This window comes from Rhinolophus sinicus, linkage group LG03 (assembly GCF_036562045.2).
Source record: "Rhinolophus sinicus isolate RSC01 linkage group LG03, ASM3656204v1, whole genome shotgun sequence".
Lineage (NCBI taxonomy): Eukaryota > Metazoa > Chordata > Mammalia > Chiroptera > Rhinolophidae > Rhinolophus > Rhinolophus sinicus.
The window spans coordinates 154,108,980-154,397,337 of NC_133753.1; the positions used below are offsets into that span (position 1 = coordinate 154,108,980).

Below are 288,358 nucleotides of genomic sequence, written 5' to 3' on the forward strand. Positions count from 1 at the left end.
AGCCCCAAGGTCAAGATCCCAGCCCGGCTGTCCTACGGTTCCCAGGCACACCGGCGTCCACGACAGCCAGGAGCCACGGCTGCAGCCACGCACAGCCAGAGGGCGAGGGCACGCTCGGCTGCTCCAGGCCCGTAAATAACTGAGGCGCTGTTATTTCTCCAAAGTGATGTGCGCTGAGGTGAGGTCCCTTGTGTCCCATCCCTCCCCTCCTTCACGGCCCAGGCCGCGGATACCTCCGACAGGACAGCGGCAGCAGGGGGAGCCTGAGCCTCCCACCCCGGGATACACCAAACTCCGCAGCGCATGCAGTAGGACTTGCTTTGGGGGCCGAAAAGCAGCTGCCATGCCGTCCCGGGCCGCACCAACTGCCGGAACCGGGGGGGAGGAGCATCGGCTCGACTGGGCCCCGCCCTCAACGGCCCCGGACCGTCTTTCTCCTTGGTATGTTCCAAGATGGCGGCCCCCATGGTGCGATGCGGGATCCTCCTGGCGCGGAAAGTACTTCTGCCTCGGCATTCCCTGGCAGGTTGGTGGCTGCTGCCTTCGTGGGGCTGCTTCATTAGGTCCCTGAGAACTATGTTCCTTGAGTGAAGGGAGCGGTGGGCTTTCAAGAGGAGAAGAAATGCTTCTGGAATCTAGTTGCTGGAGAAATGATTTGGAGTGTTTGGTAGCCCAGAAAGGGGAGGTAGGGTCTCTGACCCATTTCCTTCGGTAAAATAATGTGTCTGCCCATCCAAAGATGGAAACAGCAGAAAAAGTCAAGGCATGAACGTTTCTGCCTATGATTTGCTGAGTTTGTGCGTTATGGGTGATTGTCTTTTTGCGGACCGTGAAAAGTCCGAATATGTCCACCCCTGGGGCTGTGCATTTTCCTCCCTGCTGAGGTTTCCTTGGAGCGGCGTTATGAACGTTCTCCTCACCACCTCACACCTGGCCAGACCCCTCGTCTTCAGTTGGTGGAAGAAGTTTGCAGTATACTAATCTTACTTTTCCTGATGACATTGGGCACAACTTTTGATTGACCTTTCTTTGCTACAGTTTTCCATGTATAGACAATAAATGCTAATATAGTTACTTCTAAAAAGTACTTTGATACCTGAATGAATGGCAGCCCACTTAAAACCTATTTGTTTAATGGATCTGCTGCTAAAGACATTGGAAATATTTTTAAATATTTCCAGAAGCTTAATCCTGACAAGTTATATGATTAAAATGCAATAATTACAATCCATGTTTCCAATGCCTATTATCTCCTCTTTTCTACATACCTCCTCGAGCCCCTATAAAAAAGTTAACACACACACTCTCTGGCTCACACTTTTTTAGGAACAGCCATTAAATATCAACGTGAAACCTCAGAGTTGGCCACCAGAAGTTTTCTGAGGATTAAACTGGTTGACCAGACTGGTTGACCTACCTGGTGAAAATATTTAATGCCACACATTAGGTAAAGTGGTATGCTCAATACCTGGCACGTCAGTAAGAATTAGCTATTGTAGCTGTTTACAGGTATGTGTAGTTAATGGTTGTTAGTGAATGCTTTTCAATTTAAACAAGACCTTAGATTGTTTGTCAGGGAGGGTATCTTGGTTGCTTAGAATGTTTGGGGGCAATCATTCTAACAAGGGAATGGATAAGGGTGAATTGAGAGAATTTCCAGTTAGTATTTTGGTCTTTGAACTGGTGAACTTGTAGGTTATACACCTGTGCTACCCCCATTGTGGTAACTACTAGCTACATATGGCTATATAAATTACTTAAAAATAAGTAAAATTTAAAATTCTGTTTCTTAGTTGCACTAGCTACATTTTAAGAGCTCAATAGACCCCTGTGACTAGTAGCTACTGTATTTATTGGACAGCTCATAATTGAGCATTTCCATCATTACAGAAAGTTATATTGAGAAAGCACTGGGTTAGACCATAGATGAAAGGAATTTTGAAATTGGGAACTAGAGGCCATACGGCAAATAATATAAGTAGGATAGTACATTACGAACCACTCGGGGTTTTGAAAATGCTGATAATAACTTGACTTTAAATCATCAAAACATCTTGAACCATTGCAGGATAAGAGAGAAAAAATAGTCTACTTTGTACAAACTCATGATATATCAATATTTGGAACACTTTGGTGCTTCCATTGACTCTCCTTACTTCATAAGGAAGAAAGGCAACTTCAAATGAGCAAGAGGATACAAGGAAACTTGATTGAGTTGAACCAAAAAGTGACTTCACTATATGAAGAGACTAGAGAAAGGAAACTTACTGGGTACCTACTACATAGGGGATGTTAGGTTAGGCACTTACGAGGTTTGAAAGATACGGTGAATGTATAAATAAATAAATAATTACAATAAAAGACACATTGTCATTAATCCCCCACAAAGTACTCCCCCTCACTTCGAACACACATCCCATCATTCTTGCCACTTTCTGAAGCAGTTCTGGAAGTCCTCTTTCATGAGTGTCTTTAGTTGTGCTGAAATTCTGGTTTTAATTCTTTTCAGAATTAAATGGAGAAAATGTTTCTTTTTATAGCGGATAGTTGAGTTAGAGCATATGGTTGCCTCAAAAACTGCCTGGATGAAGGGTAAGAAGGTTACCAAATTAGCACAAATGTGGTGGCTTAAAATCACAAATTTATTATCTTAGTGCGCTGTAGGCCAAAAGATCAATACAGGGCCCTACTGTGCTAAAATCAAGGTGTTGAAAGGGATGTGATCCCTTTGAGAATCTCTAAGGGAGAAGCTATTTCCTCGCCTTTTCCATTTTTTAGAGACCACCTGCACTCCTTGGTTGATGGTCCCCTTTCTCAAACATCTTCAAAGTGAGCAAGGGCAAATCAAGTTCTTATATCACTCTAGCTTTCACACATCACACTAACCAACCTGACTCCCTCTTCCAGCCATCACCACAATCAATTTAGGACATTTTCACCACCTCAAGACCAAACAAACCTGTTGAACAGTTACTCTCCAATTTCCCCCAAGCTTTCCTGACTCCCTACCCTCCAAATCTAGGCAACCACTAATCTGCTATCTGTCTCTATAGATTTGCCTACTGTGGACTTTACATATAAAGAGAATTATATAATATGTGATCTTTTGTAACTGGCCTCTTTTTCACTTAGCATAATGTTTTAGAGATCTGTCCGTGTCATATCACATATATGTACTTCATTTCATTTTACTGCCAAATAATATTCCATTGTAAGAATATACCACATTTTGTTTATTCATCAGTTGATGGATATATGCATTGTTTCCATTTTGGGGCTATTATGAATAATATTGCTATGAACATTTGTATATAAACTTCTGTGTGGATACGTGGTTTCCTTTCTTTTGGGTATATACCTAGGAGAGGAATTGCTGGGTTATATGGCAACTCCAATGTTAATATTTTGAGGAACTGCCAAACTTTTCCAAAATGGCTGCACTATTTTACATTTTCACCTGCAATGCATGTGGGGACAGAGCCCCAAAGAGCAGTTTCCAGGCTCTCAGCCTCACATAGAAAGGTGCTGGCTCAGGTAGTAAATGGCCATCAACTGTGATTGGATGGCCATCAGCTGTAACCAGTGAGCCATTGGCCACTAATGTAACTGCTGTGGCTACGCTAGCAGAAAATGGGGGCTAGCAAGAAGATGGTGGCCGAGCTAACAAGAGCGGATTGCAGAGAGGCGGATGCCACCAAAGAGAATATAGTGATATGACTCCCCTACTTATGGCTCCGTGGGTGTTCCTTTTTGGCCTCACCATATCCTGCGTTCTCTTGTGGGGAGCAGGAGCAGAGACCCCACCGGACACCCCACATGACAATGCATATCAATGGCTAGTATCTCTCTTTTTTATTATAGTCATCCTAGTGGGTATGGAGTGGCATTTCAATGTATTTTGCATTTCCCTAATGGTAAATGATACTAAATATTTTTCCATGTACTTGTTGGCCATTTGTGTGCATGTGCATATGTTTGTGTGTATGTATACGTCTTTTTGAGAAATAATTTGTTCAAATCATTTGCCAATTTTTCAGTTGATTGCTCCTCTTTTTAAATTTTGACTAGTAAGAGTTATTTATGTATTCTGGTTACAAGTCCCTTATCATATCAATGACTTGCAAATATTTTCTCCCATTCTGTGAGTTGTCCTTTTACTTTCTGGATAGTGTCCTTTGACACTTGAAGCACAAAGGTTTTAATTTTGAGTAAGTTGCCACTCATTGTTTCTCATGCATTCCTTAAGCTCATAATTATTGAATATTGCCATACGCCAGTCATTGTGCCAGGTGCTGGGAATACACCTCTGTCATTTTGTGGGTTATCTCAAATTTGGTTTACCAGGTTTGTCTTATTTACCACTGGGTGCTGGGTAAGATGTTATTGATTGCTTTATGTGAAATAAGGGTAAATTTGCTGATCCAAGTCAGATGGCAATGTTTTTAGGAGTAACTAACGATTATAAAGCATTTGATTAATGCATTGAGCAACAGTTCAGCAAATGTTTTTGGTGCTAAGGAGTTCTAGGGCTCACCTAGGCTGTAATTTAGTGGAAGCAAATGGCTCCTAGTCCTGAAATTATACGATCAAAATTACCAGCAGTTTTGCCCATAACATTATTGTAAAAATTTTCAGTTTTCTACGTCTTCTGCTTGTTAGAGCTTGTATGCTCTGAGTTGTGCACGTATGCTCTAACTGCGCATGCACTGAATTGTTAACGGTGCAATGTTGGTTACAGTATCATGCTAGGATCTTCAATAATCTAACTGAAGATATGATAGATATGTTTAATAAAACAGATAAACAGAACCTGTTGTAGAACCATGCATGTTGATATAATTGTCTTTTTCCTCAGGTAAAAGATGCCTGCTTTCTGCGGCATATGTGGACAGCCACAAATGGGAAACAAGAGAAAAAGAAGAGTATCACCTTGGTAGGTACCTATGTGTCATTGCAGTCTCTCCATATGTTTATTATCACATATTCATATGATGTATATATGAAATAATGCTTTTATGATAATCTAATTCAGATAAGCACATTTTTAGTCTTAAAAAGAATTAAGACTATTGTTTCACGTGTGGCAAAATCATTTTTGCTATCCTGCAAATTTCTGTTTCTTTTTTGCCTTGACAATTAGTCTTTCTAAATTATATAAGCAATTCTTTTCTTTCTTGTTTTTGTCCACTTTTTATCATATAGTTAGTTGCCACGCAGCCTGTCTGTTCTACATTATCTGCAGAGAAAAATATATTTCATACTTTCATCTTTTGTAATTTTCATTACTTAACTTGTGGTCCTTAGAAAGCTTTTTGACTCTTCTCTATTTTATCACCAGGTGATAGATAGATTTGAAAGCAGTGTTATAATCTCATTTAAACCATTTAGGGAAGATAGTTGGCGAACATCTTCCGGGTGGTAGGCTCCTCATTATACAGAACTTCCCTTTCCCTGTTCCCTGTGTCATATTACACAGATAGCAGCCTTTCTTTTATAAAAGAACAAGGCCTAAAAGAAATCACTGACCCTATGAGCACTTTGTAGAAATAATACGTAAACATAGTATGTATTATATATAACATCATTGGGACATTGATAAAGTCAGACGATGGTGATAGTTTTATGAAACTAATTTTTGGATCAGTTCCAGTACTGATCTAATATTTTCCCCCGGGGGGTAGGGAAGGGACATTCTTTTACGGCTGCCTATAACAGCTACCTTGGGAGTGGCAGAGGGTGGAATGGGAATGTTCAAAGAACTCATTTTCTTCCTTAATAGTACGATTGCAAGAGCAAAGTTGGTTTGTGAGACCTGGGTTTGGGTGTATGGGCCGGGGCCAGCCAAAGCAGAGCTGTGGAGAGTCTGAAGACTAGGAATTGCATGCTTGCACTGAAATGTAGAATCACTGTGAACAACAGGTAGATATACAGATGCTACAAAGGTGGTGTGCTGGCAAAGTCAAATACTGTAGCAAATACCGTGGCAAATATGGCATTATCATAAGTGACACGGTTTTATTCACAAAATGGTGAACTCTTAGTAAAGTTCTCAATGAATCCAAATGCTATCTTTCCACAATTTACACAACAGTTGCATTAATGGAAAATTTAGTTATTTTCAAATTATGCCCCTCAAAGTGCTTTGTTTTTATACTCATATGTAAAATGGAGTTAGTTTTGTTTGTTATGAACAGGTTAGTTTTTTAAAATGTGAATGTCTGCCATGTCATACATGGCATGAAATATGGACCAAATATTTTTAATTTTGTTTTGGGAAATAATTTGAAACTTACAAAAAGTTATAAGAATAATACAAAGAGCATCTGTATACCCTTAGCCCAGATTCACACATTGGCACCATTTTGACCCATTTGTTTTGCTTTCTCATTCTCTGTATGCACACACATTTTTTTTTAACCATTTGAGAGTTTTTTTGCATGTATTACAGCCCTTTATCCTGAATGCTTTAGTGTGTATTAATGACATTTTTTAAGAAGCCAGCCCCTTTTTTAATAAAGTATTCTTTTTGGGTTTGTCTGATATTTTCTCATGATTAGATCAAGTTGTGCTTTCCCAGTTGCAATATTGTCAGTGATATTTGTCCTTCTCCATACACATGTAAAGAGATACCAGTTGTTGATCTTCCTTCACTGGTGATGTTAACTTTGATCACCTAGTCAAGTGTGTCTGATTCCCCCCCTGGAGAGTTACTGTTTTCCTCCTTTATGACTAATAGGCAGTCTGTGGGGAGATATTTTAATATCATGCAAATATCCTGCTCTTTATCAAAAGTTTCCCCCTAGATTTAGCATCCATTTATGTATCTTGCCTGAATCCGTCTTTACTAAGACAGTTACAAAATGATGGTTTTCCAGCTCCATTAGTACTTCTACATTTACTAGTTAGTATTCAGGATTCTACTCTAATCAAGAGCTCCATCTTCTCTCATTTCTTTCTTTGAACTCTATTTATTATCCATATGGTCTTATGGATTGTGGATTCCTCTTTTTATGATTCATTACCATCCTTAATTATTTGGGTGACAAAATTGTCCCAGATTTGGCTAGTAGAAGCCCTTTCAAGCTGGCTCTCCATCTTCTGGGCTCATCTTGTACCTTTCCTGCTGTAGCTCTGGAATCAACTATTTTTCCAAGAAGTCCTGTTTCCTTTTAGTAGGGAATGTTCTTAGAAACAAAGATCTGTATAACGGATGTCCTCTTGCTACTGTGGAGTTATTGCTTCTTGGCCCATTCAGTGGACAGAGCTAGGAAAACATGTATACATATACACATAAGCATACAGATGTGCACATTCATGCGTGTATGCACACATGTACATAGTTTATAAATAATGAGTTCATACTGAAACCTCCAATTCCAGTTCATCCCCACAGGGTTCTTCTTTGCCTTCCTCTAGTCCATATTTGTATTTCCTTTTCATGCTGAAAATGTTGGCTCCCAATAGAGATGATGTTTTGATATGTTGGATTGTCTCGGCATTGCAGGTTATCTAATTTTCCTGTCTTCTGCCCATTAAGTGCCAGCAATGCCCTACAGCCTTTCTGACATTGAAGAAAATACCCCCAGATATTCTAAAATTCCCTTTAGGGCCAGTAGTACTCCTTTTGGAAACCACTGTTATAGTGATGAAACCAACATGGACTCAATTATATTGCAAAGTTTGTTCTGATGTGCCGTATATGAATTTTAAGAAAAGTGCTATGGAAATACAGAGAAGAGAACGAAGAATTTCAGGCAAGTTATTAACACTTTCTTATATGAAGGGGAGATGAGTAAATAAGACCATTATATTTGGCACCTTGGTATGGAGTATAGTCTGCACTCTGTTATTCGGAGACAAATCTAAGGGAAGATTTTCATGGATTCCTGAATAAACAAAAGCTGTTTGCCAGAGAATAAACATAATAATATGCAACGAATAAATGTATGGGGGTAATTGTCTCCTCTCTGTTAAGATTATAATACTTGGAAAAGCTGTACCACCTGCTGTTTGCTGCGCATCCTGAGTCTCGACCCAGTTAGATTTTCCTTGCCCTATATTCTTATAGTACTTTATACCTTTCTTATGCAGTGTGATGTGAAGAGTCGGCACTTGGGGGCCACACACCTAAGTGTGAACCCCAAGTCTGCCAGCTTTCAGAAACTCAACCTCGGTTCCTGTACCTATAAATTGGGGATGATGGTAATGCCTGCCTCTGCTAATACCCTGACATACAGTACGTGCTCCAGAAATATGTGGAATGAATGAGTCCCTAGGCCACTTGATTTTACCCCAATATAAAACGCGGGAGGTGAATAAGGTTTTGAAACTCAAATGGCATGGAAGGAAAAGAGGTTCTTTGAGACAATTTTTTTTTTCCTACTAACAGAATGTGAATAAAACAAACTTGAACTCCTACGTGCTATTAATACATTTTCCCTAACTCTTGAGTGTTTGGGTTGGGATATTGGCACTGAGAAGTGAGACCAGCGCGGGGTCAGGCGCCGCGCCTGATGCCGCTTCGGAAGATACGGCAGTAGGTGGCAGTGCGCCCTCTTCGGAGACCGCGGCGCAGCCGGTGGAGCCCAGCGTCTGGGTCGGATCCTTGTCGAAAGCCTCCCCGTGCGCGCGTGCGCAGAGGGCTACCTTCAGTAGGTAGAGCTCAGTGATTGGAGGTTGTTATTGGTGCGGGCTCATTCGTTGGGGGAGGGTCGATGTGAGGCCTTTACTCCACGCATCCCGGTTGGAGGGCGTGGAGGGGAGTGGAGCTCCGCAGAGAGGGAGGAGGTGTGGTGTGGCTCTTGGTCTACATCTGCTTAAACTATTTGTCTCCATGCAGAATCCAGTGCAGACGTTCTGGGTTCTCTCTGATGGGCATGCGGCTCTGGTGCCTCCTTTCTTCAGTGTCGTTTGTGGTTCTCAGAGCCTTGGGGGAAGGGTGTGAGGCTCTGTCCCGCTCCCAGCCTGAGGGTAGTTTATTACCATGGAAGTCTTGATCAGCACCTGGAGTTCTCTGTAGTACAGTGTACCTTCACTGCAGTCTAGGGGGCAAGCAGGCCATGGATGCAGTGCTGGTCCTTAGACAAAAATCAAAAGGTAAGCTCTGTTCACTGCTAGCAGTGTGCGGGGTTCTCTGTGAAGCCCTTCACACGCACCATCCTATTTAATGCTCACATCAGCCGGCTAAGGCAGCTGCTATTTACCCCTCAGAGATGAGGAAACTGAAGCCATATTGTGACATTTACTTAGAGCCGTACAGTATTCCATTGCTTTTCTGCTTAAAAATAGCTTTCTCTGTTATTGCTGTAGTACCTGCAATTCTATGATAGCATCTTCCCTTGCGTTGAAACAGTGGATTTCTTGCTTTAAAAACAAACAAACAAAAACAGCTTTGTGATTGCATTGTAAAATATTCTGAGAAGTGCACAAATCATAATTTACAGACTGATAAGTTACCACAAAGTGAGCAAACCTGTGTAAGACAGAACATTCCTACCACTCCAGAAGCCCTTGTTGCAGCTCCCATTCTCTTCAAAGGTAACCGTTATCCTGATTTCTAACACCATAGGTTAATTTTTTAAACGTTTTTAATGACAAATCTGAAATATATACAAAAGTAGAGTGGTATAAGGAATCCCCTTTACCCATAATCTGGTTTCAACAGTTATTAGCCATGGCCAATGTACTTCATCTCTTCTTCTACTTATCCCCCATCCAGATCCTTTGGATTATTTTGAGGCAAATCCCAAACATGATGTCATTTCATCCATAAATATTTCATTGTACACCTCTAAAAGATAAGGGTATTTTAATACCATTATCACACCTAAAATATTAATAACTGTTTAAATATGAAATATCTAGTCAATGTTCAAATTTCCCTGACTCTCAAATATTTTAATGGTTTGGTTGAACCAGAATGCACGTAAGTTTTGTATAGTGTAATTGGTTATGTCCATTCTTGCTGCTTTTAAAATATTTTTTATAGAAACATAAAAGTAGAGAGAATAGTATAATGGACCCCCATGTACCATGACCCAGCTTCAACAGTTATCAGTTTCCAGCCGGTCTTGTTTCATCAATCTTCTACCCCATCACCAGATTGCTTTTTAACAAATCTTTGTTATCAGATCATTTTGTATGTATTTTGATATGTACCTCTAAAAGATAAGGATTTTTTTAAACCATAACTATATCATTTTCATATCTAAAAATTAGTAATTCCTTAACATCTTTATATCCATCAATGTTCACATTTCCCCACAAATGTCTTACACATTTTTTAAAAATTTATAGTTTATTGAAATGGAATCCAGATAAGGTCCATATCTTATAATGTGCTGAGAGGTCTCTTAGATATCTGTTAATCTATAGGTTTCGCTCGCTCTTTCTTTTAATGTATTTGTTGAAGAAAACAGATCTTTGTCGTGTAGAGTTTCCCACATTCTGAATTTGCTGTTTTTATCCTTATGGTGGTTTTAACATATACTTCTACCTTTCATATGTCCTACAAAACTGGCAGAGAAGGAGGCTTCATCAGATTCAGGTTTTTCTGCTTTTGTTTTTTTTACTTTTGGCATGAATACTTCATAAGAAGTATTGTTTTGTCAGGAGGCACACAGCAGGTTGTCCCTCTGTGATGTTAAGGCCATTCGTGATCATTGCTTAGATCCATTATGAATATCAGGAGCTGCAAACTGTTGCTATTTGAATTCTATCCTTTCTTCCTCACTTATTATCCAGAAAAATTTTTGTAAAAGAATGTCCTTTCATCAACATTTTAGGTATCCTGAGTTGCAGTTTTTATGGAAGAGGCAGTTTTCAATAATGAGTTGACCCCTTACCATCCTCCAAAGATGATCAATAAGGGTTTTTTATATATGATTATGAATTTATGGATTTAAGCATTCCAGACATTTTAATTCATTGCAGTTATTTTTTATTGAAAGTACCTTAGTTCTCTGCAGAGCCGTAGGAGTTCTTGGGCTTTACAACTCAAGTCAGATTTCAGTTTTAGACTGTTTCTGTACTGGACTTCCCTGGGGTTAAAATAAACACTGAATGAAAGAATTGCCTCTGAAATTCCTCTACTGACTGTCACATCTGTTGGAGAAGGTACAGGGTGAAAGTTATTAGCATTAGCCAGTTAGTAGCTTTTGAATTCCACGCTAGGACCCACAGTGAATAGGATTTAGGAGAAAACCATTTGGGAGAACAGGAACATGGTAGGAAGGCAGGTCTGATGGAGAAGCTCCCTGGGTTCTATGACAGGAAGTTTGCTTGTCACCCTGCTAGGTTAAGGGCCCAGGTGACTTAAGCTGAATTGGATGCCTGAGCCCTACTGAATTAAATATTTTACTTCTGAGTTTTCAGTTTATAAGTAATCATAAAGTAAGGGACACCTTTTGGTTTTGGTTACTGTTTTGTTTTTTAAGAAACAAAGGAGAATTTGTAGAATTCAGAAACCAAGGAGAATTTTACCGTTGACACATTTGTGTTCAGGCTGACCCTGAGCACTGTGGCCATCTTTCACAGACGCCTCTCTCTCCCATTAGCTGAGGTTTGGTTTTGCGGTAGCATTTCATCTGTGAAAGCCTTTGGCTTGTTGCAGTAAGTTTTCAAATCCTGCTCTTGAAGCCTGGTGGAGATTTTCTGAAGCCTACTTTCTTAACTTTTATCAATTCCATATTTACATCTCTGTGACACCTATTCATTTACTAGGTTTCATATTTACCATCAGCTGGCTAGTCTAAAGGTGGCCTGACTTGTGCATATCTTCCTCCTTTAGTCTCCTTTTTCAGTATATATGTATACAAAGCTTCGCTTCACATTTTTCCTTTTTTGGAACTATTTGTTTTAAACTTTCTGGTGACAGATAGAGAGACAAATAGAAGGAAATCTAAATATCTATATTCAAAATGGTTCCTAGATTAGTTTTTCCTACTTCCTTCTATTACTTTTATACACATTATATTCATATGTCATCTGTCCTTGTTTTTCTTTTTAAATGTGGGGAGCAAAAACACCGTTTCAGCCTGTTTTTCAGATCACTTTGTCTAGGAAATATAATTATAACTTGTATCCAGTTCTCTATGACGTAAATATTATAGATAAGGTATGTAGATGGTCCTAAGCCCAGAAAGAGCTTAAGGTTGACCGAATGAATAAAAATGATGTACAGTTACACAGAAACCATGAAAAACTGAAACCATCTAACAATTTCTCACTTAAAACTCCCAGGATTCAATAGAGGATCCATCTTTCCTTCAGGGACCTTCCCCATCACAACTTTCACCCAGAGAACATGCTCTCTTATAAGGCACTTCTTTCTCAGCACATCTCTGCTGCAGATTTTGTGATCATTAAGATTGCCATTTTTTTTTCTGAGAATTTTATATACTTTGAAGCTGTGTTACTTTGGTGCACACCAGGTTAAAATTATCTTCTTGGAAAAATGAATTTTTTTTATCATTATGTAATGACCCACCTGTAAAAAGAATGCTTTTTTTTTTTTTAAGTTTATTGGGGTGACAATTGTTAGTAAAGTTACGTAGATTTCAGGTGTACAATTCTGTATTACATCATCTATAAATCCCATTGTGTATTCACCACCCAGAGTCAGTTCTCCGTCCATCACCATATATTTGAAAATAATGCTTTTGACCTTTAAATCTATTGTGTCTAATGTTAATACAGCTACACCGGGTTTTGTTTGGCTACTGTTTGCCTAGTATATTTTTGATACATTTATTTTTAACTCTTCAGTGTTCTTTTGATTTATATAGCTAGATTTTGTATTTTTAACCAATCTGACAATCGTCTTTTTAACTAGAAACTGTAGTCTATTTATATTGTCATTTTATGATTACTGATATATTTGGATTTATTTCTATCATATTTTGTTATTTCTCTCATCTTTCTTGTTTTTCTGTTTTTTTCCCTTTCTTCTTTTGGATTGATTACCACTGTTTTTGTTTTTTTCATTTTTCCCCCTTACTGGTCTAGAAATTATTTCCTCAGTTTCTACTCTTTTAGAATGGTAGATTCTAGCATTCTAAATCTATATATTTTAGATAATTGCTCTAACTTCCAACATGCATATTTAACTTAAAATCTAATGTTAATCACACTCTCCTATTTTTCAGTCCAGACATGCACATACCCCCAACCATATGTTTTGTCTGATGTTAACGTTTTATCCTTTAAAACACAAACACAACACATTATTATTTTAAACAGTCAATTTTCCCTCAAATTTAAGCAGTTTTACTTACTTGCCATTCTTTTTAGTCTCTCAAGTCTTCTTTAAAAGATCATTTTCCTTCTTACAAAAAAAGACATCTTCTTAAAAACACAACTTCCACAAAATTCCTTGAGTGTTTGTTGCTAATAAATTCTCTCAGTTTTTGTTTGTCTAAAAATACCTTACTTTTCCCTAAATCTTGAAACATAAGATTATTAGATTTGTAAATCTATGTTGATAGTATTTACTCCCAACATATTATTCTACTGTCTATTGTTGTTCCTACTGAGAAAACACCTGTTGATGTAGTTGTTTTTCCTTTATAAGTAATTTATATTTTCCTTCTGGCTACTTTTAAAATCCTCGTTTTCTTCAGTTTCACTGTAATGTATCATGGTGCAGGTGTTGATTTAATTGATTTGAGATTTTATGTGTTTTCTGAATCTGAAAGCATATCTTTTATTAATTCTAAAAAAATACTTAGTTATTATCTTGTCATGCATCACCTCTCCTCATTCTCTTTATTAACTTCTTTTATAAATTCAGTTAAATGTAGTTTAGGCCTTCTTATTCTATTTTCTATATCTCTTATTCCTCTTTCATACATTTCATCTTTATCTTTGCTGCATTCTGTGTAATTTCTTTTAGACCTTTCACTTCATTAACTCTCACCTCACCTCTGTCTAACCTCCTCTTTAACTTATTCACCAAGTTTTTTTTTAGCAGCTTGATTAAGGTATTCTTTATATAAAATACACTGCACATATTAATTTGATAAGTTTTGACACATGTACTTGTATGTACATCCATGAAATCATCACCACAGTCATGATAATGAGCATGTCTGCCACGCCACGCACAGTTTTCTCCTACTCCTCTGTAATCCTTTCCTCCCCTTCCTCCTGACCCTCCCAGATTCCCAGGCAACCACTTATATGCTTCCTATCACTGCAAGATGAGTTTGTATTTTCTAGAATTTCATATAGTAAAATAAACTCTTTAAACCACTTTGAACAAAATTCTCAGGTTGCTAAATCATGTGTAACACAGAAGTATGAATTAGGGCGTCAGAGGTGTGAGGGCTGACTGTAGTTTAGGATCCGTGGGGCACAGCATCCTTGCATTTATCTTTGCAGGGTGCATTATTTTCTAATTCACCTTCCCACTCTCGTAGCCCTAGGTGGTCCTGGCTTTACCTGTGGATTCCTGAACCAGTTTGTCATCTTATAAAAGCCTTGGTTTTATCCTCGGTGCCCCGTAAGCCATTAAAACCAAAGCTGTGTCACTAGAGACCTGCAGATGCTCTCAGGTGACTGCAACCATCAGTGCTCCCTTATAAACTCAAGGCTTGTGCTCCTGTCCTGCCTTCGGCCTCTGGCATTTATATCTACCTTCTTGAAAGTTCAGTCATATTTGCAAAAAACTTTTAGAAATATTTTACCTAGGTGTTTTTCTCCTAGGAGGAAAATTTTAAAGGATATTTTGTCCACCTTGTTCCAGAAACAAAATTCCATTTAACATCTTTTCAAGCTTAGGAGGAACACCCAAGACTGATTCTCTGTTGCGCCCATGGTAGTTTTTAAATATAACTCACTCTAGTCTTGGGAAGCTGCATCCCAGTTTCCTGGGGCTTTGTTTAAAAACTTGGATTCCCCTGGTCTCACCTCAGACCTACAGAACTAGAATTGCCCTCTAGGTGTGAGGTGAGGAATCCTCAACCAAGTTTGTGAACCGCTAGGCTCCTATGCTTGGAATAGTGTAGAGTCCTCAAGAAAATCCTTTATGTCCTCAGATCATCAATGGTGTTGTTTTCTTCAAACAGGAAGGACATTTTTATATTAGTAGACATGTCATTTTCTGGGCATACTTCCACATCTGTATAGCTTTAAGTTTTTTTGAATGAAGAATTCAAATTTTCAGACCCATTTTCCCTTGTAGTCGTTGTTGACTTCAACTGTCCACTGCAATGTATATTCCTGAGGAGCTGAGTGACGGGAAAGAAAGCATCTTCCTTAGCACATCCCTTTGAACAAAACCTGGGCATCTGCTGGCCCCTCGGTGAAACATGAAGTGTGATCTTGACTGTTGAAGCCCACAGTCCAGAAGCCTGTGGTGCCAGCCCTCTGCAGGCCGCAGCTGCCCCAGCTTTCCTGGCCATCCCTGCCCTGTGCAGTTTTCCGCCTCATTCATCACGCCGATGCTATCATGGGAAGTGATTGGTCACATATTTAGCAGCAAACCTCTCTCTGACTTGCAATATGCAAATGTTATTCATCAGCTGCTGGGTCTGCAGCTGTTGCCTTTTTTGAGGTCTCAGCGATTTCACTTGACAGAAGATGTCTTGGTGTGAAGGATTAGAACAGAGTCTTGGGTTATCACACTACAGAAGCCAACCTCATCCAATGTTTCCTTCTACATTGTGCACTATGTGAAATCCACAAGGAAATGGAGGCCACTTTAATTAGGCCAGTAGAGCCTGATCCTCCTTTTTTTTTTTTTAAGTAAAAGTTTACATTTTGAGTAAAGGGAGGTAATTCTTTATAATGTCTATCATCTCAACACAAGGGCCTCTATTGTGAAATGATCATAAAGATTTGGCATCACAGGAGTGCTGTTTAATATTCTGTGAGCAACTAGATTTAACAATATTAATTTGCCTTAGTGTGAAGAGGTTTTAGGGACTTCCTTGTGTGTGTGTGTGATGGGGGTGAGGGTCTTTATCTTTCTATAATCACCTGGTGTCAGTCTCTTTAAGACTGTCATAAGAAAAACGGATTACTTTTATATCACACTAGGTTTTAGGGATTTTGCAAAGTAGCTTTCCCCCAGTAGCTACTGAATCAAGATAGGGAAAAAAATGGTTAATGCACTCAATAGGTCTTCAAAAGATACTTGTCCGTTGATTACCTCTGTCTTCTTATTACTTGATACAGATTTCTTCCTTTCCCTAGAGTCTGTCAATAATAACACTTTCTTGTGCCTCCTTCCAGAGACACTTTATTGGTATATTTTTTTAAAACTAAATATATGCTAGGATTTTTTAAATGTTACTAATATTCCTTATCTTCCTTGATTTATACAATAATGATTTCTAATGAGAGCAAGAAAGAGCATCAGTTTTAATACTGGTTTCATAATGATGGCAGCCATCTGGTAGGAGTTGTAGCTGTTAAGTTGTCCACAAGAAATGTGTAAATTTAACAAGGTTCATTTTCCTTCTTTGTCTTCACAGCTGATCTAGCATCTTTAATGGATAAAACATACGAGAGAAAGTTGCCTGTTAGTTCTTTAACAATATCACGGGTAAGAAAACCTAAATATGTATTTTCAAACAGGAAGGAGGAAGAAAGCAAGAAAGGCTCTTTATATACATGAAGCTGTATAAAGACAGAATATCTTTCACGGGAAATATTTTTCCAGAGTTTGGTATGTTTTTGTAGTTACTAATAGACATTTTATGGTGAAGCAGCAAATTTCTTTAACTGAAGTAAAAGGTAATAAATTTTACCAGACTCTGCTATCAGTGATCACTGTTGTGTTTCTCATTTATTTTAATTTTTTCAGAATATATTCTGCTAGATGATGTCATGATTTTTAAAAATTGATACACTCTTCAAAGTAATAGTATTTACTTGTTAATATTGGAAATGTTTTTGGTAGCTGAAAAAGTCTATAAAAATGTATACTAATGTTAATGTTAAACTGTTACAGAACAATGAAGACGAGAACAATTAGGCTCGGAATTGGGAATAGGAATTGATAGTAACCATTACTGAACACCTTCTGTGCCACCTATGGGACTAGTTTTTGTAACATACATTATCTCATGTTAATTCTTATAGCAGCCATAAGATATAAACATCATTATCTCCATTTTGCATGTGAGACTCAGAACGGTTGATAGCTTTCTCAAGTTCACACAGGTCATAAGTGGAAAAATTGGGCTTCAAACCCAGTTCCCTGTGACATCGAAGTTCTTTCCCCTCAAATAATATCTGATTTGTCTTCATCACAAAATAACTTTGTGACATTGGGCAACTGGGCCCCTCTCAATTTTCTCATTTCCAGAATGGGGACGATAGTACCTTCCTCACAGGGCTGATGTGGTGCTAAAATGAGATCTTAGTTGTGAAAGCTCTTTGTAGAAATTAATGGCACCATAAAATTCAAGGTTATTGTTAAATCTAGAAGAGGAAAAGGAACGGAACTAGCATCCTAGTCTGGGTCCTTTCTTTCTGCCTCTTGATAGGCTCCTTTTAGAAGGGCAGCAGTTTAAGTCATAACATAAATTTTATAGACTCATAATTTTCAGATTGAAGGGGAACTTAAATACCACTGGTTCATCCCTTGCATGATGGATAAAAATCTCTGTTGCCATAATACCTCATATTTGTTTAGGCAGCACCAAAGAGTTTAAAGACATTTCACATACATTTCTCATTGGAACTTCAGACTCTTCCGGGCAGGTGCCTTTATTCTGTTTATGCAGATGGAGCAACTAAGTACCAGAGGGGCTATGCCATCTGTTTATGCCACACAGCAAGCAATCAGGAGAGTTAGCTCTCAACTTCAGATCCTGTGTGTGCCCCATATTTCATCCACTCCTTAATGAGATTTCTAAATCAAATTCAAAAGTCTGAGGCCTTTTAAGAAAGTCTCTTCCCTTTTATTCTCCTCTCCCTCTTTATGAGGTTTTAATTATATTCACAACATGCATTATCTCCTACTCCATCTTTTTTGCTTCTTTGTCTCTACTTTAGGGTCCATCTTTGGACTAGCCCTTTCTGTTTGTTTATTTGGTTTAGAATTAAGGAACATAGTCACAGATTTTATGGTTCGAGGGGAGACTTGGTAGAAGAGTCACAGGTTGACTAGGTCCATAGTAGAACTTAAATCAGAGTAGGAAAATTGGTTCCAAGATTGAATTATCTAAATTTAGATTTTCATCACTTGGACCATATTTTTGTTGCCATTAGAGACTTTAGCCGTTTCGCTACACATTCCCATGTATTTGGAGCTTGGAATATAGAGAAAATATCTGGATTTAAAGACAAAGGGAAATATGAATGGCTAGTTATAAATAGTGTAGTAAGTGTAGTAGTATAATTGTAGAATAAGAGGATCTCTCTCGTTCTGAGTAAAGTTCATGTTTGGTTTTCACACAGTTTTTCTGACCAAGGTTGTTCTGTAGAAAGAAAAAAGGGAAGCCATTGAATATTCTTCATTTGCATCAGCATAAGGGGGTTTCAAGGATGGCATCACACCACATGAACATTGTTCCACTAAAGAAATGGGTGTTTTGTTTATTTTAAGGTCAATGTGTGAATAAGGCCCAGTATATGGCATAATTTATATTCAACCAAAGGTTTCTTTTTTTGTCTTTTAGTTTGTGGACAACATTTCATCTCGAGAAGAGGTAGACCATGCAGAGTATTATCTTTACAAGTAAGTTTTCCATTTTATTTGGCTCTATACTCTCCTGTTTTATACCACTTTTTAATTCAAATGGTGGTACATATTATATATAATGTTCAGCACCTTGCTTTTTAAGTTTATGTTTTGGAGATTTTTCCATATCAGTATATAGACAGCTTCCTCATTTTTTATAATGGCATCATATTCCATACTATGAATATATTATTTAAACTGGTTCCCAACTGAAGGATCTTTAGGTTGTTTGCTCTCTTTTTATATTGTATACAATGTAATAATTAATAACCTTATACGTGTATAATTTTGCACATAATTCTCAAAAGTATATACTTTTGTAATTTCAATAGCTGTTGCCAAATTGCATTTCATTGAGGTTTTACCAGTTTACATTCCCAGCAGCAGTGTATGAGAGAGCCCTGTTTTTATAGGATGGCCAATAAGGCTATTTTCACACTTTTGGACTTTTTCTGTCAATCTGATAGGTGAAAAATTATATATCTATCTCTTCTCTCCTTTTTTTTATTCAGATGGAATATATACAGTTTTTGTACTGTTTGGCACCTATAATTAATTAAGACTATATTTTAAAACGTTTTCTATATTACCACACTTACTTCATTCTTTCTGTCAGCTGTGAGCCATCCCACTGTGAATTACAGATACATTCGCCCATGTGTACAGAGAAGCATGTTCAGTACATTACCATCTATAGTAGCAAAAGACTGGAACAACCTAGAGCTTATTAAATAAGCGACTGGTCAAATAAATTACAATTCATCCTTATTGTTTAATATTTCACCTATCAAATATCTGTCAAAAGGGTACCTCATAACTGCCTTTTTGTTATGATTCCTTATTGTGATTTTAAAAATCTGATTTATGATTTGTTCCAATTCCTAGTTTCCAAAAATAGACTCAGATTGAAATTTAAAATGTTTTCAGTAAGCATTGCATTAGACTGTCCCACTTGATCTTACGTTATTTTGATCAAGAAAGTTTCAGTTACTTCCATCTGGGGGAATTTTTAAAAGGTTTCTCTGTATAATGGAAATTTATTCAATTTTCTTTTATTTGATTTTCAAAATAGTAATGAGGTTTCTTTTTATTCTTACTTTTTTATTTGGGTAAATTCTACAACTGTTTTGGTGTTTTCTGTTTAAATATAAAACTCAAGTAGATTACATTACACGCTTTAAAACCTTTATTTTAAATTTAAGATGGCCTTTAACAATGTCCTAAGTTCATATTTTCGTTCCTGAAATCAGAATCGCAAGTGCCTTCCTACTCTTCATTAAAATAAGCATAAATAGATCCCTTGATGAGAGCAAGCTCTGTCTTCCTTTAGTGGTTCTTTGGTACTGTGGGGTGCCTTTGATAATTATTTTTGTCTATAATGAAAGGTGTATTTGGGCTTGGTATCTGCCTAGTTCTCAATCTTTTGCTTTGTTTATGGCAAAATGCAGAAAATAATTCAATTTCTAAATAGAAACTATTTCTTAGAATTCCATCCCATGGAACACAGTGCCATAGTCTTGAAAGAAAGAAGTCCCAAATTTACTTATGTTCGAAAATAGCTCTGTAACATATAATTGATTTCAGTGATTCAACGTTCAACAGTATTTACTGAGCGCCTATTATGTATCCAGGCTCTGTCCAAGGTGCTGGGCATAGAGCGGTGAATAAGTTAGACACTGTCCCTCACGGTCATCGTACATTAGTGTAGCTGAGAAATTTAAGTCCTACCTTCATGAACTTCCAGGATTAAGTCTTCATATGATATCCGGTTTTGTGTGACCTGGAGTTTTGCTTCAAGTTTCATAAAATCTCTATTGCTTGTTTCCATATAGATCGTATAAAAGACTCTTGTCCATTTTAAATCTGAGCCACTATTTAATTTGACATCCCATGCTTTGCTTAATCAAAACTAATATTCTAACTATGACCTATCACTTTTTTAGTTGTATTGCTTCTCCCCCTTCTATTGCCAAGAAAATCAGCTTTCTTTTTCCCAGCTTTGTTTTTTTTTTTTTTAAGGAAAAAAACAAACATTTTTATGACTTCATGAGATGACTGTTGGATGTGTATGAGACTAGGTATAACTCCATAAAGCTGCATCCAGGGATAGATAATGGAGGTTGGCTTGTGTTCACTCATTAGCTAGCTTTCTAGCCTTAGGGACCATACAAAACATAGTAATGCCTTAGCAAAAGTAAAAGTTACAGTTATCGTCTCTTGGAGTTTATCTACATTAATTGGAATCAAGAATGTCAATCCTGAAAGCACCAAGGGCCTGTGGTATTTTCATTAGCTAGGTCTTCAGCACGCCGTGGTCGTCATGCCCAGCACCCCCACATGGGATGGCTTTAGACATCTCAGTGAATGTACAATCACAAGTCTAGGGTGAGGAAATATAGAAGCAATTTCTTAATCCTGTAACTAACAGCTCCTTGCTGATCTGCCTTGAGGATTTTTCCTTTCCCCAGTAGTACTGTCTTGAGGGTAAGGCCCACAGCAGGGCTTTTGGCTGCCACCCCTGTCATTGGCTGAACTCTTTCCCTGTCTTGGCCTGCAGAGGTCAGACACTGCAAGCAGAGTGTAGCGACTACATCGTCTCATCTTCTACTGATCAGATCTCCCTGATGACTATGTAAAGAGCATTAGAGCCAAAGAAGTTTGGAAACCTCAAGTGACCCGTGGAGAGCTAATTGAGCCTCTGCCATTATATCAGGTGCACAAGTAAGCAGTTCTAGCAGTTCAGGATGCCGCTAGCACACGCCAGCTTGTTATTACCCTGTCATCCCAGGAGAGAATTCCAGCCTTTGAATCTCCTGAAGTACACGGGTTTAAAAGTCTGGGGGCTTCACCATTAAAGAGTCCCAGGGATCTTTTAAGGAGAGTTAGAAAGGCTGCTATTTAGACAGTGGGAGGGAAAGCAAATATCTAACCACCACTGCTGGGCTGTGGGCTGTACTCTGGGGGCCCACAACCCCGTGTTCAGCATCTGTCCTGCCACGTGGAAACAAAACATGGTAACATTAAAGAAAGGGAAATGATCTCTAAACAAAAGAATAATGTAAACTAAAGATGATTAAGGCAGTTAATGCCAGAAACTATATAGGTTGACAATAAAAAATTTTAAAAAACCACCCTGATAATACTCTACACAATCTAAAGGGAAAATAAACCAAGAGTAAAAATGATTAAAACAATAAAAAGGCTAAATTGAAGTAAAATACACAAAATATGAAAGCTAAGAAACAAATTGAGGTATGCTATGAACTATTGGGCTGTAACAAAATAAAACATGATTAAAATAAGAGAATGAAAACATTTGAAAAATGAGATAAGAAAGACCTGATACAGGAACTTCATAAAATATGTATAGCTATGGTTGGGAGTGTGGGAAAGTAGAAAATTAAAATTAAGGGATAGGAAATCCCATATCTTGTAGTCTGTGGGTTACTGTTTGTTTTCTAAGGACCATGATTTTAGCTTTTTCTCCACAAGGGATCCCTTTTTGGGGTCCGTCAGCTTAAGGTCAATGTTATTTTATATAAAGCTTATCTGGAGTTTTCCTTGATCGTTTAGTGGAGAGCATCACTTTCCTGGCCATCTAGTCAGTAGTTCTGAGCTCAGCACCTCCCAGTTCCATGTGTGCTGCCCACACGCAGACAAGTGAGCCCTGAGGCAGCTTTTGTGTTTCCCTTTTCAGGAGATAAGACTGCATTTCATGGTAAAATTGTGGCATTCGTAAAAGCCATTATTTTCATGGTTATAACAAGCTTTAACAATTCTATATAAGTATTTGATTATTGCATTAATAAAATGCAAACTCAAGCCATAAACATTCCTTCTTTCCTGTGGTAGCCTCCTCTTCGCTGAGGATGTTTGCACATTACATTTTGAAAGGCTTTTTTAGACTTTCAAATCATTTTGGAACCATGGCAGTTTAGAGATGCATGAAATTAAATGTGTTCCTTTTACTATCAGAGCATAATAATCAGAACTGATCATTTCATCTCCAGCATAATGGTCATTCCTGAAGGATAAGTGATAGAAATTTCTAACATATATATAATAACCTTTTCTATTTTAAGAATATAACATTTATTTAAAGCAGCCTTTTGGTTTTTAGCAAAAATGTGGGGAATGCTGAATTGTCATAAGAAGAAAAGATTGTTGCTGAGCTCCATGGAAGGTCTGTTTTTCTCAGAATACAGCTCTGTGTTGTCATGGAGAGTGGCCTGCCACACTCATTAATGAGAGGAAGTCACGGTTGCGTTGCAGGCTGTGGACTGTCAATACGTTCATCCACACTGTACCTTGGCCTAAAGCATCTTTCATCAGTTGCTTAAGTGACCTGGCAGATACCAGGCGTCCCTGGTTGGAGACGGATGGCAGGTCAGGAACAGCTGGGGTGAGGCAGATGGCAGCCTGCATGTCTCCAGGTCCTAGTTGGCAGCCAGCCTAAAAAGGAAGGACCAAAATAGTTTCATTTTTCAATAAGCAAAAATATTCTGAAGGTGAGCACATTACCCCAGGCCTATGCTGTAAGCATCCGTGTCTGCCTAGACAAAGAGCAGAGGTGGGGGCTGATGAGAGAATAACATTCATGAGTTTAAGCAATAGTGATTTTCCTTTGAGGGCATAGAGATTGTTTGCCTATTACAACAATAAAAAGGAATTAATTTTTTTCTGTTAGCATATTGCCAGGTCTCATTATGTATGAACATTATTAAGAAACGCGTAAGATCCCAAGAGGCGGTAAATGACTCTTGAAGCATGTTTTAGAAACACTTCCATACTTTATGTTGCCAAGTGCTTTATTTAGTTCCTATTTGCTGATCCTAACTACAGGCCTGGGAGAGTTTCTTGTTGTTAATGGCTCTGCATTAGAGCATAGCAGGTTGTCAGGGGCATTGCAAAGGCTCATGGGAGCTTTGTGGTGACAGGATGAGAACCCTCAGCCTCCGATCCTTCAGACTTTGCACTTCTCTCCCCACTGGTCTTGTGATGTCGTTCTGGAGCCCGGTCATGGGTGGCATGTTGGATAACCTTCAAGGTGTACAAAACAACAGTGCTTAGACATTTGTATACCTCACAAAGTGATAACCCCAATAAGTCTGTTACCCATCTGACACTGGATCCACTGTTTTCGCTTGAGCTCCCACTTTATGAAAGTCAGTAATCATGTTTTCCTTTGAAGGCAAATTTAAACTTCCCCTGGCAGAATTTGAGATGAACATCCACGAAAACAGATTTCATGTCTATAAGACCAATGAATCTCAGCTCTGTTTATAAGGGAAGTTCTGAAGCCAGCAAAAGGTTAAGAGAAGTATTTTCTAATTTGCCAGAACTGTGGTATGTTCAAAGGAAGGACGTTTATTTAAAAAATTATAAATTGGTTGGAGATAACTAACTACGGGGAACAACTGAAAATCAACACAAACCCAAGATACAATAAATCGGTGAATTGACTATATGTAACAAAATGTGTGTTTTAGAGAAAACATACTTTGGGCAGGCTGGAAGAGGGATTCATGTCATTATTAGCGAACAGTCATAAAAGAAGTAGAACTTGAGAGCGCCTTGAAGATTGGATAAATAGAAGAAACAGGAGTGAGTGTTCAAGATGGAACAAGCAGTACAAGTGGAGTTAATAGAGTGGGTGAGAACTGGTGTTACAGGTGTTGACAGGGAACTGTCCTTACCAGGGAGACTGGGACCTATTGGGGAGCAGTGAGCAATAAGGGAGGCAGTTTATAGAAGGAATGGCATGTAGGCAGGGGAGAAAGGAGAGTTTAAAATCTGTCGTTATCATACGTTGCTAGTAGACATGTAAATTGGTCTCTTCTACAGAGAGAACTTTGGCAACATCTATCAAAATTACAAATGCACATACCCTTTGACGCAATCATTTCATCTCTAAGAATTTAGCCTCCGGATATACTCATGCACATGTGAAATAATATTCGTTACAAAAAAGTTAAAATTATGGTCATCGTTTGAGGCCTGGCTAAGTTAATTACTGTACAGCCGTACAGAGGAATACTCTGTAGTGAAGAATAAGGCAGCTTTATTTGTATTTCATATGGAACAAGTTATAAAATGCGTTAAGTGAAAAAAACAAGGTACAGAACTTTTGTGTTACATTATCACTGTTGTTTCTGTGTATATGTACATATGTGTATATGTGCTTTGATACACGTGCATGCGTGCATGTGTGTGTGTGTGTGTGTGTATTTGCATAGACTGTCTCTGGAATGATACATACACAAAAAAACAATTAACATTGTTTTCTTTAGGGGAAGAGACCTGGGTGACTTTCCATGGAATTCTCTCTTGTACCTCTTGAATTTTATATCATGGGTGTATATAGTACTTATTCAAAAAATATTTTTTTAAAAGATCCACAAGCTAGTCATTGTAGATTTTTTGAGAAGTACATATCATACTAAAAATATTTCAGAAATATTCATTATTGTAAATTTTGGATTGAAAAGGGGGTGAGTGTTAGAGGGAAATTGTGTATGCATAAGGTGCTGAAAGGCCTGACCTGTGGTAATTGACAGGGAAATGAAGAGAGAAATCTTTTGCACATAGGAGGGGAAAATAAATCAACAGGATTAATGACAGCTTGAATATAAAGACAAAACAAGGAGGGTCCAAAATGAACTGCAAATTGAACCTCAGTTAATGAGAAAATGGCTAGTCTGTTGATAGAAGTAATAAATTGGAAGCAGATTTAGAAGACAGCAGAGTGTGGGTTTTTCTTTTGCATTTTCATTATCCACATACAGATTTATTGCTAAGTTTGCTGCATCATGTTTTATGCCAACTGACCACACTTGAACTGTTTGAGAGGCACTGTCCAGATCTTGGAGAAAGAACAGCTGCCGAAACAGACCGACATTAGGGTCTTCCTGGTGTCCTGGCACCTGCTGGGAAATTTTAGACTATGTCATCCTGAAGTCCTAACAATGTTCAGAATCTGGAATTTAGACCTGGGAAGACTAAGCAGTTTTCTTAGAGCCATTCGACAAGTCCAAGCTTCCTCAGGATGCATACCTGCTTTCAAGTTCAGAGGTTCATCAGCTTGACCAGTGTGTCTCTCTGGGACGGTTCTTTTTCCTAGGGCAGTCTAGGGAATAAACCAGAAGATACAGACTCAATGAATACAGAAATAACTCATAACTAAGCAACACGAAATTAATCAAACCCAGAAAAAAAAACTAGAATATCCAGAGATTCAACGGTAAAAATACATAATCTTTTTTTTTTCTAAGTGCTGAAAAGACCGTGAAGAATCAGGATGGGAGGAAGGAGTCAGGTGACCTGGGTTTTTGGACCAGTTGAGTTCCCACTTTGATCTGTAACTTGGAACTAGTTAATAAACTCTCTGGACATCAGCTTCCTAGATGAGCCAATGACATTCGATGCCTCCCAAGGCGCCTTACCTATCTAAAATTCTGTGTTTCTCAATCTGATTGATATAGAAGCTAGACTTTATAACCTCAACTTTGAAAGCATGCATTTCTGGTCATTGTTTAGTTTCTCACTCAGAACTTTATTTACTTAAACAGTGGAATTGAAGTTTCAGCCACATTAATTATGAATATCAAAAGGAAAACTAATAGATGTTACCAGACGTGGGATTTAAAAGGAGCCTAAATAGATCTAATAGCTGCAGAACCCTTTGTGGATTAAACCTAAAAAAAGACAGTTTCATATAAAGAGATATATCCCAAGTTGTCTTTTTCCACAGTGTGAAGTCCTTTGATCTAGAAATCTTTTTACTGGCTATTTCCATACCTGTGAAATCATAATCAAGGTACCAGGAATTACAGCTGTAGGACAGAGCAGAAGGCATAACTAAATATATTTATTAAAGAGACTTCAGTAAGGTTTTGCATGTAAAGCTGTTTATTTCAAGATAAGAGATCTTTTCAGGAACTGGTGCTATATTTTAAGGGAGAGATGAGTAGATAAACAGAAGCTTGAAGAAGAGATTTGTGGGAAGAGAAGTTTCCATTGATTGCATTGTGAGTTTTGAGGCCAGTGGCAAATAAATTCCTGAGTATTTCCAGATGCTGTGTGTCTAGGCAAGAGGACATTTGAGGAGCTAGAAGTATTTGATGTGAATTCTCTTTAGTGGTCTTGGCTGCTATCATTTCCAAGATAGATTTCCAGTTATGTTTGTTTTCACCAGACGTATTTTATATTTTTGAGGACTATTCTGTTCTTTTTTAATAGCAATGCTGATTTTAAGACAAATGGTATCACCAGTTTCATAGCTAATAGTAATAAGCAAGCCCATTACAGCATCTGAGCAATGTATTTATTACATACGGGCTGTTACCCATCTCAGTGATGGATGCTACCAAGAGGTGAAACTCAAATTGGTCATTAGTCTCCATTGATAAAAGCCCAAGCAGAGTTTTGATAGGAAGAACACTGAAATTATTGGTTAAAATGAGAGCTTTGTGGATCTCATACATATAGATTATTACAATTCTCCATTTGCTGACTTAATAGCAGGTAATAACAGTTAATTAACATGCATAGCACACTTAAATACAACACCTTGAGACACCAGCCATAGTGCACTACTGTTCTCTGAGTGTGCCCTATACTTTCTTATCTTTGCCTATCCGCCCCCTTCCGACCCCCTCCCATCCCCCCATCTCCTTCTAATAGAATACAACCTGTCTCATAAGGCCTGTCCCAAATTCCGTATAGCCATAAACTTGCCTTGATTTTCACTATTTAAATGTGATCTCTCTGACCCCTTCTGTGAAATTGTCTTTTATCTATTCAAGGGTGCTTACTTACTTTGTTTTGTCTTTTGACTAATCAAAAACATGTTTCTTATTTTTATTTTTTTTCTTGATAAGCAGTACATTATAGTAGTTAAGATCACAGCCTCTGGAGCCAACTTGCAAAGATTTGAACCCTAGATATGCCATCTATTAGCTGTGTGATTTAGTTACTTGTATTCTCTGCCCCTCAGTTTCCAAAAATGGGGATTAAAACAGTGCCTGTGCTTTAGCATAGTTTTGTGACTTCAAGAAATTAATACGTTGTAAGGCCCTTAAAACAGTCTTGGGACGAAGGTCAATGCTCAATACATTTTAGCTTTAATGTTGGCAATACTAAATTGTAACATGTTGAAAAACAAGGACTATTCCTTCCCCATATTTCTCTCCTTAGAGAAAAATGTATTTTGAACTCCAGTTTTGTTTTCTAAGACTAATAGTCGCCAATTGTCTTCACCACCCCCTCCCCAAGGTCATCAAGGTACAAAGATTATCAGGACTCAAGGACAGAGAGAAATAGATGCTTATGAACACTAAAAGGTCACCACCCAGATGGAAAGGATATCACATTTTGGAGGAAGCTGCCTACAAGACAGCCAATTGAAGGTCTCATGTGTATACTCCTATTGCTAGGCTTACAGCAGCCAAACACCAGAAGAGGGCAGCAGAAAGTCATGTGCTTCCCATCTGCGGAGAAGGGAAAAGCCGCAAGTGATTACTGGTTAGGAACAACCTGCACCCAAACTGGTCTCCGATAAGATGTTATTGAATCAGCAATCAAAATCCAGATTAGACATAAAAAGAGAGGTCTGTTCTGAGGGCTAGGAGCATGACAGGAAAACATTTAAACAGTTGAAATAGAAATTGAGGGACCGTTTTCACTGCTTTTAGCTCTGATATCTGGAGTATACAAGAGCAGTTCAGAATGGCTAAAGATGTTCAATGTTGTCAGCATTCCCCACTATTTATTTTAATTTATTGGCTTATTCCCAGCTATGGAAACGGAGGAATAGCTGCTTTTGTGTCGCCTGTTGTTATATGGAGAACTGGGCTGATTGCTAGGGTCCTGCAGGCTAGGTTAGAATATACAGATTTTTCTACATTTTTAAAATTATTTCTTGCTTATGAAAAAAGTAACTACATGCTTTTTTTTTCAACATATAAAAGAAACATCACTCGCTTTTTAGTATGTTTCCTGCCAGGTTTTTTACTACACATTTCCATTTTGTTTGTTTTAAACTACTTGACACTAACTCTCAGATTTCATCTATAAATTCAATGTAATTCCAACCAAAATCTCCGCAGAATTTTTTTGTGGAATCTGAGAAGATGATTGTAAAATTCAAATGAAAGAGTAAGTGTCCAAGAATAGCTAAGTCAGTTTTAAGAAGACTAAGATAAAGTGGTTGGTTTACCAGATAGATAACAAGACTTAGAAAGCTACAATAAATAAAATGAAATGTTGGCTTAGACAAACAGACTAGTGGAACAGAATAGCTAGAGCCCAGAAATGAATAGATAGAGCCCAGAAATGAATCTATACACAACTTAAGATGTTTTACACATCAACGGGGAAAGAATGGATTTGTTAATAAATGGTGCTTGGACAATTGATTATCTATATGGAAAAAAAATATTAATTTGTACCTGAAAACACATTTGCAAACATAGATTAAAAACGTAAATGGAAATCAAAAACATAAAACTTTTAGAAAGAAATAATAGGAGAGTATTTATATTTGTATGACATATGAAGGATTGTTTTGAACAAGACACAAAAAAATAACATGAGATTCATAAATTTTAATGCATTAAAATTAAAAAGTTCTAGACCGCAAAAGACACCATTGACAAATTAAAAGACAAGCCAAAGGCAAGGGAAAGATTTGCCATGAATGTAACTGACAAAGATTAGTATCTAGAATACATCTATAGATCAATAAGAGAAGATAATCCAATAAAAAAATGGGTAAGGAATATGAACGAACAATTCACAGAATAAAAAAACAAAATGGCCAAAAATACAACCATCTACAAAGGTAAAAACAATTCTTAGCTAACAAGCTGTCCAAAAACCCCTGCTGAGGGTTGGATGTGGCCCTCAGGCCCTAGTTTGCCAGCTCTTAGTCTATACCCTCACCTACTCCCCTGTTCTTACCATTGTTGGAGGGGAAAATCCCAATGTATCATTTCATTCATCCTTACTGTTTTGTTTTGTTTTGTTTTGTTTTGTTTTGTTTTAAGGGAAAAAAAGTAAAGACTAAAAATAAAGCTTTAACTCCTGAGCTGTCTGATTTTGGAACTTGTAGCTTGAGGAGGAACAATCAGTTGGATGTCTATTTCATATCCCAGGATGAGCATGGATGTCATTTTTATCAGTCCTGTAACAAATGCTGGATGACAGCAGATGGCTGGCATGAGCTCCTTTTTCACACAGGTTCCAGAATAAGAAAGATGACCTTGTTAACTGATAAACACCCAACTTACATAGATATTTTTTATTGATACTAATAATTTGACCTTTTATTTAGGCATTTCTCATACATAAGTACTATACAATGATTAAGATCAGAAATCTTAGCAGTAGTACAATACTATAATACACAGTCCATATTCAAATTTTGTCTGTTGCCTCATTGATGTTCTTTATGGATATATTTTTTTTCCTGGTCTAGGATCCAGACCAGGATCACACATTATGCTCAGTTGTCCTGTCCCTTTAGTCTCCTTTCATTTAGAAACAGCTCCTCAGCGTGTGTGTGTGTGTGTGTGTGTGTGTGTGTGTGTGCATTCCTTGACCTTGACCTTTTTGAAGAGTACAGCCCAGTTATTCTGTAGGATGTCCCTCAGTTTATGTTTCTCAGATATTTCCTAGGAAGGAAGGAGTTTGTGGGCAGGAGTACCATAGAAGTGATGTGTTCTTCCCAGTGCGTCATTATAAGGAAGTATGTGTTGATAGTTTGTTCTTATATTGATATTAATTTTGATCACTTTACTAAGCTGGTTTATCCACTCTAAATTTACTATTTTCCCCTTTATAATTAGTAAGTAATGTGTGGAGAAATATTTTGAGATGAAGAAATATCCTGTTTCTCATCAAATTTTCACCCACTAATATTGGCATCCTTTGATGATTTTCTAACTGCATCATCCCTTCTGTATTTTAGTTAGTATTCTACTGTAATAAAGAACTTGTTCTTTCTCCTCGTTTATTTATTCATTTATTTCTACCATAAGGACTCATGACTTTATTTTACTCAGTAAATTATAATCCATTACTCTTTTGATACTCAAAATGTCCCAGATTTGGACAGTAGGAGACCCTGTCTTTTGCATTGTTTTGATCTGTCCCCAGCATTCTTCAAGCATTTTCTTATTTTCTAGCATCAAAATATGTTTTAGTCTCATCTTACACTTTACCTGCCCCAGCCCTGGAATCAGCCATTTTTCCAAAGAGACCTGGTTCTTTTTAGAGGAGAATGATATTGAGACATCAAAATCTGGATGTCACATAATCTCATTGCTATTGGGGTGTCACTGTTCCCAGGCTTTCTCAGCAGACAGAGCTTGAAAAGTCTATCTATCCATCCATCCATCCATCCATCCATCCATCCATCCATCCATCTATCCTTCCATCCATCTACCTGTCATTAGGATATATATTTTAAACCATCTTGCTGGTGCCTCTAGTTTCAGTCTAACACTTCAGGTTTCATTTTAGTTTTGACCCTTCCCTTCTTTTGTAATTCCCTTCTTTGATGGTGAGAAATCTGATTCTCAGTATTTGTTATATATCTGTTTTGCAGATATTTTCTCCTCTAATATATGGCTAATTCTATTTAGTTTCTTAATGGCATGTTTTGATGAGCAGAAATTTTTAATTTTGATGAAATCTAATTTACCTGTCTTTTATTTTATGATTATTGTTTTCTGTGTCCTAAGTGGTTATTGCCTACCCCTTGGACATAAATGCTCTTCTTTTTCTTCTTTAAAACTTTATCAGTTTAGATGTTATGTCTCAATTTAATTTTATATCTCAAACCAATTCTTGTGTATGGAGTCAGTGTTGACATTAATTTTTTTCTCTGTGTGGATGTTTCTGTTTATTCTTTTTCCATTGATCTATCTAGCCTAATGCCAGGACCACACTCTTAATTACTGTAGGTCTTGAAGCCAGATACTGTAAGTCCTTCAACTTTGTTCTAGCTTAGGCCCTTTGTCTTTTCATACACATTTTAGAATCAGATTGGCTAATTTCTATTAAATAGACCTGTTGGGATTCTGATTGGGATTTTGTTAAATATATAGATCAGTTTAAGAATTGACATCTTAATTTGATGTCATAAAATATTGAGTCTTTAAATCCATGAACATGATTTAACTTTTTTTTTAGGTCTTCTTTACACTTCTCTCAGCAATGTTTTATAAATTTCAGTGTAGGCATCTTACAAGTCTTGTTAAATTTATTGTACTTTATGGTTTTTGATGTAATTGAAGCTGTTTTTCTAAATTTCATTTTCTAATTGTTTGCTGCTAGAAGTACAACTGATTTTTGTATCTTGACCCTCTATCTTGAGACCTTGATAAATTCACTCATTCTAGAAGTTGTTTGTATATACCTTAATGTTTTCTACATATCTGATTATGTTGTCTATCTATAGAAATGCATTTTCATCTTTCTTTACAAATTTTAGGCCTTTTAATTCCTTCTTCTTGCCTTATTGCACTAGCTAGCACCTCTAATACAGCATTGAATAGAAGTAGTGGGGACGACATCCTTGTTTTGTTCCCAGTCTTAGGCAGAAAGTGTTTAATATTTATTTCACCATTAAGAATGGTGTTATCTGTCAGTTCTTCAGAGATTATCTTTATCAGGTTGAAAAAGTTCCCCTTTATTTCTAGTTTGCTAAGAGTTTTTATCATGAATGGATGCCAAATTTTGTTAAATACTTTTTCTACAAATAGAGATACAATCATATGGATTTTCTCCTTTATTCGGTTATTATACTGAATTATTTTTATTAGTTTTCAAATGTTAATCCAGTCTTGGATTCTTGGGATGAAGTCCAGTCCCAAGAATGGATTTTCTTAATGTATTCATAAAGCTAATTTGATATTTGTGTCTATGTTGTCAGTAATACTAGTGTCTAAATGTCTTTGCTTATAACATCCTTATGTGGTTTTGGTAACAGGATTATGTTATGTTATAAAATGCATTGTGAACTCTTTCCTCCTTTATTTTCTGAAATTTTATATAAGACATATTATTTCTTCAGTGTTTGATAGTATTTACCAGTAAAGTTATCTGAGCCTGGGGTTTTCTTAAGAAGATTTTTAAATTACAAATTAATATTTTAGAACAGATATATGGCTTCTCGGTGTAGTTTTATTTTGTATGTTTTATTATTGATGACTTTAACATGTGACTAAATGTTAGGAATCACTTATATTTCTGTGAACTTTCTTATGTCCTTCCTACTGGGTTGTGGTCTTTCAATTATTGATTTGTAGGAGATCTCTTAATGTTTAGTAAATAACTTCAAATTGATAAATATTTTTCTCATTTCTTTTTTTTTTAAAGTTACTTTGCTTTATGATAGTTTTTGCTATGTAGATGTTTTCATTTTTTTATGTAAATGAGTTTATCAGTCTGTTATTTTATGTCTTTTGCATCAGACTAAGAATGACATTCTCCATCCCAAGAAATTTTGCCGTATTTTCCTCTAGTGAATGTATGCTTTTGTTTTTAACATTTAAATATACAATTCATCTGGAGTTCATTTTGGTTTAATTATATGAGGTACAGATTTATTCATACATATACTCCTATACATGCATAAAATAAATGGCTACTCAGTTGTCCTAATGTCATTTATTGAATAACCCATCTTTTGCCCACTGATATGATATGCTCCCTTACCATATACTAATTCCTTGTTTGTGTTTGGGTCTCTCTCAGAACTTCTGCACAGTTCCACTGATCTGCCTTTTCATCCAGTAGCATCACCCTTGTTTTAATTATTGTAGCTTTCTAATATGTTTTATTTCAGGGAAAAGGCCATAGTTCTGTCTCTTTGCTCAATTTCCATTGCCCTCCTTTCTCATATGTTTACCTCATTCATTGGTAGAAATACTTCCCAAATGCATTATTTAAATATGCATTCCCTCCTTTTTCTCCCTAGTGGGGAGGCTCCAGTGATGGTTCGAAGTCTCACACGTGACCAGGACCTCAAATAGCCTGGAGGGCATCTTTGTGCAAATAAGAAAAAAACTGCCTTTTCTAGACAGATGATTTAGGGGGAAAGTACCTTTTTCTGAAAGATGTAACCTTATACCTGATTATATAGTTCCTGAGGCTGATTTTAATCCCTGTTCACACATTTGGTCAGTGCTCAAAATGAACCACTTAACCATGCAGACCTGTACGTAACAATCTTGAATTGTAGTGCACCATACAAATAATGTAGTCAGTGAAAGAATTGCAAGGAAAGCCAAATGCATATTCCTTCCCTTGCCTCCTCCTTCCCATCTGAGCTGCTAGTCCCTCCCAGAGCTGGTTAATTACATCATTCAATAATGTGCTTCCTTAAGTAGAAGTACAAATGGCTGTTCACACCAACTCCCTGCCTTTGGGAATGCTCAGTTAGATGGGGTGAGAGCAAATAAACCTCTCAAAAGTCCAGTTGGCCACCCATCAATTGGAATGACGTTGTGGGTCATCAAGATAAAGGTCAAACTATAATAATTACTAGTATCTATACAAAAGTACATGTCATCTCATTTTTTATTATCATCCTCATGTAACAGCCTGCAGAATTGAAAGGGCAGATGTTGTTTTGCCCTTCTTTTACCGATAAAGGAAGTAAACCAGAGAGGAAGCTTTTCCAAGGCCAAAAAGCTAGTGAGCGATGGCAGAGGGCCCTGATCCTAGGCATTTTGAGGTTCGGACTCCTTCCTCCAAGTCTGAAAACACTTATTTCCCATATCACCCAATCTCAGAAAAGCATTATTGTCAGCTCCACAAACATCCAGTTCAGTTAAATTTAAATCATCATGAAATTGTAGTGATGTGTTTCATCCTCCTCAAAGTATATGTTCATATTTTTGGCATGTTCATATCTATCTTCCTTAGTCGTGCCAAAACATTGTACTTCCTGTTCAGAAACACTCATGCTGCAAAGAGAACAATATCTTTTTAAGGACAAAAGCAAAAGTTGCCTAGTATTTGTTTTGGTTTGTTAGTAGAAGTCTGTAAGCCTCTGGGCTTTTAGAAGGTTGAAGGAAAATGATTTTGAGATATATATAGTCCTATGATAAATTAAGTTTGTCATGTTTACGATTCCGAAATTTTATTATATTTCAAAGAGTTGAATTTTAGATTTTTCTCTTAGGGTGATCATTCCCTACCTTAGAAACAAAGTTAGCTTTCAGCTCTAGGATATAGATTTGAAACCAAGCAAGAAAACTGCTGAGGCTGGTTTTGGTGTCCATGTTTCTTGGGGTTGGAAGTCACTGTGAAGGGAGTTTATAATGCCTCTGGATGGTTTGTTCCTTTCTCTCTCTCTATTTTTATTGCCTCGTATTACCTTTCTTTGCAGATAGTAATCATTTGGACTCTACTCTCAGATCTTTTTGGCCAAGTATTTTGTAGTGATTCACATAGTTCACCTGGATATTTATCTGGAAAGCAGCATCTGACCACACATTTTTATTTTTTAAAGGTCTTGATATCTTATTACGGCAAGATAGTACTGATTCTTTTTCATTTGTTTTGATATCTACGTTTTTGGCAGCAGTAAATTTGATTTTGACTGTAGGCATTTTGACTTTGGACAAAATGTATTTCTGGAGAACTACCAATCTAAAGTGAACTTTTTGAGGATAATGATTATATCTGATTCGATTTTGAATTCCCAGCACTTATCCATGCCTGGAACATAGCTGAGCCTCATTCACTATTTGTTAAATGAATGATAGAATGAAGTCTATGAGCAAATTAATGCCGTTTAAAATCCTGACTGCATACACTTTGTCTTCCTCTGTTCATGCATTGTTTGAACCCATTTAATGAGCAAAGTTGGATACATTTTTTAGGCAGTTTCAAGTTAATCTCATTGTGAAACAAAGTATCAGTCTAGAGAAATGTGGTTAACAGTAAGCCAGGACTGGATTGGAAGTTCCATGTGGCGCTACCAAAATTATTAGAGTCTACTACTCGTCAGGTCACAGCCTTGCTGACCTCAGTTTTCTCATCCTTCAAGATATTAAGTGGCATAGGAATCACTCAGCTCATACCTGTGGAAATGCTCTGGAAAGCTTACAGCATTCTATAGCTACAAATGGGCACTGCTGTCTGGGTGGCTTTCCCTAGAGTCCTAAGCCCCACTTTGGAAAGGTTTGGGGGCCCGTTTGTCATAAAATTAAGCATATTTTTTATTTTGAGGAAAGGTTCATGAACCTAATGGTAACACATAGCACATTTCTGGCTCCTTCTGTATTTGCTGCTTTTCCTGTAGTTCAATAACATTTTCCATGTCATTTCTCTGTCTGTGGCTAGGAATTGAGTTGTCAGCAGCTACACAGGGCATGAAAAAGCACAGTGTCACTTTGGGGACATCACTTACATTCAAATTCAGGCCTTGCGAAGGTTGGTGTTGAGCTCCTTTACTGAGTTAGGGCAGTCATGTGTGCACTACATCTCGTGATACTTGAAGGAAGCTGATACAGACACCCACTTCCGTGACATGTTAGGAGTGGGTCAGACACAGGAGATGTGAGTCTTAGAACTAGGAGGAGCAGTGTGGATATCCGATGTTTTCAGACCCCATTTCTTTTCAATTCTGTGAGAATAAAGGAACTACTACATAGGGGGATATACCAGCAGTGCCAAAAAAATGTATACACATGACTTGTCTACATCTTTTGTTATCAGTATATATTGAATATTACAATTTTAATTCAGGTTTTTCCTTTCTTAAAATGTGTATACATTTTTTTGGTACCTTCTGTACCTACTCTCTCAAATTGATACCACTTTCTTTTTTTTTTTTTTTTTTAATTTTGTATTCTATTAGTTTCAGGTATACAAAGCAAAGTAATAGACATTTATACCCCTCACAAAGGGATAATCTTCCCACAATCTACTACCCCCCTGACTCCATATATAGCCGTTACAATATCATTGAGTATATTCCCTATGCTGTACTTTACACCCTATGACTACACACACACACACACACACGTTTAATTGTAGTTGACACTCAGTATTCTACATCAGCTTCAGGTGTATAGCGCAGTGGTCAGGCATCTACACAGTCTATGATTCCCACTGATAAGTCCAGCACCCATCTGGCACCCTACTTAATCTTTACACCCTTTCTGTTGTTCTTCATGATTCACTTTTAATACCCCAGCACCTTTGCTTCATTCTTTTTATCTATTCCACCAGGGCCTGTTGTTTCTCCCTCCACATTCTTGAATCTTCTCCTTCTCTATCCTATGGAGTATCAGCCCAGGTCAAGCTCTAACCTGTTTTCCATTTTCGTTTCTAGTGTCCATATTCAAATTTTCTTTATAGCAAACTTCAAAGAAGAGAGAATATTATTAACAAATTTCAAATCAGTATCCTCTTTCCTTTTGAAAGTCTAATTATTAGTTTAAAATAGGGAATTTGACCTTAAATTCAGTGATGTCATAGGTCTGCTTGAAGTCATATTCTTGGTTTTCATAACAGAACCAGGCTCCTTTCTTCAATCAAGACACTAATATTACTTGTGCTTTACAAGTTATATTCATGGCTCCTTGGATTTACAATTCCCAGTTGTAAAATAGAGATGTGAACTTCATCATTCACTTATTTTATAACTGTGTGAGACATCTGTCCACGAAAACTTTATTGAGGTGATAAAGCTGTGTGACTTATATGTTCTGACGGTCATCAGTAAGTCCACTATCATTTACTAGATTAGAAGTTAGAAGAGCAATAAAATGATTATCCAGCCTTCCCATCTCCTAACGCTCAGTCCTGTTCTTAATACCACATATATCAAGGATAACCCAGACGGTTTATATAATTTGGTTCCAACCTAATTTTCCAGGCAGATAGCACTACTCCCTAACATAAACCCTACATTTATGCAGTTATCTTTCCTGGCTCATTCAGTTTTGCTCAACACATATTGATTGTATTTCCTCTGTAAACTGGGCCCTGCTGTTGCTCTGGGGATTCATTCCTTTCCTTTATAAAGTCTGCTAGATCTTAAGTGCCCAGACGCCATGATACCATTTCCGGTCACTCCAGCCAGCAATGACCCCCTGACCCGCACCCTAGTAGCACTTAGTTTATATCACTCAGGGACATTGGTCACATGTAGCCTAGCTTTATGGTATTATCAGATTGTGAGCTTATCTGCATTCTGAGTAAACCTTGTCTGATAAAACTTGATAATTAGCAAAGGGCCCTAAAAATGAGTTCTAAACTATCAATAATAGAAAGACAAACATTCAATAGAAAAAAACAAAGAAGGCAAATAGACCGTAAGCATATGAAAAGATGTTCAGCCTTACCACTAAATAGAATATGTAAAAAAATAATAACCAGATGAAGTGGTTTTTGCTTATCCTATTGAGGAAGATTAAAAGTTTACCAATACCCGTTTTCATGGCAACAGACATTCTGAGCAAACCAGTAGGAACTTAAATTAGTATTTTTTGAAAGAATTTATTCTAAGGAGAAATATGTATCGTGTTTCCCCAAAAATAAGACCTAGCTGGACAGTCGGCTCTAATGTGTCTTTTGGAGCAAAAATTAATATAATACCCGGTATTATATTATATCATAGCATAGCATAGCATATATCATATCATATTATATTATATTATACCTGGTCTTACAGTAAAATAAGATGGGGTCTTATATTAATTTTTGCTCCAAAAGATGCATTAGAGCTGATTGTCTGGCGTGGTCTTATTTTCGGGGAAACATGGTACATTGCTCGAGAAAACTAACTGTATTTGTTTATACTAGTGAAATGTGCCCATCATTAGGGGATTAGTTAAATCACTAGAGGATTAGTTAAATAAACAATGGAAAACTAGCTTTGGGTGGTAAAAATTCAAGTAATTTTTTCCTTCTCTGTACTTTTCTATAATGATTAAATTTACATGAAAATTACAGTTATATCAGAAAAAACAGTTTCTTGCAACTTAGAAGAAGGTTTTCAAAGGAAGTTTGTAAAGAAGCTACTGGGGGAATTAGAATTTTAAACTGGGTAGACAGAGATTAACAGATAGATGTTCAGGAGGTCTGGTTAGTAGAATTCAGAGCAGAGTTTTCCGGGTAAGGCGATCCTAGTAATCGTCAGTGGTCTTGGACACTGGGGATCAAGAATACAGAAAATTGAGGAACCATGGTTGAGAGAGGGAGGGTGAGAAGTAAAGTAGATATAATATGCTTGGTTATGAATATGGTGTTTGAAGAGCCTGTGTGAGGTCCAAGTGGAGGTGTCTAGGAGGCAATTGAGTATATGGTTCTGTAGCCGGAGGAGATATTTAGGCTGGAGATGTAGATTCAATAGTTACCTACAGCTAAGTTTTTTTGTTACCTACATTTCCACCCAAGGTCTTTCTTAGGCCTTGAAATCATGATGACAAAGTGGTTCATATTCAGCCCAGAGCATAGAAAGCACAAAATGTATGGACTCCCTCCGCTTGATAAGCCTCTAAAAACAAAAGTTAGACGACATAGTAGGCTTCTTTATCTGACACGTTAGACATCAGTGCATATGGAATAGCAGGTACCTTCACTCAGTGCGTGGGCCGTCTAGCAGCCTCTCTGGTCAGAGTTCTTTGATGTCGTCTGTCTTTGTTGTGGACTCTTGATCTTTGTAGTGTTTTGATGGCAGGGACTCCATGTCTTGATCAAATGCTTGGGTAGAGAAGCAGTGGCTTCTGCTACTGTATATAATCACAAAATCCCATCTCAACTGAGACAGATATTTCTAAACTCTCTTTATTACCACCACTCCAATTCACACTTAATAAATAATAACAATAGTGAAATTGTAATACATTTGGAGTGTCATAAAAATTTGATGCTTATTCTTTCTCCCCATCATGGCCTGGAATATGAAGTTTTAGTCTCCTGAAACAGACTGTCTGTAAAACCCATGCACATGAATCTCCACAGGAGCAATGGAGCTACCACCACCAGGCAGATTCAATTGATTCAATTGATTCTGAATGTCACAGGCATAGGGGGGAGTTTCTCTGTAGCAGCCCATAGTGAGCGAAGAGAAAGAAGACATCAGTCAGGGAGGACAAAAAGTCTACAGTCATTGTAGCGTAGGGAGAGAAATATAGTCTAAGCATTTGTGGACCTCCAAAGGCCAGGTCATATTGTAGATTCGTAATCCATTGGAGCTGTTCAAAATCTTATTTGCAGATGGAAACTATAAACAGAGAAGGAGTAAAAGACTTTCCCAAAGGTACGTAGCTATTTGTAATAAGGTACAGTTACATAAGACTTCTACCAAAAATCATGACAATTGTAAACAGAGTTGGGGGAGGGGAAGGAATCAGAGCTGAACCTTCAAGTACCTGGGAAACCTTATCGGTGATTTTCCTTCCTACATCCTATGGTATGTAACTGACATACATAACTGCACAGCCACTGTGCTTATTCTTACATTCGTATTTAGGCAATCATCTTAGCGACTGCCTTCAATCCTGGGTTTACCAAGAATGGCATGTCTAATTGTTCTCTACAGGAACACACTACACCGTCTTATAAGAGTAGCAATATCCTCTGATGATCGATGGAGGAATGCATTAGGCTTTAAGGAGTCTCATAATGTTTCCATCTTAGTCTTGAGGTCTGGTAACAGCATGAATCAGCATAGAGGAGCTGAGTACAGCACTGGTGGACATTTTATAAGAGAATGAGCACATTCTAACGACTGATTGTTTTGAAGATCACTTAGGCAAATACCTGAAATCAGCGCATGGAATAATCCCCCCTCCTCAGTGAGGCTTCTTTCTGAACTGCTTCTACTCTGCCCCACCATATGTTTCTGTGGTCACACCCACTACAGTGCGAAATGACTGGGTGGCTGGGAGGAAAGACAACGGGCAATACGTTAAGGCTCAAATAACATAATTTACATAATGAAGTTGTCAAAGAGCTCTTGCCAAGTTTGCATAATCATTTCAAACTCACTTTTGTATAATGAAGAAGTGAAGGGGTTGAATGGATAATTTGAAGAGCTTCTTTCCAGCTCTACAATACTCTTATAATAGGATGCCTTTCCACTGAGTTAGCATGGGTCTTTTCTCCTATCTATCCCTCCCTTAAATTTTATTTTACTCATTCTTCTAAAAATACTTTTAAATATTTGAGTTTTGGAATGGCTGTAGCTCTGCTTCTTAAATATGAGGGGCATATCATCCATTTGATAGCGTTTCTGATGTGTGAGTATATGTATAAACCTGTAAAAGTACAGCAGAATTCTGTAATGCATGGAATATATCAAATATACACAGATATACATGTATGTGATATCATTAGATGCATATAGTCACTGAGCGGATGTCATAGCAAATGGTGTCATTATGAATAATAGTGGAAACTCTAGGTCTGATGTAGCTTGCTAAACATCTGTTTATAATACTACATTCCAGGATCAGGAGGGAAATGACAATGGCTTTCATTCAGTATGATTCAAACCAAATTATTTTATCTCTAACTTCTGAAATGCAAGATTTTCTTGCTAAATGTCCCTTGCTAAGAGGATAATCTTACTTGGAATAACGCCTCTTATTCCAGTGTCGATAACCTCATTGGAGCATTAAGAAGCCCCAATTGTTGGTGTAGCCGTGGCAGCTGCCCCTTTGAGTGGTTCAGTTTATCTTCAGCAGGTGTCCGTACCCCTCAGCTGACTCCAGCCAGAGGCTGGTGGGCACTCAGCCGACAGAGGACTCTGGCGTAGACCCTGTCGTGTTGTAACCTGCCTTGCCATGCTTGTGAGAATCAGTCCAAGGGCAGAAGAGCACTGACGGGTAAACCAACTCCTCACTAGGTCTCCTCCCAACTTCCTTTCCCTGTCTGGACCTTTTTCTATCGTAAAGATCAGCAACCCTGCCACAGTCACCAGACAGCCTGGCACACCGCGGCACTGGCTGGCTTTGAGCCTTTGTGATTGTAAAAAGGCTCTCTGTTCTCCCGTCGGCTTCACCTTCGGCCCCTCATTTGAGATTGTCTCTAGAGGAAAGAGGGCAAGGGACTCTTCATCCTCTTACGGACCATGGTTTCCCTACTGTTTCCCATCGCAGTTGGCCAATGGCAGTCAGGTATTTGTTACACACATGTGCCCAGCACTATGAAGTCACATCCGTATGGAGGGAGGTGGTCCTAAGAGTGTACATAGAAGCCTGGTCCTAGGCGCTCGCATAGAACGCAGGGCCCTTTCATGGGGCTGTTCTGGCTGCTCCATCAGGCCATCTCAGAGAGCTGTGTGTGAGCCACTGTACTAAGCAGCTCACGTGTCTTACTTCCCCAGTCCTCATGTCAGCCCGGAGTTGTGCTCTAAAGTGAGTACGGCTTTTATTCTCATTTTGCAGACTAGGATCCTGAGGTTTTACAGTCAGTGTCCTGGGGGTATAAAGTAGGAATGAGGTCTGTCTGATGCCTACCTACTTCTCTACTACCCAAGGCAGTTAGTCCGCAGGCCTTAGCCTTAGGAAACACACACGTGTAAAGCAACTAGTAAGCAGTATTAGACAGAATGTCATAAGTGCTGTATCAAGTAAATAGGCTATAACAATAATGTTTCTTGTGTGTGTGCGTATTTTTACTCTGCTTAGTTCCAAAAAGGATTGAAAGTTGTCAAAAGAAAAAAAAGTTGTGAAAATACTTACCTAATTCTCCACTGATTTTCATGAGGAACCCGGTGCTAAAGACATTATCGCCTCTATTTCATAGACGACAAGCCTGATTGATTCTCAGGTTGATTTAACCAAGTCTGTCCGTGAGTCGGGGCTGAGTTCCAATCAAACGCAGAGAAGCAAGCACCTTATCAGGGACCGTCTTGTGGCGATGCTGATTGGGCTCCACAGTGAAAGTGGCCTCCAAGCCTCCCTCCTGTCTGAGAGAGCAGTGAATTGTATTTCTCCTGCTCTTGGAAAATGCCGTGTTACTGTGATTTGGCTCAGTCTCTATCAGACAGGCCCTTGGCTGCAGAGTTAAAAGGCGTGTGTGCCTCAAAGGGCGCATCCTAGATGATACAGGTATGAAAACATGTCTGAGAGGGCTGGACACCAGCTTCCCTCCTCTGGAAAGCAGGGGGAGGATATACGCGTAGCTTTATTTATAGCTGTAACATGTTCTTTCTTAAGTATATTCAAAGAGAACAAATAAAGAGATTATTGGGAATGGGAGAGAAAAATTGAATTCACTTTCCTGTTGAGAGCCAATTTAAAAACATTTTAGTGCCAGGTTATTAGGAAATAATCAGGTATATAAATGAGGACGTGCATGTGAGACTTGTGAATTAGCTTTTTTAGCTTGTTTTCGAGGCTCACTGCATACTTGTTTTTTGATAATCTCAGTCTAACCTCATTGAAAGCAGAGTGTGTTTGTGTATCTTTGTCACTTAGTGCCCAGCATAGTATCTTGATCATAGTAGGTTGATAAATGACCAATGCAGAAGAGAGAAGCTTTGCCCTCACTAAATGCTCCATTCTGTTGTAATAAGTGATTCCATATAGGTACAGGTGGAACTATTCTCTGTCTAGTTTAACATTCAGTTTTTCCTTAATATTATTCTATGGGTTTGAAGTGTTTTTTGTTTGGTTTTTTAACTAGCTCCCTTGCTGTTTTGCCCAAAGTCAGTGAAGGAAGATTGTGCCTGTTCAGTGAAGGCTGCGTGCATTGTAGCAGCCATGTACGTACACATGGATAGCCTGCAGCCACTGCAGCGGGGATTCCATTGAACGTGCACTCACAAAGGACAAGCTCCCGCCGGTCCCCGCTCACTCCCATTGTCCGGCATAGGAGCTAATGATGTTTAGGAAGCTAGGGAAGCGGAGGTATTTGCGTAGCTTATTTTCTCTCCTCCCCCGCAAAGTGCACCATCATCTGACACACGATCAGTGAATGGCCCCAGCCCTTGTTAGGATGCAGAAGATGCGTCCCTGTGTCTGGGTCTCACAGTGACCACAATAGAGACTCCTGCAATGATGTTTTGCCTCCCTGCTGTTCAAACTTCTTCAGCTAAGCCTGTCTGGAATCTATTTAACTATTATCCATCAAAGTTTATATATATTAAAATAAGGTGGAGGCAGGGTGGAACCAGAGAGGAGAGACTCTATCTTTGCCAGGGAGCTCTCTCCTCTCTCTGTGACTCATACGTAGAAAAGCAGAAGGCTTTGGAAAGCTGCCTGCAGTCACATCGAGGCAGGCAGCTCTCCTGGCACTTTCTGCCATTTAAAAATGTTTTCTCAGGCAATAAAAGATGTTTTTCAAATTGTCCGTGCCCTCCTTCTGGGCCGGCCTAAGAGCTTGTTTAGCTGGAGCACGGCAGTTTTATGGAAGGGTTGCCGGCCAGAACAGATGAACCCAGGTCTTTGTATTTGGTATTTTACTAAGGAACTAGCTCTTCCATGTTCAAAATTTGTAATCATTCTTTCTTATGATTGTTATCATAGTGAAAGGAATTGGCTCTGCCCCTTAGTCTTCCCCTGGCATGAAGTATGCATTTGGTCATTCTTAAGAATTTTTTCAGTATATTATGCGTGCTTGTACAATTTCAAATGTGTTTTTAAAAGTTTGACTTAAGTATAGAGAGCGCTAGCTTGAGCTAAATAGAGAAGCTGCTTATTAAATGTAATTGTCCTGATTTTTACCATTTGGCAGCACAGGAAAGAAAGAAAGGTCACCCTAATTTTCCTACCTTCGTATACAAATAAGGGTATTTGGTTAAGCAGTAAATTAAAGCTTCCTGAAAACCAACTGGACTGACAAATCTAAATCTCAATTTTTAAACTTCTGTCCTTTTTAGCTACAAAAAGTGATTCTGTCCTTTTATGGTTCCAGAAACTGGCAGGTAATTTCTTAATATCCCTATGGTCACCCCCATCTACACCCCTTTTTGTAAAGGGTTCAACCACTTCTGCTCTAGGAGTTGCCAGATAACAAGGGTTCTAAGTAAGTTATGGTGGTGAACTGTTGGGGTGATTATGATTACTTAACAATAATTTATTTAAGGAGTAAAAGTAGCAACATACAAAACAATTTGTGTTGTATAAGAAAGTTACTTTGAATGGCTGACTTTTAGATATAAATTGAATACAATGAAGTATTCATTTGAGTAGAAAATATTTTACTAATGGAGGGATCAATTGCTGAAGATTTTATTTCCCACAAAACTTGATCTCCAAGTAAAATCTGCTTTTAGGGACCCTGAGTGAATTTAACTTTAGTGATTGTATCATTTCATCTTGAAATTTTAGATGCCAGTTGGCAGGGTCTGCTGTCCCCGTAATAATCTATGCTGACTGCCCAAACCGGCTAAAATGATGTTTACCTGGTAGAGGAATGGAAGCTGATGGAATAGAGCAGAATACGCTGTTGGCTGAATGATAGCTTGTTTATCTTTCAGTCTCTATTCACTTATTTGTATCACTGCCTCAATTCTGGTTTAATAGAAACATGTAAATAACTGATGTTTTCATGAGTGGATTAGGCTTATTATTCTTTTCTTTTTAACATTTTTTTATTTATTAGTTTCATGTGTACAAAACACTGTAATAGACATTTACCATTTATACCCCTCACAAAGTGATAACTTATTATCACTTTAGACTTATTATTCTTTAGAATAATAAGAATTAAACTTGAGAGCTGGAAGGAGTTTCGGGGTCAGGTCTCGTCCAGAGTTCTGGTATATTTTGTTTGGCCCATATAGTATGTTTTCAAAAACAGTATAACAAGGCAGCCGCTTTGCTTGATGAGAATACAGGCAGCTTTGCACCTATTATCTCACATGATTCTTCACGCATTTATATTCACTGGCTGGCCCCTTTAGACCTTTGAGTTCGTGATCCAGATAATCCTATCTCTTCATTTTTTTTTTTTTTTTTTATTAAATTTATTGGGGTGAGAATTGTTAGTAAAATTACATAGATTTCAGGTGTACAATTCTGTATTACATCATCTATATATCCCATTGTGTGTTCATCACCCAGAGTCAGTTCTCCTTCCATCACCATATATTCTACCCTCTGGCAACGACTAAACTATTGTCTGTGTCTATCTCTTCATTTTACAGTTACGGGAACTAAAACCCTGAAGGACTGAGTGGTTTTCCAACGTCAAACAGCTGGTTCAGGACAATTCAGAACTGTTTCATAACCTGAGTATTTTTCTCTGAATTCTGCTTCTAAATTTAGAAGAGTTGTTATTTATTTCTCATTATGTTAGAGACCTTTGTCAAACTGCAGGGATGATTTTTAAAGATGTCTTACAAATAAAAATTGAGAGGTCACCATAGCCAAGATATGGAAGCAACCAAAATTCCCATCAGCAGACGACTAAATAAAGAAATTGTGGTATATTTCTATTATGGAGTATTACTCTGCCGTAAAAAAAGAATGAAATTTTACTACCTGTGATAACGTGGGTTATTAGGCTAAGTGAAATAAGTCCAACTGAGGAAGACAAATACCATACGATCTCACTTATATGTGGAATCTAAAGAACAGAATAAATGAACAAACAAAACAGAAATGGACTCAGATATAGGGAATAAACTGATGGTTTCTAGGTGGGAGGTATTTGAGGGATGGGGGAGAAGGTGAAGGGACTAGGAAGTACAAATTGGTAGTCACAAAATAGTCAGGGGATATGAAATACAGCACGGAGTGTAATCAGTGATGTTGTAAAAACTGTGTAGTGTCAGATGGGTACTGGACTTATCGAGGGCATAACTTCATAAATTGTGAAAATGCCTAACCACTGCACTATACACCTGAATCGAATATAAAATAATATTGAATGTCAACTATAATTATTTATATATATATATTTTTTCCCCCCCACAGGATGTAAAGTGCAGCATAGGGAATATTGTCAAAGGTGTTGTAATGGCTATGTAAGATGTCAAATGGGTAGTAGACTTGGGGTTATCACTTTGTGAGGTGTGTAAATGTCTAATCATTATGTTGTTCTGTACACCTGAAACTAATAATAAAATATTTTTTAAACAAAAATTGAAAGGCGATGGTAGAATAGTACAGAGTCTAGTTTAGTTCGTATTACTAACTGTGCTTATGTTGGACAGATCATTTTATCTCACTGGACACCAAGATTCCTCACCTACAAAGTAAAGGAATTAGACTGGACAATTTCACATCACCTAGTACAGGGCTTGGTAAATACTAACTTCTGAATAAATAGTTCAGTGAACAGTGGATATTGAAGAACCCTACCAGCACTAAATTGTAGATTCTCTAATTCTACATAGACTTTTCTTCCTTCCTCTATCCCTAGTTTACTTGACCTGAGACGGCTTTCAAGGTCTCTTCCAATCTTCAGAGGAGTCTAAGTGTTTTGATTGAGAATTTGTTGGGGGAGTTCTTTGAACCCATGTACTGTGTCCTACTCTTTTTGGTTTCCTCTCCTATCAGCTTGTCTATTCCCTGAACTTGTACTGCAGACTCCATGTGTCCTTTCATGTACGATGGGAACGAGACAGCAGGGGGAAGAAACAAGTAGGTGGCTTTCCAGAATGACCTCATATTATTCCCCGCCATCTGTAATCTCTGATCTCCTTTTGCCTTGTACAAAAAAAGAGAGCATTTCCTCCTGGCTTCATCTGTTTATAGGCAGGATGATGCTTCAAAACGAGAAGTGGATTATTCTTTCACATATAAATAATACTCATTAATTTCAACATACGTTATTAGTGTTTATACAATCTTAGCGGGCCTAGCCACTGTTACCAATTCATTAGATACCTACTAGTGTAGGACACACATACACAAAAAACAACAGAAAACTTGTTCCCTTCCTTTTAAGAGCTTGAAGGCTTAATAGGAGAGTTAGTAGAGTTACAGAAGTAGTAAATAGCTACAAACTTGGATTGTATAACTGGAAGTAAGTCCAATCTTAACTTTTGCTCTAAACAGAGAATCCCTAGGGATTCAACTTTTCCATGAATTAGAGAATCAGAACTTTTAAAACACTGAGATGCTTTTCTTCTTTATTAAAGAAAAATTATTTGATTCTTAAGAAATCCAGATTAGTGCTGAGCTTCTCTTGCGTCAAAAATGCCCCTAAAGAAATCCATAATCTCACATGGAAGCACATAAGTCTCAACACCAGCTTAATTCTTCCTGCTTTTATGCTGCTGTGCTTCATCCTCCCGGCCAAGCTCCTTTGCCTGCTCATTTCTTTTGTAGCAGACTTAATCCTGACAACTTCACTAAGCCTAGAATACTCCTGAAATTCTCATTTCTGTTCCTTTGTCTTCCTCCTTTTTGCTTTCTGACCTTTCTTTTCCTCAGAACTATTCCGATGCACAGCCTACCAGTGATTAATACATGTGATCTTCCTGTCTTAGTCACTGTATTACTCATGAGCTTTGCAGACATTTTATCTGAAGTTTCTAGCCAAAACTTTAGAAGACATCGGGAAATGTTTGTGTCTTGTTAAAATTGGCTCATTCATTGCGCATAGATTTCCTGTTCAAAACCAGAAATATTTCCCTTATCTCCACCCAAACCAAGTAGTTCCCACAACTTTATGTGCTTTTATAAATAGGACTGGTTCCAAGATCCATTTCTTCTCAACTTCCTGCTGTTCCTAGTTAAAGACCCTCTCCCTTTAGCCTCACCTTGCCCTTGAACGACTGTCTCTCAGGCATGAAGCTCACCTTCATGACCTGTGTGTCCAGCTTTAAAGTGGCTGGTGTGGCCCCACCAGGTGCTTCTGGGTGCAACCTCACTGACAGGTCAATTTTGGGCCACAAAGACAGCCATTTTCTGCTTTTAGACCATCGCAAAGAAGGTCCCTCAGCAGTCAGTGTAAATGCTTTTTTCTTTTTCTGTTCTCCCCACAAATAATCCTTCCCTGTTACTCATATACATCACCTTTTGGAGGCTGATAAAAATAGCATTCCAGGCTTCAGACAAAGAACAATTGGCTTCATTCTAACTGGCTCCTTCCCTTTCTGTACCATGAAAGAAAGAGAAGCAGAGCAGAGTCAATCGAGGTGTTTTTCTTTCTGTCAGAAAGGAGGCGATGTCATCTTTAAGACTATTTGGAGTTAGAGGAAATTGGGTAGACCAACAGGGATAGAATAGAGATTACTTTTATTGTACCTGGCACATATTTTGTGAATAAGAAATATGTCTCCTAGATTGAGAGAGGTCAGTCGGGCAAAATAACAGCCAGGTCAGAGAGAAGAAAGATAATAATTTGGGGACATAATATCCTACTTGACATTGCTTTCTTTCTGTTCCATGAGAGGACATGGAAAATAGAGTATTTCTCCTAGAGTAGTTTCTCGTATATCATACCAGTGTGTTTCCAGGTGAAATGCTAATGACCTCATTTTTAAACCCTGGATCTGACAAATTTAGACTTTGAGTCTGAGATCTTACAAGCCCCTCTTATCCATCTTCACTTCCAAAAATGTGTTATTATGCTGCATTTATTTAGCACTTCACATTTGCAAAAATCTATGCCTGTGTTATTCTCTACCAAAATCCACTTACTTATCACTCTTTTTAGAACAGCAAACAGGGATACCAGCAGGTCTAATAACTATATGTAGGACTCAGAAAGTGACTTGCAAACTGGGTTTTAATTTTTTCACATTCTTTTTGGAAATTTGCAGAATATAAATTATACACTAACAGATAAAAATGGTAGTTTTATTACCTTATTTGCTTTTCCTCTTATAAAAATAAATAACTGTGGGGTTAGAAAGAGATCCTAGAGGTATCTATATAAAGTTTGTTTAAATTGGCCAGCCAACCCTGGAAAGATTGCCTACAAAGGAGACATTAAGGGATGTTTAGGGATGACAGACTGTTCTTACCTCTTGATTGTGGTGGTGGTTACACAACTGTACGCATTTGTCAAAACTCATAGACCTATATACATTGAAAGTATAGTGGTACCTCGGTTTTCAAACGTCTCTATTGACAAACATTTCAGTTTACGAACGTTGTAAATTTTATGGATCTGTGGTATCATTAGATAGTAAAACTCATGCTAAATTTCCAGTTTTAGGGGTTGATTTTAAAGATCTGGAACAGATTAATCCATTTTGCATTACTTTCTATGGGGAAACCGTGCCTCAGTTTTCGAATGTTTCAGAACTCGAATGGGCTTCTAGAACAGATTATGTTCGAAAACCGAGGTTCCACTGTATGCATTTTACTGTTTGTGCATTGTATCTCTGTAAACCTGTCTTCTAAGAAAGAAAAAAGTATTAGAATTTTTTTAAAAGGACAATTTAAAAAGTCAGAGAATGAATTCATTGGAAATGTCTGCGTCCACACTGGTTGGCCATTGGAGGGTGAAATGTGTAGCGGGGAGATTCTTCCTCCTGGTGCCTTGTTAAGGGCACACTCGGGACCTGTTTGTCAGAAGTGAAAGTTAACTGAAGTTGCCCTGTAAGAGTAAGAACGTAGGATCTCAAGCAGGAAAGAGATTTTCATCTACTGATGTCTTTATTATCAGTTACTATATTAGACCCTGCCCCCCTTTTTTCAACACTTGACAGACATATAATAGTCATTACAAAATTATCTCACCAAAATTTGATTTTGTTTGTGGTAGTTGGCAGCAACTACTAATTGATTGATGAAAGCAGAATTTCCAGCAGGATGCAAAAGAAAGTTAATTATCCTTTTAGAATGAGAAAGTGGGTGGCAGTGTTTGAATCAGATTCTGGCTTAAATAATCACACACACCTTCTTTGGTTCTAGTTCAGGAAAGAGCTCAAACCTTTTAATAATTACTGTACACACCTTGCTTCATGAATGAGATCCTCAGGCCACATTACAAGCTTTGGAGGCAGCTGTATTTTCTACTTGGCATTCTTTCTTTCCTCCCTTTACCCGCTCGCTCACCCATCTCCCTGTCTGCCCAGCTCAGGGACTGAGGTTTCCATCTGTAAAGCTTGTTGCCACAGGATACAGAATTCAAATTCATGAGGGAGTGTGTGTGAGTGTGTGAGGATGGTGGCTCTCATGATCAGATAAACGTTGTGGAAAGCTTGCTCATTCATATGGAAGAGCCAGTGCTGCTGCTGGATGGTGAAGCAGATGAGCTCCAGGCTCTGGCATCTGTGCATTAGCCCCTCTCAGCCAGGGGCACTTTTATTTGTGATACTGCAACAGCTGACGAGCATGGCCACGTTTGCCGTCCACAGCAGCCTTTACTTGAATCCTATAGAAGAAAGACTATCCCACTTTTTTTTTTAATGAAATGATGAAATTGGTTACAAATAGGAAATCCCATGTGACTTTTACACACAGTAAAGTACCTTTTATGGAATCATAGTAAGTCTCTGGTGTTTTTCTTTTCACTCTGAACTTCTTTTGTATAACCGCGCCTCCCTTCTCAGCTGTCTCTCAGGTGGCCAAGACCTCTGCCCCCTTGTCAGTTTTGCAGCCTGTGATTCTGCTCCCCTTCCTTCCTGATGACATCAGTCTTGAATGAGCTATTGCTGATTATAATAGTGCAGGCAAATGCCCTGAAGAGTCCTGGAGACAGGAAGCTTCTCAATGCCTGCCATTTGGCCGTGATTTGGCTTCCTAAGCAAGTTCTGTCTTCACCTGGAAACCCCACTCAGCACTGTGGACAGAGATCTCGTCAACCCTGGGATAGCAGCTTTTAGAACTAGAGTCAGGACTTGAGAGCATCCTTTCTCATTCTCTCCTTCTTGTGCCTTCCCTTCCTCCAAGAGATGCTCAGGTCTTTAGAATTATTGTAAGTTTACTTACATTTTGTCATCTGGAAACTCAGAATGTGTGCTGCCTTCACGAGCACAATCGTTGTTGGGGTTATTGGGGTTGCATTTGTTTATCTTTTCCACACTCACACGGTTTGCCTCGCTTGGCAGCCTGCTGGCCTGGATAATAATAAAGCTTCTGTCGAGGTGAGCAAACAGCTGATGGCATGGGGCACAGAGGAGACTCCTACAGTGGCCGCCTGTAACCTGCCAGGCCGGTGGTCAGAGCAGCGAGAACAAAAGCCAGTCTGTCTCGAGGCAAACTGGAAAATCAGTGTGTTAGCTGTGTTCTTGTCTCATTGCCTTTCTCCTGGCTGAAAGGGAGAATGCTGGTCCAGCGGTCCACAGAACCACTCCAGGCAAGTACGTGGTCCAGAGACTTACCTGCCTATCATATTACCCCTGGCAGTTGTGAAAAATGATGCAATAATTTTATCTGTGTGAACTGCTTAAAAAGTCATCGACAGGAATTCTTTCCAAACTCGCTATTTAAAGTTAGACCCTACTATCTCAGTGTTTTGAGTTGTTCATAGTCTAGATAGCTACTCCCATAAGTTGTGTGCTAATTTCTTTTTTAACACTGATGGGGGCTTATTTGCTGCCTCGCTGGGAAGTGCAGGAATTGCATTTGGGGCAGCATGTTTCATAATATGTCTCTTTCCCTCTTATTCCTAAGCTGACTTCATGTTGTCACTTAGTTGAAATGTTTTAGTCATAGGTATGTCTCTGGATTATTAGGTCTTAGAAAGCAGAGCTCACACCAAGCAGCGCTGCTCCAGGAAGGGAAAGGGAGTAGACGTATTCAAGACCCTTTTGAGTAGCTGACAGATCTCTCAAAGAGCTGCAGTGCAGAGCTGATTATATTAGATGTATGAAGTCCTAAAATAAAGCGTGAGAAGGAAAGAAACTTTTCTGTTCCTCTAGGTTGCAGTTAGCCTCAGAAGGTTAGCAAATGGCTTTAAACAGATTTTCATTTGAGCTTTGAAGGTCTATAGTTAGGTCCTATCAATCTTTGTTATTCTTGCTCAAAGCCTAGAAATGGCCTGCAGATCACGAGTAAGAGAAAGGGGAGTTCGGCTGGATAGGGTCATGGTGCTCTTATTTTAAAGTCCATCAAAAAGAAAAGTCATAACGGTAGTGGTCATTGGAGACATCCTACAGCAGATTAGATTTTAAATGAGGATTAGGTTTAAGATAATCTTGGGTAAAGTTGGTAACTGACATTTTTAAATTTTGTTTTGTTTGTTTGTTTGTTTTTAAAGGGAAAATAGACTGAACCTACAACCACTACTACCAAAAACACCTCTAAGCAACTAGCTGTGCCCGTTGTGTCTTTAGCACTTAATGTCCCACCTTGTATCGTTAACCTTTATTTGTAAGCTTTGTTTTTGTAATGAGATTATAAGTGCCCCAAACAGGGAATTTACAATTCGTCTTATATACCATAGATGTTAACAAGATGATCAACACATAATAACATTTAATACATGTGCTGATTAAAGCTCTGTTCTTATTTGCTGACGACCTACTGTGGGCTACAAATTGTGTCAGGCACTGAGGAGTCAGTGTTGAGCAAGTCGCTCACTGCCCCTACTTGCCCAGGGAGGTTTGCAGGCTAATGAGGAAGCAACACCATCATTTAAGCAATAGAACTGCTATGTCGCTTGACTTTTTTTTCTTTAAAAAAATAAAATTAACTTGGCCAAGTTTAATTGGCCATTATACTTTAGATGTCAGATTTTGCAGAGTAACGAGGAAAGGAGCTCAAGTAGCTCAATTGATTTTAAAAAATGTGAGGGAAAGCATGAAATAGTAAAGGATAGATTTTGTTTCATTTCTATGTGGAGGATCTCGTTACATCTAGTATCTCAGGCACCGATATGATGCCTTCTTCTGACCAGATCACTCTTATCCTGATCATAATTTGACTTATGTCTACCTTTATGCTTTTAAAGAGGTTAATTCTGTAGAGAAAGAATAAGAGGGACATTTTCCAGCCAAATCTAAGACATTTCAAAAGACTGGAGAGGGCTAGATGACTCTAAATCCATAAAACATTTTCAGATCTTATCTTTGCCAAATCTCTAACCAGAGCACTAACAAATAGCCTAAATTAAATACTACTTCTCGCTTCCTCTCTTTTTCTCAGCGTTTACTTTGGCAGAGAACCTGTTCAGCAGGAAACTACTCCCAATAGCAGATGGCAGGAAATAGCAGGTGGCAGATCGAATAACCAGCCTCTGAAAAACACTAGTATTAGCTTGTAGCCCTGACTCTCAAATGTGGCACAAAATCCTTTTGCTCCAAGTTTCTGTCTTCCTTTTGTGTTTTTAAGAAAACAGTTCAATTTTTGTGGGGCCCAGAGATTGCTCTGCTTTCTGAATGGTTAAAAAAAAGGGGGGGCTTCAGCTGACATGATAGGATGTTTGAGAATCCATCCCAATCAAAACAGATAAACAAAGAGAGGACTGAAAAGCCCTTTACAGAACCTCCCCATGGCCCTGTCTCTGCACCCCATCTCTGTTCTCACTCTCTCTTATGGTTTGGATTCACAGGAGCCAAGAGAAGCCGCTCAACCCACAGTGTCACCAGTGTATGCAAACTCAAGGCAAGAGTAGCATCCAGAATTCCTTTCTAAGTTCCATTTCTTTGTGGGAATACTGTTACTACAGAGGGTGCCCCCCCAAAAAAATGTATACACATTTTAAGAAAAGAAAATACTGTATTAAAATTGTAATAATATATACCAGTAACAAAAGATGAATACAGTCACGTGTATACATTTTTGACCCCTGGTATATACACCTCAGCTTAGACTGCTTAGGCCTTTTAAAACCATGTGGGGAGCAGTAGGAAGCAAGAGGAGGTGGACTGAAGAGCTAGAATGCAGCTATGAAGAAGGCTGTGGGATTGTGGGTCCTGAAGGCCCGGAGGTCCTGAATGTTCAATTTGGCTTAATTTTTATTATTTTTTCTTCTTTTTTGTCTTCTTTTGGTTCAGTGAAGAGTGTCCCAATCTCTCCTAAGTGCCGCAAGAACTATCATTATCAATATAACCCAAAGCTGATTTCCCTCTCTAAAGTTGCCATGTTATTATATTTTTTGTTTTTCTTCCTTTGTTTCATTTTAAACTTCTAAGGTGTCACCGTCAGCTTTGCATCTCTGTTCTAATGAAATATGTACATACATAACCCCATGGTTAGGAGAACATTTTCCCAAATCGTTTATCATAAATCTTAGATTGAAATTAGATGTTGGGGGGCCGCCCAGTGGCTCAGGCGGTTGGAGCTCCATGCTCCTAACTCCGAAGGCTGCCGGTTCGATTCCCACATGGTCCAGAGGGCTTTCAACCACAAGGTTGCCAGTTCAACTCCTCGAGTCTCGCAAGGGGTGGTGGGCAGCGCCCCCTGCAACTAAGATTGAATACGGCACCTTGAGCTGAGCTGCCGCTGAGCTCCCAGGTGGCTCAGTTGGTTGGAGCGCATCCTCTCAACCACAAGGTTGCTGGTTCGACTCCCGCAAGGGATGGTGGGCTGTGCCCCCTGCATCTAGCAACGGCAACTGGACCTGGAGCTGAGCTGCACCGTCCACAACTAAGACTGAAAGGACAACAACTTGAAGCTGAACAGCACCCTCCACAACTAAGATTGAAAGGACAACAACTTGACTTGGGAAAAAATCCTGGAAGTACACATTGTTCCCCAATAAAGTCCTGTAAAAAAAATAAATAAATAAAAAATAAAATTAGATGTTGAATTAGGGAGTATTAAATAAAGAATAAAAATTTTTATAACATTTTTGTTTATTATTTTTCCTTCTCTTTCCCATTTCAGACTTTATAGTTAATCAGTTTTATCAATTTTTTATCGACTGTTGACTTTTATGACTTTGGTCAACAGACTGCACATCTGTAAGAGAAGGGCCTACTGATGGCAGATGTATTTTGGCATTGACATTGAAGAGTTAACATCAGTTTTCTCTCTTCTTATACTTTATTTAGATTCCGACACAGCCCCAACTGCTGGTACCTGAGAGATTGGACTATCCACACCTGGATTAGGCAGTGTCTAAAATATGGTGCAGAAGACAAAGCCTTATATACCCTTGTAAATAAGGTGAGTGCTTTCTTGGCATTTGCAGCTTGTCCTTTGAGTTTAGATGATATGGTGTTTGAACCTATTATAGTACAGCAAAAATTGTGCAAGAAATATCTTTTAAAAATGTTTTACCCTCAGATATCCTTTTTAGAATGGAGTTGGATTTAAATTAGCCCTTTAAAAATAAAAATTCCTGTAGCTGCCGCTTTTTCAAGCACAGTGACTCAGAAATGGACAGGTAGAAACTAAGGTAGTTCAATCACAAGAACTCTGCACTGATTTCATTTTGGGGAGTTTTGGCTCCCATGACTTGGGCCCAATTCAACTTAATACATATTGCGGACAGTTGGTGGGTGAGAGACACTGCACTGGGTATGGCATTGTCTACAAAAATGAACAATATCCTGTCCTCGCCCTCAGGAAACTAAGATTTAATAAGGCAGATAAGCAGGTTTACTAATAAATCTAATATTTGGCCCCAGGGGAAGAAATAGATTAAATCCTGCTCGCTTCCGTTCAGTTTAATGACAGAAGAAGATTCTTATGAAAACAAAGCAAGAAGGGTCTAAAAAGTCAGAAAAGTCTGTCTCATTTTCTGCTGCTCCTAGTCTTTTAGTGGAAAGAACACTGGACAAGGAGTCAGAAGACCCAGGCTGTTATCCCATAATTTCCACCAATTGCTTGTAACTTCAGGCACGTAATTTATCCCCTGGGTCATAGTTTTACCAACTCTAAGTTAAGCCAGTTGTACTAAACCAGTGATTTCCAACCCTGGCTGCCCAGTAGAATCACACAAGAAGCTTTTAAAATTTATAGATGCTTTCCTCCATCCCCAAGATTCTAACTTAATGGATCTTTCTGGAACCCAGGCATTGGTACTTTTTTTCAGTGTTGTTTTTTTTTCAATAGACTATTTTTTAGAGCAGTTTTAGGTTCAGAGCAGAACTGAGCAGAAGGCACAGAGATTTCCCATAAACCCCCTACCCCCACATAGGCACAGCCTCCCCCATTATCAACGTCCCTCACCAACCAGAGTGGTACAGTTGTTATCATTAATGAACCCACATTGACACGTCCTAATCACCCAAGGTCCATCCTTTTACAGTAGGGTTCATTCTTGGTGCTGTCCATTCTATGGGTTTGGACAAATGTGTAATACCGTACAGAGCAGTTTTACCTTGTTTAAAATTCTCTACGTCCTGCCTATTCATCCCTCACTGATATCTTTTTAAAGCTCCCATGTTGATTCTAATTTGCCACCAGGGTTAAGAATCACTGGCCAGTTGATTCTAAGGCTCCTTCCAGCTTGCTGTAATGACTTATCATTCTAAAATATTTTGTTTTAAAAATAAAAAATAAAATAAAATATTTTGTTTTCACCCTGCCCCTAGGGATTAGTGCTGATTTGGATGACTGCTTTTACAAATATAGACACTGTCCATGATCTGCAACCTTTCAAACAGGGGCCTCTGGACATTTTTTCCATTTCAGCACACCTGAGACATCCCGTACAGCATACTAGTAACAGTGACTCAGTTCAGCAGTGATTCAGAACTGGGGTTAGGCTTAACAGAATTCTCTAAGGGGATGTACATACTTGGGAAAAATTCCTCAGGTGTTTCTGGTGGTTGGTGGGGAAGGATGAGGTAGTGTGGGAAATGGTGGTTAATCCTACTGAAGTAAAAATTTAAACAAACGAAAATATAACCGTAATTTCGATTGTTAGTAGCCAAACTTGATTGCGCACGAAAGTCACATGGGAAGCTCATTAAAACTTCAGGTTTCTGTGCCTCATTCCCACAGATTTTGATCTATAAATCTGAGGCCTAGGAATCTACAGAGTTAAATTCACTACTAGAAAATTCTGAGGCAGATGCTAACAGGTCCACATTTGGAGAAATCTGGATTATCAAATACTCAACTGCTCATGAACAGAACATCCTAGGAGCTTGATTAGTAATATTTTGTTAGCATATTTCTTGGGTCTTTAAAAACCGGTGTAAGAGACAAGAGATAACAAGTGCTAGAAAGGATGTAGCGAAGAGGAAACTCTTACACCATGTTGGTGGGAATGTAAATTAGCGCAGCCACTATGGAAAACAGGATGGAGGTTCCTAAAAAAATTAAAAATAGAACTACCTTATGATCCAGCAATCCAGTTCTGGGTATATATCCAAAGGAAATAAAATCACTCTCTCAAAGAGATACCTGCACCCCCATGTTCATTGCAGCATTATTCACAAAAGCCAAGACATGGAAACAACCTAAATTTGTATTGACAAATGAACAGAGAAAGACAATGTGGTATATCTGTGCACTAGAATATTATTCAGCTATAAAAGAGGAGATCCTGCCATTTGTGACAACATGGATGAAACTTAAGGGCATTATGATAAGTGAAATAAGTCAATCAGAGAAAGACAAATACCCTATGATCTCACTTATATGTGGAATCTAAAAAAGCCAAACTCATAGAAACAGAGTGTAGAATGGTGGATGCCAGGGGCCGGGGATCGGGAGAAATGGGGAGATTTTGGTCAAAGGGCACAAACTTCCAGTTATAAGATGGATAAGTTCTGAGGAGCTAATGTACGACATGGTGGCTATAGTTAACAATTCTGTACTGTATACTTGAAAGCTTCTGAGAGAGTAGATCTTAAATGTTCTTACCACTACCAAAAAAAAATGGTAATTATGTGATGTGATGGATGTGTTAATCAACCTAATTGTAGTAATTATTTCTCAATGTAATGTGTGTTAAATCATCATGGTGTATACCTTAAACTTATACAATACTATATGCCAATTATATCTCAATAACTTTGAGGGATAAAACAGCCTGAGGACCAAAAAATGCTACGTAATGTGATAATGTGTGCTTTCTCATGGGAATCCATTTTTGCATTGATATTCATGCCTTATAAAAAGAATCACTGAACCCGTGGCATATGTGGGGGGTTTGGGTTTGGTGTGGTTTGTTTTTTTTGTTTGTTTTTTTAGCTAGGATGAATTGAGTTTTATTTTTCATGTATCAATTGTCTTATATCAGACACGCCCTCACAACTTTCTTATCCTGACCAACAGTTCCAATTACCAAACCTCATGAGTCACAGCTTCTATTTCACTGTCACAGATGCTGTAAAATGATAGTCAAATATTTTAAAGCTAATGGTGGCAAGTGTTGTCCTGAATAATACATAGGCATATATTATAAATCGAGTTAAAGTGGATATTTTTCTCTGATTTTCCTTTCATTTTCATTTTCATTACAGGTTCAATATGGAATTTTTCCAGATAACTTTACATTCAATTTACTGATGGATTATTTCATAAAGAAAGAAAATTACAAAAGTAAGAAATGAATCCCAGGTCCATTTATAATGAGGCTTCAGCTCCCAAAGGGAAGTAAATGTAGTCACTTGCCCTTTTTTGTTTCTTAATGACATTTTACATCACTCTTTCAGTCAGAAATAGATTCGTGGTTGATTTATTATACCATTTGGCCAGATAGGAAAATCGTGTCCAGGTTTTTTTTTTCTGAGTTTCTCAAGTTTATTTGTTCATGTCTCTTTAGGCAAAGAACAGTGAATTTAGTGAAGCAATAAACGCTGCCTGAGCCCCCAAGGCTAGTTACGATTATAGTGATGCTGTTATTAGCTTGCCTTTTTTTAGCACCATCAGCTAACTGTGTTTTATTTAAATCACTGTTGTTGTATTGTGTAAAATATAAAATCAGTTGACTTTTCTTAGGAAACACAGTATACTATCTGTGAAGGAACGTCATTTCCCGTCGCTAGGCTTTTATTTCCTCATCTGTAGCATAAGTGGATCTGTCATCTCCGAGATATCTTTAACCCCGAATTCTCTGAGCCCATGAGATTAATTTAAAGTAACTTTTAACTTCAGCTGCAATAGGAAAGCCAAGGAAGGAGAGGGATTGCAGCAGACTGCAGAGCGCTCAGGTGGGACCCTGCCGGTTCTACTGCAGCATGCTTGTGCTTGCAGCTCTGCAGACAGTGAGGAAGGAAAGAGGAGGCCTTGCTATTTTGTAAAGACACACAGTGGCTCTCCCCTTCTACCGTTTCATCCAGGCTTGGTACCAAGGAGCCATGAAAGAGCCACGCCTGTCCTGGGGGCGTTACTACCTCAGGAACATGGATTGGGCTGGTGGTCACTTACACGTTTATGACATCTGTGATCCTGTCTTTGGGTCCCATCCCCTCGTCCCTGCACGCCAGCACCCTCGGCCTATCCCGTCGCATTAGGCTGGGCACTGGGCATCTCCGCCCTTCGTGTGGGCTCTTCTCTCGTTTCTCTCCTCTGGGTCTCTGCTCCGTCTTCTCTCTCATCAGACTTGCAGTTGCTGGCTGCCAAAGGATGTTTGCTGCATATTATTTTTTGAAATGTTATTAAACCTTGTCCATTTCTTTCTCCATTTTAAACATGCATTTCCTGAATTCAACTAAAAGATAATTGGCTTTTACAAAATCTAATTTTCATAACCTAGTCTCTGAACATCAGATTTAAGAATCCATATTACTGTATCATTGGAAAATTATGGAAAATTATGTAGAGGCAATTTTCTCTCCTCACTCTCTCTGAAGGGATGGTGGGAGGATCAAAGAAATTTTTCCCCCCTAAATACGGAGTAAATAATTAATATTGAGTATTTTTTAAAATAAAGTTTTGATAAAGGCTGTTATTATTTGGCAAAAACTTAGAAAATAATATACTTTTTATTGTTGTTAGGATAGGAAATATCAAAGTACATAAATGATTATGGAGGAAAAGGAAATTAATTATCCAGGCCAATCTAATTTTACTTCCCCAGTTGACTGAAATGCAGACAATAAATAAAAGACAAAGTCAGTTTGATTTATTTTTCATGTGTAATTTTGGATTCAGTAGTGAACAGTTATGAAAACTGAGGGGGTTTTTTTGAACTAGATTTTTAGCTTTAACTGTATTCTTTAAAAATACTGGTTTATTTGGGTTTTGCTTTGTTTTTAATCTCTTCCAGGTCCTTATTTTGCTACTGACTGACTAGATGATTCCCTTGTCTGCCCGTCTGTCTCAGTTTCCCCATTTGTAAAAAGAATATAGAAATTCTTGCATGTGGCCTCATTCAGAACCATGACAACATGTACAAAACCAGCTGGCTAGGAACAGCTGCAGATCACTGTTAGCTCTTATAATTATGAGTGTATGCAAAAACCGGTGAAGAGAGCAACTCAATCAATTAGTCAAGAATATTTTTGGTTTCTGTTATGTTGCAGGCACCGCATTTTAAACCAATATTAACATTCTCTAATTGAACAACAAACATTAAGCAAATTAAGGAATTGTTTGAACTTGATTTTCTTGGCTTCTATCTGTGTTGTGGAATATTGAGGGAAAATGAAAATTGTTCAAGGTCTGATCTCCTATGGCCGGCATTCACGTGGAAACAAATATGTTGTATATTATACTCAGGGGCTTGTAATTTATGAAGGAGCATTTTCTTTTCCCTTTGTTCAAGTCTTTTAAACTGAACTTGATTATCCTTTTTATAGTCATTTGTTTTCTGTCTTTGAAGTAATACCTGGGATTTAGGATTGCCTGTAGCATTTGTCCTCTTTTGCCCTACCAGGAAGAAGTTCCCAGTACACAGAATGGGGCAGTCAGCCCAGCCCTGCTCTGCTTGTCAGGATGACCTGGAAAATATAGTGGTCTCCTTCCTGGATGCCTCGTCTCTTCTGTCTGATGGGCATGATGCCTTCAATTTGCTTCTCAATTTTTGAGGCATTTTCATGTGTATTATCTTGTTGGGTATTTCTTTTCTGTATTTGTTGGACTGTCCGACAGGTATTTTTTTTGGGGGGGGAGAAAGTGAACAGGACTTTTTTATTGGGGAACAGTGTGTACTTCCAGGACTTTTTCCAAGTCAAGTTGTTGTCCTTTCAGTCTTAGTGTGGAGGGCGCAGCTCAGCTCCAGGTCCAGTCACCGTTGTTAGTTGTAGGGGGCGCAGCCCACCATCCCTTGCGGGAGTCGAGGAGTCAAACCGGCAGCCTTGTGGTTGAGAGCCCACTGACCCATATGGGAATCGAACCGGCAGCCTTCAGCGTTAGGAGCACAGAGCTCCAACTGCCTGAGCCACCGGGCCGGCCCTCTATCCAACAGTTTTTTGAAGTAGGTGGGACAAATGGTATCTTATTATTATGAAGGTGATGCTAGATGAAATTCAGTGATTTATTCAATGTCCTCGTGGACAAGGGTGCAATGGCACCTGAGTTAGTGCATACTGGCGTGTACAATAGAAGCTAAAAGTTTGGGAAAGACCTAATTTGTAGAAGAACTGGGACCAGAGCCCACATTTTTCACTTCTTAATTCTGCCTATTTTTGTATCACACCCCACTTTCGTTTTCCCTCCCCTCTCTCCTGCTCCACCCCCCCCCCCAACTCCAATTCAAGCCATTGTTCTCAGTCTGGTTGGGGAGGATGCAGCCCCCTGGCCCATGTTGGTGTTATGAGCCTTGCACTCCCCCAGCTGAGGCAGTCGGTCAGCGGCTGCTCACAGCAGCTCACGTCATCGTCTGTCCACTCACTGAATCGAACCGGTGACCTCGGTGTTAGGAGCACAGTGCTCCAACCACCTGGGCCACCCGGCCCCCCACCCCCAAAATCCCACTTTTTAAGAGTGTTTATACCGGTAGTTACAGATTTGATGATGTTGCCTGCAGCTAATTTCCTCTCGCTTTTACTTTGATCCTTTTGCCAGATGCTCTATCTGTGGTTTTTGAGGTCATGATGCAAGAAGCCTTTGAAGCACCTTCCACTCAGCTCCTCTCCCTCTATGTTTTATACCATTGCCTGGCAAAGAAGACAGACCTCACTGTAAGTGATCTACCTTAAAGCAGTACCAAGGGCCTTAGGAAAAGCAAATAGCAGCTGCTCCATAGGGATGAGGTGGCCAGAGGCAACCTCGGCTCAGAATCTTCCAAGAAGGTATCTGATGTGCAGCTCTGTGGCCATGTACAAACAGGAAGGAGTGTTCAGTCTGTACATTGTAGTTACTGGCTGCTAATGAAGTGGAACTGGATGTCCCTCCACTCAGGAGAATCTCCCGTGAAAGTCCTTATGCACATTTTGAAACCTGAGCTAGGCTAAGTACACCCCTGATATTCAGAAATGGGTCGCTGATAATCAGTAAGAGCTGGAGGTGGCATAGCAAAGAAGCAGTGAGGTAGGTGACTTTGACCACAACCTCAGGTATTAGATACCGATTATTTAATTTGTATCAGTATTTTCCTAAGGTTACTCTGGGTCAATCCATAATACTAAGTTTTGGTATTATCTCTTGGTTTAGGTATTTAGTCATTGTTTATTGCTATCCTAAGAATAACAACAATAACTAATATTTAAATAGCACTTATTTGATACCAGGTGGTGTTCTTGGTGTTTCAAGTTTATTACTGCATTTAATCCTTACAGCTCTATACAGATGAGAAGAATAGAGCACAGAGATGTCAGTTAATAGCATGAAGCCAGGGACTGTGGTCCCTAGTCCACCCTTAAACCTCAAATATAACACCAAAAAAATCCTACTTTGAGTACAAACTGAAAAGGTTGTCTGGTCCAGCCTGCATTCTGAAGAATGTATGGTGTATTTTGCTTTTCTAAGATGAGTGTTACAGCCTATGCATACACCATATTCACTAGTTCATTAAATATATATTGAGCACCTATGACATTCCATACATTGCCAGTGCTAGTTATAGAATGGTGCGCAAATATTTCCTGCTTACAATCTAAGAAAAACACAGGCATTTAAAAACAGTAAAACAAACACACAAATACAAAATTATAACAATACAAAGATGTCTGTGAAAAACCTAGTATTGTAGGGAATCTTTGTTTGTATTCTAAACTTAGATAGGTGAGTAAAGTCTTCCTTAAAATATTTGTTGGGTTAATATTTGAAGGATGAATAGGAATTAACTGGCAGAAGAGGGAAAGAAAGTCTAAAAAGAGGAGAGGAAGTAGCATGTGCAGGAGCCCTGTGGCAGATGGAACATGGTGAACAGAAAGGGGCTGGAAGAAGATAGGAAGGTAATCAGTGTTGCTGCCACAGAGAGATGGTGGGAAGGACGTGGGGCGAGATAAGGTTGGAGAGTCTAGGTCATGCTAAGGCACATCGTCTTCTTCTTAAAAGTACTGAGAAACTATTGAAAAGTTTCAGCAGCATGGAGAGTAACATAATCAGATTTGTATTTTGAACAGATGCCTCTGGCTGTAATGTGCGTAAGAGATAGGAGCAGCGTTGCTGTTAGATGGTTTTGGTTGTCTGAGCAAGCGGTGATGGTAGTGTGGGGACCAGAACATGGTGAAGTTGGAGAGTAGCCGAGGGACACATTTGGGAGGCAAATAACATGGTGAGGAACTAGATATGGAGGCAGGGACTAGGGGACAAATCTTATCTCCTCCATTTCTGACTTGTGTATCTGGACAGAAGAGTCGCCATGTGTTTGCAAAGGGAACTCTGGAAAAAGGCTAGGTTTTATGAGGAAAATCTTTAATTTGGCTTTGAACATGTGCATCTTGAGACAATCAAGAGATTTCATAAGAGAAATTGGGATCTTAATGGAACAATCTGGACTGGAGATATAATTTATACATCCACATGTAAATATCTGCAAATGAGCCACAGGGCAAAAAGGAAAATCAGGAATGTGTGGACCACAAAAACCACGGGAAGAGAGTGGTCTACAATGTAGAATGCTTCCGAGGAAGATGAGAACGTCTAAAAAGTTCATTGTAAAATTTAGTGGTGTGAAGGCACCAAATTATAACCTGTGTTTCTGTAGCATAATGGAGCAGGAAACCAAATCGAAGTGGATTGCAGAGTGAGTGAGAGTTGCGGAAAGGAGGCAGCTTGTGTAGGCAAGTGTTTTGAGGTGTCGCTGTGAAGGGGAGTGCAGCAGAGGGAAGAGGAGAAATGAGGGTTTGCTTTGTATTAATGGGAAAGGCAGACGCATAAAATGGAAAAACCTTGAGGACATTGGTGAAATAGCACCTGACTTAGTCTGTGGTACTACATACGACAGAAGCTAACGGCTTGGAAGAGACCTAATGCTTTAGCCATGGTTGCATTATTCTCAGACAAGCTTCAGAAAACCCTCTAGGACATTGTTTGTTTTCATGCATCTTTTTAAAAGCCCCTTTGGAAGTATCACCAATCCAGTCACCGTCACCACCCTGCTCAGCTCCCAGCTCAGCAAGGATGCTGCCTACTTGGATTTTAGTGCCTAGTGCATTCTGACACTATAGATCATTTTTCCCCTAAAGAAAAGAAAAAATGTTTTTAAGGTTCCCTATTTATTATTCACTGGGCCCATTTTCATACAGTTTATATGGGAGGAAATCAAACCTCACAGTGATTTGCTTTTGAAAGTGAAATGACCTGATCCTTAATTGCCAGCAATTTTACTTAGATGCGCTGCAGAAGTACCTGTGGAGGTTTTGTGTTTCTCCCAAGGTGTTTGCTTTTTTCAGACCTTGAGAAATTACACTTTTATTGCACAAAGGCCATCCTAGTGTAAAGGTTTGTGTGCCATTAATGCCTGGGGTGCCTCACTTAACACCCGGCTGCAATTGTCACCTGCATACTTCCTTCATTGTCTTCCCCCCCCCCCCCCCCCAGAGTGCAGAGACCAGGGCAGGGCAACCTGAGCTCTTTGTCTGCTGTATTTCCAAGCCCCATCAGGGCTCAGGCTGTCGCCTACTCATCTGGCACCCAGAAGATCACCACTCGTGTCTGGGGAATTGCCAAAGCTCTCCTGTGGGCCCTGCTTTTCCAGAGAGCCCCCCCCCCCCCATCACTGCTGATGCCATTCTGCAGCATGCTTTGCAATGCTTATGGTTTTGCCCCTTTTTTCTTATGTCTCAAAAGGCTCCGATTTTATTGAAGTATAATTTTGCACCCTGGGTTGAAAGAAACGATCACTAAGTGTTTCTGATTGCCTAATTTATTTTTGAGAGCCACTAATCTATCTAAAAGCAACATAATGGTTGTATTTATTTTAACACTGTGAAGTAGCAGTCTTATCATTGCTGAATTGTTTAAAATTCAAAAGCTTGCTCCATCACGTCACAGCGTGTGAGTGAATGTGGGGCTGACAGCATGTTACATCTGTATTGATTGTCTCAAGGCAGTGTTGGCCCAGAATGTACTCTTTAGTTTTGTCTTGTTTTGCTTTTCTGATTGTAAAAGGAGCTCTTGTTCATTGCCAACAATTTGGAAAGTAATGAAAAGTACAAAGAAGAAAACCAAAATTACTCATAATTTTATAAGCCAGAAATCTGTTAACATATTGGGTATTTCTTTTCTGTATTTGTCATTAAACATAAATACCTTTTACTTAAAAAATTGGGATTATAATCTACTTATAGCTTTGTTATTTTGCTTTTTTAACTAAATGCTATACCATGTTCTTTTTCCTCTGTGTCAGTAAAAAATCACATTTTTGCATAATGTATTCATTGGTTGGCTGGACGGTGATCTGGTCTATTCTGTTGCAGTGGGAAGAGGAGAGGAACTTTGGGGCGTCCCTGTTACTCCCCGGCCTAAAGCAGAAGAACTCAGTGGGGTTGAGTTCCCAGCTGTATGGCTACACACTTCTTGGTAAGCTAAGTGATCCTTACAAATACTGTTCTTCAGGGGTAGAACGAATGCATTCTTCTAATTCATAATAAAATTATCATTTGATTGAAATTTGCTAGTGAAATTCCTATACAACTTTCATTTTTAGGCAAAAAAAAAAAAGACTTTGATGGCCTTACAGTTATGACATAAGAGAATAAAGAGGGTTCTAAAACCTGTCATCACTGGTGCTAGTGGCCGTAGATTATTTTAGTGATAATCAAAGTGAGGAAGGACTAGAAAAAGGAAAGTTCTAGCCTTGTTTTGGGAGAACCAGCCAGTAGAATCTTCCCCAATATTCACAAAGACCTTTCTCTCTCTAGAGACCTTAAAGTCCAGGAAGTGAGAAATTAAGAGTTAGGGCTGAAGTCCTATCCGTGGTATTGTTTTCAGAGAGGGGGAGGAAACAGAGCACAGCTAAGAGGCTTTGGGAAAGCAGAGAGAGACTCATCAGAGCAGTGTCTGTGCCACGCAGGGGGTGGTCGCTTTCCTCGAGTGACCCAGTCACACTGAAATCAGACTGCCCTCTAGACAAAGGCTGCTGAGGCGTAGCCTCAGAACCGGGGCTGTGTGAAATCTGGGCAAATCAAATTCAACATTAAATGTGCATTAAATGTGCACTGTTTTACAGAGGTTTCTTAGATGCATATTATTATTCTTTCATTCTCTCTCCTAAGTGATAGGCATTTGAGAAAGCACCTTCTCTTGATTACACATGGCTTCTGCTTACCTTGGTTTTCTGAAAATCATCCAAGTTATAGCAATCTGGCTGCTTCTGAAGTGGCTCTTCACCAGCAAACTGCAGTGTGGCTTTCTTGGATGCTAATTCTGACATAAACTGACTCAGAGAAGAATTTCAGAGTTTATCAGACTGGCTATCAGACTAGCAAAAGAGATGACCACTTTTTTAAAAAATCACTTTCTCCTTATTTGCCATCTACTTTTGATGCTGATTTATATGTTTTTGCCATCAGATTAGTATTCAGGACTGTTATTCTGCAGGAATTATTCAGGACGTTATGGCGGCTAAGAATATGTACTTTGTTATTGCTTCTAAGCAGGGGCCCCTGGGTGCTTTGGGTTTGGCGGCCATCAGATCAAAAGCTCTTTGCTTTCATTGTATCAGGCACTGTGTACGCACCCCCATGGAAGCAGCTTCCCAGAGTGTGACTGCAGTCTAGCCCCAAGCATCTTAAAGGTCTAAAATTAGCTGTCACCTGATAAGCTAGGTATATTTATGTCCTGCAGCTTTCCCAAATCCTTCCCAGGAAAGATGAGTGAAGGTGGATTTAAGACCTGGCCGCTCAAGGTGACTTTGGTCGTGAGTGCAGAAAGGGTTTCTGTTCCACAGGCGTGCAGAGACCGTCCCACTCCCGACCCATGGACCCTGCTGTCTGGGGTCCACATCTTGAGCTCCAGTGGGGATGATTTGAACTCCCAAGAGAGGCATTCATGACCTGAGATCCAAAAGGATGATGATTTTATGATTAAAGTGTTGATGAAGCTCGAATAAAGGAAAGAAGAGCAAAATGAGGGCAGTCAATGGCGTGTTTTAGAGCATTTCAAAAAATGTCAAACATTTCCTGGCAGGGAATGTTGCAGATGTTGACAAGATTTTCACTGTAGGGAAGCTGTGGAATTTATTTTTCTGGGGAAGATTTTGTTCTTAAAACAAAAATAGTATTTCAGTTGCTTGACTTATTTTATAAGGGTAGCTCCATGTAGAGGCAGATGTATCAGCCTCTCTACATTTCCCTCAGCCCTGTGATTCAGACCTCCTCATAATCTCACCAGCCCAAATGAAAAGCAGAAAAACAAGTTCATAAAATTTTATATTAAAAAACATATACAGTGAAATTTACCACATTCTGCATCATCCATCTGAAATGTCACCAAGGTGCTGGATTGGGATGAGGCTCTTTGTACAGATTTAAAATGCTCTTTCTTCGTTTCTAGAACTGCCAGCTGAATGTTCACTCGTACTTTCAAGTCCGTAGTCTCAGACATGGTGGGAATGCTTGCCTCAGCTTTCCTCATTGTTCCTTTTGGCCACAGGAAAGGTGGAACTGCAGCAAGGGCTGCGAGCCGTGTACCATAACATGCCTCTGCTGTGGCAACCAGGCTACCTTGACAGAGCCCTTCAAGTGATGGAGAAGGTGGTCTCTGCCCCGGAAGATGGAAAGCTATGTAAAGAAGCGGTATGTTCCTCGGCTCTAACTCAGTGAGCTTTAGCCCTCTCCTGTTCCTCATAAGTCAAGCTTGGAATTTATTTTCATTGTTCACCCCACCCCCACTTTCTTTATTTCTGTAGAATCATGTACTTATTCAGTTGAAAAGGAATGAAAAACCACAAACATTCTCAATGTTACTGATAAAAAAACACTAGAAAATAAGATTAATAATCGTTTTTACAGCTCACTGTCTAGGAAGAAAACTATTCTTCTCCCTTACAATTCAAACTGAGTTCAATAAAATACTGCACACCCCCCAGTAAAATCCCAGTGACAGCTCAGGAGAGGTTAAGATTTAATTTGAAATTTTTGGCTTTTCTGTATGTACCCTTGTAGTCCTGGGAAACTACATGGTAATTTTTTTCCCCCGCAAAAGTCAAGAGATGAATCTGGGGACGGGAGCTGGCACAGTCTCCCTTTCCTCCCATTCACCCATTCTGTGGTGGCTGCGTGGTGCTGGGGGGACCTGGACCAGATGTTCCTTCCGAAGTTCTGAGGACTTCACTTTGCCTGGACTTGGAAACTGTCCTCCCACCAGCCCCAAAGCTCATCTCTCTCAGTCACCTAGGACTCTTGTCCAAGCAGCTTTCGTGGCCAAAGTGAGGCCTGGAAGGACATTGGTTGTTTCATTACCAGGGAGTAAAAGCTAACTCTGAGTTTCCAGTCTGTGTTACCTTGACCCTGATCACTAGCGCTCACCGTTTGGCTTTCATTTCAGTCATGAGATGCGCACGTCGGTGCCGGTACTGGCTCCACTGAAGCATTACGTTCTTTGCCAGGCGTTTATAACAAAGCGTACACATTTCTAAATATATGTTCATGTTTAACACTGCTATAGTCAGTGCTGGTGATTGGAAATACAAAATTATACATAAATTGTTTGCCAGGGAAATATTCTTTCCAATCTGAGTCAGATTTGCATTCTTTGTATTCTGACTTGACAGGAATGCGATTTAGGTGTCAGCAAGAGTGGGATATGTGTCGGGTTTGGGTGTAATGTATGAGTGGCATTAAAAGGCCTGGGGATAGTTCCTGGGTTTTTGTTCTAATGTGACATGGACAGACTTAGTCGATTTCCAAGCAGGTGCTAATGCTGGCCTTGAGGTTCTTTCTGTGCCATCTCTGAGGATGAGGCTCTCCGTGGGTCAGGGGAAGTGAAAGTGGTGGGGGAGAGGGGTCAAAACAAAAATATACCCTCTCTTTTGGAGTTTACTTACTTTCTAGGTCACAGAAATCACCTCGTTAAAATGAATTCCATGTATGCCTGTCTGGCCTCTGCCAGCAGCTTGTGGGACTGTGCTGATCCCTAATGCAGAGCTACCCTGTGAGCGCAAGCCTTTCTCTGAGGGAGGCCCTCGCCTGCACTCAGCAGCTTCACCATGCATTCACAATGGCCCTTTGTTGGTTGTGGTCTGCGCTGGTTTTGCTTTCCCTTTCTTCCATTTCCAAACCGATTGAGGAAGAAAGACTGTGTGTGGGGGGGCCGGGAGAGGGGTGGGGAGGGGGGGTGTTCTTTCCTGCCCCTGAGCATAAGTTTTGGATTCCTACCTGGTTGAGTAAAAGTGAAATTAAATGCCATTGTGATGATTCATGTACAAATAATTCTGAGCTTGCTTATTTGTACCATTTGTTTGTACTGTTTCCCATGCCATCCAACAGTGTTTTTAATGTAAAAACATGTAACCATTTTTATTTCCTATAATTTTATAAGACGAAGCTTCTCATGATTTTCTAGAGTCCAGTTTTTCCTTCCTTTCCCTCCTCCAGCCTCTCTTCCCAGTGCGCTGTCAGGGCCACAGGCTGACTTGTCCCCTGCCCCTCTTTCTGCTCCACAGCTCGAGGTGCTGGACAGAGCACTGAAGGCTCTGACTGCTCCGGCCCCTGCGTCTTCAGAGGAGCAGCCCCAGGAAGGGGAAGACAGCCAGGGCTCGGGAAACCTGGCGGAGCAGTCAGACATGGAGGAAGGCGAACAGTCCAGGCTGCCCGAATACCTGGACCGATTTAAGGTGAATCACACCTGAACGGGGTCCCTCTCAGCTGTGCATTAAACATGCCTCTCTGCTGTGGTGATAGACAAGCAACCCTTTCATGCATCAGTGTCACACACAGAGCATTAAAAACTGACTTCCAAAATTACATTTTTATTGCTTCATACAGGAAGTGGTCTTAAAAGAAATAAATGGAATGTCTATGCTCCTTTTTGTACTTGAGCTAATGGGTCACCATGTTGTTCCCCAGACAGCATGTCATTACCCCCTCATCCCTGTCATGTGCCTGATGGATAGGTAATATTATAGCTTGCCTCCTCAGAGCAGTCACCTGACTCCATCCCCGGGTGGAAAGGGTCTGGTCGTTTCTTCATATTGCATTAAACGTGCTTGATAATCCAGAAACGCAGGTAGAAATTACAAAGCCACATTTAAGTATGATGGAAATAAGATGCAGTCCTCTTCCTTTGCTCACCTTTGGCAGCTTTGTGTTGTGTACTAGGGCCATCAGAATTGCTCTCTTATACTACATGGAAGATGTAAACAAGTTTCCACTGTTTCTTTTCAGAACAGCCCCAAGCGGTCAAGCCACCTTTGGTAGCTTTCAACTGTATGACCCAAAACGCTCTAATCAGAGTCAGGAAGAAGAGCCTTGTTCAAAGTTTAATCCCTTGGCCTCTTTCTTGCTTTGTTCCTCATCTATTTTGTGCAAAGAGAAAAAAAGTACTGCCTGAAGGAGAATTCTTTGTATGAAGCAAAAAATATTTCCATCCATGCCAGCTGATCTATTGTATCACTTTGGGACAGAGAGATATAAATTTTGCCAGATTATTACATTTAAATCTTTTCAGTAATTATGTTGAACCAGCTCTGGGAAACCCTATTTCTCCATGTATATAAGGGGGATTCTATTGTACTTTTAGCACCTGTTTCTCTCAGTACTTCTATAAGGTCATTGCACAACTTCCCACTTTTATGATTTGACAACTGAGAAAGGTTAATTGATGTTCCCAAGGTAACAGAGAATTAGCAGTAGAGCCAGGTTAACAATGGTCATACCTGTTCTTTCCTCTTAACTTTGCCTAACTTTGCAGACTTACTTAGAAAGGCTAAAAACAAAAAAAACAAAAAAGAATTTATTTAGCCCGTAGGTTATCGTTCACCATATACATATTGACCGAGTTTGTCACTCCACTCCTAAAAATTACCACCTCTTTCTCTTACTTCTTATATATTTAATCTCAGAGAATAGAAATCTGTGCCTGCATTAAATTCTCAGCCCTCACTCTTCCACAAATGCGTTTTTTTGAAAATCAAAGACAAGAGACAAATATTTGTTGACTGTTAGCTGTGTATTAGGCACCACTGCATTTCATTGGTGCTCCCTGTAGCTCTGGGTGGTAGGTACTGCTTGGCCCGTGTCACGTGACACCAAGATTGAGAGAAACCAGCCCATCGACTTTGGATTTGAACAAAAGTTTTCTGACTCAGAATTGAGTCCATATTCTCACATTCCAAGCTCTTTCCTTGGCCTCAAACCACATGGAGAATGCTATCCGAAAGAAATAATTCTCATTTTATATTTCCTTTTCTTTCTGTTGCCTGATTTTTATTAGTCTTGTATAATTTGGGGCCTATTTTTATATGACGGACCCATCACACTGGCCTCTGGCCACTCCTTGAAGCCCATGGACCTACCCACCTTCCGCGCCCCCGTTGGAACAGGCCCCGTCACCTGTACCAGTGAATTGCATTTGTTTGTGGAACATGGGGGGGGGGGGGGTATATCTAGGGCCAGAAGTGCCTCTCTCTGATAAGCTATATCTTGAAACACTCAAGTAGATTACTGTTTTTAGTACTTTATTTCTCCAGGAGTACAATACAGAACAAACCAAGCTGCCATTTCAGATGGAGCTGTAAGCAGGCAGTATGCAAAGGCTGACTGACCTTCAGTGAGCACAGCAGGTGGAAGTATATAATAGTGCAGGCATCATGGGAGCTGTTTAGCATGCCATTAGTAAGAAAGCCTTGAAATTATTTCCATCTGTTGAAAGGAACACGAGTTAGGCAGACATTTATCTCAGTTATTCTGAAGGAAAAGATATAGATGGGTTTCCTCCAATTCATCGGCTGCTTCTGCCATTTTGTTTGCATCTTTGAGTTCTTTGTTCTTGGAGTTTACTGCTTGGTTTGGTGCAAAAAAGTACAGAGTGGGAATGTAGATTTGTTATACTTGTGCCATCTTTGTGGTTCAGAACAAGAAACTACAGCATATGGAGTTCGCTTTACATTTGTCAATGAAGGGGAGGAATCACATGTAGTACCGTGTTTCCCCGAAAATAAGACCTAGCCGGACCATCAACTCTAATGTGTCTTTTGGAGCAAAAATTAATATAAGACCAGGTCTTATTTTACTGTAATATAGGACTGGGTAGAATAGAATACATAAGAGTGGGTCTTATATTAATTTTTGCTCCAAAAGACGCATTAGAGCTGATTGCCTGGCTAGGTCTTATTTTCGGGGAAACATGGCATATCTTAGCAAAATTGTTGGGCTGAAAAACAAAAAAACAGCAAAAGCTAACAGGGCCTGGATGACAGGTTCCCCACAGAGTGCCTTTTTCTGCAAGCAGAATATGTGGAGGAGATTTTGCAAGTGTCTTAATCTCTTTTCCTCTTTGTATTCTGCTCCTACCCCACACCCACCCCCCTTTCTGTTCTTTTTTTCCTTTGTTTCCAACAGGCCTTACATTCTAAACTTCAGGCTCTGGGCAAAGTTGAGTCAGGAAGCCTTTTGACTCTAACCACGCAGCTCATCAAAGAACAGCTCCCCACCTGTGAAGCAGAGGACATCGCAGCCTATGAGCAGAAGCTGCAGCGGTGGCATCAGGAGCGAGTGCACTTGATTCAGAGGGAACAGGAGCAGAGGGAGAAGGCGAAGCAGGAGCACCAGGCTCGGAGAGCAGCGGAGGCTTCTGCCTGAGGGGGCCTCCAGCGCCCCCGCCCTGTCGCAAGGACGTCACTAGACCCCGTCGTGGGAGGCATTGTGACTGCCATGGCAGCCTCCACTTCCTCCACCCATCTCTCCTTTTCTTAAAGCAGGCCACTGTGGTATAAAAGCCATGATGTTTACATAGTAAGGCACCGTGATTGCCCACCCATAGTGCCAAGGGCTGTGGAACTAGGAAGGTAGGCGGTGGTCAGACTGAAGCCACTAGCTAAATACCTTAGAGGGGGCTCTTGAGGCTTAGGGTGGAATTCCTGGGGGACAGGGGTCAATTCTGAACATCGAAAGTCTCTGATACCTGGTGATGGTGGTGGGAGAGGCCACAGTTGAAGTACTGGGTCTCACACACAGTTTTTGGATGGTCTCTCTTCGCAGCCAAGGCAAACTGCACATTCTGAGACCTTGTCCCCCTTTTCCTCTGTGCTGCGAGCACTAAGCCTGAGCTGGGTGTGGGATGCCCACACATCCCCACTTTCTGCTTCCCCCATCTACCCTTCCAGACCTGAACTCGGAGAAGTTCAGTACCGGAGCGAACGCAAGACCCACTGGCTTTCAAATTTCAGGAACCTGTAGTAGCATTTTTAGACTGTAAGGGCTTCTGAGGAGAAAAGTAGCCCTAGCTCTGAAGCCTCCTTGGCTGGAAGTTTCTCCATCATGTTAGAGGAACTTTTTTCCAAAGCATTGTCTCAGCTCCTTCATCAAGTAAGTGAAATGAGCCTTTTGTGCACTCACACGCACACACAACCACGTACAACTTGTGAACACACATTTCAGTCAGACAAATTGGAGAAAATGAGAGATGGGATGGTGCTTTTGGTGTGTGGGAGACATGAGTAATTGTTACACTGTCAGGTAGAAAATTCCTTCCTGAAGTTTCTCTGTGAAAGGGGTTTGGGGCAGCTCTTGCTTGCTACGTAATTTCACTTTTAAGTACAGTAGTGACTTTAATTCAGAATTGTGCTGTTTTATCAAGAACCTATGGAAATAAATGTTCTGGGATTGTTTTGGTGTATTCTTTATCTTTTGGGGAAGGGAAAGAGACATAGGGAATCTCATCATCATTATAGTTACTATGATTTTGAAAAACACATTATCAACCCTCCTCCATTAGACTGTGGTATTTATGGTATTTATTATAACAGCCACCACAATCACTGCCACTTATTGAGGACTTACTGTATGCCAGCAACACCAGCAACCCTACGAGGGAGGTACTAGGAACCCCATTTCTGAAAGGAATCTGAAACTGCACCCCGTCTGCGGTCAGGTTGGCCCTGCTCCTCACCCTCCGTGTTGCCTCCATATGTACTTGCAATACTCAATGCCCAGCACGGGACCCTGGAGACTACCAAAGCTGACTCTCACTGAGGTAGCGGGTTATGACTCAAAGTCAGTTCCGACATTTTGATTCAGCCACTCCCTTATTGTATCAGGAGGAAGGTTCAAGGTAAATCGAAAGGCACATTTTGCTTGGGAATGACGATCACGCATGATGGTGCCTTCACTTTCCCTCCCGAACCATCCCTGTCACACTTTATTTCCAGTCCTGCCTCCCAGGAGTTTTCCTGCTCCTACTCCTTGGGATTCCGTCCACCCTTGGAAGGAATTCCCATCTCGCTTAGGAACCTCTCCCCTTTGAGAGTCGTTTCCCTCTAATCTACTACCCTTTCCCCAGGCTCTTCCCTCCTGAGCAATAGGATACCCTTCCACATTCCTGGATGATTGTGAGATCTAACTACAGTTGTCCTGTCCTTTTCCCTGATACCACCTTCTGTATTTCTCCCATGTGGATGGAGAAACTTCTCTCAGTACCCCAACCTCGGGGGATGACCTTAACTGTCGATGACCTTCCTTCTAGCTGACATACCATAGTCACAGCCAAACCTCCAGCCGCAAATCACATATCCAAGAGCTTAGAACCTGAAGTCCCCTTCTCCCACTCTCCCCTTTCTCTCATCCCGTGACTTCTGCTGAACCAGCTTTTCCCTGTAACTGCCTGCAAACCCTTAACCTTTACTCTGTCACTCAAACCCTTGATCAACAGAAATCAGATCCTACTTGCCCTTCCCAGCCGGGGCCCTATGGTTGGCTGTTCCACTGATGCTCTCATTAGCATCTTTCATTTCCTCTCAATCCCTTTATCTGGCCCACTTACCATCCTTGGACCTACATCCTTGGACCCACCTGTTATGGGTTGAATTGTGTCCCCTCCAAAAAAGGTACGTTGAAGACCTACCCCTTAAAATCTTAGAATCCTTAGTTGAACATACCGTCTTTACAGAGGTAATCAAATTATACTGAGGTCTTTAGGGTGGGCCCTAATCCAATATGACTGGTGTTCTTATAAAAAGGTGACATTTGGACAAAGACACAGACACACGGAGAAGACAACCATGTGACTATAAGTGGTGCACCTACAAACTGTGGAAGGCCAAGGATTGTCACCAAACACCAAAAACTAGAAGAGGCGAGGAAGGATTGTCCCCTAGATCCATCAAAAGGAGCATGACCCTGATGACACCTTGACTTTGGACTTCTAGCCTCCAGTATTGTTCTGTTCTTTTAAGCCACCCAATTCTTAACACTCAGTTATAGCAGCCCTAGAAAACGAATACACACCACCGTTTGTTTTCTGTTTTCTTCTGACCTACTTTGTTGGTATACAAAGTCATAATATTAGGCTGTTTGATTCCTCTACAAATTTACAGCTGTCCTCATCAACTCGATAGTCCTTTCATTTATCTTTTATTGACTCTGCTTTTCTACTTGGCTGAAGCCCCAGATGTTTGCCCCCAGAACTGTGAGCAGATGTTCCCGCCTCCTACTTTATCAAGAAAATTTAAGCCACATCATACCACCTTCGTCTCCCTCCTTTCTATCGTAAAAGTTCTCTCCATCACCCCCTCCTACTTCCAAGCGATGCACATCCCCTCACTCCTTTCCAAGGTTAGGTTCTGAATTTGTGACTTGCTTGCATACCTGCCTGCTCCAGAGCCATCAAGCCTTCCCTTTCCATTTTGTATGATCTCTACCGATTTCTTCTTCCAAGTCTACAGTCTTGTTCAAGACCTTCCCTTTTATAAACAAAAAAGCTTTTATCCTGCCATCAGTCATGCTATTACCCTATCACCCTCCTTTCTTTCCTCATGAAATTCCTTAAAAGGGTATCTTCACTTACTGTCTAGCTGCTTGTTCTGTGGATCCCGAGAATTTGGCTTTTGCTCTGCTTGCTGCTTATCAACTGCTATGGTCCTTTTCCCCTCTGCTCCATTTATGTGATACACCACTGACGAGCCCCTTAGAAGCCTGGTGACTGCAACGGACAGTCTGTCTCTGTTCTAGCACTGCTGTCATGTGCTCACGAGCATTTGTTTGGCCTGTGCTGTGTGCAAGGCACCATACTGCATGCTCACATAACACAGGTGAGTAAACTATACATCCTACCCTCAAGTAGCTTGGGTTCTAGTGAGGGCGAGGAGGCAGCACGTAGGCACCTGTCAATGCACACCTGAAAAGTAGTAGACACAGGAAGTGATGTGGGTGTTCACAGAAAGCACTTCAAGGCAGAGACAGGAAGAGCTCTAATGATGGGAAGTCATCGTCTGCTTTGTGCTTTAGTCACATAGGGCTGTCTCACCTCGTCCTGGGCTAGAAACGGACTTCCTCCCCTCGGAGTCTTGTGTAATGTTCAAGAGAAATTATTTTAAGTTGACTTGAAATGAAGAATTCAGACTAGTACTGTTTTGGCCAACACCCTCCTTGGCCAAAAAAAAAGAAGAGTGATGGAAGAAGAAAAAACAGTGGTGAAGTACAAATACCTTACTCCCTTCCTCTTGGGGCTGTGATGTCTTGGCACCAAACTGTGCGTTTTGTTTTCATACCTTGTAGCTGGCTTTGGATATAAGATATGCATATGGGAAAGTTGCTGTAGATTTTCCAAGTAGTCAAAGGCCTTGAAAATGACTTTCTTAAAGTCATTGTTTTCGCTCCAAATGAAATAGCATCTAGTGAGTAGAGGCCAGGGATGCTGCTAAATATCCATCAGTGCACAGGACGGTCCCCATAACAAAGAACTGTCTGCTCCAAAATGCCGATTGTGCCAAGGTTAGAAACCGTGGCCTAGGATATACGAGCAGAGCACCCACAGGGATTTTTGCAGTGACGTAGATGAGAGCCAAGAACAATGTTTGTGCGCATAGCTCATTGCAAATGATATTTCTCAGGCAAGAAACATAATTCATGTTAGTTTCTTGCCTAACTGAATATGAGTATAAAATAAGCAGTGATACAGGCTGGACATTATTCTTCCTAAACAGAGTCCATTATGGCAACAGGTAAATGATGATTTATATGATTTTGCTGTCCGGGATATATAACTGAGACCAGGAGTCTTGAGCCAAAGTGAAGCTGTTGTGATGTGACTTCCAGTGAGTCAGCGGAACCCTACGCCATTGCACTCAGTAGTGTCTCTGGGCCTGTGTAGGGACCGAGTCCCAAAGAGCAGTTTCCAGGCTCTCAGCCTCACGTGGAACAGTGCTGACTCAGGTAGTAGATGACCATCAGCTGTAACTAGTCGGCCATCAGCTGTAACCAGTTAGCCATTGGCCACTGATACAACTGCGGGGCTGAGCTAGCAAGCGCGGATTGCAGCTAGCAAGTGGGGTAGTTGGTTGGCAGAGAAGTGGACGGCAATTGTGGATCGTGTGGCTCCTGCTTCCTGTGTCTCCAACCCAGCCGCCAGCGAGAATATAGTGGTATGACTCCCCTATCTGTGGCTCCATGGGTGTTCCTTTTTGGCCTCACCGTGTCCTGCGTTCTTGTGTGGGGAGCAGGAACTGAGACCCTCCATGACAGCCTGCATGGGTGAGAAAGGGATGAAGTTTGAAATGGGCTCAGATGGCTTCCTTTGGCTTTAGTGAATCATAAAAGCAAAAAAAAAAATGTGGTGTGATTGTATTTTCATTAAATGGTTAGAGCTCAACTTTTCACAGTTCCACTTCAGAGTTGAACTTTTCAAACTCTGAGAACGGTAAAATTTTCAAATCTTACTTTAGAAAATGGGGGCAGAGAAAGAAATGCTTTTCAATATAGTTATGTCAGGAAAAAATGCATTTTATTCTAAATAACAGCTTCTTAGCTTGAAAATAACCTTTTCTTTCCCCATTGATTTGGCCTTTTTGCAGCCTTTCGGATGTTATTACTTGTATGGTAGCCAGGACGTCCAAACAAAAGGTGGTGGTAATGCCCAAACTGTGGCAGTTACCACTGGGATCTTTGTTCAAAACAAAGTAGATAATACTTAGGATGTGTATTTATTGTGTGTGAATGTTAGGGATTCCAGATCTGAGCTGGACATGTTCAGGAAACAAATTTTATTCGTACAAAAAAAGCATCTGGAAATAAATTCCGTTATGGGCTTTAAATGCTAGATCAAGGACACAGGGAAGATTTATAAAGGCTTTATAAAAGGGGTATTATTTCCACTGAGGTACCCAGTGGTAGGAGAATTTTGCTTGCTTTTTTGGCTTCCATGATGTTTCATATTTGCAGAGTTCAAAATTGTACTCCTTGAAACACTTCCTGGAAATGAATAATTTTACAGTGGAAAACAACTTCTTTAGTTAAGGTTAGTCTGATGGATGTCATTAAAATCTCAGTGATGATTTCCCACCCTGAGTGCTCACATGCTTAACCCTTTAATTTCTGGAGAGATTTCAGAATTGCTTCTGGCAAACAGTGACTTCTAATTGAACCCATCAATGAAGCCCCATGATTTGGAGGCACAATGTAAGATCAAAAGGAAGGTATGTGACAAATGAACATTATGACTCAGGAAAGGCTGTGATGGCTTTTGAGGCCAAAGGACCATCTCTGAATACAGAAAGACCAGGTACTAGAAGTCTCTATTGAGTATTCGGCACATTTTCTGTGGCTGTGTGGTGGGAATTGAGATGCTGGCGTGTCCCTCTACACTCTGCCGTTCTGAGCAATCTGGACCCCCAGATACGTTAATCCTGCTCTCTGCTGAGGCTTTGTGTGAGATGTTGCCTCGGCCTCGAATTTGCTTTCTGGCCAACACAAATACGTGCCAGGTCTGTTTAGACATCACTTCTGGTGCGTTTCCTATAGTCAACAAAGCTCACCCTTGAATTTTGGGAGCCCGTCACCTCAATCAATTAGGGCAGCACTTATGTTTTCTTCACCTTTAAATCCCCTACTGCTGGGGATTTTATTACCTACTGCTGGGTAGAGAGTAAAGGAACAGTACTTTGAATGACTAAGGAATTCCTCCTTTGTTGAGGTACTATGTTATTTATAATCACTTTTCCTAAACAGTGTTTAGTTCCTGGGTGTCAGTCAACCCCACAGTGTATTACATTAGCTAGAGCTTATTCTGTAACAGAGCAAGAAACCGAGGAGATAAGTGAGGTGCGGGATGTAACTGCTGAGTATGATGGCCTCGCAGAGCTCCAGGAAGTCAACGATACGAGGGACCATGCAGTTTGACCATCTTGTCAAATCCTTTCCTTTTACAGGTGAGAAAACTCTAGATGGGATAAAGTGACGCAGGTGCCACAGCCAGGCGTGGTGGAACTAGGCTGAGCACCTGGTTTGGGGTTTATACTGTAGTTTACAGAGGAAACCCTCCCAATACCGTCCTCCCACTACACTGGCCTAGTTACTTTTTCTTTTTAAGCAATGTCTCTCCCTCACCTCTCAGTTTCTGTCCTTAGACCCCAATGTCCTCTAGGGCTTGGTTATAAAAAAGAACGAGGCAACAGTTATAGAAATAGTAGGACTCTGTCCCTGTTTTGCGAAAAGCCAGGGCGCCCACCCTGAAAAGAACATAATCACCCCATATGAATGAATGCTGAGACTGCCACCCCGACCCCCACCCCGGGCGTGGCAAACCTCCACCCCTGCTGAGTGAGCCCAACTCAGTCACTCAAAACGCAAGACAGCACAGCACACACACGAACTTTTGCCACTTTTGTATTTTATTGTGGAACTGAGTTGTTTTTTTCTTTTTTCTTTTACATCAAATATCCTCAATGGAAGAGGGGATATTGCACACAAATATCATAAAAGCACTACATATTACTTTCACTGGAAACTAATTTTCTACATTAGATATGACTGGATAGGATAGAAGTGATGCAGGATTATAAGACTTAATACCATACACAGCTGCAGACTGACACAAACACCATTCAGAACGAGAGGAGTGGCAGGTGCCTCTCCGCTGGGCTCAAGACCGCTTCTTTCCAGGCCCGGAAAGAATAGGGCTGCATGCAGCACAGGTAAGCCGCGTCAGCCGCCTCTGGCCTGCTGCTGCAGGGTGTTCTGGAAAGGGCAGCCGGGTCCTGATGCCTCATCTCCATGGTCCCTGCTTTGGAGAGCTCCAAATGAGTGCAGAGAAGCTATTTTTTCCCCCTTCCTTTTCAGTTTTTGATGCTGCCTTTTAAATCAACTTAATAAAGTCACAGATTTTTTTTTTAATAGTAATCATTTTAATACCAGGTGAATAACCTAATTGCTTTCAAAGAAATGTTCATCCTTAGGCTGCTTTTGATGTGTTGTTCAGTTGGTTAAAAGATAAAAGCTTACAGTTCCTTTCAAGTGGAAACAGGATCTTCTAAATCTGAAGCGCAAAAAAAAAAAGTTATTACTCTAACTCACAATATCATTACTGAGCAAGAACCTCCTGTGACAGGTGACTAAAGCGAGGCAAGAAAAGCAATTTCAGAATCGTAGAACAGCTCCTGAGAGCTGAAATTTGGTAATAGAGGGAAAATGGAAGGTGGTAAAATTTCTATTAGCAAATGACTTAATCTTATTAAATGAGTATTGAAAACCTCCTAAACTGTGTAAGCTATTGGAGACACTTAAAACATTCATATACACTGGGGAAACCATTCACTATGATATGTAAGGTTAAGAAAAAAAAAATTTTTTTGAACTCCATGGAAAATGGCATTTGGGGGAGAGGGGTTAAGTCATTGTATCCAGTCCACCACAAGACTGAGAAAGCATGCATGGGAGTTGGGTTTTGAGAAAGGGGATAGAATTAGTTAAAATTGAAAATGGAGGATCATCTCTAACATTTAGTCTCCACAGAATTTTGCTTAAGAATACTACCCAAAAAGTCATGATCATGAGTGCTAGCTATCCTGATGGGATCCCATCATTTAAATGGAGTGTGAATTTCTTCCACTCAAATATTCAATCTATACAATTGGACTAAGTAATCAGTGTGAATAAAGCTCCTAGAAGTCTGTGTCAATCTTTAGCTCTCACTATGAATGTACATGGTACATCGTGATGCCTGCTACTAAACTAATCGTGTATTTATGGAACTAGCAAAATTAGGTTAGTCACCCAGGTAAGAAACGTTTCTGGAAGGACAGGCGCAATCTGTAATGCAAATATTGGCTTTCCTGGTATACTCAGGCTCTGTGGTCATCACTGAGAACAATGGATGGAGAAGGGCACTGATACATTTCATAGGAAAAAGAGCCACCTGACTAATGACAGCTTTTGTATATTTTCCCCATTAAATCCCACAGCAAAAGAAAAAAAAGAGTGGGCTAAAATGGCTATAATTGAAAACTGGCTGTAGTTCTCCTGAAATGTTTCTATTTTTAAAAAAGCAAAGTAATGTGTTAAATAAATTTAATTTGGGAAACTGGAAAATAATTCCATCTTCTAACAGAAAAATCAACCAGAGGTCTGGATTTGGCAAGAATGCTGGAAATCTGTTTCTCTTCCCATGCATTACGTGATCTAACTTAACAACTAATCATTAAGTAATTATCTTGAATATCTTAGGTTGTCTCATAAGTTTGAAGTAGATGAGTTTACACTCAATGAAATTCATTTTTTCACAATGAGTTTTCCATCATGTGTTAATTTGTTTGTACCCTTGTTCACTATTTTGTTCTTTAGGACTTGAAAAAAAAAGTGGAGTAATAAATAAAAGCTGAATTTCTAGAGAAGCCTAAAAAAAATAGAATATTAATTTTTTTAAAATTAAACATTTGAAAATGTAATTCACAGCATTAAGTAGACTGCATAGGTCCTCAGTGAAGGGACCCTGAAGAAGCATTGTCTAAACCCTCATAGTAGTTAGCAGTGCAAAACATACACTTTACCAGACAAAAATAAACTACAATGTTACTTCGGAAATAAATAACTAACATAGAAAATAAAATGAGGTCATTGGTCACTACTCCGTAGATCTTCGAGTCTGTAGGAAACGCAACATGACAGAGCACATAGCACAGTTGTCACTGAGAAGTTTGCCACATCTGAACCCCGGGGGCATTGATCTGCAACTTGAAACTTGACATCAGTTTTAATCATGATCTAGCTTCCCAGACTCATAGTTCAATAATGACAATGATGGAAATGATCTCTGAACTCTACATGATGAACCGTTTTCAATGTATTACTTTCAATGTATTACTTCTTTATTTATTTATTTATTTTTTTTTTTTTTCAGAAAAAAAATCCCAAAGCAAATTTTCGCTAGGGTTCTTTGAACTTGTCTTAGCTCTTTTACCTCGTGGTTGAAGATCTTGACAGAAGTATGTAGGATATCACTGGATGATGTAAAGGCCTGGAAAAGGAGTCTACCATGCCATTCTCCCCTACTCTCAAATAGCACGTACTCAGGTTTTTTTATGTTATGGGAATCAAGGGGTGGGAGGTATCACTATTCCTGGTAGTTATGGATTTTAATAAATATTATCACTGCAATATCAGACTTCAGTCTCACCAGAACTTCAACAAACATTATTCATTTTTCTGTCTTATGAAACAGTTGGAAAAAAAAAAAAAAAAAAGACTGTCACTTGAAAATTTTCTTTGCATTTTCCTGCAAATGAAAACATTTGTTAAAAAAGTTCATCTATGAAAAGTTCTCACATACCTAAAAAAAAAAAAAAAATTCTTCTGTACACTTGTTCCCATAATTATGCTGAAATTAATGGAAAATTTAAAAAAAGCCAATGTAAGACAAAGGAAGGTAAATACTGTACACTTGCTAAGAACCTCTTCCACCATAAGATTCACTGTTTTCCCAGTTCTGATCATAGAAGCCATTTCCACCTTGAACTTGCAGAAGCCATGAAAGGCTCAACGTGTTTGGCTGAGGGACCACAGGGGCACTAAGGTGGTATCCCCCATGCATGACTCAGCATCAAACAGTTGCACCAATCAGATCAGCTTCAAGTACCCCCACGCGCACACACATGCTCCTGTAACTGGAGTAGCTATAATCCTACACGGATGTTTTATAAACTTGCTGTCTCACGTTAAAAAATAATAAGTGCATCAAGTATCTTTGTACATTCAAGTCACTTCCTAAGGCAAATTGTCTACTGTATGTACTCCCAACTGCTTTGGTATTTGCTTGTTAATTGGGGTGGACATGGGTGCTTCCGCATGCAGGTTAACTGACTCAGAGCGGACTAACTGGGTGCAGATGCTGGGAGCATGCCTTAGATCAGTCTACTTGTGTGTTGGAAGAGTCTGAGAGTTCTGACTGGGGCTCAAACCACTCGCATGTCCAATCTGCGCTCGTTACGTTATGTCAGTGTGCAGCCTTCAAACTGAAGGAGCTTAATTAAGGCGTGAAAAATCTCACAGGTCCTCATAACAAGTTTTGTTCTTTTTGTTTTCTTCCAGCCAACTTGTTTTAGAAAATTAAGACCCTTTTTGATGACTCAGACTGACACAAATTGAAAACTCTGTCTATGTAGATTACAGAATACAGACTGCCTGAGAAAATGCAGACCGAATTGGCCATTTTCTCTTCCTTACTCCACCCTGCTCTCTCTTTTTCCTCTCTGGGAATCTCACCAGCACTCTCTACCATTATATCTCCTTCTCTTGCATTCTTTTTCTTTCTCATTCTCTTTCTCTCTCTCTCTCCTGCGTTCTTTCTTTGTGCGCGCATTCCCTCTCACTTTCTCTCTTTCTAAGACAAATACCTAGCAGAAGTCAGTTGGGTTTGCTAGTGCATGGTTTCCAAATGTTCAGCAGAGATGAACTGGGGTAGGTAATTTTGCAGTAACTTGAACCCTACTGTGGGAATACTGTAACTTCCCTTAGCAATCAGCAACAACTGAGACATATTAGTGACTTGCGTATAGCGTTTGGCAGGTAACAGTTCAGCAACTTATTTCGATGAATTGACTTTTTAGAAAAGGTGATTTCAAATCGAAGAATTTCTGGAAACAAAGTTCCAATCCTGTGGTGTGGCTGGCCTTGGTCTCTACAATTCGATCTTGCATGCAGGGAAGGATTCATCTTGCATAACCACTGTGCTGCTACTTGCTAAAACCATGATGTTGAGGTCTTGCTGTTTCTCATGGGTTTCCTGGTACCATTCCCTCATCACTTCTGAGTCATGGGTCGGGATCAGGGTCACCTGCAGGGAGAGAGGAGCTAGCTTAAAGGCAGAGCTGGAAATCAGGTGAGAAAAATAGAACAATAAGGTATTAATTAGACCGACGGGGGAAAGGAAGGAAAATTTTCTATTTTCCTCAAGAAATGCAAAGGACTTTTAAACTTATATTTTCCAGGAACCAGAATAAAGCTGGAAAGAAAAAAAAAAAAAATCAAGTTTTTCTGGGAAGAATTGAAGACTAGAACCAAAAACAACTAATGATTCATCAATTAGTTCACCTATAAAACTGACCTCTGTCAGTTTTTTAATTCTTTCATGTTAAGACAAGAAGTGCTTCAGTTAAGGAAGAATTTCTTGTATTTCCTTTAACATACCTGGTAAGTTTTCTATCAAAGATATTGTACATTTAATCCAAGGAGCTTTGGTTATTATTGAAGTTCAAAGCCCTCTAACACTTCGTATTGAGAACAAAGATTTGTATCTTTAACGTGTATGTGGATGGGGATGGAAAAGTGTGGTAAGTGGGTACTGGTCTGAATAATAAAAATTCCATCAGTATTCCTTAAGAGGCCACTGGTGCTTCTCATGAAATTTCACATGATTAACTAACAAGTAATACTATTTATTATTATGCAAACACAGTGTACTACCTAGCCAGACAATCAGCTCTAATGCATCTTTTGGAGCAAAAATTAATATAAGACCCGGTATTATATCATACTATATTATACTATATTATACTGGGTCTTATAGTAAAATAAGACCGGGTCTTATATTAATTTTTGCCCCAAAACATGCATTAGAGCTGATTGGCCAGCTAGGTCTTATTTTCGGAGAAACATGGTATGTGACTGTGCAGACAAATACAACTTAGATAAGCAAAGATCACAGCCGAAAGAATAGCACGTGGTTCTTGGCCAGTCATGATGTTTGTGAGTTGGGAATATCCTGGTGGGGACCACCACCAGCAGTGCTCCTCCTGTGGCGTTTCACATGCATAGTTGGTTTTCTAAATGGCCACACTCCTAGCTTTGGTCTATTTGTGAAACATAAAGCAGTAAAAACAATTCCTTAGCAGATTTCACATGGAAATACGACCACTTTGATTCATACACACATACTCTTGGTATATTAGGGGGAAGGACAAGTGATCTTAGGCTCATTTTGCAGATAAGTAAATTACGCCTCAGGGTGGTAAAGTGGCTTTCCTCCCAGGCCATGGTTGTTATTGGTGTCCAGAATAATATTTTAGACGACCTTCTGTGTGTGAAATCCACTTTGTCCTCAGGATATTTCAGGAGTGACAGACCCATGGGGCACCACACAATCACAAGACAAAGAGTCCTTCCCTCCACCTCTGGCCACGGCTCCTCATGCAGTGCAGACGCTATCCTGGAGCTCTTACCTGCATGTTGCTGCCCCATTGGGCCTTCCCTTCCAGCAAGGCATCCAGGACAGCCCGGCTGGGCTCCTCAGCAGCGGGGTCATTCCCACTCACCACGTAGTAGGACGACCTTACTCTCTTGAAAAATTCAACATCGACGTTCTTACTATTGCTGTGGTTGGGAATATAGCACAGGTCCAAATACACAGGGGGGCCTGGAGGCACAGCTGAGGGCTTGGCCGTCTTGGTGGTTCCTGGTCCTGGGTGAATTAACAAAGGGAAAGCCAGGGTCACAGGAATTGAAGAGACCCACAGGTCCAGTACACCTTCCCTACTCATCCTCAAGAAGGTCCATAGGACATGAAAAGGGGGGCCAGGCATTTCCCTCTCTTTGTAGAGGGCATTTAGTAGTGGCAATTTGAGAAGATATAAGGAGGTTGTTTGCCATCTCACCAGGAAATGAAGAATGGAAAGGTTTCCCTTTGTGGCCTGCCCATTAGGAAGTAAGAAGAGTTTCAAGGCATTCCCAAACAATGGAACTAAATGGTAATACTTCTCCTAAAAGAGGTACTACTGTGCATCTTAATTTGAAACATGATCTAAAAAATAGATTTTAGAAGTCAAAAGGAAGCAGCTGCATTTGGTAAACTATAGGTAAGCAATGTAATCCCTGTTAGGGTCTCACTTGAGAGCAACTTGGCCACAACTGAGTATCATACTCTAACATTTGACCTAGTAAATGGTTCAGATCTTATCCTCATATGATTCCCAAGGCCCTCAGCACCTTAACCTCAATCACACACTGATGAAACGCCATTTTCTCCCCTTAGCACAGGACTCTGAAAAGTGAGATACCTCAGCCTACACGAGGCTGGATACCAAGCTTTGGCAAGAGGAAGGTTCAGAAAGACGAGGCTTTCTCTAGCCAATCAGGACATACCAGACTGGGGAAAGTCACCTGGCTGCTAACATTCCCAGTCTAGGTCAGAAAAGGCCTGGGCAAAGTAAAAAGATTCAGATTAACCCAAAAGTTTCCTGGCATCTTGTTTGAGGAGCTCGCATTCTGACTTGTTCTAGTTAGAAGGTTTAAACTTTTTGAAACATTAATAGAACTAGCATTCTAAGGCAGTGTTCTTCACCCTGGCTGCAAAATTAGAATCACCTAGCAAGCGTAATGCTGATGCCCAGGCCCCTCGCCCCAGGGTCTGACATAATGGGGTTGGGGTGAGGGCCTGGGCACCACCATCTTTTAAGAGCACCCTAGATAATTCTAATGTACAGCTGGTCTGAGTCCACTGCTGTACAGTCATTTAAAATACCAGCTGGATACTTAATCCTATTTCCTTTCTCCATGGGATGTTTAGACTGTCATCCTAGAGTCAAAACCACCAGTGAACTCCATGAACTGTCCAGTTTTATTTTTAGGGGGTTGGAGAAGTGATGAGAAACAGTTAACTGATATTTAGATATACTGAGTCATTTTATAAATAGACGAACCAGCCATTTTAATGAATCTGAGCTGAAAACCCTCAAAATATCTATGTATAGGCCACCCAAAGAACTCTGACTTATAGAAGTTTATGAGTTACAGTTCTAATAATTAAAAATGCCGGTAATTTTCCCTTGCGCACTAAATCACTACCATCAACACCAAATGAACATTGCTCATATAGAAGAACAAGCTGAGTAAACTGCCAAAAGTCGACCCAGATTTGTTTTAAAAATCAATTAATAGTGCAATTTTGTCTTTTTAGAAATCTATTAGGGTGCTCACTTTGGCAGGATGTATACCGGAAATCTTTTCGAAAAGCATCTTCAAATTAACTCATCTTTACTTATTACTTTGCCTTAAAATTATCACTTTAAATGACAAAAATATTTTAAAAAATCAATTGTGTGGGCTAGAGTATACATGTTAGGCAAGTTGGGTAGCAAATTTCAGTTGGCTTTTATCTGTTTGAATGGATTTCGTGTTTTATCCATGCAGGTCAGTTGTCACCTCTTGTAGACCAAAGGGTTCATTATCTGGTGGTTTTCCATTAATTCTAAACATGAATAAATTGTTCTCTACAAGCATGTAAAAAAGAGGAAATCTGATGAGAACTGAGTCTTGAAATTGGTCCTCCATGTTGATTAAAGTAAAACTTTGCAGTTGTAATGCTTCCTAAAAGGTAATGAATTTGAAAGTACCAATGTTCATCTATCAGATGTTCCCTAATAAAGCAAGGAAATGTTATTTAAGTTATTTTTGCTTTACATATTTGGGTCAATTTACATTACTTTGTGAACTGTGGTCTAAAATCCCAGAATAACTACATAAAGGAAATAAAATGTATTAATGCAAATCCCTGTGATTGGTTGGAAGCAAAATGAAGCTGGGCCGTCAGAGATCTGTTCCATCAAAAACCCAGGTCATTGCTGAGAACTTTATCAATGTGGGAATCGGAACCAAAACAGTAATGATCATAAGTCAGGGATATTGCTCCTGCCATATGCAATTTCAATCTGAAATAGAATTCTGAGTCTCTGTTAGCAAGACTGTGGGGATAAGAAGGAGATAAGAAGAGCCTTCAATATTCTTCTCTCAATTTGTTCTGGGTACCTACTGGTCAACTAAAATTATGGTATTTGTTGGCTGATAAGAAAACAGAGCATTGTCTTCAGCGAGGATGTAGCCCTAGCCTGATGATGTTTTAAGAAAAATGTTTATAATTTTTTAAATTTTAAAATGTTACAAGAGTTTTATTTTTGAAATTTTTAATGAAAAAAAATGGAATCTAAATCTTGGGCCTATGCTAATTATTCCAGGCTTGGCTTGGAACTCTGGTTCTCCCTAGGCCTTTGGGTGCTCCTGGCCTGTACCTGAGCTTCATTCTGGAGCCAGCATAGCTGAAGCCATTGCCAACAGTTTTCTAAAGGAGCTTGAAACACATCTCCTTGGTTCTGAAGGTTCAGAACAAGGCTGCAGTTGCTGTGTTGCAGAATGAAGCAAACCCAGGAATCACATCTGGTGAATCAGAGCTGCTCTGGGCCATATGCCGGGCTATCCCCAAGCCTACGGGCTACAGGGGGGCCGAGATCTATACCTTTTGGCAGAAAAGAATGGTAAAGGGAAGGGAGAGCACCCAGCTGTGCTGTCTCATCTTCCCAGCACAAAGCCAAATGGAAATTCAAAGGTTCCAGGTAAAAGCAGACTAGTTGTGGGCTGTATCAGGATCCTGGCACCGTCCACCTACCTGTAGTTGCAGTCTTTACCGATTTGGATGTGGAGACATTGGTGGCATTCTTGGTCTCCTTGTCTTTCTCTTCCCCACGTGCAGCTTTGACCTCAGGAGTGGTGGTGGGTTTTGATGCTTTTTCTACAGATTCCTTCTTCTTAGGAGAAGCCACTCTGGACATCTTATCTGAGGATTCTTTCAAGCCCCCTGGTTTTGGTGAAGCCGCAGAGGGTTTGGACTTCCCATCACTCTTTTTGACAGGTGAAGATGACTTGGTCTTTGTCCCTGGCTTTTTGGTTTTGGTCTTCTCTTTCAGGTCTTTCTTCAGAGCTTTGCCCAGGTTCTGCTCAATGGCCAAGGCCTCTGGGTCCATCATGGACACATCAGGGTGGCGTGGAGAAGGGCTGCGGTCCTGCATGGGGGCCGGAGGTGGGTCCATGTGTTTGTATGTAATGGTTTTGTCTGTGGGGATGGTTTCTGATTCATCTTCGGAGTCGATATTCGCATCAGCGGTGATGGAGGGGCACTCTTCTGTCTCTGGAGGGACATCGGAGTCGGTCTGGGATGGGGCTGACTCACTGACTGAGGTGGGAGGGGTTTCATCACATTGTCGCCCTTGTGGCTTTCCTCCTGGAGGTGGTGGGGCGCCCCCTGACTGAGTGAGGGGCTTCTCAGATTCTTCAGTTGCCTCTTCACTGGCAAACCATTCAAGAGGATTAGGATTAATGAAGGAAGGTGACAGCTCTGTCTTGGGATGCTTGTATTCACAGGAGGATACAAGGCATAAGTCAACATCCTGGCGAGCCTCTGAGGGGGACTTCTTTTCTGTAGGGTAGCACTGGTCTGAAGTCTCATAGGAATATGTAGACCCCAGGGGGGTTCTAGTGACTTTCTCTGAAGTCTCATAACAGTATGTGGAAGTATCAGGGGTTCGTGTAGTTTTTGTAGCGGTCTGATAGGAGTAACTTTCAGACTCAGGGAAACTGGAAATTTTCTCAGTGGTCTCATAAGAGTAGCTGGAATCCCCAACTCTGTGGCCACCATCTTCAGAGTCGTCATAGCCATTGCTGATGTCATCCAGCAGCCTTCTAGACCTCTCAGTCTTTTCATAGTTGTAACCACTGATTTCAGGGGTTCTTATCGTCTTCTCACTTATCTCATATGAGTACCCACCCTCTTCGGGGGTCCGTGTGGTCTTTTCAGTAATTTCACAGGCATAGCCACCATCTTCAGGTGTCTTAGTGGTTTTCTCAATGGTCTCATAGGAGTAGCCACTGTCACATGGGGATTTAATAGTTCTCTCTGTCTTCTCATAGGAATAGCTACTCATATCTGGGGCCCGGGTATTCTCATGAGACTCATAGTCATAACCTTCTTCATCTTGGGACCTAGTTGTTTTCTCAGGCTTTTGATAGGCATAGCTGAAGTTACCAGGTGTCTTCCCTCCGTTGTCCTTCTCCATACCAGATGTGGTCAAATCTCTATTCAAGGCTAGATGGTGTTGCATCGTATCAAATAGCATTGAGGCACGGTAGCCATAGGGCTCTGTGGATGTTGCGTCCATTGATGGAAGAGAGGAAGTGTGGCAAGCCATGTTCTCTTTGCCTACAGAGGTAGAATCTGAAAAACTAGGTGAATTTAAAGGAGAGGACTCTCTTGGGGTGAGTGGAGAGATATCAGATTTTGGTGACAGCTTCTCTCCTTCCAGGCTTTGCACGTTTTCAGAGGTGAGTGAGGCATATAAGGATATATTTCTGGGAGGGGCGACATCAGATAGCATATCTTCTTGGAGAGGAGAAGCTATCTGAGAAGGGGTATGTGCAGAAGAGGTGGATGGGGAGACCTCGACCTGAGATACTGAGATGAGCTCAGAAAGATCATTATCTTGAGTGTAGGATGGCTCCTCCATTGGTGGTATCTTATGTGATAAACTAGAATCCTGCATGTCAGAAGGACTGTAGTCCACCTCAGTTGGCCCATTTTCAGTGATGTGAAGCATACTTGCACCCACCGTAGGGTGGTCTGGAGACTGTCGACTGAAGTCCATAGCAAGGGAGTGCTCAGGGGATTCTTGACCAAACTCGATGGACATTGAGGATTGTTCAGACCGGTGATCTTGAACTGGTGTTCTGGATTTGGCTGTTTTAGGGGAGAAGTCTGGTGGAGAAATTGACATTGGTCTTGGGCATTCTTCTTTAGAGGGAGACATTTCTGTTTCCTGGAAGGTGGTAGGCGTTTGCACAACAGACACAGAAAGGGAGTCATCTACTTCTGTGGAATGTGGGGACCCAACCTCAGCATGCAGAGAGGGAGACACGTCATCTGTTGTTGGCTCCGGAAATGAGCTCGTAGCCACAGAAGCTGTGGAGACTGAGGCCACACCCTCCATATGAGAGTATGTATCTTCTGCCACACCCTCATCAACAGGAGTAGCTGACTTGTCTGAGACAGTGCCTTCAGAAATGGACATTTTAGTGTCTTCTTTAAAAGATCCGAACTGACTGACATCTATTTGTGTAGGAGAAACATCTCCTCCTAACTTCCTTTCATCTAAAGCCAGTCCTGATTGAGAACTCATGGGTTCAATATCGTCAGTTTTCTTTTGTTGACCAAAGTCTTCCTTTATTGGTATAAAGTCTGTGCCTTTCCCTTCCTGTTTGTCTTGGGAAAGACCAGTGGAAATCATGCCAGAAACTGGGCTTATTTGGTCTGGAAAGCCTTGTTTTCCATTCTTTCTTTCAAAGGGGCTTTCTGTACATCTACCAGGAACCTTGTCTTCAACACTTAGAAAACTTTCATATGCAGACTCAGATCCGATTAGTGGGGGGCTCCGCAAAGGAGACAGAACTTTTTCAATAGGAGACTCTGAGTCAGGCACAGGTTCATCCATGGGGCTTATGGAAGCCCTTTCACTCTCATCTTTGGCATCACTGAATTCAAAACTCACTGGAACTGCTGGTGGTTTCTCAATGACTTCTGTGGGGAGGTGACTGGATTTCTCGTCGGTGGGAGATTGGTAGTAAGGTGTGTGGCCAGCACTGCCAGTCACAGACTGAGAGGGAGACACCACTTCCAGGGTCTTATCCTCAGGACTAGCATGTTCTTCAACTACTTCTTGGGTCACCTCAGGAGACACTGGGGCTGCTTCTGCCTTTGCTGAGACTTTAATCTCATTGGGTGTCAGAGAAAAGTTCACACTACGTTCACCCAGAGGGGTCTTTTCTATGGGCGGAGACGGACTCAAGGATGGGCTCTTGGATGGACTAAGTTTTTCATCTGAAACTGCTGAGACAGTGTCTTTAATAGCCAGCGTGGCACTGGCTTTCATATCTTTCTCTTCAGAGCAGTAAACATCACGTAGAATAGATTTGCTAAATTTGTCTTCCTCCATGGATGAGGGTGGTGAAATGGTGGAGGCTGAGGCATTGTAATCTTTCCCATCAGTGGCATCTGTTTTTGATCCTTCAGATAACCCACTGAGCGATGTGACAGCAGGTTTGGAGTATTCCTGAGAATACAGCAAAGATTCATATTTGGTGATATTTACAAACTCTTGAGATGGGGACTCTGTCTCTTCATTGTTGGTCTCGTCACTCATCACATCACGAGGAGTAGACATCTCATCCATTGGGGTGGGCTCACTGGATATCTCAATGGTAGACTGAGTGTAGCCGGAAGTGGCAGTGAATTCTTCAGGCTGGTCTTCGCGATTCTCCTCATCAGAAGCGGTGGCCTCACTCTCCGAGCCTCCAGGTAATGTCTCATCATGAATTGAAGATGCAGGTTCCCGGGCAGGAGACTGGGCTCCCAGTTGCTTGGTCGAAGTGGTAAGGAATCCGTACTGATCCTCAGCACCACCAGCCTCCGCAGCCTTATCAACCACGGCCATCACATAATCTTCAGCTTCGGCTCTTTCAGGCCCATATTCTTCCTCTCTGGCATCCTCAGCTTTGTCCTCCTCATCACCCTCCTCTTCAGATTGTTCAGCTTCTCCTTTCTCCACCGCCTCGTCCATGTCTTCTTCTGCTCGGTCATCACCACTGACCACAGACTCCCTCTTCCCCTTGATGTGCACATCTGCCTCGGCCTTCGCACTTTCTTCCTCCTCCGCGAGACTGTGCCTGGAGGTGCTCACACATACATTTTCTTCACCATCCTCTTCTGGCTCCTCTGCCTCCTCAGTTTCTGCCTTCTCCTCATAGTCTCCAGTCTCTGAGGATTCTTCAAAACCTGCTCCTTCATCTTCAAATTTTTCAATGTCATCCACCCCCTGCTTCTCGACTGGCTCCAGCTCCTCGGGTGTTTGCTCACATTCACCCTCCCCTTCGGTGGTGGTGATTCCCTCATCAGGGGACTCGGCAGGACCTTTGATGACTTCTGTCTCTTTCTGGATGACGTAGGCTTCGACCGGCTCAGTTTCCTTCAGTTTCTCTTCACCGTCAATCAACTCCAGCTGAGGCTTGATGTCTTTCGCTACATCGACCTCTTCAGCCTTTAGCTCTTCAAAGTCCTTGGTTAGATCCTCGGGGGATGACATCAGGGACCTCTCAGCTTCCAGTTCTTTGGCAGGGCCAGTGGTTGCTATTCCAGCTGCCGCCGCTGCCACAGCCGCTGCAGAGGCCACAGTGCTGATGGCTGCAGCTGCAGCCTCTGTTGGCTTGCCTTCCTTCTTAACGACTTTAATTTTCCCCTTCTCCTTTAGCTTCCCGGCAGCAGCAGATTCCTTCTTGACAGACTCTTCCTTCTTGGGTACTTTTGGTTTTAACGCAGCTGGTTTTTTTGCTTCAGAAAGTGAAGTAGATGATTTCTTTGAGTCTTTAGGAAGTTTCTTAATTTCTTTTTTGGGTTCCTTTTCTTCCTTTTTAATTTCCTTCTTTTCTTCCTTCTTAACTTCCTTCTTGGCTTCCTTCAGTGGTGTTTCTTTCTTAACCTCTTTCTTGGATTCTTTTTTCTCCTCTTTCTTGATTTCTTTTTTGACTTCCTTTTTCACCTCTTCCTTTTTTGTTTTTTCCTCCTTCTTAATAAGGGTTTTGTCCTCCTTTTTAGCCACTTCTTTCTTTGGCTTTTCCTTCTCCTCTTTCTTTTCTTCAGATTTTGCCTTTGTTTCCTTTTTCACTGTCTTTTCCTTGCTGACTTTGGGTTTGACGTCTGTGGCTTGCTTTTCAGCCACCTCGGCTTTCACTGGCGGCTGCTCTTCTTTGCTGGGCACCTCCTTTTCGGTCACTGGTTTGGTCTCTGTTTTTACTGGCTTGTCTTTTTTCACTGTTACCTTTTCTTTGCTTTCAACTTTGGGTGGCTTTTCCACGTGATTCGCTTTTGTGACCTCAGAGGTTTCTTCTTTAGACTCCTTTCGCACAGATTTGCTGGCCAGTGGTTTTGTGGCTGGCTTCAGACTTTCTCGGCTATCGGCCCTCTGTTTCAGTTTTACTTGTTTCACAGCAGGAGTGGCCACCTGGCCAGTTAGATCCTTCTGGGTGGCCAGCGGCTGTTTCAGGAAGTCTAAATGTTTGAGCTTTTCCAGTCCTTCCAGGATATTGTATTGAGTGCTGTTTCCAGGAAATAGGACTCGGATGATTTTCTCTGCAGGATTTGCTGGATGCCACACAATCAAAGATGAGACTGACGTTAAGTAGGAAATTGGGATATCTATTTCTTGACCATTAGGCAGGATTAGTTCAGCCTTGTCTTTGTTGGTGCCAGTCCATTGCTGCATAAAATACTGCATTTCCTTGCTGCTCTTGACTGGATTAAGCACATACATCTCAAGTTTACCAACTCCCATTTTTTGGAAAAGAATGACAGGATCAATGGTATTGCCTACACTTCTGTAGAGAGGTTCTGGTTTCATGGACAATTTGTTTAGGTACTGGAGAGTGAAGCAAGCTTCTTCAATGCTTCTCTTCATCTTGATGTTTGGCTCTGGGTTTTTCAGATTTTCAGGGACATTGAGAAATACAACTCCTAAGTCAGGGGAGATGAGGTTTTTCATCCAGTCACTATTGGTGGTAGAGCCCTGAGACTGTTCTTCCTCAAGCTCTGCAATTTTCCGCTGTAGCATGCTGTTGATTCCAGGCAAATTGTCATCCCCAATGTGGGTGAGCAGGATGGAGTCCACTCGGTCCAAGTGTCGGATGAGCTTCCAGAAGCAGGATTTTCTTTCTGATCCTCCGTTGATGAGCATATTGAATCCGTTCACTGCAAACAATGCAGAATCGCCCCTCCCTCCTGGAAAAATGTAGCAACAGGGCTTGGAGAGCTTTAGAAATCCACCCGACGTGGGAGGTTCTAGGATATCAAAGGGAGATGGGACTTCCACTGATTCTGAGAGATACTCAGTAAACTCGGAAAGTCCTTCCATTTCTGGCAATATAGAAGCTGAGTTGAGTTTAATATTAATGAAGTCTTGGAGATTGTGTCTGTCAAGATTGGAGTTCTTCCAGTCCCCTTCTTCGGGACAGAAGAGGGTTAAACTAGCTTTGTTGGCAGGATGGGTGGTACTCAGTAATTCCCCAATCTAGGATTTAAAAAAGTAATAATAAACAGAGAAAGAAAAGGTGTAAGTGAATGTCATACCTGATGCATCATCTCCATCTATTACTAGATGTTATAGGATCAATGGATGCACATAGGGGGCTGATTTCAGAGATGCTGGCTGTTTAAATGCTGAAGTATTTCTGCAATGGTAGGCGAACACCCTCTGTCCTGACTTCCCCCTACTACTTCCTTAGGTCTCAGTCACCACCCTCTGGGACATGTACATCGTCTGTTTTTGTCCAGCAGGGGAACTCCAGAGCTCTGGTCCAATTTTAAGACCAGTGACCATCTGGAAGATCAGTGCCTGGACCATAGCGGTTATGAAATACATTGAATTCTTACCCCTGGGTACTTACCATGTAAAAATGCCCTTTAAAAAATATGGTATTATCACAGGGGAAGGCTATGTGAGTCATTTCACCACAGATAGAAAATGTTTTCTTTTATTCTACTGGGCTTGGTAAAAGACCTGATGGATTCCTTGAAGGCATTTAGATATAGTGCACTTATTGTTGTCTACTTTTAGAATTTGGTAGGTACAAAGGATAAAAGTTTGGTGTAATTCCTCACACCCTCCGTAAGACAAGAAGTTATAGATTGCTCATTACGACAAAAAAAAATGTATTAGCTCTGGCTTCAGTTCACACTATTTAAAACAAGAGTGGTTCACCCAGCAGATTCTCTACAAATACAAATACTTTTATTGAAGACATGATAATTAAAGCAACTGGGTAATTACACAAGCAAGTAGCCAATTTTGTCCCCCATTTACTAATATTTAAATTCAAGGTGGGATATTCTGCTCTCTCACAACTCCTGTTCCTTTCAGGGCAAGCTGTGGGTAAATGGCTAAGATCAAATTTGACTCAAACGTTTTCAACACATTGTTTAGTGTTTCCCATAGGATGGGAATGCAGAAGAGCAAATCAGGACTGAAACAGAGATTGTGGTTCAATGAAAATGCTATTTTATGTTTCACTCCATATTATGGCCATATGTTTCATGGTCTTAGCTTAGTAAACAGTGAGGGAGAATCAAGCCATAAGCTTCAGTCTTCTTTCAGTTGCAGCAAAACTCATAAATCAGCCCAGACATACAACAGAAAAGAGCTCTTTGTCCTTGATGGTAAATGATGAAAGGGCAAAGCAAAGACTCCCTATGGTCCAGGTATCCCTGGGCCAGCAGGTCTGAACTCTTACCTTCTAGTATTAGAGTGGTTTCCTTTGTCTCACACAAACCCCCAGATACATTCTGAGGCTACTAGTGTATATGTATGCATAACGGTAATTTATAGAATCTAAATATTCCTACATGAGATCACAGTAAAATAGCCATTTTGGTTTTGTTAGCCTATTCATTCTACATTTTATGTGAAGGGTCACAAAATAACAAAACAACAAGTCTGAGTTTGCTGTTTCCTCTGACTTAACTTGATAATCTCCTATAAAAGGCATAAGAATCAACTATTTTGGAAGCTAAGGAAACTGAAAAAGTGAATGGTAACTATCTCTGGGATAGTCTTTGCTCAAATTATTTGCTGACCAAAACACACATGAACACCAAATATGGATCCTTGTCCAATAATTAGCATAGACTCTCCTCACCATCACTATAGCACATTGAGGATTCTTATGACTCTCTCCATCCTAATTTTCACACAGGGCACACACAAACTATTCATGTTTTATAATACATTTTAGAGGAAAACTCCAAGATAACTCAAATGTTGAATCTCTAATAGTGAAATCTTAAGAATTTAGTCTATTTTCATTTTTGAAATTCCACCCTGAGGAGTGTCGCAGCAAAGGGTTTGTTCCAGTTGTGTATAGGGGGTATTCAATCACTAGCTCTTTTTATGTGACATAATCATCAAGTTCAAGGAGCTGGTAAAAAGACTTGAGGAATACCTTCCTACCTTCTATCTTTTCACCTCTACTCAGAGAGTTCCTATGAAATGAAGGAAAACAACCCCAAATAAAAATAAGGTTGCAGAGAATTCCGAGGAAGTCAAGGGTAATGAAAAACAGCAAAGAGAGGCAGGTGAATGGAAAACTATGATGTATAAGGGAAAGAGGGAAAACCTGGTCCCTCTGGAGAAGCAGCAGCATACTGTGCATGATGAGACCAGAATGCAGAAACTGAGGCTAGGGAGAGCTCTCCAAGAAGGAGATGGATGGATGGAATGGGGCAGAGAGAAGGAGGAGGAGGAACAACTACTACAGCCTCGGAGCTACACAGCAGAAACCAACTCCCCACTTCTCCCCACAGGCTCCCTCCAGACCTGTACTCCAATGCACACACGAGACAGTGAGTGCCTCCAGGGCAAAGACTGGGTCTCATGAGCGTCCAGTCCACAGTGGCACTCAATCAATACTTATTCAAAGAACAGATGAGAGCAATAAGGAGGCTCCAATAATAAGAGCAGGGGCAAGGAAACTTGTGACTACCGGTAGGTCTTAGCCTTAGAAACTGAGGCTTCTTCTAAAAGAGTTTGGAAATACTCATCCAAACTCTGATGGTAAATGATAGCTATTATAGCCCATTATATTAAAAGTTCCTGTATAAAAGGAAGCAGATCTTTTGTATCTCTGTATCATAGTTAACTTTGTTCCCCCAATGTATCATCAGGCTAAAAAGCCAGATGTTAGTTGAACTGCATAGAACTTGGCCAATTCAATACGTACTGTCCTCCCAGAGCAGACACTTGGGAAGTGACGTGAGCCTGCTCAGACCTCTCAAGCACACTGATTGTTACCCTCCCCTTGTTCTTAAAAAGATGGATGAGAGACATGACTGGAAGAAATATTGCTTGGGGCCAAGATAGTCTTTTTTGTCAATTTCTTTTTCTAGTTAAATGCAGGCGTACTGGAAGAGGAAGGAAGATAAAAGAAATAAATGACTTTACTGCAGATAATATTAATAAAATAAGATTTGAATTTTTAAGTCATGACCTATTAACTACGTTTCCTTTTTTCATTAGATTACTTGCTTGGCTAATGAGGAAATACGGTGGACAGCATATCTCTGGGTTTCAGCAAGACGTTTCACAGGATCTCTGAACAGCGTGATAACAGAATTAGGTGGAGTTGTAACCAGCCATATAAATAATGCTGCTTAGTGTCAACCTGGGAAGAGGTCTCTGATGGGCCTCCTCAGGGCTTCTTTACGTTTTACTGAGTACTGACTTGGATAAAAATGGTGAAGAAACGATTATCAAACCTTTTGACGGCATGAAAATGGGAAGCGTAGCAAAATGTGGGACGGCAGAATTACGACGTTTACAAAAGCTTTGGACATTGGGGTGATGATAGCTAAGTCAACTCGACCAGGATGGTATTCTAAAGAGATAAAGGTAAGGTCCGATAAACCAGGTAGGTATATCACGTGCAGGATTTAGAGATGTTGCTTAACAATATCCATGGAAAAGACTCAGGGATTTCAGTTTACAGCCAAGTGGATTTATCATAAAGTTAAAGAAGCTTAAACTTTAAGGCCCCTTACTGGCATGCTCCCAAAGCCCTATACTTCATTGTGTATTAATAATTTTGTTTTCTTTTTCTGAAAGGGAGCCCCCCCAAATTATGTAAATTACAGAGCTCCTCAGAGCCGGCATCCCTTCCCCACTGACATTTAATTGTGGATGGTAATAGTCCAGTTACTTTTAGACTTATTCAATAGAAGATTGTATTGAAAACTATGGAAGTCATTGACTCTCAAAATTCTCACCTGGTCAATAACCCCTGAAGTATGGTGTCCAAGATGAGTCACAATATTTTATTAGAGAAACTAGACCGTAAACAAACAAGCAAACAAACAAGAGAACAAACTGAAACAAATCTCCTTGCTGGCTCCTTCTCCTTGACCTTAACCTCTAAATGCTAGACAAGGGCCCTTTTCTCTTCTGCACTGCTCTCTCTAGATCACTTCAGCTATTTTCTCATATGCTGATGGCTTCCCAATTAATAGCTCCAGCCCAACTCTTAGTTCCCTGAGCTCTGGACTCATATCCAACTTGGCGTCTGCTAACACCAAGGCACTGAAGCATGACGAAGACCGAACTCTTGAATTTCCCCCACGCCCATTCCCCTTTCTGCCAATGGAACTAGTTGGAAGGACAGTGACCAGGGACTGTAAGGAGCCATTAATATCTTGTTTTATGAAGAACAGTGAGTGAACCTGAAAATAATTAATCTGGAAGAAAAAAAAACTGGCAGCATTGGTGAAGGATGTCTAAGACACTGTCAGGTAGAACAGGGATCACATTTCTTCCTCGAAGATACTATAAGACAAATAAGGAAAAATTTTCTAACAGACAGACTGAGAAATGTCCCTTGGAGATGCTGATTTCACCAGCTTCAGATTTCAGGGAGGGATGGGTTAGCCAGATGATTGTTCTATCTCTAAGTTCTAGGTTTGCAGTTGACCTCCAAAGACTAAGACTCTCCTAACCTGAAGTTCAAAATGCACTGATAATTCTATTTTTCAGTCCACTGATGTTTAGCTATTCTTGTCAAAAAAATGTATCATTTTTGGTTTTTCCCAAATTGTGTTTCTGATCTCTGTAGAGTGACTAGTATGGATCAAGGACTGGATAAAAGGAACAAAACTGGACACCAAATGGCCTTTAACGTCCCTTTGTTACTGAGTCATTCTGACTCAAACCCTTTTCTCAGGAGCGCGCGGATGGCTCAGCTGGTCAGAGTGCGAGCTCTGAACAACAGGCTTGCCGGTTCAATTCCCACACGGGATGGTGGGCTGCGCCCCGCTACAACTAAAGATTAAAAACCGTGACTGGTCTTGGAGCTGAGCTGCGCCCTCCACAACTAGATTGAAGGACAATGACTTGGAGCTGATGGGCCCTGGAAAAACACACTGTTCCCCAATATTCCCCGGTAAAAATAAATAAATAAATAAATAAATAAATAAATAAATAAATAAATAAATAAAATTGACTCTTATAAATAAATAAATAGGCAAATGACTTCTGGAATGGCTACGTGAGGAGCTCCCACCTGCTTCCCACCATAACTACCATAACTGGTGAAAAAAACAAAACCAAAAAAAAAACCCCTTTTTTCAGTGCAACAGCAGGAAATCATAGCTCCATAAGGCTTGTAACCATAGTCCAGCCAATTTTCAATCCACTTTGGCTGTGGCAGCCTTTCTTCAAAGTCCACAATGTCAAGGAGATCAAGGCTGAGTTGCTCTGGTTGGAGCAAGAGGAAGCGTGAGTTCCACCCAATGTCCTCTCCCCACCTTACCGTCCCCTACCACCCCTGACACCACTGATCTAGTCTGTTAGGGAGAACTCGAGAGGTCCTTTTCCACATGTGTTGAGCATTACCTGCTCCAAAATATTGGAATGGGAGTTATTGCACAGAGTCTCTGGCCTGAACAACACTTGCCGAGTCTTGTGAGAATGAAGGTGTGTGCTCTTCAGAACCCACCCTAGTGATTACAAACCCTGGGGAATCTGCCCTTCCACAGAACTCACATTCTTCAGTTAAGGCCAGTTCTTTTCCTTCTGCAATCAGTGGTAAATTCTGATATGTGCATAGTCCGTTGTGCTAACATTCTACTTCCACGGGCTAGTAAAAATGATTTAAGCAACAATTTCATAACACTATGCCTTATTCAAAGAGAGAGAGAGGGGTATTATTTGGGGTCTAGACAGGTGAATTGCGACACCACCTCATTTAAAGCTCTGGCAATGACAAACCCTTTTCTCTATATATGTCCTCTGTTTGGTTTTACGGCAGGAAAAAGAAAATCCAACGATGTGGATAGAAACCAACCACTAGAAATTAGCTGCAGAACTGCAGCAGAATGCAGGAGAGGCTCCCATGTGCATACAGATGAGCTAAGGGTTCAGGGCTGAACCCCGAGCCTACAGGCAGGACAGTTAACCATCCACCGGTGTTACTGAACCATGGGGCTGTATCCAGTCCTCGGCCGCTCTCTCCCTTCCCCAAGGCAAGGTTCTGATAATGTGTGTGACCTCTGGGCTACCATACAAATGCCCAATTGCCGTCAGGCACAACATACACAAGGGGACACAATCATGCAAAAGATTCTGACATTAAAGTGGTCACGCACCAATTTCAGGGCGGCAGGTAGAGTGAGAATTGTAGTTCTAGCTTGGGTGTCTCAATGTGATTGAATAATTGGATCTTTACTACTAAGTGTGGGGACAATGATATGAGATGGAGGAGAATGGAGCCTGAACTCCAGCAGCCTGCGAGGATGACAGATCACAAGCTCTAGAGAAAGACAGGGCAAAAGCCTTCATCTTGAAGTGGAAAGGTGATACCAGCTGTGAGTGAGCCCTGGGCCCCTTCTCGCTGTGAGAAGCCAGAACTATCTGCCTCACGGCCCAGACGACATCACACCTTCCGAAAGCTTGGCTTTTCAATGTTTCTTTTCATACTTTTTTATTCCCCCGCAGTGGGTAGAGAGAGAAACATGGTTATGTCATCCAACCAGTCTTTTTATAGATGCCTCCAGGTGAGCCAAATGAAGCTGGGCAGTTTATTTACAGCTCTTGCCAGTGATGAAAAGTACACAGAGGCCTCTCAGTGAAGCATAGCCTAAGGAAGATTAAATGCAGAGACAGATGTCCCTTTGCAACACCCACGAGACTGAGATGCCGCCATCTCAGGAAGTGCTCAGGAAGATGGTTTTAAATAGAAGTGGTAACTCCTCCCGTCAGTACATCCCTCAACTTCTCCACGTGGAAATCTGCTATCAGCTACCCAACCTGTTGCGGTGACAGTCCTGAATTGTTTCTGTAACTACTATAAACAAACAAAGTGAAACAGGCACATTACTTTGGAAAGAGAAGTTTCCCAGCCAGGATAAATTCTCAAGCAGAAATAACCAAATTAAAATCTTCAATCTGATTTTCCCAAGTACCACTGTCATCATCTAGTTTTTAATACTTCACATGTATCACTCTTAAACACGATATAGTCATTAGAAATATTAATATTCTACCTTCAGTCCAGCTACTTTAACCCTCTTTTTTCTTGGGGGCATTAACTTGCCCCATGAATGTGCCCCATTTTCCTATATGTCTTCCCTTTCTCAAGCCCTGTATTTTTGGGGCTATTCAAACAGCCTAAGTTCAAACATTGAGACCAGGCATTCAAAGTAAGAGAAATCAGAAATAATCGGATCAGGAAAAATAAGTAAAAGAGATCAGTGAAGTCCTACCAAACGTCCAAGAGATCTTTGGAGTATTCTTTCAGAAAACAGGAAACTTGGGTTTTCTTTTGGGCTCATTTTGAGCATTTCCTTCATTTTTGCCATCTGTAAAACGGAGATTGTTCCAATCCCCCTCCATCTGTATCTCGGGCACATTAAGAATGCTGCCAATTAATTATAGATGAGTACTCTAAATTCTTTTGGTGATGAGCCACACAACTATAGAGCGTGCTAGATCACGAGTTTTGCTTATTTCAAAGGAGGTGTGACATTCCCTTCCCTTCTTCTTCTATCTCCCTGGAGTGCTTTCAAAGAACAGCCTGAGGCGACCACAGTAACCAAGTGATTATAAAACTTAGTCTCCCAGACAGGAGCCCACCTCTTGATCGGTGAAAATCTCTATGAAGTTCTGGAAGGAGAAAGAGCCGGACTGGAGAATGAGCTCTCCGGTATTTTCAAAGCACTGTCCAGTCAGCACGAGCAGCTTGTGTCTGGCCGCGTCAGTTATCATTAAGCGCACCTGAAACACAGCACGGGGAACAGAACGTGAGTCTCTGCCATCCCACCATCAGGACCAGGCTGGCCCGCCGAGTGCTGGAAGTTTATGACCAGCCCAAATCATTCATTCCCCTGTATTCAGATGTCCCCTGGGGTGTTGGACAAAGCCGATGACTGTGGTTATCAGCTCACCCAGAAACACCAATTTCCAAATGTGGCTACAGACAGTAGCAGTGGTTGACTTTCTCCCCCTAGTTTCCTTGTCTTTTTTAAACCTGTCTGCACAGCTGGCGATCATTTGTTCCACAGCTGTGTCTACTGGCAGCATGTGTTCTTGTGAGACTTAGGAATATCTCACAGGCTGAGTCACCAAGTATAATCCAGGTCCCTCAATTGCTGTCTCAGGAAGGTTTCCAACTAGGGTCCCAAGTCAGCCTCTCCCATCTAGGATCCCTTTCCTTCCAAGCCACACACCAAACACCCAGCTCCAAATGCAGCCTCCGATGGGATCAGTGAGGTACCTAACATTGAAAATAACCAAAAAGCTGCCCCTGAATATTTATGTAGAATGGTAAATGGTTTGCCCTAAAGAACACTGGGAACTTTAAGTGGCTGGATGCCAGCCTGTCCTTCAACAGAAACCCGCTCTAAGTGCCAAGGTATTCAATCTAACCGATTCTGCTCAGCACTAACTGACTACCAGGCACCATGGGAGGGATACAAAAGTAAATATGGCATGAGGACCCATTGCTCCCACAAACCCCACAGTCTAGTCAAGGAAACACACATATACCAAAGTAATTGTTCCAGTCCCATCTGCTCCATAGGCAAGTCTGAATTCCTTAAAGAAATTCCTTATTTTTTCCATTTCTCACAGTTATTCTAGGCAGTCTGCCTAGATACATATTAATCTTCCAGCTTTTTAAAAATTACATTTATTTCCTGGTTCTGCTAGTCACACAGAGATTGCTAGCCCATCACTTGTCTCAACTTTGTGCTTTAATGGATTGTCAAAGAGGTCCTGCTGATCTGGGGCAGGCGAAGTGGGATCACAACAGGACACATAATGACACCCAAAAAGTGGAAGCAACCTAAATGTCCATCAGCCGGTCAACAGACAAACAAAATATGCTATATCCATACAATGGAATAGTATTCAGCCATAAAAGGAATGAAGTACTGATACACGCTACAATATGGATGGACCTTGAAAACATTATGCTAAGCGAAATGAGCCAGACACAAAAGACCACATATTGTATGATTCCCATTATCTGAAATATTTAGAATAGGCAAATCCATAGAGGCAAAAAGTAGGTTAGTGGTTGCCAGCAGCTGGGAGAAATGGGGAGTACCTGCTAATGGGTTCAGGGTTTTTTGGGGGTGATGGACATGTTTTAGAATTAGATAATGGTGATAGTTGCACAACTTTGGAAACATACTAAAACCCACAGAATTGCATACTTTACAAGAATGGATTTTATGGTATGTGAATGGCATGGTACATAAAATATGTCCATTTAATAAAACAGGCTACAGTCACAGAGATGCTCAAAGCATGGGCAGAAGAGACATTGTGGATAACGGGGGCCCCCAAGGACCGTGGCTACTGGACTATCCAAGAGGCAACCCAATTTCAAGGTTGCTAAACTGTAAGAAAGGAAGTGGGCAATAGAGAGATATCAACTCCTCTAGCCTGGGTCACCAAGGATTCTTGACTTTAGCCAAGTTCCTATCTTACAGTGGGCTCTGAAATACCCAGTTACTCTCTGGCAATTTCATATGATATGGTAACAGCGATATTTGTAATAAGAACACCCAACATCTATACTTCAGTTGCTGTATGCTAGGCTCTGTTCTAAGCACTTGACACTTCTAAGCACAACATTAAATAGGAGCATTAAATGTAAACACTGTTATGATCTCCGTTTCACAGATGTGGAAACTGAGATAAAAAGACAGTAAATCACCTGCCCAAAGCCACCAGCTAATTACAGGCAGTACCAGAGACCAGCCACTGACTAGGGGTAAAGAAGCATCTTGGACCTGGAACTTCTCTCTCGCACGTCCCTCTCCTGCTACCTGCCCCAGCCCCTCCAATCAGCTAGGTCCTGTCACTGTGTGAGGCCCCACCAGAGATGCCGCAGAGCTGAATACTTACCTCAGTGCTGACTGCTTCATCTGAAGGGTTGATCAGGACCACTGTTTCTAACACGTCACTTCGGTGATGAAGGATCTTTTGTCCTGCAGGCACAAAAACACAGACAAAAGAGGAGACCTTTAGCTTTTCCGGATTAAAATTGCCCCGCCTGCTTTTGGGATGGCAGAGGCCTTTCTGCCTCTGATGAAGCACATGGCACCAGGATTCTCCACACCATCTTGGGAAACACAATTGGTGTTACTAAACAAGTGTGTGCGGACCCCAGCAGGTTTCTCCTGGAATTGGGTCCGTGTGGTCTGCGGCTCCTCACGCTCTCATAACCCCCGAGTTTTCATGGTTGAGCGCCAGGCTGCCTCTGTGTGTTAATGGCAGTTTTCATCTAAGACAAGGGGTGGATGCCAGGAAAACTCAACGGGGCTCTTGACATTTCCTTTCTCATGGTAATTGGGGATGTTTCTCCGTATCAGCCTTTCTACTGGTGAGAAAAGTGCTGAGATTAATTAGGAGCCTTATTGTGAAATGAATGACATCCAGAAGCCCTGGCTAACAATTAGCCCAACAACCACTATGGCTTTCTGAGGCAGGCTTACAGTCTGTTGGGGGATTCACTAATTAATTCACTTGCTCATAGAAAAGTGGAAAAACTGTGAGCAAATGAAAAGTAGAGAACAACTCTCCTGCTGGACAGGGCGGCCAAATTGCCCCCTAAAGACAAGCAAAGTTGATGGGGAACAACAAAGCAAGGTGTTATGGAAAAGAAGAAGCCTGTCCAAGGAGGGCTGAAATTCTTCAGGGTCTTTGGCTCCACATCCCTGATTTCCCATACCTTGGAGGTTTTAGGGACATTCTGTGGCTGAAACTACCTCCAGCTGAAGTAGACTGAGGCCTACAGATGACCTACAAAGCCTCCCCCTCCATGGACAATAACATGAAAGTGATCAAGTGCTCTATGGCCAGAGTAGATGATAGATGCTCTGCCAATCTATCAGCGACAGAGAAAACGTGGGAGGGAGACACACTGTTGGGAGGGTAAACGAGAATATGTCTGCTGCTTGGAAATACAATGAAACTTGGATAACAGGAGGAAATGGAATAAAATCTGAGGAAGGCAGACACCAAAGGAGAGAAATACAAGAAGAGAGAATGACTAAAATGCAACTGTTTTCCAGGAAGACAGTTGGGCATTTCTTCAGAAAGCTAAAATAGAATTACTGTATGACCTAGCAATTCCATTCCTAGGTGGACAAAAGCAGGGACTTGAACAGATACTTGTATGCCAATGTTCATTACAGCATTATTCACGGGTAATGGTCTCCACAGACTGCCATCATGGTCAAAAGGTGGAGACAACCCAAATGTCCACTATGGATGAAACTAAACATGGTATATCCATGTAATGGAATATTATTCAGCCATAAAAAGGAATGAAGTTCTGATACATAGAACATGGATGAACCCTTAAAATATTATGCTAAGTGAAATAAGCCAGACAAAAGGACAAATACTATATGATCTTACTTATGTGAAATATCTTGAATAGACAAATTCATTGAGTCAGAGAGCAGATTAGAGGTTACCAGAGGTTGGGAGAGAGGGAATGGAAAGTTACTGCTTAATGGGTACTGAGTTTTCGTTTGGGGTGATGAAAAAATTTTGGAAATTGAGGTGATGGTTGCACAATATTGTGAATGTAATTATGCCAATGAATTGTACATTTAAAAATAGTTAAGGGCCGGCCCGGTGGCTCAGGCAGTTAGAGCTTCATGCTCCTAACTCAGAAGGCTGCCGGTTCGATTCCAACATGGACCAGTGGGCTCTCAACCACAAGGTTGCCGGTTCGACTCCCGCAAGGGATGGTGGGCTGCGCCCCCTGCAACTAGCAAACAGCAACTGGACCTGGAGCTGAGCTGCACCCTCCACAACTAAGACTGAAAGGACAACAACTTGAAGCTGAACAGCACCCTCCACAATTAAGATTGAAAGGACAACAACTTGACATGGAAAAAAGGCCTGGAAGTACACACTGTTCCCCAATAAAGTCCTGTTCCCCTTCCCCAATTAAAAAAAAAAAAAAATCTTTAAAAAAAAGTAAATAAATAAAAACCTGCTAAAAATCATTTAAAAAAAATAGTTAAAATGGCAAAATTTATGTTTTCTATATATTTTACCAGAACTTTAAAAAATTAATAATGTAATATACCAAAGCCCATTGAATAGTACACTTTAATTAGTTGAATTTGTATGGTAGGCAGATTGTAATCTCAATAAAGAGGTAAGAAAAAAAAAAAGCGGTCCATGGCACACAGCTTAGTTGGGGTTTTTTTTCTTTCATATCATCAAGGACCAGAAGTAGTACGGAAACAGCAACAGGTAGAAATACCACCATCTCATCATCAAGCCTGTTCTCCTCCATGATCTTATCTTTCCTAACTGCTAATATTTACCATTAGACCCCACATTAGACAAGGAAGAAGCTCAAACTAAACAATAATGGTGTCAGGCACTGTTCTAAGCCCCTCACATGTACTAATTCATTCAATCCCTAGAAGAGCTCTATGACATATATACTATGACTGTCCCCTTTTACCATGAAGACAATGAGGTCTGTAGAAGAGAATTATCTAGCTCAAGGTCACACAACTAGCAAGTGGTTGAGCCAGGACTTGAACCCCCATTCGCCTGGCTTCTAGAGTCCTCCTTTTCACTGCTCTGCAGTGCTGGTAACTGGGACTAGGATTTGGAAAAAACAGACAAGGTACAGACATCGAATGCCAGGGGAAAGCTAGGAAAAATCCAGAGGAATAAAATCAGAGATGAGTTTAAAGAAGCAAGAAACCAGAAAGCATTAGAATATTGGCAAAAGGGAGAGAAAAGCAAAGGTATCAGAACACCCACATAAAAGAGGGTAAAATTAAGAGAAAGTTTGCGATCCTTTACTTTTACTCCCAGTGCCTGAAAATGAAGAAGCCCCCAAACAGAACAATGTCACACAGTTTGAGCAGGCAAAGGACTGAGCCTCAAGAAAAATAATTCAACTCAGCCATAGGAAAGAGCATTTGTTTTATTACGAATGCGAGTCTGTAATTTGCTGGATGTTGCTTTTTGGCTTGGTTGTTTTAGCTTTTCACAAGCATATGCATTTAAAGCTCAAGCAAAAGAACATCAAATTGAATAAGCAAATGATAAAACGACAATCAGCAAAAACACGAAAACTGTCCCCTTTCTAAATCTTTCCATCAGTGGCCTCCTTGAAACAAAGACTTCGGGAGCTTCTAAGGCACTAAGTTAAGACAAAGTTAAGCAAAAGTTTAAGACCAAAGAGAAGTGAATGGTCATTTCCTTGATCATACTTTTGACGTGACTGCTTTCAGGCAGCATGAAGCTATGGTATGACTGACTATATTCTGTAAAAACCCATAAAAGCAGATTTGGCTTCCTCCCCAAAAGATGGTAAAGGAATCACAGCCCCTTTCTTTTGTAAGTGATCTACACGATGTGTCAACCCTGTTAACTACATTCTTCCAGACGCAAGTCTAAGCAACCAGCCCGACCAGCCCGAGCTTTGGCTCTCCCACCGCGCCCCTCCCGAGACACTACCTGGCATGGGGCTTCTTACCATCCACCAGAAGTTTCTTTCCTCTGTGGCTTCATCACTTGCAAACAAAACAAATGCCATGTGACAGTAGCCAGTTACCTTTACTCCTTCCAAGTCAAGTTTCAGAACTGTTTGTTCAGGAATTCAACTAAGGATTTTTTTTTTTGTCCATCTTTGGAAATACTGACAGCAGTGACACAGACGTGCACCAAGATGCCATGTCTGCTCCTTCAACAAAAGCCTTTTTATAGGATTGGATTTGAATGAAGGAGGGGATTTAAAGAGAGAGAGAGAGAGAAGCTTCAAGCTCTTGTCACAGACGGATGTTGGCCAGATTCTTCCCCCGACGACGTAACCAGGGGCTGGGCCTTCCGAGCATCTGGCAAACCCGGAGCCTGCCTGAGGGGCCGGAGCACCGTGCCCTCATTCCCGGCACCCCCATGGGATGCCAGCTCTTCTGGCAGCAAGCGGCTCTGAGCTCTGGCTGCTGGGACACTCACAGAGCTGCATATTTGGGGAATGTTTCACACTGGGAAATGGGCCAGGCATTCTGAAGGAGAGGCCACCACCCTCGTCTGCAAAGGTCTTATTCAGTTGCTTCAGAAAAGAAGTTCCCAGGAAAGAAAGACAGCACGGTTGCAGCCTGTCTCTCTCTCTCTCTCTCTCTCTCTCTCTCTCTCTCTCTCTCTCTCTCTCTCTCACTAATAGTCTGCATTCTACAGAAAGAGCTCACAGGGGAACCATTAGGCAGCTCCAATGACTAACTCTCATCAGCATTGGTCAGAGGGAAGCAAAAGCAGGGGCTTGAGATGGAATGATTGTCACTGCTGCTTCGAAAAGACAAAGTCCTTGAAGGCTCTCCACAAACTCAGTGTAATTGTGAAGGGGCAGTGGGAGGAGGGCATGGAGGGGACTGTTGACAAAAAAGGGGTCTGCTCAACCTTAGAAACAACACAGGATGGCCTGGGGAAGCCCCTGAAGCAGCAGGATCCTTGCAGACAATGAGACTTTTGTTTGTACACTGCCAAAGGCCATGCTTGAAGCTCACATAAGCCTCTATTTTTCAGTTATTGCTCGGACTTTTTTCCTTTTTGAAAATCTGGCAGATTCATTGAATCTATGTGTCTTTTAAGGTTGGGCTATTCTAGTGGTTTATGTTTTACTATATCCAGGTGACTTTGAAATCTCTTGAAGCAACATTTTATTGTCTAGGTATATAATTTATAAGATGTGTATGGGGTCTCCTCTCAAAGGAGTTTAATGTTCATCTAAACACACCACACACACCACACACATACACACACAAACACCACACACCCCCACATATACACAAACACCAGACACACATACACAACACACCCACACCCACACACACACACATACACACAAATACACACACACAAAACACACCCACACACACACACGCACAAGCTCTCCCCTGGTTTATGAGGAAGCTGACCATGGCTGAATTCAGACACCCAATGCTGTGGTCACAAGCAAACCACTATAAAACTCAGAACCTTCTCTCTGCACACAGCTGACCCGTCTCTCCCACAAACATCCCCCACACATCTGTTAACATCTCTGCTGAGGCCAGAGCAACTCCTGCAACAGTCCCACCCCAGGCTGGCAGCTGCAGAATGAAACAGCCTAGTGCAAAGGAGAGAATGCTGGGCCTAAAGTCCCAGCAGCGCTAAGAGATGGGGAAAACCTCTTGATAAAGTAATAACTAGCAATGCTAAAACCTTTTAAATTGTGTTTAAGTGGATGATAACTCTGTATGTCTTGGGGATAAATATTTAATTTCTATTTCCATTAGTGATCACAATCCAGAACTTTGCTTCCATAACTCCCTTTACTTGAAAAATGAACACTTTGCAAGAATAATCCAGAAATCGAAGTTGAAGATTAAAGAAAGCCTTCAGTATCTATTTAGTCGATAGGGAGGGTCTTGAGTCATTGATACAGATGGACGGGTAACCAAGACTGAGTCAGGGCCGGGGGCTCCGGCAGAAGAGCCCTCGTGCCTACCTATCTCTGTCCCTTGTTCCACCACTGCCTCTGATGCCCCGTCTTCACCCCCAATTATGCCGGTCCCTTGCCCAGGTGAAAACCAGAGTGGATTCTTTTTGGAAAAGGGATTTGACATTCAATTTAGCATTAGAAAAACTTCCAATGTGAAGAAGCAGAAATCTTAGAGAGGGCTAAAGAAGGTTCTAGAATTAGAAAGGGAAAGGCATGGGGTAAAGGACTGGGATAATTTGGGTAGAAGGAAGGGTTGGTAGAGCAAGAAATGGCCAGAAGCACAAAATATCATGATGTTAAAGTCTGTTTTCTTCTCTGGAAGGAAGGGAGGGAAGAAGGAAAAGAGGGAAGGAGAAGTGGTCTCCCTAATAAGATAAATGTCCATAGGCTACGCTACAAAATCTTTACAACATTATTGATTATATTTTCCAAACTGTCTTCGTATCCCAGTGGCAATATTGTGGTTACTGATTGTGCTTTCTAATCCCCTCACCTTCTCCCTCATCTCCACCCTCCTCCCATCTAGCAACCCTCAGTTTTTCCTCTATATCTCTGAGACTGTATCTGATTAGTTTGTTCATTTATTCTATTCTTCAGATTCCAAATGTAAGTTCAGAGATCATATGTATTTGTCTTTCTCTGTCTGACTTATTTCACTTAGCATAATATTCTCTAGGTCCATCTATACCATTGTAAATGGTAAGACTTCATTCTTCTTTATGGCTGAATAATACTCCATTGTATAAATGCCCCACAGTTTCTTGATCCAGTTGTCTACTGATGGGCATTTCAGTTGTTTCCGTGTTTTGGCTATTGTGAATAGGGGTGCATAAATTTTTTCAAATTAGTGTTTTGGATTTACCTGGATAGATACCTAGGAGTGGAATTGCTGGGTCATAAGAGGGATCCCTTTTCTCCACATCCTCGCCAGCACTTATTTGTTGATTTATTGATGATAGTCATTTTGACTGGTGTGAGGTGGTATCTCACTGTGGTTTTTATTTGCATTTCTCTAATGATTAGTGAGGCTGAGCATTTTTTCATATGTCTGTTTGCCATCTGTATGTCCTCTTTAGAAAAATGTCTCTTCATGTCCTCTGCCCATTTTCTAATCAGGTTGTTTGGTTTGATTTTTTTTTTTTTGGTGTTGAGTTGAATGAGTTTTTTTAATTTTGGATATTAACCCCTTATCAGATATATCTTCCCCCATTCAGTAGGATGACTTTTTGTTTATATGGTTTCTTTTGCTGTGAGAAAACTTTTTACTTTGACATAATCCCATATGCTTAATTTTTATCTTACTTCCCTTCCCCGAGGGGATATATCAGTAAAAATATTACTAAGAGTAATGTCTGCAAACTTTCTTCCTATATTTTCTTTTAGGACTTTTATGGTTTCAGATCTTACATTTAAGTCTTTAATCCATTTTGAATTTATTTTTGTATATGGTGTAAGAAGGAGGTGCCTGACCACTGCAGTGTACACCTAAAGCTGAAGTTGAATAATAATGTCAACTATAATGTAATATATATGTATATAGTCACAGGAAGTGGAGTACAGCATAAGGAACAGAGACAGTGGAATTGTAACAGCTGTATACGATGTCAGAGGGGCAGTAGGTTGAGGGAGGGGGGGTTATCACTTTGTGAGGGGTGTAAATGTCTAAAACTGTTATAGTTTTGTACACCTGAAACTAATAAAAAACAAAAAAGAGGGAAGGAGTAGGGACAGAGGGAAGGAGGGAGGGAAAGGAAAATGAAAGCAGTGAGAGTTCTTCAACTCCATCTCTTCACCAAAGTGGATTTGCAAAGAGGAAACCTCTCACCTCCAACCCCACATGCAAAAAACACTCCCAGGGCTAAAATTTAGCTAAATGGGTGAAAGCAAGAAATAAAAGGTACTCAGTGTAGGAACTAAAAAGTAATTACCAACACCGCTCCCAGCAGCTTTTCATAACAGCGTTTCTGTTTGGAGTAACATCCAGGCCTCCTTTCTGCAGGAATCCACATAACAATGTAAAGAAAATGTGCTAAGAGATGGGAGAAGTTTGAAGAGCAAGGCTGCATGTGTGGAGGGAGGGCAGATGCCTGCATCAGCAGTTTCCTAGCAGATCTCTTCTTCCAGAGCCCTCACAGAAGTCCTTTCTATCTCTCACAACCAAGGCTGGGCCCGGAGCAGGCCCCAGGCCCAGCCCCATCCTGGCAGGAAGATGTCTGCTAGGCTCCCTCCTCTGCGGGAGGGACGGTAGGAGCAAGTGGGGAAGCCTCACAAGCAGCACCAAGGCCGGTTCCCCAGAGCCTCGATAGTTCTCCCTGTTTCCTTCTATTCCACCTCATCATTTCTAAGCAAGAAAAACAGACAGAGAGAGAGAAACGGGGGTGAACATGGGTTACACAGTAACAGTGCTTCTGTGAGGCCACCATCAGCAGATGTCTCTCTCAGGTGCCCCAGAGTAAGGGCTCAGAGGTGGCATCTGGGAGGAGGGCTAAGGAGCCCCCACCTACCAGAAGCCTCCCTCAGATATGAGGGAGAATGTGTGTCACGCGGTGTGCCATGCAGGGTCTCAGCTCCTGCTCCCCGCATAAGAACGCAGGACATGGTGAGGCCAAAAAGGAACACCCACGGAGCCATAGAGAGGGGATTCATACCACTATATTCTCGCTGGCAGCTGGGTTGGAGACACAGGGAACAAACATCCACCACTACCCCAACAAGGGATCTTCTGGCACCCGTCTCTCTGGCGGCCGGGTGAGATACACACAGCAGGAGCCACACGATCCCCAATCTGCCATCTGCCTCTCTGCCGGCCAACCAACCGACCCCCTAACGCAGCCCCGGCAGTTATATCAGTGGCTAATGGCTACCTGGTTACAGCTGATGGCCAACCAGTCACAGCTGATAGCCATCTACTACCCGAGCCAGCACCTTTCCACATGAGGCCAAAAGCCTGTAAACTGCTCTCTGGGACTCTGTCCCCACAATGTGACCACAAGGCAGGGCTATACAACTCAGCCCTTCGCGCCTGCCACTGAGAAGCTCTTAAGAAAACACAGGTGCTGGGAGACTTGGTTACACAGATCCCCAAAGACCAACAGTGTCAGCAGAGAACAAGGAAAGCCAGCTGTTACTGGGAAACTACAGATTCCCCCTCCGGGGAAGTAAAACTCCTAACATTGGAGGGAGTTTGATTTCCCAGCGACTCTCACACATCAAAATCAACTTGTTCCTCTGTCATCCATCTATCTACTCTTGCAGCTCTCAGCCTGAGGCTGGGGAAAGGACCCTTTCTAGGCTGGGTGTCCCAGGGACAACAGGGAACATGGGTAGAAAGATGGCAGAAGCTGGTTTCCAGGTTGCATTCATGTTGGAGAACCTGCCATGTGCTTTGTGCTATGCTACCTGAATCTAAATAATACTTAAACACCAGGCAAATACATGGAAGTGGTTAGTGAAAGCACCAAACTCTGAACACCAGAAAGCCAGCCCATCGCAAGAACACTGGCAGGAAACCCTTACAAGTGTAGAGTGCTTTAGAATTTTCAAAGCATTATGTCCTTCAGGTGGTACCTTGTTTAATCCTCCTAACATTCCTGTGAAGTGGTGGGGAGAACTACTACTATCCCCTCTTTATGGACCAAAGATCTGAGCTCCAGTGACATGCCCAAGGCCTCGCAGAGTGGGAGAGCAGAGCTAGGACCCAGGTCATGCTCCACGTGGTCACTCATGGCCAAGACCGTAACGCTATTCTCTTCTCCACCTTTTCCTGATCCACCTTCGTCCAAAATAAAGGTTTTCAAGTTGTGATGCCAAGATTCCCCTTTGTAAGAGGTAAAAATGCAGCCTGGGTCAGCCACTGGTCAGCCAGTGCTTGCTGAATCACTCCCCCCTCCAACGGGCACGCTAGGCCTCCCACACGCAACCCAAGGCCAATTCTCTCTTTGTCTCTGCTGAACAATCAGAGCCCAGTTCTCTCCCACTTTCCCCCTGATATTCCTGGAAATGGTGTTTCTTTTCTGTTGGAAATAATTTTTGTGTTTGTTTCTGTGTTTGTTTCATCTCTGATGTACACTCCTGCACGTCACATTGCTCTCCAAATTTTCAGCGTTTGTTTTTTTAAGAGAGTAAGAACTTGCATTCTGTTATAAACAAGTTCAGGAGGTTTTGTAAATATATATTTTTTTAATTTAATAAGTTGTTTATCGCTTGGGAGTTAGACAAGTTTGGGGTTTTTGTTTGTTTGTTTTTAACCTTAGTTATCTTTTGTTTTACAGAGAATTTAGTTATTACAGAATTGGAGTCTACACCTATTTTTCTCTATATTTCCTGGTCTTAATTGGTTTTCCTTTTTGTTGTCATTGGTTTGGTTTGGTTTTTCATGTGTCTGTTAGTCCTTCCACCCTATCCTTCTCTTGGGTTCTCCTGCTTCATATTTCCCTGACTTTTAGATGCCCAGCAGAGCAAAAAGCCAACCCTCCCCGTCCGTCCCCCCCCGGACTTTGGAGTTTCTCTCCTTGTCCTAAACGTGTTCACTGCATGCAGAGATAAACGAAGCCTTTGGGGGGCATGCAGGACGACCTTGAGCCTGGTGGGAGAAAGAGCTTCATTTTACATTGCACATGCCCTCCCATTCCAACTGCTCACCCCAGGAGAACTTGTGTGGGAGTGGGATGCCAGGTGACAATAGGCCCGATTCCTTTTGCAGGCTTCTCATTGGACCCTCTTTCCAAATCCTCTCTTCAGGGTTTTTTCCCTATCTAATCCCATTCTCTTAGGTTCTCCTCTCCCTTTTCCCCCTCTCACTTTTTTAAATTCCTCAAGGCAGAGGAATGAGAACCCAGATCATCAAGGGTTAGAAGTGGAAGAGAGTGAAAGAGTTTGTTTCCTTTTTCCTTTTCTGTGTTTTATGCCCTGGCTGAAAGAAATAGAAATAAATGTCATCGATTGTGCTGATGAAAAGTCTGGCTCCCTGGAGAATAGCTAGGGAGAGATAGCAGTGCCCAATGTTGGCATGAACCGAGGGTGATAATTCAAAGGTTATTTCTTCAACAATGTATAGATGCTACAGATTAAAATAATGATAAAGACACACTTAGTGAAGGGCGATGTATTAACCTGTTAGTGGAGCCAACTCAGGTCTCTGTTCAGAGATTAACAACCACCTAGCACTTTCCCATTGACAAAGTGTGATCCTCTGAGCTCGCTCATTCACACCTCCAGGATGGGGTTCCAAGTCTATGAAGTGGGTCTGGGGCTAAGGCAAGCTGGGAGGCCTGGGTGCCCTGGTCTCTAAAAAACCTGCTGCAGACAAAGAAAAACACTTACGCTCCTCGTGCACAAGAAAGGAGTCCCTTCTTCTGCCTTCAATGTTCAAGGAGCCTGGGAACCAAGGAGAAAAAGTTCTGCCCAGGAGTCTTATGAGAAGAACTTGTCACTCTTATGTATAAGGAATCAGAATATCCTCATCTCACAGAACGGCAGCACCCGAAGGAACCCTGGTCACAATTCCATCCCCTCTCTCTCCTCTTCCTTTACAAAAGAGAAAGCCAAACCTCAGAGGCACACAGTGGCCTGTCATAGAGAACTGACTGTTTTATTTGGACAGCTGCCAAAGGCAATTCCTATGCATATTGTAGACAGCTCTCTTTGGGGGTAGGTGCTAAAATAATAACACTACCTTTCATCTGTGATGCACTTCATGGATTATAAAATCTTTTTATTTGCATGTTAATCATTAGCACAGCACAAAGATCAATTGTTATAATTATTCCTTTTTTATGGATAGGAAAATTGAAACTGATCAGGCAAGTTATTGAATAAAACTTAGCTGCCTTATCCAGCATCACAGCGATAAAATAAGCTGTTGAACTAGATTTTAAATCTGGCCTGGCTGCCTCCTGATCTTGCCACTGCCCCGTAATACTTTTCAGATTGTTGTAGGAGTTTACAAGGTCCAAATCCTCACTTTTTAAAAACAAAATTTATCCGACATATATTTTCCTTAGTGAGTAATAGACTACTCCCAGCATTTGAAATCTAGGTTTGGGAATTATTTTGTTTTGAGGACACATACCTTGTGCCACGTACCCTGCCAAGTACTAGGTTAAACCATGAGATTGCTGATATCAGCTACTTTTAACCTCAAAAATAGAGCTTTCTTATGGTTCAGCAATTAGGCCTAACTTTCTTGAGATCAGAATAGGTTTCAGAGAATATTTTTAAATCTTACTGGTCTCCTGCTTTTCTAAGAGATGCTTTATTTCCTGTTTGTTAAGACAATATGAATTACTTATAAAAGGACACAGTTCTGAAATTTAATTCAGGCAAATTAGTGCTGCTTTCATGCACTAGCAATGAGATTAAAACAGGAATGTGAGATATAGAGAACAAATTGATGAATGCCAGATGGGAGGGGGGTTGGGAGGCTGGGTGAAAAACTGGAAGGAATTAAGAAGTACAAATTGATAGTTACAAAATATTCACTATGCTGTAAAGTACAGCACAGGGAATACAGTCAATAGTATTGTAATAACTATGTATGGTGTCAGGTGGGTACTAGACTTATTGGGAGGATCACCTCGTAAGTTATATAAATGTCTAACCAATATGCTGTACACCTGAAACTAATGTAATATCGAATGTCAACTGTAATTGAAACTTTTTTTTTTTTTTCATTTAAAAGAAGAAAGAATGAATGCGATGCTCTCCCTATCTTGAAGGGAAGATAGTTTAATGGGGAGACTAGTATTACTGACAGTGTCTAATTTGGGAAATGTAATTCAAAAGTAATGTCTGATACACAGCAGGAGCTCAAACAATATTTGATAGAAGAATAAATAATAAAAATGGCTAAGGTATAGTGAATACCTGCCCTTGCTTGGGCATTGGCCTATGTTCTTGAAGTGTGGTTATCACATTTAATCTGCACATAACCCTCTGAGGAAGGCACTATTCCCATTTTACAGATGAGGAAAATGAGGCATAGGACAGTTAAGCAACAGCCCAAGGGAGTATGGAGCTAGGACGGAAGCCCACCCCGGGTGGTCAGTTCCCAGAACCCCGGCTCTTAGCTAACAGGCCATTTTAAAAGAGGAAGGTAGGCAGAGAGGAGTGGGTTTGGTTTGGGTGAGTTGAGTTAGAGGTCCCTGTGGGAGATCCAGGTGGCTCTGTCCAATAGGCAGGCAGAAGTGGATTGATGCTTAGGTGATAGTTTGGGCCAGAAGCACAACTCTGGAAGGCATCATGCATTTTTAGGTTATGCTCTAGGAGAACATAGAGCCTTTTGATGAGAACAGTTTTGGGAAACACCACTATTTAAAGGGCAGGCAAAAGCAGGAAAAAAACCATGAAGGTGATGGAGAAAAAGCATGATAGAAGTGACGTGGCCATGCGTTCTCTGCTCACCTTCTCTGCAGCCCCTGAGGTGACCCAGCATTGCAGTGCTGTCCTGATTTGCAAACTTAAACCACCTCCACAAGAGGAGAGTCGAGGCAGACTATCCCAAGGACATTAAATAATCCAATAATAATTCACACCTGCATTTCAAATTCAACTCAAAACATACTTTGACCTACACATCTACTGCTCTGATACTTTACTTAGCCTGTGGGCATAACTTTATTTTCTGTCCGGGAGACATCTGCATGGTGGAAGAAAAAGACTGTAGGCTGACAATTCTTAGCATGTAATATACCGCACAATCACCCAAGGAGCTCAATAAATATACAGATTTGCATGGCCACCCACAGAGGGTCTGATTCAGGAGGCGGGATGGGGCCTGAGACGCCGCATTTCTGCAGTCTCTCAGGTGACATTGATGGTTCTGTGATCTCTTCTTTGAGAAACAAGACAGTGTAGACGATAAATACGCTATTGATCAATAACAACATAGTAAGCAACCTTATTTAAAATCATTGTCACATTGTTTTTATGTATTACTGTCCTAATGTCTGAACATACTGCTAGAATTATTTCCCTTGGGAGTAAATGTGATCATTAAAGGCTTAAACAACTTTTTCCAGTAACTATCGATTCTCAGAATCATTTGACAATTTTATCTGACATTTAATTTGCCATCAAACTCCTGCCATTGATCAAATCCAGAGAAACGGTTGACCTTTCACCCTCATCTGTTATTGTTCGGGACCAAATCGTCCACACTATTCACCCTCAAAGCCAGCTGCCTTAAAAACAAAAATCAAATTAGTCCTTTTGGTACTGGCTCTTGAAAAGGAAACCAAAACAAACACAAAACACAAACAGCTGACATAGCAAATATTACCCCTCATCTCTAATAATCAACCCCTTGAAAGCCCTTAGCCCTAGACCAGGGAGAAACGTCACGAGTTGATTTTTCTCCAATAAAGTCCCAAGAGGGCACTGTTGCCCATAGTGGCAGCATCAGCCTGGGGCACAGCAACCAGCTTGATGATGTGCCAGGAAGGAACTTCTGAAGGTCAAGAGCCAGGAGGATGAGGCTCAAGGGACCTAAGTTCTGGTCTTTGCTGAAATGATGCCTCAACTGCCACCATCTGGAACAAGTAATGGGAGGGTGGATGCTAGGTCCTGTGTGCCAGCCGTTATATCTGATCATCTCTTTAAAAGTATTTGGCATAAAGCCTTAGCCCAACCCAAGGGCGCTCTGACTTTTGTTGTTTGTTTTAGCTTAATTTATTTATGTGCTGCCTCATTCAGCAGGGGAGGTGGAGATGGCTCAGTCATGCATGCTGACGGAATCGGCACCTGTGTATTTCCACTTTCCACTGTTGCCTGTGCTGTCCAGTCACGGCTCGGTGCTTGGGCTGCCCAGAAAAGTACACCCAGTTCTCACTGACCTGGGGCCTTCCTTCTCCTAGTGCTGAAGGGCAATTGTCAGCATTCCAGGGCTGGAACCCGATTCCTCTTTACTTTCCTGTTCTTTGCCCTCAGTTATGTGCATTGTCTGCTGACCCAAAGTGAAGTTCCACTGAGCGCCTGGTCCTCCACTTCTCTCAGTCACATGCTCTGCTCAGATCTGGCCAACTCCGGAGTACACTCTTTCCATTTTGAAAGGTCTTTTCTTTAAACTCATGGCTCCCAACCAGTCTCTCCTGATCTCTGCCACATCTCGATCCCTTACTGTGTGCTCTAGCAAAGGGCCCCAGGAGAACCAACATCCTCGTTCACATGTTTTCCTCCTTAGTATGCTCCTTTTCTTATTCTAAGCAGAGAAGAGATCTCTCCAGCCCCTTCTGCATCATCCTCTGTATGTTGTTCTAACACGAGAAGGGTGCCATTTTTGAAGACTGGGTAAGATAGATGAACACAGGCTTTGGGTACATATTTTAGCCCTAGTGACTGAAAATTGAAGACCATGGTACAGGATCTTGTCTGGTTCACTGCTCTGGGCACATCTTCAGAGACTGTCACTGGTGATGTTGAGCCCCTGTGTATGGGGTGGTTCCAGCTTCTCTTGGAGGGCACAGAGGCAGGAAAAAATGTATCAGAGGAACTTTCTCCAACTACACCCTTTACCTCTCCTCCCTCAACCAAATCCAACCCCTACATTTTAGCAGTCAAATATTTATTAGAAGAGCACAATGAACTAATTTAGTATTATCTTAGGAACATCATGCACAGAGTTGACCGTCGAACTGCCTTTCATACCATTTCTTGTTTTTAAAGAAATAAGAGGCCTGCTGACACAGCCCTGATGCAGAATCATACTTTGATGGAAGGATGTAGGCCCTAGGCTTTCAGGTCAGCCAACGGGTTTTTTTCATTTCACCTAATAGCATTCAATTTCAGTGAGTCATACTATTACTAGTTTACATGAAATAAACTGGTAATTTACAATCCTGATGTATTCATTTAATTCACATTAAGTAATCTAAATTTTCAGTACATCAGATACTCATGCTAATTGGTCACTGCATTCATTTTTTGCCCCTGTCGGATCATTTGCTTAAAGGTTGTTTTAAGTAAAGGGTGTTGCTTAATGATACCATTTACAGTGCCATACAATAAGGCATGATAACAACTTAAATCTAATCTATTCCTTACGGGTCCAGCTCACATTTCATTTTCTCTGGGGATATCACCCTGTCCACTTCAATTCCCAGAGTTGTCTCTTCCCACACAATTCAGATAATGATTAATGGTCTCTATACCACATCACTCAATTAGAAGAATATTCATAAAATGTTTTCACTTACTTTCATGTACATTTGAACTTCCTGTGAAACTGGCAATTTCTGTATAAATCTCTCACAGAAGCTAGATCAGAACCTTCTACCTATCGGTATTCAGGTATCGATGGTCTTTTACAAAGTAAGACAACTAAAAATATAGATATCCATAGTTACACACAAACACCCATTCAATTTCTAAGAAGGATTTAATGTAATAGTGTAGATTGAAATTCAGCCTAGAGAAGGAAGCAAATCAGGTATCTACTTTCAGGATCTGAAAAATACATGCTTGTGTCATCACTAGCAGAAAGTCCACTGTCATACATAAATAAAAAGGAAACACTGTCTAGCTCTTTTTATGTGATTAGAGCAAAAAATGTCCTAAAGTATCAGGAATTGTTTGTGTTTGTTTTTTCACAAGTACAATGAGTTTTGCCTCTAGTCATTCAGCATCCCTTATGATTCCTAAAAGAATTAAAATAGGACATTCATTGGAAAGATTTTATTTTTATTTTGTATTCAACTACAAGGTCTTCACAAGGTCACTATCAATGGGGTGCCACAGTATGTCCCCACATCGCCCTTGACCTCTCTAGGAGATTGCAATCGAACAACTATATATGCAGATTTAAGAAATTTGATGTGGGAAACAAGGAATAAGTACAGTGTCATATATTTAACTAATATTTACTTAACAAGCAGAGATTTGATCTGACGCGATTCAATCAAATCTAAGGGGCATTTTCAAGGCAATGATAAGTGTATTCCAAACAAACAGCTACAGCTCTCCTGAGGGAAAGAAGATCCAAATCCTATGATGTAGAAGTGATTCAGAAAGGCAGCCAAGGAAACTTTACCCTCTTGCATCTTCTTTTAAGAAAGACTGAAATATCCATTTAGAATGAGTGCAAGGAGGAAGGCAAATAAACTGGAGACTTTCGGAAAACCTGCTCTTGAGAAAATCTCCAGATTGTAATTTCTGTGAGAAGTAACAGGCTCTTATAAGAAAATTAGCATTCATAAAATCACTTCCTACATTCCTATCTTTCATTTTTCTCTACTGGTTATTTTTCATGTATTTATACACTTGTGATATATGCAATTATCCATATGTATGCTAAGCAAAGTTCTTATGATGCATTACTCTTTGCTCTCTCACAAATAAAACAGGGTACGTTGGGAGTATGTTTTGTCCCAGTAAGGCAGCGTTGAGAAGGGACCGAATCAGGCTCCCCTGTGGAGTTCTAGAATATAACTATAAAAAAGAACATCTGATTCCACTCCAGAAAGCAATACTGAACGTTTTCCGATTTATTTTGGAGTAAAGGCTGTCACTGGAGGAGCTAGAAAGGTGAGACGGGCACATTAAGGTTGTAGAGGGCACTGCTGACTCGATGTAAACTCGCTCTCAGGAAAATGGAAAGGTTCAAACTTAAGGGTTGGAAAGGCCGGAGCAGAGCCCATCTGAGCCCTCCTCAGTTCAGAGCCTTGGTGAAGCAGCACGAGCTGGACAGGGATGGGAGCTCCTGACTGCCAGCTCCTTCAAAGACAAAAGGAGCCCAAAACTAAGGAAATGAGATGTGGATCCTTGGTCTGGTTTGAGTCTTGGCAATCCTTTCTAAAAGAGACTAGAACACCCTGCTACATTCCTAACTGTGAGGTTAGAACACACAAGGCCAGAGCCTGGCGTGTGCTGGTCACGACCAGCGTCTGCGCAGCGCCCTGGGAAGTTCCTGGCTCTCTCCCTAATTCATTTTTTTTTTGGAAGCTTCAGTACAAGGCTATCGTCCTAGATGCAGAGCCAGGTGCCAGTGGATTTACTGCAGTGGTATTATGCAAATCACATTGAAGAAAAGGGACCACTGTTCATCTGCCTCCAGGCCAGTCCATCTCCACCCTCCCTTTAATGCCTGAACTTTTTTTCAGTGAAGAGGTTCCAGAATGGGTAGGATGTCTTCCCTCTTTCAGAGGATTATTTTGGTTCAGGCTCTGGAAGCAGCTTCCTAACTGAAATCTGACCACAATAACAGCTCCAAATGAAGGGGATGCTCTTTTTTTTCTTACAACTTCAGGCTTCGCAAAAGGAATCTGCCCTCAGACAACCAGGACTTGGGGGAGGAAATGGACCAGAAGAGGATTTCATAATATAAAATAGACTTCCCTCCATTGGCACTTGACTATGTATCCAGTATCTTTTGTGCACTGTGGCTAAATGTTTCATCTTGGGACAAAAAGTTGTGTAGGAATTTTTAAACATGTGGTAAAGAAACTTAAATGTGTTACTTTGTTCTCACAATTCTTAAAGGATAAGAGTTGATGTGTTTTCTGTACTGTTCTGCAAAATATCTGCATTGCCTTTCTATCAGATCCAATCAAATTCATCATGAAATTTCCTAAATGTCTAATGTCTATTAAATTGTTTTAAAAAATAAATTACATTTTTTAAGTATAAAAAAATTAAGGGTTATTGGGGTAAAACTACGAAGTCCATTTTGCAATAATTTGACCCTTGGATTTTTTATATCAAAGATGAAGAAAAAATGTTATTTCTATTCCCTGGCCCATTTTTTGTTTCAATATAAAATGTCTGTGCACTCCTTGTGTTTCCCTGAAAATAAGACCTAACGGGAAAATAAGCCCTAGCATGATTTTTCAGGAGGACATAACATAAGCCCTAATGTGTCTTTTGGAGCAAACCTTAATATAAGACCAGGTCTTATTTTCGGGGAAACAAAGTAGATAAGCTTCATTAGAGAAAGCATTATTTTAATATATTAGTCTGTTTTTATTTGATTCAAAGAATGACAGTCACCCAAGGTAGCTAATGGAACACTACAGTTATGATTTGACAAGGAAAAACACTATTGTACGTGAGTTTTTCCTATTAACGGATAATTATGCTAAGTGGGCCCAATCGTGTGCCCTCCTCACTTTACATTGGAATCTTATGGTGCACAAAGAGAGGTGTCTTGTCCAGAAAAATCATCGAGAAAGAACCAGCTCACACTTTCTTATTAATATTTATAGGAAGCTCTGATAACTATTCTTGGATTTCATCTTGCTCACGTTCTATTCTTTCCACAGGTGAAATTTTTGCTTCTAATTAAAAAAAACAAAAATCCAGCTAATCAATTTCAGACGACGGAACAGATGCTGCTGAAAGCATCACATGTAGGAAATCACAGCCTCTGCTCACTTATTTTTCATAAGACTTGCATGATGGAGAGAGGTGCTGATTTAGCAGAATGCTAAGCCATTTTGTACATTCCAATCACCTGTTGCCTTTTGTGCCGCCTCTCTTTTTTGTAATGTCTACATTTTGGCATTTCTGCATTGCCTCTTTGGTTTCAGAGCTTCCCAATGGAGTATTTCCCATGGAAAAAAGAAAAAGGAAATATAGCAATTAGCATACATTATGTGGCTGCACCAAACTAGCGTACTCACAAACATGTCTGTGTGACAGGCAAGTCGGCCCCGTTTTGTCTTGTTTCCTGGACTGCCTTGCCCTGCTCACACAGCCTGCCATTTGCCAACTAGAGATGCCCGCCCCTTCCCTTCCTCAGCTTTCAGCTTTCCCAGCCCCTGCACAGCCCCGACAACTCTACTGGCTTGAAGTATTTAATGAGTTTTTTATTCACTTTTGGCTCTGGAACCCAGCCAGATACTGCTACCGAGGACTGGCATTTCCCTTTATACATTATCAGAGAGCAGTCATAAAGACAAATCATGTCACTACTGGACTTCCACAGGGAGGATTCCCTCAGCATCACGTAATCACATGGGCTTGTTGATTGACAATAAAGGAGCTAAAGGCAATCACCTCAGAGGGCCTTGGGGAGAATGAGGGAGACATCTCTGGGTGCTTGGAAGCAATTTCTAGGGAGTAAACACTGGCTTGTAATCACTGGGCCTCAGTGGGAAAAGGAGAACTAGACCATACTGACTGCTCTTTGGACCAAAATTACATGCATTTTTACATCTAGGTGCCGGTCATATAATAAGACACTGGACTGTTCTCCTCCACCACAATTCCAATGGCTGATTCTCTCCTCTCAGAGGCTGGAAATGGTCCACATGCTATCCTTACCTCCCTGGACTCTTGTGTGGGTCATGAAACAGCAGTGCTCCTGGTAGGGAGGCTGTGTGTAAGCCACAGGAGCTGTTACTCCAGGAGAAGATGCTGAGAAAACTCTCTGAGACTTGAAGTACTGGGACATAGCTCATGAATTATGCAGTTTTTCCTGCATTAGCCAAACCAAAGCTAGGATGATTCAATCTGTTCTACTCAGTCTTTCTGGGTCTTTGCATATGCAGTTCTTACAACACCTGACCCCTCCTATTTACTTGGCTTCTTCCTATTGGTCCTTGAGGACCCATCTCTTCTGTGGACTCTTCCCTGGATGCCCTGTCCCCAGAGCGGCTGATGCTCATTGCTATGGTCACACAAACCAAACTGAGATCCACGTGGTCAGCACGGAGACCACTCTGATGTCAGAAATTAGGAGCCAAGACGAAATCTGGTGCTTCCTTACAGATGGATGTTCGGCATTTATTTATTATTCATCAGTGGAGATGACTGAAAAAGGCTTTTTAATTGAAATTGTAGTTTGAGGTTTTGAAAAGAGTACAGTAATATTGATTTAATAATGGATGTGGAATCGTTGAAAGGAAGCTTTACAAATGAGGCAGACAGAAACGGAGATTGATTAAGACTAAAAGTTGTACTTGGGTATTTTTTAATTGCTGCAAAAAAGTATCCCATATAAGCTATGATTCTATCTATTCATAAGTACCCAAGAACAAGTTGTTAAAAATAGGTACCTGATTTAATCTAGTCATTAAATAAATTACTATATTTTACCTACAACTATGGGTTTTAAGTCTAATCAACCAATAATTTAAAGCATTTTAGAGCCAAGGCTCATTTCCAGAGACTGGCTGAATAAGGTTGATTATCCTATGAAGTAGTGAGGCCCCCACTGTGGAGATGGATACGAAACCAGGAGCTGGTGGTCCACCTATCACCAGTTCTAGAATGGTGGTTCCCGGTCCAGGCTGACCTCAGAAGTACACAGGGTACTTGTTAAAATTGCACATTGCTGGGCCTGATCTAGGCCTACTGACTGAGAATCTCTCAAGTCAGGGTTGAAGTCTGTGATTTAAAATCTCTAAGCAACGATTCTGATCACCAGGCAGATATGGGAACCTCTGTTCCAGAGATTGTTCTAGTGCTGAGGGGAGGGCTGACCGTGCTGAACATTTCACAGGGGACCCCTTTCGGTCTTAAGTTTCAGTGAGTTATAACCACATTTGACACTGTAAACAGCAACTCCTTCAAGACGATTTTCCTCTTCTGAACATATCAAATGGTGATCGCTAGGATTTGAAACATGAGGCAATCATAAGGGGTTTTCACAAGTAAGAATATAGGAAAAGAAAGAGGTGGCTTCCCAGAATGAAATACAAAGACCTCCAGCCAGGAGGAAGCCAGGAGAGGGAAGAGGAAAAGAACTATGGGAAGGAGCTAGAAGCCAAGGTGAGAACAAGAACAAACGACTGAGCAGAGAGGTCTTGTTTTATTTCCCGACTGAGTGTAATTCAATCCACCCAAAACTGACAGAGTGTTGGCCATGGGCATAGCCCTCAGAACTGTGGGGTGGTAGTCAGCAAAAAGAAGATGGCCCCTGACTTACGGGAACACACACACTCCCACAGGAGAGAGAAAGTGCTTACGGGAGGACAAAAGACACTCATGGGGTAACTGGAGGGTTTCAGACGGCTTCCATATAAGATGGCATCTAGATGGGACCTAAAAGATGGGGGGTAAAATGAAGCAAGAAGCCACAAGCCCGAGAAACAAGCTCTCAGGGAGGGTGTGATCCAGTCCAATCAGAAGGCCTATGGCCCGTAATCCAGCTTTTACAGAAATGTGAATTTGGACAGATCTATTCCAAACCCCTGTTCTACAGACATAGACATTATCACACAGCAAGATAATGGCAGAAACAAGAGTCAAGCATGGGTAGTCAGCCACCCACGCTTTTTCCTCCCCAAAGGACCACTGCAGATTCTGACGTGGCTCCTTGAGGGCCTCATGACCTCACAGCTCTGTGATCTGGGTGCCTGCACTCTGTCACATAGCAAACGGAAGCATTCCATGAAGTGATATCATCTCAAGTGATATAAAGGTGTCTTTGATGCTTAATCTAGATATTACTCAGATTCCTTATTAGAAACCAAAGATGGGCTACAAGAGAAGCAGTTTAAGCTTCATTCTTAGGTTACCTATTTGGGTCAGTGATGGCAAAAATATGGAATCTCATCCACTTAGGCTAAAACAGTTGGCTTAGAGCTGGTCATGCATTCTCCCTTCTTTTAGAAAAGGGCTAGGCTAGAAAACAAAACAGCCTTATTCACAAAACGATGTCGAGCGGAAGTAGGGAATTCTAATCTAACACAGAATATCCAGTAAATGGCCTCTCTTTCAGCTCTTCTGGGTTTTGCTTTTACAGTCTTCAGAGACCCCTCGTGGCAAACTCTGAAGGATAAAGGATACTGCACTAGCAGCTTTCAAGCTGGGTGGCATAATCACCCCTGAGCAACACTCACTCTGTTGCAATTACTGTCCCACCCATGTGCATTCATAAAAGGTCTCCAAGTGGAGTGGGAAGTGTTTTTTAATGATAATGATTTAATATTTTCTAAGTCCTTACTGTGTTGGGTCCCTCACAATACATGGTAAACAGCCTCTGGGCTCCGCTGAGGTGATAAAAATCTCAGACAGGAAATAGAAATGATGTGAACAGCCTTATATTTTTTTAGAAATATTTCATAAGCACGACCATAAAGTAATACATGTAACTTCAGGGAGTAAGGTAGTATGCTGTTCAGAAAGAACTATTTCCTTTTGTTTTTGTTAACTTTATTTTTTTATTTTTCAAATGTCTTCCCTTTTTAAAAAATTTTACCGGGGAATATTGGGGAACAGTGTGTTTCTCCAGGGCCCATCAACTCCAAGTTATTGTCCTTCAATCTAGTTGTGGAGGGCACAGCTCAGCTCCAAGTCCAGTGGCTGTTTTCAATCTTTAGTTGCAGGGGGCACAGCCCACCATCCCATATGGGAATTGAACCAGCAACCTTGTCGAGAGCTCGTGCTCTAACCAACTGAGCCATCCAGCTGCCCCTCTAGCAGCTGAGCAGCAGCTCGTTGTCTTCAATCTAGTTGTGGAGAGTGCAGCTCACTGGCCCATGCGGGAATCGAACCGGCAACCCTGTTGTTCAGAGCTTGGGCTCTAATCAATTGAGCCATCCGGCTGCCCCTTGTTAACTTTATTTTTTAAAGAATGTTTTCATTTTCCGTAGCACCATTTTATTTTCATCTCTCCTCCAAGAAGTCAGAGAAAGGGGGAGAAAAAAAGATGCCCTCCCCATCATCACGGCCCTCACATCAAAGATTTTTCGTTAGTCACATTGGAGAAATCTCAGACGAAATGAAAGGGTCTTTAAATTGTTATGTTGAAAATGACTTTCATAGGGAAAAAAAGACTTCTGCCTTTGTTTTTGGTTCTTCCCTTTCCCCCCAGCTCAGATCCTCATCTTGTCAATCACACTAGTTTTACCAAGTGATGTGTCAGATCCTTGATCACAGAATGTTAGGTCTCAGGCACCACAGAATCAGTCCAGTCCCTTGGTACAGACATGATGTTGCCTGTGGTGCTATCTCAGACTTGAAGGTCGTTTTCTAAAATAAAATGATTGCATTATGAGGCTGCTGAATCGATGCAAAAGAAGGCACCATGGAACAATCAGACGACACAGGAACATGAAGAAATTGTTTAAAAAAAAAAAAAAAGGCTTATTTCTAAACAGTGTAATCAGCCAGGCTATTCCCAGCCTACACTCAATTCCTAGACAATAGTCATGGTTGCTGAAATAACTTCAGCTATTTCTAGCTTAGCAAAATAAATATAGGCTCCAAGAAAACTATTACTTGTAGCAAAAGACTAATACTATTGTTCTTGATTAAAGATGTTATGTTCTTTTCAAAAATAGCTGAGAAGTGGCTGCAGGAATTTTTTTTTTTTTTTTTGGGGGGGGCGGTTAGTTCTGAACATACAACTGATCCCCCTCTTCCCCGGTCCCTAATCTACAATTACATCTTTTTACCTCCTGTTTCCCAATTTTCATTTAATGCTCAAAAGGAAAATGGAAATACAAAGATGATAAAAGAATGGGTGAAACCTTCCCCTGCTCAGTTCAAAACACATTTTTGCCCCGCTCCATCAAAACTGAAAAACAGCCATCACATGTTGGCTCTAGAAGACACACACCATAGAAAGAAAGCTAAGGTAGCAGATAAGAAGCAAGTCAGGTATAATTCTAAGGGAGCCCCATCCTCTACCGGCTTAAAAGTCTTATTTCATGTGGACAGAGCCTGCATGTACTCCACTTCTCAAGTTCAAACAACCACAAGTAAGGTCTGGATATCACACTACTTGTGGAACATGGTTCCCCTTAATATTGAACTCAGATTCAGACATGAATTTGGTATGAAACTCTAGTTCCTGTAGGGCCCCTGAATCTTAATAAATGTTCCTTTCTTTATTTCCATCATTCAGTGACTAAAGTGCTCCCTCTACAATCCATCAATGTCAAACTTTAATGAACATTAAGAATCCAGAAGGCACTTCCTCCTCCAGGCCATAAGCTAAATCACTAGTATAATAATGTTTATCAAGAACATAATGCAATATACAACTTAAAGAAATGATTTCATATACGGTACATAACCAACCTAGGAGATGGCCTATTGTTAATTATTTGCCAGACCTTAGGAAGTAAGCACTTATTAACATTAATTGTGTTAACATATCCTAGCTGCCTTTTCAGGAACTTCCACACACTGAATATTTTTGTTCCCTCCAAAGACACAAAGAATTGTTGCTGCTTTCAAGGATTCTTAAGAAATTAAGTCCAAATGTAGGCATAATGGGGTAGTAACATATTATTTTGACTAATTCCTAAAATCTTCTTCAGTAAAGGATCACCTTTCAACAGCCTTTTATCGAAGACAGATTTTTTTCCAGTCTTAACTGCATACGGTTCCTTCTCTCCTAGAGGCAGTGAAAGAAGCTATGGAGACAGGCAGACCTGAGTTCAAATCCCAACCCTGCAAGTTGCTAGCTCAGATATTTAATCCTTCTGACCATCAGGTTCCTCATCAGTAAATGGGAATAAATGATAGGATCCACACATTGTAAGGCTGCAGTGAGGATTAAATGAGGTCTTGTTTTTAAGGAGCCTGTCATGTCAGTACTCAATACATGGCTGTAGCTATAATTACTATAATAATTGGAATTGGATATATTGCCTAAATCCTTAACTTCCTGTATAAATGAACCCTTTCAAAATCAAAGTATAGACACTTATATAAAACTTCCCTGATCCAAATTCCCTGTCCTCCTTTTGAAGATGCCCCAGTTGTCTCTGATCCACGTTCCCCATCAGTACTTACTCCTATAGTGCTTGGCGACAAGAGTCCCAGAGCAAAACCAGCACAAATGCTCTGTACTACCTCAGTCGTCCCTCTTGTCTTCCTTTTTCATTTCCATGTGCACCAGTTTGGGATCCCATTAGGAAGCCACCAAAATTCCAAGTTCTCATTGCTTTACCAATCAACACACTGGTGATCCTCTCTGAATTAGTCATCCTAAAATCATTAACTAAAATCTCACTGAAAACTCCCCCATTCGGCCACATGACATTTCCCTTGTGCCTCCATTGTTGCTATCTTTAAGGGAATTTGGTCACATTTTCCAAACATTTTTTTTTCTCTTCAATTGCTTTAGTCACCTACATAGTTGTGTGAAATGAGGACAAGATTTGGGTTCATTTAGTTTTGCATCATTTTAGAATTTTGCACTATCCCTGACTAGTACATCTGTACTATAATAAAAATCAGAGGAAAAAGGGTAATAACAGCTAGCATTTACTAAGTACTTTCTCTCTGCAAGGCGTTGTTGAAAGTGCTTTGCATATATTATTTCCTTTACTATTGTCACTTCCCATAGTCCAGGAGCAATTACCGAAAGGTTTGGGACTTTGCTTTTCCAGCAACAACCCATTAGGGAATGGCTATGAATCTAATCAGGCAGGTATGGGCTGTCTCGTCATTTTTTCCACTTTCAGGGACTGAGATCAATAATTCCTTTTAGGTTCTGCTGCCCACTTGCCCCTAGACCCCCCCTCTCCCTGTAATCAAAGCTTTCCTCCCCAGTCAGTCCCTAGGGAGGGCGTGGGAGCGCACGGCTTGGCTGTCACCCGGAATCCCTCTCCATCTTGTCCCTTGGCTCCTACTGTCTGCAAGTCACAGCTGCAGCTGTTGACCTGTGTTTTGCTGCTATTTGCATTTCAAGTAAGTTAATAAAAGCAAAGAACTAAGTAATAAATTGGAGATTTGTGTTTAAAACAATGATAACAAGGGCCTTTGATTAACCCACAGTCCCACAGAAAAGCAACTCAGTTATACCACTGATGGTACATACATACAGGACCTCTCAGCTCTTTATCTCAGGATTTTTATAAACATGACCCTCTCAATGCAGAGTGAAAAATAACATCTTTGGGTAGAAAAACTAGGTCAAGACAGATGTTAAAAAAAGGTACTTATTTGCATATGGTTACAATTAAAGTCAGTGAATCATTCATACATCTGTTTAACACACATTTACAAGCACTCACTAAGCGCTGGTCACTGGGTCCCCAGCCAGTCAGAGTGGATGTGGGAGCTGACAATGTATTGCTCTATAGAAATAACTCTACAATGAGCGAGTAGGAGCTGGAAAGGCCACAGGTCTGGTTCATTTTGTGCTGCTTCTCAGCTCTGACTCACAGGTCTGCCTGCATCTCAGCCTCATCTGTAAAGTGGGGGCGGGTAGGAGGAAGTTTGGACCAGCTGCTCTTGAGAGTCCCTTTCTGATCTGACACTCAAAGGGAACAGGTTCTTTGGTCTTCCTCTGTGTCTTTGTGTATGTCGGAGAAACATTATTTCCCATATTGTGCGTGGAACCAGAGGGACCACGTTTGAGTCCCTAAATCTTACCAGATCCCAGCTTCCTCATATATAAAATCGAAACAATGACAATTCTTATCTATAGAGTTGCTTCGAGATTTAAAAGGAGAACCATAGGAGAACCACGTCAGAAAGCCCTGTACAAATGTGAGTTATCAGTAACGTCCCTGAAACTTAACAATCATCTTCAGGATCAAAAATCTTTTTACTTTGCTTAAGCATCTGTCATATTTTCAGCTTTAACTACTCAATGAGTACACAATGGCTTTTATTATGGGGCCATGCTATTCCGGCTCTCAGGGTGCCTTTTTTCTTGAAGAAGATGAGATTTAAAAATGTCCTGCTCTCATCTATTATCTTCTTGGTCCATAAATAAATGCTTCATTTAGCCAGAGAGATTTCTGTTTTCTCTCCTACACTGAACACTTATTCACAGGGGTGCTTAAGAAATTACAGAAGAAGAGTAGGCTGACAAGCAAGGAGTGGTCAGTGTCTCAGGCAAGGTCCACACCTACCAGGCTGGTGCTTTTTCCCTGCAGCCTTCAAGCAGCCTGGAGTAGCAAGTGAGTAGTGAATGGTGGAAAATAAAAATAGTCAGTGTTTCAGAAACAGAGGTAGTGAAAGCAGGGAAGGAGGGGCAGGGGTGCAAGCTTGGGGCGCTAGAGGTATGTTCAAAATGAAAATCCTTCAACTACCTCTTGGACTCTTTCCATCAGATATTCTACCACAAGGCTACTCAAAAGTAACGGGAAAATTGCCAAGAAATGAAGTGACTTAGAAAATGTTCCAAAAATGGCCACCCTAGATCAGAACACCACTGCTCACTCAACTCTGCTGATGCTGGGAATGCTCGGGTGTACGGACCCCGAAAGTGGTTGTGTGTGTCTGGACACAACAGTTGTGCAATCCCTCGATGCAGGACACTACCCTTATAAGGACTTAAACACTGTTCCACTTACAGAGAGATTTTCATTTAATCCATCACATGTTTTTGTTATTAGTACAACTACCAGAAACTTCCAAGGACAGGAATAAAACCACAACCTCTTTGTTTGTGAGCCAACATACTCTCACTAAACCATAGTCTCAATTATTGCTTTTATTAAGTCAGTGCACAGCTCAACAATCACCAATGGTCCCCAGTGCCCTCAGAACTTAAACCCAAGCTCTTCAGTCTAAAATGTAAGCTCTTTCACAAGCTGGCTCTCTGCTATACTCTGGAGGCAATAAGATGTACAAAACATGAGATTATCACTCTTGAAGGGTTAAAATTCTAGTCAATGAAGCCACATTTTTGTATATAAAATATTTAGAAAATAACATATAGTAGCATACAATCAAGTGCTAAGACATTGAAGGGACACAGTGTGTAAGAACATTGATTCACCTCCAATTCACCAAAATGTCCCATCTTCCATTCCTAGTCTCTTTAAAAGAATACCTAAGCCATTGTCAACCTGATGACATTAAAAATTTTAACGCACCTGGATTTGTCAGGGCAAAAGTTCCCCAGATCAAGCCATTCTCATGATGGGCAGAGATTGACAGGAGCAGTTAAGGTGCCTGTTCACAGAGCAAGGAGGAATGCACCAAAGAGGAGTGAGAAAGCTCAGGAACTACTGGAATCCCCACAGAACCAGTGGATCTCGGGGAAACAAGATCTCAATGAACAAAGGCAGCTTCCAAATTCCCCAAGCCTGGTCACAGAGAGTGGTACAATTGCTAGACCCAGAGGCCTTGTTCTACAAGCACCTCTCCACCTGGTGGGGGCCCTGTGTTTATTTATTCAGGAAAACCCTGATTGGCAAAGTTCATGTGCTCAGCTGGGCAGTATACTGGGCACAGCTGAGACATAAGCCTAATTGCTCCAACACTTCCTCTGACTCTTGCCTGCCTGTGGCCATCTGTATTGGCCAAATTAACTAAAAGTTGTCAAACCTCCCTTTGTGTTGTATAGATACTACCTCTGGGTCTGTTTACAAATAGATAAAAGTTGTTAACAGCAAACTGGAATGGGACCAGAAACATTCAATTGGTCAAAAAAATACATCAGGCTAACATATACTTGGAGGAAAGTCACTCAGTCTCTGAGGCAAAACATGGGCAGTGAGTGGGGTCACCCCAATTCCTTGGCCCTAAACCCTAGCCCCTCTGCTCATGGCACTTCATGTACACATGATTTATAAAGAATTTGACGGCGTCATGTCCACTGTGACAGACACACAACAGTGACCTAGGAATAGGAGACAAGTAATAAAGAAAATAAATATCCCAATGGAAACATAAGCAAAACAATAAAAGTAATAATAATATCACACCAGTATACTTGTTCTGTTTTGTGTTGTTCAATACAAGAGAGATTTTCAGGGCATTTTATTCAAGAATTGCTTTCTAACTATAGTTCCAACCTAAGTTTTAGTCAGAAATTGTGTTTTAAAGATCATCTTGTCAATCTAAAGAAAGGAGGGGTTTTTAAATACAGTAGCACAAGGTGTGGGGAGGGAATCTTTGTGCCGCATACTGACCACAAGGTTGCAGCCACAGCTGGCATCTTCATTCGCATTTGTTATTCAAAGTCAACCTGTGGTCTTTAAACAAAGGGAAAGAGATCCCCCTTCTCTCCTTGTTTGATGCCCAACAGAAGGGAACCCAGAAAATAAAGATGGGAAAGTAGACTGATTCTGACATCTCCAAGGAATTATACTCCTAAGTGCCGATCTTTTTTATCCACCCCACCACCACTAGCCCAAGCCACACACCACCCCGCTGCATGTGGTCCGGCCGGGATCCAATTCCAATCTGTCTTTATGAATTACTACCACACTGACTCTAGGCCTCAATTTTGCTTGCCTTCTCTTTACTTTTGAGTAAGACTATAATGGAATATTGGCACCCACGGAAATGGCAAAATACTATTGCTTCTAGCAAATACTTCCAGATTTTAGCCAGTTAAAAGACCTCATACCTTCACATGACTAAACTTCCATGAGTGATTCTTGTCAAATCAAATGGGGTCCCCGCATGTTTGAGAAACAGTTTTCCAGAAAGGAAAATGACATGGGTTTGGCACATCCACACCCCGTCCCCGCTCCCTTGTGAGTGTCACAGAGCAAAGCTAACGTGTGGCCTCATGTGTGTAAATAGGAAGGAAAGAAATACAAATCTGTGCAAAAACACTCAGCAAATATGTATCTGAGGCGAATACAAGGTAACTCAGCAAATACTTGTCTATCGTCTGGTCAGAATTCATAAAGCCAGACGCCACTCCTAGCCATAGGCAATTTCCTGACTAAATTTTGTTTTCCTATACTTACTCTTGGGGCCCTAGACAGGCTTTCTTCTCAGACTTCAGACGGCCTTGGTTTCCTTGTGGTTCCTTTGGTGGAACCACATTGCTACTTCCTGTTACAGAAAGGCCAGCCAGCAGCCCAGGGTCCACACTGCAGCCACACTGCTTACAAAAACCTAGCTGTACAATGTTGTCACTCAAAATCATATTTTTCAACAAAAGCTGTATTTAAAAAAAAAAAAAAAACCTGGATGATTTATAAGAAATGCCATATAAAAGATAGCAGGAGTATCTAATATTTTTCTGTATTTCTAAAATTATTCAAAAATAAATGTCAGAAGTGATTAAAAACACACTCAGTCTTGATGCAGTGGTTATTTTCCACCTGAAAACTAAGGGAGGGAGTCGTGAAAACCACAGCGGGACCCTGGGTTTAGGCCAGCCCAACACTACATGAGCAGGAAGACCATACCTTTCAGTCTCGTAGACATGGATTTTCTAAACCTTTAACAAGCTATGAAAGTAAATGTATGCCTACTGTGGACAGTTTGGATGACACAAATGAAGCAGCAGCTAGCATTTACCTATGATCACATTCCCCCAAAACAATCATTATTGTTCATCTTTCATCATATTTCCTTTCATTTCCAAACATACATTTTATTACATAGTTGAGAGCATACTGGAAACACAATTTTGTGGTCCTGCTGTCTTCACTTAATGTTCTACCATAAATGACTTCCCCACATTAATCTAAAACTGTGCAAACACAAGGTTTAATGGCTTCCCACTGACTCCACTGTGCACCAGCTCTGCAATTTCCTTGACCATATACCAATTGCTGAAATTAGGGTGCATCAAAGTTATGGCTGTTCAGTTAATACCACAGGGATGGCGCAAGGAAAAAGAAAAAAAAATCAGTCCTGTATCCAGTTCTCTCTGGGTTTAAGTTACTCCTCACTGTAAATTAGGCAAAGGAGGTTGTTCCAGAATGTTTAGGTCCATTTTGGCTTTGTGAGCAGTTAATAATGCTTAGAATAAAATGCCAGTCACCACCAGAGAGCAAACTTTGGACAATGAGAAAACACAAATTAAGTGCCCTGGGTAATATTGGTATAAAATCTTAAATGGATTCTAAGTCAGTGTTGTATAAACATAAAAATAGCAGACATCAAGACATGGAAAACCATGGTGCTGTTTTAAATGAACCAGTCTGCTTGTGTTGCACATTACGTCAACACATTCATTTTTGTAAAAACTAAGTGAGAATAAGTATCACCCAATTTTAAGAATGAGTGAATCCTGGGCATGTAAAAGACGCAGGAATGGCCTAGGCCTAGCTTCTACTCGGGGAGATGGGACCCCATGGATAATACTCACTCAGAGGCACATATACACAGCCAAATTCTAAAATAAACTTAATCCTGCTAAGGTTTTCCTCCTCAGGGTGCACTGAGGTGTCTACATCAATATTCAGGAAGAAAAACCAAACATACACAGAGAAGTCAGCTTTGAAGAATAAATTTAAATTCTTATTTGAATTTCGTTTGTCTCACTTCCTCCCTTCTGGCTATAGGGTGTATCTGGAACTCTAAGAGAAGACTTTCCTTTTGCTTCTCCCTTTCACCCCCACCCTCATCCCATTTTCAGTTCCAACCCACTTGTCTCCATGGTTCTGAATAAAAGTACAGAGAAGTGACAGGAGAGGGCAGAGGCATCCCCATTGAGCAAATAGACTCTGTCCAGAGGGCATCCTGGGAGACTTTTAACAATGTTTAGAGAATCAAGTTCTCCGATCTTAGAAAGCTGGACCAGAGTCTTACTATGAGCCAACAATCTTCTCAACAAAGCCAACAAACCACCAAATACTTCTTGTCAAATGTAGTGTTCATTAGATATATGTTCAGAGTATACAGTAAAACAAAAGTCAATTTAGAAAAAAGGAAAATTTGATTTTGCTTACCACCTCCCTTAAATCTCAACATGCCTTACTAGTACAACAGGGGATAAAACATTTGGTGAGAAACAGGAAATTTCTTCTGGGGTGGTTTGAAGGCACAGTGAGCCTCAAGACCTCAGGAGTGGTCCACTACATTCTTGACCATGTAGCTTTCGGAAGTCCAGAAAGAGCAGAAAACTGTGTTGGGATTTACACGAGAGGATTCATTCCAAAAAAATATATAATGAGCACCTATACTACGTGGACCAGGCATGACGCTGGATGCTGGTGAATACAGTGAAATAAGACACAGGCTCTGCCCTGGTGGGGGTAAGATGGTAAGCAGATAATCGCATACACATGACAGGGAGAATGCTGGGAGAATGCATACTGGGGGAGCCGAGGGAAATCTGGGTGTCAGAGAAAGCGGGGTCCTGAAGAGTGAGCAGCAGTTCTCAGCTAGGTGAAAAGAGGAGGAAGAACTTCAGTAAATTCAAGGAGAAAGATCAGCTGGACATTCTAAATGTTCCAATTTGGAGATCACAGAGGGGTGGACAAAGGCACTGTCACCTCCCGACTCTTCGATCTCAGCTTCACACCGGCTCCTCCTTTGAAACTGCTTCGTAGTGAAGCTCCTTTGTACACAGTCCAAACTCGTATGACCTGGCTTATTTTAAAGAGCATTATGGAGCAAGGAACCCTTTCCTCCATTGCTACAAACGCCTCTCCTTTCCTGTTTCCTTTCCCACCTCATCATGTCCTGTGTGTGTGGTGAGTGGACCCCGCGTCCTGGAGCTGTAGTGCTCAGCATCTGATGAGCTTTCCAAAATGCAGATTCCTGGACCCCACCCGTGGAGGCTCCCATTCAGCCACCCTGGGATGAGACTCAGAAATCTGTAGGTTAATCACATGCACCCCCTGCCAAGTAATTCCTCTCCAAGTTTTAGCTATTCTGGTCTTCCTGCAATTAATCTGAAAAGAAGAATACTCAAAACTAGCCGGGTAACACTGAGGATAGGTGGACGACTCATTGGGAGGCACTCGCAAAGACCGCCTTCGCGTGTGCCCTTCGTCTGCAGGCCTCCACTGGTCTCCATGAACAGAGGGATTGAGGGGTGCCCTCTGAATCCCTAGGGGACGGGAAGGAGAAAGGACTTTAAGGATTCCTGTGCAGCCTCAGGGTGAAATGGAAAATTCTAGGAAATAAAGCTTCAGAAGTGGCTTAACTAAGCTGGATAAGTTCTTTGGTTCCATAATAGCCATTGCAAAAGGAGTGTTTTATGACCTAAGTACTTACGAAATAATTCCTATTTTAAAAATCTTCATACTCCTCATAACTACCATGAAACTTATTTGTAATTACTATGGATCATTTGCTATAAACTGGGAACGTCTTTACAACCAATTGTTCTCCTATTTAAGGAAACCTACCATTTCCCTAATTTGGGCGATTTTCCCTCCTCTGTACCCAAGAGAAATTTTGGAAACCACTGTCCTGAACTCTACTTTGCACAGATGCCTTTTCATTCTCACGTTAATTTTTCATTTGGGCCCGGTAAGAAGGCTTTGTTTTTCAGTCTATAAGTCTGTCAGTGAAGACGGTAAACTAGATCCTCCTTTGTAGTTGGCAGGGTTTCCCAAGCAATAGCCACCAACCCCAGTCCATCGAATAGTCACCAATTTTCTCCCTTGACATCTCTCCTAAGTCCTCCCCTCCCAGCTGGCCATCCCTCACACCACTCATCTTCCGCCTGCAGGCTGAGAGGATGGGCAGTCCCAGGGAGGACGTGTGAATACCGGCCAATTAATCACCCAGCGGGGTGTCCTCCATGGGCTTAGTCCTGGGCTTCCAAGGATGGGGCAGCTATGTCAGGAGCCTGCCTCCCCCTCCCAGACACCTCCCCCCTTGCTTTTTTAATCACTAAAAAGGATTCTTCCAATAATTCATATAACCTGGAATATAAGCAGCTACAGAAGAAGTAGTAAGGCACAGGTTTTCTTCAAGATGTTGGCTCAGTGACAAAGACAGGCTTTTCCGATATGGCTTTACTGAGAAAGGTGCCAGCAGTGTTGATTCTAGGCTTTGTTCTGTTTTTTTAAAAGAGGATTTTGATAAAATAGATTCTTCCATCAGCTGTGTATGAGAGTATCCTTTAACACATCCCATTGCCAGTTAGGCTGTGCTTTTAAAAAAAGGTTTTAGGTGCCTCTGAAAGGGGCCAATGCTGTATGTCGAAAGCCTGTACTTCCTGTGCTTGGAATCCAGTTGCCCCAGACCTACAAGGTCCTCAGAAGCTCTGCCTTGGGATGCAAGAGTTCTTTAACTAAAGAATGTTTTCCACTGGTATTCGAGGCCTTCAGAATTGAGTAGTATGGTCTCTCTGAGCCCCTTCTCTACCACTCACTGGCTATGTATCCTTGTGCAGGCTTCTTGACCACTCTGTGCCTCAGTTTCCTCATGGTTAAACGGGGATAATAATAGTACCTCCTTCTTGGGAGGTGGTGAGGCTTACTTAGTTCATACATAAAAGTCCTCAAAACAGTGCCTGGTACAGGGTGAGTATTCAGCAAATGTGAGCTATTATTATCTCTCATCAAGAATGCAGATCAAGGCAGGCGGGCTTCATGAAGGGAAGGGGAACAAACCCAGACTCAAAAGCCACTAGCTCTGGCTGATAAAGGTAAGGATTCCTCCCCAGAATACGATTCACCACAGAAATCCCTAGAAAGGTGGCCTTCCTGAAATTATTTTGAGGTTTAATAAAAAAAGCAATCTAGTCCAAATTAGATGAGCTGGGTGACTGTGAGATCCAGCCCTGGGGCACTGTTTAAATTTTTGGTTCTGGTATCATGCTGAGCTGGGGGGAAAAATGATTTAAACGAGTTAATGAAAAATTTAGTCTCTCTCTTTACAACTGGTAACGGAAGGGTTTCTGAAACAGCTCAACTGAACAAGCCCCTTTCTTATAAGAGAGACTCTCTCCTTCAAAAATAAAAGTAATTTACATAGCTTTTCCCAAATCACTCCCAGTGAGTCCCTGAGTGAGCCTATCTCTTTATCCAGCTTCAGCTTTTCTGTGAGGATTCCTGGCAAACTGCCCACATTTCTGGGTCTGACTTTACTCCTGAATGGAATTTAATGGATTTGGCTGGTGGTTCATTACTGGATCCTTGTGGAACAATATAGTATCATGCTTCATGCATAATAAATAAATGACATTTCTAAAACAATAGGAATGAATATATCTGCGATCTAGAGCAAGACCCTCTAAGTGCCCCACTGGGCAGTATCATAATTACCTAGTGATTTAGAACAACTCAATTTTCCACCGTGATTGCTTCGTGCCTTAAGGAAATCCAACACTTCACCACTTCTTGGAGAGATGTTTGGAGTCTGAATGAAATATTGTCAGGTGAAATTAGGTCACTTCTGAGTTGTGCAACATTCCCCTTCAAAATCTTGCTGATCATACAAACACTGAAGACAAAACACTGATTCGTGCATTATACTCCATCAGAAAGACAAAGCATTTGCACTGGCGCCCCAGTTCACTCTGCTAATGAAAAACAGCAAGCGGTTAAGACCACCATCCATCAAAACACAAAAAGAACTCATTCAGAGAAATGACAGGTGCACGACAATGGAAAACAGGATTTTTTTTTAAGTATATGGGCTGCTGCCCAAGATTAAAATCATCCTGTGTTTAATATCATTCTTTTTTTGTGTTCCTCTGAGGTTTAGAATTTTCTTTTGGCTGAGAAACAAAAAGGTCGATACAAGAGACCCCAAATTCCCAGGAGGGTCTTTCTATAATTTCATACTATGTTGGTGAACACTTTCTACTGTGGCTTCTATTATTTTCTTTAGAGGCCAATGCCCTCCCCTTCAACAGTCCAGTGGGTAAATGTGCACAAGGGTAGTTCTCAAAAAAATATTAATCAACTGAGCTGAGGAGGGAGTTTGTCCCAGACAGTACCCTCCACAGCTGTACAGAACGTGATCTGCACTGACACAGAGAGTAATTCACAGGCACTACTAGAGATAGGCAGGGATGGGCCCGCCTCTGCAATCATGCACAAGTGGCAACAGTCTCGGGCAATTCAGATGGCCAAGAGGAAAGAGGGATTTGTTTCAGTTGTAAGAAGGAATGTATTCTAGGGCCTTCTCACACAGCTTCTTCTCATGTATTTCTAGTTATGGCCTAGGCTGCCTCTCAGAAACACTGCTTGCCTCATTTTCCCCCTAGCACCCTAAAAAGCACTGTCGGAAAGACCCAAGCATGACACATCATGTGTTCAGAAGTGCTCTATCTAGCAGTCTCAACTATAACACATTCAGCCCAGAATCGAATAAAAAAGGGCGGAAGGAAGTGCCCCCAAAATAGATAACACAGTCAAAGCACTAAACCTCAAAGACTTTATTTCAGGAAGATCCCTCAAAGTTTATCACACAAGATCAAATCTCTTCTCTTTTTTTCTCCTTTAGATGGGGGGTGGGGAGTCTAGTAGGCTGGTTTTGAATCTACTGTAAATTCAAAAGAACAAAATAGAAGGTACTGGGTTGAGCAGTGTTCCCCCAAAATTCATGTCTGCCCAGAACCTCAGAATGTGACCTTATTTGGAAATTGGGTCTTCACAGACATAATTAGTTATAATGAGGTCATATCAGATTAGGGTGGGCCCGAATCCAATGACTGACATTGTTGTAAGAACAGAAAACAGAGACAGAAACACAGGGAGAACACACCATGTGGCCAGGGATGCAGATTGGAGTGATAAGCCAACATAAACCAGATATTAGAGTCTACAAGCCAAGGAATGCCAAGGATTGCAGCAACCATCAGGAGAACTAGGAGAGAGGCATGGAACATATCCTCCCTGAGAGCCTCCAGAAAGCAACCAGCCTGGCTGACATCTTGGTTCCAGACTTGTGGTCTCCAGAACGTGAAAGAATAAGTTGCTGTTGTTATAAGTTCAGTTAGTAATTCCTCAATACAGCAGCTCTAGGAAACTCACATGGAAAGGCACTTAGAAATAATTAAAGGTAATTTAGAAAGAAACCTAAATCACAATACCAAGAGAGGAGACCAAATGGAGATGTTTTCTTTCTTTTTTTTTTTTTAAGAGATGTTTTCTAAAAGACATGTGAATTAAAAACCATAGATGGGACTCTTTTGTGGGATGGCGAACCCACAGGTCCTCCCCAATAGGACACTGAAGGCATAATGACATAATCCAGTTGTGGAGGTCCATAATGACTGGTTTTTAAAAGGCTGGATTCTGTTCAGGGTGTTCAAACAAGGCCTCACTGAACTGCCTCACCCCACAATCCTAAAAAGGAAATGTACTTGTTTGCCCCTTGAATTTCACTAAACATTCTCTCATATTTACCATCTCAACATGGCAGCATATTATTTTGTTACTAAATTCTCCAGTCTAATATTTCACATTTTCTTTTCTGGGAATCCTGGTTAAATTGTACAGCTTTTCTATGGTTTGCGTAAAGATTTTTCTACACTTAGTCAATATTTGTGTCTTTCTATAGCAACTGCACACACACACACACACACACACACACACACACACACCTTAGGAACACAACAGAAAAATCCTGTTAAAACTCTTAACACATTGATAGTGCAATACAACTTTTCACTATCGATTTCACACAAGAACCAGAAAATCTTATTTCTGAAGGATGAACTGTGAAGCTGGGCTTAGAATAATTATATCTTGTCCTCAAATCACTTAAAAACTCGATGTCTCACTCCACCACACTCCATCTATTAAGAAATAGAAAATAAAAACCATAAGTTAAAAATGTTTAAATACAGACTATAGCCCATATAAAAATGGCCCATAAGAGCGCTCTGATTTAGTCTTTCTTTGCCTAAACACATGTGCTGAACTCAGTTTACTGTTTGTTTTTGTTTTGTTTTTTAATTGAAATTTATGCTGAGGAATTTCTCTTGTTCTACTTGAGAAGCTTTTTTTTCTGAGAAATCTCTTTGTCTATTTCAAGTCTCTTTGGCTTGAAAAGCCCTAACTCTCCTCAAATCATTTCTGAAAATGAGATATGCACAACTTTAATGTAACTCTTTTTTAAATAATCTTTTTAAGGTTCAATAATATATTTCTTTCCATGTCATTATTTCTCAATAAGCTCCAATATCCTTGTTAGAAGTAGTTTCCCTGCCTCTTGTCTGACCATCAGATTTCAGGTTGTCAACGTGTTAAACACAAGACATTTTGCAGAAAGCCCGCCCCTCCTCCTTGCCTAATGAAAGCCTGTGGATGTGGAATGCTAGGCCCCACCCACAGGTGGGCAGACCTCTGAATCACAATCCCATCTGTGCCGAAAGCAGAGTCCAAATCCCCACCCCACAGAGCGACTTAAATCACTCCCGTTCACCTTGGCTTTAAAAGAGCTCCAGTTTGCCCTTAGCCTCCAGCCAACTTAGGGGAGGTGGGAGAGCAGGGGGTCACACGGGGGGGGGGGGGGGCACTGGGAGGGTGGGCCAGCCCTTACACCAGTCCCCCTTCTGTCACTCATGCCGCCGGGCTCGAAGCCCAGGTGGACACGCTCAGCACACTGTCACTGGTTAAGGCTCCACATGTCTCCTTTGCTTTTGCCCTGTCAGCATTTCAGGATTTAGGGCTGGGGGCTGCGTTCCAGAAGTAACAAAAATCACCCATTTGCAGAAAAACATAGCAGGGCTTTACAGCCTCGAAGTCTCTCTGCAGTCCGTGCTGGGCGACCCAGGCCCAATCACCGGGGGCTTCCTTGTCCAAAGCATTCAAGAGGAGGGGGAAGGTCAGCCAGAACCAGCGCAAATGATGGATTTGCTGTCACCCCCTACCTTAATCCAGAATTAAGGTAGAAACAATTGGAAGGGGTTTCTTTTTCTTTTTTAACCAAGTCTCTTAGTAATATGATATTTTTGCCTTAGGCTTTTCTTTCTTTTTTTAAACCATGATCCTCTTACAAACCAAACATAAAATAGTCTCAGAACCTCTCCATATAAGGAGTTTCTAGGCAAACTGATTCTACCAGTTGTTTCTGGTGCTCAATGGAGAAAGTCATTTTAGGGCACTTTTAAGCTTTCTCAGTCATGTGATGATGGGTTGTGGGGGCAGGGAGGCTGAGAAGGAGGCTTCACTGAAAAAGGCCTAACCTTTCCAAGCCAAGCCTCGGGCTGGCCATGAGTGGGAAAGGTCACTCTGGCTACTGGTCTCAGCTTGACTAATCAATGATTTCATTTGGCCTGAAGGCAGGGTGGCCTGCTCGGCCAGGAAAATGCCTGAAACAAAGGCTCTGAATTCAGATCTTGTCATCTATTTCTAACTGGGCCTCAGAGGCCACTAAAAACATGCTTTAGAAATTAAAGGCTGGATGACTACCAAATCCTGTTCGTGGACCTCCAACCAGTTAAATCCTGGAGCACTGGGTGACAACTGTTCAGCCCTGACGGCTGTGCTCTGAGGTAGGTCACGGTCACCAGTGCTTCAGGGAGGTAGATCAAAGGCAGAAGAGAGGAAGAGATGGGAAGAAACAAGTAAAGAAGCTGGAGGGCAGGAGACGAGTGAGGTGCAGGAGCCGAGTCCAGAGAGGTGCATGGTGGCCCTGAAGCCCTGTAGAGCAGGTGCTCTGCCCTCCACCTGCCCAGGTGGAGCTCCAGAAGACACAAGCAGACACCAGGAAAAGCACAGGCAGTCAGTCATGCTTAATGTGCGAGGCAGTGGACATCTCCAGTAATGGTGTGGTCCAGAAGGTGGGTGGGAATCAGACAGCACACTCCTCACCCCCAGGAGACGCTGCCCAGAGCTGGGTACTTGTGGTATAGCCTTTCAACCACAAGGACCCATACACTGAGAGTGGGACAGAGACAAAAAGGGAAAAGAACAAGATGGACACGGCAAACAAACGCAGCCCACTTAGGTCTTGGCCCTTTTATCTTCCAAGGTTGTCTAAAGTTGGTGACGATTTCATTCCTCTGCATAGGTATAATGTGACTGCTTCCATAAGCACAATTTTACCTCTTTTCAGATGCATTCTCCTTACTTGAAAACAACTGGTATGTGTAGATCTCCTCTTTAACATGTTCCTCCTGTTATTTGTGTCCTCGTTTCTGCCCCAAGGAGCTTAACATAGAAAGGATCTATTTTCCTTTCCTGTTTGTCTACAAAGAAATTTGTAAGTAACATTTAATAGTTCTCAAGGACATTTAATAGTGTTTCTCTCCATTCTGGGTACCTCTCCAAAAAGCTCTATACCAGTGTTCTTCCAAATGAGGTGTGCAATACTTCAATGTGGCATGAAATCAAATTAGTGAGTCACAACCAGTATTTTTTAATAGAATAGAATGAAATACAAAATGTCAATGCAATGCAGATAGTAAGAAAAGGTATTGTTTTGAGACTTTTGTTTCATTATATGTATGCGTTGGTCACCAAATATTTTTTTATACTGTGGTTAAGGTAAAAGAAGTTTATAAAACATTCCTATACAATATACCTCTGAATATAAGTTTGTCTTTAGGTTGAACAATACAATTCCCTGAACTGGGCCCTTCTTATGTACCAGTGTACTGGATGCAGACTGAGCTCAAATCTCAATAACAAAACTACCTCTACCACTGATGGGATGAAAATTAACTTGAATTTTTATATAGGAAATAATATATTGCTAAAGTATATACCAGCTTTGTTCATATTCTGTGACGTATCTCTGCTTTTATTTTGTGATCTCCAAGAGAATTAAACTGCTTTTCTTACCCTCAAATGTAGTCCTTTTCAAGGACTTACGTCATGGTAACTTGCTCTTCAAAAAATGACAGGACCAGAATGACATCAGATGCATCTGATCCAAGGGTATGACCCAGAGGGAGCCTCAATCCGCCTTAGCATTAGCCAGATACCACAAGAGACTCACCCCTCACCTTTTGGGGCTCAAAACTGCATCAGAATGCCAAACTGAAAAAAAAAAGAACAAACATCCAGCTGGAATAAAACTCAGACTTCAGAAAGATTGGTGACTTGCCCAAGGTTAAGTACAAAATGTATTAGCAGAGCAGCCAGAATGACAACTCAGGTTTTCAAATCCCAGCCCCAGTGTGATGCACTTTGATACAGATTAAATATAGAGGCATGGACTGACCCTAGAGGTTACCAGAGTTGGAGATAAGAGATTAGTGAATTTTAGTCTCTATTGGCTGTTTTATGTATCCACTCTAACCTCTTTAACTCAAACTGACATCTGTGGCTTTTCCTGCCATGTCATTATTCCACTACATACTAGTTTGAGGTTTCTGAGGTTAGTAGTCATAAGAGCTTTCCAACCTCTGACTCAAATGAGCTCTATCTTCCCCAGACATATAACTTACTATTGAAATCTCATTTCCATGAAAAATACAAAAGCAATCGTGATTCATGTCTCCAATGCTAGGCTTACCATTTTTGAAAATACTTATACTTTTTTCTGACTGTAAAATAATATGTGCCCACCATATTAAATGTTAAAAAAAAAAAAGTACAGTAAACTATTAGGAAGAAAATTAAAATAACTTGTTGACTTACTACTCAGTGATAACCCAAATTAAAATGTACGTGTATTTTGTCTATAAATATACAAAAATTCTTTTGGTACAAAGTTGTGATCATGTCTCCTGCCCTTTTCAGTGAACATTACACATCAGTAAAGATTCTTTAAATATATGCTTTATAACATGACCCAACTATTGCATCCTATAGATGAATCGTTATTCATTACCATTCACTATTATTGAAACTTTGGTTTTTTCCAGTTTTCTACATAAATAAATAATGCGCAGTAAGCATCATTTTATATAGTTGTGCATACATATTTCTGCTTATTTCCATAGAATAAATTACCAGTAAGGAATTACTGGATCAAAGTGTATGAGCATTAAGACCCTAGACATATATTGAAAAATTCCATTCCAGAAAGGTTGTTTATATCCAAATAACAGAACCTAAAGGTGCCTATCTTGTCCTCTGCCAATGATGAGCAGTATAATTTTAAAGCCTTATTTATATGTAAAAATTTGTATCTTGCTATGTTCATTTGTATTTCTTAAATAATAGTTGAACGTTTTTTATGTGTTTTCATTTATTGGCCATTTTTAATCTCTAACTCCTTCCCAGAACACCCTCCCTGCCCCATTTGTGTGTGTGTGTGTGTGTGTGTGTGTGTGTGTGTGTGTAAACTGAATGTTCATACTGAAATGTTAAAGTTTTACTTATTTATTTGTAAGAGTTCTTTATATAATAAGGATATCAAACTTTTGACTAAGGCAAATAATTTGGGAATTGCTTTTAATTATATAACAATGTAAAGTGACAAGATGCATTGGTTTTGACACTGTGACCAGCATAGCAATAATTCATTCCACCTGCTGGCAAAAAAACAAAACAAAATCGATGGTAATCTTCATATTTCCAAGATAGGATACAGAGTTAACACCTTTTTACATGCTGATTATATTAAAGTGTTGGAAACAAAAGAAGAACGGTTGATTGGAATAATTTATATTTCACACACCTGGATCCAATGACTGAGTTTTGCTCACATTGAAGTATTTTTAAGGTTACTTCACTTAAATGGACAAAAAAGTTTTGACTCATATTAGACAGTATTAAGAGAAAACAAAGTTCAGTTCTGAATCATCTGAAAGGTATTTCCGGTGCCAATTTTGTATTAATACACAGGTATACGTGCCTTGTTTTAAGGAATCGTAAAAACTGAAAACCCAAACTGAACAATCAGATGAATGGAGAGAGGTGGGCTTATTATATATTATTTTCACCAAAGACATTTTTTTAAAAGGAAAAATACATCTTCAAAGCAGAGTGTCTCCTACACACGAATAAGCTCTAATGGTAAATCATTTAAAATCAATACAGGCTTGATTTGTCCAGGTAAATTAAGGGAAGTTGCTGCCACTTTAATTAAGATGGGTCTTACCAGTTAAAGATCAGAAGGTTTTCATGTAATTCAACTGGAAAATATGGTTTAATGTGTGGCTTACATAAAGCGACAGTTGGGGAACACATTTGTTGCCTGCATGCCCCTAGTAAACTGATCTAGGAAATACAATCCACTCAAAGGTTCTACACAAACAGGCTGTCAAGATGATCAACTAAGTATAGCAACAGGGCCAAGAGGTCATTGATTTCACTCATATTCATGGAGGTCAACAGCCAAGCTACAGCATCTATCACCGATTGGTCAAACATCCCTAGGAAGATAAATGGAATAGCTGCTTTGTAAAAAGCCATCCTAATAAATGAACTGAACTGACTTATGGTACTGTGAATTATTACTCAGCCCTTGAGAGTTCTGATATAAAAAACAACAAGAAAAGCACTCCAATAACCCCGCTGATTTGTATGCCACACAGTGAAAGCACTCAATCCACTGGGTGGAAAACGATGCAGAAATTTGAATTTCTCTACAACTTGTAATAACAAAGTATGAAACAAAACTGAGTTTATGAAATTTTAATGAAATACATTTTTATATTGTCCTTGCAAAACAAAACAAGAAAAAAAAGATTCATGTATTATTCACTCATCTTTGCAACCTCTGGACAAGATTTTCCTTATAGGCTGACTTGGACTCAGGAGACAAAATTTACAAGTTTATAGTTTATAATCAGGGGAGAATGCAAGAACATACTCTAATTGGAAGGGAAGGGAGAGGTTGGCCAACAATCAAGTAGCGAGAACAAAAGATTATGCCAACTCTGATTTGAGGCAGGATCTAAGACAGGGTAGTAGTAAAACAATCATGTCCCCCCGTGAAAAGAAACTGTGCATGTCTCCCTTTTCCCACCATCTAGGCTATGAAGTCTTGAGAGGTGGGAGGAGGATGAAGAACAAATTTTAAGTTATCCCAGAGAAATAAACCCACAGACGAGGACAAGCCTTGGATGACAATGCCATCCTGGGAGCTTGGAGAGGACACAACAGGCCCTGGGAAGATGACCCAACTGCCCCATTAGTTTCCCTGTTTCATGATGGCATTGATCAAGTATGTCTTAAAGTCTCATTCCTTACATCTCAGGGTAAAGCTCTTAGTTCCCATCCCATATAGTAATAATAATAACAATAATAATTAGATTTATTGCTCTTGGCCATCTACACAGAGAAATTTTAGCTTCCAAAAGCAATTGCCAATTTCCTATTTGTACTATGTTTCCTATGAACTTCATTTATATCCAGGTAACTTGTAGTAAGAGCTGCCTTATATTTCAGATAATCTGAAGTGCGCTGTGGATGGGCGGGTGGAGGAAATAATGGCAATATGTCATAAATTCCGAAGAGAAACTCGGAGAGAGCACATGCCGTACACCAGTACGTCTAGTGCAGTGACTGGTCCTTTACGTAGCAGGTAGGTGCAGCACCAGTCAGTGCCTTCTCTCTTCTCCTCATTCCACTGGAAGGCAACAGAACAGTGATTCAGGTGGTCTCATCCTTTCTAGAACACTCACAGAGATCTTGGCACATCCAGGTTTCCTCCCAACCAGACATCAGAACACTGACCTTGAAGAATTGCAACTGAAGACTTTTGGTCAAATCCAGTTGTGCTACACCTCAAAACCAAGTGTGATTCAGAATCTGACTTCAAAAATACCATTCTAATAAGCAACAATTGGCTAGGTAATTGGACCTAAAAAGTCAGAGGAAAGAGAAATAGCTTACCAGTTACCTTTCAAGGCAACACAAAAATGAAAACGGAAAGGTCCCAGGGCAATCTGGATGGAAAAGTATTGCCTGGCAAGAGGGCCTGATTTGGATTGGATCCATCCTTCCTCACAAGACAACTCTGTTCCAAAGAAACTGGATGCTAAGAAAATTCTGGTGTCCAAATATAGAGAACTGTGAAATGTTATAAGTGTTTGAATATCTCCCAAGAAAAATCTGTGGGGTCTTTTTTACTTCTCTCAGTGCTTTGGCAAAATTCAAAAAGATTGAAATTCCAGAGCCTATCTAATCTAGGGACCCTCAATCTCACAGCTCTTAAATCCACCCCCCAGGGAGGGAATCTAGACTGGCAAGAGTCAGCTCCCTTATCTATGTCTGCAAGAAACTGACAGAAATGGGAGAGAAAAAGGGAAAAAAGGGAGGTTTGCCAGCTTTACTCACTGGAGTCATAATAACAAGATCACCTCAGAACACAAGCCTGTTTTCTGCGAGGAAATAGTATTTGGAGATGAAAAACAATAGCCACTAGGTACCAAGCACAACCCCATGAGGTGTGGGCACTATTGCTAGTTAACTCCATTCTAAAGATGAATAAACTGAGGCTCAGAGTAATTCAGTTGTCCAAGGTCACATAGCTAAGTAAAAGCTGAACCCAGCTTTTCTGGGGCAGTTACTGATAGGTTGCTCCAAAGGAGGACAGGACTCCCTTCCCCCAAGTCTGATCATGATTTTCTTCCTATGCTTATTTTTGTTGGAGTTGGAAATGATTGATAAAAATTATGTTCTTCCACGGCCTCAGCTCTAGGCTTGAAGCATCTTCAACATCAGGCCTCTTCCCTGATTTATTATTATTACTATTATTATTATTATTTTCATATGGGACAGGAACTAAGAGCTTCACCCTGAGACGTAAGGAATGAGACTTTAAGACATACTCAATCAATGCCATCACAAAAAAGGGAAACATTTCAGAGGTCGATGGGGCCAGCTGCCTGTACGCCCTTTCTACCCAGCAGTGGCCAGTCTTTGCTTCCTTTTTTCAGGGACATTTTCTGCAGCAGGACCAGGCCATTGTGGGCTTTGAGAAGAATGATATTCTGCCTTTTTAAGAAAAAGAGCAGATTTCCCAGGCATGCTTTGTGTCCCAGACTCTTTCACTAATTGATAGAGTGGCGTACGGAGCACATTTCCATTCAAGCAGTCAGCACATGTCGGCTTGTACCTTCTCAAGTTTTTCTTGTTTTGTTTTTTTTCTTTTTAAAAATTTCTCCTATGAAGTGAGACGACAGTTCTTGTTAACAAAATAAAATAAAACCAAATTCTTCCTAATGAAAATGTCAGTAGGACTTCTCTCTTCATGTTAATCTCCTGTTTGACATGCAATGACATCATTCCACAGAAGCTGGGGACAAATGTAATGTCTGCTGTAATTACAGGCTTAATATGCACGATAAGGGAGGTGGCCATGAGGTACAGGCAAGCCCTTCCCACTGCGCCCTCGCTGGGAATACAACTGGACCCACCAAAGCAGTGGTGGAGTCTTGCTGTGACAATACTCTTTTCAAAGAAGTAGAAATCAAAGCACTACCTCAGCCACGGATTCAGGCTAGATTTTCTGAAGCAAACGTTATATTCTCAAGTGACCATTGAAATAAAATTGCATTTTTCTCATTCAACCAAGTCAAACTGTGGTGTCACAAAAGACAACATGTACACACATAAAACTCTCACTCACAAGCATGCAGAAACTAAAGGTAAAAAGGAAAAGCTGTAATTCATCAGGTTTTCATCCAATGACAATACGAATGAATGCAGCACTTCTTTTGGCAGAAGCTAGAAATTGGGAGAAAGGATTTTCTACAATACCATAAAGAAGAGAGGGATTTATATAAACTCTTGAAATGTGTAAAGTCCTGATTAGATAAAGACAAATGGAAATTTTTGGCTCTAGGGAACTTCAAGTATAGGGAACTGATAATGCTATAAAGAAACCATAAACCTGAACAAATTATGGTTGAATAAACTGTCAATTTTACAGAGCAGCAAATGTTACTGGTCATTTGAACATTACAACAAGACAGATCAACTTCTGCTTGACTAACATTTCTTATTCATTTCATTGAACAGCAGGTTAAAAGCATTAACCATTAACAAAGGTTTTCTTCTTTTTTTAAAAAAAGCACTTTTATCTAAAAAATCTTTTTTAAAAAAGATAACCTATTTGGTAAAGAATACTATTAGTTTATAGTTAAAAATATATGCACATTATTTAAAATAAGAATACTATGCTGTTTACCATAAAACCAATCAAGTTTAACAGAGACTTTGTTTTGTACAAATAACATGTGTGAGTCTCTCTTTAAAAATACAATTTTAAAGCGTATGCAAGATGCCAAAATGGTACCAAATTCTGTAAGCAAAACAAATTTTGACAAATAAAGATTATATCATTTAATTATTACTTTGAGCTGGAATTAAGAAGGCTGGTGCGTTAATATAGTAGCAGAACAAAAGAGTTTAATATATCCTTATCGACATTTATGAATTTCTGAAATATTCATGAACGTACACAAAACCAGAAAAATTAACCGTGGTGATTTAAAGAGATGGCCATATGCTGAAAAGCGGAGGGTAGAAGGGGTTCAGCTGGGAGAGGAAGAACTGCACTAAAGGGAACTGAAATATACATTTTTGAACACTCTTGAACATATACGCCACCTCAAAAAAACAGTACATATATTTACAAGAGCCAACATTTATAGAGCACTTAATATGTTCCAGCCACCCTTTTAATGTTTTACATGTCCTATAGCCAATGAATTTTCATAAGTCCTCTATAAGGCAGGTTTATAGATGAGGAAAACTGAGGCACAAGGAATTTAAGCATGAGATGGATGGAGCTTACATTTGAACTTGGGCACTATAGCTCCTGAGCCCCCACCCTTCACCAATCTGCTGGACTTGAAGTTTGGAAAGGTTTTGACTCATTCTTCAAAATGCCTGGCCCTAAGTTTAGGATGCAAAGACCAGAAAAAGAGGTCTCAGTCCTCTATTACAGGGTAACTGACACCTCTATTACAGGGTAACTGACACCTCCATTCCCTGGGCTCCCCACCTTTCCTCCAGCGCTTCAGAACCCAGCAGAGACTGGGAGTAGAGGAAAATCCACAGTCCTGCATTACAAACAGAGCTGAATGGTTTGTCAGGAAAAGCACCTACCAGCAGAAGCAGAGGGAAGAAGAACCCAGAGAGGAATACATGCTGGTGCATGGTCTTTCTTGCATCTTATTTGTACAAAGAACTGCAGGTCCCATCTAATTCTCTATCAGAGGCAGAAGATCTGACAGTGAAGACATATAATCTCTTCCCAGGCCAGCATCCCACACCAGCTTGCTGGACCATGGACACAGAGTGGGGGATATATACCTGAATCTGACTTCCAGGGTCTCATTAGGAAAGGGTGAAAATGCCGGCACGCAAGTGGGCAGTGAGAATGGCTACAACCCTAACTGTTAATAAATGCTGAGCCTGGACCGCCCTCTCCCTGTATAAGGAGAAAACGAACAGAAAATAGGAACTTTGAAAAGATTCTGCAGCACAAGGCGAAAATGAGCATTGTCTTGAGACTTGGTGGAAAACCCTGTTTTTAAAAACAACTTTCTCTAGGGAATAAAATAAAATTTTAGAAAATGATACTTGGTATCTATAAAAGATGGTAGACATAGTCACTATGACGTGACAGAGAATAATAAAAACAGATTAGGCTGAATATAGGCAAAGATTTAAAAAGAAGCCGGTGGAATCAAAAGAATTCCAAGAAAGACAAAATGCAACAGCAGAACTTGAATCTGCATCCGAGGCAGCAAAGAGCAGGACGAACACTGCAGAATACTGACAGCGACGTACAGGACGAGCGCGAGGTCCCCAGCACACATGGACAAAGTCAAAGAGAAAACGATGAGACAGAGAATGAGTGCAAGAACAAGTTCGATGAGAAAAATTATACATATTTTTAAGGCTGAAATCAGAACCATAGGAACAGAAACAATGAAACGGGTACATGGGGAAAAAACACTTTGCTACCTGAAAAAAGAACAAAGTCTGCAGGCTGAAAGGGTTCAGAGCATTTCAGAAATAAAGCCAATGATAACTACTTATATCTCCACATTTCTTTACAATGTATTTTAATTTCAGGGAAGAGTCAGGAGAGTAGCCAAGATTTGGGACTGAGCAAATGACTAAGAAAGTTCATCTGCATTCAACTGAAGTTTTAACACCTTCACATAAAATCCTATATAGAACACAAAAGTCTGTCCGATATTTGACTTCATGGTGAAGTCAAGTTTTATTTTTCCCAGGACAAGGCCCTGGTTTCAAATAACGCATGGGCCATCTGCTTCAGTCATATCTTCCAGGTTAAAGAAAAAGCATTTTTCTATGCAAAAGTTGAGATTTTAGATACAAGAGCTATCAATGGAAGAGGAGGAGGCGTGGACATTTAAACCACAAAGTAAATGACAAATGACAGATGATCAGAGATGTTATTCAAGAAAGCTGCTTATAATTGGTCTTAAAAATCGACAACATCGGTAAGAGATGCCTGGACTAAGAGAGCCTTGACAATGAAGCAGGTGAGGATCTGTGAAGTAAGCACAGGGACGATCCTGGGACGACGTCACTGAACCTCTAAGCACCATGTACATATGACATGCTCCAGAACGACGCGAGACCCACAGTCAGGTTACAGCACAAACTGAATTCTGATCCAGAAATTTTGGTTGTTTCACTTCTCTATCATCGGGATTTTAGTAGCCTAGCAAATATGTAATTAATCTCATGCCTTTAAGGGGTTGATGAATATTCAGATAGTTCCCTTTTACTTTCATTCTTAACTCAGAGCAAAATAGTGGAATGCTTACAAGAACGGTAATATATTCACAGAAATCATTTTAAATCATGTCAATTTATTTGTTCCTATTTCCTAGGAAATGTGCTGCTGTAACTTCACATTGATCCCTGTGAAATTCAAGAAATATCTGTATAATCTAGATTAACGAATCGTTTAATGCTAATGTTGCATTAAAAGGGAACATAAATACAGTGCCCAATGTCTAACATAGAAAATAAAAACCCTTCATCACAAATCTCAGCTCTGTAAAGTTCTATCACTTTTCCCCTTACTAGGTGAGTTTCCTCTTTTACATCCGTATATAGCACCATATTCTCTTCCCTGGTACTTAGCACAGATTTATACGACTGTTTGATTAATGTCGGCCTCTTCACCTTGACTGAGCACTCCATGGAAGACCATGTAGGGGCTGTGGATTTATTTATTTTGCTTACTATGGTTAATTTCAGTATTTGACACAGTACCAGATCTCGTAAGACAAGCAATATACATTTGTGGAACGAATAGACAGATTGGGGGAACATGTGTTCACTCACTGTTCAGCCAAGCAAGTTACTGTATCCTAAGAAATACAAAGAACTTTATATAAACAACACAGCTTGGCTTTACACAATAGCTATGATTATTAACTTGACATTAAAACCAATTTCTTTATATACTAGAATGACTTTTCTCACTATAGGTTGATAGTATATCACAGAAGATTAAATATAAAAGAAACCTTAGAGATAATAAAACTGAAGTTCATAAATGCTATGTAATTTGTCCACAACAGCACAAATCTACTTAGCAATAGAACAGGGATTAGAGTGCAGACTTTGTACCCCAACCTCTACACGCCAAGGGCTTTGCCCATTGCTTCTTAAGGCAGTGCCTCTTAACCAGAGCTTCTAGGTTGCCAAGTCTCTGAAAGTAATTGATAATTTATTATAAAGAAACATTCGCCACATACACCTCAGTGTTTAAAGAAAATCTGTAATAATGAAAAAAAAAATGTTTGCAATATAATCACTGCAAATTTTCAGATTTATTATGTGGCTTATTTTGAAACCTAAGAGCTAATTATACTTTCTTAAATCCATGACACCTTATTATTCATTGTCTCACTCACCCTGTACTAAGTGCCAGGCACTGTTCTAAGACTCTTTACCCAGGGACATTAGCCTAAGGCGTTCTTAGTTCTATGGTTAAGAGATAATTGCATTCCTTTGCTCTTATCATTCAGTTGCAATTGGGAAGAAGCCATTTCTGAAAAGTTAGAATCCTAAAAGATTAAAATATCTAGTCCTGTGATTCAAGCTCTTTGGCTGCCATTTTTCTCATTCAAAGTAGGTTTTTGTTTGGTTGTTTTTATCTTTTCCTTCTTTTTAAGTTGTAAGTTTGAGCTTTTTAGAGGCAGGTAACTAGTTTCATATTTTTGATGAGTCTGCTTACCAAGCATAGAAAATCCATTTGCTGGCTAAAGGATTCCAGCAACAGAAATTTCTATCTGATGATGGAATCATATTTCTGGATGACTCTGGAGTGAGTCAATTTGCCAAATTATTTCACTTATATTTATATGCTGGAATGTTATTCCAATGGCTCCAAATAGTCTCTGTCCTATGCATAAAATAATAAAGTAAAAATAAGACAATACAATAATATGTATAACTAATACATAATGTAATGTTTCTTTAAAAAGCAGACACTGATCTGATTAGATGTTTTAAAATAACCCACACCAGCATTATTTGTAGAAAAGGCGGCTGTAACTGGAGAGTAGAGAGGGTACATTAGGAAAAGGGGGAAGAAGAAAAGAGAAACAGGAGAGAAAGATGGTATTAGATGGGGGGAAAGGCATGAGTGATACAGATGAGAAAACAATGGAAGGAAAGGAGGTAAACCCACATAAAAATGACACTTTCTCATCAACAGATATTTACTTGGATGTTCTAATGCTTCTTTAAAAGGGAAAGATGTTTTTGAAATAACATAAAAGCTAAGTCACTCACACATATAATTACATATGTGCATGTAAATGTTACATAACTTTAGCCATACAACCTTTCTAATCCTAGGATCTAAAGCTATACTGGGCAATCTTAAAGCACAGGCGATAAACCTTTAAAAATAACCTCAATTCTCATTTCTTTTATCACTTGGTTGGGTTTTTGTGTTTATTAGCTCATTAAGAGGTAAGATGATACATGGAGAAGACAACTATCTATTTTAAAAATTAAGTTTTCATATGCAACAGATACAGGAAGTAGAATGGAAAACTGGGTGGGACTTAGGAGTGGGGTGCACTGGTTGTATATGCAACAGGACAATGTAAATGAAATCGGCTGATGCATATTTTGCAAACTCTCAGATTTTTTTAAAGCTATCTGGACGACTGCGGTGCTGCTTTCTCCACACTTCCCTTCTTTCTCTACAGCAGTCCTGAGTTCTTCTGCAATATCTAGGACCAATGAGACATTTTCAGAAGCAGTATTACAGCCAAGGCTATCCATTGTTCTAGACAGAAATACAATCATGTTAATGACACCCCCTTTCTGACAGTCTAGTGACCACTAGCGTCCATGACTAAGACCTGAGCACAGGGGATTCTCCTGACTCATCCCACGAGAACTCAGACTGTTCTGAGACTGGGTTCCAAGGAGGTGGCAAAGTGCATTCTCTTATGTGAGTACATCTCTCTTGGCCTGTGTTTCAATAAAATGCCAATATTTGCCCAAGGAGTGCAATACCTCTTTGCAAAAACCTCTCTTTGAAAAGATCACTCTGCTTGGGAGGAAGAAGGAATAACAGATTTCTAAGTGCATGCTTTCTATAAATAGTTTAAGTATATCCTGGGCTAACGTATTAATTTGATTTAGCAATCCTAAGTCATTTCTAGGTAAATTTGAGGTATTCGTATAACAGAAAGCACTATACCATTGAATTCTAAAACTTCAAAAAACAATAATCCCACATTGGCGACTCTCTAGTCAGCAGACTATCTGATAAACAAGACCACCATATTTAGAAATAGACCACCATCCATAGAAATAGTATCATTAATGTTGTTATTGTATACAAATTATTTTATTCGGGTTTTAGAACACTCTGTAAAGTTTGCTGGAAAAATGATATTACATGTAGGTTTTAGTGAGTGAATTAAACATTTTTTTGCAAACATGATCAAATTAGGGATAGGACCTAATTTGAAATTGTTACCTTAAAGGTACTAAAGATACCAACAATCATATGATGTATTAGCATAAAAATCACTTTTCCTTCTGGATAATCATGGCTTTCTGATGATTACCTGTATGCAAGTTATACACTGTCAGGAATAATTTGATTGGAGCATTGCTTCCCAAGGGCGCTCATATCTGCACATGCTGCCTTGTTAAATCACGTTGTGCTAATTGATGGTTCACATGACAAGATATGCATAGCTGATCATGCTTATTAAAATGGAGGCCATTCTCAATTAGCCATAACAAACGATGTACCTGCCACTTTGAACCCACTCAACCTACAGATGATCGCGAGAACTCATGAAATTCAATCTTCAGCCTCCTTCCAAAGATCTGTGCCTAAGTAGCTAATCTGAGGCTCAATGCAGCACCAAACAACAATGTGGAAATTCTAATTATAACGAAAAAAAAATGCAGCTAGTTCCTGTTTGACACTATGTAGATAAAACAAATTTGACTTTTGAAACACTTTCCATGCAGGTGTTTGGCATTGTGCAAACACCATTAAATTTTGTCTTGATCGGTCTGTCTGCAAGGTAAAGACAGATGGAAAAAGCAAAGGGCCAAGAATTCCCAAACTAGGAAATCAGCCTGAGTGTCACAAAGCTGTGAACATTCCCCTGAAATTAATAACCCTATCAGAACAGACAGGCATATTTTCTAAACTAAATTCTTTCATTGAATTTTTAAAACCTGGATTAAAAAACATTTTAAGCTAAACAGAGAACAAGTTCCCTTCTATATGTCAACAGATGAGGCAATTTAGTAAAAATCCATGGAATCATAGAATATAAACACTGGAAGTGACTCTGAAGTCATTTAGTACATCCTTTCCCAAATTGTGTTCTAGAGAAATCTAGATCCCTGAGAAAGAGCAACGTTAAAAGTGACCAGTTAAATAGGTTAAGAAAATTTATGGTTGTACAAAATTACACAAGTTTATTTATAAGCGGTCACATACATTATGGCTCCTCAAAGAATAAGATCGAGTATGTCTAGATTCCCAGACTTATTTCATGATGGAATTCTTTCCCACTGACTATCTGTTAATGGTTTACAAAACTTACAGCTGGCAGAACCAAGTCTCAAGTGCCCTGATCTAGTCTAAGCCCTTTATTTTGCTGACGAGACAAGGCCTCACAGCAACTTTTCAGGGGGGCTACATGGGCAACAATAGTCTCAGGTGCACCCAGAGCTGCTGCATTAGGTCAGGCTTCCAGGTCTCTGGAGAGGGGAGGCTCCTGGGAAGCAGCTCACAACACAAATCCCCTCCCTGCTTCCCCTGATACAGGAACAGCTAAATCAGAACTCTCCAAAGGGTCCATTCTAGCCTCAGGGCAGTGAACCAAAGACTTCAGATTTATTTCCATAAAACCTTTCACTTTCACAATCTGTCAAGTGTCTTCAGAGTCTGCCAACGGACAATATTCCAACACTCAAGCAGTTCGGTTCTCACCTGCTTTCTGAGGGGGTGAATCCTTAAAATAGTACTTGAGTCTTTTCATAATTAAATCAAATGGCTTACCTTAAAATACAGTTCCAAACTAGGGAAATTAATTCAGTTTGGATCCAAAAATCTTTGGTCACAAAGAGAATCCAGTGCATTAGATCTGTTGTATTTCTGCTTCAGTTTGTGTAGATAACATGATTTTAGTGTATATTTTTATGTACATACCTTTTTAAAAATAGCCTGAACAAACAGATGTTACAGAAGTACCCTCCTGCAAAATTCTCGTTTGGCAAACATTATATACTAACTTGTTCTCTTATTCCACGCTCAGTTGTAAACAACTCTCAGGCCAGGATTACTTTATACACTTTCTTTGGGCCGGCAGAGCCAGGAACTGGAACTGGAAATGTGTCTTGCTACAGGAACTGCTACATAAATATCTAATGACAGACTGGCTGATAATAAGGCACCTTCTAAAAAGATGTACCATATACTGTGAAAAGATTATCACTTACCAAATGGATTAGAAGATAAGGTATCGCTTCCTTCCTCCCTCCCTCTCTTCTCTCTCTCTCTCTCTCTCTCTCTCTCTCTCTCTCACACACACACACACACACACAGAAATTAAAAGTGGAGGGGTTTTCTATCAAGTAGTTTTCACACTTGTTTTCTTGTTTTTCAGGTCTTTCACAAACATCAAAACTCCCAGGTGAGAGTTTAGAAGGCGGAGAGTTAACTGCTCAAAATGGCTGAGCTCTGCACCAAGTGTGTTGCTGGCCTGGGTTGCAGAATTTATTCCCTCTTTACTTTTATTGCTCTCAAGGTAACTTCCCCAAGTGTGACACTTCCACTGACTGACATGTCAGGAACCAAAAAGCAACATCCATAGGGAGTCGTGTCCTGGGGTCAGGTACGCTCAAAATGCAGTGCTCTCTCAGGGTAGCAGCCGTTCCTTCCCTCGACTATCTGTGTGAGATGCAAAAAAGGAATCTGTGAATTGATCCAAAATGCTCAGCTGTGGCTCCTTTACTCATAGCTTCCAAAGAAACCTGTTTGATTAAGAAAACAAGAGCGGCAAAGGGCGGATTTAGAGGACTTTCCAAACCAAGGCAGGTCCTCGGATGTTCACATTTTATCTTAACCCCTCAGACAATGAACCCCACAAGGCAATGTTTAGAGGAAAACCTCAGTTTGAGTCTTCAAAATGAGGCGTGCAACTTCAGACAGGACCCACATCCAATAAAACACCACCTTCCCTAAGCATTTTTTGTTCGTTTTTAATTAAATAGTTTTATTTTTAAATCATGTGTAGACTGTCCTGTTGAATTTTCTGTGAGCAGTTATCTCACCAGTCCTGACTACAGGCAAGTCTTTAACATAGGTTGGAATTATTAAAATAACATTATTTTTGTCTTGTGTTTCTGTTAATTTCTCCAGTCCCTGTGGTCATTTTTAAGTGTACTTCCCCAGGGGCACTTCTTTCTTTCTCACATTTCTCTACCGCCAAGGAAATCTAACTTCCCAGGCAGGAGAAATTACCGGTAGACCACAGCAGAGAAAACAAAGGCCTAAGCCCTGGAGTATGATGTTTGGGGACACTTAATGGTTGCCTGGGTAGCGTTTAATTAGTCCCGGGTTTCTGCTGGGCGTGGGGGAGTGCTGGTACCTGGGTAACCTTTGTCACTGTTACTAAATCTATGATCAAACAATCAAAACGCGATGCCTGTTATGATCTCCATTGTCACCCCTTCCCTTCTTTAGGGATTTGAGTAAATCTCAATCTCTCTTTCCTCTCTCGCGCTCTCTCTCTCTCTCTCTCTCTCCCTCTCTCTCTCACACACACACATGCACGCGCACACACACACACACACACACACACACACACACACACAGAGTTCGGAAATTAAGAAAACAGTCTTTTAGTGTTTTCGAAAGCTGTAATGATATTTTTCCCAATGAAATTATAAACAAGTGATGATGCCTTATTCTTCCATCTATCATTCCTTTACAATCCCTTGCTTATTAATAAGCTCTCAAAAATAGTACTTGATATTTTTTAAAGAAATCTATTAAAATATGCCTTATTCCTCACTGTCCACCATTATTTACAGCATGTGTCCATAGATGCTGAATAAAATACCTGAGACAAAAATGCAAAAGCAGGCAGTAAAAAGGACTGTATGTGCTTGGTGGTTTACTGATGTTGCATACTTAAAAACAAACAACAAAACACTTTCTTTGGTCTCTGGAAATGAAGACAAAAGCACTGACAATCGGCAGGAGATGCTGTCCTTGGTTGGCAGTGTTAGCAGCTGTTCTGAAATGCACTTAGTTGGATTGAATGACGGATTACTGACATTCCCCAAAATGGCCACTGGGCCCACGCAGCCAATTTTCTGCCACCTTTGTGTGTCTCTATTGAGCGGTTCCACAGTATCCATTAGGAACCACTTAAGAGCCACTACAGTTGGTCGAGTAAAACATCCTTTTACTTCAAAAATTTTAAAAAGTGAGATAAATAGGCATTTCTGCATTTCTGGGGTGGTCTGAATGAGCTATCAACAACCCCAAGGAATGAAAGCACCTGAGTGGCAATGAAACACCATGTTACTTCTTTTTGTTGGCCACACTTGCACCCGAAAAAAAATACATTAGTGCATGAGTACCTAGGGATTTCAAGAATCAGCACGTTTCAGAATTGAGCAAAATGTAAACCTCACAGGAAACAGGCCTTGGGTTGCATACACTACAAAATTCTGGTTGTCGGAAAGTTTGGCTTCTTCACCATTTCAAAGGAATGCGAATGGGGCCGACCAGGCAGTTGCCCCATCGGGCTCTAACATGTGAGTGAATGGGAGCACTGAGGCGGGAGCAAACGCAGGAGGGGCTGCTGATTACTCCACCGACTGCCCCCAGCCTGGCTGGGAAGGCTGCAGAGCAGGGGGCAAGTGGAAGAAAAGGTGAATGATTTGCATCAAAATGGGAGTCCCCTACCCAAGCGGGCAGCATTGACCTCAACTGGTGTTAAACAGAGATCTGGTTACTTCAACAAAAATAAGGCTACGTGTCATTTTCTTCTAATACTAGGACTCCTCCCATAACCTTGGATGGCGATGCAATGAGAAAAGGTGAGCCGAGCTGTGTGGGCATATGGGTAAGTGCCTGTACCTGTGCATGCGCACCTGAGAGAGAAAACATGAGGATTAAGTATTTCCATTCCCTCTGAAACTGAAGATTCCTTGACGGTTAAGTCAGCCTCTTGAATGCAACTAAACATGTATTTGTGTGCTTTATTGTTTAAAGGTTGGGAGCTGGGCTGAAAACATATTCATTACTCCCTGTCATAGAGCAGTTGATGCATTCTAGGCACGTACAATTAGGCTATAATTCTTTACAACGACAGACTAAACATACAAGTCTAGACAGAGATAGGAGATGGCTGAAAATATTCTTAGACCTTTGCTAAGGGCGATTTAGCATTTTCTTATCATTCTGTTGGCAAATATTGTAAAACCTTGACTCACTAATGTCAAAAGGAGTACAGGATTCGCATGACTTAAATTCAAGGGGCTTGATTTTAATTCTCCATCAAAAACCAATCTCGAGGCCAGATATTTTTAGCAGTCCCTCAGCACAGATCTGACGATGCTCAGCTGTGGTTTGTTTATCTTCTAGACAAAAGGCATGGGTTCTTAAACAGAACCACCCATATGCACATTACAAAATCAATCACATTGTATGAAGGTTTTTGTGAATGTGATCTAAGAGTTATAAAACTAGTGACAAAATGTAAACATGCCAACGTCTTAATATTTATTCAATTGACTAAGGAAAATAAACCACAACAAATCTCAGTTTCTTAAAACTGCCAAAGTCTATAGTCACTTGTTGATTGGAGAAAGTAGAACGAGTGGTAGAACAGAGTGGAAGAAGTTGCCCATTGAAGGGGAGCAGAATACGTGACCCCTAAATATGCCACTTTGGCATCTGTGGATTTTTAGGAGCTGAAGGCAAGACCCAGAAGACTCAAGAAAAACTTTTACTTCTCCCGGAACCACCTAGAAGAATTTAATTAGGGGGCCTGACTCATAGAAGGAGCTATTACCAAAGGTAACTTTTACCTGAATGACCTACATGGCAGGGCAAACATCTAATTACCAAACATCTGCTCTTCTTATTGTCCTGTGAATTACCCTCCTCCCCTTTGAAGTTCCAGGCCCTTAACCTATTCCTTAGCTTAGGGTGGCATATGACCCTCAATTGCCCAACTTGCCCTTGGGTTTCATTATCTTTGTGAGGTTAAATTTGTGTTTCTCCTGTTAATCTGTCTTACTTCAATTTAATTAATAGACCAACACAAAGAACCTACAAGGGTAGGGGAATTTTTTTCCTACAGCATGGCTAGATTTATCACAGTGAGAAAGCCGACTCCCACCCTCTCTCGACAGCATCCTTACATGGGCACTGACAGGACCACTTTGCAAACGGTCTTTGACCCTGCCCTAAGGTTCTGCTATGCCAGTACCTTAATGCATTGTTTCCTTTTTGCTCTCACACCAGAAAGACCTTCCTAAATTCAGCCACAGAATGTTGCTGAACATTCTATGTTCAGCAGTTATGTTCCTTCTGATAATGCTGACCGCAAAATTGTTTCTTTGAGAAACATCTTTAACACAAATTTTAATATCGTTACAGAAAGGAAGCCAGCCCATATCTAAAGCCAGTATTTCCCATAGATAATAATAATCACCAAATATACAAGTCAAATAGATTTTCAGCAAGGGAGACAATTTTAACACTAGCTCATGTTTATTGCTTCACCATGTGACAGGCACTGTTTCAAGATCTTTACACACATTAACTCATTTGATTCTCATGAAAATTCTATGAGGTAGAAGTGATCGTCCCTGTTTTACAAACAACAAAACAGCGGCATAACATGGTTAAGGAACATATCCAAGATCCTCTAGTAAATAGTAGTCAGAGCTAGGGTCCAGAATCTGCACTCTATCATGATGCTATGTTGCTGGGGAGGATTTAGGTTCTCAAAAATGTTTAATTATTTTAATAGGCAGAAGTGGCACAATGATGGGGGGGGGAATTAAAATGAATTTTCCTTCTAAAGTGAAGTGTCCCTTGGATTAGGAATGGTTTGTACTTGCTGGTTGTTTTGAAATGATATCTAACACAGACAATCATGGGGCATTTCCTATAACTCCTAGGAGATATCCTCCTTTATTGTTATATGTATTAATAGACATAGATAGCTCTCAAGTTAAATTAGGGAAAGAAGCAAATAGGAATGGAGAATGAAGCCTAGCTCTACTCTTGTGGTGAGGCTTCTAAAAATGATTCTCATCCAATATGACCAAGGTACAAAAAAACATGCTATAATATATAAATAAAAATGTGTATGATAGCAGGTAAATCCATACTATAAGGAAACATAAGACTGTTGCTCTATTTTGAAAAGACTCAATTGTTGAACTTTAACTTGAGTGAAAGCCTGAGAGTAACGAACCTTTTCTCTCGAGAAAACGGGTCTCCCTTGAGCCCGCCCAGCTTAGCTGTGGCCAGGAATGGTTTTACATCAGGGCAGATCAGCAGACACCTGCTCTGCGCACACAGCAGATGTCTGTTGAAAGATCTTTAGGGAAGGCAACGCTGCAACACGTCTGTAGCATTCAGATGGCCCGAAATGACTGCCCATTCCAAGAATCACAGTCTGCCACAGTTGCATGGCGCTTAGCGATCCCAGAGCTCCCATTCTGAAGAACTGGGCGATCTGCAACCTCACCATTCATACTACACAACCCCCACCTTGTGCAGAGAAAGCGTCATCATCCAGGTTCCTGCTCAAAGGGTATTTGTTCAAGATGCCTAAACCTTTCAGAGCGGTCCTGAATGAGACCTGCAGTCCTAAAAAGACAGGCAAAATGAACCTCAAATCCAAGTTTAAAAACTAGTATCTGGGGTAAACTAGTCCCAGAGATCAAATACGGTGCTGCTAGTTGCATTTGAGGCTATCGCCAGCCTTTCATAAGCTGTCTCCAGACACAGCATCTAGCTCAGCACAGATACAACTAGATGGGTAAACCAAGCCTTACTGTAGGTGATGCAGGAAAACGAAGGAGAATGGGGGACATGAGGCTAATGGGGTGGGTTGTGGGGGACCAACCTTCCCTGTCCACTAGAGTAATACTAGGTCTTTGGTCCAAAAATGGTTAATTCTTTAGCAATTCTTGCAGCCTTTCATTTTGCAACACATAGCTGTCACTCTCTAAAGTCAACCCAAACATGAATGCACAATGGGAATCACAGGCTTCATTTACCAAAAAAAAAAAACAAGTAGTTTTACAAACAGTCATAGTAAGAAAGTCAGAACAATCTACAAAGAAAGGATAAAAGCTTGAATGTTACATTTTGAAACATACTTGTTAGAAAAGGATACTTCCCTTATTTCCCTTTTTGTGAGATGATTTTTAAAGTTATGGAGGTGTGCAAGACATAAAAATACAACACAGTAGCAAGGAGGGAGAGAAACAACCATATACTGTACCTTTACTTCAGCATATCATGTGCTGTCTGATAGCCTCTGGATCATTCTGTCTTTTGTCTTCATGCAAAGTTACTTAGGAGCTGATTTTTCACATGGCTTTGCAGCAGGTTTACCTTTTAATGAGTCCATTCTTGCTCCATTTTTCTTAGCATCTTTACTCAATTCCATTCTTGAAAGCTACAATTCCTTTGATAACTAGAACATGTGGGATTTTATTCTAGTAGCAAACTCAAAGAACTGGGACAGTCTCATGGGCATATTGCTGCAGCCAAGTGTGATTCATGAAGGCGCTGACATTCCATAAGTGGTTTCAAACCTCATCATGCACAAGGCTGATTGAATGATGTATCAGTCAAAAGACACTGAACCCATTCCTAAGGTTATATGGATGCCAATAAAATTAGCAATCATACAACAAAATCACATAGACAGAAGAGTTCTCTCTACTCTATTTTACATAAAATTGAAGTGATATTCAAGAAATAAAATGCAATACTTTATCTATGATGGATCAATGGCAGAGCTTTGGAGAAATACAGCTCAGGTTTGGAGTACTTATGGGCCATCAACTTTGCTCATAATTTGAAATGTGACCAAGTGGGAGAAATATGGGTCACTGATCACAAGAGGAAGACAAGATGAGTGAGTCTGCCTTATCCCCAGTCCTAGAGGTCAGGGTACATCCCCAGTGAAGTGGCTGGTCGGCAGCAGCATTTGCACATCTGACAAAATTGTGTGTCCTTACCTTTCATTTTTCTGTAGTATTCTTTTTCATCTCTGAAACAGCAGTTTGGAATTTTTAACAGCAGTTTGGAATTTCAGACTTTTTTTACCCTCACTAAGAAAAGTGGATGATGTTGCAAAGATGAAATGATGATGTATATTTCATTTTGAAACGCAGATGTTTCCTCTATCTTGGGAGGGAGGGGGAATAAGGGATTCTGGAGGCATCCAATTCATAACTTCATTTGAGTAAAATTAACATTTACATAGTTTGCATTCCCTTAAGGTCAGAGTACAGTAAGATAGCAAAATAAATTAATAAATAAATGACCCCAGAACTTAAAATTTCTCATTAAGAATGGACAAAATACATAATCCACACAGTGACAACTTAGAGTTGACTTTCTTAAAATATGCCTTCTGGCTAATCCAGTAGATAATAACAAATACAAAGAATCCTTTAGCAATAAGAGAAAGTCTTTTTTGCTGCCTCAGGCAAAGCTTTCCAGCCAATGGCCTGTTTCCTCATCCTTTCAAATTCTAGGTTAACTAATACAGAACCAAAGCCTCACCTGGGACCTCAGGAGAGAATCTTGCAGAGTGTCTGGATACAAAAAGTTTCAGTTCTTGATCTAAGTTGCATTCAATCAGATTTGTGTCCCATGATCGGATTCCTAAGGAGGGAAGTGAAGACAGTTGACAGACCTCCAGTTAGTCATTTCAGAATGGTTTGGAAAACATCACTGTAACATTTCTCAGGCTTTAAGGGAGGATGTGGAAACTCCTTTTCTAAAGAGCTTGGTGATGGGCAGCAGACGCCCACAAGATGGGAGGGCTGGGGACGTCTCTCCACCAGGCCACAGAGGAGGGCTAACTAGCAGTGTGGACTGAACTTCTGCCCCTCATAAAACGTAAATGCAGCTTTTCTGGGAGAGTGAAAGAAAACAGTTATTAGGAAAATGATAGGCTTTTTACTCCAGGGAGGGAGTGGAAAGGACAGGAAGATGGTGAGCTCTGTAGTAGTTAAAAAGCCACCCAACATTATCTAGCTGTCTTAGGATCCACTTATAAATGGCAAGAAAATGTAGAATGAGGGTGGAAAAGCCAGAGCTATGGGGGCTGACATACGAGTCTAAGCCTTTGTTTTTAAAATGAGGTTTTTGCAGTGTGCATATGCAGTTTGTGTGCATGTGTAGTTTCTTTCTTTCTTTTTTACCCATATCCCACTTTTGACCTTGGTTTCTCTACCCCTGGATATCAATTCAAACTTTGTGTGATCTTTTGATAAAAAGGCTGGATCTCAATCTTCAAGACTCGGCCTGCCTGCCCTCCCAGGCTTTTATTTTACCTGACTAGCTTGGCAAGCAGCTCTTTCATTCACAATTGTTAGTTGTGTTGAATTTTCTTATCCAGAGGCTAAGAAATGTGGCAACTTTTTATACTTTATAAGCTTTCTGCAGAGTTGGGGGCCATGAACTGTCTCTTCCCACAGAAGTTCAGGTTTCTGTTCCCTAGGCTAGAAATGGGGGCGAGAGAAACACCAGGGCAAAGAATGCTGAGGCTCCACTGCCTTTCTAGTCGCTTCCTTCCTCCTCCATCTGCCCTCCTCTGTCCTGCCCTTCCAAAGGGGCTAGCTAAAGGGCAACCCAGAAGACACAGAGAAGGGAGAACTGGGGTGAAACTCAGGGAAAACTGGGGAGCCACAGAACTCTGGAGTGTGTTTTTATATATATTTATATTTTCCCAAATAAACGGCTCATGGTAGAGCCAGTATGTAGTATCCGTGATTGTACTCTTGCATGGAGCATCCTTCCTTGCCAACAATCCTCTGGAACAATAATCATTTATTACATACCTACTAAGAGCAGGGGCTTGAAGCTCTAGGTATAACATAGTAGGTGAGCTATCTCTAGGTAAACACTGGATCATTTAATCATTTTTGCTGGTCATCAGTTATGCATATGGACTTGGGAGTATAAATGGCAGTGTGTTATTTAAACACACCTCAAAATCATTAATGCATTATCTGCATCTACTCCCATTTATCTTGTTCAGTCTTCCTATCTTGAAAGAATCAAAGTAAATTAAATAGCTAGACAGATATAGATATATATATATAGATGTAGACACACACACACAATACAAAAAGATTCTGGAAACTCAGTTCACTGCACATCAAAAATATCTTCAGATTATATACCAAATAACTTTTGGACTATGAAGAATGTTTTCCAATAGATAGATGTATGTCCACTAAATAGAGGCATACATTTCTCATATAATCCATGGGAAGAATTCAGGTGTGAAAGAGTTAACATCCCTAAAGAGAGGCTAAGTTATGAGGGAGCCTTTACGGGTCTCCCTGGAAACATTAACAGCCTCAGTTTGCATTTGTGCTAATGGAGTATTTAAATTTTAACAAGAAAGGCATGTGGAGATTTTGTGGATCTTTTCAGTGCTGAAATGATAAATGGATTCTTTTTGTTTCACAGAAAGCTTGACAGGTTGAAAAGTCTGAATTCATTAGAATATTTTACTTCAATCTATATGTACACTATATACTCATCTAATGTAAAAAATTGTCAAGCTCCTGTCTGAGCTGCTCAATTTGTAATTGTCAACTGGATTCTCTGTGCTCCAGGTCTTCTGGCTCGTCAAGTTGGGTCAATAAGTTAATAATGAGACATATGTATTTAAATTAAATTCATACAACTTTTCTGCCTTTGTTCTAAGTAATGTCCAAGTTGCTACATCATTTGAATGACTTCATCTTGGGTTATACACAGACTTGCTCTTACATTGTTGTTTGACATTTTTCCCTTGGTTTCAATTAAGTTGTCATGACACATGCAATTAATTGCTTGCTTTATACTTCATAAACTCCTGGCTGTATGATTTGGAATTTAACAATGGAAAAAGCATGATAGTAGAAAAACCATTTGGTAATTTTTAAATTACACTAGTAAACAGCTGATAAAAATATTTCTCATTTTTTTACACCCAATGAAACTAACAATTTAAGGTTCTCTTTTCAAAGGGGCAATTTCTAGCCAAATTGCTTCTTAACAATGCATTATCACTACTACCACTTATAAAATAAAGGTTACAATGGATTTACTGGTTATTTTAGTTGGAAAGGAAGCTTTTGGAACCAGGCCACTTTCCATACCTATTTTACTAGGTTGGTGCAAAAGTAATTGCAGTTTAAAAGGTTAAAAATAATTGCAAAAACTGCAATTACTGTTGCACCAACCTAATAGAAATAAAATAGTTTTGTAATTATTTTGTACCTTCTACTAGATAATGTTCCTAAAGGGAAATAGTATTTCTCAATGAAAATTCATACTACATTTAGTAGGTTTATGTATCTCCTCATTGCATCTAAGAGAAAGCCATTAGTGGGCCCTCTTTTGGGCCTATGGCTTTTGGAAAAGAGGTCACTCTGAAGAGGCTTTCAGAAGCAGGTCATCCTGGTCTCTGATGGGTTGTAGAGAAGCCATGATAAATTCCTGGCCCTTTTTCTGACTACCCCCACCTCCCACCCAATAAATGCCAGGTCAAGCTGCTCCTTGAGGCTTTGCTTCTCCAGCACTCTATGAAGACTATGCCCCTTATTGGCTTACCCCGATGGGGGCAAAACAGAACAACTCCACCAGGTGGAGGAGATCAATCTCCACTTTTTAAACTGCTGGGCCTGGATGACATCTGTCACCCCTGGGAGGTTGGGCCATGCCCAGGCAGCCTGAGAGCTCTCCTGCCTAATCGGAGACTGTTGCCCAACCCTGGAAGGCAGTGCCATTACTCTGTCAGCCATTTCTCCAGCCAGTGACCAGGGAGTAACAAAGGATCTTTCCATCTCAGTTCTCTGACCCCAGAGGGTATTGGTGCACAACGGGGAGGCTAAAGTACACATGAAGTTTACAGATGGAAAAAGGAGAAAAGGTTGTATGTGAGTGTGTGTGGGTGTGGGGGGGATGGGTCATCACAGGAGAGGTCAGAGCGAACAATGAGGAGCCAGGTTGCCTCACTTCATACAGGTTAGATCTGGCCAAGTTTACCAGTCGTGCAAACACTTTATAGGATTATTTAATAAAACCAACCATTTTTAAAAAGCACCTCCCATTTGAAGGCTAAAATCTATATTTCTAAGAGATAGGAGATTGAAGAAAGCAGAACAAAATGTCCAAGCGTTACATGCTGAACCAGCACATGGGTTCTACTTGACAGTTATTTGGCCTTTGACAGGTTGCTTCTCCTCTACGAGCTTCAGTTGCTCCTTCTGAGAAGTAGCCTTTTGAATATTTTTTTGCATGTACCTAAATGATGAACCTATAACCATAAGATTCTATTTGTAAAACTATGCTAAGAAGTGATTTGAAGTCAGATTAGAATCATAAACTCTATGAATTAAAAGAAATGAAATGCTAAATTCAAGGTTTTATTTCTCAGAGAAGTTTTCCTATTTTTTGCCTTGATCTAACGTTCAATTACTTTCTTCCTGTTTTTAAGCCAACAACTTGATGTTTGTAATATATATGTGATGTGTAACGCAGACACTATCTTACACACACTGCTCATCATTTCAAATGATGATAATTTAGGTCTTGAATAGCATCTCACACTAGAGACAAAAGAAGTGATTTATAATAATTTATTGGTCTAAAAGTTAGAACTTATTTAAAAAGTAAGCTTGTAGAGAAGATTAACAATAAATCATCAATTTAATGACCTTAAATTTGGGGACTGGCTTATATTTCAGCATGGATCATAGAACCATTAGTAGATAACACCAATTAAGCAGTACAAGCAGAAATCCATCTGCCTTTTGACTTTGAAAAATATGAAGATGAAAATAATAAATTTAATACTCTCTAATATTTTTTTTACCCCCAACATGTGTTGATTTTCTCCTGTTAAATGTAAAGTGAAAACCAAATCCCAAACTTTCCTAAGTTCTTATTTCTCTTATCTATCTTAGACTGAAAATAGTCAACAGTGACATCTAAAAGTTACAATGTAATCAGCTAAACTTACATTTAAAAATCCACAGCAGTAGATGTTATACACATCTATCTTTTTATGAACAAATCTTGCTGATTACCAATGTAACTAGAGGAAAGTTATATTCTTTAAAAGTGATTGAAAGCATCAAACTGACAGTATTCCTTTAAAACAATAAAAATGAAACGATGAAAACTTTCACATGGCTCTAGAATTCAATTTGCAAAGCATGGATGTATGTAGTCTACATCCTAAAATAAACCAAAAGAGCGGGGGTGCTGCTAAAAATGGTATGGCTGTTAAGTCTATGATGGGGGGCTACTTAGGAAGTGGGCAGAGGAGGTGCCAAGGAACGGTAGTTGGTGATAATGACAATCATTTGGCATAAAGTCCTGCATAACTAACTAAATAAAGCTAGACTAGTGCAAGGAAAGAATACTGTTTCAAACTTAAGAAATGACCAAACCCTACATTAGGCCTTTTGAATATAGCTGAGAAAATGAGTGACCACCTCTCTTCCTTATTTTCAAGAAGCATATACTGAGCATCCACTCTGGGATGTTCCAGGCCTGTTGATTTACTGCATTACCACCATCTTCCTACAGATTGATTTTCTAGGCTTCCTCAATAATCAGACGGTAAAAATCCAAGTCACCAAGGTCTCCAAACCAAGCATCAGTTGAGGTGGGAGGGCAAATAGGAAGCAAGAGTAACAGATGCTGAACTGCCTTCCCAGCCTGCAGCACACAATCAGAGCCGAACCCCCTGGAGCATCTCCATCTTGCTTCACACAACACAGCCCACAGGCACTAGCAACAACAGCAGTGGTATCAGAGTGACCTCTGGAGGAGGCCCAGCTGGGTCCTGAAGGCTGAGGCAGCAGCGTATCAGGCATGGGAAACAGAGCCCACTGGCCCTGTTGCTAAGTCATCTCAGGCTCTGAAAAGCTACAGAGGCACTTAGCACTGAAAGTCCCTGCAGCTTGGGCTGCATTCGAGTCCCCAGGACTCAGGAGAGCAATCTCCGGAGAAAAAGCATCATCTGTTACAGTGCATAAGGAAATGGCTTTGCTCACTTACTCGGTTGATTCTTAATGGGATCAATACAGCCATTTCGGGGTTTCATGCAAAAACCTAACCAAATTAGGGAATGAAAATTCAGGAAAGCATGGTGACTGAAAAGGGAACATGAGGGGGCTTCGGGGGTTCCAGTCATGTCTGGTTCTTGTTCTACGTAACCCAGGTGTGTTCATTTTGTGAAAATTCACTGAGTTCCGCATGTATGTGTGCCTTTTCCTGTCTATATACTTCAAAAAAATTTTTTTTTAATTAAAAAAAGTCAGGAAGACAAATCTGAACGTTATCACTAAGTGCTAATAGTGTAAAAAAGAGTAAAGAGAGCATTTCACAGCAGAACTTGAATGTGTTTATTTTATCTTCAAATACAAGAGCTTGACTAAACCCCGAGGAATGGGGTACTGAAAGGATGATCAACAGAGTAACAAAGCAGGAAGATAATTATGGTCGGAAGGTGATTTCTGAAGCAACTCCCTGCATGGGGCCCAGCCCACAAGTGAATGACTATACAAAGGCAAGCCTGAAATTTGCTGTTTGATCTCCTCTGATATTAGCCTGATATTAGCCTGATGTGCACTAACATCAAGATAGGGCCAGAAAAACCAGCGATGCTGCAGGGGTAACACTTCTGTCACTTATGAGTGGTGTGACCTTGAGCTGGTCCCCTTCTCCTTCCTGCCTCCTGCGGCCCCCACCTCTAACATGGGGGTGATGGTCCCTCTCCTAGCACCACATTGGGTGGTTATGAAAATTTTCTACATAGAAAAGCACATCCTAACGCATTATTATTCTCCGGCAATGGTGCTGACAAAAAAAAATGTTGTTAACCCAAAGTCATTGATTCATACAGTAGCCACACCCAACGTCAGTACGTGTGAATTTTTTCCAAGGAGAAAATGTGCAAATGAACTAAATTAGAACAGAGCAGATTAAAGGCCTATAGTTTGAAAATATGGGTTATTGAGATGCTGTAATAAGGCATTTCATTATTTGAATCTCTTATTCTTGATTTTTTTCCGAATAAAACAGCACATCTTAATTTTGCTCACTTTTTTTTTTCATCTGAAAGGGAAAATCAGTGCTTTAAAGTTAAACAAAAGAACCAGGTCTGCAACTCCAGTCCCCACCCTGCAGCCTTTTGTTCTGGGGACCAGCGGCCGTTTCCAAATGCAGAGGCAGATGACTGACAAGCATTCAGTTTTTTCATCCAAAATAAGGTTTTTCATTCGGTTTTTATAGGGGTGGGGCGGGAACGGGGACCGAGGGCTGCGTGAACGCCCTTTGTCCGCCTCGGGCTGCCGTAGAGACCGCAGTGCGGACTGCACCACGCCCACCCGCCGGTGTCTCCAGGCAGAAACGCTTCAGCACCACCCCAAGAGAATAGAGTGCGGGCTGGGGCTGCGGAGGGACCCGGCGACCTCTGTCAGGGACGAGGAGCGATCTGGGATGCCGGGGGTGGAAGGAAAGGCAGAGGCCAAAGCTGCCCACCCGGGCACTTGGAGCGCAACAAAGCTGGGCTGAGGGAGAGGTGGGGGCACGCAGCAACCCTGAGCCCGAGGCCACCGCGGGCTGCGCCCTAAGTGGGCGCCGCAGTGCGGGGGCAGGTGGAAGGACTGCCGCAGCCCGGGTGGGGCTGGGGGGCGGGTCGGTCTGCGAGCCCGAGGCTGCGCCCGCGGGACCCTCACGGCCCCGCCCAGGGTTCCTGGCAAACCGCTATTCAGCCTCTGCGGAGCGCGCTCCTAGTGCGCGCACCGAGCGAGGCGCTGGCCCTACCCGCCGACCCCTCCCTCTCCCCCTCTAAGCCATCACTCCCGAGGCTGAGACTTTTAAAAGAAGAAGCCCCACCCCGCAACTTGGGGTCCCATTGTCCTTTCTCAAAGCTGCAACCAAGGTCCCAGGGGCGGTAGCGAGGCTGGCGCCGTCAGGGAACGAAGTGCAGGCGGTTCTCCATCTCTGCGTCCCCGGGGGGGTTGAGGGGGGTGGGGAAGCGGGCGTGGTGCTAGGACTAGCCTAGTCATTCCGAGGAAAGAAAAGATCGGAAGGCTTTAAACCAGAAAAGGCATTTCTCGGGGGCTGAGGTGGCTGTGGTGAGGATGATTCCCAAGCGGGCCCTGGCACATGGTGCCTAAGTCTCCGGTCTGCTGGCGAGGTGGAGGGTGGAGGGGCGTGTACCAGCATTTTGTGGGGGTGAGAGGGGGACTGAAAGGAGTGGTTAGCATCAGGTCTCTTCTCCCACCCCCACCCCTTTTGCTTCCTGCGGTTACGGCTTTATTGTGGCCTCTGCTCTTCTGATACCTGCATTTCATTTAGCGGGAGAGGCGGTGGTCAGCTGGAATCTGCAGACCCAGCCTGATGACAGATCCCTCAAGGTTAGAAGAGACTCTCCCACTGGGTCTCAAATCAAATTCACATTAGTCTCTGAAATTGGCTTAGAAAAGAGGCAGGACCCCAGGCGGGAGGTGGCGGGGAGAGGTGGGTGCTGGGCGCGCCCTGGGTGGGGTCGTGTTTGTACGTCTCCCTGAGCGCGTTCCCTGGGGGCGCAGGGCCTCTTACCGAGCTCGATGTTGCCTATGGCGCGTCGCAGGTGCTCCTCGGTCACTATCTCGCCGACGACCACTAGCAAGTAGAACTTGCTGTCGAGGAAGCGATGCGACAGGCTGGGCGAGGTGGACGCCGCCGGGTTAGCGATGCTGCCGGACAGCTCAGGCTCCGCGGCTTCCACCACCACGGTCGCCATCCTGACTGCCCGCTTTGCCTCGGCGAAGTGTCCCGCTCCGGCCGCTCCTCTCCTCTGCGGCAGGAGAAAGGATTATCGCCGAAGGTGCTGTCTCCGCTCCGCCCCCTGCGTCCCCCCTCCTCCTGGCGCTGCGCGCCGCCTCCCCCTCCGCCCTCTCAGAGCGCGCGGCGGAGAGGAGTAGGGAGTGAGAGTGGGCGGGGAGGCGGCGCTGCTTTTATATGGAGACTAGGCAAGGAGCCCGGGAGGAGGAGGAAGAGGAGGAGGAAAGGACCACCCGGCACATCCTCACGCGGTGGCTGCCTCGGCTCTTCCAGCCGTTGGCCCAGGGCTGATGTCATCTGCAGCAAATCATCTCGCTCGAGGCCCGGAAGCCGGAGGGATGAGGTGTGCGGACAATGGTCAGGGCAGGGCTGTGAGGCACGGGGTTGGGGAACCCTGAGGGCCCCTGTTGCAGCTGTGAAGGAGGAAAACACTCCAACCTGCACCCCACACCCACCCACTGCGCGCTCCAAACCCTTACCCGGTTTGTATAGGAGAATGAGATGGGTTCCATTTTCAGAATGTGGGTATCTATCTTATATAGGAGGGAGCACAAGTCAGGCTTCTCTGCCTTGTGTCCCCGTCTGCGATGAAGTTCTGATAGCCTAGCAGGCCTGGTGTTCAAGGTACCCCGCCCAGGAATATGCAACCTGTCTATTCTCTGGCCTTGTGGATTTAGGAAGACACACAGTATTTACCAGCTTCACTTGAAGATACATAAAAAATGCAAAACCTAAACCTACTATTGTTCAAGCTTTGGCCCCTACTCTGCGAGGCCCCATGATGAAAATGTACTGGCTTTGTGGTGACCATAGGAAATGAGAGGGATACAGATGCATTAGCCTACATACAGATTTCTTTTCTTAATAATATGCTGCACAGATAGTATCAGGCATAACAACGAATAAAGAGAAGATACTGTCTCTACCCGGCAGGATTACAGTGACTATAATGTACTGTTCAGTTCCTTGGGGAACACACAAGCAAAATTATTTCATGTGACAATGATGTCTTTTAAAATATATGAAGCATTAGGAATTTTTATTGCCTTTGTCTATGTTTAGAAGAACTCATAATAATGTTTAAAGGCAGCCCATCTACAACCATTTCTTACAAACATACTGAATATAGCTTCTGTCCCAGGAAAAGGGAGGTGGTGGTAAGGAAGAAACAAAATGTGCAGACATGGTAGTCTCATAAAAGATGGGGATTAGAGGCTTAGAAAAGAAGATAGAAATTAGAGTAGTCAATATAGTGTTTATTTTAAGATTTTTTTTTATTGGGGAAGGGGAACAGGACTTTATTGACTTTATTGGGGAACAGTGTGTACTTTCAGGACTTTTTTCCAAGTCAAGCTGTTGTCCTTTCAATCTTAGTTGTGGAGGGTGCCGTTCAGCTTCAAGTTGTTGTCCTTTCAGTCTTAGTTGTGGAGGGCGCAGCTCAGCTCCAGGTCCAGTTGCAGTTGCTAGTTGCAGGGGACGCAGCCCACCATCCCTTGCAGGACTCGAGGGATTGAACTGGCAACCTTGTGTTTGAGAGCCCACTGGCCCATGTGGGAATCGAACCGGCAGCCTTCGGAGTTAGGAGCATGGAGCTCTAACCACCTGAGTCACCGGGCCGGCCTAGTCAATATAGTTTTAATACTAGAATGGATACTAGTAAAAAGAAAATATCACCTAGATATGCTAAGATTTCCAAAATAGCCTGTTATCTTAGCTGTTAACCACCATGACTTACTGGTGATATATATACTTTTTATTCTTAGTTCTTTCCTGAGACCCTGGCATGGGAGACATAGTGGGCAGCCAAAGGCTGTGGCCCATCCTACATGACAGTATGATCAGTGGGAAATAAAGATACCATCTGGCCCTCAACACTTGGAGTTTGTGACAAGCTCACTGGTGAGTTGTGTTCACCAGTAGACAGTGACAAAGAGTTTCCAAGAGAGATGGTACCAGGTTATATCTTTGTCAAGAGAAGGCATTCGGTTGCTGTTAGAGAGGTGAAGCCAGCACAGAAATCCATAATTGGGGAAGAAGTTACGGTGAGGAGCGCTGTTTGTTAAAGGTCAGCCATTGGAGCCTGAAGCCATTTAGTGATTATCTTCCATTTCTCTGACCCACCATTACTTTTGTTTATGTAATCATTTTCTTTAGCTCTATTTCTTTTACTTAATTTTATTTTTAAATGAAATTCTTTATTACCGTGTGAGCGGAAACACTAATCTTACTTGTTAATAGAAGGTATCCCTAAAACTAAGAATAATGAAAATAAGATAATGTAATTAAATTCCTGCGATATACTGTTATTTGCTCAGGACTCTGACCCTGAGTTGTATTTTCTCTAGATTAAAAGTGGAGATTAGCAAATGTTAGGGAGGTGTTAAAGAGTTGTTCTCCATGTCATAACAGAAGATTGGATGAAAATAACAACCGGAGGACTCGCTTACTGTGTGAGTCAGGGCAGTTCAGTGCCGTGATCAGGGGATCGCCTGTCAAGGAGGACACTGAGAAACAGAGATTATGACAGAACACAGGCTAGATGTGCTGATTGTTACCATAAAGCTTTGTAACTTTGGGTAAGTGACTTACTCTGTTTGACCTTCAATCTTTTCATCTATATACTGGGAAGAATAGTATCTTTATAACTGTGTAATAGGAGTAATGATATAAGGTGTAAGTACCTAATTCAGTGATTGGAAGATAGTAAGCTCTCCAAGCATGGTTGATAAATAGACCTCTCATCTCAGTTTCTTGGACAATGGATTAAAAGTATCCTTACAAACTGTGCAGGTGACATCAAGTTATGTTCCACTACCAACACTTCTACAACAAGAATACAGTATGAAATTATACTACAAAATAGAAAACTGCCCCCCACCCCCATCTCAAGAGAAAAGATATAGTTCTAAGGAGCAGGGAAAGGAAAACTAACATATAAGGGTGCCTGTGTTACCTGCTGCCACCTGACGTCACCTAGATGTCCCAAAGGCACCTCAGACTCAATATGCTCCAAAACAGAATCATCTTGGCCCTCCAGACCTGACCTCATCACTTTTCCTATTTCGGTGAACAGTATCACCATCTATCCTATGATGCAAGCCAGAAACATCACAGGCATCTTAGCCTCCTCCCTGACCTTTAACTCCATGTGCAATTCAGCATGGAGTCGGGTCAGTTTTACCTCCCAAATATCTCTTCAATCTATCCACTTCTCTCTACTATCACCACCCTAGTCCAAGCTACCATCTTTGTGAGAGGTAGTAGTATACAGGTTAAAAATTGGGTTCTGAAATCAGACTGTCTGATTTTGAATTCCAGCACCATAGTTTATTATCTGTGTGCCTTGGGCAAGATGTGTAATCACTCTATGCCTTGGTTTCCTCATTTATATAGTGGAAATGAATACCTATCTCACCTACCAGGGGGATAGTTTAAATATGTAAAGTGCTTAGAACAGTGCCTTGTATGTAATAATCACTCAACAGGAGTTAGTTGTTTTTGTTGTTATTATGTAATATTTACTATGAAAAAAATCAAACATATATAAAAGTAGAATAGTATATATAAGAAACCTCCATGCACCCATTATCCCCAATCAAATGATTTTTACAGTTTGCTTGTTTAAAGTAAAATCTAAATGAGATCCATTTATTTCAATTGATTGCTATGTCTTAAATCCCTTTTAATCTATGGCTTCCCATTCTTTTTTTTTTTTTTTTTTTGCTTGCAACTGTTTGTTGAATAGTGGAAACATTTGTTGTGCTGTTTCACAAAGTCTGAATTTTGCTGGTTATATCCCTATTATATTATTTAACATGTTCTTCCATCTCCTGGATTTTCTGTATAATGATAGATCTAAAGGCTCAATCAGAAGCAGGTTTGACATATATTTTTTGTAAGTATACTTTTTAAGTCGATGATATTGTATTCTTCCGTCAGGAGGCACCTAAAGACTGGCTGACCTTGTTCTGAGATCTTAGCAATCATTGGTGATCATTACCTAGATTTATTATTTCATTAAGGGTTGGAAAATGATAATTTTCTAATTTTATTCTTTCTTCATCTGACACCTGGAAGACATCTGTTAGAAATATCACCCTATCACTTGTTTAGCCTGAGGTACAGTTAATGCAGGAAAAGAAGGATAAGTACATGATTTATTCTCTTTATTTGCTAATTTTCAAAATAATGAATTCATTCTATAACATCCTCCAAAGGTGATTAATAATTTTTGTGTCATTAAGAATATAACTTGGCTCTTCATTTCTGTGGCCATCACTGAAGTGTCAGCAGCCAAAATGAAGTTCAACCCCTTTGTGACTTCTGACCAGAGCAAGAACTGTAAAAGACATTTCAGTGCACCTTCCCATATTCACAGGAAGATTATATCTTCTCCTCTTTCCAGAGAGCTGAGACAGAAGTACAGTGTTCGATCCATGCCCGTCCGAAAGGATGATGAAGTTCAGGCTGTGCGAGGCCACTCCAAAGGGCAGCAAACTGGCAAAGTAGTCCAGGGTTACTAGTAGTCCAGGGAGGAAACACATCATCTACAATGAAGGAGTGCAGCGGGAGAAGGCTAATGGCACAACTGTGTATGGGCATTCACCCCAGCAAGGGGGTTGTCACTAGACTAAAGCTGGACAAAGACCACAAAAAGACCCTTGAACGGAAAGCCAAGTCTCGCCAAGTAGGAAAGGGAAAGGGCAAACACAAGGAAGAAACAATTGAGAAGACGCAGGAATAAAGTAATCTTATATACAGCTTTCATTAAAAACTGTTAAAATGAAAAAAAAAAAAAAAAAAAAAAAAAAAAAATATATATATATATATATATATATATGACTTGAAGTCATTATTCATATTGCTATTTTAATTTCCCCATCTTTGACCAGTGGTATGATAAGATGTTCCCAGCTCATCTGGTACTTATCTGACCTCAGAACCTGGAATTAGCCATTTCTCTCACACTGGTTCCTTCAGTGGGAAGTGGTATTTAGAGACCGTAATCTGGATACCAGGAGTGACTTGGTGCTACTATCTTGTCATTGTTTCTAGATATTTTCAGCGGACTGGAATAGAAAATAAATTTTTTTTCAAGGTGAAATACATTATTGAGTTCGTACTGTACTGCCAACTCAGGATACGGACTACAGGGATTGCGCTTAACCTTCAATCTTACATCAGTATTTCCTTTGTCTTATGCCAAGCATTCCAGTTGTCAAAGACACCAAGGGTGATGGGATTAGAAGAGCAGAGAATTTCTCACTTTCTTTATCTGACAATATATACAAATTATACTCGCAGTAGTCGCAGATAAAAATGGACTTGCCAACAATGTGATTACTAAAAGCAGTTTAAATTTTTTGTGGAATTACTTTTGTTCTTAGAATATATCACAATAGAAAACCAAAATTCCCAGTTGTCAAAGACACCAAAATGACCACTTTTTTGTTTTATCCCACAATTGATACATAAAACTCTCAGAACAACAATATAAATGCTACTGATATCAACAGTATTACTGAAAGCAGTTTAAGATTTTTTTGAAAAATGTTTTATTAGATATAACCCAAAGGAATGCAGTTTTAAAGTCACTGAATTAATTCTTTTTTATATGATTATGCCACTACCTCAATACATAATTAGGTTTATATGTTTCATTTTTTTAATGCTTAATTTTGCTTTATAACTAGGTAAAATATTTGGTTCCAAAGTCAAAGTCATATCTACAAAACAATTGTATTCAAAGAACTTCAGTTTCTATCCCTTGCTCCTCTACTCTGCTCCCTCTCTGTCCCTATAAATAACTCTTTTCCTTGGCTGAGCCTTCTGTTTTTAAAATGTTTATCTTTTAGATATGTGCTCGCTTCAGCAGCACATATACTAAAATGTTTATCTTTTAGATAAACAACACCATATATACACAATGTTTTTTCACTTAACAATATAGCCTGTCGATAACCTCATAATTATATGGAGTTAATGTTACTATTCCTCATTCCTTTTTATAGCTGCATATTAACCCATTATCTTTATTTACTATAATTTATTTAATCAGTTCTTTATTGATTGGTATTATTGAGTTATTTCCAGTTCAGTTTGTATTATAAACAGTATTATAACTACTGTTTTTTCCTGTGCAGCAGCAATAGTCATTTGCCTGGCATCAGCATAGCCACTGGGACCCACATCCAATCCGTGCTTCAGACCACATGGAGGGTAACGTTTTCTGATCTGGTTATTTTACCCCAACCCTACTCGACCTCTTCAGAAGCTTCCCATTGTTTGTAGGGTAGAGATCAAACTCCTTAGTGTGGTCTACAAGGTCCCACAAAGTCTGATCCCTGTTTATCTTCCCAGCTTTATCTAGCCCCCCACTTATCCTTACTTTTCAGCTTCAGCTACACTGACTTTATATCAAGCCATGCTTTCTCCCAATGCAAGACCTATCCCCTTATTCTAACCCCCAACCAAGAGCGCTTGCTAGTTAACGTCACCTAGTTAACATCTCCTTGTCCTGTAGAGAGCATCTCAGCCATCGCTTTCTTAGGGAAGCCTCTCTGACTTTCCTCACCACGTCAGTTAACCTTTTTATGCACATCTTTAGCTCCATGCCCCACTTTTTATTTGTAGCACTTATCATCATTCCAATTTTATATTTTTATATGTAACTGTTAAAATTTGTCTGTCTTCACCACTGGACTCTCTGCTCTATGGAGGCCAGAACCATGTCTATCCACCCACACTCACACATACCTACCAGCTCACCTGAGGATTCCCAGTGCCCAGCATAGAGCATTTGCTCAATAAGTGTATCAGTGACTACATGCATGGCTTCTAAGCAATATACTTAAAGCACCTAGCCCAGTAACATGAAGCCATTTTACAGTGAATTCCCATAAACTTTCTAAGAAATGAGTTTTGTTATCATTTTGATGGCTTAAGTTCTCTTTTACATTTCTGATCTTGGTAATTTGTATTTTGTCTTTTTGTTGTTCTTGTTCAGTCTTGCTGTGGTTTTATCAGTTTTGATCATCTTTACCAAAAACTATATTTGGCATTACTGATAGTTTTCTATTATATGTATGTATTTTTTCATTGAGTCTGTTCTTATCTATACTATTTCACTCCCCTGATTTCTCTGGGTTTTATTTTACTTCCTATTTTAGCCCCTTCAGAGGCTCAGATAATTGGTTTTTTAGTTTTTCTTCTTTCCTGATATATCCATTTAAGACTATACATTTCTCTCAAAATCCTGCCTTAGCTGCATCCTACACATCTTGATATGTTGTATTTTCGTTATCATTCACTTTATAAATATTTTCCAATTTCATTGTGATTTCTTCCTCTGCCATGAGTTATTACTGCTATTTGATGGATGAAAAAGGTAACATGCAGAAAAGTTAGTTTGTTCTAAATCACAGAAAACCTGTGAAAACTCAGGTATATCAGGCTTTAAAGTCCATGACCTTCCCTATATAATACTCTTCTTCCTTGCCATGGGAATTAAAGCAAATTAAAAAAAATGAAGCACAACAAATGTGTTGGCTGGGAAGAGGAATAAAAGAGAAGGATCTGAAAGTCAGAGAGAGTAAATTTCACATCAGATGAGGCTCTAATATTGTTTTATTATTTAAAATTAAAGTGATTCTAGACTATCGGGCAATATGTCACTTAAGGGTGAAGAAATAGTCTTTTTTACTCATCATTGGTTAGTCCTTTCTTTCCAAATTTTAAGTTAGCTGTAGAAAAATTAACAGAATCCGAGGAAAGGAAAATTATTGACAAGGTATGGAGTATTCGATATGTTAAAAGTATATGTGTTATGTCATGGTGGGAGCAGCTTTTCTCTGTGACCATAAAATCATTGGGTCTCACTCTCAGTAGTTAGTTATAGAGAGAAGTTTCTGAAACTTTAGTGGTATTCTTCATAGCCAGAGGAAAATCTCATACTTATTTCTGTGCAATCATTCTTGACTCAGAAAGTACCTCTTCTTTTCTTTTGGTAGAACAGTGAGAACAATATTACACTAGGAGGCCAATTAACTGAGATCTAATTCCTTCTTCTATCTGTGTGAACTAGGGCCTGCCCATCACCACCTTTCAACAACAGCCAAACAAACAAAACCTTGTACATGTATACAGAATACAAAATCAAAGTTTCTCTTTCCCCATCCCTATCTCCACTTCCCTTTCCACAGGTAACTACTATATTAAACTAAACTGTGTGTGCATGTGTGTGTGCGTGTGTGTGTGTGTGTGTGTGTGTGTGTGTGTGTGTGTGTATTATATAGGAAGGTCACGGACTTTGAAGTCCATATATACGAGGTCAGACAATTAATTTCCCGAACTTATTGCAACGATGTTGCTAACCGTTTTTGCTATCAGAGGGATTATTCATTATGAATTTGTACCAACTGGATAAACAGTTAACCAAGTTTACTATTTGGAAGTACTGAAAAGGCTGCATGAAAAAGTTAGATGACCCAGACTTTTCTCCAACAATTCATGGCTTTTACAAGGCACTGTCTGTGAGGGAGTCTTTAGCAGGTAAACAAATAACTGTATTGGAACACCCTCCCTACTCACCTGATCTGGCTCCCAATGACTTCTTTCTTTACCTTAAGATAAAGGAAATATTGAAAGGAAGACATTTTGATGACATTCAGGACAGCAAGCGTAATATGACGACAGCTCTGATGGCCACTCCAGAAAAAGAGTTCCAAAATTGCTTTGAAGGGTAGACTAGGTGCTGGTATATATACATATATGCCCTCCACACATGTATATTCATGTATATAGTTTTTCCTCCATACACAGAATAATATTTTACATACTATATTTCCATGTAATTTCCCTTTGGATATCTTTTCATATAAATATATAGAAATATACCGTATATTTTAAGCTACTGCACAGTAACCCATAGAATGAATTTACCATAGTTCACATACCTTTTCCATTGGTGGTCCTTTAAGAACACTTTGTTTCTTTTCCTATTCTAAATAATGTTGCAGTGACCATGATTGTAAGTGCTTCTACGTATGTATCTCTGAGCCTGGAAGTTGAATAGGTGGATTGAAGGTGATACATTATTTTAACATTTAATGACTCCTACCAAATTACCCTAGGAAGAGAATTTAACAATTGAAACTCCTACTACATCATTGCCTGTTGCCCCGTACCATAGTATAAATCTTTGTAATTTTGTGCTTATCAAATAGAGAAAAATATTTATTTAAAATTTAGCTTTTTTATTTGCTTTTATTAATTTTTTTAACTAACTTCATTTGTCCTTAAAATATGCCTTAAAATATGCCCCTTTTACTAATTTTCTATTGGATTGTTGGTTTTGTGTTTGTCGGTTTGTAGGAGTTTTGTTTTTCATTTTTCTTTTTTTTTGGGGGGGTGGAGGGTGGTTAGGAACCCTGTGTGCAAGTTTATGGTGAACATGTTTTCATTTCTTTTGGGCGTATTCCTAGGAGTGGACTTGCTGTTTCATACAGTAACTCTCTGTTTAACTTTTTGAGAAATGACTGTAGGAACTATTTATATAATCTGGATAATAAGCCTTTGTCATCAGTATATGGTGCTTCATCTGTTAAGTTTGTATGTAAACTCATTTATGATGTCTTTGACCATATAAAATATTAAGTATATTATAAGATTAAACCAATCTTCTTCCTTTATAAATTATTAGAGGTTGTCTTGCAGAGAAAGGATCTCTTACCCAAAACCTTAAACTAGTCTCCTAGTAATTTTACAGTTTTGCTCAATCAAGAGAGCATTTAATTCAGTAAAGGTTCAATAAAGGTTCATAGACAAGAAATATTTGAAATTGTCCTGGAAGAATTTTTTTTCAATATGCAGAATTGGAGAATGGACAATGTACATGAAACGGACATCATAAGAAAAAACAAGTAGAACTATACTGAACCAATTCTTGAAAATAGCTAGTGTCTGACTCCTCTCTTCTTTTATACACAAATGTGGCTCACCGAACACACTGTTTTGTACTTTGCTTTTGTGACTTAAGGTGTCCTTGAAATATTTCCATAATTGTCATAAAGAACATCCTCTATGCATAGAATCCCATTGTGTATGAATATCCTAATTTATAACTTCTATTTTTTGATCACTCCTCTGTTGATGATTACTTCCAGTGTTTTGATAATATAAACAATGCTGCAATGAATTCGGTTCTATATATGTCATTTCCCATAGGTTAGAGACTAACCGTAGGATAAATTTCTAGCAAAATTGCTGAGTCAAAGGATGTGCATGTTTGTAATTTTGGTAGATGTTGAAAATTTACCCCCTGTAGCTTTATATCAGCAGGTACTTTTTTTTTGGCGGGGGGAACCAGTATTACCAGTAATATATGAGTAAGTAGACTGCTGATTCCTCACAATATAAATATTTTCAAACTTTCTGATTTTTGCAAATTTAATTTTAGTTGCATTTCTCTTATGAAATGAGAAGTGAGGCTGGCCACCTTTTCACATGTTTAGGGGCCATCTGCGTTTCCTTTTCTATGAGCTGTTTATATTGTTTTCCCATTTTCCCATTGGATGGTTAGTGTTTCTTATTAATTTGAGTGCATTCTCTTTACATTGGGGAACTTAGCCTTTTTCTGTAATATGATTTACAAATATTTTTTTCTCAGTTTGGAAATTGTTTTTTCACTTTACATATTGTAGATTTTGCTGTGGGAAATATTTTTATGTAGTTAAATTGAACTATTGTTTCACTTGTGGTTTATGGGTCCTGTGTTATATTTAGAAAGGTCCTTGCCATTCTGAGATTATACAAGAAAAATTCTCCTAGGGTTTTTCTAGTACATTTAAGACTTTATGTTTAATGTTTCACATGTATCCAAATGAACACTGTGAAATATGGATCCACTTATTTTTTTCCCAGCTCCATAGTGCTTTGCTGATAGAAGATTTTGCAGAATTTTTTAATGATCTGGTAACTGATCTTTCTTCCCAGTTGATTTTGAAATGTCTCAGAACAGACACTTGGATTTCATGTTTTCAGTCCCTCACTCACCCTGCCCTTTAATCTACTTCAGGCTCAACCCCAAGCTTTACCTAGTGTCTGGCGGTTAAATAGTTCTTCTGCATTTCTTGACTGCTGGGGAGGTGAGAGTCTGCCTGGTTTGAGGTGAGGCCTACCCAGGCAGTAGTTGAAAATGAGCCTGGGGCATTCTCGGCCAGTACCTTTTCATTAAGCTCAGGCTTTCACCAACTACAAGTGCCAAGTGAGTCATACCGACACATGTAGAGGGTGGCATCCTGAGAGGAAGAGAATTATAGTGGAAATAGCCAAGCCTGCTTGGAGACGGAGCTTCTCAGCTGGCACTGCAGACAAGCAGCCGCTGCCACAGCAAACAGCAAAATAGTAATAAGCCTCACTTACTCAAGGTGGGAAGTTGCAGACATAAATGCAGGCTGCCTTCCTGGGCCACTGACAGGCCCCAGGGATGATATAGTCCAACCAGCTCACAGGCTGGAAAGCCATCACTCACCAGTGGAGGTGCTCTGGGGTAGGCGTGAGGGGTGCTGTTTCAGGACTCTGGGGGAAACATCTGGAGGGCACCAGGCCCAGGGAGAAGTGGCTCGTGTGTCCTCTGCCAAGCATTAGCAGCAATAGCTGAGCACCTGCAATCTCCCCACTCTTCTAGGCCCCAGGAGGGCACAGAGAGTTCGCTCCAGGCTCGGGTTAGTCAGGAGGGTAACGTGCACATACAAATATGGTGTAAGGAAGCAGTAAAGGTCCAGGTTGCTCAAAGGAGTGTAGAGGAAGAAGCAGGTGCATCCAGGTGAGAGGGCCAGGAACATTCAGAAGGAGGAAGTGGCATGGAAACCTCCAGCAGCCTGTGAGTATAGTCAGCTTTGAGAGAGGGGAGGACCTGAGGACCACTTTATGAGGCCACAGGAAGAAAGCAGGTATAATGGTGTGGTAAGCACAATGATTGGCCCCCAAAACATTTGTGTCCTAACCCTGGAATCTCTGAATATCCTACTTTATCTGGCACAAGTGATTTTGCAGGTGTAATTAAGTTAAGGATTGTGAGATGAAGAGATTATCCTGGATTATCTGGGTGGGCCCAATATAATCATTAAGGGTCCTTATGAGGTAGACATGCGTATCTCCGAGTAAGTTAGAGGAGATGTGATGATGGAAGAGAGATGTGATGAGGTGAAAGGAAGAGAGAGATTGACATTTGAAGGTACACTGCTGGCTTTGAAGGTGGGGGGAGGGGGCCATGAGCCATGGAATGCCGGTGGCCTCCAAAAGGTGGACAAGGCGAGGAAGCAGACTCCCCCCTAGAGCATCCAGAAGGAACAAAACTCTACTGACACCTTGGCTTTAGGACTTCTGAGCCCTAGAACTGTAAAATCATAATTTGTGTTTTTAAGCCACTAAATTTGTAGTAATTTGTTAACACAGGTGTGTAAGACACTTTGGGAAACATAATTCTTTGAATAATTCCTTCTGGGAAGTAACCATATAGTCTGGCATTCTGCATGGTGGTGCCCCAACCCCACCCCACATTCTGGGCTGCGTTATCGGAAGAATTGGGCTGGGAACAGATGAAGGCTTGGGACAGTTTGTGACTTGGCACTTCTCGTCTTTGTGCTTCTCATAGATCACAGCCAGGGTACATGGTATTCACCCTCTAATAGGTTGGTGCTAGGCAAGAACATCCAAAACCCACTGGGATTTAAAACAGCAATACAGTCAAAGTTGCCCGTTAGAAAACTGGGGGCAGTTTCTCTCGAATCCCATGGTGAGCAAGTATCTGATTTCCCATTAGACGGTATTTCATGTTTTGCCATTTCTGAAAAGAGCTCGGTTCTGTTTAGAATTCTATAGTTGCTTATAGATTAGTTACTTCAGAGATGGATTATTTCTGTGTGTATGTGTGAGCACTTTTAAAAATTGATAGGAAAAAAGGGAAATCTTATGGAGATAGCCAGATGAAAAGAAAGTTTTCTAAGCTGTGATATTGGTGCACAAAAAGATAGTCATTTATTTGGTCACTCATGCATTCATTCAGTCAATACGTTCTCAATAAGCATCTACCATGCACCAGCGACAGTTGTCATTCCTACAGTGACGCTGCAATAATGAGAAAAACAGGCTTGGTCCCTACCCTCACAGAGCTTACTTCCCAGAGAGGAGAAGTGCAGATATGGAAAACCAGGGGAAATGGAGAATGGCATTTTAAATATTCTTTAGAGGCGAATAAAGGAAGGTTCACTGGACAAAATGCAGCTGAGAGAATTGTGAAGTGACACAGAGTCCACGTGGAACAAGGCAGCATCCTGAATGCCCTTGAACCATCATGTCTCCATCCACACCAGGGAGTGAGACGCTGGCCATGACATAAGAAAGATTGAACTGGCAATAAAGAGTGTGGAGAGTCTGCCCAAGCTAGAGGAATGTGGGATGATGACCAGAGTCTGACCAGTCCCCGTGTAACCGGGCCTTTGTACTCCCATCACAGTTTGTAGCAGGCCTTGGAAACATCGTTTCTCTGAATCCTCATGCTTTCGTTTTCCAGAATACAAAACCAGCAGGGGGAGGTTATTCTGACTATCACTAACAGATATTATCACAACCTTGAGGAAACATGACTATATTTTCATTTCTCAGCCTTTTAAACGTATGCCCTCCTGTGGTAAATATAAAAACCGACTGCTTTTTAAACATTTGAAACTTCAAGATACGTTAATCATCAGGATTAAAAACAGACCAAACCAAAGCAAAGGGGATTGTAAAAGAAGCTCCAGATTTGACCTGGAAAGGCGCTTTAGTTTATCATGACAGCAGCATGGAGTGGTAGCGCCCAGCGTGGAAGTGTGGGAGAGGGTGCTTCTTTGGTCATTTCAACACAAAGGCCACTGACCTAGTCTTTGAGCCACACATGCTCTCCCTGACATACTGACCTACCACTCCCCTCACTGCCACCAGTGGGGTGATCCCAGGAAGCTGGACCAATATTTGGGTATCTGACTTCTTCTCATCCTAAAAAATAATTATTAAATATCCAATCAACATACTTGATGTAAAACTGTCACACTGCCTAAATGTAAATAATGGGAGAATGAGCCTAAAGACGCAAGAGGAACCACGTTTTGCATATTAATCTTCCATCCCTGTCTTCCTCTATGTCCCACTGTGTACTCTCAGAGATTCCCAAGGAAAAGGCCTTTTTATAGACACTGAGTAAATTTAAAAAGAAAAAAAAAAAGAAAGAAAAAACTTCTCTCAAAATTGGAGTTTCATTTCCCTGTTTTGCCTTATTTATCTCTGTCTTAACCTTCCTCCACTCACTGAAACATTTGTGAATCTTAATGTGCTTCAGAGAAGATTTGGCGACTGCTGGCAACTCTGAGTCTTGAGTAGAAGTCAGCATTTTCTGCCCTTTTACCTAAATCCGGCTCTTCCCAGTGACACTAGTTATCTGCGGTCCCCACTCTCCCTCAATCAGGCTATGGAATTGGCGAGGTGCCAGTCCTACAGGGAGGCTTGTCAGGTGGCAGCTGCCCCAGGAAGCTGGCCTGTCTGCCTCAGTCCCGGTTAGGCATTTATCTCAGGCACTGGTCAAGCCCCATCCTTTCTCCTTCTGGAGCCTCTTATATCCAGGGGTAGTCCTTGATGTACCTCTTTCTTCTCATCCTTGAGCCCTGAGCACATTTTTCTGGAATGACCTCTTTCCTCACCATTCCTTGTGATTCTAAAGTTAGCCTGTGCCCCCTCCCCTCCAAATCCCCGTTGGCCCTCGTGCACCAGGAGTGAAGCCAACTGGCCACACTGATGCTGGGATTCCACTGCTGATGGCTGATCACCCTTCTCTGAAGGCCTCTGCCTCTGCCCATGTGTCTGTCCTTATTTTATTTGGCTTACAATAAAATGTCCCCTGACGCCACCCTTACTCAGCTCTTGCTCTACTTTGGGAGAAAGAATTGATGAATTTTATTTCACATGTCTTCTAAACACACAGCCTAATCACAGAAAAGTTCACATTGGTAGAGAGAACAGCAGGGTAAATGTTGCAAGAAGTGTCTCTTTCTTCCTAGGGTGGAAATTGTAGTTGTTGGAAGGGAGCAACCACCCCTGCAGCTCAGAGATTACACACAGAGGCTCTCAGTTCAGTTCTTGGACTCAACAACTGAAATGGCTATGGGCAAATGGCTAAACCTCTCTGTGCCTTGATTTTCTTATCTCTAAAATGGGGTGATAATCATACTTATTTCAATGAGCATCAAATGACATTTAAAAACAACTAAAGGCCTTAGCATAGTGTCAGGCGCACAGTAGGTGCTCTATAGATGTCAACTACAGTTACAAGAGATGCTAAGAGCATCTCTCCTGTTATCAGCTCAGTACCTTCTGCAAGCCTTGGATAGTAGGGCTGAATTCTCTTAACCTCATTTTTCACTGGACTAGATCCAATACCTGATGTCGCTAAATCCTCACTACACCTGGATGATGGGCTCATCATGGAAGTGAGAGTGTAGCTTTAGAGTTTCCCTGTCACCCATCCTGGACTTGGAAGTTACTTCTAGATTGCATATCCCAGCCAGCTGCAGAAAGAGTAAGCACAATACACATTTCAAAGCTTCTGTGTTGGTCACAGTTCAGTAGAAACTGACCTATTTGATAAACTGCAAGCCACCTTAGATATCTTATGGGTTCTGTATTTGGTGCTTTCATTAAACTCAGTGGTCATTGCTGATTTTCCCCCTGAAATAACCCTGACTTATTCGTGTCCCAGTTTTCTACATACCCATTTTTGACCTTCAGTGTTGTCTGTTTTTACTTTCTTGGCATACTGTTAAATAGCACAGGAATTCAGTCCAAACGATTTGCTGCTTTTTTAGGGACAATCTGCACCCCAAAGAAAAGCGAAAAGTATCTTTTGCCTCTAGGATGTATTTGTACTCTACATAGAGCTCCACTTTTAGAAAATGTCTTCTGGTTGAGCCTATTTATTCTATCTGTCTGAAATAGCCATACCTATTGACGATTTTTCTGGGCTCCCGAAAACAATATAAAAAGCTGTTTAAAAGCCAATCTGCCCTATTAGTGTATAAGCTTCAGGAGTCCGGGGGCAGGGGGAGGAGGTCTGGGAATGATAGCTGGCTGATTCAGTTTGTATCCTTGGTGCTTGGCCCAGAGGAGGCTCAGAGGAGGCTCTCAATAAATGTTTGTTGAATGAATATGTGCAATGTTAAAAACGGATCCTTCTATTTTAAGAAATCCTGTACTTGAACATTTTGTGTTTGACAACTCTGTGAACTAAGAGTGGAAAGGAAGCTTTTTTAGATGAAGTGTCTGTCCCAAGGTCCAGGAGTGGCCAGAGACAGTCAATGCTTCTGTCAGGAGCTTCTTGCCTGTCCAATTTGTTGAATTCCAGATACATATTCACTGGAGAAATTATTCAGTGCAGAAATGTGAGAAGCTATAAATATACAGACTCTAATGCAATCCAGAGGAATTAAAAATCTAACACTAAGTAAAGCTCCCAATGGAAAGGCAAGAGGTTCATTAGGAAAAATTTATAAGATACAAGAAAAGATGATTAAATCTGAGCTAATAATACATCTAACATTTTAATAAAAATAGTATGTGTATATGGCATGAGTTCACCAGTTTTATTACCGCATTTTGCCATGTATAATGCGCACTTTTTTGCCCAAATTTGTGAGGGAAAAATAAGGATGCACATTATACATGGGTAGTACTCACTCCATATCTTTATACCGTGTTTCCCCGAAAATAAGACCTAAGTGGAAAATAAGCCCTAGCACGATTTTTCAGGAGGGCATCCCCTGAACATAAGCCCTAATGTGACTTTTGGAGCAAAGCTTAATATAAGACCCAATTATTTTCAGGGAAACACAGTAAATGTTTTTCATTCTTTTATTTATGCTTATGAGTTAAAAGTGTAATAATAAATAAATAAATGATAAAATTCCTTTATAATACAAAAAACAAGTACCTAAATATAAACAAATAAAATTTGAATTGAAAAATTAAAATGTGGTGAACACACAATGTGATACATGGATGATGTACTACAGAATTGTACACTTGAAACCTATGTAATTTTACCAACTGTTGTCACCCCAATAAATTTTAATTAGAAATAAAAACTTAAAATTAAACAGTTTTTCCCTGAAAGTTTGGGCCAAAAACGTGGGTACGCATTATATACGCACATTATACATGGCAAAATATAGTAACCTCATTATTCAGTATGTTTACAAAAATCTAGAAAGTTGGTAACAGTAATTAAGCAGAAAATTGTGAAAACCAGAGCATCTATGTGAGCTGCAGACATTGGGCCAAGTGCTTTCAGCCACCTGGCAGAGATATTTATCTGGAAAGAGCAGAGGAAGGAAGGGAGAGAGGGAGGGAGGGAGGGAAGGAGGAAGGAAGTGAAGGGGAATAATTTTATTGGCTTCCAGCCATGGAGTTATCTCTTTTCACGCATCTTGTATCCCACCTATAGCCTTAATGACTAGATTAGTTTTTATTACATTGAAAGACTCCCTGGACTGGCCATTTCCTTAAGCTCAGACCTGGTGAACTGGAGCATGGCTGTAGCCACTGGCCTGCCTTGGCCGTTCATCCTGTTTCACTGTCTACAGAGGACCCCCAAGCTCCCTCCACCAGAAAGCCAAGCAGAGTGGTGGGGAGGTGGGAGAGCCCACCCTGGGGTCTGGTTCCATTCCTTCCTACTGTGTTAACTAAAGAGTGTGGTACACAATGCTCATCCCAAAAGGTTCTCCATGAAAGGAAGACTTCCGAGAACTTAGGATCCTGTGCCTAGAAACAGACCAACGCACAGGGTAATAGAAGTACCTTGGAGTAAATACAAAGTGAGCATTCAGAGATGGAAAAAGGCACAACCCATTGGGAGTTTGAAAAAAAGGCTTCACAGAAGACGCAGCATTGAGAACTTTGAAAGGTACACATTTTCAAAAGATTGAGATGGGCATTTAGGGTGGGCGTTGAAGGTATGGGGATATTGGAAGCAAGTGGCTGCATGTGACTGAATATAGAGGTCACGCAGGGGTTAGTGAAAGAGGACCCTGCACAGGTCATTGGCAGCCTTAGCACAGCAATCAATACTTGGGTGCCGGATTGAGACAGCTGGGTGAGTTCTGTTGACAGTGGGCAGCCACTAAAGGGTTTTGAGTAGGAGACTGATCTAATAGGAATGATGGGAAACTATGACAGCTATGACCAGGTTATGGCAGAATAGGTAAAGGGGAAACAGAGATGCCAAGTAATATTCCATTTGAGTAGAAGTCAAGGGGAATGCTAGTGGGACCCTAACTTAGTGGGGGAATTAGAGACACTAAGAACCCATAGTGGCACTTACGGTCAAGGCTCCCCATGGTCTGTCCGCTACCTGTCTCTGCAGCGCAATACCTCACCATTCTTGTGCCTCTCACAAGTTTCTGTGAGCTCTTTCTTACTTCCACATCTTTGCATTTGTGGCCCCTTTTACCCCAAATAATGACTGAAGACGATGGCGATGATGGTTGCTGACACTTACATGGTGCTTACTATGTGCCGGTGACTGTTTTAAGTGGTTTCTTTCCCAGAGAAACCCTCATGTTTTGAATGGTGCCATGCCTTTTCTTGTCCTCCATTGGCAGGCTGGTGCCAATGCTATGGAGTGCTAAACTGAGATTGTAAGAAGGGGGTTTCTAGTCATGCTAATATTTTTCAGGCACACACCTAACTGTAATTGAATTTTGTTAACAAGTCAAAAGATTGCTATTCTGTATTTTTGGGCGTATGTTTTTGTGTCTGCCTATTTTTAGAAAAATCACAGCTATACTAAAAAAGACCAGGAAATGATCTCACCATGCTGTGACTACATAAATGCTATGTTATTATCTGTTTTGTTCACCTTTGTCTGTATCCACAGCAGACAAAACAGTTCCTGGCACATAGTAAGAACATGATGTAGCTGCTGAATGCTTGAAAAACTGAATGAGTGAGCGAGTTAACAAATTAATGAAATTTCTATAGAGATAGGCTGTGACCCCCTAAGTAAGCTCCTCACTCTAAGCTCTGCCTCTTTTTCTCTCCTCGTCAAACCCATCAAGACCATAGCCACCCACTCACAGTGTGGTCTTGTCTCCTGTGCTCTTCTCTGAGGGTCACAGAGAACACGATAGGACACGAATAATGGCCTCAGGACAATGTCAAGTTACTGCCTCTTCCCCAGGCCTGGCCCTCCGTTACTCAGGACGAGGAGGGGCAGGTGCAATATTGCAAAGGACAGTCTCTGAGAGTGAGGGTGTGGGAGCGTGAGAAAGAGCAGTGTTTGACAAGACTTGCTGCCAGTTATTGCTGGTGAAGGTGATTCTAATGCCGAGACACTCTAATGGTGCCTGGAACTCCAAGGACACAGCTTCTACTGTCCTGGGTTTCATGGACAGAGAGCTGAAGGTCAGAGGCCCTCTTTCCTAACCTCAGAGTTTTAGAGTTTAAGTTCCTTCCCAGGTGATGGGAAGAGATGTAAGTGAGCATGGCTGAAGACACTTGGGGTTGATGACAGAGTGTGACCGTGAGGGTGAGGGGACTAGAAAGACTTAGAGATTGAACCACAGCCTGTGGGAAAGAGAAACTCTTAACTCTTACATCAACTTCCTGCAAAAACCTGCCAAGTAGCAGACGTGCATCCTTCCAGGAATATGAGGATTTTAACTCAGAGGGGACCAGGTTCACTCTTATATTTTTATTTTACTTCTCCAAATTAGAGTTATGATTACAAAGTACCTAACAAGGCAATTTCATTCCCAGTGCTGGATGGGGAGAAATATGGTAATGATTGACTGGAAGGAAAAGTTGGGAAAATGTTAGTAAATTCAAAGAAATGCTCTTTACATGTAAAGAAGAAAAAAAATGCAAGTTTTAGCATGGCACTAATTTGCTTGATCACTTCAGTAAAATAGAAAATAGTAAATGAATTGCCACTTTCAGAGAAAACCAGTTTTAATATTTTTGATATATATCCTCCATAATGTGTGTGTTAGAGCATGATATATATATATATATATATATATATATATATATATATCATGTAACAAACATATAAACATATATATATATGTTTGTTATTCTATTTTTGAATAGAATTTTCCATTTTTAAAATAGAGTCATATTTATATGCTATTTTGTGCTCATCATGGATATAGATTTTCTGGATCTAAAGCTTACAAAATTTGGTGGTCTTCTTTAAGAAAATGTTTCAAAATAATGAGTATAAACATATGTACAGGGGCTTGGAGGGGTCCATGCAAGTAAGGGGTCCATGCAAGTAAGGGGTCCTGAAGGTTAAGCTTCATTATTGTCTCTATAACTCCCCCTCTTTCTGCCCTAGTTTGAATTTTTCCCCACTTGAGCGCACATGGTAAACCTCCATAAACTTCTTTACTCTCTCATGTCTCCAGTGAGGACTCCGAGAACAGCTCAGTTCAGTAACACACATTGAACACCAGTGTGACTGGCCCTGGGACTACTAGGCGAGGTAGTGGGGTGCCCACCCTCTGCTCCCTTCCAGGAAGGACTCACGGCAGACAGGCGGTGTGGCCTCTTGGCTGGTGTCTCCCAACGGCCTGTGTACAGTCCAGTTACTTCACAAGCTCCTAAAACAAAGACCAACACACAACGTGTTCTCACCTAGAACCCAGCTTAACGGATCTTCCTGGTCATTTATTTCAAGTTGAACTCTCCAAAGTGTAATTCAGGAAGATAAGATGTCCCACCTGCTGCCACTTCCCACAGTCACATTGTCTCCCCCTGTCACACATGTTCTAAGAGCCTTTGTTCTCGAGATAGGGCTGATGGAGCATAGTCCTGAGATCTATCAAAATTGATATTATGTCAGTGATATAAATAATGTAGCTCCAAGAAGGGGGGAAATGGATTTGAAGACTCTAGTTAAATATAGTTCAAATGTTGCTTAAAGTTAATCACTGTAGCGTCAACTGGAATCTTTAAAGCTCCGAATCAGAAGGCAATTAAATCCTTTCCACTGCATTTGAAATGTGCACCATAAGGCAAAGGGAGCATTACCCCAGTTAAGTGCCACGGTGGAACAGAGCAGATGTCAGATGTGTTTTCTGTTTTACTACATTAACTATAACATTTTAAAAGCAAATATTAGGATGACCCTCATTTAAGCACACATGGATATATATATCTAAGTTACTATCAAATAGTATTCATTAATGTTTCACATTCATTTTTTAAAATGCTGCAAAATAGGTGAATCCATCTTAGCAACCACCCAGTGCCTTGTGGCCTGCTGTGAAGGATTCTGGAGTCCAAGTTCTCAGCAATCCTCAGCTGACCCTATTCAAAAGGCACTCTCAGGGGACCTGTCTGGTGAGTAGTATTATAACTGACGTATGATGAGGGCTTATCTCATTTTTAAATACCTCCAAGTAGACAGAGTCTCAGATGCTCTCAGTAACTAGTCCAGATTTCAATAGCCAAACCACAGGAAATTATTGGCCAACATTAAAGGCAGTAGCAAAACAAAACAAAACAAAAAAACCCCACAAAGTACATTCACTGAATGGAATACTATGCAGCCATGAAAAAAGAGAAGACTCTTTATGTACTGATATTGAAAGATCTCTAAAACATATTGTAAAGTGAAAAAAAGCAAGGTGCTGAATATAATATGTTACTATTTGTGGGGGAAAACAGGAATAGATATGCAGTTGCTTGTATATGCACAATATATCTCTGGAAGGATACACAGGAGAGAAAAACCCAACAGATAAAGCACAGAGAGGGTAGGAGATTTTTTTACTGTGTATAGTTTTTGAATTATAGTCCATGTGATTGTACTACTTATTCAAAAATTAAATTAAAAATAAAAGTGTAACTAGTTATCTCCTATAGAAAACCTATATTTCTTATGCTATAATTCAAATCTGGTTTCTGGGCTTAAAAGTCGGGTGCTTCCATATGTTCTCTGTGCCTTCCCTTAGAAAAACAGACCAATGGGACAACATGCCCTCTTGATTTCCCTTCACAAAGGTGGTCTTTGAGAAGTATTTCTCTGGTAGTAGCAAAATGAACAGGAAGGGAATTTAAGGTGTCTTGATCCTTGAAAAGGGAACCTTTGTTTTCTGGATCATTCATTCGGTTTTCCCTGGAGAAGGGAAGATGGTGACTGCAGTCTTCTCAGGAAGTTACTACCATGTTTCCCTGAAAATAAGACCGGGTCTTATATTAATTTTTGCTCCAAAAGATGCATTAGGGCTTATGTTCAGGGGATGTCATCCTGAAAAATTGTGCTAGGGCTTCTTTTCCGGTTAGGTCTCATTTTCGGGGAAACATGGTATATGGTACCAGCAAGAGAAGTCCAGCCAGATCCCAAATCATCCTTCTGAATCGCTGTAATGATTGGCAGCCCCCCCACTGCCAATGGCAGGGGCAGGGCAGTGCTCAGAAAGCTGCTCTGTGATCTCCTTGAACAGGGGCTGAGGCGTAATGGGGCCTGACCCTGTGAAAGTAGCTGGGCAGAAATCCTTGTTCTCTTGAGGAGACAAGGCAGGAGGACACATAGTAACTGCAGCAGCATCTATCGCTGATGCTGAGCAAAATCACTCCAAAATGTAAATCTCCATACAGCCAATGCAATGACCAACTTTTCTTTTTTTAATCTGAGATCTTTTGATACTGAAAAGTTCCACCAAAATATCAAAACAGAACTGCAACCATTTTTATTTATGAAGAGAAGGGTCTCCTTGAGGATGAATTAAAGAGCCTTATAATAGCTCCTATTCTGCTTTGTGGAGATGGTGGTGAAGTTTTGTTCTCACGACATCTCATCTACCTAAAATAAATAGCAAAAGATGACAGCATCAATGGAAAATAAAAGACATTTCAGTTCATCAATAACTGGACAGTGATAAAAATAGGCACTTAGAAGCCACCGCTAAAATGTGCGTTCCAAGTTCTGTGCTTGTGGTAGGAAATGGATTCTCTGGCTGATAGCTGAAAAGTCCTTAGAGGACAGTGGTTCTCTAAAGAGCCCCCCCTCACACATGAGGTTCTTCTAAATGTCCCCTTATTTTGATGCATCTCAGCGTTGCTCAGAAACTAAATAACATACAAAAAATGGTGGGCGATATGCAAAAAACGTTCCTGCTCCCTCTTTCCAGCACCCCAACATCAGCTGCTGATTAAGACATCTGACCACCAGATGTTGACACAAATGCAGAAACTGAGGTTTGCGGCGATTAGTTGCTTGTCATTTCTTTCAGTGAGAATTTAAGCACCAGCCCTAAAAAGTTGAAGGTGGGAGGACGAAAGATCCAGGCAAGGCCTTGGGGGAGAAAAAGAATGTTGAAGAAGAAAGAAGAAAACAGAAAAGTTCCGGTATCTGCATAATGTGGCCATCGAGTCTCCATTTGTGTCCCAGCCACTTCTTGAGCAAATCATTCAATTTCTCTACTTCAGACTCCCCATCGGTGAAAGGGAGGTAAAAATAATCCAGTTGCGAAGATTAAACACCTATAAAATACATTATCATTTAAGGCACAGAGAAAATGCTCAAAAATTGGGAGCTGTGATTGACACGGGGAGGTTGAGGAGGAAGCAAAGCGTCAAGTTTCTAGTAGCCTTGCCTTGGGAGAAGCCAGTGAGATCAGGGATGAGATCACATTTTATTGTTCCAAGTGCAGGCCTGGAAACCAAATGGAAAAGTCAGCAAGAGGATGATTCTGCTGCTCTCAGCCTGTCCCACTGGTTCTCGGGAAGGCTGCCCCACCACGCGGTCCGTAACTCCTGTGTGAGCCCACTCCCTGCACCCCCCAATCTAGTAACTGGAGCCTTCCTTGTTTATCTGCAGCTCCCTGCCAGGCTGTCATCTAGGTTATTCCAGAGTTGATTTGTATCCAACATGACTGTAGTCAACACAGTTATCACACCATAAAACCCAAGGTCACGTGAAGGTGAAGACGGACTAAAGAATCTATTATGTTCAATGAAAATAATATGAATAAATCATCTTGATTAAAAAAAAGAAGAAAACACCTAAACTCAAGCAAAGCATCATCTTTTCATGTTATTTGATGACTTGCTTCCTTTTCTTGCGGCACATGGGCCTTCACTTGTCTGAGGCAGGGACAAGTCTTTTGTATTCCATAGCAACAGTGAAGAGCGCTGTTCCTGGAAAATATTTGGGGACCTATATAATTCTACATAGAATGAGAACACGATGGATTTCAGGCAAATCCTTTCTTACAAGGCACATCAAGGCAGGAGATTGCTGCTATCGGTTTTATGGGCTACACGTTTCTTCCCCTGAGAAAAGTGAAGACTGAATGCCGTGATGTGGTCGAGGATGGGTTTCTCGTCCTCACTTATGTGCAAACAGGCACCAGACCACAGAGAGAGAAGGTTCTGTTTGAACTTTTCCAAGGCCCTCTGAGACAACTGGCGGTAATTTTCAGATCACCAGCTCTTCCCCAGCGGCTTTGTGTTTTGAGCACTCCAGCTCTCCTAGAGCTCACGTGATTAATATCCTGCAGACGATGCCGAGCCCGAGTCCACCCAACACAGAAGCACACGTCCTGTGCAGGTTAAATACCATGAAGACAGGCACATCGGCTCACACAGGCTCACAGGCTTGTGAGATACCTGGCTGGTCTGAATTACTTAGAACAATCCAAATTGGGTTGGGATCACCCAGGTAGAGTCTGCCTTTCTGTTGCGTAGGACAAGTCTGTGTGTTCCAGAATTCCTTCCAAACCCAGTCTCTCTAACAAGGTTGAGCCTTATAATCTGTATGTAATCGTTCCTTCATTTATAAATAGCAGCAATGTAGAGAATAATATCTTATTATTATCCTTTCTTATATCTTATTATAAGGTATAATGTGTATTATATATCTATAAATACAGATATTTGAATATATTAGGTTGGTGCAAAGGTAATTGCGGTTTAATAGATTACATTTAAAAAAATTACATTTGCACCAACTTAATATTATATATAACATATTATTATATCTTATTATTAGTCTTTCATTGTGTGCTAAGCACTTTCACATGTATCTGTGAAAGACTAAAGCATATCTGCATTGTTATTGCCCCTAAATATTTATACACGTAGCCACAGTTTAAAGGGTCTTATTTATTTTAAAAGCTGTTTTAAATTAGTGCAGCAGTGGGCCAATATAACAAAATAACCAGATTGTAGTCCACCTCTGCTCAGCCATGCCCCAGAAAGGTAACAGCTACATAGATAAATAAATCTCACACTAGCATTAGTTCTGCCCACTTATTCCTGCATGGCATAGCATTTTGGCTTTCCACAGCGCTTTCTGTTGAATAGCTCAGCAAAGTGTTCAAATTGTGGGCTCTTTTTAAAGACCAGTATCTTGTACAATCCCTCTGACTTCAGCCTTCTAGCTTCTGGGGCACGTGGGGTAAAATGTCTCTAATCCTGGGAGAGCCAGATAGTTCTATCTTTCCAAATAGTTGGGGATCCATCATTATGTGTCGGCTTTGAAAGCATTTTCATTTCTTTGTGGCATTGTGATCCCAGACCTAGGATTGCCTTTGGCTACAGGGACTTAGGGTTCCTCTTTGCCTATTAGGAATGTGGGTGAGGAAAACGACAAGCAGGGCAGTTTCATCTGTGTGACTAGACATCTGACAAACTGTTTCTCTGTGTGCATTTGCACTTGTGCAGGAGTTTTCTTTAAAATGTAATGTCCTTAAGGGGAGACAGAATCTGTGGCCTGCAATAGAGGCATTTATTTTCGTTTGAGTGACCTCAACTAGCAAAATTTGGTGAAACATCTCTAATTTTAAGGAGAGATATTCCTAGAAATATTTTAGCAGGAAAAAAATGTATTAGTTCTCTTCCATCCATTTTTATCTACCACGTCTCCCCAGTTTTTTTGTTTTGTTTTGTTTTTTCCTTCCCACGGCTCTTAAAGGGCCAAAGAAAATTTTAAGCTCCAGCAAAGAACCATACCTCTGAACACAATTTGAGAAAGGAGGCACTGTTTGGAGAGAAGATGGCATATGTGATATACATCACCATGGAAGGGCCCTCTAGCCTGGGGGTGGCAGCAACATTGGGAAGGAGAATTAAAGTTTGCCTAAGTTATTATTAATTGCAATAGTGCTGTGCCCTTGTTTAAAGAAAAGATGATTTAAAAACCCCACAAAACTGTTGTTATAAAACATGTAAGCGCATATTACATTACCACTGTATTTTTCATTTTGCTAAAGAATTTGCCCTCTGGGTATCGTACAGTATGTTTCATAGCACAGTGAAAATTGCATTCAGTTTTTAAAAGACGTTTCACAGGCAGTGTGATTGGAAGACATATTATCTAAAATTTTAAATATATATGCTATATGTGTTTTATATACAGAGGGTGCCAAAAATGTATACACATTTTAAGAAAGGAAAAAAACTGTATTAAAATTGTGATAGTCAATATATACCGATAACAAAAGATGAGTACAATTCACGTGTATACATTTTTGGCACCCCCACTATATACGCGTATATTGATAGATGACAATTTTATTATTTATGGAAACACTGCATACAAAGCATTATTCCAAATATTTAAATTACACAGAGTTTACCTTCTCTAAAGCTGTACTGAGTGAGCAAGACAGAAAACCAGATGAACCTCCTGACATTAGATAAAGTCTACTTAACCCCTACACCATGCTTGACATACTGGAGTGAGCTTTAGTACTGGGCTCACAATGTCCTCAGGTGCACATGGTATTGATCTACTTGGGTTCCAGCTCACTGGCCCCAGCTGCTTCCAGCATCCAGGAGAAGATGCTGAATAAGCAAAGAAGGGACAGATGGAGGGGAGAGACCCTTTCCTGTTCACTTGGATTGGCTTAGGTGACCTCCAATGATAACAGTAACAAAAATTGCACGGCAAGCCTGCCTGCGGGAGCTTATTGGAAAAATGAATGCTGGATAGAACAGGCCCACACCTGCCCCAAGCCCTGCATTCACATCTGGCCCCTCCTACAGGAGAACTTCTCAGGGGCAGTTCTCTTGCCTTTGTTCTCTCCTAGCCAGAAACTGACAGAAGGTGGGCATTCTGGAGGCCTCCAAGGGTTGCTGTTCTCCCACTTTCCTAGTGGTGTCTCAGTGGCCGCATCTGTGAATGGGGAGTACCTGCCTCAGCGAGTTGTGATGGTTACAGCCTGTGAAGTGTTTAGTATAACACCCAGCACAGGGCGACCATTCATAAATGTTTGCTGCTGCTTTCATCCTTGGTCTCTTAGCTGATGCTGTAGGGCTACATCCAGAGCTGATGGGGACCACATAGGATGGAGAAAATAAGAGTTTCTCAGACACTCTTGCTGATTTGCTTCAGTTTCTTTATAAAGGGTGGGAGAATGGGGGGCTTCTTCCCAATTAGAAAGAGACATCCAAGGGCTGGAGCATCTATTGGGTTTTCCAAGGCCCTGCGTTTGTAGTCTGCCATATTAGGTTTTACTGTTTTATGTCTCACAAAATTTTTTTTTTTTTTTTTTTTTTTTTAAATATTTTGAGCTATCTATTTGTTCTTTGAGCAGCTCTGTGTAGGACAGCTTTAAGGGGAAAAAATACTTACATGCATATTCTCAAGCAATTAACTTGCTTGTGAAAATGGATATGAGCAAACCCAGAAATGCTATGCGTTTTCCACTTAAAATGAGAAACTGATTTCTTGATTTAATTTTGCAAACCCTGCATTGGTATCCACTTATTGGAAAGCCGAGAGATGTGCATCTAAAAATAGAACCAAGATTTATTGGATAACTACTGTCTATGTCCTATGTAAATATGAATGTTTTCTTTCCCTCCAAGTGGTTAAATCTGGAGAGATGCTGAGATGGAGGAGTTTCACGTCTTATAGATGTGACAGGCTCTATTTCAAGAGGTGTTTAATGCTGTGATAGATTAAAAGTATATTCCTTTAAATGTTTACAACAGACCCAACAACTGACTGTTTTCATCCTCCTTAAAAAAATGTGTGAAATCCAAAGCTGAAGTTGTAAACTACAAAGGAATGGTGTGGCTGCCTGATTCAGAACTGGTGGTATGAAACAGGCCGTTCCTGTGACCCCCATGTGGTTCCTGCCTCTGCTCAGGGTAGGGGACTTGTGGCTCTCTCCATCAGAGCTTAGAGTGGAACATGTTTCTTCCATCAACTGCGCCTCCTGGTTTCATGCCTTTCCCCTATTTCTCTTCTTACTTAGAACCCCTCCAGTCTACCTCATCTCTGGGGCCCAGTTTGAAGCCACAGTTCAACTTCCCTGCAGCAGGAGAGAATTGGGGGGTTACAGTCTCATAATGCTGCTTTATTTGGGCGTTGGATTCAGTGCTTTCCCAACAAGGATGTGAACTGAGGCCATAGAGATATTTGGGTGTGTGGTGGTGTTTGGGGTCATCTTATGACTAGGGCACCTTTACTGAAAGAAGGCCAGGGATGGCCAAACTCCTGCAATGTATGGACAGTCCATACAAGGAAGGGTTGTCCCAATTCCAATATCATTGCCATTGCTTCTACACTCTTTCTAAGTCACTCTTCTTTCGATCATAGACCTCTCTTTCCTTATCTAAGACAGACTTCCAAGGCCACTGACCCCTCTTTATAGATGCTCCCTCCCAGCCCCCTTCCCACCAGAGGCTGAGCTTTCTGTGGGGTAGTGTTAATTCTGTGTGTAATTCCAGCATCGAATTTGGGCAAGATCCAAATATAACTCTGGCCCTCTCGCTGAGGACATCATCATTTATGGGCCCAGAATGAAAACAGAGTTGAGGATGAATGTCTGACTGTAATATCTGAGCCCCCAAGCTCCTTTTGCTGGTTCTGTTCCCTCTAACCCCTGATCTCTGACCCCGGCCTCAACCTCAGACTTTCATGTGATTCTCTCTTCTGGCCTCTTGTCCCCAATCCTATTGGAGTGGCAGCCTTTTCTCTACTACTAGAGACTTTCTGTCCAGACCCCAAATCCACTGTTCTGGGTTTGGGTGAGAAATGCACTCCTAGTATGGTCATCTCTGAGTGGCAGGATTAAGATGGTTTTTATTTTCTCCTATTTACGTGATTCTAATTTTATTTTTTAACAACGGCCACACATAGTGTTGTACCCTCTCCCCTTTGTCCTTTATTTATTTTTTCTTTAATTACATGATACATTTTTGTTATTTAGAAAAAAGGCAATCTAAATGGTATTTAGAGTAAAAGGCAATCATCCCACTTCCCTCCAACCCCCTTCCATTTATCCTCTCCAGAATTTGTCATCAGTTGCTATGTATCAATCCTTAACTTTTCTATGCATTTACCTATAAACGCAAGCATATGTTTGTTATAAACTCAGAAAAAAAATAAAGATTAACAAATGTTTATTTTTTGGCAGGCATGTGGTCCACCCTTCTGGTCAGTCTCCATTATCATCTGTCTGTCCTAAGGTTCCTTCTCTCTCTCGGTTCAAGTTCCTGTTCCATCTTCTCAAGACCTGATTGCCCTTCTCTGCATCTGTTCTTCCGGCCGCCCTCCATTCTAGCCACTACTTTTCTCTAAAGCCTTCTTAGCTTTTCACAAAATCACTCCTCTGCTATGTCAGCATGTTTGATTGATCTTTCCCTATTCTTGTCACTACCAGATTCCTTTCTAAGGAGGAGGGTCGGGAGTCAGATGTGCTAGTATTAGACAGTAACATACAGGTAGGTAGCCCCCATCTTCCTCTGGCTGTCTCAGAAATATACCTTATAAAATACTTAAATTGCATTTCATCATATATTCTCTATAGGGTGCCACCTCAATCTTAATTTTAGGGGAGATGAAAGACATTTTTACCACAACTTTTTACAATTTATACATAATAAAACTATATGGTCAGTTTTTCATCCCCAAAGCAAATATTGGTCCCTTAGACACGTAGTTGAACATCTGATATGTGGAAAAATCCAACTGGGAGCAACAGCTAAAAATAGAATTCAGAGAAGCAATGAGTCATGGCCTAAGTGAACAAATACTTTAAATGATATATTAAATAGAACAAACTCGCCAAATGAACATTGAGGCTGGCTTAAGGTTATCTTCACATCTCAGCATGTAGATGTTAGAACGCCTTAGAGATACTGGGGATCATGAACACTTTTTTGGTAACTTTATTATTTGTATTTTTTTTCTTCTTAAAGATGTGATTTGCCCCACCGTCACCACCACCAACACACACACTTATTTCAGTCCTAAAATAAAGATTGATTCAGACTGACATTTTTTTCCCTCCCTTAAATGGCTGTAAACCTATCTCTGAAACAGATAAACAACCTGGCTCTGGGCTTAGCAAAACAGTCACATCTATGCTAATCCCTGCTCAGCCAGGTGCTTGCCCCCTGGGTGACCTTCAAGTAAGACCAGCCTCCCTGCTCTTCCTATTCTCCAGTTACTTGAGACAGTAACATCAGTAACATTAGCGTGCTCTTCTGCCCTCCTGGGCTGCTGCTGCGAGGTAGGCTAACAAATGAAAACATGGGGAAGCCATTTGCAAAACGGAAGCCCTTGGTGATGCAGGCATGATTAAAAAGAGATAGGTCAGCTACAGACGGAAGCTCTGAATCCTGACTTTGGCTCCATCCCCAGTCACAGAACTCAGGCACCCCAAGCTGGTATCAGGCTCTATGCTTGCAATTGGGGAAAAAACTAAGATGCAGCAGTCCCTCCAGCTGGGCAGACCTGACTAAACCACATGAAAAATCAGACAACAGTACTAGAAAATAACTCGTGTCACCACCAAGTGTCACAGGATGTAACTTCTGTACTTGGAGTTTAAAATATCTCCTATCAAGATTTCCCACCTCCCCAGGCCATGTGCCTTCTCAGGACTGCAACTGTTGTTTCCTGAGGTAGCATTTGATTCTAGCCCACTTGTATTGTTACTGTTTCATGTATGCTTGGCTTCCCAGCTTGTGGGAGAGAGTCACATGCTTCTTAATAGCTAACAATTCATAGATATATAATGATTTCTCTCTTTTTTGACAGCTTTGAAATGTAATGCATATACTATATAATCCACCCTTTTAAAGTATACTATTCAGTGGTTTTTAGTATATGCATAGAGTTGTGAAACCATCACCACAATGAATTTTAGAATATTTTCGTCACTCCCAAAAGAAACACTGTACCCTTTAGCTTTTAATTCCCAATGCCTCCCAGGCAACCACTAATCTACTTTCTGTCTGTATGGATTTGCCTATTCTGGACAGTTCATATAATTGGAGCCACACAATATGTGTTCCTTTGTGTCTGGCTTATTTCACATTGCATAATGTTTTCAAAGTTCCTCCATGTTTTAGCAGATATCAGTACTTCGTTCCCTTTTATGGCTGAATAATATTCCATTGCATGGATACACAACATTTTATTTATTCACTCATCAGGTGATGGACATTTGGGTTATTTTTACTTCTTGGCTATTATGGATAATACTGCTATGAACATTTGCCTGTATAGAAACATATTTCCATTTCTTTTGGGTACATAGCTAGGAGTGGAATTGCTGGTCAAATGGTAACTCTATGTTTAATCTTTTGAAGAATTGTCAGACTATTTTTCAAAGTGGCTACACCATTTTTCACTCCCACCAGCTGTGTCTGAGAGTTCTGAATTCTCCCCATCCTTGCCCACAATTATTAGTATCTGACTTTTTGATTCTAGCCATCCTAGTGAGTGCGAAGTCGTATCTCATTGTGGTTTTGATTTACATTTCCCTGATGGATAATGATGTTGGGCATCTTTTCATGTGCTTAGTGGCCATTTGTATATCTCTTTGGAGAAATGTCTATTCAAATCCTTTGCCCATTTTTAATAGGGTTACGTATCTTTTTATTATTGAGTTGCAAGAGTTCTTTGTGTATATTTTTTACATAAGTCCCTTATCAGATATATGATTTGCAAGTATTTTCTCCCATTCTGTGAATTGTCTGTTTACTTTCTTGATAGTGTCCTTTGAAGCACAAACGTTTTTAATGTGGAGGACATTCAATTTACCTATTTTTTCTTTTTGTTGCATGTGCTTTTATTATAAGACTCCATTGCCAAATTCTAGGTCGTGAAGGTTTACTCTTACATTTTCTCCTATGAGTTTTATAGTTTTAGCTCTTACATTTAGATCTTTGATCCATTTTGAGTTAATTTTTGTATATGGTTATAATGATCTCAACATGTGACTGTTAATTGTCCATTTATTATATAATAAAAAGAAACGTTGAGCTGAATTTTATCATCTATTAATCACTGAACAAGTATTAAGGGCCTACTATGTGTCAGGTACTTGGGACACAAGAGTAGGTAAAACAGTAGAGCCTTGCTCCTACTCAGTTCGAAATGTAGTGATAGAGACAGATAGTAGCATTATTTCACAAGCAGCAGTAAGTGCTACAAGAGAAAGTACAAGGTAGTTTAAGAGTTCAGCCAGGGGACCTGATCCAGTCTGGAAGGGCCGGCAAGGCAGTGATCTGAGGTAGGGAGGAAAAGGGAGATAGCAAGTGTGGGGTGAAGGTTGGAAAGAATGTTGTTATCAAAAGAAACCGCACTGAGAATGAGAGTGGAGGATACGAAGAAGCAAAATTAGAGATGTAGGCAGAGACAGAACAAACAAGTTAAACACTTGCTATATACCAAATTGTCAAGTGTTGTAAGCTCTTTGATATGCTATATTCTTTCAAAGAGTTTTCATTCCAACCCAGAGAGATCGGGTCATTATACAACCCTTGAATGAGGAAACCATAACTCAGAGAGGTTACGTGACTAATAGGCCTACTCAGCTGGCAAGTGACAGAGCCAGGACACAAACCCAGGGCTGTGTAAGTCTGCACCCTGCTCTTAGGGGTCTGCTACATCGCCTCTGCTCAGAACTGAAGTCATCCCATTAGGGGCCCTACCCTCCGAGGTTTAGGTTTAGAAAAGAGCAGGCTTCAGTGAGATAGATATTTTAGTCAACAACCCTGAAGAAAGTTGTTTGGGAGAAAGACACTAGAGTGCACCTCTATAGGGCCAGAGTCTCCTGGCCTGTGAAAGTGTGAAAATGACAGTCAGTAACCAACGCGTAATTGTCATTCTCATGCATAAAAGACATATTCTAAGACAAAGCCCTCAGGAGTGTCATGCCTCAGCTTGGCAGTCGCACTGCTTCTCTGGATATGTTGATGTGAGCTCATTCTTTGCACACTCCAAGGAATTAAATCTGAACTGCAACATTGAACCACCTCATGATGGTTCTTGCCTTGACCAGAGTGGCTGATTCTTCTGATTCAAGAAAGGGAATAAATTATTTGATTGTACTCTCCTCTGCAAAAGGCACCTCAGCCTTTACATAGCAGGATTGTCCATGCAGATACAGTGAGTCTGAACTCTGCAGGAGCCCGGAGAAGACTGATACAGCAGGAAACTTTAGACTCAGATGAAATTTCCCACCTGCTTACCCAGAAGCAAGCAGGCTGGTGTGGCTATACAGCCACGGGGGCAGCCAGATGCCTGCCTTCTCTGCAAGTTGCAGGCTTTTAGCTTTCGGATTCTGTCCAGCTGAAAGCGCAGGCAGGGATGATAAAGCAGAGCTACAGCAAAGCTTTATGAAAAGCAATCTGTTAAAAGCAGACAGGAAAGTTGCTTGTCTCAGACTACAGTGCTTCTTGAGATTTCTGTGTATCTCTCCCACTGGCCGCATCAAGCTATTCTCTGCTTATCTGGGAGGCTGAAAATGAGACTACGGATAAATTGGAGGAGAGGTGAGCTTTTGCTCTTTGAGTGTGCGACTGAGTACAAGCTCACTTGCTCCTGTAACGGGGCCTTACCACCTCATTCCTTTATTCCAGCTCTTACTCTTATTTTGTGCTTTATTTTGCATTAGCGGAGGCAGTGTCACAATCTCAGAATGCCAACAAGGGCCAGGCAAGTCCTATAAATGATTGAAAGGGGCTAGAAGTTAAGCAAGAGGAAGCAGTATAAACTGAGAAAAAAACAAAATCTCCAGGGAAACTGGTGATTCCCTCTCTAGATGGGGCAGCAGCTACTGAGCCCCCCAAATTGGGCCAGTGTTGCCATGCAAAAATTGGGCCTGTGTTGGCAGGTCTTATCAGTTTCTCAAGAAAATCAGAAATCCTCAATTTCATTGGACATTTCCATGTTCTAAAGCAACGTGGGGATTGGCACATTGAAGGGCAAACCCAGCTTCATGAGCTATCAGCTTGCAAACTGCAAAACAGCATGGGCCTTGAAAGCACAAACTCAGGATCCAAGGACTGAATTTACATTATGTGTGAACTGTAGACCTGGAGTAACTATTTAATCTTTTATCATCATCATCAATTAAAAATTCACCCATTGAAATGTTTTGAGAATTAAATATGCACAATGCCTAACCTATAGTAAACTCTCAGTAAAGCCTATTTTCATTCTATCTTGATTTCCTTTGAAATGACAATTCTCCATCCACAATGACTACTGGTGCTGAAAACTGCCCAGCAACAGGCCCTGCTGGGAGTGGTGACGCTGCAAGCTCAGCGGAGCAGCCATTTGCTTTCCTGCAGCTCATCCAAGGCCAGAAACCCAGCCCCTCCCCCACCAGGCATGCCCTGAAACTATAGATCCTGCCTTAATTACCAGCAATTAAGCCAGCTTCAGCCTGCAATACAGGATCAGGCCCTGAACAGTGGCCTCCTGAGGCCCTTATAGGAACCAGGCACAGCCCTCAGGAACCTCCTCCACCCCCAACCATTTATTTAGTCCCTGCCCTCCCCCATCCCTCACAGAAACCCAGCCATCAGAAACTCCCTAAACCAGGGAAATCTGAAGGCCTGGGCAGGGGTCCTCCCTTAGCTGCATTCTTAACCTCAGCATCCAGACAGGAGTTCTTAAGGGCAAAACGTCTCTCCCAGGATTCTCCTTAGATTGCATAATTGAAGATGGAGACCCCTTTCTTTGCCAGGAAATTTTCTTCATTTGCTAAACTATGTTTGTTAGTGGGAATTTTCTTGCAATACGCTTACTCAAGTGGAAAAGAAAGTTGAGAAAAGAGAAAGAAAAGATCTAGTATGAGAGAAAGGCCGAGTAGCAATGGCAAGTGTATTTCTTTAGAGGAAGAGTCCATAAAAATTGAATGAAACAGTTTTGGGGGTGGGGAATGTAGGGGAAGATGAGACATCCAGACAGTTCTCCACACATGCCCTCCTAGCCTCAGTTGGCACCTATGCAGACTTTAAATAGCATATTGGTGAGAACCTCAGGATTTAGGCTTGGAGATAGACTTTGGTAAAAGCACCTTCTGAATCTGAAGTGCTCTCAGACACTAGCAGGTAGGGGGTGTTTGAATAAAGGAAGCCAGTTTTCCCCTGTCTTGGAGTTCTATATCAGACTCAGGCTGAAACAGCTAGGATAGTCTTCTTTCCCTGCTTTTGTTTGCAGCATGGGTCTCAAGGCCACTCTTCCTAGCCCCAAGGGAGACTAGGCATGTGGCCCACACCTGCTCTTGGCTCTGGGGCCCTGAGGCCAGATAAAGTTGGTGCTCGAGGCAGCTGAGCCACCTCCATCTGAGACCCAAGGTAACAATGAGCCTCTGGGAGGGGGAGGCAGGAACTTTCATGCTCTCCACCGCACAGATGGCTTTGTTCTATTTACAGATCAGGAGTCAGTGGCATTTTGCAATTCACTAGTTCAGTGGTTATTAATGTCAGTCAGCCCAGTTAAAAAACACACAATTAGAATTTAACAAAGTTTTAAAATGAAGATTTAATGTAGCTTCCTCACGTATATTAAATCTTATCTCGTGGGCACATCTGTGTTTACCTAGATAATCCAGGGAAGGAAAACTCCCACCAGTTTAATCAGCGTGATTACCTATCTTAGCAGACTCTTGTGCTTTCTTTTCTTTTGTAAAAATTAACCAGATTACAGCACAAGCTCTTACTTCACTAAGCAGCTGTGAGACAGATCACTGGGTGCTTTACTCCTCTGTTCTTTCCCCGAATCTGCAACCTCATCAATTGCAGTTTATCAAATGGCAGATCTACAGCCTCACGGAGCGTAGTCAGCTACCCAAGGACAAAATAGCATGTACGAGCATACCAAGCTCTCTTAAGTCCTAATCTTTCAGAAATTATGACAGGCCAGTTAGAAGCTCGATAAGATTAGTAAAAAGTAGTGGTCATTTGCAAAGGCCTGGGATGTTGGGGGTGGCACCACAAAGCAGCTCCATGACATTTGCAGATATAAAGTCCAGATTGGGGGTACCGGGTGTCAATTTACTGCATAGGAAAACTTATGCACAAACCCAAGCATGTTTCTGAGGAATCTTTTTCACTGGGATGGTAAATAGGGTCACATATTGATAGAGAATTCAACTGGTAGAAAGCTCTGTCAGCAATGTTAAGAACAATCCCACGGGACTAGCCCTCTCTCATTTTGTCCCATCCCAGATTACAGTGGGTCCTCTGTCTTGGCTTGGACAAGTGAGCTTGCTCTCTATCTCTTGTTTCCTCAATTGTAAAATTAAGGGACTGATATTCCATATGTAATATCCTGAAGTCTAAGACATCCTTTCTTCATTTGTTCTCTAAGCTCTCCAACCCCATCCCCATCTCTACCTCAGGTGGTCTCACAAGTGTGGTAGCCTTGTCTCCATGGAGGATGAGTCACCCAGTTGAAAGAACATTAGCCCTTAACCATCGGTGTTTCAGCACCACGGAGAGCGACACATGCACTAATCTACCCCCACCCCACTTTACCATCAAACGTTTTGAGGTGACATGCCTATCTCAGAGTACATTTATATATATATATACAATTATTTTGTATTAATATATATTATGTTATATATAATTGTGTATATTATATAATACATATAACACATCCAATTATAAATATCATATTATATAGTGTACGAGTATATTATATAATTATATAACTATTATATCGTATCATATCATATATCATGTCATATCATATATCTTATCATATTATGTTATATCCAAGAAAAACCACTAACAGAAATGAAGCTATTTTAATACACATATCCGACTATATTTGCTCCCTTAGCCATAACTCAGTTATCACATTATAACAGAAACATTTCCTTGTGTAACCAAGCCGCTATGCCATTGTAGAATAGTAGAGGTTAGTGGGATTAAGCTCTTCCCAACATAGACACAAAGTTTGCTATAGTATCTCTGGTGGGTGGCTATCAGGCTTCTTCCTGATTAGCTCCAAGTATAGAACACTTGGTACTTTGTTGGGGATTATAAAACCTCTATTAGGAAGGCCTTTCTTTTACTGAAATGAAAGCTGCTTGCTAATAACAATTCTGCTGCATTGTATCCACTTCCTACCGCTCCACCTCTAACCCTCTGGTCCTAGTCACCATTATATTTATCTTGGTTGGTGCAATAGCCTCTTGATTGGTCTTTCTGTAGCCACCTTGGCCCCTTGCAGTCTATTCTTCACAAAGCATCACTTTTAAAAGGAGCAATCCTTTAAAAATCTCAATCATACTCATGTCACTTTACTGCTTTATACCCTGCAATGGCTAACAATTTTTCTCAAAGTAAAAGTCAAATTCCTTATAATCATCTAAAAGATTTTTCATGATTTGCCTCTCCTCCCATCATCCATCTCTGACCTCATTCCCTACCACTCTCTCCTTCACGCACTCTGCTCCGGCCACCCTAGCCTTTTTTGCTGTCCCTTGAATACCTAACAAACTCCTGTATCAGGTGCTTTGCATTTGCTGTTTCCTGTGACAAGAATGCTCTTCCCTCAGATATCTGCGTGGTTCATTTTCTCACTCTATCTAGTCTGTGCTCAAATATAACCTTAACCTGGAGGTCTTCCCCAACCGTCCTATTTAAGGCCCTACATTCCCTGTCCTTATTTCACTCGTAGGCAGTGATTGATAAATGCTGGTAAATATTTAAGAACCCATTTGGGGGCAGTGTCCTGATTTGTAGCATTTGCTGATGTCTGTGATGTAAATGTTCCCACCATGGCCAACTTCAAGCTACCAATGTGAAGTCACTGAAGGCAAAATTGGGAAAGGCTAACAGTCACCTCTCATCCCCTGACATACACCAGCTCAGCACACTGCTGCAGGTAAAGGAGGGAAGCAGGATGCAGCATTCTCCTGGGGCTGAGTGTAGTGGTGGCCATGGGAAAGAAAAACTCATGGGGAAGGAATTCTGCCATCGTATCAGGGAGCATTCAGCATTCCTTCTCTCTTTCCAGCAGCTTTTGGAATGCCTAAACCTGGATATTCTGTCCACTCCTTGAATGACATATGTTATAAGCCAAACCCTTGCCTACCCTCCCAAACCAACATTTGCTGATTTTTCTGCTTCTGTCCAGGGGACCACAATTGTCAACATCTTTGACCTCTTGTTCTTCTTTGCCTTATACATGTACTCCCAGTAGGGCTGACTCTCCAGAACCATAGGACCATCATGTCCTGGGATAATTCACCCTCATAGCCTGTCAGGACATAGGCATGCTCACCGACGGTGGCGTGTATCAGGAACTGTCCATTGCTCTTTTGTCTGGTCTGCCTACATTCCGTACTTTTACCTTTGCGGGCTCTGGGAGCCATAGAGTCCATGTCATGCGTGGACTTAACGTACAAGTAAGTTATGGGGAACACAAGTATTTTATGATTAGCTAATGAGAAAAAGAAAAAGAAGCTCTCACTCCTGGTTTGTCTAGGGAATTAGAAATATATTTAGTCTTTCTCCTCATCCTAATTGTCGGTTTTTATGTATGATCTGTTTTGGTTTTGGAGAGTAACAGTGCTTAGTTGATTGGACAAAGAATCACTACATACATTAGTTTGGATTTGCCAAGGAACAGTCACCGAGATGGGATTATATATGCAAGGGGTTTCTTGGAGGAGAGAGCAGGAAAGGCAAGGAGAGCTGTCAGACTGCAATAGAGGTCTGACACCTGTGGAAGGAGAGAGGGTAAGAAGAGTCTCAGACTACAGTAAATTTTCAAGGAAGATTTCAAGCCTATGCGGAGTCCTTGAGACATAGTTATTCTTGGAGGAGTCCTGCCTCTCATGGAATGAGCCTGTCTTAGTACCCTTGCCATGGTGCCTGGGAATAGCTCAAGATAAACATAACCTTGGCATGAGTATAGTGGTGAGTCCAGAGGCGCAGCTGCTGGGGTTATCAGTCTCCCATAGCAGGAGATCTGAGTGGTGCATTTCCATGACCACCACAATATTCCCTCTGATGACCCTGAGGGAGTCCCTTGCCTACTCCAAACATCCATTTCCATTGCTGCAAATTCTGTCCTGCACTAGTAGTTGTTTCCAGGAAACAGTTTCCACTGGAGATTTCAGCAGCAGCCCTGAGTCACGTTTGGTGCCTCTCAGAAAAAGCACTAATGTCTTTCTCTTTTCCATACTCAGATATGGCATCCAGAACGTGTTTATTCTTTGTTTCTAACCACATTTCCTGATCTTCTGAGTGAGATGGAAATGTCAGCCTCAATGAATGGCTGCCCTGGTCTTTTCCAGTCACTAAAGTCAATGCTGTGACAAAGTCCATGAGGAGGATATCTGGATGACCTCATAAGTCAAAGAACAACCGTCAGTCAAGTGGCATTGATTCCCAGAATCCACTCTCCCCTTGCCTCATGTTTGGTAAAGAATTTATATGTAAAACACTTTCCCCAGAGGAAAAAATACAGCCTTTATTTGATACCACCTCGACCACATCAGAGATGCTGGAACCTGGAATTTAAAAAGCTAGAACAACCCATTGTTTTTAGAAAAGCTTATATGAATGGATTGCTCAGCGAGTTAGTTTCAAGGTAACTTTATGTCTACCTGGTTTTAGCTTTGCTTAGACGGCCTTACAGAATGAATGCTGTCCTGCATTAGCCCTGGTTGTGGTCAGACATGCTACAAACGTCTGTAACTTCTTCAAAGTGTGGCATATTAGCAGGGGAGAGTCAAGATGCAGAAGTCAGAGGTGAGCTCCACACAGTGGTGGTGACTTTTACGTGGATTATGAACATTTTTTCAGAAAACAATTATTCAAGGACAAACATGGAAGCACATAGAGAAAATAATTAGTCTCCATTCAGAGTCAGATGGGTTCAGTTTATCAGTCTGTAAGTTACTCAAATGTTTATTTTGTCTGTAGTGTTTTGATCAGAACAGACATGGTTTCTATCCTATTGGCTCTTAGTGTCTAACAGGGGAGAGAGACAATAACACAAAGAAATCTTCTGAGATAACCTCAGTGCCTTTGCCAGACTGAGAATCTAGGTGAATATGCTAGGCATGGATTTAACAAAGTATTTGACAAAGTATCGCATGATATTCTCGGAGGCAAAATGGCATAACGTGTGCCAGATAGTAGTATAGTCCCATTTTATACTTGGGTCCAAAATCTGAACTGTTCAAGAACAGAGATGAGGGGGCCGGCCTGGTGGCTCAGGCAGTTGGAGCTCCGTGCTCCTAACACCACAGGCCGCTGGTTCAATTCCCACATGGGCCAGTGGGCTCTCAACCACAAGGTTGCCAGTTCGACTCCCGCAAGGGACGGTGGGCTGCGCCCCCTGCAACTAACAACAGCAACTGGACCTGGAGCTGAACGGCGCCTTCCACAACTAAGATCGAAAGGACAACAACTTGACTTGGAAAAAGTCCTGGAAGTACATGCTGTTCCCCAATAAAGTCCTGTTCCTCTTCCCCAATAAAATCTTTAAATAAATAAATAAATAAATAATAAATAAAACTAATTAATTAAAAAAATAAAAGCTCTAAGTGGATATAGATGTTCATTAAAAAAAAAAAAAGAACAGAGATGAGGACCTGTGCACCAAGACAAGATTTCTTGAAAGAAGCTTGGAGAGTCTGGGAAAGAAAAGCTAGCATAACTCAGCACTTTTCTGTAACGGTCTCAAGCCGCGGCCTCTGGAGCCTATAGTACAGGGAGTGAAGGGTTAACCACAGTTACAGCATCAGAGACTCAGTGGCCCAGGGGGATCCCTCTGCCACCTAGGAAATACCAGTGACTCTAATAGGTGTGGTCTGATCCACTACCATAGACTGTTTAAGGCACCGTCTAATTAGAGGGTTGTTATCGAAACACACCACTGAATATTTTTTAAATTGTACTTTCTTGGCAGAACACCAACAGATAGAGGTCACAAGATAAAATGCATGCCTGGATTAAAAGTAAACAACAACAAAAAAGATCTCACAAATTGTCATAACTAACAATAAATTAGGTCCAAGCGCTTTTGTTTTATTCAGAAAAAAAAGCAAGAACAAATACTGATCTGGGTGCTATTGAGGGCTCACTATGAGTCTGGCGATACGCTAAGTGTTTAATATGCACTGGCTCCTTTAAGCCTCGCAGCAGCCTACAAGCTCAGTGCTATTATCCACATTTTGCAGCAAGTGCTAAATCGGAATAGGAATCCAGGTCTGCCTGGCTCCAGAGCTTACTCTGGATGTCACTAAACAATGCTGCCTCTTACAAGTAATATTTTTCTTCTTAGAAATAATGACGTGAACAACATCAACTGTTTAAAAACGAGAAGTGTGTTTTAATCAAATATTTGCATAGTATAGGAAAAGTTGTCAGATGTTTTCATCAGGTAAAGCATTAAACCTATGCTTTTTACTTGTTTGTTTTTAGCATAAGAAATTCTGGTTTAGAAGGTACATCACACAAAAGTAATGACAAGAAACACAGCCATGTTTAGTGATGGTCTGACACACATTACACAGTTTTCTCTAAAAGCCATTAATCGCCTTACACTGTAATCCCCCTTTATCGGTGGGAATACATTACAAGACCCCCAGCGGATGCCTGAAACCTCAGATAGTACCAAAGCCTATATCCATTATGTTTTTTCCTATACGTACATTCCTGTGATAAAGTTTAATTTATAAATTAGGCACAAAGAGATTAACAACAATAACTAATAATAAAATAGAACAATTATAACAATATACTGTAATAAAAGTTATGCAAATGTAGTCTTTCTCAAAATATCTTATTGCCCTGTACTCTTTTTCTTGTGATGGTATGAGATGATACAATGCCTATGGGATGAGGTGAAGTGAGGTACTCAGAAGGGTGTGCAATTTAAAGCGTATGCATTGTTTATTTCTGGAGTTTTCCATTTAATATTTTTGGACCTTGGTTGACCACGGGTAACTGAAACCGTGGAAAGCACAACCATTAATAAGGGGGGACTACTGTATTGTATGCTTCAGTCTCGAGTTTTTAAGAATCTAAGTCCACAGTTATTTATTTTTCCTTTGTAGAATTCTGCGTTTGTGTTGATTTGATTCAGAAAGAGTTTAAGAACAAGGCCTGGCTTTTCATTTAAGACTTTCTTTTCCTAGATTCTGATCAATGGGAAGTGAGTTTTTAAAAATTATTTCTATTAAATTAATGTGGTGACATTGTATATGGGTTTCAAGTATACAATTCTATACTACATCATCTGCATATTGCATTGTGTGTTCCCCATCCAAAGACAAATCTCCATATATTGGTCTGTCACCATATATTTGACCCCCTTTACCCATTTCTATCCCCCTCCCCCTTTCCCCTCTGGTAACCACTAAACTGTCGTCTGTGTCTATGAGTTCTGGAAGTGAGTGTTATACGGCGGGTCATTGTGCTCCATCACTGCTGTTCCCCCAGCAATCCCATCCCTGAATCTTTCAGCTTTGGGGAGACACTATGCTTAACTCTACCCTATGGACCTTCATTCCCTTAAACCAGTTATAATAATCCTTTCCTTCTGTCAGATGCCCACTTTCCCAACCTCCTTTGCAGCAAGTGGTGGCCAAGGGACCCAGTTTTCACCCATGAGATACATAGGTGAAGTCTGCTGGGGTGTTTAGGAAAGACATTATTTTCAGATACAAGAACAGACACGAGAGGGAAAGCTTACTGGAGCTACACCTCGTCTCCCTCCTACTTGCTTCTTATGTGAACACGCTGCCTGGAAAGGTAGCCTCCATCTTGTGACCGTGAGGTAACATGCTGAAGCTGCCTGAGCAGAAAACGAGGAAGGCCTGGATGCCGGGTCTGGTCCCCGAGTGGCCCATCCGAGCCTGCCACTGTCTGCCTCCCAACGACTTATTAGGTAAGCAAACCAATTTTGAATTGTGTCAGCCACTGTTAACCAAGTTGTCTATTTTTTGGTATTAAAAGCCTTCTTAACTATTACACATTACAAATGTATATTAAATTTATAAAACAAGGTACCCCAATGACACACGTCAAGCAATGTGTACTTGGTCAGTGCTGTTGAGATTAAAAGTCACATGCTGTTGCATTGTTGATTTCTTCAGAATTTGGGGTATGAGAGGCCACATCCGAAAGGCTGGTTATCTCATTATAATTGGAACAACTATATCAATACCCTTAGTATTTTTCATAGGTATTCAACAGGAAATACATTTTAGAAGCAAGCCTGCTAGCATTGATTTTTTCCTCCAAGGATCACCTGTGAATATCTTAAGGCCCCCCAAATTAAGCAAGGCTGACCTAGCAGGCTCCTCTCTTCCCTCTTAAAGCCGTCCCCATGGCTACAGCTCAGAGCCTGCGCGGGTCTGCTGATCACAGAGAGCGTAGCTGTGGTGGAGTGCTCGTTAAAGGAACTCAAACATGTTCAGAAATATTATACAGTTCCTGAAGGCTGTACTTAAGGAGTAAACTTGAATCATTCACACACATAATGCCTGTGAGTTCTTAACCGTTGGTTTCCCTAAAGCCACCATGGCAGCCTTAGAACTGGGTGGCCCACAGGGTGGGTGATGCAGACCTAGGATGATGAAAGGACTAGGACACAGGCTGCTTCTGTGTTCCCCCCTGGGGAAGGCTTTCAGTGATTCCCCAGGGAAGAGGATTAGAAGTTAACATCTGAGCTGAGTGACATGTTACTTGCTGTTAACCATAATCATGCTTAGTAAACTTTTAAGCAAAACCACATTCATTTCCTTTTTCATAGTATGGGGTTAGTAATTTTTAATTAATCACCTTTTTCACCTTTGTAAGCTTTCAAGTGTAAGAAACCCTTCAGGGTAATATCTGGGATGGATGGACCCAATTGGTGATTTTAGTCAAAATTCTTATCTCTAGTGTGAACCCCAAGAGTGCACAGAAACACCCCCTTCTCTTCCCATCCTGCTTAGCGGGCTAATGTTTAAAAATCACCTCACAGAGTCTGCTCATGGTAAACACCCACAGATAATAGCTTTCTTTTCCTGCCTCGACAGAATTCTTTCTCAGCACCGTGTATATTTCCCATGAACAACTGTCATTGTCATTAAATGAGGAGGGTGATAGTCACACCATGTTCACCTCTAGTCAGATCAGACCTTAAAGTGGGCAGCACACTGTAAGAGAGACGGTAACACATTCTTTTAGCTGAGATTGAAAATTCACATCTTCTGAAGAATATCTGATGTTTTGGGGATGGTTAGCCTGGACTAAAGAAGTCTTAGAAGAAATGTGTTTGATAGATGTCTTCAACTGTATGAAGGGCTGTCATGTTGAAGAGGGCTTTGATTTGTTCTCTCCAGGCCCCAGAGGACAGAAATAGGATCAATGAGTGAAAGTCTGACAGAAGGTTTTTTTTTTATGTACCTGCTTTAGTGGTGTGGTTCTCAGGAATCCTGGGCTAACTTGAGACAGTACTGACACTGTTGATTTGAAAACTTAGGAGACATGGAAACCAGGCATACCCTTGTTCTAGCCCACATCAGACCCCAAAGATCTCACCAAGATTTTATAAGCTACAAAATTGAACTCCGCTCACAAGTCAGCACGCTCCCTCATCATGACCTGTAACAGAAGGGACAGGGAGACGTCGCTAATCCTCGCTTGTCTAGGACCTTGTCTCAGCCTTGACAGACAAAGATTTGTAACATTAGCACGAGGCTCAGCATTATGCCTTGAAGAAGCAAAACACCCAAATATTATACATGCTTGAAATGGTTTCTAGGGGGAGGGGTCTGCGGGAAATGACAATGTTGTTCTAAAGCAATTTGTTGGGAGTAATAGAAAAAAGAAAACTAGGAAAGCCATTATGTAAAGAATAGCAATTCAAAACCACCTGCCTTGAAGGAATAATGTCAGTAGAGGGGGTGTGAAAGTCTTCCTCCAGTCTGAGTTATTATCCTGCCTTATCGTTAAGATCAGGTCCTATGATTATTGACGTTATTTCCTAACACTCCCACATATTTTCTCTCCTCCTAGAAGGTACTCTTTCCTCCGCTTCCCTGCTAGGTGTTCTTCATCCTTGAAACCCCGAAATCTCCAACATCCATCATCCCACTAACGCCCCTCTGGTCTTAGAGGAATAGTAATGGGCTCACAATGAGAGAAGAAGAGGTAACACTCTCCTGAGGATGGGGTGGTGATGGGGGAACGATCTCTCTTTCTGACCTCTGGCCCTCATGTCCTCAGATAACTAGGAGTCCAGCTATTAGGCCCTGGGAGCAATATCTGAGCACAGCTCTCTGGCCGCCTACAAAGGAAAACAAGGTGAAGTCTCTTCCCTAAGGGAAGGTCAAGGAAATTATTTAAAGTCATAATGTACATAACCTCATGCATACAGTCCTTGAAAATAATAATAGAGACTACAGTCAGTACTTTTTTTATTAACGGCATTATTGAGGTAGAGTCTTCATACCATAAATCACCCATTTTAAATCTACAATAATTTTCAGTAAGGTTGCAGGTATGCAACCATCACTACAATCTAATTTTATATCATTGCCATTGCTCCCCACCTCAAGAAATCTCCTGTCTATATACAATCACTCCCCATTTCCACCCTCAGCCCTAGGCAACCTCTAATCTACTTTCTGTTTCTATGGGTTTGCCTGCTCTGGAAATTTCATGTAAATGGAAACATATAATATGTGTATGACTTCTTTCACTGAGCGTAAAATTTTTGAGGTTCAACTATGTTGTAGTCTGTACTTCATTCCTTTTTATTGCCAAATAATATCCCATTGTAGCGATATACCACATTTGTTTATCTGTTCATCAGTTGATGGACATTTGGGCTGTTTCCATGTTTGCCTGTTGTGAATAATGCTGCTATGAACATCCATGTACAATTTTGAATTTTAAGGGTTTATCCAAAATCTCGTCCTATCTCTTCTTTTCAATGGGCTAAAAAGTTATTATAAAGATCCAGATTCTTCCATCTGAGTGTTACGACTTGAACCTATTTCCTTCTCTATATCTTCCTTCATGTCTGCCCTTACCCATTCTTTTGCAAGAGCATCCAGTACAAAACTGTTTGCTTATTCTCCAGAAGACTTTTTAGAAACCATCAACATATCTATTTAAAATATCTTAGTTCAGACTGCATTCCAACCATCAGAATGTTCTAGTCAGCGTCCTTTCATCCTGCCCTAAGATCTTCAACCAACCCCTTCTGCCCTGGTCTTATTAGACATAGAATAAAGGTCTGTCTTCAGGACTTGGAGACACAAAATAAGGGCCTGGTCCTTAGTGACTTTTAGGTACAAAAATCAGATTCCCGACACGTTCAGCCATTAGGTAAAACCAGGCACACCTCTCCAACAATTTGCTTTTTAGCTAACGCAGTAGCTTGAATTATCCCAGCACTCATGGTTGGGAGCTGAAGGTTCAATTCTGTTTTAGAAAAAAATCACTCATTTAAACATGAAGTAAGTTTAAAATTGAGCAATACTTCTGTAAAAATGGTGTTAAAAACAATTTCCTCTTTTATCCAAATCTCAAAATATAGTATATATTCACACTTTATATTTCCTACAAAGAAAGTAAGATTTCCATTTATTCTAACAAAGACCTAATTCATAATATCCAACTAGTAAATTTCATAGTCTTGACATGGCAAGAAACTAGACTCCAATAGCTAAAGGAAAGACTGATTCTTTGTTTGTGTGTTTGTTCTTAATTTCATGCCTCGGCATGGACACACATGTATATGCAGAGAGCATCAAAATTTCTCAAAAGGAGCCCATTTACTGACCTTAGTTCTTAAGGAAGGATTACTCAAAGTTCTCTAAACCAAACAACCAAGTTAGTCTACAGCCTCCAGGACAGTTCTTCAGGGTTTCCTCCTAGGTGTAAAAGGAGGAGGTGGGACACGTTTGTAGACAGAGCTTCAGAAGCTGAGGAAAAGCTATACATGAGCCCCAAGCCTGAACGGATCCTAGGACGTTTTCTCCCAGGTCATCCTTGGCCCCTTCACATTTCCGTTTCCAGTGGTCAGCAGGTATGTTTCAGAAGGTGAGTTTTCCAGAGCCCAGTCCCTCTGATGAAAAAGTGTGGTGTCCCCAAAGGCCTTATTTCTGTAATTAGCTCATTCAAGGGATGAGGTTGGTTCTCTCTTTCTTTTTTTTGATTTTTAAAAGTTTATTTTTCAATTACCTTGACATATACTACTGTATTAGTTTCAGGTGTATAAAACAACATAGTGGTTAGACATTTATATACCTCACAAAGTGATAACCCCCAAATCTATTACCCATCTGACACTGTGTATAGTTATTACAATATTATTAACTATATTTCCTATGCTGTACTTTATATCCCTGTGACTATTTTTTTTTCAATTATAGTTGACATTCAATATTATTTTGTATTGGTTTTAGGTGTATAGCATAGTGGTTAGACATTTATGTAATTTATGAAGTGAACCCATTGATAAGTCTAGTAGCCACCTGACACTATACATAGTTTTTAAAATATTACTGACTATATTCCCTGTGCTGTACTTTATTTACATCCCATGACTATTTTGTAAATACCAATTTGTATTTCTTAATCCCTTCACCTTTCTCACCCAGCCCCCCAGCCTCCCTCCCTTCTGGTAACCACAGGTTTGTTCTCTGTATCTATGAGTCTGTTTCTGTTTGTTCATTTATTTTGTTCTTTAGATTCCACATATAAGGGAGATCATATGGTATTTGTCTTTCTCTAGGTTGGTTCTTAATAGTCAGTTTCTCCTTTCCAATATTTCTGGGGGTAGAGACTTTTGTGAGTACTGGTGAGGGAGGTAACAAAGTCTAATCTTATAGCCACGAGAGGTGCCCTTTTAGTAAAATTGGATCTTTGGGAGCTAGTGAATTTCCCATCACTGGTGTGCTGTTAATTGAAGAAATGAATGAACCTCCAGTTGCCTCCACACTCCGTAGGAACAGCATAGGGAATTATGGGGCTTGCTAATGTCTAAAGTTTTCTGAAACTTCATGCTTCCATGAAACTCTAGTTAGCCTCAGGTGGTAACAGGAAGACAGATATGAACCATCAATATGTCGATTCCACTTTCCATTCACTCTCTGAGTTCTTTGGGAATCTTTCCTCAGTTTCATTGATTGTGTAATTTTGGTTCCTTTAGGAAGTCACACAATTTATCAAACCCTCTTGGCAATTTCTTATCAATAAGCTGCAGTCACAATAAAAAATATTGATGAAACAATTTCTATCCAAACTCTCTGACCAGACTCTGACATAAACTTTGTGTTTTATACTAGCCTGCTTTTAATTGCCTAATGAATACTCATTGAATTTGGGAAGAAACAGACAGACTCTCATGCTTTCATTTGACTTCAAGAATTCTGAAGTGGTTTTAGTTCTGGCCCAGGAAGTTTTACTGTTCTCTGACTTTATCATGCTTCAGAAAAGGAGCTCTGAGAATTTATTTTGTAAAGAATTTTTAAAGCTTTCAGGCTATCGTCAATGAATAGCTGAAATTCAGAATAATGCAAACTTATCTTTTATCTCATTCCATTGACCAAAGGGCCTGTTTGAAGATTACCATCTAATTAACTGAGAGGAAAACGCATTAATTGTCCCCAAACTGAGATTGGGACAGCATTGTGGATTAGACCACAGCTTCTGGGAAGAGTGTGACGGGGACCCCCCCCAACCCTTTGTGTCTTTCTCAGTCACATTTCTAGGCAAAGGGGGAGCTTTGCCTGGAAAATCTGACCTTCTCCCTTAGGGGCCTCTCTTTATCCTTCAGCCCCACTCTGAGTCTTTTGGACACATCCCTGGGCTGGTTTGGACCAGGGCTCCAGCCCTCCTGAGCAAAGGCATTTGCAGTGAATACTGGCTTGGATAATAGGCCAGAGTATTTATATTGCATGATGGGATGGAGGAGGGAGTAGTTGCATCCTAATCCATTTTTTAAAATGTGCACTGGTTTTTTGTTTTCCCAGAAGGTATGACTAGAGAAGGCAGGTTAATCTTAAAACAAGAGCGATTTAGATGAAGTATTAGGAAGAACTTTCAGATGGAAGATAGTGAACTGCCTCCCCCATGAAGTGGAGTTTTCCTAGGAAGAGTAGACAGGTTAATGCTGTCTGGAGGTGGGAAGATGAACTATATTACCATTCAAGTTTGCTTCTGGCTGTAGAGCTCTATAATTTCTTTCTGGATATGGTTTCTATTTTTGGAGCAGCAAAAAGATTTGATTTCAGAGACAGGTAGAAAAATTGCACATGGGTGAGTCTCAGGGGCAGGAATTCTTAAAGTGAGGTCCCTGGCCTCTAACAGATGGGCATCAGAGGCCTAGAACTCCCTGAAATTGCCTGTGAAATTGTTTCTCCTTGGATATTTGGGGGAGAATGTTTATAGCTGCCACCAACTTTGCAAGAGATCCGTGATTAAAAAACAAAAACAAAAAGAAAACCAGTAAAAATCATTGTTCCAATAGAAGAGTTGGTTCAGTGAGGAAGATCATCTAACTGATCCGAGCTGTTCCCTCAAGAACCTTTGCAATGTGGTGGGAAGATGAGGAAGATGGCTGGTGAGGGTAGGACGGAGCTCTCTTCACCGATGGAGGGATAAGGTGCACGGTGCTCCCACCCTTATTCATTCATTCACTTATTCAACAAATTTTATTGAGAACCACTATGTGCTAGGTACTATTCCAGGCATTGCAGATATAGCAATGAACAAAATAGATTAAGATTCCTGCCTTAATGAGATATACATCTGGGGTGGTGGCAGATGATAAATGATAAGCACAACGTAACTATATTGTATAGTAGAACCAGGTAAGGGGGACACACCATGTGGAGAGAAGGAGCAGGAGGGTGGAAGATGGGCAGTTTGTACCACACACAGGGCAAATGTCAAAGAGAAAGTGTTATTCGATCAAAAACTGGAAGGAGGTAAAGGAATTAGCTTTGAAGATGTTTGGTATCTAAGGGAAGAACATTCCAGTACATGGAACAGGAAATATGTTCCTAAGAAGGGAAGGCAAGGGAATGTTTGAGGAACAGCAATGAGGCCAATGGGACTGGAACAGAGGAAACAAACAGGAAAGGAAGTAGAAGAAGAGATAACTGGGGCAGGGAGAGGCAGAACATGTAGGGCCTGGTGGTCCATTAGAAGAACTTTGCCTTTCACTCTGAGTGAAATGGACACTCATTGAAGGGTTTTGAGGAGAGGAGGTACATCATCTAACTTATATTAATACATTAATAAGATCAATCTGAGTGCTGAGTTAAGGATAGACTACAGGGAGCAAGGGTAGAAATAGAAAAGAGGTGATCCAGGTGAGACAATGGTGGCTTGGACCAGGCTGGAACTGTGGATGTGGTGAGAAGACGCAGGATTGTGGGGAATATATATATATATATATATATATATATATATATATATATTTTATATATATGTTTTATATATATATATATATATATATATATGTATATATATATATATATATATTTTTTTTTTTAAGATTTTATTGGGGAAGGGGAACAGGACTTTATTGGGGAACAGTGTGTACTTCCAGGACTTTTTTCCAAGTCAAGTTGTTCTTTCAATCTTAGTTGTGGAGGGTGCCATTCAGCTTCAAGTTGTTGTCCTTTCAGTCTTAGTTGTGGAGGGCGCAGCTCAGCTCCAGGTCCAGTTGCTGTTGCTAGTTGCAAGGGGCGCAGCCCACCATCCCTTGAGGGAGTTGAAAGCGGCAACCTTGTGGTTGAGAGCCCACGTTCCAACCAACTGAACCATCCGGGAGGCAGTTCAGCTCAAGGTACCCTGTTCAATCTTGATTGCAGGGGGCGGAGCCCACCATCCCTTGCGGGACTCGAGGGATTGAACTGGCAACCTTGTGGTTGAGAGCCCACTGGCCCATGTGGGAATCGAACCGGCAGCCTTCGGAGTTAGGAGCATAGAGTTCTGAGCGCCTGAGCCACCGGGCCGGCCCAGATTATGGATATATTTTGAAGGGCGAGCCAATAATATTTCTTTATAGATTGAGTATGGGCATTTATCAACACTTCTCTGCATCTCCTCTTCCATGCCTCCTCATCACTAGGCATGGAGTAGATACCATCTCAGCCCACTCTCTGTTCCAGGTTGGCCCACAATCTACATCTGTGCTGTCCAATATAGTAGCCACCAGCTACATATGGCTACTGAGCACTAAAATGTGGCTAATCCAAATTGAGGTGTGAAATACATACTCAATTTTGAAGATTTGGTACAAAAAAAAGTAAAGTATTTTATTGGTAATTTTAACCTTGATTGGTAATTTTAGTATTGATTGCAGGTTGAAATGATGATATTTTGGATATATTGAGTTAAAATATATTTTTAAAATCAATTTCATATCTTTCTTTTTACTTTCTTAATACACTAAGGGAAAATTTTAAATTACATAGCATGGTTCACATTATATTTTATATTTCAATTGGACAGCATGATCTAGAAGATATTTGAGAGAGCCATAGTTACATCTGCTCATTCTTTCAAGAATGGAGAAACTAATATGAATCTCCTGCCTGAAGGGCCATATATTTCCAAAATATTTGCTCTGTTGAGCCTCATATGCTGCTTTCTTCGAAAGAAATGAGCTATTCGCTCATGTGCAGAAACCCTGATTTTGGCCTAACCAAACCTCAACAATCAATGGCTGGACCTGGCTTGTAGGCACCCTTGAGAGGCCACTGCTACAGCCAGCCAGAGACTGAGTCCTCTCCATCACCTGCCACAACACACCACTAAGCCCCACGGTGGTGATTCCTTAGGTCCAACAGCATGACCTCCAACTGGAAATATCACTTCCTACTGGCCTCATGGCTTCATGTGAATGTCTAAACCCCTGGTGCCTGGAGGGCATCTCAGCATCTCTGTTGAAAATGGCTGCATGCTGGAGCTACGCATTTCTGAATTCTTTTTCCCACTGGTCTTACTGCTTACAGAGACCTTGTTTATATATTCTTCTCCATTTTAGAAAGAGAAAAATGCTGAATACTCTGATTAATACAAATGGTTTTAGACCCACCTGAGGAGGGCGACTGGGGATTCACATTTTTATCAAGCTTCTCAGGTGATTTTTATGCTCCCTGAAGTTAGAGAACTGCCACAGAGAAATGGGAACAGGATTACGGTTAGCAGGTCCCTTCTTTCAATCAAAAGTCTTATGTCTGGCAGCTTTATTTCTTTCAGGCTTAACCTTACATGTCGTGTGTGTGTGTGTGTGTGTGTGTGTGTGTGTGTGTGTGTATTATGAAAGAGAGAGAAAGAGAGAAAGAGACAGAGAATCTAACAATAAGAAATCAGTATGAGTGACCATAACAACAGAAACCTCAACCTATTCTTATTGCCTGGGAGGAAAATTCCACCCTGAGTCACAGGCAGGCAGTTCTGGGCAGCTCCCACCTCGAAAGCTCGGGCTCTTTAGGCTTTTCCTCCTCCTGAATGCCTGCCTAGAGCTGCCACAGGGAGCAGGGCAAGAATCTGCTTGGCCCCTCGCTTAGGGTATCCCTTTTAAAGCATTTGTTTCCTCCTACACGCCCACCCTCCCTGAGTCCTGCCAATTTGTTTCCAGTTCTTTGTCTCTGTAGCCCAGAACATCTTCGGGGATAGCAAACTGTCCCCTCTCTGTGCATGGGTACAGGAAATCCAATCCCAAACCCATTGTCCTGCTCAGCCGCTGGGGCCATGGGCCACAGCCAGTACATCACACCAAAGCGTGGTGGTTCCCGGGGCCACGCCCAAACTACTCCCTAATGCTCCACGTCTCCTGGCTCCGTTTCCTTCAGATCATAGTTTTTGGGGGAGACATGACTTCACCTTTCTGCGGTGAAATTGACCCATGGAGCCACATTCTCAAATTTGGTTTGTTTACCCGGATTGCATTTTTCAAGAAATAATGTACTAAGCAGGCAGCCATGAATGCCTTTCTAACTCCCAGTAGGCCTGAATTGGAGTACTGTCCTAACTACCGGGTTTCCCGAAAATAAGACCTAGTCGGACCATCAGCTCTAATGCATCTTTTGGAGCAAAACTTAATATAGGACCCGGTCTTATTTTAATATAAGACCCAGTCTTTAATATAATATAATATAATATAATATAATATAATATAATATAATAATATAATATAATATAATATAATATAATATAATATAATATAATATAATATAATATAATATAATATAATATAATATAATATAATACCAGGTCTTATATTAATCTTTGCTCCAAAAGATGCATTGGAGCTGATGGGTCCGGCTAGGTCTTATTTTCGGGGCAACACGGTGCACTGTTTCAGTTCTGTCTACTGAAAATGGGGACGGTTTTAAGAGGTCTGAGTGTGACCTGAGAACAGGAACACATCTCCCTGAGCCCTAGGAAAAGGAAGGATGTTCCCACTAGAGGTGGGGGGGGTGGGGGGGCGCGGGGGAGCGCCCTGGCTCGGGAGGGAGGGGAGCCAAGGAAGTTGCTCCTGAGCTCCAGTAACTCCATACTTCTCTAAGTCAGAGGAGCTCCCTGCCTGGAGGTGTTCTCAGTGGGGAACAAAGGACAAGGAGAGAAGGCATTTTCTGGACTCCTGAAGTCATTCACGGGTGAGAGTGTGTAGATGGGACATGGCCAACTTTTAGTTTTTTTCTACTGTAGCCTTTCCACCAACTATCTCAAGTCCAGTACATGAAACATTTCCCAGTTTGTGAGATTATCCTGCCTTTTAATATTTCTGACAGAAGTCCTGTTGGTCCTTCTGGAGTGGCAATCTGTCCCTTTCTTCTGTTCTGCAAATGTGCTCACCCTATTTTCGTTGTCAGGGAGAGGATCAGAGATGAAAGATGTCGCTCCTAACCAAGTTCTTCTGGTACTGGTGTTAAAAATACGTGAAGCATTCAAAAGGGCTAACAGACTTCAGAGCTAACTCATGATTACAAACCTGGCTGTTTCTTTCATGCTTCTCCATGCACTGTTGGGCGTTTGCATTGCTTTTCTTACAGACTTCCCTCCTGCCTGTTTCTGTGGCTTAGGTAGTATTCATTTGTATTTCAGAGCTCTCTGACTTTAATATTTGACCTTTGCTGGGACAGAAGGCACATGAAAAAGCTGGACTGTCAGAAGGAGAGGACAAATGTCATGGGAGCTGGCATCTGCACGGAGTGCTTTCTGACCCATAGCATCTGTACTGGGTTATCTTTTTAAAGAAGATACCAAATTTAAATTGCATAAGATTAGAATATTTCTTAGAGCCAAGCTTTTTTTTTTTCTTTTAAAGCCTCAAGCAGGATTTTTAAGACTTTGGGAAGAGCTAAAAGGTTGGAAGGAGAGAAAGATGTGTTGGCAGATCACCAGAGCATGGAGTTAAATTACGTGTCTTGTATAAACCTGTCAATATTTTCCTTCTCAGATTAAAACCGCACTCTCTGTTTTGAGGCTATATGGATGACATTAACTCATTGTGACCCTTGAGAGAGGAGGCAGGGCTTTATTTGGGAAGAGTAATACAAATGCAAACCACACAGGGCTAGTATGACAAGCTCACACACACACTTAGAAAAGTCTGACCGAATGGGAATTGGGTGAGAAGGCAAGAAACTTGTGACTCATGACTGCTTTCTGTTTTTGAATTGTAGTTTGTAGATTCCCAAGGCTGAAGGAGAACCGTAAGAACTGTCAGTGCCCTCCCCCTGGCCCCAGGCTTCACCCTCCCTTCCATTCTCAGCAAGCATCTTCTCGGCCCTGCTTGGCTATGCCCAGGCCTCGGAAGCTTTGTGCTATTAGAGTTAGCCTTCATATTGAGAGGAAATCTGTCTTCCTGTAGCTTCCTTATTTAGGGGCTGGTCTCAGGGTTTTGAGACGGTCAGGCATTACACATCTCTGGCTGACTGTGACAACCAAATGTCTGGTCAGTCAGAATGGATGGCCACTTTGCCTATCGCACTCCTAGGAGGACATGCCGATTCCTTAGCCTTAAGCCCCCAACACATTGTCTACAATGGCCTACAGCCCACGATGGTATCACCCACTCACCCCCACGCCCGCCAACCCACATGCTCCCTTCACTCCCTTCCCAGTGTGAACCTCCTACCAGAAACATCAGCATTCCCTGGAGCTTTCTAGAAACAAAGAAGCTGGAGTTCTCACCCCCAGACCTGCTGAATCAGAATCTGCCTTTTAACAGAATCTGTTGAGCAGCTGTTGGTCTGCACGTTCATATACACAGCCTCACTTCCTTGTGTGGTTTATGAAGAGCCCTGGCTGACTCTGACCCATGTGCCTGGCTTGAGGCCCTAGAGTGCTGGTGCACAGTCTCGCTGGGAACCACGACCCCATCCAAGAAAACTGGACTTCCACAGCAGACGTAGTGCCTTCAAGGAGGACACCTTGAAAGATGATCAAGACATCAGGTGAGTGCTTTGAGGACAATCTCTTAAGAAGGTGACCTTGGGGAAGAGCCCTGAGATATACTCCCAAGACTGGGAGACACAAGCTTCAGGAAGCTTTCTGCCCTTCCTCTGGTGTAGGCCCTCAGGCCTACTTACTGGGAAGAGATGCAGCTCAATGACTAAGAGAATTGTTAGATTCTGGAGCCTTTGTAAATTTCCCAAGATTGTTGTTATTGTTCTTAGTATCTATTTACTCCTATAATTTGTTTTTAAAAATATTAATGGTAATAAAAACACTTTAGGAGCCAACTTCCCAAAGACAGCAGGGAATCAGGGAAGTAGTGAGCCCATCTGTCACTCACAGCCAAGCCTGCAGAGAGTGAGCCCCCAGAACAGAAAAGATGGCATCTGTGCAGTGAAAAGGAAAAGGGGAGTCAGGAGCTGAAGGATGAGAACTGCAGAGGTCTTGATGTGGCCACCTGCTGACCATGGCTACAGGCTTTAAGTGGCAGGAGGACCATGTGGTTGACTAGTGAGTTATGGTTGAGCATGCACCATAAGATATTGGAAGGCAATGCAATATAGTTGTGGAGAGCATGGCACTTGCAGCCATGTAACCTTGGTAAACCACTTAACCTCTCATTGTCTCATTTTCCCATCTGTGAAACAGAGATTGTAATACCATTTACTTCATGGAAGTATTGTGAGGATTAATGCGAATGCATTTATGGTGGGCATGGTTGAGTGTGACACTCTCTCCTGCCTCTTCTCAGCATCCATTCTCCCCCAGCTGCGTAAGGCTTAAACAATTCGTAGAACCCCATCTCCTTCACAGAGATTTGTTAGGAATGGGTAGGCCTGAGCCAATTTGGGTCTCTTCTATTGGACACAGATGTGGAAGGATGCAGTTCTAACTCTATGGTATTCTTCTGATGGAGCCTGCACACAGTAGGACAGAAAGAACCATGGGAGTCATCTGATTTCGTTGAGCTTCTGCTCAAATCAGTGTTGAAGGCTGCCGATCTCTGAATTCCAAGTTATGTGACCTATCACATGTCCTTATTGTTGAACTCCATTGAAATAGAGTTCTATGATACTTGCAGCTGGAATCATCATTAGTGATTCAAAGCTGTATGTAAAGTAGCATAATGCCCGATACACAGTAAGCTCTTGAAAATTGTTAGCTCTGATTATTATTATTATTACTATTATTATTATTATTATTACAGACAGTGTACAAGACACATGCACATCTTTGCTAGAAATAGCATTAATCCACAAGGGGTACAAAGACTGAGACATCTCTTAAAAGGAGGTTGAAAAACAACATCTAGTAACCCACAGTAATCAGGCAATGGTAAAAATCTCCCCACCCTACACTGTCTCACTTTTCACTTACAGGAAAATCACTAAGAAAATTAGCTGATTGAAAGGATTTATGAATTTTCATTGGCAACACTTCCCAAGCCATGCCCTAGCCTCAGTACAGCTTCAGGCCTTCCCTTCTCCGTTGATCTTTATATTCATACAATACTATGCATATTTTTGTTTGTTTCTCTTCATTTTGAGAAGCTTTAAAATCATAGAAAAAGACAAAAAAAATAACATAAGAAGCACTCATATGGATCTCATGTTCTTTCCATACAATTTGTTGAGCCCAGGGGGAAGCATGTAATATTTTGCCATCAGGTATAATGTATGCTGTAGAGTATTTCCTTTTGTTCCTACTCTGCTGAGAATTTTTATTTTTTACTCGAAAAATAAATTATTATCTTGAAGCTGTTGTCAAAAATCAATTGACCATATATGTGTGGGTCTATTTATGGGTTCTAATATAGTCCACTGATCTATTTGTCTGTCCTCATGCCAACACTACACTGAATTGGTTGCTGTAATTTTATAGTAAGTCTCAAAATCAGGTAACAGAAGTCTTCCAGATTTGTTCTTGCTGTTTTCAAAATTATTTTGAGTATTCTATATTCTGTTTGTGTCTATGTAAATTTTAGAATTTTGGCAATTTCTATTTTCAAAATTCCTGCTGGGGTTTTGATTGGGATTGCATTTCATCTGTAGATCAATTTGGGGGAAATTGACATCTTAACAATATTAAGTCTTCCAACCCATGAACTTTATATATTCATTCATTTATTGACGACTTTAAAAATTTCTCTCAATGTTTTATACGTTTTAGCATAGACATCTTGTGTATCTTATGTTAGATTTATTCCTAGACATTTTTGTATGCTTTTGTAAAATAGCATTAAATTTATTTTAAATTTCTAATTGTTGCTAGCATATACAAGTGATTTTTATATATTGACCTTGTGTAGAGTGATATTGTTAAATTATTTATTCATGTTAATAGTTTTTCAATGGATTCTTTTGAATTATTTATGTATACAATCATTTAGTCTGTAAATAATGCTAGTTTTATTTCTTCCTTTCTGATACGTATACCTTATTTTTGCTAATCTTATTGTCCTGGCTTGGACCTCTAGTACAATGCTGAATAATAGTGAGGAAAGTGAGCATCTCTGTCTTGTTGCTCAACTCAGGGGGAAGCATGTAATATTTTGCCATCAAGTATAATGCATGCTGTAGAGCATTTCCTTCCTAGTCTGCTGAGAATTTTTGTTTTTTATCAAGAATAGATGCTGAATTTTGGCAAATAGTTTATCCTACATCTTTTGAGATGATTATATGATTTTTTTCTATTCTATTAATATAGTGAATTATATTGATTGTTTTGAATGTTAAATCAGCCTTACATTCCTGGAATATAGCCATTATATATTATATTTTTAATATATTGATGGATTTAATTTATTAAAGTTTTGTTTAGAATTTTTGCATCTATGCTTATACGTAAGATTGGTCTGTGATTTTTCTTTCTTGAAATGTCATTCTCGGATGCTGGTACCACCTGGTGAAACTAGGAGCAGATATCTACACATCTATATATCTACATCTATACATTTATATACCTATATATATTTATCTTATTATTTCACAAGCACATAGAAACATTCAAAGTAAAAGGATGGAAAAAGATACAAGATGTAAATTAAAGACTGGTGTGTATACCAATTTCATATAAAAAAGAGTTTAGTCAAGAAGTATTACTAGATATATATTCTGCTGAAAAGATTTATAAAATGAATAACTCTAGCTAGACTAATACAATAAAAAAAGAGAAAACAAATTTTCATTATGACAAAATTTGGTCAATCAACACGAAGATTCTCAATTGTATGAACTTACTAACAGCTTCAAGATATGTAAAGTAAAATTTGACAGACTAAATATAGAGATGGACAAATGCATAATCATAAATAAAGATTTTAATGTAACTCAGTAACTGATAGAACAAGTAGACAAAAAAAATCATTAGGAAAACAGAAGCCCATCGCTTCTTGGCCTTTTGGCTAAGATCAAGTGAAAACAGGAGCTTGAACAATATGATTAGACAACTTGACCTAATTGAACCTTGCAACAAACAACTTCTGAATGCATTTTCTTCAAGTACACGTGGAACATTTACTAAATAATACATGTTGGGCTATAAAGAGACATCATTATAGATTCTATAGACATTAAAAGAAAATAAGAATATATTATGAATAATTCTATGCCAATAAATTTGACAATTTAGAAGAAGACTGATTTTTAAATATGGAGTAACATGGTCAGACTTTCATTTCAGAATGATTACTCTGACTGCAGTGTGGAGAATGGATTAGATGGGGGCAAGACCAGAGGATGTTAGGAGCCTATTGCAACAATCTAGGCAAAGATAATGATGACCTAGATTAGGAAGTGCTGGTAGAGAGACTGAAGATGGGATAAAATGAAAGAGCAAGTAAGAAAGGAAAGCTGAGGGTCAGTGATTATGTGACATAGCAAAATGCAAAAATGTTGATTCAGAAGTATTTATCGAGTACCTACTATACACAGGCAATATTTGCAGTAGTCAGCACGACTTACCTATGATTGGTATCAGAGCCAGAAGTTGTATCTAAGAGTTTTAACTCCATTTCCAAACCTATGTGCTTTCCACCAGACACGGCAGCCCAGACTGGCCTTCTGGTACATGAGTTGCTTTGTCGCATATGATACCAGCAGCATAACTATTCTTGTAGCTGCCTTTTTCAGCCACCACAATGGCTGGACTCTTCTAGGCAGCCTTTACTGATTTAAACATTTTATAAGATGAGGTTGAACCCTCATAGATTTCCTTGGTTTGGCTCAAAGTTACATACACTAGGAAACGACTAGCCCAAAAATCAATATGCTTTCCTTTTAAAATGGAGTTGGGTTCTTCATCACAGTGACACTTGCAATTTGCTGGTGCAATTAGCACCTTCTTCCTGGGATAGGACAGGCCAAGGTTTGGTGAAAATACCTTCTTCAAGCCACTTCAATCACCTTTGTCAAAAGCAAAGCATGTGTAAGCCTAGCACCCTGGATTTTTAGTTCCTCCTCTGAATTACAGAACTATAGAATATTGGAGCTGGAAATGCAGAAAATACTTAATCCAACCTACACGTTTTAGAGAGGGAGAATGAAGACTCAGCGAAATAAAATGACCTGCAAAGTCACCCAGTTCCTTTTTTATAAACCCAGGTCTAGAATCCAGATCTTTCCAGCACTCCTTCCTTTAATACAGCACATCTGCACCATAGCATCGAGAGCCAGGGATCTAGTCTTACCTGCTTTATACAGAAGGTGCCGAAAAATGTATACACATTTTAAGAAAGGAAAAAACTGTATTAAAATTATAATAATATATACCAGTAATAAAAGATGAATACAAGTGATGTGTATACTTTTCTGGCACCCCCGGTATTTTGAAAAATAAAACTTTAGTCTTTGCTCCAAATAACCATTTCTAGTTCAAATCCCCTTCTTTATTCATACGCTATGTTGGCTCTTAACCATTCTCTGCCTGAGGGGGGCCCAGAATATGTACTATGCAAAGCAGATGAAGCAGCTACAATTTGGGGTGCTTTTAAGGACCCAAGGAAGGGCATTCTTCCCTCTTTCTTTTAAGGACCTAAACTTTCTAAAAGACAAAAACTTTTCATTATTCAAGGAGAGCCAAGATCTATGATGCAAATCACACTGAAAGGAAAATGTGATGGCGTCTGTTAACACTAAATAGCAACTAATTAACATTGGATCCCTTCCTGGAAGCATTTTTTGATAGAACAGAAGATAGTGTAAAAGGGCACTAAAAGCCTTAGGAAAACTGTAGAGAAGTTCATTGTTCTAGAAGAAAGGAATAGAGGGGGTATGTGTGTGCACTTGCAAGCAGGTGTTGTGGGGATGGAAGTACGAGCGTCTAAAGACAAACTTTGTCTACAATAACAACTCTTCATCACAGTTTGGTCCTGCTTTGACTCTGTCAATCTGAGGTGCCTGCATCCAAATCCTGGACCAGCATGTCTGAAATACTTCCATCCCAGGTGTCAACAACAAGGAATGTGGGGGAGGGTGTAATCAAGTGACAGCTCGAACTGCTTGCCACATGACAGCCAGTAAGTCAAGTGACAAGGAGTGGGGCAAGGAAAGCGACTTTATTCGGAAAGCCAGCAAACCGAGAAGATGGCAGACTAGTGTCCTAAAGAAACATCTTGAGAAAGTACAAAATTCAGGCTTCTTTTATGTCAGAGGGATGGGAAACAAGAGGAATTTGGGGGCAGGCGGTGACTGATGACTGCAGATATCTGGACTCCAGCAAGGGTCCGAAGGGGATGATGAAACTTCTTTGCTTTTAGTCAAGAAACTCTAGTTACCATGGTCCCAGTCACGAGGCTCCTATAAATCTTTTGATAAATGATCATTATTTTTGTACATCCCTTCCTTATCTCTTTGGGGAGATAGATTTTAGCAGGGAGGTTCTATCAGTAACTCCTAGGCTATAGGTTGGATTCCGTTAATGATTCGCATGCCTGTGTGCAGGACTAAGCAGAAGCTGCTAGCGACGTGTTCTGGGAATTGGCAGGCTCGAGCAAGATGGAGCCAGAAAGACTGATTGTTTTATTCGATTACAAAGGGGATACCTTCAAGCCAGTGACCACCCAGCCAGCTGTGCACCAGAGATGAATCCCAGACTAAAAGCAACTAAGCCTTGTGATTGGTTCTTTGTTATATAAGTTGTGAAGATTTCTCTGTACGAGGATTTTTAGGGCTGGGAAACTACTACTCTGTATGATGCTATAATGGTGGATATATGTCATTATACCTTTGTTGAAACCTGTAGAATGTACACCGCCATGACTAAAGCCTAATGTAAGCTATGGACTTTAGGTGACTATGATACGTCAGTATAGGTTCATCAATTGCCACAAATGGACCACTCTGGGGAGGGATGTTGATAATGGCAGAGGCTGTGCATGTGTGGGGAAAAGGAGCATATGGGAAATCTCTGTACCTTCTGCTCAACGTTTCTGTGAATCTAATACTGCTCTAAAAAATAAAGTCTATTAAAAAGAAAAAAATGCTCAGTTCCCAGTAGCTGCTGGTTTGGTTGGGAATTCCTGCATGGGGCACGAAGCAGAGGTAGCAGAATGAGGTGCATGAGGCTTAGAGGGCATCCTGGAAACCTGGGCTCTATTCCTAGCTCTGCCACTCGCTATGGGGCCTTGACCTCTGTTTCCTCCACTGTAAAATGAGGAGGATGGGCTTGTGGGTCCACAGCTCATTCCATTTTATGGTTCATTAAAGATGTTTTTCTAGGGTCTGTCTTCTTGAAAGAAACACTGTGTCTTGGGATAAAGGGATAACTAGGTACAAAGAAAGGATCCCCTTTCCTCAGTTGAGACCCTCAAAGCTGGGTCCAGAGTATTGTCATGATCCAGGAAAGGTTTTGTCCTTCCCTGAGGAGGTCTCTGAGCTCTGGGCTTTGCTCAGAGTAGGTGTTGGGGCTGCTCACTGGGGGTGTAGACTCTCTTCTGCACCTCCCACAGCTAGTCTCTCACCCAGAAGGATCATTTCGCCTGAGGCCTGTTTGGTTGTTCCTCTTCCCTTCCCTTCTCACTAGGCCTCCCCGAATGCCTTGCCTGGGTCAGCACAAGCTTCAGAGATGTGTTTATCTTTCTTTGTGGCTGCTGACACAAAGTGATTCCACCTGAAGCAGAGTATTACTTTTAACATCAGCTGGTGGTTCCCAAGTCTCTCACCTTCTGTCTGGGGACTCATGCTTGCACTCTAGTCCCTCGTCAGCATCTTCAAGAGAGTGGGTGAGCCCCAGGCCTGATGTCTGCTGGGTGGGGACTTCAGCACTGCATCTCTCATATGCCCTTTAAATTACTAGTCTCACCCACCACTCCTGTTTGTCAGAGGCAGGAGTTAAAGAACCCTGGGAGCTTCTCAGCCTTTAATCAGCAAAAGCATTTGATGGAATCAAGCAAGTTTTCAAGGTTTCCCTCCTGCTTATCTAGCAAAACACCCAACCCCAGCCCTCCACTGTGGATTACACTCAGGCTTGGATATGTCCACCCTGACGAGCTGCCTGCCACCTCACTGCAGGAACAAGCCCATCCATTTAGTGTTCCTTGTAATTGGAGGAGTAACTTATTTCCTTTGGTCTCTTTCCATTCAACCCACTACCCACGGCTTTCTTTTCCTTCTCCTCTTTGGAGTTCAGCAGCCTTCCTCTGACACTTTCTGCACTGCCCAAAGTACATGCCTTATGGGCTGATGCCGGGGGTACTTGAATATGCGGTGAGTGATACAGATTCAAGTTCAAGTCAGACCGGAGTATCACAAGCCCCCGCCCACCACATGCACACAATTCTTCCATCCCCCTGGGTTAGCACTGGCAATGGCCTTGACACAGTGGGCACTAGGCCAATGATGATGTCTTCAGATGAAGGGCTATCTTGGTTCCCTCCTCTGCCCTCTGGGAGAGTTTCCCACAGAAGCAGGAGCCAGGCTGAGGACAGGCTGTACAGTTTTGCCTGGGGTCTTTTCTGAGAATCTATAACTCAGCAGCTAGATGTTGAAAAGGATCTAATTACACGTGTCAATGTGAAAAACATCCAAACTTGTAGAGAATTTTTTATGAGAGCTTATTTGAGCCACACTGATGAAACATGCTGGGGAGCAAGATCTCAAATGCTCCAGAGAATAACAGTTTTGCAGTTACTTTTATGCATTTAAAATTAAGGAAGGACGGTAAGGAAAATTACATGAGGGTGGGAGAAGGCAAGATGGGAATTGGATTACAAACTAGTTAAGATTTTGTGCTTTCACACTTTAGAAGGAAGGGCCTAAAAGGGGTCCTTTCAAAGGTGTGTTAACCTCGATACACAGAAACAATGGACAGGGCTTGCTTAAGGCAAAGATAAGCCTTTTACTACTGAAGTTTATGCCTGGGACATGACTACCCCATGACCTGTCCAGTTAGGAATTTGTGACCAGATCACCCTGTGAGGTTACTTTCCATAGAACCCCTTTTTCTTCCACCCATGGAAAAGAGCAAGCGTATCTAAAGTTGGGGGCAGTGGTTTGCTGTGCACAGAAAACAGAAAGAGCAATTCCACAGTAAGGAAGCACTTTGCTAACCGAGAGCTGGCTAGGCCTCCTTATCCCAGTACCTGCTCTGTGCTGGGCAACAGGTACAGCTGGTGCTGGACCCTGCAGAGGGTGGCAGGCTGTGGTGGTACAGCCCTGCACCCTAGATGAACCAGTGGAGAAGGGACCCAGGGTTTCTGTTTGGTCACTTTCTTCTCCAGTCCATTCTGTGTCATGGGAAAGACAAGATCTGTGGCAGAAAGTCCAGGAGATGAAAATCCATTCAGAAAGGAGCCCATTGTGTGTGTGTGTGTGTTGTGTGTGTGTGTTGTGTGTGTGTGTGTGTGTGTTATGTGTGTGTGTGTGTGTATGCATATGGTGGGATACTTGTAATGTTGGTTGTGTTCAAATTAAAGAATAAAACTCAACTAAGTAAATTTGAAGATTTAATTGGCTGTAAGTGCTTCATGAATCAGGCAGTGTTCCACCTAGCAACTAGAAGGGTGCTCCAAACTGGAAGGGTTATATACGCAGAAAGAGGGTGGGATTGTTTCAGGCAAGAACACCTTCCCTTATGCAAAGACAAGGGGACTATCAGGTAAATTACCTCACTGGTGTCAATCAGGAAATTCCAGACTGGTTTAAAATCCCACTCCTGGGAGAGCTTTCATTTTAGGGCAATGCAAGGTAGCAAAAACATTCTCTCTGCTCTCTTTTTTCTGACATACCCATGAATGCTCACTCTCATATCCATTCCTTGCAAAGGAAACTGTTCTTTCAGCTCTGTGTCAATCCAATGGGGCTTTCCAGTGCCTCTAATTCAATATCTTACTTTCCTTAAGGTCCGAGAGAAAAGGCTCAGATATACTCTCCGGGGCATGAGAGGACGTGGAGAGCTTGCAGCAGCTTTCTCTTCTCCCATTTCCGCCCCATCAATGGCCTCCAAGGGGCCATGGAAGATAAGAGGACGAGGCAGTTGGGGGAGCTGAGAGCTGGATGCAGAGTTCATCCTAGGGTCAGGCCAGGCAAGCTAAATGGCTGAAGCTCTGCCTGGAAGGAGAGGCTGAGTCAACAGCCTAGGGCCAAGCTGAGAGGGTAAAGGAGAGAGGGTGGCTGGGAGTGGGACATTGTGGCTGGTTTACTTCTCAGAAGAAAGTCCTGCAGGCAGGGCATTTCTTCAGTAATGGCCTTCTGCATCACCGTTGTCCATTCTTGATCTCTACATGGCATTCTGACTCTCTCTCCCCCCCTCTGCCACAGTCCAGAAAAATGTCTGTCAGAAAATCAATTATTTTCATCCTAGTGTAAATTTAAGCCAATGTATTCTCTCTCCCAGGGTCATTTGCATTGTAAGCCTTAGCCGGGACCGCAAAATAAAAGCCAGTTCACCTTCTAAAGGACTAACACACATTTGATGTTTATTTGCCCACAGACAGGAGAGAAATGTCAGGGGCAAGTGTGTTTTCTGGGCTTCGGAATTTTAGTTTCCTTCCAATTCCAGTCCTGCTCAGGAGAGGACTTGGAGGCTGCTTCCAAGGTTTGATCCCTCACGCTGGAAACCTTCCCTCTACTCGCCTTCAAATACTCCCTGAAATTTTCACTCTTTATGTCTTAAAGTTAAAGCATTTCCCTGAAAAGCCACCTTTTCCTGAACTGTTAATTAGGACAGGGACATTACAGCGACTGGACAAGGGACAATCATATTCATTTTCACGTCATCTAGGTACAATTCAGACCTGAACAGGACACAGAACAAGTACATTTTTATGTCCAAAAGAGGAAAGAAGCATACTGTAGTAGAGAGTTAAATTTAAAGTCAGGGGACCTGAGTCCACTAAGAGTTACATGGTCTTATCTTTTATATCCTCATCTGCAAAATAAAATGCCAGCTGTTTTTTACAGGATGATTATGAGACTCAAAAGAGAGTATACGCGAAAGAATTTTTAAAATTGGAAGTCCTATAAAAATGTAAGTTATTATAATATTTGAATTTACAAGACATAATCCTTCCTTTTGCTAATTGGTCCGTTCAAGGCCCGTTCAAGGCACTGGGCCTGCAATTCAGGTTCCTGCCACTCGAGGGACAGTGCTGTGTATTAACTTGTGAGAACGAAGTATTGTACACTTCCTGAGGCACTTTAAGCTGATGGCCAGCAGTGGTTACCTAGAGGAGTCCATGCATGCTGGGACCCCAGGCTTCCTCACAAGGGGGATAATGGCCTCTTCACAATAAGTGTGCACTTCATTTGCTCTACAGCAGGACCTAGAACTAAATCTGTTCTTCTTTTTAGAGCCTTCCAGTCCCTGAAAGTGGTAAAGTTGCTCAAGAGTAAATGTTTTTAATAAATCAAGTCATGGACGCTGCCTGGTGTCATTATGATAAATTAAGTTCCCTCACAGCCTGAGAATGAGGCTATGGGTTCCATCTTGCTCTTGGTTTTGCAAAGCCAGAATGATGTGTTGCTGTGTTTTTCTTCCCAACTCTGTATTCGGTGACATAATGTTGGTAGCTTGAAATTGGCCATGATTGAGGTATTTATACCGCAGAAATAAGGAAGCACTACTACCAGTGCCCCAGAAAACTGGTTGGTAAACAATTTTTGGCACACCACTACATGAGGTCATATAATGGGGAGAGATAAGCCCATCTAGAGGTGGTAGTTATGGAGAGATGATTCGGGAAGGTATAGCAGATGCCACTAGCTATTTGTTCATACTTATTCTTAGCTTTGACCTTAAAACAGAGACACTATTTTGTTCAAGGTGGCAATTTGCTCAGATTCAAAACCCCATATCTAAGACTCCCTTGGTGTTTGAGCCACATGACCCACTTCTGGCCAATGAGATAGAACTAGAAATCTACTGGGAAAGATTTTGCTTCTTGATGTGGGTCCTTTCCTCCTGAATTTTTGCTTCTTCTTTGTCCTGCCTGAGATGATGACTTGAGGTGAAAACAGCCATCTTATACCATGGAGCGACCATGAGGATGAAATATTTCCAAGAACAGCCAGACAAAGAGACAGAGGAAGCTAGGACATAGACGACACTGTGGAGCTGGCAGCTGCCTGAACTGCCACTTCTGGACTTCTTCTTAGGTGAAAAACCAAAAAGCCCTATTTGGGTAAACTCCTAAGTTGGGTCTATTTACATGCAACCAAATACAGCCTCTTACTAAGAAAGAATACTTTCCTTAAAAAGTGATGTTTGTGTTGATTTGATGGGAAGAGGCAGTAACTAAACATCAGCTAAATGGAGCATTTACTTTGTGCCAAGAAAGCAGGTGAGCTATGTTGCACAGTTCTCAGATTTGCATCCCCTGAGCTCTTGACCTCTCCCTGCCCAAAGTACCTGGAATTTGCCAGGTGAGAAAGAAGACCATGATGAAGTTGCTAAGGGAGTCATAGTTTTCTTTTGTGCTTACAAGTATCATTTCGTGGATTAATTGGCAGTGGTGGTGGTAGGCTCCCATGCAAGAGGGTAGAAGAATTCTGCCTGTAACCAGGAGATCTGGCACAACAATCAGCAACATCTCTTCCTCCTTCTCCTTTGCTAGTCTACCAAAAACCTTCAAATCTTATTTCTAAATTCGCAGCACCTGGGCAAATTAGCTCACCTTTTCCTGCCTGCCACAGAGCTGCTTTCCCAGGAAGAGGCCTTTTGAATTCAAGTACAGAAAATCCATATATCATTATCCAATCAAGATGGCAGAGTAGGTAAACACTGTGCTTACCTTCTCTCACGACCACATCAAAATTACAACTACCATACAAAACAACCGTCATTGAGAGTTGTCTGAAGTCTTGCTGAATTGAAGCCCTACAACAAAGGACATGCAGAAGAAGCCACCTCAAGACTGGTAGGAGGAAAGAATGCAGAATGAGCTGGTCCCACACCCGTGTGTAACCATTAAATATTGGGAGGGATATTTCAGCTGCATAGGTCTCAGTGGGAGGAACGAGGGGTCCCAGCACTGCACCAGGATCCCCAGCCCAGGGTTCCAGTACTGGGGAGAGAAGTCCTCATAATTTCTTATTGTGAAAACTAGCAGATATTGTGGCTGAGTGGGACAGAGGATGGCTACTCTCCCAGGCTTTCCTCTTTAAAGCCCACGCACAGACTTACTTGCTGACAAACTCACTCACTCTGAGCTCTAGTACTGGGGCAGCAGCTTAAAAGGTGAAAGGGACATAAAGGATGGAACTGAGTTGTCTGGCTTCAGGATAAGGGCTGGAACAGCAGCTTTCTCCCGGATGGAGGAGCTGGCAGAAGCCATTATTTCTTTGTTGAGCCCGCCTACTTTCTGGTGTGCAAACACAGGCAGCCACTATATTTGAGTGTCTATTAACCTGGCTAATGCTGTTCATTCTCCTGGCCCTGGTGATTCTGAGTTTATGCCTCACCCAACTTTCGGGCATGCCCAAACCACTTCCGGTGGCTTTCGTGCAAATCACCTGCCTTGGCTCATGCTGCAGAGCTTCCTTAAGTCTCTCAAAGGTTCACAAAACCCAAACAAGCAGCATCTGGCTTCAGCATATTTTGTACTTCTGGCTGAGAAGCCCTAAGCTTGGCACTAATGGCAGCTGGCCTTGGTTTGCAGTGTGGCTTCTCAAGGTACCTCCAAACACAGCACAGGTGGCAGCCATCTGTGGATTTCTTTGTGGCTCATGCCAAGTGATCCTGGGCTGTGGCTGAACTTAGCCTGCACTGGGGCTGGCACACCCAGTGGCCAACTTCAAACTGAGCTGGAGCCACCTCTAAGGATGACATACCCAAAGGGCACACTGGGCAGGCACGGGAGCCCTGCTAAAGCAAATCCTGCTCCACGGGATCAGACCCTCCACAATACCTCCTTCACTTTAGTAACGGCCAGTCCTCATACCCAATGAGCGTGAAGGTCAATCCCTCCCATTGATGTGGAAACAGCAACCAAGGCTCAACTATAAAGGAGCACATACACAACCCACAAAAAGGACACACCTGAAGCACCTGTCTATAGTGACCAGGGAGATTGAGCCACTGGGCCCCACAGGACACCTACTACATAAGGCCACTCTACCAAAACTGGGAGACATATCAGCCCTACCTAATATATAGAAACAAACACAGGGAGGCAGCCAAAATGGAGAGATAAAGAAACATGTCCCAAATAAAAGAACAGAACAAAGCTCCAGAAAAAGAACTAAACAAAAAAGAGACAAGCAATGCATCAGACAAAGAGTTCAAAACACTAGTTATAAGGATGCTCAATGATCTCAGGGAGAACTTCAACAAAGAGATAGAAAACATAAAAATGGAGATAGAAAATATAAAAAAGAACCAATAAAGAATACAATAAATAAAGAATACAATAACTGAAATGAAGAATACACTAGAGGGAATCAACAGTAGATTAGATGAAGCAAAGGATAAAATCAGTGATTTAGAAGATGAAGTAGTGGGACATATCCAATCAGAATAGTTTAAAGAAAAAAGAATTCCCCCCCAAAAAAAAAAATTAGGACAGTTTAAGGGGCCTCTGGGACATCAGTCATACCAACATTCGTATCACAGGGGTACCAGAAGGAGACAGGAGAGAGCAAGGAATTGAAAACTTATTTGAAGAAATAATGACAGAAAAGTTCCCTAACCTGGTGAAGGAAATGGATATTGAAGCCCAGGAAGTGCAAGAGTCCCAAACAAGATGAACCCAAAGAGGCCCACACCAAGACACATCATAATTTAAATATGAAAGGTTAAAGACAAAAAAAGAATCTTAAAAGCAACAAGAGGAAAAGCAGTAAGTTACCTATAAGTGAGATCTCATAAGATTGTCAGCTGATTTCTCAACAGAAACTCTGCAGGCCAGAAGGGATTGGCAATGATGAAAAGCAAAGACCTACAATGAAGATTACTCTACCCAGCAAAAGTATCATTTAGAATTGAAGGACAGATAAAGATCTTCCCAGACAAGAAAAAGCTAAATGAGTTCATCACCACCAAACCAGTATTACAAGGAATCTTAGAGGGAATTCTTTAAGATGAAAAGAAAAAAGAAAAAAAAAGAAAAAAAAAGATAAAAAATATGAATAATAAAATAAAATGGCAGTAACTACATATCTATTAACAATTACTTTAAATCTAAATGGATTAAATACTCCAATGAAAAGACATAGAGTGGCTGAATGGATAATAAAACAAGACACATACATATGCTGCCTATAAGAGACTCACTTCAGATCAAAAGACACACACAAACTGAAAGTAAAGGGACAGAAAAAGTTATGTCATGATAATGGAAACAACAACAACAACAACAAAAAGCTAGGGTAGCAATAGTTAAATCAGACAAAATAGATTTTAAAACAAAGGCTATAACAAGAGACAAAGAACGACCCAGTAATCCCACTTCTGGGTATTTATCTGAAGAAACACAAAATGCTACTTTGAGGGGACATGTGCACCCATATGTTCATTGCAGCATTATTTACAATAGCTAAGATATGAAGGCAACCGGAATGAATGAATGGATGGATAAAGAAGAGGTACATACTGTATACAATGGAATATCACTTAGCCATTAAAAAGAATGAAATCTTGCCACCTGTGACAACATGAATGGACCTAGAGGTTATAGTGCTGAGTGGAGTAGGTCAGACAGCAAAAGACAAATGTCATATGATTTTATACATAAATGGAATCTAAAAAACAAAATAAACAAACAAAACAGAAACAAACTCATAGATACAGAGAATATTTTGATGGTTTCTAGATGGGAGGGGGGTTAGGAATGGGTGAAAAAGGGAACAGGATTAAGAAGTACAAATTGGTTGTTACACAGTAGTCATGGGGATGTAAGGTATAGCATAAGGAACATAGTCAATAATATTGTAATAACTATATACGGTGTTAGATGGGTACTAGATCTACTGGGGTGATAGACGGGAGGGAGGTTGGGGGCAGAGGGAAAAGGTGAAGGGATTAAGAAATACAAATTTGTAGTTACAAAATAGTCAATGGAATATAAAGTAAAACATAGGGAATATAATCAATTATATGGTAATAACTATGTGTAGTGCCAGGTGGGTACTAGACTAGTCAGGGGGATCACTTCTTAAATTATACAAATGTCTAACCACTACGCTATACACCTCATGTAATGTACAGCATAGAGAATATAGTCAACAATATTGTGATAGCATGGTACAGTGTCAGATGTTTGCTAGACTTATGTTGATTCTTTAGGTATATAATTGTTGAATAACTAGAGTGTACATCTGAAACTAATATAATATTTATGTTAGCTGTATTTTAATAAAAATTTTTTTAAAAAGAAAGAAAATCCTCATTTAAAAAAACAAAACAAAACTTGTTGCTAGTGGGACCGGCCCGGTGGCTCAGGCGGTTGGAGCTCCGTGCTCCTAACTCCGAAGGCTGCCGGTTTGATTCCCACATGGGCCAGTGGGCTCTCAACCACAAGGTTGCTGGTTCAACTCCTCGAATCCCACAAGGGATGGTGGGCTTGGCCCCCTGCAACTAAGATTGAACATGGCACCTTGAGCTGAGCTGTCTCCCAGATGGCTCAGTTGGTTGGAGCGTGGGCTCTCAACCACAAGGTTGCAGTTCAACTCCCGCAAAGGATGGTGGACTGTGCCCTCCACAACTAAGACTGAAAGGACAACAACTTGAAGCTGAATGGCACCCTCCACAACTAAGATTGAAAGGACAACAACTTGACTTGGAAAAAAGTCCTGGAAGTACACACTGTTCCCCAATAAAGTCCTGTTCCCCTTCCCCAATAATAATAATAATAAAAATCTTTAAAAACAAACAAATAAACAAACAAAAAAAAACTGGTTGCTAGGGTTTTGTATCCTGCTTACCTAGCTTTCCTAGGAAAGAGCCTTATCTCTATAGAAACTGCCATGTCACAGGTTCTCCTGCAGCAGCTCTAAGACAGGCTGCCTCCTCCAGAATAGGCTTCCTCTCAGAGCCTCTCTCACTGAAGTGTGTGCCTAGAGATTGGGATTGGGGAGAGAGCGGCTTTAAACATCTCTCTCTCTGTCTGTCGCTCTCTCCCTCTCCCTCTCTCTCCTTTTTCCTCCCGTTATTGCAAACAGATGGAGGAGGCAATTCCAGTAATAAAGAGCATAGCTCTCTGTATTTCCATGTTTCTTCTTAAGTTTCTCTCTCTCTCTCTCTCTCTCTCTCTCTCTCTCTCTCTCTCTCTCTCTCTCTTTCTCTCTTCCAGTTAGATAAGTGGCAGCTTAGAGGGGGCGCATTTGATGGAACACTCAGGGATCCCATCTTGTTTATGAGGACTCAAGGCTAACTCAGGCCCACATCCCAAAAAGCCCCATCCCAAAAAGTCAACCTAAGGAACGTTCATGCTGAGGGAATTTGAAGTGTGAAGGACTCTCTTCCTTGTCTGAGAGGGGAATGCATGGTCATCTAGGCAAAGTTATTATCCTCCCACACTGAAATACAAGTGGCCCTTGCCTTATAAATATGGTGATCATGTAATTTATTGTCCAAATCAGGAAATCTAGGAGAAGAGATCTTAATAATTATACTGGGATGACAGCCATACACCTGGAGTGTCTGGGAAAACGAGGACTTTGACCACTCCACTTAATTCTTGAAAATGTGTGTTTTACAAACTATACACATGAGGAAATGGCTCCATGCACCTTATTTCCCCCAAAGGCCCCACTGCTCCTAAAATTGAGAAATTTGGAAAATTAAAAGCTTTTGAAGACCATGTAAATTCAGAGGTGAAGAAAGTAGGAAGACATTTTGAAGGATTAGAAGATATATTTTCAAGAAGAAAGATCCTTTATCCAGTATCAGAGGATAAATACCTACGAGCAATACATGAGAGTACCTATTTCCTTACCCCATTATCTACATGTGTCTTCTTAAATCTTTTAAGCCATGTCTCTCCAATGTTCTTCAGAATTAAATCATTATTCTTATGTCTAACCCCTCCTGCTCTGTTCACAGGCTTTTGCATCCTCGAAAATTTGATCCTGATTTTATGAAGACAAACACAGTGACTGAGGATCACCTTAGGCCAGCGCTGGGAGATGGAAGGAGCTGTCTTCTTCATAACACAGTATAAAATCCTAGAAGATAAATCCTCTTACCTCTCTCCTTTTTCAGAAATTCTGGCCTATTCATGCTTGTTAGTTTTTCCAAGTAAACTTTAGCATCAGCTAATTGCTTCCATTTTTTTTGAAGTATTGTTTTGATGTAGTAACATAAAGATTAACTTAGGAGAAAATGACATCTTTATGTTGTTAAGTCTTCCCATTTTCTTGTGCAAGAAATTGGCTTACCTTTCCATTTTGTTCCCACTCTTTTGTCTTAGTTTTTTTAAAAAAAAAACACAAATTCTTGGACCACAACCCTGAACAATCTGATTTAATATATTTGGAGCTGGGCCAGCATCAGGGGCGTAGGAAATACCCCAAAGACTCAAAAGACAAACATAGCATAGTTTATTTCACATCATTAAATTATAGATCATTTCACACCCTCGAGTCTGCCTCAAATTTTGAAATTGGGATGCATGTGTTTTTCCTAAATTGCATATTAATAATCTTGGGTAAAACAGCCTTTTATATATTGAATTAAGCACCCGGCCAAGAGTGTTGATGTGGAAAGAGACTGGGCTTAGAGTCTGAAGATACGGGTTAGAGATCTGGCTCTGCTGCTCTCAGCTCCATGAACGTGAAAAACTTGACTAAGTTTTTTTGCCTCTTTTTTCTCCACCATTTTTAATGTGGACTAATAATAATTTCTACCCAAAATTGTTGCAAGGATCAAATGAAATCACATATCCATTTACATTTGAACAACTGAACAATATCTAAAAGCTATAAAACATGATTTAAAAAGATGTCATTATTATAATTTTTCTAACGGGAGATTGTATTTTAAGTTACAAGCTTCTGAATGCAGCTTTTGAAAGCCAACATGCCCTTTAGTTTGGGATTCTTACAGACTACAAGAATTCAGTCTATGTTTCCCACATGCTTCTAGCCGGAAACCCAATCATGGTAAGGTTATCTTTAAGGATCAGCCAAAAGAAGACGGCTATCTGGGCAAGGTTGACTCTGTTTTGTTTGACGCAACCTGGAAATCTCCAAGCAACAACCCCTCAGCTTAATATCATCAATAGCAACATATACATGGGATGCTTTGTTATTTAAATGAAATTCACTAGTGGGAAACTAAAGCTCAGACTCTTCCAAAAATGATATCCCCCTTCTCCCATTTATTAAATGGCTCAATAAATGAACCCCAGCATTTGGCAATCCAAAATTCTATGTTCTGCTATTTGCTGAGCAGGTGAAGATCATTTCACATTCTTCTGATGGGAAAAGTATCTACCCACACCACCAAAGGCACATCCAAATGAATAAAAATAAATGGGAAGTGTATGAAGTATCAAACAGCATGAGTTGTAAGACTTCATGACCAATAGGCTAATTTATGGAATCATTTCATTGGAAGTTAAAAGGGCTCATTCATAGATAAGACTTATTCGTGAGCAATCTTCTCTTTAAAGGTGGAGAGGTAGTCTCCTTTCAATGCCCCGGTGACCTCACCTCACAGGTTTCAGGACTATTTATATCCTGTTTGTAAAGGGTCCTTAAAGCTATTCTTCACACTTTCTGTCTCTTTCAATAGCTCTCCTAGCCTGGCTTTCTTTTCTTGAAAATATAAAATTCTATTTTGTTTTTTCTTAAAAAAGAATCACCTCCACAATTATAAGTTCATTCAGATTCTTTGGAAGTCCTAAGTGTCATGTGACAAAGATCATAACAGTTGTCACATTCTTTGACCTATTTATTCCTAACCTTGGGAAATGGTCCCAACATAACTACTCAAAAGAAGAAAAAGAAAAAAAAAATACTACATGTAAAAATAGATATTTATAAGGAAATATTGGAAAATGTTCAATGACAGGGTCAAATAAACTTGTGCTGAATTTATAAGGTAAAACATCATGCAACTTTAAAGGAGAAAAGGGAAAACACCTATAGAAACATTTTTAAATTGCTTATGATCGGTGAAAACTAAAAGTAGAAAAAATTATACATATAACGATTATAATTATATAGCAATTATGTTCATAAATGGAAATAATCAAACAATCAGAAGAGAACAGAGAGGAGAAGGGGCACAATTCCTATGGAGCTGCTTCAGTAATAGCCACGAATAAGAAAGATGCTCTCACTGGCTCCCACTGAGCAGCTCACCCTTCCTTCCAACTTTCCCAGCCCATATCAGAATATTGTAAGAAAAAAGAAAATTTTGCATCAAAAAATATTAAAGTTTATATTTGCTAATGACTAAATGTGACTTTTTAACAGCTTCCCAATTGCCACTCCAACCACCCCAGCTGCCACTGGAATAGGATAATTCTGTGGCTTCCTATAAACATTGCACAGGTGTTATTAAATAGAAGTATTTTGATAATTTAAAAGTAGCAACTTGATTTCCCTAAACCTGGATGGACCCCATCCTTAGGCTTGAGAGTGGAGGAGGGGGGCATGCATCATAGCCCTTAGTAATGTATTTAAAACTTTTTTACTAAAATGTTCTTTTACTAATATGTCATTAACATTCTTCCCAAATTTTGGCAAAAACAGGAACTCAAACCACACCATAAAGCAAAAGCACATACAGATTGTACCAGTATGCTGGAGCTCAAACATAAACAGTTTCAGCTCCAGCATACTGCCATAAATTTAACTTAAAGAAAAAATAAGTAAACTATTGGAACAAAACTTACTTAATAATTCAAATAGTCTATGAAAAGCAGGAATGTCTTATTCTATTGAAGTTCCTACACTTAAATCATAATTTGTTTTCCTAACTACTTTGTGAATTCACATCTATCCCGTTACAGGTTATTTTTGAAAGCCTTATAATCACTTATATACTGCCTGGGCTATGAAGTCTGAAAATCAATAGACAATTTTGGTGTATCACTACACAATCACCCCTCCTTCCTTGAGCACTGCCTCCTCCTTTCCATGGTGGCTGGTCATAGCCATCTTTGTCCTCTATGTCCGCCATCAGCCACAGTTAATGGAACCAGGTTTTATCTCCTAGAGAACCCTTGCACGTGTGCTGAAGGCATGCCATATACACTATATAGCAAGACTCAAAAATGACCTAAATGTTCATCACCAGGAAAATATGTAATAAATTGTGGTATATTTATCATACTATTACACAGCAGTTAAACTGAATGGGCTAGATCTACATATATTCATAAAATTATACCTCAAAAATATAATCTGAGCAAAAATATAAGTTGTAGAATAACTTTAGAAAGTGAGATGTGGCATAATACTACTTATTTGAAACTTTCTATTATGATATTTATTGTATGACAGAAAAAGGACATTGACATATAAGAAGAAAACCTGAAAAATTCTCTAATTAGGCACAAAACCTTTTCTCCCATAATGAGGAACTAAGCTTAATATATATATCACATATATATTCATATATATTATACATGTGTATATATACTATATATACAAATACATACAAAATATATCATATCATATCATATCATATCACATCATGAACCAAATATTGACTAAACTTCCTACTAAGGTATAAATGATGATACATGGCTTAGAAATAACTGCAGGTAAAGAAGGGAAGAGGAGGAGCAAGAGAGCAGTGAGTGCCTGAAAAGATTATGAATATGTTTGTGTGTTGGGGGTTGGGGTGAGGAGGGTAGTTGTTGAAGTGAGAAGAAAAAGCAGAAACAACTGTCACAGTCAGGAGAAACTGGAGACCCCAAGACAAAGTGTACACTGCTGCACATGACTGGCCAGTGGCCCCTGCTCATCAGGCAGGGCCCTGGGTTCTGTGCATCGATGGAGATTATCAGCCATGTTCCCAGGAGAAGGACACTTTGCAGTGAGGCGATAGAGGCCTGGGTTTGCTGGGATGTTGCCCCTTACCGCCCAGGACAAGGACAGGCTGGTTCGTGTCTGAGCTCTTCTTGCTGCCCAGCCTGCCGAGGCCTGTGGCATCTCACCAAGATCTGCTTCCCTGGAATTCTTTGGCATAAGCGTCTCTTCTACTCTAATCACCGTAAACAGAAGCGCTTGACTTTTAATTAATGGAAGCGGATGCGTTTCTTTAACACACATAGAAGTAAAAGATTGATTTATGTCTTTTACACACACAAAGGGACAGCTTAATTTAATGGAGCCGAAGGGGGCCGGGAGAAGGTCTTAGCAAGACCCATCTGGCCCAACTCCGATTTAGCATGGATCACTTCCCACTCATGACACAGATGCTAATTGTGAGCTCTACTTCTCAACACCAGAGGGTATGGTGTAATTACACGTTTGTAAAAGAATTCCAAACAGGGCTCTGTTTCGAATTTGATGAGACGTAATGAGAAATCTCCGTGGCAGATGACAACATTCGTTTTTCAATTAATGGGATACTTACTCAGAGTCATCCCCAAAACCATTAGGCACTGATTAGAGAGATTTATAGCCTCTGAAAGGACCCCATACAAACATTTTTCAACCAGAAAGTATGGTAAAACTATCTCCTTTGAGAACATCTAGGAGGACATTTATTTAAATGAAATGTGAGAAGACAAGAATTTTTTAGAACACTTTCCATCCAGACCTGAAAGTCTAATTGCCCAAATGCAAATCTTGTTAGGCCATGTTATGGAGAGTTTCATTCATTCCTTCTCTCCTTCAGTCACTCATTCGTAAAAATGATCCAACAGATATTTACGGAACATTATCACAAGTAAGTTATAGGGCTTGGTTGTGTCATACTGTAATGATGAATCAGAAGGGGGTACTTTCCTGTAACAGGAATCTGCATGTTTGAAAGAAAACAGATGTGAAGTTAGAAATCCTTAATGTAAGGTCAAGCTTTCCCCATTGCTAGGTATATGACTTTGGACAAATCACTTAACCTTTCTGAGCCTCAAAGTTCTCAAAATGAGGATAAGAATGCCTGCCTTTTAAACCTCACAGAATTGCTCTGAGTAAAATGATGTACACAATATCTGATCATAAAATGCTATAAAAATCAATAGCAAAAGCCTATTGATATTATGACACTTACTGTCCAGGAGAGGAGATTACAAAGCACACAGAAATACCTACAATATAAGGCAAAAAGTCAATGCTATTTTGATAGAGGTATGAATTTATTTATTGATTCAAAATATCTATCAAGTTGTAATATGGTCCAGATGATATGCTCAGATGAAGCACAAAAGAGTTCAGAAGAGATCAAATTATCTGCTTATTCTTTAAATGCTCCCCACCAAAATGACTCCCCAGATCTTACAGAACCCTTACAGTTATCAGTCTGCCTCTTATTTTTTCCAACTATTATAAAACTCACTGTGCACAGTTTGATTTCTTTCCATTACAAGGATCTGCCATTACTCTGAAAACAGTCTCACCCCAGCTTCTCCCTGCCCCTTCTTCCTCTTTCTCTCACTTAAGAGGAGAAGATGAGCAGATGGACTACCGTTAAAGCCCCACAGACCTGCCTGGACTATGCCTTGTCCAAGCTGAGTGACCAGGGAAAGTTCTCTGACAATCTCTGTGTATCGGTGATCTCCTCTGTACAGTGGGGGAAATTATACTAACCTTGTAGCGTCCTGTGAGGTGACAGCAGTTTATGGAAAGCTTCTGGTGTGTGGAACATGCTCAGCAATTGCAGCTATTATTATTGTAATGAAGCCCACTTTAATCCATCCTCTTAGTTTCCTCCATTCATGGAATAACTCAGGTTTTGATAGAGGATTTGATTCAACCGAGTCATAGGTATTTTCTTTTTTCATTTATTGATGTGGGAAAAGAAAAATGAGAGTGGTTAAATTTTTTTCAGTAGTCTTCAAGCTAATTATTCAAAAGATACAGGCACAAGAAGACACCTCACAGGCAGAGCACTCGCTGCTTCTCTTACAGAGTTAGAGTCCTCTTCTCTTTCTAACTTATTTTTAGCCTGAGTTTTTTCTCAACCATTTTCCATATGGCCTTGTTTATATTTCTTCCACCAAAGGGAGAGGGTGCTTGTTACTTTTTTGGGTTGGCCTCTCTAGTTTCAATAATTCAGTTTGCAATTATATCTTACTTTTAAGCACATATGAGGTGGAAGAGGCAAGTCATCCAACTGCTAAAAAAAAATAAATTTATGTTGGCAGAGACCCTCCTTCACCTGTTGGGTGCATAACTGGAAACAAGAAGGTGGGTAAAGAATTCTCTGCAGTCCATCAAGACAAGCTATGAAGGGCAACGTGTTTATGCTTTCTCACTACTTCCTCTGGAAATGAAGAGTGCTACCCTAGGTGACCCCAGAGAGACTTGAGGGAGAAGATTTGGGCCAATCCTCATCCAATCAAGATTCAGTATCACAAGTTCAATGATTGTCCTTGGCCAATCAGCAGGGAAACTTCCAAATCATGACAGAGAACAAGAATTTGATCTGATGAGCCTAAGAGCTTTCACACAAGTTAACAAAACTTGAAATTATGCAGACACTTAAAAATAGCCTTGGACTAAAGATTTTCTCCTTGACCGGTATTCTTATTTCTTTGCATTTCTAAAAATGTCGAGAAAGTGGATATTTGAAAGCCCTGCCCAATCGTTTCTCCAGCCAGCAGTAGATATGGGTTTATTTTTTAACTTTTATTTTACTGGAGGAGTTTTATTTACATTTTCTGAGGACCTCCTGTGACACTTTGGGTCCTCCGAGACACAGATGCCAACTAGAATAAAATATAAAGAGGAAGAGGTCTGTAAAGGATACAGGAGAGAGGGAGCAGGAGTGGGCAGGGAGAGCCTTTAGCCCCCCTTTGCAGGGCTGATAGCTGTGCAAGGAGAGGGGGAAAAGAAGAACTGGGAAGGAGCAAGTGTAGACTGTAATGAAATTCTGATAATGTCTCAGCCAGGCCAATAGAGAAGCCAGTGCAAAGATGGCCCATCAGAGGAGTCCCATACTGGGCAGGTATGGCCCGGCTCTAGTCTGACTGTGCTTGGCCACTGGGTAGGAGCAACCCACGGAGAGCAAGGCCTCAGCATGAGTGCTGCGTTGGTCCAAAGGTGCACAGCAGGAAGCTGCCCGTGCACTGCTCTCTTCATAGTGGCTTCTCTTGAAGGAAGATTAGCGTGAAGCACCTCTATGCTGTGCCACTCAGATCCATTTCTCTATGCGTGTTTGGCAAGCAGCTCCTCCACAGTCCTCGTGGGCATCTCTTCCAGAGGAGAAACTTAGAAGAGGTTAGTTGAGCAAACCGTCGCCTCATCTCTGCACTCTGGACAAGACTTGGTCATTGTCTCCCTCCTCCACTTTCACCATGGCTTTCTACCAAACCATCATTTAGCCTTGAGAGCCCAGACTTCTGCATTTAAGTAACAAAGTAAATCTTTTTTGTTGCTTGGACACCTCCAACTTCATTGGGGTCTTTTACATCAAACTCTCTCAGTAGACTGTAACATTGCATCTGTTGTCCATAGACATTCAGGACCAATGTTAAGTCCTGTGGCCACTTTATAGCGCTATCAATTTGCCGTCCATCCTTGTTTTAAAGACAAGCACATTTTTACCATGGCTCCATTTCATCATAATGATAGTTTTGGAATATCAGCAAAGTGTTTCAGGCACTTAAACTTGCATGTGCACTGTGAGGTAAGGTATGGGACAACAACTCCAGCTGCTAAAAGGGACTGTGCAGGGATTATACTTATTTACTAGACTTTATTTTTCACACCGCCTAAGCTACCCCTGGGGATAAGCTACTAGTTTTGCGAGTGTTTTAACTCCGCTAAATGGTACTTTGTTATTCCCAGTATGTTCCTTAGGCCGTTGTGCCTTTGTCTACACCATGTCCTCCTTGGAAACATGCCTCTCTCTGCCTGTTCAAGCTGTCCTCTGTTAGCCGCCTGTGTATTTTTTCATCTGCCATTTGTAAAATCCCCTACATGTGTCAGGCTCTTTAAGCATTTAGGCTACAAGATATAAAACAAATAGTCTTTGCCAAGGAGAATCCAAGAGCTTAGTGGAGAAGAATGAAAGACACACACACACACACACACACACACACACACAGTGTGGTTAAGAATGTGGGCTTTGGAATCAGAGGCTATGGGTTCAAATCCCATCTCTGGCATTTGCTTGTTGTGTGGCCTTGACTAAATCCCTTAGTATTTCTAAGCTTTAGTATCTTCATCTGTAAATGGAGGTTCATTCATCTAACAAATATTGATTAAGGACCCACTTTGTGCCCAGCACATACGAGAGATCTAGCTCTGGACCAGACAGGCAAAACCCCTCCCAAGGGAAGCTGGCATTCAGATACTAACACAAATACTGCAAATGGAACCTAACAGGTCAGGTAATACTAAGTACTATGAAGAAAAGCAGAGCAGGGGGAGACGATCCAGTGAACAGAGGAGGCACTATGTGGGATTGCTCAGGGAACACTGCTCTGAGGAGCAGCACGGGGCTCCACCTGGGTGAGCTGGCAGGGGGCTCACGCAACAGTCTGGGAGAAGAACATTCCAGGCAGAGACAAGAGCAAGGCCTTGAGGTGGGAGCATGTGTGGGTGGCCCACCATGGGTGAGGGGTTACGGTGGCCAAGAGCTCTGAGCAAGGGGAAGTGGGAGGGGGGAGGGGCTGCGGCTGGGGCCAGGTCACGCGGGGCCACGTAGAAGGAGACGAGAACAATGTTAAATGGGGTCCAGAATCGCAGCTTCCTTCTGGGGTTCCTGTTTGGCTAAATGACATTGTGAACGCTGGGGATGTGACATTCAATAAGCGCTCTGCATGCATCAGCCATCACAGCCGTGGGGTGGGTGATTAAGAAAGCACAGCAGACGGCTCTGAGGAAAGGCTCCAACAGGAAACAGTTCATGCCCTCAACGAGTTTTTCTTCAAGGAGTTTAGGATCTAGTAGGAAAAATAAAAGGAGAATCCAAATATGCACCTACAACAGATCAAACAGGACGTGAGCCACCGGGGAAGTTCTGTCTTCTGCATTTCAGAAATGAGGACCATGGTTCTTTTCCCTGAATATCATTGTAAGATCATGAGAGCAGATGTGGACCTTTCTTATTGCAATGTCCCCGAGGCCAAGCACAGTGCCCCATACATAGTATGTACTTAATCAATTGTTGTTATATGATTTTACAAACTGATTTGATGAGAATAACCCTACATGTGGAACATTTTTAACTTTCTGGTACTGACAATCTTAGTTTTTAAACTTTCAGACACAACTATAATGATTTTTTACATGTTCATGGGGCCAATTGATTAAATGTTTAGGTCACTGGGAAACTGATGACAAAGAATCTCTTTAATGCAGTAGAGTAGTTATGAAGAAATATCAGTTGCCCTCTGAAAGAGCATGGCAAGGTTCCTTGTGAGACGTACCCCCAATCATACCCCATGGTCCCTAGCATTGGTGCCCCCATCTGGTTTGCTTTGTTTGAGGCCAAGCTCTCTAGAACAAAAGGATAGCAGAAGCCCTCAGAGGTCATTCTGGCCAGTTCTCACAAGCAGCGTGCTTGTATTGTGAGAGTAATCAATGTGAACATTTAAGAAACAAAAACTTGTCCTATGTAATTTCCCAGCCCTTCCCTGGCTAAGGACCATTATTCTCAGTCCAGGTACAGAGCTGGGGATTAGTCTGGACGTGGCTACAGGGCACAAGATGTCGTCACATCATCTAGTAGAGATACTGTTCAATTCATCCCTCTTTTGGTCAGGAGCAGCCACTGGAAACCTCTGAGTATCCATCAATGAGGGTCAGAGTACGGGGATGGAGGGCTGAGGGTGAGGCAGATCTTAGGGATACACATAGCGGTGTATCCCCAGCTGAGGGAGAATTCTTCTCAAGCTAAAGGAGAAATTCAGAAGCTAGTGAAGGAGGAGAAAACTAACTCAGCAAAGTCAGCATCAAACTGATTTGCTAGGAAACAAGAAGATCTTGATACAGTGGGATCCTGGGAGTCAAGGTTAGGTGAAATAGGAAAAAGATAGGAGAAGAAATAAAATATGAATGATTTCAGTAACGTACAAGGGAAATTCTTGAATTGTCTAGGTGCCAACTCACTTTTTAAAATTTTTTGTTCAATTTATTGAGGTGACATGGGTTAGTACAATTATTAGGTTGGTGCAAAAGTAATTGTGGTTTAAAAGGTTAAAAATAATTGCAAAAACCACAATTACTTTTGCACGAACCTAATATATAGGTTTCACGTGTACAATTCTATAATACGTCATCCATGTATTGTATCATATGTTCACCACCCACAGCCAGTTCTCCTTCCATCGCCATATATTTGACCCCCCTTTATCTTCTTCTACCACCCTCCCCTTACCCTCTGGTAACCACTAAACTGTTGTCTGTGTCTATGAGTTTTTGTTTCTTTGTTTGTCTTGTTTGTTTGTTGCTTTCAGTTTTATATCCCACATATGAGTGAAGTCATATGGTTCTCGACTTTTTCTGACTTATTTCGCTTAGCATGATAACCTCAAGATCCATCCATGTTGTCAGAAATGGCAGTATTTCATCTTTTTTTTGACTGAGTAATATTCTGTTGTATATATGTACAACATCTTCTTTATCCAATCATCTATTGAAGGACACTTTGGTGTTTCCATGTCTTGGCCACCATGAATAATGCTGCAATGAACATAGAGGTACATATATCTTTCCAGATGAATATTTTCAGATTTTGGGGGTAGAAACACAAAAAAGGGATGGCTGGGTCATATGGTAATTCTATTCTTAATTTTTTGTGGAATCTCCATACTGTTTTCCAGAGCAGCTATACCAGTTTACATTCCCACCAGCAGTGTATGAGGGTTCCTTTTTCTCTACAGCCTCTCCAACACTTGTTATTACTTGACTTGTTCATAATAGCCACTCTAACAGGTGTGAGGTGGTATTTCATTGTGGTTTTGATTTGCATTTCCCTAATAGCTAATGAACACTTTTTCAAATATCTGTTGGCCGCTTGTTTGTCTTCTTGGGAGAAGTGTCTGTTAAGGTCTTCTGCCCATTTTTTAACTGGATTGTTTGATTTTTGGTGTTGAGTTGTATGAGTTCTTTATATATTTTGGATATTAGCCCCTTATCTAAGGTGTTGTTTGCAAATATCTTCTCCCATTCAGTTGCTTGCCTCTTTGCTTTGCTGATGGTTTCTTCTGCTGTGCAGAAGCTTTTTAGTTTGATATAATCCCATTCATTTATTTTTGCTTTTACTTCCCTTGGCTTTGAGGTCAGATTCATAAAATCCTCTCTGGACTCAAGGTCCATAAATTTAGTACCTAGCTTTCTTCTATGCTATTTTATTGTTTCAGGTCTTAAGTTTATGTCTTTGAGTTAATTTTGGTACATGGCGACAGATAACAGCCTAGTTTCATTCTTTCGCACGTGGCTTTCCAATTTTCCCAGCACCATTTATTGAAGAGGTTTTCTTTCCTCCATTGTATGTTTTTGACTCCTTTGTTGAAAATCATCTGCCCACATATATGTGGGTTTATTTCTGTGTTATCAATTCTATTCCATTGGTCTGTGTGTCTGTTTTTCTACCCAATAGCTGTTTTGATTATTGTCACTTTGTAGCATAAATTGAAGTCAGGGAGTGTGATACCTCCAGCCTTGTTCTTTTTTCTTAGGCTTGCTTTGACTATTTGGGGTCTTTTGTGATGCCATACAAATCTGATAGTTTTTTGTTCTTTTTCTTTAAAAAAATGCCATTGGGATTTTGACGGGGATTGCATTAAATCTGTATATTTCTTTCGGTAATATGGCCATTTTAACTATGTTGATTTTTTCAATCCATGAACACTGAATATCTTTCCATTTCTTTGTGTCCTTTTCAATTTCTTCTAATAATGTCTTACAGTTTTCAAGTGTATAGGTCCTTCACATCTTTTGTTAAGTTTATTGCTAGGTATTTTATTCTTTTTGTTATAATTGCAAAATTAATTTTTTTTTCATTTCTTTTTCTGAAATGTCATTGTTACTCTGGTTTCAATTCAGATCACATAAATCTTTCTCATTTACCACAAGCTCATTTTTAAAAGCAATACCAAAAATGAAATTAAATGGGCATTTGGAAAGAGATAAACAACTTGCACAACAGAAATGGATGAAAGGTCAAGTTAAGCTAATAGAGGGGTCTCCCGTTGTACAAACTTGTCAACAACAGCCAGTACTCACTGTCCCCTGGGCAGCCTGGCCCCTCTCTCACCCCTATATCTAAAGGTCCTGATAGTACGGCCATGGAATTTTTGTGATAAACCTTGGAGCCTTTTGAATCTCTCAGACGGGTGTTCAGAAAGAAAAGATGTTATAGCCAGCTGAGGAAAGCTGAACTCCAGAGCAAAAGACCAGACTGAACCTGAAATCTTGCCCACAATACTCTCTGAACTTTTCTGCTCTGTGAAATAGCCTCTTATACTGCTGGAAATTCTACTAGTTAAAGATGTTTATGTATTCTACTAGTTAATTCTACTAGTTAAAGATGCCTTTTTTTAAAAGACAAATAATTCATGAGGATGTAAATACAGCATAGGGAGTATAGTCAATAATATTGTGATAACTATGTGTGGTGTCAGGTGGGTACTAGATTTATTGGGGTGATCACTTCGTAAGTTATATAAATGTCTAATCACTACGCTGTACACCTGAAACTAATATAATATTGTATTGCAACTGTAACTGAAAAATATTTTAAAGTTATTTTTAAAAAGTACAAAAACCCCCTTCTAGGATGTTATTAGAGGTGTTAGCTAGACATTCACATATTAGTATAAATTTGTCTGTTCAATTCTCTTTCTAACATTTAGCTGAGATCATATACTTTAAGAGAAAGAGAGTTTTCATTAAGGATGCAAGTTAATAAGTGTCTTTATATTTTTTCCACGTATATTTAAACTCTATATTATTGCTACTTCTGAAAAGGATTTGAGACAGCAAATATTTTTGAATTTTGATTTTATGGAATAAGGTAGACTGATTCTGCTCTCCCCTCTAATTCCCGTACATACACATAAAATAGTGATGCTGTCTATTGTTGAAGGTATAGTTGGAACATGGGGGGTGGGGGGTGGAAACTCAAATTGAAGTGATCCCTGATTACAAAGAAATTAAACTCTCCTGCTAGTTAAACTACAAAATCCACACATGTTGGACCAGAACAGAGTGAATGATATTACATCAACATTAAAGAATTAGAATGGCTCCCTATTAATTCTGGCTTTATGCTGATTGAAGAAATCACCACAGTTAGAATAAAAATGTATTTAGCAAAGGGCCAGAAAGTCTAGGAAAGGGAGAATGAAAGAAGCAAGCCCTGAGTCCTGATTATGCCTGCTGTGGCTAGAGGGAAGGACAGTGGGGCCTAAAGATGCCCTGTCCCATTTTGCAACAATTGGTGCTCTGATTTAAGTGAGGCCACCACATAGCTCTTTGATCACTTGCAGATTTGTCTCCGAAGAGGAAATGCACATATGTATTCACAGGGCTCAATAATCAGCAATATTGGTGAGTAACATTCTGGATGGTACATCGAGCTGGTATAAGTTTGTTTAACATGGGTCAGACCCTGAACTCCAACCATTTCTGGCTGTAAGGCCACAAGAGGCTACATGTACAAGATCTGATTGTTATAAACTGTGACTTAGGATTAGAACTGCTTTAACAAAGAGAGAAGAGAATCCCCCTTTTCTTCCTGTTTCTCTTCCTATCCCAGCCCCTGTACTCTCTTCTGTACCACACAGATATTCTTTTCCTAGATCCCTCATGACGTTACAATTCAGTTTCATTATGGCTTCAGAGGATACCCTGAGCCCCTCACCCTCATCCCCCACCCCACCATTTTTCCTATGAGAAAAAAAAAAAATATATTGTTAATTCCACCAGCTCATTCTCAAATGAATTTTGGACCACGACCCAGGGATATAACTTGGGGACATTTTGCTCCTGTAAATTGGCCTTTCTAGCCAGCATCCAGGAGTTGGCTGGGAAACACACTTAGTAAATCACTCCCAGTGGTTTGCAGAAGGACAGAGAAGGTTCTAGAAGAGATGAGTCAGGCTAGGGGGTGGATAGCGTGGAGGGGAAAGGAACAGGAAGCCAAGCAATATTCTGAAAATGGAATTTGTACCCAGCCAGAAATAACTGTCTGATCAGGTCTGGCTAAAGACTTTCTGAAATGATGAAGCAAATATTAACAGAGAAATCTTTAAAAGCCTCTCTCAGGGATGATTACATTCTTCTTGGTGATAAAGCGGGTAAGTTTATAAATAACATGCTCTGCCAGGCAGTCTTGATAAGGCCTTGTTCTCCCCTCCAGAGCTGGAAATTGAAGTTTTATATCTCCATGAGATTATAGCACCTGACACAGTGCCTCACCCCGCTGCTCTTGCCCAGTGGCTGAGATGGACATGACGGTGCCATACACTGACTCTGATGAAACAAAACGACAAAGATCAGCTTCCTTCCAAGCCCCTAAATGGAAAGGGTGGGCTGGGGTGGGAATAACCCCACACTCCCTGGGCTACCTCTTATCTAGCCCGTGTGTGAGTGTAAGTGTGTGGCCTTCTGTTTGACAGGGGTAGGAGGGGTCTGGGACGAACCAGAAGCTACAGACAGAGACAAAAGTCAGAACAGTGCATAGTTGCTACAATCCTTCTATCCTGAAATTAAGCGTGAGGCTCTTTTTCAAGAAGATCATAATAACAGTTCTGTCAGAGTGCAATAATTCTACATATTAAAAGAGTCATTCATTCATTCATTCATTCATTCATTCATTCATTCATTGACTCATTCATGCATTTGTTCAACAAACATTTATTGGCTGTTTACTATGTTCTAGGCACCGCTGGTTTAAGAGAAGCAATAGAAGGTACACAGTTGCAATCTTGTAGGAAGAGGGGATGTGTCCAAGGGGCTTTGAAAGTTCAGAGGACAGAAACAAGCATCATAGGGGAGTGAAAATGAGAGATGGCCTCAGACAGGTTTAGCCCCAGATGGTTAATCACTTATAGAGAAGAGGAGAAGAGAGGAGAGAAGAGGAGAGGAGAGGAAGGGATGTGAGAGAAGGGGAGGGGAGGGAACGGGAAGGGGGGGGAGGAGAGGAGAGGAGAGGAGAGGAGAGGAGAGGAGAGGAGAGGAGAGGAGAGGAGAGGAGAGGAGAGGAGAGGAGAGGAGAGGAGAGAAGAGAAAAGAAGAGAAGAGCAGTGCCTCCAAAAAAGGATGGGCAGAAAGGCTAAATCTGATTGCATCTGGAGAGAAGAAAAAGAAACAAAAACACTCAAAACTGAACTCAAGCAAGCCACACCAAATAAACAGACACACAGGATGACCACCTTGCAATATGCACGTGTGGGAGCCCAGCAATGGCCCAAAGCAACAGGGACCTGAAGCTCTCACATGGAAAACAAGGATTAGCCCGACACGGGCAGAATGCACTGCTATTTTGACAGTGCCTGTCAACGTTGATTTACCAGTGTCCCTCCACTTGAGAGAGTTGATGCACACTCCCAAATATTTTGACAACTAAGAAGACGTTGGCAGGGCAGTCACAGAACAGGAGAGACTGGTTTCAGTTTGAGACTAGGCCAGCATTCCAGCTCTGGGCTCAGAGTTGAGTTTTTAGCAGAGCTCTGCCACTTCCTGGGCCTCAGTGTCTTCATCTATAAAATGGGCTGAATAATAGGACCCACCTCTCAGAATTGCTTCAGAGCAAGGATTACATAAAATAATTGCTGTCTCAAGCTTAGCACATAATAAGCAGTTGGCATATGTTAACCATTATGGTTACCAGCAGTAAAGGAGGGCTTCTCCTACTTGGTGTCTGGAAAGAGAGTGCTGCCCTGAGTGTCAATGGGATGCAGAGCTGCAGTTTGTATATGCAACAGAAACAAGCCAGGAAAAGGGACTGCATTCCTACCTCTGGGGCTCCTCACCTGCTCAAGCCCCTTCTCCTGGGGCCACTAATTAAGCAAGGAATGGTGATCATTTATGGAGTCCCAGGTCTTGTGGGCTCGTTCTTCCAAAGACCCGCCCCTCCCTGGACCCATGCACACATACTTGCAGACAAGTTTCAAGGCTGCTGTGGATAGGAGCAAGGGAAGGGAAGAAGGAAAGAAAAGCAGCCAGGAGGCATCTTTCTGAAGAGGAAAAGCGTTCTTCCTAATATGGGGGGAGGGAAAATGGTGGGGATTTGGCAAGAAAATGCCTCTGCAGATCTAATACACCATCATAGAACAAAGGCAAAGATACAGAGGACCTTTGAGGTCTCTGTGAGGAGAGGAAAATGAGGCTTAAGAACGAAAAGTCTTTCAGTCACATTAAGGGCCAGCCAGCTGGTTGGCTGACAGGAGCTGAGGGCCTGTATCCTGGCGAAACCCCATCCCGAGTTCCCGTAAAGAGCAACAGCAGCAGGTCAGGAATTGTCTGGAATATAGAATTAGGAACGGTCAGAGATCTTGTGAAAAGAAATGGAGAGGATCTGGAAAGCATTCAAAGATGCATGCCAAATGAGGAGAGGACACGGAGAATGGGTGGTAAATGGCAGGGCTGGATCGTCTCCCTGCAGGGGTCAGGGGTGGGTGGGGACAAGGGGAGTCCAGAGCATCCACTCTGATTTAGAGGCACAGTAAAAATGAGTCACACTAATTAATCCAGGGGTGTTCTTTTGGATTAATTCATTTGAGTAAGGATCTCCCTGCGCGTGTGGAAATTAATGTCAAACAAAGGATTGCAATCGAGATGTAGGAACTAACTCAGATGGAGCATCTCAGTCCATTGTCTTGCTTACAGCTTCTGGTCCCCAACCCTGCCCAGGGAATAGATGCATCACCTCCAGAGCATTGCCAAGACCTGCCCTAGCAGAGCCCCTGCTGTACCACCTGGCTGTTCAAACCCCCGAAGGGAAGGAAGGTAGATGGTGTTTGAATTCACAAGGCCTTACCAGGCACACCTGAGGGTTAAGACTGAGAACCTTTGACCCTTCCTTTTATGTCTTCTAATAATCTGAAGACCCCATTAGAATCAAACAGTCCAGTTATGGCTGGTCAAAATGTCAAGAAAAAGTTAGATGCCCAGAGATGAGTGTAGGGTTACAAAAAGAAAATAAATAAGTGCTATGGATGGTCCCTAATTAAAGTTTTTAATCATCTCATAATTTCCTATTTTTTTCTAATCCAAAGGATGTCAATCAAGGTGAGAATCTTGACATAGAGATTCTTAGATAGAAACCTCTTTATCAGGATACAGTGGTCAAAGAAAAACAGTACAGCTCTTTTGCTTCCTACCCCCCCACACACCTATTCCCCTACCCGCCCCCCACCCCGCCGCCCCAGCCCCACATCCATTCCAAATCCTAGGTTTAGGCTATTTCCTACAGCCAGGGCTCGCAGACTTGGGAAAATTTTTAGGTGAAAAATGATGGATATATTAGATTCTTCTAGAACCTATCTGAGATACCTGGCCTTTGCTAGGACCTCATAGTCATTCATCTTGAGGGAGGCAGAGCAAGGATGGGAAACTGGGATGCTCAAGAGATACCCACAACAACTAATTAGCAAGAATGCCTATGCCTCTGATTCTCTACTTAGAGTCAAAAAGGAGAGAGTTCCAGATTTGTCAGTGAGCCCTCATGCCTTGTCAACATTCTCCTCATTGCTGTTCACAAATACTCTTCCCCTTCTGATGTTGGGCAGCTTGGTACCACAGGAACTTCTCAGTGCCCTTCCCATGTACATGCATCTGGCCCAGGAGCTGTGTAAGCATGACACAACAGTGGCTTAACTTGAACACCACACAGTACATATTTGGACAATTTGAAACTCCAAGGAAGCAGGAAATGGCACAAGTGGAAGAAGCAGCGCATGCATCTGGAAGGTGAGATCTTCCTCATGTTGTTTTTACCATTACATCAAGATTTTCAGAAAGAGTAGAGAGTTGATTGTACATTCAGAACTAATGTGTTCCTTGGAAATATCGCTTCCATCTCACACACCTTAAAGTAGAAGCTACAGTCTGCAACCTGAAAAAAGATATTCCTAAAAGCAGAATCTTTATAATAGGGAATTCAAGAAACTCTGATTATTTTTAAGTGAGTAAGATGCTTCAAGACCTTCTTAGGGAGATGCATTATCAGAAAATATCCTGAGCCAGGAATACTCTGCAGAATCCCCCAACAGAAGATGAGGCAGGACATACACCCACAGACTGAGCATAATAAAGCATAAATAATTTAGAACGCCTTGATATTATCCTGCCTACTCACTACGTGTGTCTTTAATAATTAAATCAGCTCAGTCTTTAAAAAAATTCTCTCTTCCTAACTTAAATCATTCTCTCTGTTTTGCCTGTGAACAACGAGAGATCGTTTCCTGTTTGGACATGACCTTCCCAAGCGAGGAGGATTTATTTGCAAGGAGACATTTCCCTGCTGTTGTCGGTTTCCATGGATGTGTTCTGCACATGCTCAGTGAACATCTCCTGAAGGTATGCACTGCTGTCAGGAACTGTTTTAATGTTTTATATCTAGTCACATAATTCCCACAGCAATCCTATTACCTTCTATTATTTCTCTATTTTACAGATGAATAACATGGTTAAATAACTTGAATAGAATGCTCCCTTCATAGCAGTCCACCCCCAGCACTGATAGATCATTGCTTGGCATATTCACCATGGGAACAAGGCCATATATAACACATACCATGGTGTTAACCGGGTTAATTTTCTGTAGGAAAAAAAATGGTCTTGTTTCAAAAGATGCTGGTCCCTTTAAATATCTGATTACTGAGTCCTGCTAAATCATTCAGACCCAGAAAGCCTTGGGGATGGAGAAAGGGAAGTGACAGGGTAATTGAAAATAGATGAGGAATAGTGACATCAAATGCTTCCAATATAAAACACAGACGGACACCAGCTGCAGAAGATTGCGAGGTACGAGAAAGGGAACTGGAGCATGTTTATGTTTTCAGGAATGCAGTTTGCTTCAGACATGGAAATTACTCCAGGAAGGTTAGAGAGAAGTCAGTGCTGTGGATGGAAAGGCCAGAATTGAGCAGAAACCCCAAGATTCAAAAAAGAGTAAGATCAGGTAAATTCTTGACATTGTGACGCTACGTAAGTTACCAATAGCAAAGTGGGACTTACATAGTATTTACACCCTGAGGCTTTGCCTCTTAAAAATGGCTGAGGAGGTCAGACAAAACAGGCATCACACAATGGAGTTATCATGGTAGGGATGGAGATTGTATGGTACCAATAACATGTCTCCCACTTACAAAGGCTGATCTTATCAGTGCTGCTGTCAAATGTCCAACCTGCTAGCAACAGTGACCAAGAATAAGTCCTTCATGTGGCACCACCCCTCAAGTAGGGCAACAAGTCGCTTGATAGCAGGTTGATTACACTGGACCCTGCCATATTGAAAGGGACCGCGCTTCATTTCAACAGTAATAGGTACATATTCGGTCGGATATCGGTTCATCTTTCTTGCCAACAGAGTCTAAGACAACTCTTACTACCTGAGATTTACAGAGTTAGCCACCACTTTACAACAAAGCATCTGTGAGTGGGCACATGACTGGGATCCGCTAGTTATGTCAAACGCCACATAACCCGGAAGGAGTTAGCCTGATAGAGCGATGGAATGACCTTTTAAAAACAAGCTAAGGTGGCAGTTTGGAGGTGGTACCTTGCAACAATGGGATGCCATCCTCCAGGATGCTGTGTACATTCTAAAAGAACATTTCTATAACGTGGTGTTCCCAGTAGCTTGAATACATTGGTCCGGGAACCAAGGGATGGAAGGAGAAAAGGTCTCATATAACATGACACCCAATGACACACTGGGAGACTCTGTACTTCCCAGCCCTGCAACTCTGGGTTCTGTGGGTGTAGAGGTTCTGGTTCCCAGAAAGGGAACCTTTCCACTAGGAGACACAGCAAGAGTCCCATTGAATTATGGGTGCTGCCTGGGCATTTTATACTCCTTCTCCCAAGAGACCAACTGGCAAAAAAAGGAACCACGATTCTGGCAGAAGTGACTGACCCAGGTCATCAGGATGAGGACAGGGAGGACATATAATTGACATCCAGTTGACCTATTTGGGTTCCTCTTGATAGACGCGGACCGAGTTTTGGTGCTAAAAGGATAAGTGGAGCCACTTGGCCTGAGAAGGGCACGTAACCAGGGACTCAGTTGTCTCAGGAATGAGGGTCTGTCTGGGTCACACCGTAAGTCACAGTCCAGCAGTGTTGCTAACTGAGGACGAAGGCCATCCACACGGGTCATAGGAATGGGGAAGATGAGAATCAGTCCCAGCTCAAATAGCAGACACTGCAGTTTGTCCAAAAAGAGGTCCATCAGAATTTTGGAGCAGCAATTCTCAAAACGTTATGATGAAGAGAATCCAAGTATTACACGAGGTGGACGGCGGTGGAGTTATGCTGTGCCACTCAGGTCCCCATTCAGGGCTGAAGGACTATTTCCCAGCTGTTGCGGGCACAGCTGGAGGACAGCCTTTAGTGGTCAGCCCTCCCAGGAGCTGCTTTGGTTGAAGAGAGGTGCCGCACCCCAAGGTCACACCTCCATCCCAGGCCCGCCCACATCCAATATGAGCTTTTGAAACTGGATTTTTTTTTTAATTTTTTTTTTAACTCAGCATAATGCTCTTTGGGGTCCATCCAAGCCTTTTTATATTTAGAAAATTATGTTTCTTATTCTACTTGGCATTATTTGAGTTATCTGTTTATGTTTGATAAAAGAATTAACCAGCTTTTATTACTATAAATAAATTCTCATCTTACATATAAATGCACTGGAGTGATAATTCCCTGGGTTTTAAATGTCTAGACCTAGATGCCAGACCCAAATGGAGGGGTCCCATACACTGCCCATGGCTGGTGGACGAGGGAGAGGGCACCACATACTCCTTTCCCACAGTCACGATTACCGTCTCCATTATGACCTGTGGTCCACGGGGCCTCCTGAGTTCATGATGGGTGTATAGATTAATGACATAACAACGGAACCACTTGAACCTTCTCTTTTTATTGTCCAGGGATGGTGAGAAAAACAAATGACTCATCTTGCTTTTAAGAATGATGAAACAATTTTCAGTATGGGGCATATTAATAACCTCATTTGTTTTTATCACTTTTGGAAGAAATTAGAATATCCTCTCTGAATGCAAAAGTGCTGTGGTGCTCATTTTACCGCAGGAGACAAGGTGTCTCTGAAGCCTGGTGTTCCTCTCTGCCCTTCGTGCTTCCCCTTTCAGGCCACCATGTCCTCGCACCTTCTCTAAGGTGTCTGCCACGCGCACTGAATCTTGAGTTTGGTTCTGTGGCTGTGCATGCTAATGAACAGCCTGCAAAACATCTCTGCCCTTCACTTCGAAAGGGACACACTGGGTGGTGTTTTATTTCAATTGATTCTCTTTGCATTTCTAGTGTATATCACAATATTATAGAAAGTCAGCAAAAACAATGCAAGAAGTGGAGGCTGCCTTTCCTCTCTCAGTCAGAGTGATGGAGGGGAGGGAGAGGAAGAACCAAGGGGCTTTGTATGGTAGATGGTAAATGTGCCGGGAACAGACTATTTCTAGGTTATCTTAGGTAAGCATGGGGCTCGGCTGGGAGATGGCACATTGAGCAATAATGGAGAGGACAACTCAGGAACTTGGAACAAGAAATGCCTGGAGCCAAACTTCATGGACAATGGACCTGGAGGGCAGTTCTGCACCCAAGACAGCATTCCCCCCTACATCACTCCCCCTGTCCCCAGGAGGAAGGCTTCGTGGATCTTTACTCTATAGCTGTCTAGTTATGCCTCCAGGAGACAGTGCGTCCCCTCTGTTGCTGCTCTATTTTTCTCTGCATCTCTGCTTACACAACCCTGTAAGTTTCTGTACTTCCTAGTTCAAACTTTGGAGGGATTTGAGTGGCTGAGCTAATCCCTTTTTTGGGTCAGCCTATGGGGCAGCTGCTCTTAGGTCAGGTGTCTGCCAGATGTTTCAGAGTAGCTGGGAGAGGCTGGGTTGTATGTATGTGACTTCAAATGTGACACCTCAGTCTGCCGCCTCACCAGAAGCTGCTTTTTCTCTTAAATAGTCCATAGGTGTGGCAGTCATCATGGTTGACATGTCTAATATAAAACCAAAAAAGAGAGATGGATAAGCAGTTGGTTTTCTCTTTTTCAAAGGTTAGTTCCAAAGTATGGCTCCCAGGGGAAAGACAGTGGCTGTGAACTGGGGCTTCAATGAATTGCTCTGTTCCTAACTCATAGGTAGGTATCTATTGCCCATCAACTTATGACTATAAGGTTACCATCTTATAGTTTTCAAACCATCTTAAATTTTCCAACCACATTTGTAGTTTTTTAATCTACATTTCCCGTGTGGATTAACCAGCTATTTCTATAATAATGCTGCCTAGCAATTCCAACAACCTCAGGGACTTAAACAACAAATATTTCTTTCTCATTCATGCATCTGAGTCGTGGCTCTGTTGGGCTTAGCTAAGCTCACCTGGAGTCACAGAGGCATGGACCTGAGCTACAGGTCAGAGTCAGGTCTGCTCCCTGTCTCTCCTTCTGGGACCTAGGCTGAAGAAGCTACTGAGGACGTGTTCCTTATGTGGCGGAGCCAAACTCCACAAGCACAATTAAAGCATCTGCTCATATTGCATCTGCCAACACTTTGGTGGCCAAAGTAGGTCACATGGCCAAGCCCAACATGGGTGAGGAAGTACGCTTTTCACATGGGTTAGCGGAAGGTGCGGGAGAGAGGGAGTGCTTGCTGAATGATAATATAATCAACTAGACTATGTATTTTTCCCAACTGCCCTGAATCATAGTAAAATTGCCGAACAAGACAGTTGGTAGCACAAAGGCTGACACAGTAAACTCCTCAAAAGAAAATACAACATCTCAACTTCTTTGGTGCCTAACGTCAAAGTACCTAACCCTAAGTACCGCTCTCCAAAGGTGCTCAATAAAATGTCCTTTAATTGATCAAAATTATCAGAATTCTGGACTAGGATCAGTATCCATCAACATGTGACTACGGTCAAGTCAATGAATATTTTCTCTGCGTGAAGGCCTGTGTATGTAGAAGATGAAATGGCAAAATGTGGTCGTTAAGATCATGGGTTCTGAAGTCAAAAGGCCCCGGTTTAATTCTAATTCACAGCTTCCTAGCTGTGTGACTTTGGGCAAGCTGCTTAGCCTCTCTGTCTCAGTTTCCTCATCTATAGAGTGAGGGTAATAAGAGTGACTGCTTGATAGGATTGTTCTGAGGATTCCATGGGATATTCATGGCAAGCCCATTAAGGAGAACCTGACCTTAAGGAGGCATGGTAAGTATTGAACCGTTGTAAGCAAGCTTAAAAAAATAAAAAAGCAATATCTGCCTTTTAAGAGAGGCAGGATGATAAAGCTGAAAGAGCTGGGATTTGGACTAAAAAAACTTGTGTTGAGTCCTAGCTCTTCTAGTCACACCACCTATATGACTGAGTCTCAGTTTTCTCACCTGTGAAATAATGGCTCCCTCCCCCGCCGATGTGAGGATGGGGTGACATGTGTGAAAGCACCTGAGCAAAGTGAAAAGCATCAGAAAAAACGTAAGTTTGTTTTTATCAAATTATTTCATTTTTTGCGTTGCTTCTCTGATGACAGCTAAGGGATGATAAAAGGCTTCTCTGCTGGACATTCCTAATTCTATTTTTAGAGCTTGCCAATGACGTATGCATTTGGTTGCATAAATCATCACCCTCCCTAATCTAACAGACACCCAGCAAGCTCATCCTCATAGATGCCCTTAGACAGAAGTGTGTGCCTCTCTTTCTTGGATGAATCCTTGGAATTTTTATAATTCTACAATATTGACAACGGATATCTTGATATTTTTGCCAACATTTACTTTGTGCTACTGTTTGGCCTGTACCTGTTATTTTCACTTTCTCTCTTCCCAATCCCTTGTGAACCCCCTGCGTTTCAAATATTCCATTGCAGCTGCTCTTATCAAGGTCACTGATGACCTTAGCATTGCCAAATCCAGTGGTCACTGCTCAGCAAATCTTACCCATCTTATCAGCGATGCTGATTTGAGAGTTGATTACTGCCTCCCTCTTGAGAGACTTTCTTCAACTCCCCTCTGAGACACCAGCCTCCCGGTTCTCCTCCTTGCACCCTGGCTGCTCCTTCACAAGCTCCTTTGCCATCCTCTAAACTGGAGGCTTGGTCCTCAGATCTCTTGTCATCTCTATGTACACTCACGCCCCGATCTCATTCAGCCTAGTGGCCTTGCATACCATCTCCGTGTTGACAACTCCAACATTTAATTCTTTAGCTCAGACATCACCTCCGAACAACAGAGTCATAAATTCACCTGCCCTCTTGTCACTTCCACTTGGATGGCTAAGTGATGTCCCAAATGTGAGGTGTCCAAAACTAAGCTTCTGCTGTCCTGACCTTGACCTGCTTTCCCCTAGTCTGCCACTTTTCAGTAACCGGCAACTCCATTCTTCTTGTTGCTCAGGACAAAAACAGAGGAATCATCCCCGCTTCCCTCTCTCTTACAGCGCACGTGGAATTCAGTAATTCTTTAGACTCTGCTTTCAAGTTACATCCAGAATCTAACTTTTTTTAACCACCTGTTTTCATTTGCATCTCCATTGGAGGCAGCATCATCTCCTTGCTTGGATTACTGAAATGCCTTCCTCTTTCTGCCCTTGTGCTACCCTCCTCTTCTCTCCCAAGAAGTGGTGTCCTTCTAGAAGATTAGTCATATTATATCACACTCTTGATGAATACCCATCAGTGGCTTCCTATCTCACTCAGAATAAAGCCCCAAATCCTTACTGTGACTTGCAAGAACCTCTAAGTGCCGGCCCCCATTTATCCCTCTGACCCCATCTTCTCACATTCTCTCTCTTGCTGATGGCTTCCTCTGCTCCAGCCACACTGGCCTCCTGGGACACACCAACCTGCTCTCACCACGGAGCCTTTGCACATCCTGTCAAGTACTGTCCCTCTTTCAAAATGTTGTAGATCTAAACTCATCAGACAAAGAGAGGTGTTCCAAGTGTGTGCCTCCAAGAGATAGGATTTTGAAAGTTACTATTTTCTCCTTTATGCTTTTTAAAAACTTTTCTAATTATTTTTGGTGACTACTACATATTTATTTTGTAATCGTTAAATAAGGAAGGTTTAAATGAAAGCCAAGATGGTAAAGGACAGTGCTGCACGTTTAAATGCTGTTGCTTAACGACATTGTAGAAAGGCTGCCTTTCTCCGGTGCAGCCTCTTCATGCAGCCCAGAGAGTGGATCCGCACGTGGGCCCACACGCAGCCCATTGGTCCTCGCTGGGTCTCATCCTCCCCATCCTCTTTGCCTCTTCTACATGCCCCCAGTTCATGAACTTCACACCGGGATGGTGATAACTGATCTCCCGGTGAAGATTCTGACTCACCAGATTAAATTGCAATGAAATGCTTCTTACTATGTAATCAAGAATGATACATAAATTGTTATTTCCCCCTTGTGAGTGGCATCACTTGTCATTCTAAAAATTAATCTTATGTACGAGATGCTGAAAATATGGAGCAACAGCGGAGTTCTTCAGCCCAAGCCGCTCATGAGTAATTTAATCTATGAGTTATGACTCCCTGTTCTTTCAGTGTTGTTTTCCTTTAGAACTATTAGTTACTCTCTCCTTTCAGTTGCTACAGAGATTTGCATCCTAATTTTACAGAGTTCTCTCTGTGAAGTGGAGAAAACGCTATTGGCCTACTTAAACTTATAAACAAAACTGAAAATTCTTTAGGCATAGTCAGTAATAAAGGTCAAGATAACATGGTTGAGGGGTCTCCCTAAGGTTTGGTAGGTGGGTGTCCAGAGCATATAAAAAAGGTGACTCTTATTTTCTTCGGAAGAAAACTGACTTGGTGTGCCAGGGGTCGTAGCATTGCTAGCAGAATTGCATCCTATTTCACTTTAAAACATCACATGTGCCCTGGAAGATAATTAGACAAAGAATTATGGCACAAGGTGAGAGATGGAGTACGGAGGTCTGTTTATTATGGATTTTATTATGTGTTTCAAACGTTTCTGTGTGTGTCTTTGAGGCTCTACAGAAATATTAAGCTGAATCTGCAGTTAAATGTCAATGGTTTTTATAGTACTGCTCAGTCTGTTGTGTCCCTTAGATCTGTAGACTCTCGGTAGAGGAACAGACTTGTCAGCCTTTGTTCAGCTCCAGGCCTTGTTCTGTGTTTGCACTGTGCCTACGACAGTGCTGCCCCAGCCAAAGCCCTGGAGTCTATGACAGAAAGGAGCGAAGCTTTGCTAGACTTAGCATAGCTCAGCTGTCCTGTGCTTGGAAATGGAATAGTGCACATCGTGGGACCAGACCTGTAGTTTACAGAACTCCATCAGACTTCATCAAAAGTATTGATTCTGCTTAAAATAAACACCAAATTTGGAGGGTTTGTCTCCCTTTCTGCAGGAAGTTTGACCTCTCAGCCACTGTAGGTAGCTCAGAAGCTCTACTTTCTCGATTCAGAAATGGTCTGTGCTCCCACTCCCCCACCATAACACGAACCAACTGTACTGTGATGGCCCGTCAGCCACCCAGGGACCATCTCTGTCCTGTGCGTCGTTGTGACCCAGAGTCTAGTACAGCGTTTGGCATATGGAAATGCTCAGTAAACATTTGTTGACTAAATAGATGGGTGAATGCTGTTATATCCCTCTGCAAGTCTCAACAAATGCTTTCTCCAACTTTCCCTCCAGATTGCCAGCAGCTCTATACTGAGTTCCTACACAACCCAGTTGGAGGAGGAGGCTGGAAGCTGCCAGACGGCCCACGTTAGCTTCTCATCACTGCGTGCTTGGTCTCTGAATTTGCAAAAAGCACTGATCCTGTCCTTCCTGCCCAGGCCTGGGAACATTTGCATTGGACTTCCTGCTGAAACTAAAACAAAAGCCAGGGTTTCAGTATCATGTAAACAGTATGCTGACGAGTGACTCAAAATGCCCTGGGCACATACCCCAGCACTGCCATCTAAGTCCTCATGGTGGCTCCTTTTCATTACCACAGGTGGCTGCGTGAGAATGACACAGTCCCTTGGCAGGGATGAGGTAGAGCCACCCAAGAAGCTTCATATCCTACTCTTTGTTATTTGTCCTTATTCACAGCTGCTCTCTACTATTATCACGTGTTCCTGAGTTCTTACTGTATGCTGGACATTTTGGTCTCTCTTCTCGTGTTCATTCTGCAACCAAGACCTCACTTTGAAGGTGATTTAAATGTGATGGACACTCCAGTTGTCATCACATAGGCATAGTTGTGTACAGGGACCGCTCATTTTGGCAATGTCCTTTATTCCTGTGGTCACCCATGGAGTACTTTGTCAGCCAAACACTCTTGGGTTGGATACTTTGTGTTTATAGCAAATAACCAGTCCTGGTTTTCATTCAGCACTAAGAAGGAAACTCTTTCACTAGTTATATATAAGACAACAACATAACATTACATCAATAATAATAGCCAGTACTATATAGCACGTACTTTGTGCCAGATACTGTTCTAAGTGTTTCGCACGTTAATTCTTCTACTTCTCCTAACAATCTTAAGTGTTAGGTATTATTGTAATCATCCCCATTTACAAATGAGCAAACCGAGGCATGAAGAGGTAAATAACTTGCCAAACACATCTGGTAGGAGGCAAAGTCAGGAGATAAACCCAGACAGTCTGCTGGGGTACATGCTGAGTCCAAGCTATACAAGTCTGCACTTCTACACTGACCTAAAACAGCAGCATTCTTAGCACCCCACTCTTAAATCTTACCATCTCTGATCTACATATGGTGTCTTTACCCATATGTCCCTTCCCACCTCCTCAAACGTACCAGTGACACTAATACTCAGTAATATTTATGGCACACTCACTGTGTGTCAGGCAATGTGGCAAATACTTTACATCTAATATCTCATTTGATTTCCATAATCACCTCTCAATAGACACTATTTTTGTCCCTCATTTCACAGAAGAGGAAACTGAGGCCTGTCAAGATGAAGTAACTTCCCCAAAGTCTCCGACTGGTAAAGTGGCTGAGGCAGGATTCCAGCCCAGGTCTGAACAGCCCTGATCAGGTCCCTGCATTGTCTACAGAAGCTTCCAGAATCATACCCTCAACCCTGATTGCTGACCTGTAGCTCTAGGACAATCTGCCCTTTGTCGACTCTCTACGATTTATTTATTTCTTTGTAGTCCATTGAGGTCTTTTTCCATTTGGATCTTCTACCACCAGCCCCATTCACCACACCTAGACTGTGAGCTACTAGAAGGTGAATCTACTATCTTACCTGATGCCTCCATTACTATGCACAAAACCATAAATATGTGTAAGAGTCAAACAGCTTTTCTACTGGACTTCTCTATTCAGCAGTTCATTTAGTCCCCTTGAGAAACTGGCCAAGTCTCATAGGCTTGTGCCTTCATTCGGGGGCACTTCCCATCATCTCCCTGTAAGTCAGCCTTCCAGTTGCTCAATGGTTTATCTTCTCATATGTTGCTTGTTTAGGGATATACTTCTGTGATACGAGTATTTGTAAGAGTCTCTCAGTCGGCCTTGGCTATTCTTACTGACATGCCATAAGAACAAAGTCACACTTCACGTGACTTTTGACATCTGTCTGATGAAGATTTTGCTGCTGCAGATAAAACAAGGCACATTGGCAGCTATTTTTGGTGCCCTGTGTATGTCAACAGACTGCGGACTAGGACTCTCTATAGAGTTTAGAAGAGGAATCATTTACTCCAGCACTGCCTACTTATCTCAGCCTATAAAAATAAATATTTACCCAATAACATGGCAGGTTTATGAGCTGCATTTAATACTGTAATGAAAAAGTCTATCACTGTGTGTGAGCGAAAGAGAGAAGGGAGACGAGTTAAGGTTGCCATGGGAGCCTTTGGCACTTCTGGACCTTTATGATTACGAACAATAATTACATGTAATGCTTTATGGTCATGAAGCACCTCGTGGGCTCCTGATAATTGTAAAGTGTTTGGCAATTAACTCACCTTCCCTGAGATTTCGGATGGTGTAATTAACCTCTTGAGGAGACAGAGCCCCAGAGAATGGGAGTCGCGTGGGGAGAGCCCCCTCCTTTAGGAGGCAGTCGTTGCTCTGCACCATCTCCATCACAAATCTGCCCCACAGCCCTTCTAGGCCTGAGGCACTTGGCTCAGAGGACTGAGTAGGGTCAGTGGCAGTGCTGGCCTGCACTGTGGACAGGTGGGTGGGACCCAAGCCCAGGCATCAAGCCCTCAGTGTTTCATTTCATCTGGAGTGGACAGATGCTGCAGAGCTGTGACAAGGGGAGTGCAGAAAGCCACCTGGGGAAGGGGAAGTTGGAGATATGCTGCTCAGCTGTAGTCAGCTAAACCTTCACGAAATATACTTCTTTCCTCTCTTCCCCGAGCAGTTGCAATCTGGGGTTGGTCCTTAGTCTGCTAGCTTTTCTATTTATTGTCCCATGATGCAAACATGCTCTTAGGTACCTACAGAAAACTGGGAAGAGGACAACTGCCTTAGTGCAAAGTGTTAGTGACTATATATATGATATATAGATATATGTGTGTTATATTGTAGCATGTTATTATATGACATTTATTTTTATTATATATTAAAATATATGTTATTATACATAATGTGGTATAACATGTATTATATTATATAAATATGTATTATATACAATATATTATATACAAATAAATTATATATGTAGATATATAGAGATAGATTTTTTTTTTTTGGTAAGTAAACCCCTGAAACCAGTGGGTCATGTCAATCAAAAACTAGATCTCCATTTTTTCCTAAGGAAAACAAAGTATAACTTGAAAATTTCAGGCAACACCCCTTTTTGTTTCAATTTAAATTTCCATGGACTAACTCAAACATTTTATTTTCTTGGTTGAAAGCTATGCATTTTGTATGCTGACAGATTGCAATGAAAGAATGTGCTGGATTACTGCCATTGACAAACCCTGTTTCTCATATCCCTGTCCAAACTACCCACACAGTTCTGAGAGGGTTTGGTAATGGATTACAGCATCGACTCGAGACTTGAGGGTGAGACATATAGGGTTGGCATGGAGGACCATCTTGCCAGGGCTATGCCGAATGGGAAGATGACATGACTGTTTTCCCTCAGTGCAGAGGTCTCATTAATACCAGCAGGAATAATACCTGATCTCATTAGTGAGGACAGCTGCACTGGCCACTGAGCCAGAGATGGAGGGAACAGCCTAGGTAAGCCATGTCTTTTGCTTTAGTCCAGGGAAGAATCTGCAGCACAAAGCCTCTAGTACATTTTGAAAGAATGTTTTGTACCATGAAAGCTAATTTGTTGTGATTAGTTCCATTACATTTGTGAGATTGTCACTCCCTTATTTGGCAAGCAGGTTAGAGTCCCTTTGGATGATATTCCACTATGCACTGAAGGGACTCTCCAAAACTTGTAACAACAACAACACAAAATGAACACAAATGCAATACCTCCTGGGTCCTAGGATAGGAATGTACATGTGACGAGAAAAACATAAACATGGAGGGTGTGACTAAAATGGTAGTGATTCTAGGATGTGTTTGAACTTAAGCAACCATCAACTTAAAATAGACTGCTATAAAAAAAAAGAAAGGTAACCACAAATCAAAAATCTACAAGAGAGATACAAGAAATAAACAGAAAGGAATCCAAACACAACACTATAGAAAGTCATCCACATATAAGAAAGCAAGAAAATAAGAAAGGAACAGAGAAGAACTATAAAAACAATCGGAAAACAAGAAATAAAATGGCAATAATTACACACTTATCAATAATTAATTTAAATGTAAATAGAATAAATGTTTCAATCAAAAGAAGAATGGATAAAGAAGTGATATATATGTATATATATACATATATGTATATATATAATGGAATATTACTAGGCCATAAAAAAGAATGAAATCTACCATTTGTGATAACATGGATGGATCTAGAGGGTATTATGCTAAGTGAAATAAGTCAGACAGAGAAAGAAGTATACCATATGATCTCATTTACATGTGGTATCTAAAAAAACAAATAATGAATAAACAAAACAGAAATAGACTCATAGATGCAGAGAACAAACTGATGGTTGCCAGATGGGAAGGGGTTAGGGGTGTGAGTGGAAAAAGGGGAAGGGATTAGAAGTACAAATTGACAGTTACAAAATAGTCGTTGGACATAAAGTACAGCTTAGGGAATATAGTCAATAATATGTAATAACTATGTATGGTGCAAGGTGGGTACTAGACTAGTCAGGGGGATCATTTCATAATTTATACAAATGTCTAACCACTATGCTGTACACCTGAAACTAATATAATATTGAATGTCAACTATAATTGAAAAAAAATTTTTTTTAATTAAAAAAAAGGAAAAAGAAATACTCATGTGCCATGAAAAGAAGAATCTTGAGTTATTTGCAGTCACCTGACAGGCATTCAGAGGGTAGGGGAGGGAACTGGAGAACCACAAAGAAACCAAGTGCAGCATGAGGCCTGGAGCTGGGGGTGGTTGTTCTTTCTGCTTTATGTGCCTATTTCTGTATTGTTTGGACTCTTACAAGTTTCAGTTCATTGGTGACAAGAACAAATGTCGGTTATTTATGATCACACTGCTTTTGAGCAGCTCAGGGGGTACACTGTTTGCTGAGCTAGTGATGAGACAGAAGATAGAGGCTGAGAGAATAGGGCCTGAGCCAAATTCCCAGATGAGATAGGAAGAAAGAGAGAGGTTCTCTGGAAAGCTCTCAGAGTGGTGGACAGGAGCTAGGGAAGAATTATACGCTTCGTGGGGAAGGACTGGAGAGAGCGGGATCCTGTGGCTGAACCCTGAGAAGTAAGGCTGGGAAAAGCGAGACCCGAATGGAGGTTTTCTTCCCTCGCTCCCTCCCTCTTCTCTTCCTCTCTCTCTCTGTTTCTCTCTCCCCCTCCCCCCCCACCTTTGCTATGCTTTCTGGAGACTATAAATCATTAGTGAAGTCTAATTTCTTACTAATGCCTTATGAGTGAGCTTTGCGTTTAAGAGAAACAAGAAAACTCTAAATCCTGCTTTGGGGGTGCCATGAGGGAAAACCAGGGAACAGCCACATCCATGCTCATCTGATTCCTGCAGTCCTAAAAGATGGTTGGTGGAAATGATGGGGGTGGGGAAAGAAGATGGAAGTTGGCACCCTGACCCCACATTTCTTTACACCTACTTAGCAGCCCTAACCTCTGTCCTTCACATTCTACAGTGCCCCCCACCCACCCACCTTTCCTATTCCAAGGGAAGCCCACCCACGTGATCATTCTCAGGGGCCTAGGATTGGGGGCAAAACCAGACCTGCCTGGTGAGCCCAGGCTACCTGGATCTAGGGAAGGCAGTCTCGACTGGCATGCTCTCCCAGGCTTCGGAGAGAGCCACCTGGGCCGTTCCAATTCTGCACAAACTTGTTAGGCCCAGGCTCAGGTGGGAGTAAGAAGTAGGAGAGCTGGTCCAAATGCAAGCCTTCTTGGAGCCAGGAAAGGGGACAAAATGCTCTGAAACTCCTCAGGGTGTGCAGAGGCAGGCGTTAAAGGAGGCGGCATCTCCTACATATTCTTAACACGTCTTTGCAAGACTCAAGACCTTGCACATCCACTCATGGTGCTGAGCGAAAGCTTTTTTGAGAGATTAGAAAAGAAAAGCCAAGTGTTCACACATGCAGTCTTTCTAATTAACACTGCAGGCCCAGACTGAGAGAGAAAGCACATCGGATTTTTTTGAAGCAGCTGTTTTCCCCACAGCAGTCTTTTCTTAGGGAAGGAAGGGGCAGGCTAATGCTCTCTGATTCTGTGAATTCAGAGAGAGGCCTCTGACCGCTTCAAATGGAGGGTAAGCTGACCTCTCGGGCAAAGTAACCATTCCCAGCACCAGCCACGTGGGCAGCCAGAATCACTGCACATGGAATTCACACAGGCCATGCCTAACACAAAGGCTGTAAGGATTGTTTACTGTGCCAAGTCCTGTGCTAAATTCATTGTCTAATTCTCTTGCTTCATCCTCCCAACAACTTGATGTGGTTTTACCAGCCCCTAACCAATGAGCAAATGTTAATGCCTGAGGTCACCTAGTGAGGAGGTGATAGACACAAGTTCAAAGGTAGGTTCATCTGAAAAAGCCCATCCATCGTGCACTCCACCAGTGTGTTACACACCCCCCACCTCAGCTTCCCCTTCTTTGGGATGTTGGGCTATTTCCAGTGCCTGGCATATCTGGGATTGGATTCAAGCTTAATAATTATGAAAATGCCATTTTTTATTGGCCCTCCCTCATGAAGCCATCTCTATCCCCAGGCCCCTCCCCTGTGCTCACAGCACACCCATGACTGACCCTAGCATGCGCTCACTTGCAGTTATTTATTCAATCTGCCTTTTCTGTAACACTGTGAGCAACTTGGGGAAAGGGGTGGGAGGAGAGCACACAGCACAATGTCTGATACATAGTAGATGTTTATAGAATGAGTGAAGGATGTAAAATATTTCCTGAATAAATTATACAACAAAATCACAATGGAGTCGCTTTATGCAATGGTGAGAAGCACTAGATGTGGAATCAGAAATCCTGCCCCCAAGTCTAGCTCCCTTTCTTAAAAGTCATGTGTCTTGGGACAAAAGACTTAGCTTTTCTGGGTTTCTGTTGCTTTGTCTACAGATCCACGCAGCTGGACTTGAGCGCCTCAAGGTCACATCCAATGCTGACATACTATGAGTTCAGGCTGAGCAGAGTCCATACAGCTCCCTCATAAAGTGACCTGCTCAGGTAAGATGCTCCAAGCTCAGCATGAAGAAATGCCCTTCCCCAGACCCAGCGTTCAAGGACCTATTTCTGTTGCTGGGCAGCCCACAATCTGCTCTCCACCCTCCCACCTCCTACCCTCCATCCCTTTGCTACTTTTCTGCTCAGGTACCAACGTGTCTGCCACATACCTTTGGCTTGATCCTCCGATCAGACTCTTTCTAATTCACCTTCCTCCCTAACTACTCACTTGTCTCTTCCTACAGACGTGATCCTTAAGATAATATCCCTCCCATGTGTCCCAATCTTGTGGCCAGGACCCACTCTGGAGCTTCCATACATCTAATCAGAATCTCAGCCTCCATTTTAAAATGATTCCCTAGACTTGTAGCCTATCAGGAAACATTCATGAAGCGTTCATTTTTAATTTGCCATTGTGAGATGTTATTAATGTATTTGAGCAAACAGATTGGAAGACGTGCTGCAGTATAGATATTACTAATTAACACCATTCCAGCATGCACGCTATTAATTGTGCACTTCCTATTCTTGAATCCACTCCCTCCATCAAGTGGCCTTAATAAGAGAGTGTGAGAGCCGTAGGGGAATGAGATTGCAGGGCCTCTCAGTCACTAGCCAGCACACAGGCAAGCAGCTGGAAGGGCAGGCACTGAGTGTTTCAGACACAAAGGTGCCCTTTCCACTTCCATCGCATGTGAATCTCTCTAGGCCAGAAACGTTTTGCGGTGAAATGAAGGCAGAGACTCTGCTGGCAGAGTCAGCAATAATATGAGAATTCTGGTTTCTAAACCTGATACACGGGGGAGGCAATTATTAAAATTTGTTTTTAAAAACTCACCCTGAGGCTTATTTTTGCAAAGGGCTTTGTGTTGCAGGGATAAGAAGAAACCATAGGAAACGAGGATGCACAACCTGGAGAAAAGGGGGCCGATGCAGGGGATACGCTCCCTCACATATGTGAGAAGCGGCATGAGGACAAGCAGCCTGTCTGTGCCCCGTGGAGGGCAGAGCGGTACAAGTGCAGAAGACTTGGGCTCTACATGACAGAGCCCTCTAATGATTCAAGCTCTGGGATAGTGAGCTTCCTGTCCTGGTACGTGTTTGAGTCTGAACAGCCACATGACAGGATTGTCATAAATGGCCTCCAGTCACAGACATAGGCTCAGATCAGGTGAACTTTAAGCTCTGACCCTGACATCTGGGCAGATTTGCTTGGCTTCAGAATGGTGAGAGGGCAATGCTGAGCCGGCAGGCAGCTGGGGCATGGGAGTCTGCCTTAAGCCTGGAAGTCTTTGTTTGGTTTTAAAATTGCACATCTTCACTGTTTGTGGCAGATATTTTGATTCCCAACTCCCCTTTCCCTTGCTGTCTTCCCTTATAGAAGTTGCAAGAGTTGAATCCTTGCGTCTCCAGCCTCCCTTGCAGCTGAAGGTGACCATATGACCCAGATTTGGCCGTGAACATCAATGGAAGTTTTGGGGGAGGGAGGAAGCGTGTGAGGCCTATGGAACTAGGTCCCATCAGGAATCAGAGGACATACTCACAGCAGGCTCACTCGAGGAGGATTTAACAAGGGGATTACTTACAAAGGTGTGGGTAGGGACAGGAGACTATAAGGGTAGTGCAGTACCCAAGGCTAGTAACAGCAGAGCTATTCACATCCACAAACGAAAGGCTGAGGAGAAGGGGCAGTGACCAGACCCCGAAGGAGAGAGCTGTGTGGAAGGGGCTGCCTGGAGAGGAGCTGCGGCCTGTGGGGAGAAGCTTAGCCAGCCCCAGGCAGCTCCATGACCCAGACAGAAAGGGAGAAGACCTGCCGGAAACCTCTTGCTGGTCTGGTGGACTCGCTAATTGTTGGACAGCTCCATGGGGCCTGGAAAGCAGAGGATGGCCCTTCCGATGGGTTGTTAGCTGTGCACAGCCCTCTGCCTCATCACCTGTGTCCTTCATTCACAGAGTGCACTTGTTCCACTGACCACTCACTGTGCAGTGGCACGGAGTGTTGGGAACCATCCTGGCCTCAACTGGCTTAAAGTCTGAGGAGATACACGAGCATGATGCAGGAAAGAATTACAGGGCATTCGAACATTAAACATCATGGAAGCAGCCATAAGTGCTATAGAAATGAAATGTAAGTATTGGTCATCAGGGGCAGGCAGACCAGAGTCAAAATTCCAGCCCCTCAGTATATTAACTGAGTGTCCTTGGAAGGTCCTTAATTTCTCTGAGCCTCACTTTTTAAAAATCAGTAGAAAGGGAATAAGAATATTCACCTTTCTGGACTGTTTGGAAGATTACAGATAATATCCGTAGAGTACTATAGAGTGATAATATTCCTTTAGTACTTGTTATATGACGGGTACTGTTACACAGATTAACTCTATGAGGTAAGTTCTATTATCATTCTCATTATATAAAGCAAGAAACTGAGTCACTAAGATGCAAGTAACTTGTTCCAGGATAGCAGCTAGTAGGTGATAGAGCCAAATCTGTACACAGCAGACTGGGGAGAAGCAGTGCTACCCACTACACCATGCTGGCTGACATAGGAGATGCTTAATAATCTGTCATTGTTTCTACTAGGGTCACCACCTCCATCACAGCCACCATTACCACTTGGGTGTGCTAGACTATTTGGCAAAGTTTCCATCAAGGGTAGCACCTGGGCCTCAAGGCCGGAGTAAGTTTTGTTCAGTAAGTAGGAAGAAGAAGAGAGGACATCCAGGGTGAAGGGACAGCAGGAGCAGAGACGGGAGCTGCCCTGGCCCCAACAAAGACAAAGCAGACCTGCCCAGCTGAAGCCTGGCATGGGCTGTGGAGCAGTAGAATATGAACCAGATCGGTGGGGCTGGAGCCAGTCCTTGGAAACTCCTGAAAGGCGTGCAGAAAAGTCTGAACTCAGTGACAACCATGGCATGCCAAGCCAGTGCTTGGGCCGGGCAATGTGACATGTTGGAATAGGAGCCATGTTTTAGAACATCAACTAAACAGCAAAGAGACCAGCCTTGACAGGAAGGCCAGCGAGGACAGTGTTGGTAATAAGGTCTATAGTGATGAGACCATGAAATGGTAGAAGAAGGGCAGATGTGAGTGTCATTTCAAGGGTCCAGACTTGGTGAAGGAGACAGAAGAGTGAATGAAAGGGCATAAAGAAGGAAACATTACTAGACACCCTCCAGTTTTACCAAGTAGAACCCTTAAAAGAGCTCTTGTCATGTTCCTCAACTGTCACTTCCTTGGGTGGTCTCACTCAGGCTTGGCGCAGTGCAGCAAGCATTTATAAACACGTGCGAAACACTAGCCCTGCATGTGATGGGCACTTGGGGAGTGAGCACTACATGGGGGGTTTTCTCAGCAACTGGGGGATCACACTCTGCTGAAGCTCTTCCGAGAGGTGGGCTGCAAATCTGCAGTGACAGAGGAAACACGTACTCCCTAAAAATCTTTTGTGAACAGTCCTTTTGTTTAGAAATCATGATAGCTTGCTCTTTTGATATGAGCCACATGCCCAAACATTTTTTTGAAGTAAAGATGAGGGAAGAGCTTGTCCATCCACATCTAAATTAGGTAAAAGATGACGGAGCGTATAAGTCACCATCACTCTTAATTTCCACCCTTGGTGAGACAAGAAATGGGTCAGGACATTCCTTACCCTGAGAACCCGATGGCAGTGTCAATGGTTGCAAACTCAGAGCTCATCTGCAGACCACTTGTTGCAAACCCTTCCTCAGTCTGTTCCTGTCACCAAGTAAGAAACCATTTTGGGGTTTTGAAACTATTTGGAAGGTTGAATGATTCTACCTTTTAGAAAGAGGGCTGAAGCAATATGGAAAATACCTGGCACCAAATAAAAGGGAATAAAAAGCAAGTGAAACCCTTTGTTCAGACTTAGCTTCTTGGTATCTCCGACCCCCCATTTCTCTATGGTCATGTACTCCTCGGGCAGGATTCCCCTTTTGGGGATGGGAGAGGCTGGGGAAGCTCCCTCCAACCTGGCAGCAGACTCCCGAGACACTGAGCCAAAGAGGACCAGGGTATCTCCACCAATGGAAAGGCCCTGCCCAGTCCAGCAGAAATCCCCAGCCAGGGGCCTATTTCCTTCTAAACAGCCAGGCCTGGCTCCCAAGCAGGGAGAAATTAGATTAGTCTGACAAGATTTGTGCTGTCAGAAAGCAAGTTTTATTTTTACCCTTGAGCCTGTGATCTCCTAAGTATCTGCAAATTAGGGAATTATTTTTACCCAGACATAGAAGTCAAGTTATTCCGTTTTGTCTTCCTGCCTGTACTTCCTACGCGGTGGTGGATCTGGTGGTTGAACCTGACTGACCTCTGCAGAGCCTGAACTGAGCTGGAATCTTGCCTGGGCCACTTACAAGCTCTGGGTGAGGGTTTTCTCCCCCCTCTCTGGATCTCAATCTCCTTATCTGTAAAACACACAGGGTTAGACTAGATGGTCTCCACAGTGTGAAAGAATAAAAGGACAAAGGTTTCAAAACACTATATCTATTTGACTGCAATTTGTTTTGTCTTTTCTCCTCATCTATAAAAAGGGTGATATCTTATTTCTGCAGATCTGAGAACATGTGCCACATTTTGGAATTTTATTATCGTTGCCAACTGGAGGGAATGAGTAATGAAGGAAAAATAAATAAATAGATGAGTGCAAGACATGAAATGGTCTGGTTTGCAGAGACTGAAAGATCCATCCTATAGCTTCAAAGGCCCCATTTT

The 288,358-nt window shown here is 41.1% G+C and overlaps 2 protein-coding genes and 1 pseudogene across 4 annotated transcripts; 2 read left to right on the top strand and 1 right to left on the bottom strand.

The window, feature by feature from the left end:
* Nucleotides 1-408: 408 nt before the first annotated feature.
* On the top strand, nt 409-74,518 carry MRPS27 (mitochondrial ribosomal protein S27). Its single transcript, XM_019728090.2, has 11 exons — nt 409-526; nt 4,856-4,933; nt 16,476-16,546; nt 18,630-18,688; nt 55,512-55,626; nt 58,881-58,959; nt 62,368-62,483; nt 66,168-66,270; nt 68,344-68,486; nt 70,355-70,525; nt 73,251-74,518. The coding sequence occupies exons 1-11, from the start codon at nt 454-456 to the stop codon at nt 73,488-73,490; spliced, it is 1,248 nt and encodes a 415-aa protein (XP_019583649.2). The 5' UTR covers nt 409-453; the 3' UTR covers nt 73,491-74,518.
* An 8,509-nt stretch (nt 74,519-83,027) lies between these two features.
* Nucleotides 83,028-176,782, bottom strand: MAP1B (microtubule associated protein 1B). 3 transcript variants are annotated; one of them, XM_019728087.2, is made up of 7 exons: nt 176,235-176,782; nt 168,177-168,278; nt 105,926-106,008; nt 103,646-103,786; nt 89,548-96,043; nt 86,333-86,571; nt 83,028-84,948 (listed from the first exon to the last, which is right to left on the bottom strand). In XM_019728087.2, exons 1-7 carry the CDS (start codon nt 176,416-176,418, stop codon nt 84,793-84,795), a joined length of 7,401 nt encoding a protein of 2,466 aa, XP_019583646.2. In that variant the 5' UTR covers nt 176,419-176,782; the 3' UTR covers nt 83,028-84,792. The 3 variants fall into 3 exon arrangements, with proteins under 3 accessions (XP_019583646.2, XP_074184952.1, XP_019583647.2); XM_074328851.1 differs by lacking the exons at nt 168,177-168,278; nt 176,235-176,782 and adding an exon at nt 116,868-117,081; XM_019728088.2 differs by lacking the exons at nt 168,177-168,278; nt 176,235-176,782 and adding an exon at nt 109,542-109,865.
* Nucleotides 176,783-180,241: 3,459 nt separating this feature from the next.
* On the top strand, nt 180,242-181,246 carry LOC109445680 (large ribosomal subunit protein uL24; annotated as a pseudogene).
* The last annotated feature ends 107,112 nt before the right edge of the window (nt 181,247-288,358 follow it).

Excerpts from the sequence above, each read along its gene's own strand:
- MAP1B (XM_019728087.2), bottom strand. The coding sequence starts at position 176,418 with ATGGCGACCGTGGTGGTGGAAGCCGCGGAGCCTGAGCTGTCCGGCAGC. Across the intron at positions 168,279-176,234 it reads CATAGGCAACATCGAGCTCG|GAATCCGATCATGGGACACA; the intron begins GTAAGAGGCCCT and ends TTCCCTCCTTAG. Across the intron at positions 86,572-89,547 it reads GGTAAAGACTGCAACTACAG|GACCAGGAACCACCAAGACG; the intron begins GTAGGTGGACGG and ends TAATTCACCCAG.
- MRPS27 (XM_019728090.2), top strand. The coding sequence starts at position 454 with ATGGCGGCCCCCATGGTGCGATGCGGGATCCTCCTGGCGCGGAAAGTA. Across the intron at positions 4,934-16,475 it reads AAAAGAAGAGTATCACCTTG|CTGATCTAGCATCTTTAATG; the intron begins GTAGGTACCTAT and ends TTGTCTTCACAG. Across the intron at positions 55,627-58,880 it reads TATATACCCTTGTAAATAAG|GTTCAATATGGAATTTTTCC; the intron begins GTGAGTGCTTTC and ends TTTTCATTACAG.